This window comes from Netta rufina (assembly GCF_964035555.1).
Source record: "Netta rufina genome assembly, chromosome: 5".
Lineage (NCBI taxonomy): Eukaryota > Metazoa > Chordata > Aves > Anseriformes > Anatidae > Netta > Netta rufina.
Genome location: NC_140128.1, coordinates 61448015 through 61733767, shown reverse-complemented (window position 1 = coordinate 61733767; position 285753 = coordinate 61448015). Strand labels below are relative to the sequence as shown.

Here is a 285753-nt window from a genome sequence, read left to right as displayed (position 1 = left end):
AGAAACTATTAGATCATCTCGTGTGATTTCCTATGTATCACAGGTCATTAACTTTCCCAGGGTTACCCCTGTGCTGAACCCAATAATTTGTATTTGACCAGTGTCACCTGTGGCTGGCCGGCACGTACCTTTCACAAAGGCAGCAAAACACAGAGAACCTGTCAGTTCTTTAGCTCCTATCTTTGGGGTGTTTTAATGATTAAGTTCCTCTTTCATTAGAGAGTCTCATTTGCAGTTCAAACAACTCTGTATTTGGCTTCTAGCTAGCAAGTCTCATTATGTATTTCTTTCATAAATTAAAAATACCACCTCATGAAGTATTTCATACCTGTGAAAGCATTTCTTCTTTGAGACCTATCCACCTTCTTTTCACAAAATAATCTAATTGAAATTAGGAAGTCTTTCCCCAGTAAGGCATACATTAAGCAAGGACTGCAGAGCTACTGTCCCAGCAATGAAAGTGAAAAGGCTCCCAGAAACAAAATCTATCGAGCTCCACAATGGAGAAAGCTCACTAAGGTCACTTTAGATACCTGCATTGGTGATATCCACCTCTGAGCTTGTCAGGAAAACAAACGAAATAGGCAATTTAGGAAATAAATTATCTGAGCTGTTTCAAGCAATCATTATGGGAAGAAACTGATACGTCGTAATTCTCTTCACTTGTTATTTGTGACGCTAGATAAGCAGCTCAGGTGTGGACAACTCGCTGTTAACATCTGTATGTGGCCCTGCTGTACTAATATCCGAGTGAAAAAAAACATCCCTCCATGCAGAAGCTAATTCACATGAACCTGAAATTGAATAAACACAGCTTTTCTCTTTAAACTTTACACACAAAAGTAGGAAAACCCGAAGTACCTTCCTAAATACCGTGGCTCTATCCAAAATAACCCTCAAAACCTTATCATTGCCGAGGTTTGAAGCTTCCCTTTTCTTTCTGGAGCAAAGACGTTAGATGGAAAATCTGAAAATGAACGTTTCAGTTGAAGCAAAATTCAGACAAAAACTCTTGGCAAAGCTTTGGATGAAGATAAAGGACAAGGATAAGACAAGTTTGTCTTTGTGCAACGAGTCGCGGGACGATCAGCTGTCAAGGCCTACAACTCATTCAGTCCTTCTCACAGATGGTTTTACAATTAAGAAAAGCGACTTGAGTGTCAAGTGGGAAAAGGAGTACTCCCCCAAGATTCATCCATTAGCTCTGTCAGCAATACCCCAAGCCTCCACATCAGAGCAGGTTCCTTGACTGTTGACAAGACAATAAAGAATGACTATTTACCATATGGTAATTGTAGTTCAAGATGTGTTGTCCACATGGATTCTCCTTCTGCATCTCGTGTATCCATACAGAGTTGAGGTCTGTCGGATAGCAGTGACTACAGAAACATCTTTATGGCTGGATCCGAGTTCCTTGTCTCCTCAGATAACCTATCACAACCACAAAATACGTGCTGAATGCCCCGGGGCTGTGAAAAGGTCAAAGAGAAAAACCCATCCTAGAAGCCTAGGGAGATATCCTTACAAAGCACTCGAGGTACTTTCTGTAAAGTAAATGAATGAGATGATGAAAGAAAATACTTTGCCACCAACTCTGTAATGAGGTATTAGGGAGGAGTGTTGAAAAGACACGGGAAGTTGTTGAGATATTCAAAAGATATTCAAACCCCAAATGGGGAGGGTAAATCTTTTTTTGGGGGGAGGGGAGGGAGGGGTGCATGGTGGCGGTAGAAATAGCAGGAATAATAATTTAATAAAATAAAAAAACAAAACTCCAAGGGCATCTCCTCCAGATCTGTAAGTTATACAAGAACCTGCAGTTCGACTGTAGATGAACAAGTGCAGAGAGCTGTGAGAAGGCTCTGGGAGATTTTGTGTCTAGCACATTGCTAAGAGCAACAGTCACGCTACAAGTCAGCTTCTTCTTCTTCCAGCGATTATAAATCACAAACATATTCCTCTGCATGCTCCCATGTGTGACAATGGTTGTTAAACTTCCTTCTCAAGACGGCAGCAGCTTGGATGTTTTGATGATGATCTATGTGTGAATGCATTAACAGTGACAAATGATCAAAATTAGAATTTTCTTACAGAATTTTTCTCCTCAGATGGCCTAAGCCCTCCTGGTGAAACCAGCCATAAAGTTCTCTGTTTGTCTGGAAGCCTGATAGGTGGCATCCACTCTAGATACATGAGAAAGGCAAAATAAAGATTCTTAGTACGGAAAAAGGCTTCATCTCTTCTTATTCTCCAGTAAGCAACATGGGCAGGACCTAAATGGCATATTCCAGTTAATTAAAGTGATGCTGTCCCGTACACATCCAGCTTATGAAACTTGCTGATGTCCCTGGTACTCCAAAGTTCCAGCAAAAACAACTCAGACACTTATTACTTGAATATTTCAGGTGGAAAGTTAATAATTTGCTGGACAAGAATTGAGGATGATTCTTAATAAAATGTCTTCCTTGTAAAAAAAGCATATAGATCTGCTGCTACTGATTTTCTCTCCATCCTTACTTGTTATTGCTTAGAAGAAATTAGAAATTCCCTTCTCCAGGCCGAACCCCCCCAGCTCCCTCAGCCTGTCCCCACAGCAGAGGGGCTCCAGCCTCTGAGCATCCTCTCTATAAGGTCTGTGTAGTGTCAGAATTCAGCTCGGGTTTGGAAGGGAGCAATTCCTTTGCACTTCAGCAAGCCCTCTTTAAGCCTTTTATTGACCTTTTTACCAGAGGTGTGGAAGCACTGAGCATCCTCAAGGAGCTGCCAGCTGAAACTGTACTGAGTTCACCAAAGGCTCCTTACAGCCAGCAGGTATTGTCAACTGTTCTCAATCTGTCTCCTAGGAAAAGAAAGTGGATGACAGCAAGCCTGGATAGGAAATAATCTCCTTCATTTAGCTTCAGGGTCCACTGTTTTGGTCTTCCCAGGTAAGGAGGCACTTGTTTAAGGAGGCTATGTTATGCACTTCAAGAACAGGCTGACTTTGCCTAACGAAGTTGGCCACTTACTGGTTAAACTGGGAAGCAGAAACAGCGCAGGTGGGGATGGGAAGTCAGCTAGGTTATGCTGGTATCACATCTTCAGTGAGGAGAGCCATCATTAGGCGGATTATCGGGTTTTGCAGATGAGCAAACCAGTACAGTTCTGTCTACCAAAGTCTCTCCAAATCTTCTTAGCACGTCCTTGTGCATCAGGAAATTATTATTTCAGGAATATTCTCAGGGACAGTATTCTTTTGAACTTCTTTCCGGGGTTCTCCATAGGAAGAGCAAAGAGTAAATGCTGTTCTGAATTTAAGGTCCAGAGTTGAACTGCCTCCCCAGGACAGAGATTAGACCTTGCCCTACTAAATTAAAACACAGATGTGAGTGTGAATGTCAGGTGTCTGTGATGTTTGAAGCACACACAGCTGAGAACATGAGGATCATTACACTGGGCCGGAGCCTTTTCCTTCCATGATTTTCAAATCCCTGTCCTTTTCCAAGTAATGATGCTAAGGAGACACCCTGAAAGAGTAAGAACAGGGCAATTCACTTGCCTGAACACTCTTCGAGCTTACACCTCTGCTCAGCCCAGTGGATTTCATGGTTTCTTCTGTTTAGAAACACTTCACTATCTCCCCTGAAACCTATTTTTGCAGCCATCTACACATGCTCTGACGCAGCTCCAGAGATAAAAGCCCCATCTCTTGTGTCTGGTCTGAACAGACCCTCCTTAGCTGCACGAGCCCCCCATTGCCCTGTGGCTCTTTTACTGCCACACAAACAGCTGATCCCCATCAAAGTGCCCCACATCAGCCTTCTCAGCTTTGCTGCGTTAATGAGAACCAACACCACCCCCGACATTTATCAGCCCCGGCCTTCTCTGAAGCTTTGCTAGTTCTGTTTTGTTTCCAGATGAGGGACCAGAATTGAATACCACACTGAACGAGTAGGCAACAAGTGCATTTATATGGTGCTGTAAGGATCTTTTCATCTCCCTTCCCTTCCTAGTAATCCGTAACATACATTATTTATTTTTTTTGAGTGCTGTTGAGCATTGAACTGACATTTTTGCAGAAGAAGAAAACTAGTGATCGGTGCATCTTTCTCCTGAGCAGCAAGGCTCCTCACCTAAAGCTCCTGGGTTCGCATGGCAATCCTAGCACACCTTCCCCCAATTAAATCCTGCCTTACCACCAGATTCTCTCACTGCTCCTCCTCTCCTCCCCTGGCCCCTTTGGATGTGCAGAACGGCGCTGGCCCCAGCTCAGGACTCCTCTTATGAACTTTGCTGACCGCGAGAGCTGACCATTTATTTCCTCCCTCTGTATCCTGTTGTTTTCAGCTGGCTCTTTATCCATCCACCGAACTTCTCTGCTGTCCCATGGTCACTATGTTTCCATAAAAGCCCTTTGTGGGAAATTTGGAGTAGAGTCTTTTAGAAAACACAAATTACATCCATTGCATCAATGTTGTTCACTTTTTCACTGATTCTTCAATAAAACCTCCAAGATCTTTATAAGATGAGACTTCCCTTTGCAGGAGCCATGTTGACTCTTCCCAAGTAGGTCATTTTTATGCAGGTGTCCATTATTTTTTTTACTAATTTACCCATGGGAACATTTGCATTACAGTTCTGGAGTTCCCTTGCTGAAAGGCTGATGCTACATTTGGCCTCCCCTAGGTTGGAAAAGGCTGCTAAAGCTGGAAGGGACACGGCTCGCACAAGTGACCAAAGGAATAGTTGGTGCCTTGGCGTCGCAGCCCAGGTGGCCAGAGCTCAGCCACACTGCTCTGGTTTAGGCCCCAGAGATCTCAATTGTCAGGACTGCTGCTGCTGTCTGGGTTGTAACTGTGCTTACAAGCACTGCACAACATCCAGAACTGAAATCCCACTGCTCTACCCAGACACCGCCAGTTCACATCCCCAGATTTTTATATTTATGTAAAATCTGAGCCGTCGTGGATTTAGATTTCATAAAAGCAGACCATTAGGACTTTGTTCAAGACAATGTAAGTAAACCAAGAAAAAAAAAAAAAAAAAACAAGACAAAGACAGATCCCAGGGACAAGCAGTGTAGGGTCATCTACAGCATTTTGCTCTCCCCTCCTTCTGACTTCAGCTCCAACACCTCCATGTTCCTTCCACCTCTGCCAAATCCTTTCCAGCAACCCCAGCTCTCCGCCCTGCCCATCTTCCCCATTCCTCTGCCCCTTTCATCCACAAACCTGAAGCACCTCATTCATTGCTTCAGTTCTTTCCAAACTGTTCATGGCCTCAGGGCAGATACTCCTCTTATTGGGCCCTCTGCATTATAATGGCTGACTTAACTTTCCTTTAATTCATTATCTTTTATGTGCCTTAGCAATGAAAGGCTCTTACCACTATTTTACGCATGACACTCAGTTACAGAGAGGCAAAGTGACTTACTGAGGTTCACACAAAGTCTGTAACAGGGCAGAAAGCTGAACACACACCTCCCAAGTCCAAAGGAAACGCTCGTACCACGGGCCAGCCCTCTGCTCTCGGGTGGTGAGCCCCCTGTGGAAGTGGCAGTGGCACATTTCAGAGAGAAATTAATTATTCTAAATTCACATTCGTCACCTCTGCAGCACCTTGGTCCACATTTGGAGCTTTGTGCAGAGTGGTCATATCAAGGGCCCTTCAAGCACACACAAATATGTGATATGGTTTAGCGGAGGACTGTTAGTGTTAGGTCAGAGGTTGGACTCGATGATCTTGAGGTCTCTTCCAACCTAGAAATTCTGTGATTCTGTGAAAATAGCAAAAACGGAGAGGCTGCAGCACCATCCTGAGACGAGCCGTGTCGGTGCTCTGTAGCTCAGCTCAATGAAGGCATCCGAAGGAAATACTGGTGCCAGCAGAGCAGGGCAGAGATGTTAGACAAAATAACTCTCAGCAGCGGGTAGCCCAGCAGCTCTGGCAGCACCGGGCTGTTTGTGCTAACGATGACAGCTGCAGAGAAGTGGGCATGCTTTTCACTTCGTGTTTCCAATCCTAGCTGCCCTTTTCAGGAGCGCTGTGGAACTGGAACGGCCCGAGGCCTTCTCTTACCCCCCCTGAAAATGGGAAGGCAGCTGCTGCACTCCACTTCGTGTACCAGTGCCCTGTAAAAAGTAATGCTGTGCAGCTGGCCGTGACCAGGATGGCTTGCTCGAGCTAGAGTCAAGCTCTGGGGCTGGTGTGTTTGTCCCGAGCCCGTGCAATGGAAGGAAGATGGGTCTCAGCCTCAGGACTGCGCTCCTGCTCCCGGGTGCAATGCCCGGGGAGCACTTGTCATGCAAGCATTCCCAGACAGATCAAGGAACAGCGTCAGATTTTCTTAGATTACTCACATGAACCAAAGGAGCAGGATTTGGCCTGGATACAGGAATCAGTCAGTTACCCACCAGGACAATACAGTGAATAATTGAAGATGAAAGGCAGCTGTAAACAAGCAGCGGACCGGCACATTGCGCCGCTCAACAGCGCTGGGGCTGAGCAGCACACGGAAAAGGAAATTCCTATCCATACGAAATGGCAGGAGAAAGTTTGATAAACAGGACGTCATTATCAAATTATGAGTCAGAGACAGTGTCATCTGCCACGCAGATGAATGTTGTCACCGTAAAGGAGGCCATGCCAGGGACTGGCCCCTCTCGCCTGGAAAAAGAGATGGGGTTGAAAGCCAGGGAGGACGGGAAAGGGGAAAAGAGCTGTGGATAATCGGGTTTGGTGCTCCTGCTGGAGAGGACAGCAAGATAGCTGCTGCTGCTGCTGCTGCTGGTGGGAAAGGGCAGCAAAAAACACCCCACTGAAGCAGCAGTGGAACTGCCAGCTCTCCAGGGACAGTAGGTGTCTGCTGCTTGCCCTTACAGCCTGCCCAGCAGCAGAGAAACACCTCCTGGCATCCTGTGACGTGCTGGCCCATGGCACAAAGGGCCTGCTAAAACCCCCCAACCTGCCACGTGTGGATCTCTAAAGAGCTGCCAGGTCCTGCACAAGGGGACACACCGGCTGGCAGGTGTCAGCACCCTGCACTAGGAATAACAAGGCCAGCAGGGTGAGGCTGAGCTTTGGCTCAAATCCTTGGCTGTGGTCACTCCTGCAGCACCCCCAAGGAGCTGAGAGAATAAAGGTCGAGCCCTTCCCTGCTCACCGCTTGTTGCCTGAGGCTCTTCAGAGCCTTCTCCATCACCTGCCTTCCCTCTGCACCATCTCTCCTGTCCCCTCACCTCTGGGACAAGTGAGGAGCCCGAGGCTGACAGGCTGGGAACATTTCGCGTCCTGGTGCAGCTCCGCTGTGGCTGATCCAGCTGAGCACACGCTGCAGAGGCCATTCAGTCGCACCAGACTCCCCACGTTCTGTGTCTCCTCCTTTTTAAAACATTATCCTTCAGCTTCCAAGGACACACCAACAGCTTGTATTAACCCTTCAGATATTCACCTTTAAAAACACAATCCTTTTTTTTTTTTTTTTCTGGAGAAATTGCTTTCATGTTTATTCTAAAGGACAAAGCAGTTGTGGTTCTCGGCGTGGTTTTACAGTTTACGGTCCCACACATTTTGCAAACTGTAAAACACGGATGTTTCCCTAGTGGAAAAAACTTCACTGTAAAAAATTCATGGAGTTTCCTGTTTTCTCATGGAGCTTCACTATTTGTTCTTTAAAAAATTATCACCCCCGTGGAAGAATCTGGTAGAGCTTCATGGCAAAGAAGCCGCATTCCACAGATGTGCTAAGTGTCCCACTAAGTGCAGGCGAAAATGATAAGCTCTGTTACGAAAGCCGTAGAGTAATTCAGAAGGCCCCGTTGCTGTTTTCGTTTACTGTCTGTCCGTTTATATAAGAGGTTATTTTTCACTGCAGGTTGGCCGTTTCCAACCTTGCTACGTCGAGTTTTCCACTCAGCAGAACGGGGTGAACCCAGCACAGAGCATTACGGGGAGCCAACACCCAGACCCCACAGGGGAGCAGGGAAATCACCCCAAAGGTGGCTCCGTGCTGGAGTCCTAGCGTATGAAGGGTGCAGGACAGGGACTTCACAGAGCAGGGGACCAGGTCAGTCCCTGGGAAAGGAATCAGCAGGGTGCTGAGTGTACAGGGGGCATCTGACCCACAGCACGTGCTGCCCAGGGTCATGGTAACCGAGGGACAGGAGCATCTTCCCCTGCTCTCTCCCTTCCTCAAGGAATCTCCCCGTGTTTGTACACCTCCCTTGCACACCGCAGAAGTATCTCCACTCCTGGCAGCAGCAGGGTGGCTCTCAACAGCCACCCCTTAAGAGCGAGTTGTGCGTGAGGACTGCTGCCCAGAGGGATGGGAGCGGGCTGCCCGCGGGCTGCAGTGAGACCTGGCTGCCTCGCGGCCTCCTGGAAAGGCAGATCCAAGACTGCAGCCACGGCAGCAACACCTTCACGCTTGGATTCTGTGCTCAGTGGTTCTGTGCCCATTTTTTTCTAGCTGTTGGTAAATATTACTTGCTTATCACAAAGCTCGCACCTAACACTGGTTGCATAACGCTTATCACGTCACGCTGCTGGCAGTTTCAGTGCATCTCACAGGAGAAAGCCACCAGCTAGGAAAGAAATCTTTTCCAGAAATCCTTTGGGCTTGGAAGGATATCTACAAACGTCTACAAAACCTGGGGAAAGGGACGCTTTTGTCACAGAAAGAACAATTGCTTGGCCTGTCACCTCCGTCACCCCAGCTGAATTTATCCAACCAGAAAATCTGGTGCTGTTAATGGAGATCTTTCTTGTTCATTCCAAGGCTTTCAATCCAGAATCAGATATTCAAATCTACAAATAACATGAAGCTGCCTGCACCACCTCGAGGGACCCGTGAGTCACACTGGAAAATCTCCCTCAGCTACACAGGAGCCCTGGGAATTCAGGTGAGGAGAGGCAGAAGTTCAGAGACCTCCTACAGCGACACAGCCAGGAGACACAGGGCAAGCAAAGTGGCAATTCTTTTTTTTTTCTCCTCCCTCTCTTTTTTTAAATTTATTTTTGAAGAATCTTACAGTTCTCTGTGTTTCCATACTGGTTTAAAGACTAACCAGAGCTGGGGACAAGCTCTGCCATAGGCAGGCTGAGCAAGAGCGTGGTGTGAAAGCTGGTAAAGGATTTCTCCTTACCCAAGACCTCTACGAGGTTTGCTCCTTGTGCTGCAAAACACAGCTTCAGATCTCAGAACTCAACCCCAACACAGTTCCTGCTCGCCCTCTGTATTCCCCCCAGACTGTTTTTTTTTTTTTTCTTTTTTACTGAATGGCCATAAACTTCACCAACAGATTCCACCGGGGTTATGTTACACCACCACCCGACCCCAAATCAATTACAGTCCGAAGGGATAGAGTTGCAGAGAGTCTGCGAAGCCCAGTCCTGGCGTTTCCACCAGGGGCAGGGAAAGCACAGCGCTGAGAGCAGAGCCTGGGGATCCAGCTGAAAGAACAGAGTGGTTTCACAACGGGACTGGGAGGCAGGATGCCTAGGGTTGTGTGCCAGCTCTGCTGCTGCTGCCCGTGTGGGATCAATCCCTTTATTTCTGTCTCGGTATAGGGTTATTGGCACACCGCAGTCCCCATCCTCGGGGCCTCTCAGTGCTGATGCTCCAGGATAAAGATGCAGAATGCTTTCTGGGGGAATAAGGCACCGGGAGGGGCTGGGCTTCTGCTTCAGCACCCCTCCAGGTACTGCCACTGTCGTTCCAAGAAACACAAGCGTGCTGATGGGTGAGAACTACGGGAACACACCATGCTCGTCCCTGACAGCCATCATTAGGAGGAAAATCACAGCAACGTAAGGATGGAAGGGACTTAGTTCACCGAGGTCTGTTTGCTGCTGTTACAAGCAACCACGTCATATAATCCTCGCCATAAGTCGCACGCGTTTGTTCGGCAGGTGTACTTCACCCCGCTGAACTTGAGGTGTAACGAAAGGCAGCAAAGTAGCCAAACACAAGAGCAACACTTTCCCTGCAAGCCCTGACTGTGAAGATCACGGCCACAGAGATGAGAGATCAGGCAAGCCGGGGCTGTGTGGATCCCGTGAATGAAGCCCTCCACCACGGCGAGCCGTGCTCTGCACCAGCTGCGAGCAACCTGCGTCGCTGCTGCCTGAAACCTTTGGGGTCGCTCGTTTTCTGCCGATCTCAGCACAAAGAGGACCTTTTCTAATGAAGGAAGTTCAACCCCTTACCCTCTTCAGCTGCTTTAGTTTAAGTCTGAACTCAGAGAAGCCAGAAAAATCCGAGACTTGCAGCTAAAGATCCTCAGTTTGTCTCAGCCAAGTGAGAAAAGCAGCAACTACCAGGCAGTGCTGTAAGGGATGGTTGCAGGGCCTGGTAGAAGTGCTGCGTACCTGCATGTCCCGGTGGGGCACAGCCCAAAGTCTTGGCTCGGTTTTAAACCCAGCACAGCTTGGAAGGGTATTAAAGAAAGGCTGATGAAAGAAACAAGGGACTATTTCTGGAGAAACCAGTGGAAGATGCTGTTGCTAAGCACCTGTTAGATAAGTTAAATACAGAAACACGACACAGCATCCAAGAGCCTAAAGCCAAGTTTCTCTCTGGTACAGCTCTACTGAATCAATCAGATTGCACAAGGACTGAACGTGGTTCAAAACACCTCTGCCCAGCAGCCACTCAGGATCTGCCCTTCCCAGTTTTAGCACCGTTTCTCCCAAAGATTCGGGATGTGGAGCGGGGAGTTCACCACAAAGTCAGCCTTTGTAGATGTGAAGTTAAGGGGAGGGGAAGAGGGGGGGGCACTGTTCCTCTCTTGCCTAACCTGCCTTGAACTTGACTGCAGGAACTCGGGGAAGCAGCAGATGTGTTAGCGCCTCTCGGCGCATTCAGCCCGACATCGGCACGGAAAAAAAGAAAAAAACAAATCTTCACTCGCCAGCTTTTGATACGACCTGGACAACAAACGGCTTGGAAGAGTTCCTCTTTCCTCGGCGGCGCAAATCGTGGTAAAGCACCATCTTGATAGTTCCCAAAGAGATTCGTTTACAAAGATCAGGATAGGGGAGGCTTGTTCGGTCTCCCGAGATGTATCTCATCCTCTGACAATTCACTGAGACCTTTGCTGTATCTCGCTATATGTGTATAATTATCTGCTCGGATACCTGAGCTTCTATGCAACGGCCTTGCTCCAAGTAACCCAAACTATCCCCAAGGCATGGCACGCACAGAATGGCCAGGGCAGGGAGGGGAGGAGGGGCAGGGGACTTCCCTCGTTTGCCGCTGGAAATCGGCATTTTAGGGCCTTGTAGTCATTTCCTTGCTAGTGTGAGGAACCTTTTTGTACATTTATATAAAATAGGAGGCCAGGAGTGCACACCCCCATCTTACTTCCTAATATATTATGTCCTCCCCTGCCGAGTCCTGGGACTTAGTCTGGATTTGGTAACCGAAGTAATATAAATGTTAGCTAAGAAGTATTCCAGCAATATGGTTCCAATTTAAGCTCGTTTTGAAGTCGAAAGGACCAATATGTCTCGGCGATTCTTCACTGGACGCTTAGCTCTAATGCAATTTGGGCAGGAGCGCGCGCCGCTCTCCAGAAGCCCTCGTGCGACACTCCAGAGCTCGTGCCCCAGCAGGATGCGGAGCAGCCGCGAGCGCCGGGCCCTGGCTGGTGCCTCCTTCTCCTCTCCTACCTGGCGGGGCTTTGCTCAGCACCCGGCGCTGTGCTGGCCAGGCCTCGTAGGAAAATGCAGGAGCGCAGGGCCCCGTTTCCACTCTCCTTACCCTCTCTCATTGCGGAGGCGACGCGAGGCACCTCGGAAGGAAGCCATTCCCCGCAGGCTGTCTGCGCTTCGCGTCCACGCCGTGCTCCTCGCGGCGCTGCCTTCCCCTGTGTCCGCACGCTTTTCTCAAGGTTCGCCTGCCCCCTTTTTCCTCCCTCACACCCCTGCGGAGCCCCCTGGCTGAATCCAAGTAATGAGCTAACCCATGGAACTCATTGCCCTTTATCTTGCTGGGGAACGTGCACCTTTTGAACTGCCATCTGCAGATTGTGTTGATGCACTGACTTGTTAACTGTGCCATACTGTGAAGGAAATGGCATGATTTAGATCAAGTGCTCTGGACGGCTGTTCATAAGAAACACTTGAGCCAAGCTGTTACTGCTCAGGATGTGCCCTGGGGAGAGGGGTTTCGTTTCGGGTCATGCTCTTGCCTTGTATGAGGGCAGGCGCAAAGTACTGAAATCACAGTCCTTCCCTGAAGCTGAGGGGAGGGGGGAGGAGAAACATTATGAAACCATAGAAGCGAAGCTGCCAAATTAACTTCTCACCCTTTCAATCACACTCCAGAGGATAAAAGCCTAACATTTCTGCCTCAGAAACAGGCTCAGTTTACACCAAACAAGTTATTTCTCTAATTTATCAGCCTTGCCAGCTATCATTCTAATTATTGGAAACCTCAGACTTTTTATGAAGTCAGATGTACAGCATATTTGCATGGCTGTAACGTATCACTAGATAAATAGGTCTGGAGGAAAGAAAGGCTTTTTGAAAGGAATCTGCAGGTTTCTTTACACGGTTAGGGCCTTAAGGACACTATCACCAACAACAACAAAAAAAAAAGGGTTCTGGATTTAATTTGCTTTTTTTAAAAAAAAAAAATGCCACTTTCGACATAACACAACACAGCTAAAGTCAACAAGAGAGGAGGAGGCTGTGACGGAGAGCTCATCAAAAGCCTCCCATGGACTTTCCCTGGCTCCGGGTCAGGCCTTCATTCCTTCTCTTCCCTTGCATAGTAGCAAAGCCCAGGGACAGGCTGACACCCGGCAGCCAGGCCGGCCCGGAGGAGCAGCCCGAGAGCCATCGAGACAGAGAGCTCGCCCAGCCTTCCCCAACACAAACCCTGATTTGTCCATTATATGTAAATGGATGATTAGAGTCATTCTCTAAGACAAATTTACTTTTCTGCACACTCTAAATCTGTTTAGTCACTTTAAAGGTGTCAATTATTGGAGCATGCTAAGACTATGAATTTCTTAGTAATAGCTTTAATAACATTTTGAAATGAAAAGCAGATACCTTGAAGTTGGCTTACTTTGAAAAGACATATGAGTAGATCTGGTTTTAATTTATGTCCTATTCTACATCTGGAATCCCTTATAATTAAAACTAAAAGCTGGACTACTACTTCCACCTGTCAAATGATGAAAAGATGAATGCACTAATAGCTTACTAAATAGCCCAACATGATAGAGTTTACTCTCCCGTTCCATACAGTAAAAAAGGATTTTGGACAGGAGGCTAAAGGTCTTTGGTCATTACTAATAACACGCTTTCAGTATTAACCTACGTACCCCACTGCCACCACCATCAGTGCCTTTTAGCACCGAGATCTCGAAGCTGCACTTTGCATTTTCATTAGGTGTGTGTTTTCATCCCTGTGCTGCGGTGTTTCAGGCCTTCCCAGCCCGCAGGTTGTCTGCCCCGTAGATCCTCTCTTCTCTAACTATTTTCAACCACTCCACATTTTTCTTCCGCTCATTTTATTTTCTCATCTTAACTGCCTTAATCCATCGAGTTTTCCGTTTGTATTTCTGAAGCACTCTTCTCCCAGTGACAGCTTTGCCATTGATGTGGGCAGTCCAGGACATGAGACAACTCTGACCCTATTTTGCATCTTCTTGTGCCATTCCTTTATGATCCCACCCCTCCTGTTCCTGTAGATTCACCTGTCTCGTCTTATCACACTGCCTGACTCGGAGAATTTCAGTGCACACATTTGTAGAGAATCGAACAAAACTGGACCCTCAAAAGATGTGTAGGGCTTTGGGATATGGAAACAATATTAAAAAATGACACTTGTGGGATAAACATTTTAAAATTTTTCTCTTTCAGAAATACTGAGCACTTTTTCTCCTGTGTGTTTATACATCACTCATGCACAGCCAGATTAGGAACCTTTTACGGGAATCCAGGAGATTCCAGCTCTCCAGTGCAAGCCTACAGCCTCTTCTGGCCCTTCACGGCCATTCTCTCCAGCAAAATGTTGCCCATTTATCTTCAAAGCTGTTGCAAAAAAACCCCACACACAACAGAGGGGCGAACCCATTTGAAGTGCTACACATCAATTTTGAAAATAAATGAAAAGCAAAGGAGTTCATTTCGTAAGGAAATCTTTGGTTCCGTCCTCGCGCAGCCCTTGCAGTAGACAGCCAGTTGTGTGGGCAGTCTCCGAAGATTAATCGTCTCATCGCCTGCTCTCGTTTCCTCTGTCCACAGAAATATGAAAATATCCGATTTGGAAAACAGGACTGAGCTTGAAAAACAGTTTGGAATAGTCCGAACTGCGAAGGCTCTACTCTAGATGCAGCAGTCTTATTAACGCTGTTGCTGCTACGATTGCTATCCTAACAGCTCTTTCTAGTGAACAACCACAAAACGGTGATTCCTGCAGTTCTGGGTAGTGCTGCATGAGATATTTTCATATTGCTGTGTTTCCCCAAGGAAAAGGGGAGTCTTGTCTCCCTAGCGAGCTGCCCAGATGCCTCCTTGGCATATCGATGCCAGGAGCCGTGGATATTCAAGCAAAATATTGTAGCTCCGGCAGAGAGTTATGGCAAAATCCGTCCCAACTAGTACAAACGTGCAGCACTCGACTTCTTACGTCAAAGCAAAGAGTAATGTTTCAAGGGCCCAGCAAGTAGGAAATGATGCAGGTATTAAACATTATTACGAGAACAGAGACACATTAGTTACTGTTTATCCACCAGGACTGTGAATGGAGCTTTTTGTTGTGAAGGATTTTCCTGGGGAAAGTTAATACACTTTGTCCAGACCATGCGATGGTACAAATCAGTGTAGTTCCATCTAAATCAATGGATCAGTGTTGATTTACAGCAGCTGAGGATCAACCCCCTCTTTTGGGGTCTGCTGAGGATTGGATAACATATACTGCCTAGAAATACTGATGACAAATTTGAAACTGTGTAGGGATATGCTGAACCGAAAGCCTGATTCAAACCCAAACTGGCTACTCTCCTTTTAAATCACGGAGAGCTGCTGTCTTAAACGGTACTGTCAAACCAGCATTTTGAAACATGCATCAAAACTCGGCGGCTGCACCCTCTGCTCTGCGCCGCGCACGCTGCATTCCACACAAACTCAAACCCGCCCAGTGCCGATTCATAAATGATGTGTTGGTTTAATCTATTTTTCACAGGGGGTGTTTCAGAGGAGGAAAATTAGAAACAGGTAGAGGGGACTATTATTACTGTCTCATAGTGTGCTCTTGTACATGAGGATTGGATTAAGATAACATCTGGTCTATATTTCTTGAACTATTTCCCTTTTATCACAAGAAAATCGGCAACCCATCTCACAACTGCTCCTAATTTAGATCTAAATATCACTGATGAAACATTGTACAACATGCTGTTATCTATTAAAATGATTTCCCTGAAGGAACAGTGGATACTTTTATATTTTCCAGCCAAGCCAACCATATTCCCCCTTAGCACTAACTAGTTGCCTTATAATCAAACACTCCAATGGTAACTGCAAAATCCCTTTGGAAAAAAACAGCGAGTCCTCATCGAATATTCAGCTGGTGGAAACTCATGCCTGTCCACTGACTGAAGTGGAGCAATGTCCCTTTACACCACTTTCCTTAGGATAACAACTTTGATTCATAGACGGCCCAAACCTGCAAGGTGCTAAATATCTTCTGCACTGCCTGGTTTTAGGAGGAGCTGGGTGAAGCTAAATCCAGGCTCCAATACATAATTTAGCAAAAGATTTTAAGCATGTGCTGCAGGGTCTGACTTCTACAGACAGCGGAGGAACAATGAACAGTCCTGAGATTTTCTCTAGGAAGCAGAAAGGCAGAGCACAGTTCGCTGTCATCCCTCCCATTCGGTTCAAACAGAAAAATTGTCAGTGGAATGCAGTAATCTTTTTTTCAGCACTTTGCAGAGTTCAAGTCCCCAGAAAGCAGCCTATTGAGTTCAGCAAATAAAAACTTCTGTTTTCTTCACGAGTCTATAATTCATTTTCATGGACAGTAAATCAGAAAAGGGAGCAAAAAAAAGCATTTTACAATCTCAAACTATTTTGCATACCTTCACTGCACATCGGTTTTAGCCATTTCCATCGCATCCTTACCACTTAAAACGGGGGAATTAGATAAGCATACATTCCCTGTATTAACTGCTTTAATTTAAAAGTAATTTCCACCATCTGGAATGACTATTTACTGTTGTTTGGAGGAAAAAAAAAGGAGAATCTGAAACTGTAGAAAAGATCATCACAATTTCTTTCAAAGAATAACCAGTCTGAAGGAGGGAGAAGCATATAAGGAATGTAATTGATTGTCCACCAGTGAACTCGTGTGTTTTGGAGGGAATTCTGAGAATAAAAAGCCACCAGCAGTTATCACCGGTCAGACTGGAGCCATTCATTTTTCACCTGCTTGTGTTTGTTGTCTGGCAACCAGTCAAGGGTGCTATTAGCAGAATTAAGCTCCAGAAGAAAAGATTGCCCGGTAGGAGGTAAGATAAAGACTGGAAAGTGTGGCTCGTTATCAGTATCACAATAAGGACCAGGTCAGAAAGGATTCAGTGTGGGTTTCATTTCAAACAGGTAATCTCTGCTGAAATAATAGAGTAATTGTTGCTTTGAAACCTTTATGTGCTGCAGCACATTACAGCTCATTTGATACAGATTCTGGACTTAATGAAGAACTCCAACAAGCCTGAAACAGACACACAGAGAAAATAGGAAAGAAAAAAAACAGTGCAGCAGTGGAAAATGTCTTTATCCTGTAATTCCAGGTCAATATAGTGAAACATAAAATATTGTTCAGGGCAGTTTTATACCTTGATTTACGTCTCCCCTCCTTCTCAGGCTGCTCTCTATCTGTCTATAAAGTTTTGGTCTATAAACATGCAGTAACGTAATACAAAATATTGCAAGAGTAATAACATATGTAATTATAGTACCTCTCACAAATCCCGAACACCAGCAATGAATCAAAGATTTCCAGGGCAATTCCTTGAAATACAACTTTTACTAAGTTTTACTCAAAGGCTTGAAAAAAGTCGCTGGGACAAGCTGCAAGAGCAAGATGCGCGTTGCAGCTGACGTTGATGGACAGCATTTTACGTTTTTCTGGCAAACCGCCTAAATGTTTGCCTTGAAAAGTAATTGTTGAGTGGGCTTTTCCTTTTTTTCTTTAGAAAGATAATGCACCTTTCTCTCAGTCATCTCCTTTAGAAATGCACATTAACCACTTGGAGATTAATCTGCTGTTTGGGTTCATATTGTTTGCAGAGCTACCCAGCAGAAGAGTTGAACTTCTAAGTCTCAGAATCCAAAGGGTGAGCTGGTAAACACTGCCAAAGCAGAGAAAATAAGGGAAAGAATTCTCTCTTTTGTGGCCTCTTACCTTAGGGCAACCTTGGGTTTCCAAGCTTTGGAGGCATTTAAAGATAGCTTCACTTCGGTGTCGATATTGTCAGTCTTATACACAGCCCTTTTGAATCCGAGACACGAGGAGGGACACAAGGAAGCCTCGTGGAAACAGGTCAAGACTATAACATCTTCCACCGGAGCCCTTCTGAGTTCTGGATTTGGAGCAGAAAGCAGTACGTTATGCAGGGTTCTTACACGTGGAGATAGCTCCCTGGTCCTTCTGCAGCTACTGCAGGGCTTGTTACAGCCTTCAAACCTAGAGATGATGCATGCAGGCGAAGATCTCAGCCCAGCATCTCAGTGCAGAATCCACAAAATACTCTGTGGGTATAATGCCCACTGTTACGTGATGCATTTCTGAGTTTCTGTGGGTATACGCACACCCACTCCCTCCCTGGGCTCCTGCTAGCATTAATCATCATACTTTTTATACCTGGATTCAGATGTGAGATAATTTTCACTTTAGAGTCTTGAAGAGTTGGCCAAGGAGCTCTCAGCTTTTCAGTTTTTATTTAGGAAATCTCATAAAAACTGGGGGTTTGCAAAAAAAATAAATTATGGACCAGAATTTCTCTAAAAGAAGGGAATCATGAGTAAATCGAAAAGGGTCAACACAGCATCAACTCCAGGTAAGACTATTATAAAACTGTGATGAGATGAAATCAGTTCTAAAGCTAAAGGCTCACAAACCAGATAATATCAATCCTCTCGATGCAATGGAATACAAGTCTTAAATGCTTTAAATGTTTTCATGACCATAAATTTGTTTGGTAAAAAGCAGTGGAGCTGACAAAATAAATCAGGAAGATCTGCAGGGTACACTTCACAAAATGCCAATTTTAAACAGGTACTTTGCAAATACTGATTCAGAACCCAGTCTGTGGCTTGAATATGGCCAAGAAACCACTCCAGATGGGAAATCTAGTCCAAAGGGGCACAGGACGTTGTCTGGCAGCACCAAGAATTAGAGCACAGGGACATACCTCACTGTGGCCAGTGCCACTCAAGAATGTTATCAGAGTTCAGAAGAAGAGAGTATTGTTGCTGCTGAAGTTTGCAGATGGCACAAGCTGGGTGAAGCAATGAGTAACAGTGAAGCTGTTGATTCTTCAGGCTGAGCTGGACAAGAACTGGAACTGGACAAGTTCCACCTTAGGAGGTGGAACTCATTTGCCTCTTTATATATTTTGCAAAACAACCAGATGCGAGGGCAGACATGGTTTTTAGGATCACACCGTGCAGATCATAGCTTTTAGACCAGCTTTAGCATTTAGTCATACGCATTTTGCAATGGTGAGTGCTACAGGAAACACATGGAATGATTTGCTAGGGTCAATGCAGACACAATAGAAGTTGACAACAGTGATCGATGTGGAAAACACCGTCAGATTTGCCTCTCTATGCTTTTTACCTGTATTCTTTGTACCTTCTCTCAGCACCAAATTAGGGCTGTCAGAACTGTAAAGGCAAAGGACTCAGAACTCAGTTCTTCTATATTGCTCCCACTGCCAAATGCAATTTCAGCTATAGGGAAATTGGCCTATAGGGAAATTATTTTCTGGTCCTAGACAGCAAGAAAACAAGAATGATAGGCTAGCCTGGCATTAAGAGCTATCTGCTTCCTACATGGGACACATTAGTTATGATTTTGCCTCTTGAGCAAGGCCAGTCACTCCAATCACTCCAAACCTATCCCAGTGGAAACGTTCACACTGGCCTAATGCTGTCTGCACTGCCTACGGACAACACTAATTGTTTCTGCATTCAGGGAGGAGAAAGGTACCAAGCTTGAAGGAGACTCAGTGTCTTGGCCTTTTAAAGTTGATAGCTGAAACAGTGACTTGCTTGTGCCTTGTATTTTGCTAACCTCTCCCAATTATTCTTTTTGCTTCTGTGATGCCTCGGAGGCAGAGACATCACTGCACAGACCAAAGGAAGATGGAAAGCTCCCCGTTCGTAATAAAACTTAGACTTGGATTCTGAAACGAGCTCCACAGGAGCAGCCTCCAGGCTCTCATGACTCCGCTGAAGTCACCGGGGAGCACATGGGCTTGCCTACAGAAGGATCATGGCAGATTTGAGCATATGAGCTGAGGGGGCTGATCCTGCTAACACCTCATACCGGGCACAGAGCCAGGTGCACAGAGAGATTCAAACTAAATCCTAATTAAGTGTCTGAATTCCCGGTGAAATCCATGGGTAGTTCGATGCCTAAATATCAGTGGGGATATTGATCCAGCTGCTTATCACTGCGAGTAGTATCCCACTGATTTCCAGAGCAGATGATGGCATTTGCCATTTGATTCCAATTTATCTCTTCCTTTTTTCTTTCTGGAATGTGAGAGAAGTTGTGAGGATGACTGCACTGCCATTAGCTGTACATGTGCTAGCACTTTCTCAAAGGAAAGGGATGACATATCAATATGAACCTGAGCCCGGGCAACGCAGGAAGAAAATTAGCCTATCACTAGAAAACACAAGGCTTGAAATTTGTAGAGAATATATACTATAAAGCCCTGTAAGAGAGCTAGATCTTAAAGAAATTTATATGGTCTGAAACATAACAGCACTCCATGCTTCTTGCCACATTACCACCGAAATTAGCTGATAAAAATGTTTGGCGAATAAGCCAATATAAAAACATTCTGATTTCACACCAAAGGCATGCTCAGCTCCTAACAGGAACTAAGAATCCTGCACCTATTAGATCATATCTCTGCTACCCACTCAGGGTAAATGATTGATATAACAGACGTGTTGAATCAAGATGCTAGTTCATTCTTCTCTTTTTTTATGCAGGCACTTTCAGCCAACAGATTTTTTTCCCCCAGAATATCTGTGATTCCTTAGATTCTTTGAGGCTATTCCCTTAATAATTGGAGGAGCTGCCTGAGCAAAAAGCTGCAGCACAATGCCTGCTCTCTGCTGAGAGAGCTCTCCGGGTTGGAGGCACACGCACTCCGTCTATGCTGCTGCAATCAAACCAGCCCAGCTTGAGAAAGCATAAACACCGTGGTGGGCAGAAGAGCCAAAAGCAGGGGGACAGAAGGGAAAACGGTCAGGTCACAGTTATTTCTTTACCAGATTAGGGCCTGAACTAGGTCCCACTGAAATCAGGGACACACTTTCTATCAAGTTCAACAGAAGCAACCTTTGAGAGTGTGTTTTCTTGCCAACTGTCTGAGTTAATATGCATGGGCCCTACAGATTTCCACGGCAAAGAAAATATTCCTTCCCTGTCTCCCAACCTATATGGATCTTTGGCTCTTTAAAAAAGCAGCATCTTCAGGAGGTGGGAGCCCGCTTGTATTCCTCCTGTCCCCAGTCCCTCTTTGCATATTAGGACTCATTAGTGGGGATTTTCAGGTATTTCAGATGTGGGACACACCTTTAAAGAAAGCAGCAACTCTTCTCCACGGGTATTTACAGGAGCAGTCGCTCTTTCTTCTCATGTCTGGAGAGAAGTACAGGGAATCTGCAGACTAACAACTGGGCAGTTACCTGACTCTGCGCTGCAGCAGGTGCAAAGAGCTGCACCACCCAGACTTCTGCAAACCACGAGTAGATGCTCACAAGCCACAGGTTTTTAACTTTTGCTTAGAGCATCCCCTCTGTGCTGACATGCTGCCTCTGTCCCACGTGGGCCCAAACACGGGGAGGCACCTCCAAGCTCCTTGCACCTGAGCGTCCAAAAGCACAGGCATCAGCTGAGCGTGGGTAGGACACGAGTTGGAGCTGAGATACAGCTCAGAGCACACGAGTGGTTTGAGTTTCCTCAGGGCCCTTCGCTGCCTAGTGGGAGAGGCTTCTTTCAGCTCAATATTGCCAGTGCTGGTAGCACAGCTGCTGAATTGGTATTTTACACCAAGAAGCTTGTCAAAAGTCAGAGGTGAAATGTAACTCGCTATTTTATCAAATTACTAGGGGTACACCAAAATGGCCTTCAAAGATTTTCAAAATACAGTTTCTTGTTGTGTCCCTTTGCATCTCTGGGGGAGAAATGAGCTTTTATTGAATAGTAAGTGTAACTCAAATTAGACATTTGAGAGGAAAAAATTACCCACATCATTAGTATCAGGAAACGTGGCACATTAAGAATGCAGGAAGACATTTATTAACAGTGTAAAAGAGAGGGTTATTAGTCTGGATTATCCCAAGAGGTGTTTGTTTCTCACAAGACTCCAGCAAATTCTTTTCCTCTTTCAACTCCCAAATCAGCATACCTTTGGAAAACACCTACTTTTCCCCAATTACTTTCTCCTACCTCTAATATGTTTTTACCCTAAGACTGAGGAGCTTGCTCGTCCCCCAGAATAAAAGAACTCCTTGGGGATTTCTTCCGAATAAATCCCGTGTTTGTTAGGACTTAGCACGCATGGAAATGAATGAAATAAACAGAACAGCAAAAACAAAGGCAAGGCTGTTTTCTGCTGTATATGCGCTGTCTGCATATTCAGCATTCATAATCAATAACAGTTATTCTTGGCAGATTCCTGAAATCATTCCACATAGTGCCTTCCCACTGCACCTTCCTGCACTAGTGCTAAGCAAACGCCACTCACCTGCGTGTGTGTCTGTGCCTCGTGCTGGTTGTATGCGGATGGAGAGATGTGTGGATGGATAAACTGCGGGCAAAGCTGTGAGAATTCACTGTAGCTTTGGAAAGCTGGGTGTTAAAGACACAGTTTCTTATGTCAGAAAAATAATTTGGATCCACAGATCATTTTCTGTATACAGACTCATGTTCTAACTAAAAATACTTTGGTCCGAGGACGCTATTTGTTTTCTACCCCTCAGTGCAAGCAGCTTCGATCTACAGAATCTGGACAGAAATTATAACCAAACTATTCTGAGAAAACAAATCTTAAAAACAATATATGCAATACAGCTGTTTAGTAGCTCCCCGGGGCTTACTGGTGCTTACTGCCAGCTCTCCGCTCTTTTTGCTTTACACTGGGAGGGCCAATTTCTTTAGATTACCTTCTGGAGTATGTATGTCTCTCTCCCCTCCATGCTGTCACCCTAGAAGGCTCTAACAAGCCTCCCGCTGCCACATTCTTGTTCTCAGGAAGATCTGTTAACATTTTTGTCTCCTTTTGATCTCTGGACTCTTCTCCCGACACTTTTCACAGCCTCCTGAAAATGGGATTCTTGAAGTCAACGCTTTGCTTATTGTCTCCCTAATGTAAACTTCATTTTCTTTTTTCATCTGGGAAGCTATTTCCTTATTTGTTCTTTCCACACCTACTGGATTCAAGCTATCTGCGATTTAATAATCACTCTACCTGAAACCAGCGCTAGCACCTGTTTATTGCTCAGCAACTCATTTGCATATCAGCATTCGGGGATTTATAGCTGCAAGCTCCTTTCCCGTGTGCTGTTCAGTTCAACTACGTTGAGGTGCAACAGCTGACGGCGGGTTTTACACGTCAGGATGTGATAGTAGAGGAGACCTCTATAGAGTCCATGCCTTTGGACCTCGTTGCGGGATGGAAGCCGAAACAAACCAGCCAGAATAGTAAGAAAATACTTCTCAGCCTATTATATTCCCCCCAGCACCACCACCCCTCCAATTGGTTAAAATAGCCCAGTATTCGGTACCACAAAGGGCTGTAATTTGTATGGAATGCCAAGCACTTGGAAAGCACAAGGGGACACTGAGTGGGGAGGTCCCACCCCACAGACGCTCTGTCCCTTTCAAGCCATGGGAATCCAGGCTGCCTCCCTAGACACGAAATGCAGCCTTAAGAGATGAATGCTGATCCCAGCCCCAAGAATAAAAAAGATGTTTCCAAAATGGCACAGCTCTCCCTCAGCCCAGAATCTTTCTTTTAAGACAATGAAGCTTTTAATAGGTTGCCTACAAAGGAGGAACATGGAAGGTAAGTTTACTCTTCATCCACAAATGAGATCTGATTATTCAAGGCTCAGCTGTATGGGACAGAGAAAGTCTCAGCTCCACGGACATTAGGCCCCAGGGGGTGCCACTGCCACTTCCAACGCTACTTGGCATGGAAGGAAGACTAGAGAAATAAGAAGATACTGGAGGGTAAAAACAGGAACAGTCGACCTCTGGACACTCAGGCTTTGCCCTTCCCTGCAGGACAACTTCATGAAGGTTTGTTCAAAGTTTTCCTACGGTTTCCACTTGATTCACACTACTCTAACAGTTGAACTGGTTCTAAAACAAGCAAAATCAGTTTTATAAAAGGCAAAATTCTGGTTCGGAAGACAGGAAGACAGATGCTCTGCTTGTTTTCTGCTCTTCTGACTGGTGACAGTGGGCACACGGAGAACATGTCATGGTTCTGCATGGATTTTCTGTCTCGTGCTGGTGTTTTTTGTTTGTTTGTTTGTTTGTTTTCTTCGCTGAAACTCTCCTGCATGCTCACGGTTTCATATCAGTTGTTTCCCACACTCACACTATTTTCTTTCTATACTGGAGTGCACTGGAGTGCTAAGCCACATCACCCAAGCTACTGTTCCTCCTGTGGAGCCATGTCTTCAGATGAGTGGTTGGGTAGACAGCGGGTAATTTCCCACTTTAGCCTTATGAGTAATTGGGGGCTAATTGCCATAAGGACCACAAATCAGAAGCCTACAACAGCTTTAAGCAGTGACCAGGATTTAAAACCTGGATATAGATTCTACTTAGATGGCACAATACAGCAAAACTGTCTTTCTGCTTCCACCATTCACCATCCTTGCTGGACTACTAGAAAATCTACTGCTGAGGTATTTTTTCTTTGCATAAAGACTGAAGAAGGAAGAAGACTCCATCTCAAAGACTCAAAAATTAAACCATGATTAGAAAAGCAAAAATAGCAAAAGAATTAGCGACGTCTGCTACTACTCATTGTATCTCTCTTTCATAAGGAAAGAAAATGCTACAGGTACCAGAGACAGTGTGAAATCAATTAGTCACGTCACATTTGAGAAATTCCATCAGATCTCGTGAGCTGTGCAGGTCAGGCAGGATCAGGTCTCCCAGACTGCAGCAGGTGATGCTGCTGAGCTAGCAGCTGCATCCTGCTTTTTTTTTTAAGTCTCGAGAATAGATGACCCCAAACGGTATTAAGGGCAGCTGCTGACAGAGATGCTATCCAACACGAGATGTGTAAAATCCAGGTTCTTAACACTTTTGATCATTAAAATCAGAAGGTACTTCTGCAGGTGACAGGACACCAGTTGCAGTGTTTCAGATTCCAACTGCTGAGGTTGTGCTGTCCTGGGAGCAGGGAAGCAGCTGGGACACTCAGCTCTGGGAACCTCACCTCCAGTTGTTTTGTTTGAGGCTCATGGAAAAAGCCCCTACCAGAAGAACTCCGAGGAAGCTGCACGTTCTCAATTCTTCCATTTCCAAATCCACACCTAGGAATAACGTGAGGTGAGACACACAAGGTGTGGAGCACTGTGCTGCGATATTTGGCCTTTTGGGAAACAGGAGGTCAGACGACCTTCTGAGGCGAGCTCTGCTGGAAGGACAGGATCCTTCACATTACAATGTTGTCTGTGTGTTCCCTGGCTTTCCCCTGGTGCAATTCACTCACCCTGCAGGAAAATTTTTGTCCCACCTAACCAAAGAAAAAGAGTCATTTTCTCCCAGGTTGGTGAGTTGGTTTGGCTAAAATGCAGTCAGGCAAGCACGAGAGCTGCTGCAAGGAGGAAATGGATCACAGAACCACAGCATGGTTGAGGTTGGAAGGGACCTTTAGAGGTCACCTGGTCCAACCCCTCTGCTCAAGCAGGGACATCTCCAGACACCTACCCACAGAGTTGGGAAAAGGGAAAAGAAGAGGAGTGGGACTGCCCCTTTCAACTGAAGTGTGAGCTGTTGGACTAGTTCAGTCTTTTCATGTAAATTCCCTCTTGGTCCCTCTTCCCTCTAGACAGAGAAGGTGCCTCGAGGCATAGATGACCTGATCACCACCTAGAGGAACCTCTCTTCCTCAGAGGAGAGTGCAAACCTAGTACAGCAACCTTCCTGACTTAAGACTGTACTTAAATCTTTTGCCTAATGGGGGTAGAATTAAAGCATCTCCAGTCGGTGAGGTAAATATGGGCCGTGGTATCTGTGCTTTAATTCATTCTTGCCAAAAGGTCAGTTTAGATGGACCCAAAGGGAGGACTGCATTATACATCTCACTTGAAACAAAAATCTTCCTTTTCTCTTGAATACAAGCTTTTTGCTCTTCTGACTAGGCACACCTGTTTTATCTACTAACGCAAATCCTTGCAGCCACGTGTGCCCAGGGGAAAGGGGGAGTGTAATAAATAGCAGAAGCAAATAATTTACCCAGTAAAGAGCATTCCATGCTTTCTGTATGCAAATTCTGCATAAAAATTCTACATATATGGTGCAGAACTGCTCTGAACTCAACTCTAAAAATGTTCAATGCAAACACAGCTGTTATCAAGTGTTGTTCTTTCCAAAACTCCATTCAGTTTGATAGTTATCGCTATGCCAACTGCATTCCCAGTACAAATCTCTCTTTCCAAGACTTTAACAACTGCTTTACACATGAAAAGTTCACCCTGAAAGTTGGTGCTCTGGATCTCCACCCAGTTGTGTGCTTCTCCCTCCTAACGATAACAAGTCAGCCCAAATCAGCTCTAACAGATCCTGACCAACGCAGTTCGGCTAATTTAGGTTTTTTAGAACTACAAATATTTGTAATTTCAGGAGATATTTTATAACATCCCTGTTCAGCAGAATATTTTAGTGCCTTTGAGTACATACTCAAATCTCGCCAGTGTCAGAAGACATATGATATATGATGTTTAACCACAGTATCTGGTAAAATTTGCTAAAGTGTTTGGAACTGTAATAACACTTTATTCAAATACCAGTTTTTGAGGGCTAGGGTAGATCAGAGCAGTATTTTGGTTGACTGGTTGGGTTGTTGTTTATATTAGCTTTTAGGAAAATATTTTTTTTCATCCAGCTACAGAGGATTTTATTTTTTTTTTTAAGAATCAAAAGTCTTTTAAACTCATAATTCTACCAAACTAAAGAGGAAAGCACTTCACTTCTACTTCCTTCAGGGGGCTGATCACAGGATCTAGCTGTGCATTGTGTTCTTGAGAAAACATCTAAAATAACTCAGCAGCTGGCATTTTTAAATGTCACAGGGACAGTAAGGTCAGCTCCCCAGCTGAGGTCTATTTAACTCAAATCAGGACCTGAACTGTTGATCACAGAATACGGTTTAATATTATATGCATGTGTGTGATTCAGAAAATCTGAGCTGATTCATTTCAGTGAATGCCTACAAGGGAGATGGGAACTTACTGCTCCTTTGCGTCCTGCATTTCCTCCACCCTCATCGAATTGATTTCTGTGTAGGAAGCAGAGCTGGCAGCCTTGTCAGGGCTGCCGCTCCTCATCCCTTTCAGATGGGTGGACCTTTTAGGCTCATCCTTCCCAGCACACCAACCGCTGCAGAGCTAATGAGGTGGAGCAGGTCATCTGCACACAAAAAAAAAGAATGGGAACAAACCTCCTTCCACTCTGAAGCAAAGACAAGCATGTGCTGCAACCTGTAGTACTTAAATGTAGCGCATCTAATACCAAGCCTCAAGAGAAGGTAATTCAGAGTGCCCCAGAAATGATGATAGCTGTAAAGCCCAACCCTACAGCTGAATCTCCATTCTTAAGAGGGAAGGAAATTCTCCTCTGCACAGCTACAAACTGCTCGGGATGGCCTCTTACTGCAGCATGTTCCCTCTCCCTCATTAGCTCACCAAGCAGCAGCAGCAGAGGCAAGCTGGGGGTTACTGATGCATTGTAATTACCAACTGATAGTCTGTCACTGGGAAAAGCAGAAGAAAAATCTCTAATTAATGCAGGCCAATTACTTTAATGCTTCCTTTTGCTGAAGCACAAGGTGGAGCTATGGTAGGGAAGATCAATAAAAAGCCTGTTGGCTATTTCCATCTCTTACCACCGGTAGTAATTTAAACAGGTTTGATTTCATCTAGGTACAAATATAACTTTGAGAAGAGCAGAAAACAAAGACTTATGGGCCTGCCCACAAGCAACCCAGTTGTTAACCTCTGACTCTAAACAGTGATCACACAAATAATCACAACTAAGGAGTCCTGGTCTGACCTGGCAGCAGGCTGAGCTCCATGATACCACTGCCTTCAATATCAGAAATGGAGACTGCAAAGCACTCCCTCGGGGTCTTTGGGGGTTTTTGTGATCACTTCTGGGATTCTTGAGTGGTCAGCATCAGGTACAACTGTTGTAAGTTCTGACTTTGATTTCTGAAGCTTATTTGTAATGTTTCACATGGGCATTGTGCTGAGGGAATACAAGCTGTGAGAAGGAGCTGTCTGGCAGTGGAGTTTCTGAGAGTATTCCCAGAGCTGAGGTTGAGACTTTACTTTGTAGTGCGGTTTCCCATCAGCAGCACAGACAGAGAGTCATCAGCTATATGCCGCTACACTGGATATGCCAAATTTCAGTCCTTCCTTGAAAAGATAAAAATAATTGCCTTTATGAGGTAGAGCTAATAGTTCAGGTGGAGGAGAAAGTTTGCAGAGGAACTCCCTTCCTCATTAGGCAGGTCCAACTAACTCCACAGGGACTCTCACAGACTCTACCAGAAGAATCACATAAAGTCACAAAAATGACTGAAAATATGTCACAGCAAGGAGGAAACCTGAAATCTTTACCCTGGGTGTGTTTAATTATATCTGCTATTGCAGGCATATGGAGAGACTGCCTTGCAAGAAGAAGCTGGAGGAACAAATTGAGAATTAGCTCTGGCTCAAATCAGACAGCCTTCAGAGGTCAAAGACACAACCCTCGATTTACCCAAGTTGATAGACAGTCCTGCTCGAGAGCTCCGTGAAGGAATCTGATTGAGACAATCTGAAAAAAAAATAAAAGGAAGACAACAGAAAAGCTGGTAGTTTTCCAGGAATGAAAACAACATTGCTGAATGGACACGGAATGATTTCAAAGTTCAGGAGGGACTTCTTCAGTTACAGTCCACGTTGATACCCATGACATTATGCCAGGCACCATCCTGGAGCTCTTGACAGACTGCAGGAAAGGGTTTGTTAATGATCTTCTCAGAAAACCTTCCAGGCAAGAACTATAGCAAGTGAAAATTTAGCTAGTTAAGTAAGCAGTGAAGGAGGGGAGAGTCGGTTTTGCTGAGCAGTGAAACCACTGCAGGGAAGAGGGCTTTTAGGCTCACACAGAGGGTTAACAGCCGCTTGGAAGATAGGCTCAGTCTTTATACCAGCTATGTCATGGGAGGTTAAAAATGGGATAATCAGGATACAAATGCCTAAACGTGTATGTAATCTCTAATTGGTCAAGAGTTCAACCAGCAAATAGCACTGCAATTCAAGGCATTAGCTAGCCTGAGGATATCTCCCTACTCCTTTGCTGGAGGTTACCAAAGCACAGCTCAGTAAGAGATCAGCCATTTCCTAACGCAGAACCAGCAGTGCAGAGAGGCAATTTCAGGGCATGGTTAAATGGTACCTCTGAGCCAATCTAACAGCAAACTGGCAACAAAAAGGCTGGTTCACCCTCCTGCCTCTCCTCTCCTGTGCCATGTCTCATGCTCATCTACGTGCATGGTGAACTTGTGCAGGAAAAGGAAAGACTACAAAAAACATTCAGATACTGAAAAGGAAAGCTCATCATATGAGCCTTACGAAGTTCAGTCTATTGAGCTTGATGCATGGAGAAGAGACCTGGCAACCAGGAACTTCTTGACTAAACAACAGCAAAATCCTGTGGCTGGATGCAGTGGAGTGGAGCCAGATGAATTCAACTCTAGAATAAGAAGTAATTTCCTTCTAATAAGTGCTATTACATATTGGAACATCTTAGTAAAGTATGTGGCTGACTTTGTTCCCCTTAGCCTTTGAGCAAGACCAGATACACTCCTAACACAATGCTTTAATCTCACCTCCAGAAAACACCGGACAGCCTACGGGAACAGGAGGCTGGAAGGAGATGAGCAGTGGTCCCTTCTGCCCTGAGAGCCTGGGTACAGGTAGCAGGTACTTCTTTACAAAAATAAACAAAGACTCTCTTTAAAAGCCAGAGCGTAAAGTGATCTGATTGATGTGGTCTGATGCAACAGACTTAGCTTTATTGGCTAAACCAGCAAACTTCATCAGCTTCCCAGGAGTCCCATGAAACCATTCTAATGCTCGCCCTTTCAAGAGCATTGCTTAAAAAGAACTTCAGCATGAGCAACTGCTAAAAGGCAGATCAGGAGACCGGAGCTGTTAACCTTTGTGCACAGTAGTTAAAATACATGGTTTACAGATGTACATTCACATGCATGAAGCCAATATGAACCTGTTTGTAAAACCCTGCTGCTCCAAGGTAAAAGAATAATCCTTTGAGCAAATAAGCAGTACGTAACAGCTGCTCACAAGAAAAACTTGATTTTGCTACAGTGCCCAATAATTTATATAACTGATTTTCAACCTGCGGTCAATGGACAATTTTTAAGGAGTCAACAGCATAACAATAACAGCAACCTTTTTGTCACAGGCTTCAAATCACCACGCAAGAGGCTGCACCTCCTCTGGGCAACTTTTCAGAGTCTGTAAAAGTTGAGAAGTTTGGAAACCTCTAGGTTTGATTTTCAGAAGCCAACAACTGCCCTAATTTTTAAAAACATTCTTGTGATTTAAGAAAAAATAATATTAGGAGACAGATCAGCAGAAGTATTCCAAGTTTTCTGCAAACTATACTCCTCTAAAGAGCTTTATACTCAAAAAGTGAAAAATGAGAAACATCAGTTACTTTTATTGTCCCGGCTAATTGTCTTTGTTTGGTTTTCATTTTCTTTTCTTCCTTTGTTTTCTCCAACAATGGAATAAATCAGAAAAGCTATCGTATCGTATTTGATAAACAAAACCTTTAGGAAAGAAGGCACGTGACCCCAAAAAACACGGTGAAAGCTCCCTAACAACTGGCCCTTCCCAGGGCTGGGACATCTGCACTGTCAGCTATTCTCCAGACAGGCGAGTCTGAAGATTTCTACCCGCACAGCACACACCATGTGGGCTCCCAGCCTACAGTACAGCTCCTGAAAGTAGATTTTGATGGGTCAAAGCCATTTTATTGAATTAGCCCTTTATTGTTTACATTAAATCCAAGTGAGCTCACAAATACTGACTTATCCTTCTGAAAGGCTGGATTATACCGCGTGGCTCGGATGCAAAAAAAGCTTAGGGTTTTTATACTAATTACTTCCAGCATGAGGAGTGCATGGCCCAGAAGAGCATCAGCTTCAGAGACATTCTGCTGGGCATTTCAGCGCAGCAACGTTTGCTGTCTTTCCTTGCCCCAGGATGACTGCTGCTCCATGACATAAATTTGGAGGGGCACACTGTCATTAAACCCCATGTTGAGGATTGCTAAGCCTGGGGCAGAGGGTAGGAGCAGCCCTTTCCATGTGTTTCTGGTTGTTTCATCCACCCTCCCAAAGCCACTGTTACTGTGAAGCACGTTGTAGCATCATTTCCTACCCCGAATCACTCTTTCAGAAAGTAAGAGAAATGTATTTGCTACTTGTTACTAAGCGAGTTTTGGTTCATTTGCACTTAAGCAGCTCCGTAATCCATCGTGGGCAAAGTTTCCCAGCCTACAAAACCACAGGTACTTTCAGCAGCCTGAAAAATTAGAGGTGAATACAGATGTGAAGATATTGGAAACGTAATTTGCCAGGATCACTGTCATTGCTGGACATCACAAGCGCTACAGGAAGACAAGATGGACAGACAGACAACATGCACATGACTCCCATTATATGTTTGCTTCTCTAAACGAACCTTCATCTTTCTCATAATTAAACAGGCACCTGCTTGTGCAGAATGGACATTGAGTTTCTGGGCAGCTTTCATGGCCACCGATGGAATTCTTTCACAGGCACAAAAATCTGTCAGGGAGTTTAACGTTTTGTATGGGCAAAACAGATGTCCCAGAAACGCACGCAGCTTTCACTGAGTAACTTTGCACAAAGTGCCATCAGATCTTCTCACTACACAAATTACTACCTGGGGCCTGGGGTCTGTTGGTATTTGTTTGAGTGATGATACTCTGTGTAGCTTGTGAAACAGAACAAACAGAAGGCTTAAACGCAGCCTAAAGATTTGTGAGCTGCTGATCCTACAGAAAGGACACCTTTTATTGCTTTTACATCCAGCAGCGTGCAATACAACGTGGGTTTTATGTTTGTTGTTATATATTAAGCAAAACCTTTGCTCGAACTCTAAATTTCGGCGAGGAAATGTACAGATCTTAACGTGGGCACAAGCTGTGATGTGGAAGGTAAGGCTCACAAAAGGGGCTTGTTTTAAATCTCGCATTCAATAAACTGCTAGAAGAACAAAATGAAAACAAGCTATTGTGTTAATCTCCAGATTAGCCCTCATAGTCTGTCAATTTAATACTGATTAGTAAACAATGTCCATAATTAAGCTGTTGTTGGAGACACAAATGCCCCACGAGCCCGAACTAATGCGTAGTATTCAATCCTTTTACAAAGGATGGCAGATACAATTCCAGGAATGTTAATGCTGTCAAGTATCCATGATGCACATAACAAAAGAGAAGGCAGGGAGTTGAGGTAATTAAGCTCACACTGGCCCTTCTCTCCAACCCGTATTTGTTTATTGACTAAATGTTATTAGGTGTAGTAAATAAAATGCCACCGAGTCGTGGGAGCTGGGACCAAAAATGGCACGAAGTTTATGGGGCCGTCAAACCCTGGATTCCCCTGGCATCAAAGCGCACACATACCCTTTGCTAAGGCTAGTGACAATAATGTGCATGACAGGGGTCCATGGGGCCGTGGTCCCCTAATTGTTTAGGAGACCTTTTAGGCTGGTTGCAGACTGCATGTCTTGGTATTTGTGGAGCTAATTGCACTAAAATCCGCCAGCACAGTGCTTGCAGTGATGGGTTAACTCATTTATCCTCGGGATAATACTCAGCTCTTTGTCAGCCTGGTCTCCCGCATTCACTCCTAGACTCTCACCCCAGATGCAGAGGAGGAGGAAGCAGGCTTCCCACAGTGCTGTCGATGGAAATTCACTGACTGCACAGGTGCAAGAACATAAACATTTAAATATGAAACAATACCGCTTTTCTGAGGGTTTTCCTTCACTCGTAACCCTTTCTGCTTTTCTCATGGGGGCTGCAGAGCCAGGTCTGAAGTTTAGCCCCTCTCAAACTGCAACAGTTGAGAACGGCAGAGGGGCTTGGCCTGGGTTCCTCTTACCAGCTTATTTTTGCACCCTGAATCTCATGGATCTTCAGTTTTGAATCAGCGCTGTTCTGGTGCAGAAGAGCCCAGAGAGGTTAACGTTGTTCCCTGTGACATCCTTTTTTAAGCTCACCTAAGAAAAGATGGGGGTGGACATAATTATAAGCAATCTTCTACACTGCTCTCAATGGTTTTCAGATGGGGAGAGAAGTGGCAGTAGCCACAGTCCGAACAGTGACATTATGCAGAATATTTTTCCCTGATATGAACTCTGAGATTCACAAATTTGAGAATGAGAGAATTACATTTTGACATTTTTCCAGACTTCTTGATTTATGGCACTTTCTCAGACTTCTTGCCCCCGTATTAAACATACAAGCAACCACCCAAATGGTAACCACAGCAGTTCACAGGGGCAGAGCACTTCCTACCCAAGGATCTCAAAGGTCTTGGCCCACATTTGGTGGCATTGTGCAAGTTTCCAATAGGACGACATCTACTGATAGTCCCATTGCCGTTTGGACTTTATCACAAATTAAATTGTTTTGCCAAAGGTCTGAGAGAGTGTAAATTAGCGGTAGAACTCAGAAAAATCCTCTGAAGTATCTTCCCCACTCTCCTTCCCAGACTACCCATCCAAATGCCAAATGGCACTGACTGGCTTCCTATTTCACCATGTGGATTTGATTGAGGTGGGTCACAAGTTCTCAGAACCTTTGGCCAGGTGGGGACGTAGCTTCTTGAGAGCTACAGGAGCACAGCACCTCTGCCATTCCTCCCCATCGCATGACAAAATCCACTGCACACAGTGTGCAGCCCTGCCTCTTCCACAGCTACAGGCTTGCTAGAGACAGCAGAGAAAGGAGAGGGGAACAGATGGGAGTTGGAGCATGCAAGCAGAGGTTAGGGATAGCACTAGACCACAGCACACCAATTTCTTTTGGCTGAAAGTGCTATGGAATCACAGGCTCGGTGGAAAAGGCTCCTAGAAATAGCACAGACCGATCAGTACCCCCAGCCCTTGAACAGACTCCTGCCTGACATTGCTGGGACGCGGTGCTTTATCCCACGCATCAAACTCTCTTCCCACTACAAGGTATAAATTCTTTTCCATTTTTTTCCATTCTTTTCCATTTGACGCTGGAGAGTCACTGATTTGACACTGATTACAATTTGCAGAGGACTTGGGACATACTTGGATGAGAGATGCAACACAGGACATTTTAGAAAAGCATTACCTCTTCTCTCTGTAAGGATAATGAATAGACATAAAAATTGCTCTCTTTCTCCTACTGGCCACAGCCAAGAGCTACTGATTCACAAGGACAATAAGAATGTCATAATGCACTAAACCAGATGTGAAAAGCTGAAAATGGAGGTGGTGGTGGACAGCTGTGCTTAGCTCCTTAGAGTTGCCATTATCTCTTTCCTCAAGAACTGCAGAGGAAGAGTTTAAAACTTCTCTGCATCGAGACAGACCCTCTTGGTAAGAGATTTTTAAATTAAACAATTTAAAATTAACAATTTAAAAGTAATTTGTTAGCTAGAATATTCTCTAGACTAGCTATAAACTGTTTGAAAATCTGCTCTTTAACATTCACACAGAACAGAGAAGCTTTCATATGTCAAGTGCACTGCGAGGCAAAGCATTACCTGAAGCACCCTTCACTGATTCATACCACTGAGCTCCTCAAGTAGTCTCAGCACACGAATAAATTCTGCTAACAGCAGTTTATTCCTGTCTCTTCCAACACAGAGGCCTGAAGAGAGGCTCAGGCAGAAAGAAAATGTGCAAAGTTACCTACTCTATAAACATCCTCTGCTGGATCCAGCAAAACCCATGAAAGTGGGTCAGCCTTCAGCCCTGTCAGTCTCCCAAGCCAATTATTCATGGAAGCGCTGTATTGCACACAAAATTAGCGAAGATTTCTATTTATTCTATTCTATTTATATCATTTAAACTAACCCAGTTCCTTTTGCCTGAAACAGGACTCGCAAAGGCACCTTTGCTGGCACAAATGGAGTGGCTGTGGCAGGCAGCAGCTGGAGGAGGCAGGTGGGTGGTGCAGGATCTGTCTCCACCCAGGGGAAGGCAGCCTCTTGACCAGGGTGCAAACAAGTGTAGGGAAGCCAAGAACTGCAGCGTGATCCTGGACAAACTGCTTGGGCCCAGATCCTGCAGGAGACTATTTTTCACCTTGCCTTAAGTTATTGCTAGGATTTACGTACTTAGATAGTTTTAAGATTCCATCCAAATTTCTCTGTTCCAGTTCTTCACGTGAAAACTAAGACAGCGACCCCTCCTTGCTTCCCAGGAATGTTATGGGTATAAAATCAAGTCTCTGAGGTGCCGGGGTAAGTATCTACAGAAAGAACCACTTCATAAAGTGAACAGAGCTTCTATTAAAATGCCTTTTGGGAAAACAGGGAGTTTTGTCTGTCCCCTCCACAAACATCCCCCACTTGCCGATTTCAGCCATATGTGACTGGACTGAGAGGCTTTAAATCTTTTAAAAGCAGGTGCCTCTCCTCCATGGTAGGAGGGATGATTCAGCAGCACGAGGAAAAGCTCTGAGGAACACATGGTGTGACACGCTCAGCCCTCACCAGGCATCAGGAACCCACAGAGCAAAGAGCCTTTACCTCTGCCCCAACACATAAAAAGCTTCAGTCTGACTTTGCCATTTCATAAATAAATAATAAAAAAATCAGATGATGAGACTCATCAATATAGAGACTATGATTAATTGTTCTACTCTTCACTGAACTTATTAAAAAATCACTTTGCCTGGCGCTGACTTTTCTTTCGTGAACATTTGTACTTCATACAGGGTTACCAGCCTCCAAAGACAAGTCTCCCCTTTTTCTTGATCCATCAGTTAGCTCAGCAGTAACCATTAGGCTGAACTATTTGGTTTCTACAGTCTCACATTCACTGTGTGCTTGTCCCTAACTCCTTGCCTGGTACCTCCCGTACCTGAAATTCCTCGCTGGTCTCCCATCCCAGCTGACAGAGGTTCCTGTGCTGTGTCTGTAACCTGTGAAGTCTCCACAGCCCTTCCTGGTGGGCTGCAGAGATCATCTGGATACGCAGTGCTGCTGAGGCTTCCTTCTCCAGCTGCTAGACTGTTACTGAAAGATAATTAAAGTGCACTTGGCACTTTCTAGGATTGCTTCCTTTGATGAGTCCAGAACACAGGTGCTGCAGTTACTGCTCTGCTGCAAAATGAGGAGGAAATGGTTTCTGTGACTGTCCAGAGAGGATATGGTCACCGTGGCTATGAATGGAAGCGTTTTCACACACAGGCTTCCACAAACTAAAGCAGCATGATAGACATTGATTAGGATTAAGAACAAGCAGCTCCGCATTTATGCACACAAGAGCACAGAAACTGCCTGCTAAGGCAGAACTAAAATCTGTCTAGTTCGGCATTGTCCCTGGGAGAGGGAAAGTAACAGATACTGAAGGAGGATTATATGATGCAGGGCAAATACAGCACAGTTCTGATTGAGCTTCATCAGCTTCCTGCAATGAAAGGGACAAGGAGTTTCTGAGCCAGGGTTGCACCAAACAATCATGTGTGAAAGCCACCGAGTAACACTGTGGTTCTCTCTAATCTCTTCTTCAACTCCACTTTTATTTTTTGCCTTCTTACGCTGCTGGCAGGTTTGTTACAATCTGTTCCACTTCATAAAATATTCTGGACCAATTTACAATGATGTTATTTGTTCAAGTCAGTAAGAAAAAGGTAAATTGCCTTATTTCACATCAGCCAGTAGTTTCCATACTGCATGATATCTGCACACTGATTAGCTGCATTAAATCATTGGTTCTTACACAGATCAGCCAAACCCATTTGAATAATTCACTTCTCCCTTAGCAAATTAAGATCCAGCCTTACTCCATCTCCCATTCTATAAGCTTCCAAGAACTGGCTGTTGTTGCAGTTCACTGTCTGACCCCCGATAAATTTCAGTTTCCCGTTTCTCCTGCACTTGATAGGGAAAATTCCCAGTTTTCTCAGAAGTCTCCTAGATTGCCTCTTTGTCCTCCAACTCTGACTGCTTTTCGTTCCCCAAACACAGGTACATGGGGGATGCCCTGAAGCAGAAAGAAGGAAACACATTATCCATAACGTTAGCAAGTTTAGATAGAACTGAGAGACCGCATTTTTCTGTAAGCAAGGCCCCGGTCCAGTAAGAGGGACTTCAAGGGACTTCAGATTATCTCACAGGTGAAACGAGCTGAAGCTTTTGTGTCAGTTCTCATTTACCAGGCAACAACCATAACGCAACTTTCACACCCCGCAAGGATGGAGGTTACAGAGCAGGGGATTCACAGGGAACATCACCAAGCCCATCACCACTGCTGGCAGTTCCAACTATCAGGAGCTAAAAATGCCATGGAAATTCATACTGCTCCTGAAGGCATTCCCTAAGGCAGAAGGAAAGTAGGTTAGAATTTGCTGCAAGAATAGTGGGTATTAATCCATCAAGACAGGAAAAAAATGTGATATTGCAAAGGAAGATTATGAAATCAGATGCCATCTTGTGGCCAAAATCCATTAAATTTCTATGGTAGATACAATACAGTCCACAAACTATGCAGCAAATACAGAGACAAAAGAGAAGAAATTAAAGCTAAAAAGACTGGTAAGCTACTATGGAGACTTTTAATCTCCAAACCTGTAGGACTCTCTTTAGTGTGCTTCTGTCTGCAGGTGTACAGTCAACTCCTCTGCACTTCTGGCTGATAAAAGCCCATTAAAAGATAGCTGTAATTACTGAAATTGTCCCCCACATGTTGTCTGTATAAAAAATTGCTCTATGTGCTCTGCAAGCTTGCTCACATTCTGGCTGAACTGAGGCAGGAGGCAATGCAGGAAACCATAAACAACGTGACCACTGCATGCTGGCACCGGCTGGTACAATTAAGTGGCCGATGGCGGGGTCTTTCCCATAAGACAAACACTAATGAGGACATAATTGTTGACTCCAAGACCTAAATGCTTCTTTGTTTATAAACAGGAGAGGTAGGAAAAAGGCTGCACAGAGGAAATTAGGATACAGATGATCAGACACTGAAGGACGGTGAGGATAAACACGTAAAGAGACGACTTCAAACTATGTTCTGTATGTTACGGAGGGAACAGAAAACATTCTGCCAATCGTGGATGTGAAGCAGGAATTTCCTGAAGGTCCATCCCACTTGTGTTACACTGTCAGAGGCATGGAGTCAGTAGCACGGCCCACACCCTTCTCCTTCTATTGAGCAACCTTTTTCCAGATCCATCTTCCATCTTGCTTTTCCTCCCCTTTCCCAGCTGCCAACCTGCCCAAATCTCTGGATGAAGATCATTCACTCCCAGAGCAGCGAGACCTTTACAGTGTGTTATTTCATGCCTTACACAACAAGAAATGAGAGGTTTACATCATTGCCAGGGAACATCACAAAAATTTGATGCTAGCTCTTCCAAATCTTGCGAATGATCCCATATCTATTAATAGAGAAGCTACTTTTAGTCATTTAGATGATTTCAGATCATCTTCCGTGCCCCACACGGTTGGCTGTAACTAAATTACCTGTGTGGTCCGGGCAGCATATGAAGCCACCGCATGGCCAGATAAACCCTCTCGTGGCCCACGTTTTGGATGACTCTCATTCTTGTTTCACAGTTTCGCTAACCAGAAATCACGCAGCCGTCTCACTGCACTGTGGGAAGACCCTGATTCCTGACTGTGCTCATCACAAATGCAGAAATACATTTCTAATGTAAACGCAGGCACCTATGGACACTGAAAGCACCTCACAGGATCAGAGACATCTGCACAGCACTGGCAAATACACCACAGGACCTACAGGAGGTCCGTGCCTTTCTCCACATCACCAGCTGGAGACCAGGTGGGACTCCTTCCAACACCTACAGTGGTCCCACACACCTATGCTTAGGCAAATGAGCTGCTCCCACCCCACGAGAGCACACAGGTCTATCCTTCTGAACACAAAAAGAAGTGCATTTAAGCTGGTAACAGCAGCAGTGGCGAGTAAGGGGTTAACCAGCACCATTAGTACATCGAGGAAATTGCCCCAACAGAAGTATAACCCACATGGTGGAAGACAAGTGTTATTCACAAGTTATTAATAAGAGCCCCAAAAGAAGGCAGCGGTACACTGTTCTGTTAATCTCATAAGCCCAGATGTTCGTGAAATGAAAAACAGCCCGAGTACATGACCTTTCATACTGATGTAAAGGAATGTTTAAGATATGATGGGATGTTATATATCACAGGATGTTAAAAACATCATGGAAAAATTCAATATGGATAGCAAAAATTTAAAGAGTCAAATACTTATAAAAACATATATCTGATAAGATGCAAAAAAAAACCTATCAAATCAGATTATACTTTTCCACAAGCATAATTTTACACACTTTTATAGACACCAGTGCTTGTAAAGTGTCAAAGTGCAATAATGGCAGGAATTACTGCCTGTAGAATTGCTACAGTTTCTTGCACACTTTCTCCTAGCCCGCAAGAAAACATTTACTCTTGGGAAGATGTGCTTTATTCTGGCTCCTATGCACAATAAAACGTTATGCAGAAAGCACCCTGCAGGCAAGAAGTCTGCGGACTTTATTGCAACCTGCTCTTGGAGTCAATTCTCGAAGTAATTGATTAATTTGCAAGCAAATTAATTTGTGGAAATGAGACTCTGAAATAAAATTTTATTTGTCTGTCGGTCACCCCCTTCTCTTCTAGCACTGGTGAGTGAGCACAATCCGAGAACCAGAGGTATTGTTGGGAGCTGGGCAGGGAAAGTCTGTGTGCAGACAGCAAAGAATTCAGACATAATCTCTTGGTCTTCTCCCTTGTTTCTTTTCCTTTCAGATGCTTCAGCGTAAAACATGTGGTTTACACTCATCTTTGTGTAAACTTCTCTGGAGTGAGTTTCAGACAGAGGGCAGTCCCTCTGTAAACAAGATGGACAAAGCTGACACTCAGAATGTGTGGGAACATGTGTCTATTGTAGCTCTTCGTTACTCACACCACCTGCCTGGCGCGCATTCTGCAACCACACAGCGCTACGGGAAGCAATGGCAGACAGAAGAAGAAATTCCCCGAAATCCAAAAATTTGCCCCCCGCTCCCTGCATGCCCACCCTGGCTGACACTGAAACAATCTGGCCTAGATGAGGGGAGCGCGGGGCAAGTTTGGGAGGTCAGTTTACACACGGGTCAGCTTATACGTGAGTGTATACAGTATCGGGGTCTGTTTTCTATTTGCTTGTCAAATACCAACACCATAAAGAAAGGAATAGTACTAAATCCACCATTTTAACCTTACACATACCCACAATTACAGCTGAAATAACTCAGCAATTTTTGAGTTATACGAGTGCAAAGAAAGCATCTGTAACCAATCACCTATTTTTTGTTGGCTTTTTTTTTTTTTTGGCAATTCTATATCTTAAAAATTGTGAATGCAGTTCTAGCTTTGTTTTTTTTTTTTTTAAACACAACCTTGTTAAAAAAAAAATAAAAAATAAAACAACACATGTGCTCTCAGGCTGAAAACACACATGCCAAATTCAGCCTGGAGAGAATTTTTACGGCTGAGTTATAAAACCCTGAAAATGGGGATTTATAATGGAAATGCTGACAGACCATTAACTACAATAATAACATAAACGGAGCAATAGAATTTCCAAGTTATCTCCTTTTTGTTTGTGTCAGCATTCCTGCAAGCGAGAGGCTGCACAACGCACAGGCAGCGTTACCAGCACGTTGCTTTGGTCCTCTCCTACGGCGTTCGCACAACACAGCGAAGCAGCAAAGCATCGTGCACGTGCTGTCGTGTCTCTGGGTGCATCCCGTCCTTCAGTCAGCTCCAAGCATCCGATTTTGGGGTCTGTGCTTTGAGAGGAATCCTGCCACCAAGCTAAGCTAAGCAGCAGGACGCCCGTTCACCTGTTTTGCTCTGTGTCCTGCCAATGGGAGAGCAAGTCACTGTGTGCTGATGCCACGCCGCAATTTCCACTGCCCAGCATGAGCTTTGCTTCCAGCTTTCTGTGTGACTGCCCAAAAAAAAAGAGGGCGATGATAACCACTCGTGCTGGCTGGTGTGAAAAGGGGGCACATGAGGACCCCTAAACACTACGGCTACATGCTGTATGCCCTTCCTCTAAAAGCACAAACTGTGTCTTCTCTGGGAAGAGGAATATAATGAGAACACGTAAACTATCAGGCCGCTCGAGATAATTTGCTCCCTATTACAGCCAGGGACAAGTTGTTTAAAAATAAAATAAGCAATGGCCCACGCTACAGGATCTGTGTACTCTTACAAAAAAAATAGCTCTTAACGGTGAAGACGTGTTTAGCCCATTGCTAGCATGTTGCTTGTTTATTACGAAGCACGTACTCCTAATGGAAACACAACCTCAAATTCACTGGGAATGAAAGAGGATGACAAATCCCTGTACGTTTACAATTTTGGCAGATTTGGGGTTTTGAAAGGTACTCCATTTCACTGGACTTCTGACTCGTTCCCTGTCTCATTTGTCCTCTGCATCCTAAAACACCTGACATAACATAGCCAGTATCGTTATTCCCATTTTACAGACGGTTAAAGCAAGGCACAGCGGTGAAATAAATTCCTAAATATTAAATATCAGGTTGCTTCCAAAACCCAGGAAAAGGACCCAAGTTTTCTCCTCCTTATTTAAGTAACGTCTGCTGTACAACCACAGATTTCAACCTTTTTAAGGGTAAAAAGGCTAAATATGATGCATGGATTGACAGAATCCATCTGCTTCAGAGAAGCCCTGGTTCACTCCAACAGTGACTAGAAAGCTGCAAAATGACTACAATTATCTTTTCACAATAATCCTGTACAAAAACGGCAAGTTTCAACAGAAGAAGAAAGTAGCAAAGCAGTCCTTTTCTGCAAGCACCATCAGTGACTTCTGACAGCCCCTCCCTGCTCCCAGCCGCTCCTGACATTCAGCAGCTCCCGCGGAGGGGAACCGTTCTCTTCAAGCACATTATTCTCCTCGCTTATCTGCATCAAAAGAACGAGAGCTACTAGTGGCCAGAAATCATTCAAGCTGCTTCCCTAAGTACTTCTGCCACTATTGCTTCCTTTTGTCCAGCACACGTGTCTCAGCCTTGTCTATGCTAGAGATATTTGGCATGCTGATCAGCTTTTGTCCCCCTCGCATGCCTAACACGCTGCAGAAACGCTCCCAATGGTGCGCAGGCGCTCCCGCCACTGTTTGGATTAGAGGGCTCGTAGATGACACATAACTTTGTCTGTTGTTTACAGCCCAGGATGATACAACAGACATTCAGTTGTCCCAGTGTCTCGCCAAGATTAGCACGTGGAAGAGCAGGAGCCGGCTGAGGCAGCCTCAGCAGGACAGAGGTTAGGCTTGTGGGCAGAGGGAATTGCTCCGAGGAGCACTGCGGTTCCCTGCGAGCGAGGACACGTGCTCACAGATTATCGAGAGCCTTCCACGTTCTGGAAGCTTTGTTGACTCCTTGCTGATGCCACCCCTAAACCAAGGATTATTGCTCTGGAAATAGAGCTGCCAGGCTGCAGAACGTTTCCTGCTGTAGGCAAAGCTGCTGGAAGCATTTCCACCTTCCTGTCCAAACCCATCCTAAACCTCTCCATCCATTTGAATAATGCACAGTTCAACTCACCCAAAAAACAACAAAGGGATCCCTCCCTCCATTAACTTCTCTCCAACATCTACACAATCTAGGCAGGTTTATGCTTGGAAAGTGGAGAGAAAAAAGGTGTTGGGTTTTTTTTGTTCGTTTGTTTTGTTTTGTTTTCAGATAAGCACCAGAAGTGACATAATTAGTAATTAGTGGACAACCGAGTGTGGACCTGGCAAGCTGACTGCACTGGGGAATGGCAATAGGGTGGCTATTCCCTGAGGAAAGCTTACCACAGCAATCTCTGGCCTCACTGGCACAGCACAGAAAAGGTTGGCACCTTGGAGCTTAACAATACGGAGCTCCTCACGTTCCTGTTCTATACACTCATCATCAAAATCCAACAGCAAAAACTAGAGAAGCAGGAAATGCTGAATTAGGGTAACACTTCCCCCCACCAACCATCACACAGCCCTAATTCTGTCCCTGCAGCAGTGCCAACCACTGTAACTCAGACTGCTCAAGTCTGTTTGAACTCCTGAGCGGCCAGCTCCAAAGTGAGGAGTAAGTGCATGGCTCCGAGCCACGTTTGCAGTACCTCCCTGCCAATTTCTGGCTTGTACTTCATCCTCCCCAGATGCAGGTTCATGAGCCATGACAAAATTTGGGGGCAAAGAGGAACAGATGCACAGAATCATTTCTCCTGGTTTGAGGTTTCAGCAGGAATGCTTCAGACAGCTTTGGTCAGGGTTGAGGAGAACAGGCAGGCAGCGCTCGGCGGTGATGGGAGCTCAGCACCTGCCCTCACCCCGCTCTGCACTTAGCGGTTTCACTGTGTCATGTTGAGAAGAACAAACATTCGCTATGTGCAGGCCTGGCTTTTAAAGTTACAGAACTCTACGTGATTTATAAGGTGTGATTACAAAGCTGTTTGAATTTTAGAAAATTAGAGGGGCTAGATTTTTTTTTTATTTAGTGCTTAAATTGGTTTGGCTATTTGTTTCATTACGGGAGATCAAAAATAATCCCGGTACTCACAACGAGAAGCAAAGAGCGTTTGAATATGTTGGAATAACCTTAAAAGCAGGTGGCTACCTTATTAAGTGTTAAATATTCAGAGCTGAAATACGAGCCCGTTTCCATCTAGGGCGTGCAGTAAATGGCTTCCACATATGAATAGCAGCCCATTAGCACAATAAAAAAATAATTAGTTATCCAGTTGAAATTAGAACAAACGTACTAAATGCAAGAATTTCAAAGGGTCACTTTTATTTCATAAGCCATTGTGCCAGCTGCATAGCCACGGTTCCCCTCATCTAAACAAATAGTGCAAAATAGAAATAACTGCTCTGAATTGTTGTACCCACGGTATGGTATTTGTGGGAGGGGAGATGAGGGGGACAGAGAGGTTTGGATTCATCACGTACACAACAGAGTATCTCCAAATGCTCATTTCCTAACAAGTACAGGGATTGCATGGAGAGAAAAGCAGCCTTCCAGGATAAGGTACTTGCTTGAGTCTCCAAAAACCCTAACCTAGTTCAGTGAGGAGAACCGAGATTGCTCTCAACATCTCCATGGAATACTAACAGGTCTCACCCATGCATGCACAACCCCACTTGTTGAACTTCTGATGCTTTTGGAGTGAAACACTCACTGGCAGGTGGGCTCTAAAGGGCCAAGCGTCCAGGGTTAATAAACATGCAGTCTATCAGCTTGCCTGCATTTTAATAACCACAATAATTTCGTAGGTATTCAGCAAACCCCAAATAATTTTATTTATATAACAACCTGTGAGCAGTCAAATAGGGAATAGGGCGGTCTAACACTAGAGTTAAAGTCCATAAACTTTTAGCCATATATGCAAAACTAAAGTTGTAACGATAAAAGCCATTTAGTAGTCCCTACTCATCCATTTCAGCTGAAGGGAGCTGTTTCTGTCACATGTTCCTTTCCTCCTGAGAGTTATGTTTGGTATTTTACACTAACTTCTGGCACTGTTTTCCCCTTGTTAATTGGAAACCACAATCACTTGTGGTGCAGTGCTTTGCTCTGCTTTCTGTATTTCTGATTTGCACCCAACTGTCAAATCAAAACCACCTCTATCATTAGGGCCCGTAATGCCACTGAGATAGCCCAGCGAGTGTGCCAACAAGTGAAAGCAGTTAGATGATGACATACTTGTCCCAGCACTCCTCAAAGCTGACCTTCCAGCAAGTCCTGGCCTCCACACGTACCAAAAGGGTCCTCAATGGAAAGACAAAACCCAATTCTTTGACTTGTGTAAGAACAAGCCCAGTCAGGGCAACAGCATTATTATCCACTCACACCAAGACCCGATTCTGCAGCCAGATTCATCAGAAAGCATTCATTTTGTATTCTAAGGGGAAAAAAAATTACAAAAATACAAGTCTTCCATGAAAGAGGTCAACATTAGGTTTTGGGTTAATTAGGTACAACTCCCAGCCTTGCCACATAATATAAAATGCCCTGTGTGATATAAAACTTTGCTGACAAGATTGTAATCATGGACACTGTTAAAATCAACATTAGTTACAGTGACTGCAGGACTGTGGGATCCCATAAGCAAAACACTACATCTATATTGGTTATTCTCGTGCCTCAGCAATGAACCTCCAATTTTAAACCCCACCACCTCTCTACACTTGTAATAGTTACCACCACGGGAGGAAACTGGGTCATCAATACTCTGCCAAAAAATGTTTGCCTATTTAAACCATGCCTGTAAGTATCTCTTCCAAAGTTTCTGTGAACAAATCTAATTTTCATTCTGTGTACATGGTAAAAGTACAGTACATTCCAGCACTATCTCCCCCAGCAGTTAAATGCACAAAATCTCCTTTAATAGGACAGCTTCCTACATACCCTCGAGGAATCTGCACAGCTTTAGTTTCCAGATTTACCTTTTTTGTTTACCAGGAACCACACCCGGACAGTTACTCCAACAGCATGTAGGGACATCTAGTGACCAAAGAAGATACTGCACATAAATCACTGCATCTGCTTACTACACACCATTTTGTTAAAATCCAAGGAGCAAAGTACTTGAAAATTAAGAAAAACACTCTCCACACATATTTTTTTTTTCCTTGACATATTTTCTACCCATTAAAACAGCCAAGGCTATGCCCATTCAGCCACTGTCTTCACATGGCTTGGATCTCATTAGGGAAAATCAGGAGGCAAAATATTTTTAATTTTACTCTACAAAAAGATTTGATTTTCCTTGAAGTGCCTTCCACAAAGACGTGTCTTCTTTGCACTGAACAACCAGATTTCTGAGCTTATTTAGAGGACATTCAGAAGTTTGGTTTCATTACACACTTCTGCTTTCAAAAATGCAACATTCTACATCACTATCATCTTTCTTCTTCCTTCACCTCTATAAATACTCTCACGGATATGGCACTGCTAAGTAAACCCATATTTTTGACCTGCTGCATGTCTAACATTTCTTCTTTAATAACTCCATGAGCATGGCAGGCTCTTCCTATTAACTACATTACATCATCATTATCAAAGACTAAAGGAAATTAATTTTGTTTTCCAAAGCCTTGGCAATGAGTTGGTTCTTTACTTCATCAGACATCTGCTGTTTTTCTACGTATGTCATTTGTGAAGCAGAGTTTTCCTTATGACTTTATTCTCGTAACAGTTTATCATGCCACACTGTTTACCAGTGAAATAAAGCGGAGCGGGATTTCTCATTCGCCATGTAAAAGTGTAAAGCTAACTGAAAGCCAACGCTATCATCTCTGTTTCACTTTCAAACACTTTCCTGGTTTAAAATAAAGCTCACCAAAGACTGTCATGCAAAAAGAACCTCTCATGGTCTTTGCTTGAAATTTATTGCTGGTGCTGCGGTACTTTGTTTTAACAGATGGGACTTTATCAGCAAATTATGTGGGCAGGCCACCAACTTCCCTCAGGAATGGAGGAGTGCTAGTATTTACTTGGGCTCTTATCTATGTACTTAAAGCCATATTCTAACCACAAACTTCTAGTATCATTTATTGATATAAGACAAAACACAGAGAATCTTCTGTTCTGAAGCACACTGCATTCCTAACCTTTGTCTTCCTCATGCATGCCATAGGTTGCTGCTGTCAGATATTTCACACCAGCAAAACTTTTTCTCTTTTCCTTTTTAAGGTTGAACGCACTTTGCAATTTGTATTCATGTTTGCCATATAACTCCATTAATGCTGCGCAAAAGGGGACCATTTAGATCACTTTTCAAAATATTTATTTTGCTAAATAATTTGTTGTGGTTTTGCTTGGAGTTTTTCCCTACTTAACTACACTGTCACTTACCCCATAAATTGTATTCTAAAGAGGATTTTGCTCATGGCAAGTGCTTCTAAACTACAGCAACTGTTGCATCAGGAACTAGGAGGTTTGGTGGTGAACACAATAGGAATGGGGGCCAGTACACCCTGGGTTTTCCTTGCTGTTGTCCCGTTGAGCTATTGAAACAGCACAGAAGAGCTCAAAGGAAACATCTGAGCATCTGTGAAACATTTTTTTTCTTTCTTCTTCTGTCTTTTTTTTTTTTTTTTTTTTCCAGCAAAGCTCATGTATCACCTTCTCCTGCACAGAGGAGAACAGAGGGGTCTGCTGGTGGGGGAAGAGGCAGCTACAGCACTCTTATCTGTTCTGAGCAGACAGGAGATGGTGCAGATCCACCATGGCTTGGGGTTGCCCTAAACACAGCACCCAGCTGGCAGTCAGCAGGGTGGGATTACAAACCCAGTGCAATGCCACTCACCCTGCCACCAGCCTGGCTTGCACCTGTTCTGTGATGCAACCTAGAAAATAGAATATCCCAAGTTGTAAGGGAACCACAAGCATCATCGAGTCCAACCTCAGCGGTATGCTGTTAGCTCCTGCTGATGATCTCCATGAGAAACACGTGTGGGAGATAAAACTAAAATAATAATTTTAGGGGAAGAAAGAAGCAGCGATAAGCACAGAGTGCCACCACGAGCTGCCAGCTGCTGTGTCCTGTTACAGAACCTGGTATTTATTCTTACTCCTAATCAAGATCTATCTAGATCAGAATTTATTTTTGAAGTGCACCCTCAAACAAACATCTAGTGGAGGAATCTTGAAAATGTGCATCCTTTATCTTACAGGAGTCCATTCACACTGCGCTCGGAAAGAGATGGTATTCTGAAAAATATGACACACCTTATTTTAAGGTTTTCCTAATAAAATACTGTTCAACAACAGTTTGAAATAATGATACTAAATGATTTATTTCAAATAGGAATGAAAATTAATAGAAAAGCATGCAAAACTTGCAAAAATGTTTCCGTGGATTTTTATTTATTATTATTTTTTTTTTTTTTTTAAGTATTTCGCTTCAAAATATTGAAAGTATCATTAAAACTGAACTATGCTTTCCTATTGGATGTAGTTCTTTAATTTGTATGTGTCTGTTATAGAATCTATACCACAGAACTTGATCCTGTTGTGATTCCCACACAAGCAGCTCTTGTTTATTTAACATATTGTACTATATTCTATCTGCTTCTACATTTTATCTACTTCTTGCACTTCACTTTGCGTATTGTTTCAAAGATGCTTTTACAGACTTTTTTTAGGTTATAAAAATTATCCTTATGTGTTTATTAAAAAAAGCACTAAAATGAGTCTCAACATATATCGGAATGTTGGACTACGTTGGACTGCTGGAATTTCTTCATGAAGCCCAAATATTAAAGCAATGGATTTAAGAACCATCATTCAGCAAAATGAGGTTCTTTGTTAGACCTCCACTCACTCAGTGGGTATTGGATCAGATCTTGACGGCCATAGTCTGCTTCTTCTGCCCCCAAATTGATTAATTCCTATTCCATAGGGAATAAGCAAGAAAATGCATCAGAAACTGAACCTTAGAGAATAACTGAGTAACACATATCTGCAAAGCAACCTCAAGAAGATTTGGTGATGGTTCTAGCCCATTTATATCTGAATTTCTAGGACTCCAAAGTTTGCGGTAGAGATATAAACCAAGTTGGGGGTATGGATCACTGCAAGGATACGGAATTTTTGGTAAACAAGAGCTAATATCATTCTTAGAGAAAATAAATAATTGCCAGAATTGTAACTGGTATGAAACCAGTGAAGTAAAGGCAAATTCCAAGATATTTTAGCTGAATATTACATTCAAATTCTGACATATAAGGATAGGACCTCATGTGAAAAGTGGGCCTGGATTTAAATTTTAAACTTTTTGCCATTAAAGATCAGGGTACATTTAGGTCACAGCTCAGTGCAGGTTTAGATCTCTACGGAATATCAGGTTTTTAAAGATACTTTTCATTTTCAGATGTGACAGTTAAAAAATCCTGGGTACAATAAACCATTTGACTTGGGGGAAAAGAAGTTGAGCTATAAACTGAAACCAAAGTAGCTCAACTTGGGAGTGTCCCAGCTGCAGAAAACTCTTAATTTTAAAACACTTTGATTGATCCCCAATCTCTTCGAATTACACTGCAGTAAGGACTGTGCACCCTTCTGAAATCAGGCTATGCTTCAATTACTTCATCTGCGTATAAATTTCATTGTTATTTGAAACATATGCAAAACACAGATACCAGTATTCTCTACAATTGATTAAATATCTACCTCATTAAAGTACAAAATGTACGGGATAGGAGGCCCTACTGTGAGGGTTCACTTTGCATTAAGAATGCTAAACCTTGCCAGAGAAATACCATTCTGGAGCAATCCAGTTGAGCTGTACAACCTCTGTATTTTAGCAGCTGGACACTTAAACCACCAACACCCTTATTAAGGTTTTCAGCGAATTTCTGCTGACAGAGTAAAGACAAACTGAATTCTGCAAGCAAATTCCACTCACCTGATTCACTCAGCTAATCCAAATGAGCAAGGCAAGCAGAAACTGGCCTCAGGTAAAACCTTGCAGTGAAAAGCTTTGTCCTACAAGCCAATGTCTCTGAGAACCAAATGTGGATCAGAGTATTTCAGAACATTTTACAAAGTCAAAGTCAAAAGTGACTTTGGGAAACATGAAACCTGACAGGCTATTAGTCTGTTCTGGGGGACTATTACCTGCCAGACAATTATTTTCAACATTTAATTGTGAGGTTTGGAAAACCCTTGTGCAACTTCCCACAAGGATCCCCAGTCTGTTGGCCAACTGTTTCTTTGCACAGTGATCCTTCGAATGTGCACAGTACTACTGTGCTTGCTGCCCTTGATGCAACAGACCAGCAGCAGGCATTCACAGACAGGTGCAAAGTTTCACACTCTTGTTCTGAGATGCTATTGGAAAAAAAATAAAAACCAGAAATAGCTGATACAAACACAAAACAACTGTCCAGAAGGATGTAGGTACAGCTGGTGCCATCCTGGCAAGGAAGCAAGCTAAGCAAGTAGCCTTCAGACCTTGAGGTTGATTGGACCATTTTTTCCTGTCCTTCCTCTACAACCCACCAAGACCTGAGGTGCCTGAATAGCAGGAACAGCACTTCCCAGGGTCTTTCAGTTTTCCGTGCATGCACATGTATGCAAGAAAGTCTCCAGGCATCCCAGTTTATCCTTGGAAAAAACAAACCCATGGAGGTACAGCTAGATCAGTTTGAACAGCCTGTTCCTGGCATCCTTCTTTCTGGAGGAGAGAGGACTTGGGAGGATACAAACTGCAGGCGTGAACTGCTGCAGAGGTGGGAGCCTGCATTTGGCTGATACTTGTCACAGGAGCTCTCTTCTGGCACTATATACCCCATGGATGGCAAGTCCATGAACCCCACAAGAAAAACAGAGGGTCACAACCATGCAGCTTCCACCACCCAAACAATTTCTGAAGCCATCTGTCCACCCTCTACATGCTCCTAAGCTGCTGCCTGAAAAGGTGGAGCAGGTTGCAGGCTGTTTTTTCTTCCCCTAGGGAGCACTACGTGGCCTAGGGACCACAGGCTGAGCACCCTTGCAATTCAGGACCTCTCCAGCCGGGTATCTTTCAGCCCTATTTTGTCAGGATGCTGTGAGAAGCTGTACAGCTCCACGCTGCTGCTGCACAGAGCAGTGTCTAGAAGGTGTAAAGCAGCCTTTGGTTAAACAAGGAATTTGAATGCATACTTGGTCAACAGGATGAGTTACAGAATTGTATCAGGTTTAAATCAACCTCTTTTCAACAAAGCACTTAAGTATGTGATTACCTTTAAAGATGTATGCTCCTCATTAAGTTGCTGGGGTTAAGTATGCCCTTAATGACCCAAGAACGATAAGAATATGCTTAAGTATTTTACAGATGGCAAGTTTCTCTGAACCAGGGATCTCATTACCGTCCTCAGTGAGCTAACAAAGGGACTGGCCGCTTCTGCTGGGGGGGAAATTGGATTTGTTCTTTCATGATACGAGTATTAAATGCAAACACAGGCTCCAGAGCAAAGCCACTCCAATCCCCATGCACATCCTCGCTATGTTACTGCATTTCTTCATTCCTGAGCTCTGTGGGCACACCACTTCTGAGTGTGCAAGCGAGGTGAGTGCCTACCCACACGGCTGCAGGGGCAAAACACAAAACGTGCATCCTTGGAAGATCAGTTGTAAACTTGGCATGAGGTTTGTTTTCTGAAATGCTGCTGTGAACAATTTGTCAGTGATTCGAAGCCTGACAAACAAGCCCCTTTAGGCTCATTCGGAAAAAGATTAGGAATGCTTCACTGCAGCTCAGGATGAAATACAGGCTTCGAAGGCATCACTTTTACTTATGACATCCAAAAACTATGTTAAAATAACAGTAACAATGCAATGCCAAGAATTCAAAAGTTAGGAAATGCCAAAATTAAGGTTCCCTGTACAGACTTCCTTCAGCTTATTTCTGAGCACACTTCACGATGCAGGTTTTCATTACTTGATCATACACAATTTTTTCCCGCAGAACCATTGCCTCCATCACTGTGAGGTACGAAACAGCTTGAGGAATGAAGTAGGGTTGTCAAGGAGATAGCTGTCTGCAGAAACCCTCGCTCACACAAAAAACAAGCAATTATTCAACACTTCTTTCTATTCTTCCAGCCAAATTATAGCCCCGGGCTCTATCTTATACATGGCCTCTAGACCCTGCTTTTAGTACAGAATTATTCATTTCCTCATGGCCATCCCTGTGGCCCTACTGGCTTAAGTCTTTCACACAGGGTAAAAAGGTTGTCTTCACAGTAGATAAGCAAGAACAGAATTAGTAGCTTCCACTCAAATTTTCTATTTCCTGCTACTTCTACTTTCTGATTTTCCATTGAAATTCACATCAGGTACTTCTCCCCCCCCCTTTGATTTTTTGGTCATGCCTACATACTTCAGAGGGAGAGCTATCAGACAAGCAGAAAAGGAATTATGAGAAAAGTGAGTTTGTTTGTTCAGATGGGAACTTCAGAGAATTTAGCTGCCAAACTCTAACAAGCCTCTTCTAAACATCTGTGAACATCTGTGAATCTTCTGAGAGCCATACAACTCGGCCAGATTTGGATAAAAAATTTACAGGGATGCCAAGAGATCACAGATATCAGATGTTCTGATATCAGAATATCTTCCATTTCCAGGTCAGATTTCAAGTGTTTGTCCAAAGCATCATTTAAAAAATATTTTCAATTTGAGCAACAACAAAAATGTATCTTCCTGGAACCTCAGAAACAAGGGGGTTGGCTTGAGCCATTCCTAAAAAAGAGTGACAAGGATATAACCAAGTGGTAGCACAGTGTTACAACGTACAGCTCCAGGTAACACTGCAGATAGTGTTACTTACTTTGCATGTAATTAAGGAAATGGAACTGGCAAGTACAACGCTGACATCTTCCAGGTATTTTTAACAATACCAGAATCAGATGAAAACAATTGTTTGCCTACTGACGCAAAGTAACCATTAACAGAGATAAACGCTGTTACCACTAACACAAGGCACATACTGGAAGCTGTTCTGTTCCAAACTTCATAAAAGGCTGCTGAAAGGGGCGAGTTCACAGAGAGCCCACAGCAAGGCAGGTGCCGTGTCTGAGGGATGGGGTTCAACAGCAGAGAAGAGGCTGCTGCGATACCGGGCAGCAGGGGAATGGGTGCTTACTTCTGGGCGAGTCCCCTCCAGCACAGCAGCCAAGTCCTACAGCTGCTGGACCACACGGTGAGAAACCTTATCAGTTAGAAATGCTTTCTTTAAGCGATGTGATGGGGATGGACAAGCCCTTCTGTGTCTTGTAAACAATATCATTTTTTACATCTTTCAGTAAGAGTGAATGGAGTGCTGCTAATTAAAAAGTTTAGAAGTTGGAGCAGGTATCGGTGCGATGTGTACTGAAAGCATTCAGGTTCTTCTGCTGATATCAATCCAGATTCAAACCAATAAAGATTTAGGAGTCAGGTTTCTTGAACTTAAGGGTAAATAATATGGAAGTACATTAGACTTTGCAGTGACTCCAGAAGCTGAGACTTTAAGAGCCACATTAAATAATAAGTGCCTTGTGATAACAGTCTGTCCCCTCAACTTCTCTTGGAGAAAACTGAGATCAGTCACTGAGGGTTTTCACCTGCAGCCTTTTGCCTCTACAGAGCTTTTATTAAAAAATAAGAAAGACAACATAGTCTAATTGCAAGGTGGGAATTCTAAGGCTTGAGTTCTTTGTTTCCTTTCACATTTAATTGTTTAAGCCCACGCAATTTTCCTTTCCCATTTTAGCACCCTAAAATCAGTCAAAACCTTTCTGGAGATGAACTTGCATCTGACCATTTGGCAGGACCCATTACATGCAGGAAAAAGGGATTGGTTTAATGAAGGCTTGCAGCGCACATTTAATAAAAACTGGGCTCTGTTGTCTCAACCACCGCAGACTTAATCATTGTGAGGTTAAGTCCCTGATGGTGGCTAGCTGACCTAGAAAAGAGAAGGGACCGGCGGTGTAAAACGCTGCCACCCACAACGTGAGGGTGCTGCTCACAGCTTGGCGTGATCATTAACAGCAGGCACAGCCCATAGAGCAGGCAGGGCACTCAGTGCTCTCCTCTGGGCATCCTCCAGATCTAAAACTTCCACCAAGCACCAAGGAGATCTGACAAGCACTTCCTGGCAGCTGGGGTTGGATTCCATTTAGCTGGGAAGCTTCACAAAGGAAACTGCACGATAGTGCTTTTTCCTGACCTAGTCCAGCTATTTTCGAGTACCTCCTTCTTCAACCCCCACCCTGAATTTCTGGGTTGCAATAAAAATATAAAAGCCAAAAAGCACTTGAACATGCCAGGAAAGTATTAGAAGCTTATTAAATCTGCTGGCAAAATGGTCAGTGCTATTCCCCTTCCTGAAAATGTCAAGAAAAGGTAGTCATTTCTGACAAATTTCCAAAAAGAAAATAATGACTTGCAATCAATAACTGCCAAATAATATATAAAAAATACATTTTTAGTGTAAAATACACGTTTTGGGGAATTTAGTCAAAAATTTTTATGGAAGTAGAAATTTTCTACATACACAAAAAGTCGGCGTGTTTTCTAAAAAAGATTCAACAGCAAATTTATGACCAACTTTAACATAATGGTTATTCTTTAATGCAACCTTTTATTTTAACAGCCCAGTTTCCTCACTGTCCTTTTTTTCAGAGCCACAAAGAACAGCACCTTTGTGACTCCTTTCACAGCAATGCAGAGAGGGATCCTGGAGGGCAGCCAGTGGCAGGGTTGCAATAATTCCTTAAGGATTTGTGGCTTTATTAGGGGGATTTTTGTCCAGTGGACTCCAAAGGATATTCTTGAGTACAGCTTCTCCACCCAAGATGTGTGCCACATGAAGGATAGATGCATACAAAGGCAAACAGGAAAATTATTCTAGATGCAAAGGAAGATGAAGCAGATAAGGCAGTGATGTTAAGTATGCTTCCCATTAGCTTAACAGTGCTTTTAAAAAATAATATATTTACTTCTAATGCCTTTTAGAACTGAGCCTTTGTGGGGAGGACTGCAGATGAGAGACACACTGATAGTGAAGGCAGATGCTGCTAGCTAAACATAAATCATGAAGTATGACAAAGTTTTTTCTTTGAAATAACTCTGAAATCCGATAAACATGTTTTTAGTAAGCCCAAGTATAAGATTCCTCCCTTTCTTCCGCCTTCACTCCTTTAGCCAGCAGTGAAGTCCCGCACCCACGGCCACCCATGGGGCAGGGCTTTACATCACAAGGCCCCAACACTGAACTGTGGAAAATAGTCTTTCAGCAGCAGGAACAGCATCTGGCTTCTTGGCATGCTCCACACGCAGTTGTGCTGACAGATCTAGACTTGCCTTGCACAGTGTCATCCAGGCAGGCTGCTAATGTGATGTCCCTCCCCACTTGTCCTCCTCCATGTCATTTTTCTTCTTCGACTCGTATTTAGCTGTAATGAAGCCGCGTGCATTCATCCCTACAGATGTGCCAACCCCCTCGTTACGCTTTGCAGCCAGCTCAGCCAAACATCCACGCTGAGGCAGCCTTCTACACATCCCTGCATGAGATTTCCTTACGAGATTTCCTTCTGGTATGCATCCAAAACCCAGCCCAACAAAGCAATGGGCTTTCCCCCACACCTTCATATCAGAGGACCTTAATTCCAGCCCAGCATCACAACAGACCACAGAGGTGCCAAGAAAGCTGTGTGCCACCCCAGAACTCCAGTTAGTTACAACTTTGATGTGGGTCAACACCACTTCGTATCATTTTCATGGATCTCTAGTGTCTGAATCTGGGATACCGGCTGTAACCATAATTCACAAAGCAAGCTGAAGCTGCACTGATAAAGTATTTTTCTTATTTGTTTAAACATTCAACGTACCGAACACAGAAAACATCTTGTGTATGAACCTCTTCCTTTGTGGACAGAACCACTCTACAGAGTAAGGCCATTTTCTCATGTCACAACAATGAAAAACTGCACTGGACAACAATCTGCTGTGGATCCATTGACACTGGTTTACTGAAATATAGGACACTACTTTCTAAAATTATCTGATGTAACCCACCTGAGTCTGACCACCTGGTTGAATACAATTTTTCTAATAGACGTCATACATATTTCACCTGTATATGCTAGTGGTAAGCATCTCAAAAAGGAAAAAGAAGTCCAATTACAAAAAAAACTTAAAGACTTCCTGAACAAAACTCTTCAGCATATCCTCTAATGCTACAAATTTGGACGAAGCAACTTACATGAGGCAAGAATCTGGTAAGCCTTTTAGAACTGAATGACCATAATTCCACGGCACCTGAAATAATTTTTCTAAAAGAACTCGATACAAGCTCAACAGATTGAAATGAGTATCTCACAGACCTGATGTTGCATGATAAAAACTATACTGGCCATTTTCCAGCAAGGAACTTGAGCATGTGCTTATCTTTAAGCTTACGAGCAGTCCCATGCTTCATGCCTGAAATTAAACATTAGCTCAAGTATTTTGCTGGGTTAGGGCCAATGCAATTTTGAAAATGCCAACTCCAAAAGCAGGGATTGTTTTGGGAACAGTTATTCAGGTGCACCTAGTATGAGCTCAGCTGACAGTTGCAGGGAGGGATGAAAGCACCATTACCTTCCTGCTCTCCAGCAAACTCTGGGCTTGACAGTCGCTCATTTAACCCCTGGTATAAAACAGAACAAACTCAGGACTAGGTGAGTTTCTGCTGGATAAAATTCCAGCTGGTCTGCCACTTGCTATTAGGAGCAACTCTGGTATGGCAACTGATTAGCTCCATCCCACATGTCTGAATAGAATTGAATCTTCGGCTGCAGAGGTTTTTGCTGAGCAGGACAGAGTTCTTGATCTTTACTAGTGCACAGCAAAAACTGGCCACTCACTAGATATTCTGGATGTGTAGAAGAGCCTTAACCTTCACGATGCTACCTACCCATCAGAAAACAGTGATAGCCCCAGCTTCCTACAAAAAAGGGAAAAGGAGTTTAAACTATTATTATTTTCAGTTCTTTACTTCATGTGATAATAAAAGATCGTTTTCAAGTTATCAATCTTACTAGGAATTTAGTAAGTGAATGTAAAATGAACCTTACACAAACTGCCTTGCAAAATACACCACAGGTAGACTTTTATCTCAGGCACCCAAAGTTAAGACAGAGGAAATTCTAAAACTTGGGCTTTAAACTAATTGTTCTAGTCAATAACAGAGCATTCTGCAGCATTAAGCTGCAACTTCAGCTATTAAAGTAAATCAAAGAGAGAGAAGTAGAGATGGAAATCAGGAAGAAGAATTAAGCACTGCAAAGTTAAACCGTTCTCTTTCACATGTGAAATTCAGTATAAAATACTTCCCTATAAATAGTTGTCAATAAACACAACTGCTGCAAATGTATTTGGTAAATGTTGAGGTCAAAGGCCTCAACTGTTTATTGCCTTGTAAACTCAAAGGCAAGTAAATTTATTGCCTGAACGAGCTTCAGAGTATTGGCCATCATAAAAACTCTGCATCCAAGGTACAAAATAGCCCATCAGCTAGCACCACAGCCATTCCACACGTAACTCAGGGGCCACCGTGTGTACCATAACTCAAAGTATCAGAAAGTCTAGCGTTGCCATGCTGAATACACACCGCCACGGGTTAGCGCTGAACTGTCTGTCATTACTGCTAGAACTACCACTTGGTGAAATTATAAATTGTTGTGCTTTTAAAGGCAATTTGCCTCCTGCACTACTGCAGCAGAATAGAGCCGCGCATTTGCCTGGCATCCTTGTGCAGGATTGCATTTGTACAAGTCCCCAGCTGAAACTGGAGAAGCACCGTACTAAGTGCTGTGCTAACAGCAGTATGCAGCAGCTTTTGCCCCAAATGTTTGTAATCTACATGAAAGCTTACAGACAGATGATGAGAGAAAGGATGCATGTCTCTCTGGACTTTGCAGCTGGAAGAATGGGTTTCAGAGAGTTTATTTGATTTAGGTTTTGCAAATAGATGAGCATTACTTTAAACACGTACTCCTTTTGGCTAATTTTAAAAAGTTCTAATTGGTTTTACAGCGTTCCATAAAATAATTACAACCATGGTTAGTGCCAAATCCTACCCTCAAATCTACTATTCATGACCATACTTCCAAGATTAATATGTTGAGAATCTTATTCTCTTCCAGCTCCAAATCTTAAAAAGTCCAGTTCAGGAAACATCAAAGTGTATATATATACACACAGTAAGTGTATATAATATATATTTATACATACATATATATAAAAGAAACTTTATACTTCAGGCCTCCAGAGTTAGAGCCCAAGAACTACATGAGTTGTGTCCTTCCTCAAGTATTCCTTTCTCCAGTCAATTAACGTAAATTAGCAGAGAATAGGTACAAATCTATAAAAAATGGATCAAGAGAAAATTCAAAACTCAAGCTAATGCAGGATATACTATTAAATATTTCACAATCAGATTGTTTTTGTAATTGAGACTGTAAACTCCACAATACAAGAACTGATTTTTTCCGCTCTACCATGGAGCACGCAGCCAGTGACAGTAAGTTTGGGGATAACTCAATTTTTTGATTCTCTTCAGTTCTGTGGTCAAAAGGAGCTGTCCGGCTGCCCAAAGCTCTGCTTGGCAATTTAAACAGAACTGCAACCTGCCTTTGCTCTGTGTGTCCATTCTTAAGCAGCTGATAGTACCAGCAGATAACACTGTGCAGTGTTATTTGAGAATAAAACTGTTGTCAGAGAATGAAGCACCTGACTGCATCTGCCAGTCAGAAATCGAACTAGCTACACACTTCAGCTGAGAACATACACATGTGGATAGGCACGTATCAATACACGCACACGTATGAGTACCCCATATAGACAGGAAACCTAGCAATGAAACACAAAGACCAGCCACACCTAAAAAAAGAAATAAAATAAAAATCCACAGCTTAAATCAGAGATCTAAATACAAAAATATTCAGGAAGCTATATAGCTACCTCTAATTTCCCAGAAAACAGCGGCACCAGTGAAGCAAAGCATGCAGATATTTGTTTTCACTCTGGATGGACCTGTTTTCCAATATTGTTCCCATCACATAAAAGAAAACTGTCTCAACTTTCCTCCAGCCTCTGAAATGTTATACGACAGAAACTGCTGGTCCATCCAAGAAATCTACCCTAGTAAATTCCATTTGCTGCATGAACATCTTGTTAAATTCAACAAACTGAAATTTAAAATGAATGGCACTGCGTGAGGTGGTGTCATAGCGGCCCTCTATAACCCTTTTCTGTTTGTATTTGTAGGTTTTATAAATACATGATTAATCCAAAACAAATACAGCATACGACAAGGGTATTACTGAGATACAATTACAAATGAGTGGACAAATCAGGAAATTTAACAATTTTCTCCACCATCCCAGAATGGCTTTATCTCGTGCTGCTGACATACAGGTGGCCAAATCTCTGAAAACGCTGCACGCTGAGGACTGAAGCCTACCCCGGATATTTCCATCTACCAGAAATTCAGGGGGAACTCCGTGCCTACTTGCACTCTACTAGGAGGAAATGAAAATGGAAGAGACCTCAAAGAGTCAACCAGCAACACCTCTCTGCCTGTCACTAGGACGCACACAACTGACCCAAAGCTCACAGGTACAGCTGTGTCCTCCAGACTCAGCACAGGAAACCCAACTCAACTGAGAGAAAGGGAGAAATGTTTTTTCTACTCCTTGCAATTGGGCAGGTTGCTGCCCTTAATTCCAGCGCAGAGGCCCATCAGCTTATGTTTGCCTGACTGCATGCAACAGAAACACCAACCTTGGGTTAGAAAATCCATCTACAGGGTGTGACATGAGCAGTTCCATAGCTTTCTGTTCTTGCTTACATCACACGACTGCTCTCCACACCAGGACCACCTAACACCCTCACTGCTGACAAGGTTTCACTTACAGACATTGACTCCTTGGAGAAGAGGCTAAGAAAGCAGTACCTCCCTCCTCAGTATTACCTAGCAGGGTATTAGCTAACACAGAGCACATTCTTTGGGTTAGGTGGAAAGGTTTAGTGACCAGGCAGCATAGTGCCCTGGTTCACAGCTGGAGTCGGCCCCGATCTCTTTATTAGACCCCTCAGTCACAGGTGTATGACCCATCTTCGGCCTAAGCCTTCCCTCACGAAGAGTAATAATCCTGCACCCCCACAAAACCATGTTCTTGTAGCTTGTTATTAAAAGTTTGTGATTTTTTTTTTTTTTTTTGGCAAAACCACAACCATTTTTTATCCTCGATGAAATTCTCCATCAATTTGTGCTGTGTTGTCCAGCTAATCTAGAAAATAATTTATTCTCATGCCTGTGCAGGGCACATGATGCCACATGGAGAAGTAGGGCCTCAGCATCAAGGACTCCATTCCAAATCACGAGCTGAGAATAGCAGATGATGGGAAGAAAATCAGAATAAAGGTAATGGGTACAGCGGTTCCACTACGGTTGATGAAACTATTTGGTAGATTGGGTAGGGTGAAGGAGAAATACAGTCCAAATTACCCCAGGAGAAAAACAAACCAAACAATCATAGAATCAGAGAATGGCTTGTGTTGGAAGGGACCTTAAAGATCATCCAACTCCAACCCCCTGCCATAGGCAGGGATGCCAGATGCACAAATATTAAATAGGGAATACTTTCAGGTACTTCTATCCTTAAGTCTTTTGGGTAAAAGTTAAGGGAATAACAACTAAATTATATTGCATCTCCCACCCAGCACACTTTCACTCAAGAAACAGCACAGCCACGAACTTGTCTGTGCATAACATGGGATATGAATGGGGTACTGTTGCTTAATCATTCTCCTAAATGTTTATAGGATGGAAATAAGATCTTAATATAGCTGGAGGGGCCACAGGAGGGACACTTTAAAGGTTGCACTACCATGTGTGTCAATATCAAGAGCCCAGCAACATCTGGTTTAATTCATTTTTTGAACTGTTTACTAACTGGAGACTAGGTGTTATTTCCTCTTTGAGATGGGAAATGCCTTTAATTGATGCTGGTGCATCTCCCTGATGCCAAACGGGCACTCAGGAGACACTATGAAAACCAGTTGAGCACTGGTGGTGGAAACAGGGGCTGAGATTTTTCTCTAACATCCATTTAGACTGCAGGCCCTCAGGAAAAAAGCTCTCTCAACATGCATGGCAGTACAGCACTTGGTTCTACAGGGCCTCAGTTCGCACAAGGCTTCTAAATGTAACTGGAACACACACACAAGAAGATTGCTATTTCTTTGAAGGATGGTAGATATTTTAGAAAATGTATCACTTTAGCATCCTATTCTCCAAAATATCCTCCAGGACAATGTAGAGGCTCTAATGAAATGCACCCACCAGACGTGTTTAGAAAGGAAATATTTGAAAACAATCACCTGTTAGCTGTGTTATTTTCATGTGACCCTCTGATAAGTTAGAGTCAGTCTGTCTTTCAAAAATAAGCTAAACATTATTAAAGCCACTCATAAATAATTGTTCAGAAGAAACTTTTTTCACATCCAGGTTTGGTTTTGTAATCACAAAGGGAAAAGGCAGTAACAATTTGAGGCAGTTAGAGAGAAATCAAACTTTCCTCAGATTATCTGCACCAGCAAACAAGCTCAAAGTGCAGCTGCAGACAGGCTGGGTAGAGAGGCTCTTTGTGCATTCACACAAACATCAAACCACATTAATAGCCATAGGAACATGCCAGAAAAGGTCATTTGAAAATCATTATGTATTCATTGCTAAGGGTAACACCTTGAGGTCCCCACTGTGAACGTGGCTATACTGCAGCCATTTCCTTTCATGTCAGAAATATTTTGGGATGTTTGGCACAGAATCACACTAGTATTTTTGTCAAGAAAAAAAAAAAAAAAAAATCAGATTCCACAGCAGGTAAAAACACTGCAAACAGCAGTGTAATGTAAGCCTTTGGATTTTTATCATTTGCAATCCAATTTCAGCTTTGCCTTACGTCACAATAAAATTGCTTCAAAGCTTATTTCAGCCCGGTCCCAAGAGAGCATTTGTCCATATCATGAAAAACAGTATTTAATTTAACACGATTACATACACATGCTGGTGGGATGCCCGACTGGAATTGCAGAATTAAGACAGGTCAGGATGAAGGTGCACTGGTGGGGCTTGGCAGGGAACCTGCTTTTAGTGCTTTTGGCTCTAGCAGACAACATCAGTTTCTCATTGGTGAGTTCTGAAAACAAAGCTCCTTCCAAAGACAAAAAGAAGTGAAATAAAAGAAATCCCTTCACAAACTCTACTGTGGGCAATTGTGTATGAGTGTCATAACTTAAAATCAACAAGCCATACAAAGGAGGTGAATCACAGTTAAACACATATGTGGACATTACATTCTTTGATTCTGTTTCTTACACCTACTTTTGAAAACAGACTTCTGAGGCATTAGATTCAGCTGGCAGAGGCACTTCAGTCAGTTCTCCCAGCCAGTGCTCCTCCACAGGTATTAACTCCCCCTGGAGAATGCAGGCACAGAGGTAACAAACATATTCGTTTCATTACAACATCTTAAAAAATGTAAAAATTCTAAAAAACCAACTGTAAACTGACCTCCAGCCAAAGTACACATTAATTATACAGCTTAAGTCAGGCGGATGCTCAAGGAAAAGAGATATAATGTTACACCCAGCTGGATACTTTGTAGTTAGCACAAATGTAATATAAAGCGTACCAGAGTTTGTCAAGTGTCTGTCTGGATTTTCAGTTTTCATTAGTACTATAATTAAAACCACATTTTCAGCTATATTACCTATAACAAGAAAGGAATGAGAAATGAGGTTGTCAAGGTCAGTCTCTTTCTGCTCTTTATACTGAGTATCTGCAGGCCACAAGTTGTTGAATTTGGTGTAAACCAGAGTAATCGGATGGAATGTCACGTTACAACCAAACCTTTGTGGTTGAAAAGACAAACTTATGAGGTCACTTCCTTTTAATCACCAATGGAGCATATTTATCTACAGTAATATAAGTCAGGAAGACAGGCAGGCAGATGACAGACAGACTGACAGATATATGGAAATACAAGCACGCTAAACACGGCTACGACAGAACTGATGCACAGAAACATTCCTTTTTAGAAAGCTGCGCTTGATCTTAGGCTGTCATGGCCTTTCCCATTTCTAGCTGACACCACTGTAAATGCATTTTATGTGCTCTCTATTGCTTGTCACAGAAGACACAGCAAAGATGAAGAAAATATGAACAGTGCATAACTTGGACAGGAGCAAGCTAAAGAGCTTCAGACCCAGATTCACAATTCTAACACTTTCAGAGTTCACAGCTTTGCCTAAAACCTACACAGCAAGGCAAGCAGCTATCAGGCAGCAGGCTTCTTAGCAGGACATAAAGATCCCATCATCAGAGCGGGTGCCTTCGTCAGCTATCAGTGCTGAAAGGCACCAGAGCTTCACTGAAGTCGGAAGAGGTCAATATCTTACTACGGATTTGGCCCATAAATTTCAGTGCTAGAAGTACAACTTTGTAACATTCAGGTACAGTAAGAGCTTGAGGCAGGCAAGGCACCACTGAATGCAAATGGGGGCACAGATGAGCAAATGGTCTTGAAGGCACAGATGGGTTCAGCTTCCAGGAGAAAAAAATAAATAAAAGCAAGGCAGCTGATCATCATGCTAAATATAAGTGATACTAAAAAGGGATTTTAGTTGAATTTAACAAAAAAAAAAAAAAAAAAAAAGCTGCTGTGAAGGAGATGAGTGAACTATTACGAAACTGAAAGACTTAAAGACGATACCCCAGGAGATAACATTCTATGAATAAAGTGAAAGAGCTCATATAAAATACAAAAGGTGTGTTGTAAAGAAGGATCAGAAGGGCAGACTTTGAGCTTCATCTAGTCATAAATCAAAAGCTTGTTCCCCATCATTCTTGTCTATGAGGTCAGCTTTGATTCCCAAGCTACAATTCCCAAAGGATGGAGGCATTTCTTTCGGCAAGTACGTGTCTTTCTTCCCCCAGGCTGGCTCTGCCAGCCCTGCTGTCACCATGAGCTGTCATTATCTCAATCTCTTTACTGCCCAGGATTGTTCCATCCCGGAGCCATGGGGAAATGTCACAGGACTGTGAGAGGAAAACACAGGTGGAAGGCTGTGGGCATTCGCAGCAGGTTAATTCACAAAGTTTATCAAGACAGGCCATCTACACCAGTTCGGGCATTCTTAGTGGCCAAATGTTTTAGCACACTAGTCACCACGAGTCATGTCAGGAATATAAAATGTTAGGCAAAATTAAAGTAATGTTTTAAAAACCAAACACCACAATTAAAAAAAATAATCCCCGACTGAATAAATACTGAGAAGTACAACTATCTACCCAGTCACCTGCTTTGTATTATGTTTTGGGGGGGGTGTTCAGGTAATTTAAGCATTAATCTTTTAGATTTTACTTAAGCCGACTGCCCGTACCTCTAAGAGTAGTCTGTAAACAGCACTACCCATTTGAATACCACTTGCTGGCTTACAAGCGCACCTCAACTTGCAGTCAGCCAGATAAAAGCCCAACACTTTTCATAGAGCAACTTTCAGTGTGTCTCCCCGTTCTTCCTGTAACATACCAAATCAAATAATTATCAGTTTTATCTACATTTCATGAATCAGAATATTTTCATATTTTTCCTCCGAGCCTAAAACACGCCGATTTCAGCACAGTCCTTGGGCACTACTCAGTTACAGCAGGCTTTCACAGTGTCCTCGCACAGTGGGCTCCATTATTTGCTCTGTGAGTATTATAATGGTTTTACTTCAGTAATTCTCACTTAATCTAGAGAAATGTTGCTGTGTGGCATAAAACCTGATAGTTACTGCTATTATCTTTAACAAAGATAACATTTACAGAGAATAATACAGACATTTGATCCTATATGTTTCTACAGATAAAATCCTTCACTCTTTCTGCAACAATCTAAAAGCAGGGCATTGATGGGCACCATGTCTAAATTTTTAAGACAAGACTGCCCTCTACCGCTCAGAAGAGAGTAGAACTAGGGAGGATCATCCTTACCTACAGAAAGTCTTGCCATAACCAAAAAGACCTTCTCTAGCCCACAGATGCTTTAAAAACCTTTGTGGCATCACAATCTTGGAGCTGTTCCCTCCTTCACAAGCGAACTGCTGCGTGAACACCACGGGGCTCCACAGTGGCAGTGAGTGCACAGCAACAATTCCACAGCGAGATGCTGCCAAGTACAGGAAGATCATTTACACACCCCGTCCTCTGAAATTCATACAGAACTCCCTTGACTATGGGGCTGGTATTGGCCCACATGCTTGCCCTTTGCTACACACAGCCCTGTTTTTGCCCTTAGCTGGTGCTCGGTGCCTTCCAGAATCCCATGAAAAGATACTTATTGCTCAACTGTTTAACACTCTCAAATGTTCTGAAAATTGCTTACAAGTAATAAGCCTGTAAATCCAAAGCATATAATGGAATGGGAAGACACAATGCTAAGCCAGCAACAGGGTTGGGTCAAAATCACTCCTGTAATCAACAGAATTGCACTAGAAAAGCTGGACATACGTGAATTTGACCCCGTTCCCTGTAAATCAAGATTTCAATAATATCATAGAAACTAAGCAACACGACACACACTGAAAAATTATTTTGTTAGCTCTTTCATCAGAGCATATGAAGGGGGAACAATGGAAACGGACTATGATTATACCCTGGTCTTACTTTAAATCAATGCCCCCACACCAAGAACTACAAGGGCAGAATTTCAAAGGAAAGTTTGGGTAACAGAACTAAAAGTTTGTGTTTGGCTTTTGAAACTGACATTTGCAACCTTATTACAGAAAGCAGATTTATACAGAAGTGTGATTGTATACATATACATATTTGCTCTTCTCTTAAGAATTCCTACTGTTTGCCTTCTAACATCCACTGAGCTTAACTGACATTTTGAGAAACACTCCCATTGACTCTGAGATCTTCTTCTCGAATGCTAGTAACCAATAAACTGAGTGCTAGTAACCAATGACTATGTGCAAGCATGAGCTGTTTTCCTTGTATGTGTTCTTTTGTACTAACTAATCAATACTGACATTCTTCTGGCAATCCACAATGTTGTGTGGTCCACCTGTAATTCTCTGCAGCCAGTTTCATTCTGGCTGCCCTGACTGGTTATGCTCAGCACACCTTGTAACTTCAATATTCGTGCACTTTTCAAGAACACTAGGAGGATCCAAAATAAGACAGTTCTGAGACTCAACAGCAACCTGTCTCCATTCTGAAAACCGTTAACTCGTACTTTACGTGTCCTTACTTTGTGTGTCCTGCCCTGAATACAGTTACTGATACATGAGAGGATGTGCCCATGAATCAACCCCATGGCACTTCAGTACCGCAGCCCTAACTAAAGCTTTCAAGTACAGCTGCACTGGGGCAACTGAACGGGCATCATTCATGTTCCTTGATTCTTCCCAAGAACCAGAGCTTTGAGGCCTGATTTCCCTCTATAAAACCCAAGTTTACTCTTTGCCATCATATCTTGTTTTCCCAAATGCCTATTCTACATTTATTACAGCTTTGACCAACTTAATATGGCAGTTGGACCCAAATGAATCTCTTGGATCTTTGCTAGTAAGGCTGCTGCTAAAAACTGCCTTAGTGTTTGTCGCCTTCCATCCCACTGATCTCAATTCCATTTCAAGAAGGCAGCAGCAGCATACCTGAGCAGTTTGGTGAACTCATTACCAGATGCCATTCAAATTCTTGAATGAAGAGCTTCTACTTCTAATAATTTATTGCTCATTTCCATTGTGTTTTTTTAAACCTCTTCTACCGACACTATAATTTGAGGCAGTTCCTCTGAGACACTTTGAATAAAGAAAGACTCGAGTCTTGGAAGATCCCTAAGCTACTCAGCAAAGAACACTGAATCAAATAATTCATCTGGTCTTCAACTTTGACCTTATCTTCACTAAGAATTCCTTTTACACCACTGTCAATAGGCCATAAAAATTCCCTGGCAAGTTCTCCTGCTTCCAATGTGACTGGAAAAAGCATATTCATAGTTTTTGCATCTTCAGGGAGTTTGCTCCTCAAAATCATTTTAGCTGTCTTACTATCACCTTACATTTAACTTGGAGCTTTTATTTCCTTCATCTGACAGCATCTTTGATGGATGTCTGGTAACTTCCACCAGTATCTCTTCTGCATTCTACTGTTTAAGTTACCCAGCTTTTTTCTTTGGGTTATTTTGGTTCTTAAATATTTCCTGTGATACAACTGCAGATGCCATGAGACCTGCACCACAGCACCCGGAAGATGACACCTCCAGCTAAATTTTGCTGCATTTTCCTACAGTGTGCTCCACCCAGCTGCTGATCAAACCTACTTAAAAGCTTGAGTTGCACTGAAATCCAACCTCACACTGAGGGGATGTACTAAATACGTTCCAAGTGAATCATTAATTACTACGCGCAGGATTCAAGTTTTTAAAAATCTAAGTAGAGAATTGCAAAATCTAGCTCCCAAAATGTTTACTATTGAGCTAATATCAACGCTGTCATACACACAGCTGGAGATGGAACTTCAGACAGGCTGGACAAAGTGCTCAAGTGATGCATTTTGCTTAGGGATATTATGATTGCATTTGGAGCCGGGATGATTCTCTCTGAAGTGCAATGAGTAGACACCCAGCAAAATAAATGACATACCTGCTGGCAGCATGTAGGTGTAATTCATCCAGTCATTTTCCTTCCATTGCACAAACTTCTGGCATATATGGCACTTTGATCTCTCTGCCATCACCACCCAGCTTCGTTTCATGATCACTGCCATCCTTTTGTCTGTTCACAGCTTTTGACAACACTATGGAGATGGCTCAGTGAAATTTATTAGCGTGTGTTACACAGAAGATACGATAAGGCACTTTGATAGTCCTATTGCTCATAGATTCCCAGATACAAAAGTAAGATTTGGAAGCCATATGAGAATTCTCATGCATCTTACTGCAACAGCCACGCAGTCTAGGTCATTTCTGGTCAAACTCTGATTTTTTTATTAACTGAAGAAATTTCCTAAACCACATGGGGAACACTTCTGAGTATTTTTTTTCATCATTTAAGATGAGAATACTTATCATAATCATGCTTAAAAAAGCATTTCAAAGCCTCAAAACTAAAAAACCCATTCCAGTAACATCCTTAGGGCAAACCCTTCTTTGCAACATACAGTTTAAGGAAACAAAGTAAGATGAATGACTACAGAGCTAAGAAAGTAGAGAATCCTAGGCTCTAACTTCCCTCACCTACAGCCACTGTGCCTATCTGCAGACACAAACGGCAAGAGACAAGGTTATAGTTCAGCCACTGAGCATACAGTCGCCCAGCCATGGCACTGTCTTAAACCACATCTCCCCTTCATTCCTCCGCCCTCCCAGAAAGAGTCCCTTGAAATCAGATTTTACAGTTTGCAAGAGGTAACTTGTTACTACTGTAATTTTCCACTCTGAATTGCATTTGGTAGCTTAGAACCCTTACTGAGGCTGAAAATTCGGGTCTATGAATGTTTAAGCATCTCATAAATCACTCCACTCTCACAGACTGGAGTTAATTTTCACTACAGCTCCCTGAAAAACAACGACAATAAAAAAGTAAAACTGAGCGAAAGAAAGTAAACATGTACATTTACTCAGTGCTGTGCTGTGATAATATTTCCTACTAGCACGTTACAAAAATAAAAATAAAAAAGTTTCACTATGCCAAAACCTTCAAAAACTTTCCTGGACTATCCATGTTCAAACATAATTTAAGCATAAGCCCATTTATTAAATATTTGGGTTGGTTCCTTCATTACAGTTCATGAAATTATTTCACAGACACTTAGTCAAAACTTCACATCCTGCTGTTTTCACAATGAGTAAAGCAATAATTCAGCTGTCTGTTTGGGACTTCATATCTTCTCTACTGCAAAAACCTGTGCTGTCATAGCCCAAATATTTAATATCATTGAAAAGACAATGTCTGGAATAGCAAGCCAGAAACACACAAGAGCCCTAGCCTCAGGCTTGCCATTTCAGCTTTCTTATGAGCCATTTGGGAAATGCAGTCAAAAAGAACAAATTCATCCATATACAATATTTTCTGTTTCATCCTCATTACCATAAAGGAAATGTCAATTTTAAAAGTTCACATTTACATTACCTGAATCAGCTATAAAAAGGAGTGAATCATCTACAAACCAGATAAAAGAAGAAAGAAAGAAGAATTTCTAACGAGAATCTGAAGTTAAGTTTGTGTAAACCAGAAGTCACCAAATGTGACCTGAAATGTGATCTCAGCTAGAGACTTGGCCTTCATTCACACCTTTGTTCTTCACTACAGTCACTGCTGCGTCCTGTTTAGATCATTCTTTGGAAACTTCACATTCATCAAAACCACAAATGCAGAAAAAAAAGGATAAAAATTCAAATCATTGTACTTACAAACTGAGTCTCCACCCTCCAAAGGTTTTACAGTAATTGTTGTTAGATAAGAAGGGATTAGATTTGAACGGTAATAAAAAAAAAAACAAGTAGGCCCCATCATGAAAAGAACAAAATCTACATGGCCACATATAACTTGGAACAAAAAAATACTCCCATGTCAAACCAACGATAGATGCTCAGCAGGCAACACTGTATTTGTTGCAAATTTGACTTTATCCCTTGTAAAACCAGTAACTGCACATGCAAGCGTGCTGCAGCACACAGCGTGGTATAGGGATCCACGAGTGGCTTGCCTCGGAGCAGTAAGATAAAATCATTGCAGCCTCCTCTGCTGTATTGTTGCCCATAAATGCTGTTATTACTCAGCTTCTGGTAGGGCTCATATATTCAAACACTAATCAAACCACACTGTTATAATCTCAATTAAAATTATTTTTAGGTTTTGTGCAATTGAACAGGCAATTTCAATGTGAAACACAAAAGTGAATCATACAGTGGGGAAGATCTTGCTTTTAAATTTTCACTTCTATTACAATAAATTCTTCAGGGTTGTAAACAGACATTGCAGGAAGAAGTGATAGAAACTGAAATTCTTTTTTCCTTTTAATTATGGAAGCTTTCTTTACCACAGTTGGTACAATTTTTATGTATTTAACTGTAAAAAAAAAAAAAAAAAAAAAAAAGAGAGAACTGCAGTAAAAGAAGGGCAGAACCAAAATACACACCACTTCACGTCAACTGCGCAGGATGGACAATCCTCTACTCCAAACAACACTAGACCTTTTCTGGATCTCTAAAAGACTTCACATTTCATTCCAGAATAAACAGGGATTTCCCACAAAGACTGCAAGTAAAAATATCCTGATCCCAGTGACACTTATGTCATTAGTCTCAACAAAAGCAAGGGCTGCAGCCTGCCTAGAAAAGCAGAAGATAGCTCCACTCGCAGTGTGCAGTAACCATCAGACAGCTGTGGAGAACAGTATTTTATTTACCTGTGCCCTCAGCAGTTACCCTACGACACTGTTCTTTATCACCAGCTTCAGAGCCAAGTCTCAGCTCTGGTTTTAATTCAATAGGCAAGCAGGATTTATAGGGCTAGACAGAGCTTAACCCCCTCTGTCTTTCCTTCAGCTCCAAGCTCCATGGTACTACCCTGGCAAAATACCCTATAAATCCAGTTCTATGGCCACGGCAGCACACCACACCTTACTCACAAGAGAGGCACTTCCCAAGCCAGCAACTGCTCTCGGTCAGCAGGGCATCTTTGCGCAGAGCTCCAGGAGCAATCAGGGGGCTACAGCCTCACCGACAGACGAGGGCCAGTCCAGGAGCCCCGTGTTCCCTGCCAGCTGGCTGCCACGGAGCTATCTGGGTTGTGATGGAAAGCAGCGCGAAACCACATGCACATGCAGAAAAAAAAAAGTTCCCTCAAAAAATTGGGAGTAGGAGGGTAGTTGCTCAGTATTTTGAAATAACATATCTTGCAGAGTATCTGCCTCCAGCAAACACATTGGCTTGGAGCCAGTCACCACCGGACAATCACCATTCAGATGTATTTCTATCGGGAAGTGTTTTGTTGGCACAGTTTTAGAATAAAATCTGAACAAAACATAGTCAAGCATAGCTAGAGAACTAAGTGATGTGGAAAACATATAGAATCTCCCAAAATTGTGCTCACAATTCTAAATTTTCTCTTGTGTCTTAAGTTAGGACTGTTTCTCCAAACATTGCACAATTTTATCTCGTGTTATAAGAATTTTCCTTTTATTTCCTCATTGTGAGGTGCAATGCAAAACTTCCAATGTAGCAATGCTCAGCTTTCAGCAAACACAACACATAAAATCAAGGGAAAAAAAAAAAAAAAGATGCTTCAAAATGCTGAAATTGTTACACCTATTTTTTTTTTAAAACCTCCAAAACCAATACAAAAAATTGAAATGATGCCCCATGGGATCTTCTGGTGATATCACCAGTGGAATGCTCCCAAAGACATGACAGTGCATCTCTTGGAACACTGCCTGTATTACTTCTGCTAAATCACGACTTCCAGAAACACACATGAAACGAGAGGTGACTAACAAGTCTTTGGCACTGCATGGGGTTGCTTGGAATAATCAGTTTGCAAAGGCCTTACCGATGAAAATTATTTTGATGTTTTGGCCATTCCAGGCCTCATTTCAGCTCTTTGCAGAGAAAGAACACAACTTGTTTGTTAAAGGTTTGTCTTTGAATGTGATACGTGCTAAGACTGTATACACCAAGTTCCCTAACTCGTTTTTTTCCTGACTGTCCCCACAGTTCACACTAGCTCACTCCCAGGCTTTTACCTGCAGCACATCAATCATTTATTTTGTCTGGGAAACTTAAGTGCAGAAGAGCAGACAAGAGATAGTGCATTTATGAACCCCTCCAGTGTCCCCAGGGATACATGCTCATCCCCTGACCCAAGCACAACAAGGCCAGGTCAGGTTTAACCATGTTTCTCTGCCATTCTGAATGTTCACACTTCACCCATATGACAGGCTATAAATTCAGGTTACCGTCGCTTTGTCTTTGCTTTGCTGCACAGACTTGAAAGCCAGGTGTCTATTTAAACCAGAGTAATTTCTGAAAGCCAGCTGGCCCTCAGGAGCCTGTTTGCTGAGAAATGAGACATAAAACCGACCTGAAACCCAAACAGACCTGCAGAGAATTGCTTTCACAGCAGTTGCAATGGGGTCCATAAGAAAACTCCCAGCTAACCCACCAGACCTGCCTGGATTTTCATCCACCATTTTCTTACATTACAAATTTTGTATACACATTTTGCTGCCAGACCACAACCCCATCCTACATCCATGTATTTACAGCCTAGGACGTAGGGCTGCTTGGAAAAAATTCACTGACCGATCTACCCCACTGCACATCATTTTTAGTATCTCTGGGAAGGTACTTATTGCTGCATCAAAGGCACAAGTGTTGTGCCATGTAAAGTAAGCATTATTCTCACAATAATCAAGCAAGCAAACCCCTGAGCAGCCACAAACTTACCAGTCAGATTCTTATCGGTTCTTGTCAAGGTTTTTTCTTCTCAAAATTTAAAGAACATCAGGAACATATAATGCAATAATAATGAGACCCTGGGATAATGCAACTCGTGTAGACTACAAAAAAAGTTGATTTTTTTTTCAGAAACCATTGGTATGACTCTTACCTATAGAGACAACACATAGATACTGCAACACCTTACAGAAAAGACTAATAAATGAATGAGGGCAAACAGAACCACAAAAATATCAGCCTTTACCAACAACTGCCTTACCTTGGTATTTTCCATGCTTGCAAAGAAAAAATGAGTACTGTTACATGCCCATTGTACAACACAGGGAAGATAAAATCCCCACTTGAAAGTGAGCAAAGACTAAATCCTCCAAGCGCTGTATTTCAGCTTATGCCCATGACTATTTTTCTTCACTTTGCACAGACCTCCAGTCCTAGAAACTAGCAGAAATGTCCAGAAGGTAAAGCCTTGATGCTGATGAGTTCCTTTTCACATGCCAAAGGACACATTTTTTGCAGACCAACAGCTGTTAGTCATTCCTATAAAATAGTATCACAAAAGAAAATGATGATTTAGATGTTTTAGCACACTACAACTTGATGTTCTGGGAACAGTTTAATATAAAAACACACAAATAGCCTTAACAAGTAGTCGGCTAATAAACATAACAGTTATCATTTACTGCTGCAAAATGCCCAGGGTAATAAGGAATCTCAGGGGATCTCCTCAGGATTTGGTTATAATTTTTCCATCCCACATTTGCCCCAGGTTTCACACTTGGGTACTGTACCTGTTCAGTTCTGCCACAACAGACCCAAGCTCTGTCCCCACATCTTGCAGACTCATTGCCATTCCACCTGTTATTGCCATTTCAGGTTTCATGCAATGCTATGCTGATTTCTACCACGTAGAGGTACCCAAACCCCAAAGAATTCCTCTGATCTTCTCAAAGAACAACCAGGAGCATTAGCACTGTTGCAATTTTTTTGCATTTATCAGTCTCATGTTACTGCTTTCATATAATCCTCAGAATTAAAATCTACAATACTTTTCGTAGGAATAGGCAAAAGCAATGGAAAACACGTGGAGAATTTCACACATACCAAAACAGTACGAGTGCTACAAACGGTCTCTAATGGGAACAAAGATAAAAATATAGTGAATAGAAGCAAACAACATACCCATTCCCTCGCACAGTCGCCGAGAAGTTAGAATGATGTTTGCAGCTACAGTGGCTGGCTCTTCTCGTGTTGCCTCACTTCTTAGGCTGTATTTCTTCTCATTTATCATCTTAGTCAGCAACCTCCACAGCTGCATTGTTTTATTTCTCCATTACAGGCACTAATGCAATTTTTGTACATGTGCTATCAAATTCTCTGTTTCAATTAATGGGTCCTTTACTTGATCCTCTCATCATCCTTTCCTTCATTCCCTAAACCTCCCCCAAATCCTGCCATACCAAGCAAGTTGTTTCTGCCATCCCTCTCTGACAGGTTTCATTAACATCCCCAGGCTGTGGAACTAATGTTGCTAATGCAGGACTAAAATCTAACAACTCCACAGCTGGAGGGCTTGCTCTGGCCCTGTTGGGAATCTCACCAAACACAAGCCACTCGAGGAGCCTGGACACAGCCTTTCTTTTGGCTATAAACATCATCTTTGAAAAATTTCAAGACCAAAGAATCACTATTCACATCCGGCCCCTTCACAACACAACTCTGCACATATCTAAGCATAGACCGTAAATGGTTTCAACCCCATTGTCTAAAACAAAATTAATCAATACCAATTTATGCATTTACCTGCTAATGAACAGGCCTACATTCCTGACTCATTTTCTGAAACGCTGCAAAACCAGGACTGCCAAAACGCCTTAAGCGTGGGCAACAGCGAGCTCTTAAAATTATCATTTACACGTTAGAAAAGTGAAATGTGGCAAGGGCAGGATGTGGACATCGCAGCTGCTCCAAATCCGCGTTTTTTAGCAGCAGATCTCACAGGAGCACTGCAGTTTTCTTTCTTAACAACACACCAGTGAGGTCTGGCCATCCCAAGGCCCTACAGGTCAAACTGGCGCGAGGATATCTGATATCAGATCCTTAGTTTAAACGGGCAAATACTGCTTCCTTCTAGAAAGCTCTAGAAACCTCCAAGTGGGGATGGACAGAAGGGCCAAGACCCCTTTTCCCCCCTAAACGGCTTCCCGGGTGGCCAGGGCAGTAGCCACATGGAAGCAGAGCCCGTCCCAGCCCATTTTTCTGTCAGAAAACTGACACCAGACACGGCCACAGGGACGAAGACATCGCCCTCACCTCACCCTTCGTGCCCAAGGCTCCCTCTGCCTCACACCACGTCAGCCTCGAGCCCCCTCTTCCCGCCTCTCAGCCCCTAGCCAATCAGCTCAGCCCTCCAGCGCCGCCCGCCAATCAGCGCGCTGCTCCTGGCGAGAGAGGCGGAGCCCCGCTGGAAGAGGCGCGGGAAGAGAGAGCCAATGAGGTGCTCGGCGGGTGGGCGGGAAGAGCTTCACGAGGGCGCCGCCATTTTGTGGGCGGGCAGCGCCGCCATTTTGTGGGCGGTGAGGCAGGGGCGGGACGGAGGGGCCGTGCTGGGGGCGGGGAGCGGGACCGGTGCTGAGGGGCCGGATCTCGGTTGAGCTCCTCATTTATCCCCTACCGCAGACAGCCCAGCGCGATGTAGGCTGGGTTTTGGGACTCGTCGGATGATGAGGCTGCTGAAGTGATCAGCAGCGGCCCCGGGACAGGGCCGGCGGGGGCGTGAGGGGTCTGGTCAGCGCCAGGCGGCCCCTGAGGGTTCTGTTAGGGCAGAAGGGGCCGGGTTCCCTCGCTTGGTGTTGTACGAAGTTCCCGCTGAAAACTGTCCGTGAGGACTTGTAACTACTGTTTTCACCCTGTTTCGTTCTTATAGCGCTATCGAGCGTAACTTCTCGTGGTCCCACAGAAAACGAGTGTCTGGTGGTGAGTTACTTCCCTTCAAGTTACCAAAATGTTCTCTTCTGATTGCTTGTTTTGTTTCCTGACAGGTTGTCTTTGTCTCCCATCTACTCTTCTAAGCTCCTGGGAGTGTGTTCCCTTCCAGGTAAGGAGCATCCCCTGGATTTGCAGGTGTGTTTGAAGCTGAAGAGGTGTAATACTCTGTACCCCTAAATTCTGCTTTCAGTTTATTTGGCAGAGTGACTTATTTTATAATCGATGACTGGAATAAATGTTTTAAAATACTGAGGCCAATTTAGAGGATATCTTAATGCAGTATTCGCTAGCAGAGTGATAAGATGTCTGTTTTCCACTATCAGTATGGTTAAAAAGCCAAATATTTTCACTGGTTATAATGAGCAGCAACATAAGCGAAATAAGACTGCTCTAACAAATAATTCCTTTATATCTGCCTTAAATTACAATTACTTGCTGCGCTGACACTTCTGTACCACCTCCCTGAGTATCTGGGTTGCACTGTTGTTTGCTATGGCCACAATATAAAAATAAACGTATAAGCTTTCACTGTATTTTTGACTACCCAAACTGTTCCATAGTGAATCTGCTGTGCTCACAAAAGAGATGAGGACAGCTGCTGGTGACAGCGTGAGGTTTCCCCACTTCGTTTAAAGCAATTACCTAACAATCAAGAACCAAGCCCAAGAAATGCAAGCCTAGCACTGATTCCACACTAAAGATCTAGAAAAGAAATGCTGAATAATGTTGGGATGAATTAGGTGATGTCCAGTGCTGATGAGAATCCCTCTAACACTTGAACACTAAGCAAACTTTTATGCTGAAAGCAGCTGCATTGCCATGTTCAGCCACCTGAGCAGCCTCCAGTCATGGCCTTGCCCATAGAGCTCTTCTGCAGGACTCTGCTCTCCTGTTCTCAGAAGATGTTTCAAGAGATAAAACAATCTTTTGAGGAAAGGAGACGGATGAAGGACACAGTGCAGATACTTTGAGCAATTACCTCTCACTAACTAAATAGCTGTGAGTTTTGTAGGGTAGAGTTCTGTAGGGGTTGCAAAAAAGCCTTAGTAGCATGACTTGAGTTTAAAAAATTGAGGTTGTCATCTGTTGATTATTAAACTAGAAGGATTTTCAGTGTGATTCCCGATGTTACAGAATGGTTCAGAATTTATTTTCCCTAATAGACAACATAAAACTCTGCAGCAATCCCTATCTAGTCCTTTTATTTGTGGGTTGGGGGGTGTTTTCCTCATTTTTTTTTTTCACATGTAGCCTGATATTGATATCCCAAGCTTTTCATCTGGAGGATGCATAACAGTTTAAAACCTTGGGCAGATTTTAAAATCCGATTATATTGCAGCATTAAGCAGATGAAGGTGTTTAAAGTGTCTTCTTCACTAGTGATCCACTTGCAAAACTAAGGACTGTTGTTGGCGGTGTGGCTTTGGTGTTTTCTTTGGTGTCTATTTTCTGTTCTTCAGTTGTAGCAGCCATTTTGTAAATGTCATTTACCTGGGGTCATAATCATCACTCATAATGTCTTTTAGGTTGCAAGTTTAAGGATGTTAGAAGGAATCTTCAACAAGATATCAGTGAGTCTTCTGACCAGTGCGGAAGTGCCTCTCATTTCCATGGAAGGGGTAAGAACAACCAGCAGGTAACTGAAAGCACAAGTTCCTCCATACAGGCCAGAGGCTTGACTCAGCCTGGAGGTTGCTGGAGTTGCTGTTTATCTAACTTGGGCACAAGGATCCAGGCGCTGTGTGTTTGAAACACAGCTTGACTGAGAAGTGGGCAACGAAGCTGGTGAGGGGCCTGGAGAACAAGTCCTACGAGGAGCGGCTGCGGGAGCTGGGCTTGTTCAGCCTGGAGAAGAGGAGGCTCAGGGGTGACCTTATCACTCTTTTTAGGTACCTCAAGGGAGGCTGTAGCGAGGTGGGGGTTGGCCTGTTCTCCCACGTGCCTGGTGACAGGACGAGGGGGAATGGGCTTAAGTTGCGCCAGGGGAGTTCTAGGTTAGATGTTAGGAAGAACTTCTTCACTGAAAGGGTTGTGAGGCACTGGAACAGGCTGCCCAGGGAAGTGGTGGAGTCACCATCCCTGGAAGTCTTCAAAAGACGTTTAGATGTAGAGCTTAGGGATATGGTTTAGTGGGGACTGTTAGTGTTAGGTAGAGGTTGGACTCGATGATCTTGAGGTCTCTTCCAACCTAGAAATTCTGTGATTCATTTGTCCTCTTAAAGTGGATGTTACAGTGTCCCTGTACGTGTCCATGATGTTCTCTTCCCAGAGAAAAGTGAGATCGTGTAAAAATTTGTGTTAATATTCAGCTGTAAAGGCCAGTGGAGATCAATAGCAAGAAAATCCTGTTGGGACAATTGTAGCTGGAGATGGGATGGAATTGTGTTTAAGCTAGCAGTAGCTAACAGGGCTATTTATAGAGTGGTGATCTCCAGTGAGGCTTGTCTCAGGGCTGCCTCTGAGCTGTGGAAATTCCTCTCGTGGATGGGGTACCTGAAGGCAGACATAGGCAAGACTTGATGGAAGTAAACGCTGCTTAAAGCAGAAGTGGTAACTTCTGTTGTCTGGACTTCGAAGATTAAACAAGGGGATCAGTACCAAGAAGCTTATTTGTTCATCCCTAAGCTTGATAGGCTTTTGTTTGCAGGTGTCTGGATCTGTTGGCAGATGAACTAAACAACTATGGGACACGGGATAGATTCGTGCTTTGTACCAGAGGAGAACTCCTAAAATACCGAGTACCAAACCTTATAGATGCCTACCAGCAGCATGGGATCTGCGTGCACGGGGACACTCCTGACATTGCTGAGTGCTGCAGAATCCTGGAGGAGCTCAGGAGCTGGGTATCAGCTGTACGGTGAGAGCTGAGAACTGAAGCAGATGGCAGAGGATAATGTAGCCCCGGGCTGTTTACCAGAGGCTGGGTGGGTTCTAACAGTGCAAAATTCTCCTCTAAATTGCACAAAACTGGTTTAAAGCTGTATCCTTCAGCATCTGTAGCTGAGCTTGGGAGAGAGCTTTCCTGGATCCATGTTTCTTGAAAGATCCTGCTGCCAGCTCCCCAGGCAGACATCCACTGAGCGTCCTGGGCTTCCTGCTGGTGCGTAAGCCTGCTGCTATCATTAGCTCATGACAGTTTTTGAAGCCTTAATCTGGAGGAGGATTTAAAGCAAATTGAGATTTGTTCCTCTTGATGCCTTTTTCTGCTTTCCTGTGCCCCTGGGACTATTACCAAGAACGAAGGGGAACTTTTAAAATTGCATATTATCTTTTTTTTTAAAAAAAAAAAAAGAAAAAAAAGGGAAAAAAGACAGTAATAGAGGAAGGTCTGAGGAATAGATGGGAGTTAGCCTTGTAAATAGTAGCAATTCTGTCTTCCTTGTACCACTGATCCTCTTGATTATATTAAGGCAAGACCTGTACCTCACACAGCATGCTGACAGGCTCTGGGTGTCGCAGTGTACCACAGCCTGTTACAGCCTAAATCCTCTTCTCTTCCAGCTGTTACAGTGGCCTTGGATGCTCGTGTCTCAGTAAGTAGCTGCAGAAGTGGCTCACACCTGTGATGTCCTGGGGCTGCTCCGGTGTGGTTACCAAGTGGAAGGGAGGCAAAACACAGCAGTAACACAACTCAAACAAAAAAGTCAAAAAGTAAATATATAATCCTCTGTAGGCTAGAGCAAGGCTTCTAGAAACATGCCTGCAGCAGGGTACCTCAGTCATCTGTAACTAGATCCACTCCAAGACCAGAGAAGTTGAGTAGAGAGGAGAACATTTAACCGTGTCCTGCTGTGAGGGAGCGCTGATCATCTGCTGCAGTGCTCAGGTGCCCTCTGGCACTCTGTGAGGGAAGTGGTGGCTCTGGGAAGAAAACCTGCAGCACCCCCGCTGGGCCTTCTCTCTGAGAAGCAGCCTCCTGACCCTTCTGCACCCACCTCCTGTTTCCTTGTCAGGATTTCTGTGAGCCCTGCTAGGCCCTGCTTCCTTCCTTGTGACCCAGCGTTAGCACACCCCGTGGTGCTGCTGTCCCGCTCTGAGGGTCTCCTGTAGCCCCCAGCTGCAGCCCCCAGGGACACTGATGCTTGTGGTGCATTTTGACAAAGTTTCAGGAATTCTTAAAGTTACAAGTTATGTAATGTGCATTGTTCTTTCCCTCATACTGCCCCCCAATGATCAAACAAATCAGAAAAACAAATTATTTTTTAAGGTGACTCATCAGAAAAGTTGCTGATGGAGGAGAGATGTTACTTATTTTCTCCCTAATCTTTTGCCTTGTGGAACTCAAAAAAACAAATACCAGATCCACATTTTGATGGTGAAATACCGAGTACTTTGGGTAGTATGTGCTTTTCTGCATGCAGCAGTTCCTTTCACAAGAACCACTCGGGTAAAATCCAGATCTGTGGCTTGCATCCCTGGGTATAGAGAACTTTCACACAGACCAGAAGCCGGATTTCTGCCAGCACGCAGGGATCTTTTAAAAAATAAAAGTGCTAAAAACACTTTCTAAACAGCCTTCTCTGAAGGATGCTTTATTTGGCAGGGATCACAGCTCAGCTCTCTGTGCCATATTCTCATAACACTTTTGATTTCCAAACTTTAAAAGGCCTTTTAGTGAGATTATTGAAATTCTCCAGTTCCCACGTACTTACACACAGCACCAAGACAAAGTAAGCCTTTTGCTCCCGGAGTTAGCTGTAAGTTCAGGTTGTCCAGTGGATCTGCACTAGCAAGTTAACTCCTGTTTTCATATTTGGATTCTTATGTTCAGGATTATACTTACACATCTACTTCAAGAGTGTCTAAAGCCTTATGTTTTGTTTTTACTGGAGAAATTTTCTGTGAAAATCATTTTCTATGCAGCTGGCTGCACTGGGTTGTACTCTGGGACTCAACGCCAGGACAGTGCAAGTGTTTGCAGACATTTTGTTTAACGTCTATAAAGCTGTTCCACGGCTAGCTGTTTCTCAAGCTACCAGTTTGAACTCAGTAGATTCTGTATTGTTTATTCCAGCTGAACTCACCCAAGTACCAAGGGAGTCACGGTCCTTTTTAGAAGGCCACAGGGAGCTGGGGGCTATGAGGCAGCCACTAACTCAGCTCAATAACAAATAAACATACACAAGGAAGGGTTATTTAGCTTTGCTTATGCAGGCTTGAGTCATCTTTACAGCAGTTTCTGAAGGAGCGAAGCAGCAGGAAACAAAGATGATCCAACAGGAACAATATCAATGAATTTCCAAAAAGTCATTCAAAAGCTTCTTAGCTAACTGTTCAAAATTAGTGTTACATAAGGAAGACAATGAGGAAAACACAGGAATGAGATAAAACCTGCAACTGTTGCAAAAGTTCAGGGATGATAAAAAGAAAACCTTGCAGTGCTAAAGCATGGGAAATGAAGTTTCAATAAAGGCAAAGAAGAAATATAAGAAAAATGATCTATACACAGTAACAAGCTGTCAGGTATCTATTATCACGGGACAGAGACTTGGAAGGTCTCACAGCTGAGATCTAATCCCCCAGCAGTCCGTTACAAAAAGGAAACCAGAAGCAGAGAGCAGGAAACTGCTCCTCGAAATCCCCACGATACCCAAAGCTTGTGTGACGCCAACAGTTCTGGTCTCCTCCAGTTTGGAAATGGAAAAAAAGGACAGCTACAAAGCTGCAGAAGGCCCTCCAGCCAAGAGGTGAAGTTAAGGCTTCCCTGCTCTGAAAGGTGACACAACAAATGTCTACTTGATCACACCCAGCATAAGATATAAAAGGCAAAATTTTCATTATGTCTTAAAAACAAGAACTTGCAGGCATCAAATGAAATTAACATGACGTTTTTAGTATTTTTTTGTTTGTTTGTTTGTTTTAATTTGTTGTTTGGTGGTTTGGTTTCGTTTTTTAAACTTAAAGTCATTTCATTACAGAACTCTCTGAGTTTTGGGGCATCTTCATCCTGGGCTATAAAATTGCCCCTAAAGCAACTAAATTAGCAGAAAATAATTCAAGGGCTGTTTAAGATGCCAAACCTCCAGCTCAGGACATCTGTAACACGCAGGTTTCTGAGCACATTCTCCCACTACCCAGCACATCAGTATTGGACTATATAGATTTCTAAGCCATTCTTACAATTTTCTATTACATCTAACACCTGAGAGACAAAGGGAACAAGTAAACCATTTATACAAAAATGTTTTTTACTGTAACTGGGAAACTATTTCATTTTTCTCCCAAACAAATAAATGGAAAAGATTCCTAATTATAACTCCTAAATTAGTTCTTCACAATGACAATTTACAACATGGTACTACCAGTTTACCTGAAACATCTTCCCCACTGTTTATCTGCAGACCCACAAAAAAAAAAAAAAAGAAAACAGGAAATCAGAGCTTCCTTTTTCCAGACATAACTCGATTCTGTGTTCTATTTCTGAAAGGTAATGCAATTATTCATCATAAAACAGATGAATACACTGAGGATCTGTTCAATTTAAAAACAAAACAAGGCACCAGAACAAGTAAAAATAAGTATTTCTGAATTTGAGACTTTTTTTTTATTTATTGCACTAAGGAACAGCAGGGCAGTTTCACAATCTCACTTTCTCCTTTGAAAAGGACTGTAGTATCTCTTAAACCCAAGTGTATTTTCACCACTGAACATAATAAATGTAGGTTTGTCCGTTTGTTAATAAATTTGTTCTTAGTGTCTGTGCACAGACTTTAAGAAAAAAAAATCTAAATTCATTCCTTTGTGGACAATTCAACATTTCCTATCACGACGACAAACGCCTGTGATTAGAGCAAGGCTAGCGTTTGGTGAAAATACAGAAGTCTCTGAACCATGCATATACAGGGAAAGATTAACCAGATAGGGGAAAAAAAAAGAGAAAAGAAAGAAAAACAGAACTACCGTTTCTGCAATTGTGCCCAGGAATTCACCTCCTGAGACCGCCATCCCCTACAGGTAACATCGCGAGTCCACGAAGCCCAGCCCAAAGAACCCCGCGCACTACGGCTGCTCAGTGACAAACGCCCGCTCGAAGGCTGTTCCTTATGGAGTGCAAAGTCAGAACTTTTCAAAACCCAGTAATCTTTATACTAATGTACATGTAATTCTTTAATTTCAGTGTCCCAGTAAAATATAAGAAAACAGTCTTTCCACAAGTATAAAATGTGGAAATAGTTTAAAAATAGGGGAGCCATTGTTTTCTAATGCAAATGCAATCATCGGATTCCGTATTTAATCTTGGTGAGACGGCCTCATTGTAAATAATCCATGTTTCATGGCTTTTGCATGCACTTAAATGGAACAAAGCTTGCCGAATGTCTTCTTAAGAGCTCACCAGAACATAAATCATGCTGGAAAGAAAATAAGATAAAAACATTCAGATGCATGATTTTGAAAAAACATTTAATTACACAGTCTTAAGTATTCTCCCGAGGAACAAATCTGCGTGAGCTATGTGGGTAGTGACCGAACATTTTAATTTCACACAAAGTCACAACCACGTGAGGGGCATTGGAAAGGGAGACACAAACAGGGAACAGCCAGATGTGCCCGGACCAAGGGACACTGTAACGGGGAGTCCTGTAAAAACTCCGTTACTACAGGCTGTGCTAGAAGCTGGTTCTGGCTTTTGGCTTGAAAGAAGTGGGAGAAAGTACAAGGAGGTGGCACTAGCTTTTGTGGCTCCCACCCCTTTTTACTCTTGAAATGATTCTTCTACCTTTAACTTTGACAAATATCACAGTATTCTTCTATTTTTTTTTTTCAGGGAAGTTGTTATTAGATATATTCCCACGTACAAAATGTCTCTTGTGCACTCAGCCCAACCGAAAAACTACAGACTAACAATGAGATGGAGGATAGAGGAAAAAAACTTACCCATATAAGTAGTAAAAAAAAGATAGAAGGTAGAATGCTAATTTGCACCATCCCTCTTTCTGGCAATAGGCTAAGATGTCTGCATTCATGATGGTCGTAGGGTCGTACAGACCGGGGCCGCTCATCACCGGCCTGCTCATGTACCTGGAAGCGACACACAATCAGTTTGCTAATTAGTTTGCTCCCGGTGATGGGAAACGCGGGCTCCTGCCCCCCACTCACTGCCTGACCACAGAACTGGACCAGGAATCCCCCCCTCGCAGCCCAGCCAGCTCCATCAGCTCCACGCAGGAGGCTGCCAGCAGCAAGAGCAGCTTTGGGAGCCCCGAAACAAGCAGGGCCCTCAGAGAGCTTTTACAGATGGCGCTGCGAGAGCTCACCGCGGCCACAAACCCAGCTGAAGTCTGGTACACCGCAAGGAAATGGCACCGCTTCACAAATCTGGGATGGGATTCCTTCGCAAAGGGTTTAGAGGTGGAGAAGAGACTGCGGTGTAACCCTGTGCAGCCCACAGCCTCTACTCGTTATAAAAGGCATGCTGGGGCCACGCTGAGGGACTACTCGCACAGGTCAGTGTAAAATGACCCTGCAGATGTCACGAAAAGCAGGCTCCCTGCACAGCCAGCGCTCCGACCCCTCCAGCTCCTGGTGCCAGGACCAGCAGAGGGAAGCCAGGCAGGGAAAACTCTTCCACTGGGCTGTGTTTCGAGCGGATCCGCTCCCTCCGGCAGCTCCCTGCGCAGCTGCACAGCAGAGGGAAAGGCGGTGCTCGCGTCTCACTGGTAGGAAGAAGGCAGGGTTGCCACTCCTACTGCTCATCCACACCCTGACGTGTCGGCCACCATTACATTAATGTGCACGGCACAGCTCTTGCACAACACAAGAGAATAATAATAATTAAAAAAAAAAAGTGATAAAGCAAAGCGATGGTTCTTATGTTATAGCCACGACGTAAACTTTCTCGCTAGCGTATCAAAAAGCATCTTCATTTGGCAAAGACACAGAACACTCAACAGGAAGCACTGCGACAGGAGAATGGGATACAACTGCCATGAGGACAGATACCAGACTCATCAATATTACCTCCAAATATGATAAGCCAACAAAGGCATATTGAGACCCAGTGTGAGCCACTCTGCTGCACAGAGAAACATAACACAGAAGAATGCATGGATGAGGTACTCTGGAAGTACAAGCTGGAAAAGAAAAAGATGAGTTAGACATTTCGATTACTCAAAGCAAAACGTGTGCTGTTTAATCTATTTTGGAGGTAAGCTAGTGCTTAAAAATTATCACTTAAAACAAACGCTAACAAGCTCAAGACTGCAGACGGTGAAAAGAGCAACGAGCAGCATTGCCTTGCTGTTTTCACCTGGTAATCATAAACTGAGAAGGAAATTTTACAGAATGAAATGCTCAGATAAAGAAATCTTTATTGCTTCTGTTCACTTAAGGGCACTGTTCACAGATTCCTCGCTTTATAAGTGACCTTCATAACACGAGAGATCGTTGAGATATTTCTTCTCATGCAACAGAGAAATATCACCAGGAAACATGCTCCACACAACGGTTGATTGGCAAAAAGATCTTTTGGGCTTTCCTACTTTGCAGTTTTGATTTGATACTTGCACATAGGTGACTGTGCGGATCGGAACTACTGCCAAGACGTGGTGCCCTGGGCAGGGCCGCACCGCACCGGGCCGGCAGCACGGCTGCTGAGCACATCGGTGGGCACGGGCACGGGCACTGCACTGCCTGCAGCACGGGAGGAACAGCCCCAGCTAAAGGGCGCAGGAGCCAGCTTCGCTCTCCTCCACACGGACCTACTGTGCATGCTTGGTAGCATCATGCTGTCCAGCAGAAGGCCGCAGCGCTGGTTATCGATTCCTGGCAGGTCACAGAAAGCATGAAATGCCGGCTGGGATCAGTGTTATTAACAGGGCTCGCATGGAGAGAGCCGTAGATTAAATGCATGCAGAGAGCCAGCAAAACCTCACACCCACGACACGACTAAAACTTTCTAAAACAAGTCACCCCGAAGTGGTGTTATTTACTCTTTCGTTACACGATTCCGAAGGAAGCAGATGAAGCTTTTGACCTCTCACCTCAGGATTGCTACACCATCTCCTCGTGGAAAACTGCATTTCTACCTCAGAGCTTTAAACTCTGGGTAGTACGACTACTCCATAGGGTGGCTGCATCAGCGTATCCGTGTTTTGCATTTTTTTCATTCTCTCTAGCCAGACACTTCTTTTAAAGCCCCAAAATAGATTCCTAGAAACCTAAAACCCACCCCCAAACAGACATTCTCACCACCCACTCTGCTACTACATTCTGCTTCTGGAAGCAAGAAGTATCAAAGCAAACTTGCATCAACATCAACACAAATAAGCTGTCATAAAGGAAAGGTTTCAGGTAAATATTTTGTCCAAATCCTTCTTGGTATACTTACCATTCACAACTTGACAATTTTTTATAGCAGAATAAGAGCTCTACCCAAAACAACGCATTTGGCAGCCTGCTGGGACAGATTTACCAGGTCTCACACCTGCAGTTTATTTCACTACACATCTCAAAACATCTTTGTCTTTATCTTGTTTGTTGTAGCCGACTCCCACAGCAGAATTCCTGTCTTGCAAGCCTACCCCATTTCAGCCTCCCTGCCTGTCCTAAAGGAATGCTGACTGAATTGGACTGAATTGGTGATTTGTATCACCAGGTGAGGGAGGAGGGCTGAGAAGAGCCACTACTGTAGCAGGAGCAGGGAAGAGACAACATCGACAGCACACTAAGCAGCTGCTATTTCGGGCTAATCTTTCTCTGAGGTACCAATTCCTACCGGGATTTTTGATTCTTTTCCCAGAAAAGCACCTCGGTGTGTTCATCCAGCGACCCTTTACCAGGTGCCTGCAGGAGCCTGGATCTTAGCTCCACTTCCAGCAGCTGACCTACTGCCAGGGGAGCAGCCAGCACCATTTATCCATGGCTTTCAGCTCACCCAGCTGTCATATCAATGAACTCCGCATGCAGGTGGGTTAGCGGAAGGTTAATTTTTGCTGTAAGCATGCGCGTTAGAGTACTCGGAAGTCTGTGACAAGATCATGATGCATAAATGCCATGAGGATTTGCCTTCCCCCACGCCGTAGCAGAAATGACCGTAGAACAGACCAAGCAAGGGAAACTGTTAGATGCTCAGCTCGGCAGGCATCGGCCCTCTCTGCGATGCCATCGGCTGCCCATCGCCTCCTCACCCCCTCTCGCTGTTGATTTGTGCCTAACAAACCCCCCAGCTACTTTAAATTCATTTTCCATTTTCTAAAGCACGAGGAGGAAGTCCAGGCCGTGCTGCCCGGGCACACTGCTTCAGTCTGGGCACGCCAAGCCAAAACCAAAATCAGAAAAAATGGGAAAAAAAAATAAAAATCTATGTTATCAAACTGTGTGCTCTTTAACAAGCTCCCCTTTTATTATCAGCCTGGTACAGATGCAAGCAGATAGTTTGCCTCGGATGCTTTTCACAAACCAAGGAGCGTCAGAGTTGCATCCAAGAGAGGACACCGAGACATCCCCGAGGCTGCAACATGAAACAAAGACGTGAAGGCAAGGCCTGGCACCTTGTGCCGGCCGAAATCCTCGAGCAAGAGCAGAATTTATCCAGCCAGTTATTTTTAACTGGCTTTCTGTCTTCCCAGGCTTTAATAACTGGTGCTGGGGAAGCGCCCTTTGTCTCTGTCCGAAGCTGACCCGCAGGATGCGCGTACCGGGCATGTAACAGTTTTCCCCGCAAGCCAAATCGTTTTCGCACAAGGTATGGAGGGGAATTCATGGAGCTGCTGGAACCCGGCGGGCAAGTCAGAAGCGGATGGGCAGGCACGCCAAACCAGACGCCTGAGGGGTATCGACAACCACCCTAACAACATGGAAGCGGCCCCAAAAAACATCAACCCGAGCAGCGGTACACACCTTTAACGCAATTTTGACTCTTTTAATCTTTTTGACCTTTTCAACTGTCTTTTGTGCCGAAAAGGGTGGAAAGCAGATTGAAAGAGCGTTAGTAGGAGGGCGGGGGGGGGAGAGGGGGAAAAAAACCACCAGCAGGCAGAAAACTCGGTACGAGCCGAGGGGGCCGCGCGATCCCCGCGCTACTTACGGGGTTGAGCGTGTTGCACTGGTCGATGGGGTTCTTGTAGTCCGTCTTCAGCTCGTCAAACGCGATGATCTGCAGGGAGAGAAGGGGACACGGCGGTCAGCAGGGGGCCGGCGGGGCCGGCGGGGCCGGGTGCCGGGCCGCGGGGCGCACTCACGTGCCAGATGGCGAAGAAGATGAGGGCGGCGGTGAGCAGCAGCGCCAGCATGTAGCAGAACGCCGCGAACGTGAAGGCCATGGCGGGGCCGGGACGGGCCGCGCCGCGCCGCGACGCCACAGGGGCCGGGCGCCAGCGCTCGCCGCCGGGAGACGGCCCGCGGAGCGCGCAGCGACCCCTGCTGGGGGCCGCCGGCAGCGCCCAGGGGCGGGAGGGGAGGGAGGGGAGGGGACGGGAGGGGAAGGGAGGGGAGGGAGGGGAGGTGGGGCCGGGGGGTGGGGGTGGCGCCTCCCGGCCGCTCCGCACCCCCCGCGGGACGCCCGCGGCACGGGCGGGGCTGGGGCTGCTCGGGTCCGGTCCTGTCCCCTGCCTTTCTCCCTCTTTTTCTTCTTCTTTTTCTTTTTCTTCTTCTTTTTCTTCTTCTTTTCTTTCTTCTTATCTTCTTTCCTTTTTCGTTTTTTCTTTCTTTTATTTATTTCTTACTTTTCTATTTTCTTTCTTTTTTTTTTATTTTCTGCTTCTTTTTTTTCTTTCTTTCCTTTTTCTTCTTTTTATTTTTTACTTTTATTTTTTTTTTCATTTTCTTTTCCTTTACTTTTTTTTTTCTTCTTCTCTTTTTTCTTCTATTTTATTTTCTTCTCTTTTATTTTCTTTCCTTTTCTTTTTTCTCTTCTTTCCTCTTCTGTTTTTTCTTTTCTTCTCCTTTATTTTTTCTTTTCATTTTTTCTTTTTCATTTTTTCTTTTTTAACTTTTCTATTTTTCTTATTTTCCTTCATTTTATTTTCCTTTCTTTTTTCTTCTTTTTATCTATTTTTTTTCCTTTCCTTTTTTCCTTTATTTACCTTTCCTTTGCTTTTCATTTTCTATTTTCTTTCTTTTTTTGTTTCTTTTTTTTTCTTTTCTATTTTCTTTCTTTTTTGTTTTTATTTTCTTCTTTCTTTTCCTTCTTTTATTTTCTTTCTTTTTTCATTTATTTATTATTTTATTGTATTTATTTATTATTTATTATTTTATTGTATTTATTATTCATTTATTATTCATTTATTTACTATTTATATTTTATTCTTTTTCCTTTCCGATATCTACACCGAAACCAAAGAACAAGGCGACGGCAGTAACATCCAGTTTGAAAATGGAATTTGGCCCAAAGGTCGAGGCAAAGAGCCCTTCCTTTTCAGGTGGAAAGGGATGGGGCAGCACCAGGGGGCCAACTGACGCGGTGCCATCCCCACATCCCCAGTGGGACCCGGCAAGCAGAGGTACGGCTGCAGACAAGGGGGATGCCAGGCGTGCCGTAGGATGAAATGCTTGGGAACAGGCTCCAGTCATGCCCAGGAAAGGAGGAACGCCAGCTCTTGCTATCCAATCAATGCATTCTGAAAGGAAGCAGCAAGAAGCCAAGAAAACAAATAGTTTAAGGAGAAGCTCAACTAATTCTCTTCCACAGCTTCACATAAAAGTCCTTCCAGTTTTGAGCAGGAATACCTTGCAATAAAGCAAACCTGCAATCATTGCTTCCAGACACATTGTGCAAATAACGAATCCCATAAAATTAGCAGCAGCCAAATGGCAAATAATATTTCCTGGTGACATTTGCCAAAAAGCTTTACACACCATTAACTGAGTCTCACAACAAGCCATCAGCAGGAGCTTCGTTTCCTCCAGCACAGTAAGAGGGGACCCCGTAGCACCAGAGCTGCCCTCAGCTCAGCTGCTGCAGACGTGAGGCTGATCCCCACAAAGCCTCATCCTCGAGCCATTCCCACGCAGGGAGTAGTGCCGTTAGGACCCACAAAACTTTGATGTAACCCCTAGAAAACAGTTTTAAAAGTGAACCGCAGCAGATGCACAGGAAAGGGGAAGAACTGGGAGCACAGGGCACCCCGCAGCCCTCGAGCTGCCCGGTGACCACAGAAATCCATCCATTTACTTGAAAACATGCCTGGAGATCGTGGCCTTCACTGGTTCCTGTTTCAGGTGCCTGGAGCCCCCTGGCTAGGCCAGGTCCTGCAGAACCAGAGGTGTTTTGGCACCAGGTCTCTTCATACGGCCCATGAGGGAGATGTGGCTCACCACGAGTCCCGCTAGAAGCCAGCAGGCTCACCCATCACACAGGGCACACAACTAAGCAGAGGAACCCCTGCAGGATGCTGCCAAGCTGCTGCGTGTCAGGGAGCACCCAGGACCACCACCAGCGAGCTGCCAGCAGCCTCGGGCTGTTTGAACAGAGCTGCAGCAGAGAGGTTTCCTTCACGGCACTCCAGACACAGCAGATGCTCACGATTTGGGATATACGATCCAGGGTAGCTGAAGCACAAGGGCAGAAGAGGTAAACAAACTGCTCTGCACCTGAATAAGCAGCAGCGCTGCTGTGTTGCTGATGATGTTCTGGGTTCGTGCACAACAGAATGTTTTACCAGGGACGTGTAGTAGCAGAAATATCAGGGTGTGTCAGTCACGTATTTGTATTTGCAATTAACGCCGGTTCTGCCTCGAGGAATGCACCGTTTTGTTACCTCTAATACTTGCGTGCCATTCATCTGCAATTACCGTGTCAGGAAAAATGGAAGGCAGTAATTCTGTACCACAATGATTTTTGTTCATTGGAGGAGCTCTTGAATTAGAGAGTGTCCTTTTAGGGTAATAAAAAATGAAATGAAATGCAAATTCTGTAGAAAAATGACCTAATCACTTCTCATTTCATGCATTTATTTGGGATCTCAAATCACCCAACTATCTGCTCAGAATTCTCTCTGACTGAACTTTCTCGAGTCCTCCTCCTTGCACAAATCATAAAACAGCCAAAAAATCAATACAAGAAAGACAGTGGAGATCTGGAGGTGGCCTACAGCTTTTAATGCACTTTCCTCTTAGTCTGGACTCATCGAGTTTAATCCTGATTGGAATCCCAAGGGAAAATGTCAGTGTCTGTTCACTTCATCTTAAATCCCTCTAAAGCACTTGCTGCTGCCAGAAAACAGCCCCATAATCAGTCACAATTCCGTGCTACAGTCTGTTCGTAAGGAAGATTTAGCTGAAGAAAGAAGACTCTGGCAGGTCATGACTACAGAGAGCCGTGATGGAAAGTTACAGAGCAATTTCTCTGAATTATCACGGTAGTAATTCATGAGTTAGCCGTGTTCTTCAACACCACAAATAACATTTCTGGAAAAATAGTCACTTTGCAGTTACAGAAGAAGAATCTACCGCTATTGAACTCAGTAACAGAAATGGTGCTGGCTTCAATAGATTTAAACTTCACTTACCAGGTACGTAGGAGAGAAAAATATTTCTCTACAATTTAGAAGAGACTCTCCAAGTACCTCTAACACAGTCTGGCAGAGGTCATGTTTCTGCACACCTTTTATGTACACGTGAGAAGCAAAAGTACACAATCTCTGCTCTCACTTACCTCATTTATGTGCCATCAGACATCAGGATGTAGGATGCTGGTTCACTGCTCAGTCTCTGATCGGTAGGATGAAAAGGTCCCTGGACTTGTGAGTGCACCAACTTCCCTTCCTGGGCAAACTTCCTTTCCTGTTGTGATAACGAACTCCTTAGAATAGCTCATTAAACTCTACCATTATGTATGTGACGATATTAATTAATGTTATAAAATCCTTTGTATATGAAACTAAGTCTCAAGAGAAACAAGAATTACATTTAAAGCTCAATTTCAGCACAGAGATGCTGCCAGGCATCTCACCACCTCTCATTGTGGAACCCAGTCGTGGCCTCAATCCCTCCAACATTTACTGTCAGATGGCAACACTTTTCCTTTAAAAGGCCAAATACTAAATGTCCTTTCAACAAGGTGCTTTGTTTTTCTCTCACTTTAGAGAGCTCCTGCTAATGGCTATCTGTGCAACTCAGAGCCCATGGCATGATATCAGCGCATGGCTGGGCAAAGGGACCAATAATTGCTCTTTTATTTTTCCCAAGAACTGTTTCCTAACGTGTTTCGGGATTTGGCTGCTCGTTAACTAATTGAGAGGAAATTTCCAAACATTCTGCATTAGCCTGGCTCTAGCAGTGATGACTTTGAAAATCCCATCCTCAGTCCACAGCTTTAAATTCTGATCCAAATAAAATGCTGCTATTTCAGGCTGAGTAAGGAGAAGCTGAAACCATAGGCTTGGGATTTTAAGACGGCATCACACCTGGCACATAATGGGAACAAACAAAATCCCCCTTTGTAAATTGCTCCACTGCTAATTGCTTTAGTAGAGCACAGTCACTGCTGGTGGTAGGACTGCACCCAGGTATTGTCAGGCGGCTGCTCACTGGGGCAGTGAGGCATTCACTCCAACGTCACCACTGCCCCTGCCCAAAAGCAGGAAGATCCATGAAGCAGCCAGAAGATGCAGCCTGGTTATCAGAACCTCACAGTTCCCCCAGGAAACTCCTGCAGCCCCAGCAGACGTGCAGCAGGCTTGAAAATTTGGGAGGGAGAACAAAGAGTCAGCGTGGGACGCGGGAGACTTTGGTCTCTGTCCTCCCACAGGCATCCCACGTGGCCTTGGGTACAGCACCTTCAGGCCCAGGGTGTATTTACACACTTCAGTCACACTAAGGAGGATTTCCAAAAGCCTTCGTCTACATCTAAAGTCCTCTAAAAGTCTTGCTTTTGATCTCCCCAGCTGTATTGGTATTACCAAATCAGCTCGAGGCCCTACCAGCGCTAGAAACCCACCCCCTCTGCTCGTTCAGAAGCTTTCGGGCTGCCCTGTGCCGTTCTCCTGCTGAGGATCGGCAGCGCTGCTCCCATCAGCAGCCTCAGGCAGCAGCAGCAGGGAGGGGCGGCTGACTCACGCTCCACGTCTGCCTCTCCAGTCCACGTGGACAAGGTCACGGAGCCAGGAACTTCACGATCTTGTGACTGAACTGCAGCAAGGAGACCAACAGCGGCACCGGCACAGGAGCTCTGTAAAAGGACAATGCTCAGCTTCACCTCGCAGCCAGGAAAAGGAGGCTCGTGTCAGACTGTCCCTACAGCCCTTGGAAAGGGGACATCTAAGGAAAAAGGGCTGCTGAGCGAGCGCATCTATTTTATTTTCGTTCTTTCACTAACACAGCTGCACAATTTGTTTTGTACTTCCGAAGCAAGCAACTGCACTTTCACAGCTGGGGGCAGGGTATAAATATTGTCTCTAGCTGATCCCTTGATCCGGCCCTCCTGGCTGAATTAATCACATTCACAAATCAATCCGGGATTTGCTGCTGTCGGAGCAGATGGCCAGGCGGGCACGTTCTTCTTCCAATTATCCAGCAGCATTTTCCAGCGGCGGATATTTAAAATTAGACCTTTTTCTGAAGAAATGCTAAACCTGTTCCTTTTTCAGCTCAATGAGGGCACTGACCCCTAACTTTCTGCTCCAGTTCTGCCCTCCCAGGCTTTAATCCACGTACAGGATCGCTGGCGCCCCTTTCCCTTTCAACTGAATATTTTCTGCCCCATTTTCTTCCTGTTTTCTGTAGGAAAGAGGTGACAACAGCAGATGCTGTACGGCGTGGGGATCTCAAGGCTGCATTATGTTAATTGTAGAGCCGAGCACTACAGGAAAGGGAAAAGAAGCTGCATTCATGCTACCAGCAGCCTTCCATGGCATGGACCAGCAGGAACGGCGACCACGGCGCCTTTCAAAAAGCCCTGATGGGACTTCCCCACCGCAGCAGTAAATTTGCCATGAAAGACAGTCCCGCTGCTTTCCCAGCACTCACATCTGTTCTGCATTCAGTGTCTTTCTGGCTGATAATTGCTCTCCTCTCCTCTCTGTCTCCTGCTGAGGAGCTGCTAGAGCTGTCAGAGGCATTTGGGCTGAGCTCCATCACGTTCGGCACGAGATGCCTCACTTCCCACCAAAGGTGAAGGAGGTTAACTGAGAGGATGTTTGCTGTCCCCGAAAGAAAGAAACATTAGAAAATAACCCAGAGGAACAATCCCCCTGGGGTGTCACAAATCCAACCACGCCGATTTACTACATCTATGCAAATGTATTAAAATCATCCCCTTCACTTCATGGGTCCCGTAGAGAGACACAGAACCTGGTCAGACGGAGCCACGGCTGCAGAAGATGCTGCATATCCACACAGCCCTGTCCCCAGAGGATCACAGAGCCTCGGTATCACCAAAAGGAAGAGCTGATAGGGAAGGAAGCCTGAGGGGGGAGCGGTGGCCAAGTTTACACAGCTGTAAATACAGCTTCACATGCCAGCAGCGTGCTAACCATGAGCAGGGAACGTTTGCTGCTTTGTTTCGGTGTTTTCCTTCATTGTTTTCCACAAAATGAAAATGGAGCGTTAGGACAAAAATGGAGGTAGGTAACTGCTCGGCCTTATGGCCAGCATTTCAATGTCCTGGCATCCAACTGTGTATTCACTGGAGAAATCAGAAGCTAAGCCCAGGGTTCCATGTGCTTTGGAACTGATGTGTTCATTAAAACATAGCTGGAAATGAGGTTCCCAAAGCCTCACATGCAGCACAATTCAAGCTGTGTGTCTTACACAACGGCCTGGATAGAGGTTGCCAGTTCCCCAAGATAGACTATTTATTTTGAGAACCAGAACCCCTAATTTCATGCACACCCACATGCAGCATGGCAGGACCTTCATTTGTCAGGAGATGGCGATTTTTGGGAAGCCAGGTTGTACTGCAGCCCACAGGGAACGTGGAGCAGTAGGCACACACACACTCACAGGACCCTCTGACCCTTTTCAGTGCCAGGAGACTAACGTACACGAGCAGCAATTACCCCAGCTCCTCCAGAACCGACTGCATTTCTCTTCCTGCCTGCCTTACCCCCGAAGGCCACGCCAAGATCTCAGCAAGGACCCTAGGCCCGGGTCAGCCACCTATTCACACACCTGGAAGAGAAAGCACAAGCTGTGTATGACATTCAAGCTACACACACATTGCACATTTGTACCATTGCACAGGAATTTTCCATTTGTTCCCTATTCCCTTCTCTAGCTTTTACTTCAAGAAGCACCCAACTGACATTTTCATACAACTATCACGAGTCAATGACCTTCCCTGAACGAGAGCAGCTGCCCTCCAGCTCATATCCCAAGACCTTCCTGTAATTCATTGGAGTCAGCTTTTTTTTTCCCCAACTATTTTGATCATCTGGTCTCAGCAAGCCATCTCCTCATTTATTAGTTAACCATACTCGATGAACAGAGAACAGCACGGAACTGCCCAGGTGACCTCTCTCTACTGCGAGACCTTTTTATTCCCATCCTTTTTTCTTTCTTCCCTTTAATCAAGCATTATTCTTGAGAGCCATTCTTTTCCCCCAGCAGCTTAGCCACTTGCTTAGAACTTTTTGGCAACAGATTTTGCTGCGACACGCTCGGGTGACCAAGAAACCCTTCAAGAGGCAGATGCACTGCAGCAGGTGTGCATCCAACTTCACAGCTGCTAGATTCACACAGGGCTGCCCACACCCGAGGGAGAAGGGGGTTCCTTCTATCACATTTAACCTGTGGCCCATTAATTCTGTTCTTCAGCACTGGCAGGAACAATGCCAGCTATTGAGGCTGAATTCTTTGGATCATCTTTAGTAGTTTTTTCAACAAAGTAGGAAAAAATCTCCAAAAAAATCAAGAAGAAAAAAAAAACACATAACAGTAAGAACAAGGAAAGGGAATACTTTGATGAACTTAACCTAGTGGTCTCTCGGGCAGGAAAGAGATGAGCCAAGAAGTGAAAGAAGGAAGAAGTACAACTGAGTTCCTTTGTCTCCTTCAGGCCATGGGGTCTCCTTGACAAATCCTGTAGCTGCCTCGTCCTCCCCCCTCCTGCCACCCTTCATCACAGGTGGAAAGAGGAATCCTTACATGCAGAAGAGCCACAGAGGAAGCATATTTAAGACCAGAGACCATGCTACAAGTTCAAAGCAAACTCCAGGAAGCTGAGGAGAAACATCACGCCTAATAGCACTGACCCCTCCCCACACACGCCTGTGCTTGATGTGCTACTTTGCAATTAAAACAGTGAGACAGAACCTCTTAATTAAACATTTTATTGAAACCAATACAAGCACCATGCTTAGCAAAAAAAAAAAAAAAAAAAAAAAAAAAAAAGATTTGGTTTAAAGTAAACATGCAAGGTGAACTAGCAGAGACTAAACAGCATATGGAAGTTGTACTGGTTACTGATAGCTTCGTGGAATTGTCGAGTTCCCAAGACTGGCCACAAACCCACACCATTTCCCACCTGCAGCACTGGTGCCAACCCTGACACGTCACATCGAGTCTGGATCACGTAGCAAAAGCAAGAGTTTCACTTCTCGTGTCCCATTACACCTCCATTTCACAGCTACTAGATGGATGTATCAAGAAATGTTGCTTAAAATGTCTTTTGAGCACAACGAAGCTAGGGACAGTCAGCATCCCTTGCTTTTGCCCGTTTGACTCAGACCCCTGGTTTCAGTTTAACATTGTTTCTGGACCATTTTACAGTTAAAGGTACAAAAAAATGGAATCTTGGTACAAATGCTTAAGATGCTCCTTTGGAGAAGTGGAATGGTGTCAACACCCGCATTGCCTCTTCTAATAAATCGGAACAGCTTTCATGATTCTAGAAACACACTTAAACCGTCAAACATCAGCATTTAAACTTTGTTAAAAAATATTTGAACAGTACAAGTTCATTTTATTGGATTTCCATGCAAACTCATGCTTCAGTTCAGCTTACCATCAATTAACAGGATTGCAAGAGCTGTATCCCAGCCAGCTATTCGATATTTAACACAACACAAGTTTATTGTGGCAAGTCTCTCTTTGTGAAAGACCTTTACGTTTAACTCTGGGCCAAGGATTTTACGGCCAACTTACTAACTCCTGAAAAATAGGAGTTCACCATGGAAAATGCTGACTCTCAGACCTTTAGCTACAAAGGCTCCCATAAACGGCATCATGATTTGTTGCTTGAACCCTCTTTAGAGATCTGAAAATTCAAGACAAGCGTCTTCACAGACAGGCAACTCAATAGGAAAGCACAGTCAGAACGCACTGGCCTTCTGAACACGGACACATCTGCCTCCTGCTGCTCTTAGGTGGGCAGCAGTAAGGAAAACACAGTTCTACGGATAAGGTGGGGAAAATATGAAAACAAATATTTGTGCTGGACGGATTTGGATATAATTGATGTCTTTGTTTAACCAAGTATTAGCACTATCTATATCTCAAGGGCCTAGGACAGAAAGCGGCAGAGAGTTGTGCCAAAGCACTGCTTTAGAAACAAGGAAGCCACAAACAAGCCTAGAATAGCAAACATCCTCTGCACACTCATTCTTCAAGTACCTGCAGCTGCTTCCTCACTTCCCCAGCTCAGAGAAGGGAAGGAGGCACAGCTACCAAGCAAGGCTGTTCGACTAATACTGGTGGGCTGAGCAGCGTCAACATCGTCTCCCACACAAACGTGGGCTTTAGCACTCCCAACAGGATTTGGTGGGTTTCTACCAGACTCGAGGGGCAGCACCCAGGGCAGAAAGTCCTTAAGCGGAGGCACCAAGCACACACGAAGTGAATGGCAAAGAAGAACTCTGACTGAAGACTTCCAGCACGTGGACATCATCTTTAGTAGCAGAGTTTGCTTGGCAGAAGGGGGAGGGATCCAGAGATGCAGAGCCAGGCTCACCCATCTGACTGCAGCAGCTCCTTCCTCCTCCTCCAGGGAGAGGCCCCTTTACAGCCACTGTTGTTGAGACCTGTGCAAGCAGCAGTTGGATGCTGGCAGCCCCCCAGTGTACAAAGTACAATGGCAGAGATTATTAATCCAGTTTTCCCACTGAAAATCAAGCTGAACGTTACAAGTGGTAGCTTCCCCTCACCCAGCCTGTACTTTGACATGCCTTACCTTTAGCACAACGCTAAGGGAACGAGATTTTTGCTGTTTCAAGACTGAGACTCTGACTAACATCCCTTTTAAGCCAGTCTTATTTCTACAATGTTCATCAAAAAAGTAATTTTTTATTGATCTCTAGTACAGAAAGACCGAGCAACAGTTTCATAATCAACATTTTTTGTCCAGGGAAATGAAATGTTTTTTTCCAGTTCAATACGTTAAGAGAAATTTAATTTTAATTACAAGCATTTCCTTCCAGCACTGAAAGATCAATTTAATTGAATCATCCTAGCATGTATTTTGAAGAGCTCCTCTCAAGTCAGATTTGTATACAAATAAATGAGCAGTAACATCAAACTAAGAAGAGAGATACCAACACTGAGGACCCTTGCAAATAAATTCCTTGTGATCTTACAGGAATTAGTGTTAAAACCGCTAACACAACATATGTTTACAAACAAAAAATAGACCTCCTTTCAGCAAAGGTTTCACAGCATGAAATACTGGCCTCCAAATTTAACACTGCATTCCTTCTCACCAAAGAAATTTGTTAGGGCAGCTGTATTTTAAGGTGTGTTATCAACAGGAAGCTGCTCTTACGCAGATTCTAGTTCAGTAGCACAACAAACACTCATGAGCAAGATAGTGAGATACTGTCACGAGTACTCCTTTTGCCACTGCATTGGCTGAACGTGATGTCCCCTATCAGACAACTATTCTACTCATTATAAAACAGACCTGTAAAAAGACTCGTCATTTATAAAAGTTAAATACTATATTCACATTAGAATCTTTACTGTTTCAAAGAGATGAACCGTAAGTAAATGAAAATCAAATCACCACTTATGCAAAAGCTTCACTTGGAATGTACTTTTGACCAACAAGCAGTTAAGAAAGTTAGAGACTGTCATTAAAATACTCAAAAAGCTCTGTGTGGCCAACTTCTGTAACAAAAAGAGATATAAATCATTCAGTATCATGAAAAGCTTTAACCTCCCGGACTCCTACAAATGGAGCAGATGATTGGAATTTCAAGGAAAATGAGGTTAGCTTTTGTTTTACAGATGTCAACTGCAACACTAGGCACTAGGAAAAAATGTTACTTGGATTCTTTAACAAAGATTTTACCAAATTCGTAATAAGTGGCAGTGTAAAATTCTCAAGTCATTTTAAAGCTAACAAATTAAAGGCACACAGTATTAACAGGTGTTCGTATAAGAGGAAATGAGCAGAGGTAAACTTCTTAACAGTGTCATAAGTTATATGCACAAGACATCTGGTATGAAAGCAACCAGAGTTGTAATTCAGCCCTTAGTTATCTTCTAGTTCCTGCAAGACTGCATTAGCATGAGAACTGGACAAAGCTTTGCCCTGAAATTTAGTTAAGATTGACTCAGTCAGCTGAGGAATTACTGGAATGACAAAAATTAGTTCCGAGAACTTGAGAAATTTCATATGGACTCAATGAAGGGATAAATGGATGGGTTTGCTGTACAAGGGTTTTGTCTTTTTAATACTAACTGCTTCCAGGGAATAGTTTCCAAAATTGAGAAGACATTAGGTCAAAAATTCTGACGGTAAGTGACAGTACATGATTTTTGCATATAAATGGCTAGTATACCTCATTAGGATGCATCTGTAGCTCAGAAAAGTTAGCGTCAGCTTCCAAATTATGGTTGTATATAGCTATAAATCCCGAACTGAACGATTTTAGTTATAGAAATATTAGTCACAAGAGTGCAAAAGGATTCCCTGCAGAGAAGTATTCCCTTTTAACAGGTACACATAAGGAAACACCTGCAAAGATTTGTTACTTCAAGGAGACAGACCTGCTATTCTTTGCACAAACTTTGCACAAGAGATGTACTGCAGGAAACAGATGTAAATACAGTGCATTTTTAGATGTAAGTATTCATGTCTGGTTCCAGTATTATCAGGATGGTACATAAATACTTATTACAGAGGTTTTCTTAATGGAAGAAGCCAAGTTTCTCACGCAGCCATTCTTCAGTTAGGTCTTCTGTATTTCTTATTTCAAATACCTAAACAAAATTGTGTCACGTAAATATTTGACGTGCTGGTACTTCAAAAGATAAGCATACAAAGCAATCAAGAGCTTTCCACACAAGTTGTCTAAGCTGTAATAAACCAGTAACCAAGTTAAAGAGTTTCCACTTGCTTTCTTGCATGAATGGATTATTAGACTAACATAACATCAGTTGAAAATATACAAGACTAAGCAGCCAGGAATATTAGTAACTTGACAAGTTAAAAATTCTGCAGTTCCTGTTTCTAGACATCATTCTTGTTTAAAAATATATCTGAGAACAGCACATTCACTACATTTTAAAGTTGCTCTGAAATCGCACCACCTCATACATAGCCTTCCTTAAATAGCTAAGCAAGAGGATTGTCTATTTGAACAACAAAAATGAATTAACCTCCAGGCTGAATTAAGCCTAAAGTTTTGAAAGCATACTCAGTACAAGATAGTTACTTTTTCTATGAGTTACAGCAAATCCATAGCATCCAGCAACATGTTTGCAATATAAGAAGCAAGGCTGGGAAACCTCAGAATAGAAGACTCATAAACAGCACCAACCTAACGCTTTGTGCTTATCTTAAACTTTTAGCATGGCCTTGAAACAAAAAAAACAAGACCAAAGAAGCCAATAAATTCCTTATGCTCCATGTGGGCAAGTGACTTCAGTTCTGATTTTAATAGCCTTGATGAGAGGGTAGGTAAATTCTGTATTGCTAAAAGGAGCCTTGGAGATGCCCACAAGCAGGTAATCTTTTCAGAAGAGTCCAGCAAGTAAAATCCACAGGCCTTCAAGAATGTTCTCCTACACAATGAAAGCAGCAAAATACGTTCCTCTAGTCTACTGTTCCTGTTCTGACAACACTGAAAATAATCGATTTAGTGCTGAAAAAGGTTTATTTATCCTGGTAAGTTTATAGAGCACATAGCTGTAAAAAGCACGTTTAAGCCAGCTGACCAGATGGCTTTTTGCAGGACTCTCAAAACAAGCTTCTCAGGGAACCTGCTGTTTGGAACGAGCTCACAGTTAGTCCTGTCTACAGTCATTTTACCATTTTAATCCTCTTCACGAAAGAATTCAGGATTTGTATCATTTTCCAGCTCTGATGGACTGGGCTCTGGACACTGCTCCTTGTATTCAGGCAGTAATACTACCAGCTAATGCTGACTTTTTAAGTAAAAGATTTAGGGCAGGGCAGGGTGTGAGGGGAACAAAATTCCACGTTATAGACATGGAACAGCTTAATAGAAGCCAAGCTAATATGCAAGCCACAGAGGAAAATAACAGGCCTTAGCTCACACGCAGAAATAACACCAGGAAGAAGTCACGGCATTAGCTACAGTGAAGCAGGTCTCAGTGATGGAAGGAATAAAGCACGTTTAAAGAGCAAGTGAACAACCTGAACTGGAGACAGGCTAGGACCAGCTCCAGAAGGAAGATAATCATGGACTTCTATGCCCACTCCGAGGCTTTTATTCAAAAGGACTTCAGACCAAATCAATTTCTCCCACTTGACAAGCGGTAGCCACTCCAACTCAGCTAGTTCCCAGGCTTTTACCTTCCCACCAAGTCTTTCTCCTCACTCACCAAAACCAACTGCCTGTCTCCTCCCAAAATTCTTCTCCCTTTCTTTCAGATGTTGGAGTTCTCAGACCTTAAAAAGTTTTCCTTGGGGCTGTAGGTATGCTACTTCTGCCTCAGCTTCTGCTTCCCTCCCATTTACTCCTGTCAACTTAGTCTAACTTTAAAAAAAAGACGGCTTTCTTACGAGGTACAAGAGGTTCATGGTTCTGCTTTTGCCCTAATGCACACTTCTAATGGGATGTTGAAGTACTCAGTCAAGGAAGACTGAAAGGGAATGGTGCTGATGGGGAATTGTGAAGTCATTTCACACTATGAAAAGCCTGAAGCGACCATTTAATCTATTTAGTTTTATTGGTCAGAACTAAAATTTTGAGAAAAACAGGTGCCAATAGTGGAGGAGGCAAACACAGGAACATTTAGAATTGTTCAGCACTTGGCACTTGTTATATATTCTGATGGCTATGGTCTGTAAACATGCAAACCCATAGACCATGCAGCAAAACTAGTCCACAGAATTCTAAGGCTTCAGTGTATAATGCTCATTAACATACTGCTTCCCCACAGTGAAGATATCTCTTACTAAATGACATTTCAGTTACACAGCTACTTTTTGGAACATCGTTCTTCCTGTCCCCTAAAAATCCAGAAATCCCCAAATATGCTGCTATCTTCAGTCTTCCCAAAACTGACTTTATTCGCTGTAATTACAAGGTCTCATAACATCCTTGTTTTGACTTCAAGCAAAACACAAAACAGCTTCTGCAACATGCATGTAGAGGAGGGACAGTTACTTCAACTAGTCAAGCATACCTTAGTGAGTTCAGCTGTCTGTACAAGCTTATTCTTGCTCCCAGCATACATCATCTGCTGTTCAGGCTTACATCCTGTAGTTGTGTGGGGAGAAAAAAAAAAATTGTACTTGGTTATTTCAACTGTAACATCTCAAAAGATTTCAAAAAAATCCAAACTGAAAGCTGAATTAGGCCACTTTTTCATTCAGGAAAGTGACCTAATTCTTAATGTACAGTATCAGCCTTGCTCATACTTTCATATTTGGCACTTGAAAAGCATTTCCTGACAGCATAGTTACACAGGTTCAATTGGTGGTCTCAACACACATCTGTATTTCTGCTTAGAAACATCAAATATCGCAGCAAATAGAATCACAGTTCAGAACAAAACAGCCAGCAAAGCAGTAATTCCCACTGCTGCAGTAGCGTGCTGATTACATTACATCCAATTCTTTGCCATCCTGCTATTTCTGGAAGATTCCCAAGGCTCTGCTAGTTATACTCCTATGGATCTTTATAGCATATGCCTTTGAGCTAAAAATCACACTAAGAACAAACCCAGGCAGTTTGAACGTTGTCTTTTCCCCCCAAATTTCAGCCACAATTGAAGGTAACTGGCTGCTCACGAGTCCTAGCTAATGGTTCGTTGTTTCTGACTGCAGTTCTCCGTGCATCTGCAGCTGTGACAGTCCTTTACACCTCCACAGCACAGCACTGCTGAGTTGCTGCCCATCACGTACAGATCCTCTAAGAAACCCTCTTCACCTCTACCCTAACCCTTTTACATCATCCCAGTCCTCTCTCAGGTAGACACAGGCTCCCCCGAAGGAGAGGAATTGCCTCCCGCCTAGCTGCTGACATCCCAAGATGGACGGAGGTGTCCAAAAGCCTTCAGAAACAGGGGTGGCATCTTCTAGCTCTCTCCTCACTCACTTCCTGAGCTCAGTCTGGTCATATTTTGACACCTCCGCAAGATTTGAGGGGAAGCCAACAGGAAACACATGAGGCTACATCTACACGAACAGATGCAGAGCACTCCAGGCTCCTTTCACTTACAGGAAAACGCTGCTGAACACGCCACTGAGATCACAGCGGGCACATTTAGATGCACCGTTTGGAGAGCGAGGCAGGAAAGTAACATTTCTGCTCAGCCTTCAGAAACGGAAGAGAAAGGATCTCTTCTATCCTCTTTTCTAAGTCCCTTATGGCACCTTGATTCCAGCACTGGCATAAACTCAGACATCTGAAGCATTACTTGAGCATTAAGCACTTCGATCGCAAAGAACACCCCCAAATTGACAGCACGTATTAGATACCATTTGATATTCACTCACCAACTGGACTGGAGAAGATAAAGCACAGCGGGTAGGAAACTCTTCCATCTTCATGCTGATACTTGTAACTATACACAATAAATGTTTTTTCTGAGGTTAAAGAAACTAGGAAAACAATTATTTTGTTAGGATATAATCCTCAATGAGCAGAGCCTGAGGCAGGCACAACTAAGTCACGCGCTCCAGATGCCTCAATTTTGCTAATTAGTCTCAGTGTCTTTTATTTTCACTTCCATATTTGACTTCCAGAATTGGCCCCGCCTGTTTTTACCAACTTCTACTGCAGCTGGGGGGAAAAGGTCATCTTTGTACTACTGCTGCACATCAGAAAGCTAAAATCACCCCTCCATTGCAAGGTTTCCTCCCCTAGCTTTGTGAAAAGGCTTCCCACACCCACCACTAAGTTCCTGGATTTCTTTGCAGACTGAGCACTTCATCGTTTCAGGTGTTTTGGTGAATTTGACCTCAAGTTTTAGCTCGGATTCCTGCTTTACAGCCTCCTACTGCACCATAGTCATGAAAGGAAAGATTCAGAACAGCACCTGGCACATGGCCAGCCACCTTCTGAGGATACTGGACAGGGATATTTTCTTTGCTTGTAACTTAAAGACCCCTCTTACTTTACCTGGTTATAAAGAATAATTTACTTCTCCCCTTGCTCTTCTCCCTTCCTGCATCCCCCCCCCCCCGCCCACCTCTTTTAGTACATGCTCGTGATTTAGGGAAGAACCCCTACAGGACTCCCAAGCGCAGTAACCGCAGCAAAACAGCAAGGGGCACGTGCTGAGATTGTAGCAAAAGGGATCCTACACAGGCAGTTGTCTGTAAGTAGCAACATAGGAAACTGGCACAATTTACTCACTTCTTAACAGCAGCATGGCTTCACTTCCCCAAATGTTACAGAGCATGGTTTAAAAGGAAATAAAGTCTTGGGAAAGGCTTAACTGTATCGGTCATTGCTTGAGTAAGTCTTTATGTGGGACAACCAGCCAGTGCATCGTGAGAACTGATCCCTAGGATACCTCACAGATAAAATATTACTGAAGGCTCACTACAGGCAAGCATTGGCCTAAAAAGGTGAAGCCCAACTTTGAACGTCTTGAACAGCTTCCAGGAGTAAGCCAAACACCAGCAGCACAAGAAGGATATCGAGGTTGTCTCTCGGGCAGTTCATCCTTTAGCTCATCAGGAGAAATACCCTGGTAACGTTAAACAAAAGAAATATTTGAACAAATTAACTTGTACTTGAGGGTGTAACTGAAGGCTAAAGCAGAAGAGTGGGATAGCAAAAACACCTGTAAGTTAGATACACATCTATGGTTTAACTGATAACGATCTCTCGTACAAGTTACTAGAGCAGTTTAGGAAAGCTTCCCTGCTAAGAAATCCCTATGACTAAGCACAGAATTAATGTTAGCATGAATAATCATTCCTATTTTAGGCATAATGAGTTTAGAAAACATTTTGGCTCTGGCTGGATGCGCTGGCAGCTACTGTGGTTTTCTTACTCTAGCATTAAACAGAAGTAAGCAAGCACACCCAAAAAAGTACCCGTTAAAATCCGCTACATAAAAGGTGCTTTTGAAAAACTGCTCCTTGTGCAAGCAGAGAGTCCCCGTCCTGTTCAAACACTGCATTCACTTCTACATTGTAGGGAGTAAGAGCTGCGGTTAATGCTCAAATCCCTTGGAAGGATTTAATTTTGCCCTACGTACCATTAAGAAACACTACCCACTGTGCTGACCTTATTGTGCCACCTATCAAATTTAGGATCTGCAGAGGATTAGCAACCCTAGCCTCTAATTGATGGTAGACCAGTTTGGAGCCACATATGCAGATCCACGGAGAAATGCTGCAGAGCGCTCTTCCAAAAGCCAGCAGGTGCCAAAGGTGCCTTTTTCCTACAGAGTCGTACAAGAACAGCTCTAAAATAACTTATCTTCTGTGCCATTAATCAAATCCATTGTTTCTGTGCAGTCCCACTATTAATAGTGCTGTGCTTTACATGCAGAGTGACCGTGCATTTAAATAAGCTCATGACCCAAATTAGATTAAGAGTTTGATAACAATTTGAAACTAAGGCAGTACCTTAGAGACAACAATACATTGCAGGCTGAAGATACTCTTATTTACAATTCATTTAACAAACCTCATGCTCCTCATCCAGTACCACCAACTGCTTATCCTTGTCGATTTTCACTACAAATCAAAACAAAACACAGATCAACTTTCAACTGATTTACACAATGCATGCATAAAGCTTTTTAACGCACACACAAGCACGTTCCTCATCTGCTCTGTTTCTTCAGTTCCTAACCCAAGGCTTCACAACACCCCTGAAGGCAAAAGCAGTACGGTCTAAGGCTGTTCACAGCAATAAGCTTTTTTCAAATTACAAAAACAAGCATTAAACTCTCCTACTTAAAGACTACAAGATTTATGAACTGAAAATGACCATGCCCTGACATTTTTTTTGCTATCATTTTACAGCCAGACATGGACTCTGAGCCACAGCTAGCCACAAAAACTCTGCTAAGAGCAGACGAAGCCAAGCCTTCTCTCCTTAAAACTGTGTTTTTCTACTGTTAGAAACACAGGCAGAATGGAAGGTACTGAAATTCATAGCAGTAAGTCTCCTGGATCACGTTTACCTGTTACAGCAACAAAATTACACAGGAAGGAAGAGAAGATTTTCTGCAAAATCTTGCAGCTTTGGCCAGCTGTGTTTTAAACTTACTTATAATGGCAGCATTGTTGGTTTCTTTACGAAACCGGAATTTTCTCAGTTTCTCCACCAGGTCTTCAGCAACATCACAAACCACCAGAGATTCACTCTACAAAAGGGAAACGGCAGAGGAGAGCGACTGATAAGGGAAATCTTTCTAGTAACGCTGAAAAAAAAATCCCATGTCATGCACATCTGCCCACAGCTCTTACGAGGTGGAACTACAAGCACTTGTCTAAAGTTTCAGAACATATATTTAAACCAGAAAAACCATGCATGAAGGCAAGTTTTAAGAACAAAAAGCCGCTTATCTGTTCTTTTATCCGTCCTCAAAGCCACAAGGTTAGTTATAAAATTTTTAGCTACTCCTGAAGTGGGATGGTTTTGTTTTTAAATCAAGGATTCCCGTTTCTGCCACATAGCTCTTAGAAGCAAAATAAATGTTATTTCAGGACTTCACTTGGGAAATAAACCATAAGGAAGCCCTTCACAGTGCCAGTAAACTGGTTAAAGTAATGTAAGCATTTAAAGAAATAGGAAGTACTGCTGACATTTCAGAAGACAGATCGTTGTCAAGGGCCACTGCTTTTTTACCCAAAAAGCATTAACTGAACTTTTGAGATTTACACACACAACACATTTAAGACGCTTCTGCCAAAAAGCTGTGGGTTTTTTTTTCCTCGAGCCCAAGTTTTCAGCAGCAATGCCCAGAGAAGGCTCCAGCAGTCGCCCCGCTGGGGATGGGGAAGGAAGCGAGGGTTTCACAAGCAGGTTATCTCCCATTGCACACGCAATCTCCTCGCCTGCACCAAGCCAGCCCCTGCCATTTCCTGAGCAGCGTTTCACACACACACCATCACCACCTCAGCTGCGAGCTGGCCTGACGAGGTAAAAACGATTTCCCACCTCCAGCTTATTTCTATCGGTGTATTTGTAAATTTATTACGGTATTAAGACTTTTCCTGACAGAACAGCTGTACCCCGAGGCGTTTTTAGCGAAGGGACTTGCCGGGTTATCCACACAACCCCTCCTGAGGTGTTTAACCCCTATTTAACCCCTTCAGTTTTACCTCCTTTCAGCCGGCCGCCACGCTCCTTCCCTCCCATACCGGCTGGGAGGAGGTAGCTCTCCTTCCCCCCGCCCCCAAACCCCTCGCAGATATCCCACTTTTGGCGTTATTCCCCCCAAAACCTGCGCCCCCCCCCCCAGCCCAGCCCCGCCGCGCTGTCCCCTCACGGAGCGCCCCCTCCCCCCCTCAGGCGGCGCGCGCCCCCCTCACCATCTTGCGCGCGCGCCCAACCGCCGCCGCTCGCGCGCCGCCAACGGAAACCGCCGCCTCTTCCCCCCCCCCAATCTCGTGCTGCGCCTGCGCCGCCGAGGCCACGCCCCTCTTCTCTTAGCCCCGCCCTCCACCCCGCGGCCAATCAGCGCGAAGGCTCGCGGCCCGCGGGGGAGGGAGGGGCGCTCCGTTGTCATGGAGACCAAGCCCCGCCCCCCTCCTCGTTGTCATGGAGACGAGGCCCCGCCCACCCCCGCGGTATCCTAGCAACGGGGCGGGGCCGCGCGCAGCCGGCCCGGGGCTTCCCTCAGGATCGGGTCCCGTCGCTGCGGGACAAATTTTGGGGTGGGAAAAGGCTGAGAAACCCCAAACCTGCCGGGTCAGGCCAGCCCCGGGCAGGGCGTCCCCATAAAGGCCGCTGAGGCCCGTCAGGGAGCTCAAGGGAGCCCTTTGCCGAAATAAGGGGGAAAATCCATGGAGAAATGACTCAGCCGTGAAAAAACCGCCCTGGGGTGGGGTTTCCAGCTTAATAAGGCGCAGAAAATTCAAGCGTGAGGCTCAGTGCGGTCTGCTGCTCAGGAAACTTCTTGTTTGTACGAGTTGAGCGTGATCCTGGACGTGAACCAGGACTTGGAGCTGGCAGACTGCAAGCCCCAGCGCCTCTCTCCCGTAACAGGCATCTGGCCGGGAGCCGGCGGAGATATCTGCCTTTTGTCACCCTGCTGAGACGTTCAGCTGCCTTAACGCTGCCTCCTCAGACCTGCCGCAGCACCAGCAGTTAAAGTGGCCATCCTTTAACCCCGGGGAAGACACCACCTGCAAGTTATATCAATAAACGCCAGACCCGTGGGACAAAACTGCACATTTTCACGCGGAGTTTAGCGAACACCACAGAAGAGGAGAGCCGCCGAGCGGCTGTGCGCACACCCCTTTACATCTTTATTCTCTATTACGTGTTTTCATCTCCCTACGCCCTATATCACGCTCCCTAGGCGGCTGTTTCCTCACAGGGCACCGCGTAGGGGGATCACACTCCTTACAGCGTGCCAAGGGCGCTCTGCAGCCCCCAAAAAAACCCTCAGAAGAGCCAAGAAGCTCCATAGGGCGGCCTACGCAAACTGCGCAGCGCCACGCAAACCGCGCAGCGCCGCGCAACCTGCGCACCCTCCCGCAGGCCCCGCCCACGTGCGGGCAAACTGAGGGCAGCGGCCGCGGCGGCGGCTTCGGGCGGCGGCTTCCGCGCATGCGCCGTGCCACAGGGCCGGGCTGCCTGCCCGTGAGGGGGCCCCGATGGCCGCCGTGTTCCTGGTGACGCTGTACGAGTACTCGCCGCTCTTCTACATCGCCGTGGTGTTCGCCTGCTTCCTCGTCACCAGCGGGCTGGTGCTGGGCTGGTGAGCGCGCCGGGGAGGGCTCTGGGGGGTCACGGGGGGCGGGAGGGGGCTCCTCAGCGCCTCAGGCCCAGCCTGGGATGCCCCCGGCCCTGCCTGAGGCGCTGCGGGGATGGGGCAGGGCCTCGCTGTGGAGAAATTCTGCCTCGTTTTTAACTAAACCTGCCCGCTTTTGGCTTAAAGATATCGCTCTTTGTGGTATCACCGCCCCCCCTGACGCAGAACCCCCTTTAGGCCCCGTGAGGTCTCCCCAGAGCCTCCCCTTCTCCAGGCCGAACCCCCCCAGCTCCCTCAGCCTGTCCCCACAGCAGAGGGGCTGCAGCCTCTGAGAATCCTCGGGGCCTCCTCTGGACCCTCTCCGCCAGCCCCGTGTCCTCCTCGTGCCGGGGCTCAGAACTGAACACAGCACCTCAGGTGGAGCCTCACAAGAGCAGAGCACGGGGGGAGAACACCCTCCCCCCCGAAATTCCCCTCCTTAACCCTGCTGGCCACACTGCTTTTGATGCAGCCCGGCATACCATTGGCTTTCTGGGCTGGATGTTTTCCTGCTCAGCTGTAGGGAGCCTGCTTTTAGCAGCAGCGTTGGACTCAGTGATCTCCAAGGGTCCCTTCCAACCCCTACAGTTCAGTTTGTGATGAGTTTTTCATCAACCAGCATCCCCAGGTCCTTCTCTTGAGGGCTGCTCTCACTCCATTCCCTGCACAGCCTGTGTTTGTGCTTGGGATTGCCCTGACCCGGGTGCGGGACCTTGCCCTTGGCCAGGTGATGGGGTGGCACGGTGTGGAAGGGGAGTAATGGGAGCTGGTACGTTGTAGGGAATGTGTTCTGGAGGTGTGGGGTGGGTGCATGGGGCCTGGAAGTGGCCAGAGAAGTGGGGTTGTGATTAATGCAGGTGGTGAGGGAGGACAGCACTGAGCGTAGTGCTCAAATGCCAGCCCTCAACAAACAGGTTCTCAGATGTCCGTCCATGGCACTGCTGTGTTTGCTTTCCTGCTGGCTCAGAATTGCCTGAATGTAAACACAGACACATGCCAAGCAGGGGGCATTGATTAGCAATCAGAATAATTTATGCAGTAATTGGGGAGACGCCACACTCGTGCAGTTTCTGGAGAGAGTAAAATTGAGTTACTGCGCTTCCTATTGGCTTCACATCCATACCCGTGGTGCTGCTGAGCTTCAGTGTTCTCCTCCCTTTGTCTCTCTCCGAATTCCAGGTGCTGTAGCTGTTGCTATTTGCTCTTTTGGCAGCTTATAAACACTGCCTCTTTTTTCCTCTAGAGCGAAGTCTTGCCCTTGTTTACACCACTTCGTTAGCTGCCGCCTCAGACGTGTGCCATCTACTGCTCTCAGTGTGAATGAAATTATGTTTTGATCTTTCAGATGGGCTTTGTGGAGTTCTTGTTCTCGTTTTGCATTGCCTCCCCTAGCGTTGGACAGGTGGAAGGGAAGGTGAGGCTGGCTGTTGTCTGCTGGACCAAGCTCCACCTCGTTATTTACTTGTAGAAATCCTTTTCACAATCCTCTCTGTCCCGCTGCAATCTGACAGGATTATATTGCCATCCACTTTTCTTCACTTTAACCTTTCTCACTTCACCAGTTCTTAAAAATATGATCATTTAAACCACGGTACTAAATCAGGAATTTGTGTAAACATACCTGAAGTGTTCCCAGCCTACCCTGTTAGCTGACTAAGTGCAGCAGCGTGGAGCTTAGCACCAGCTCCGGAGAGATTTGCAGCCACCTTTGAGTTCTGCTGTACCCCAGCTGTAAGACCAAGAGCTCCCAGCGTGTCGGCTGTGCTGAGACCCCCTCGAACCTCCTAACATATGAAAAAAATGTGGTACACATCCCATCCTGCTACAAATGCACGTGGTGTCGTGTGAAGATGTGATCCTCAACTGCGCTGCTGTAACGACGTTTTGTTTCCCCATCATTTCCAGCACCAGTCACCAGCCTGTTTTATAAACGTGTACGTGATGGTGGCAGGCAGCCCGAAAACCACCAACTGCTTAGGAATGCTGGTGCTTTAATTAGCAAAACCAGGCACAGGCTCAAGGAGCGTCTTTTTATGGCCAGCCCTGGACACCTGGGGCTGTTCTTAGGGAACACGTGTGGGTTTCTGAGCAGGATGGTGCCCGGTGCCTTGGCTTTTCCTGGCAGGGGCTGCCGGGGTGGCTTCTGTGAGCAGAGCCCAGCAGCTGCCCCAAATCAGATCAGAAACAGCCCCAAAAGAGACCCCAGGTGGAGCAGGGGCAGGGAGTGACCACAGCTCCCCTGCACCGCCCAGGGGAAAGAGGTAAAAGAGGATGGGTGGGGGGAAGGTGATTTTAATTTTAGTTTCTCACCACTCTAGCTTCTTAGTAAGAGGCAATAAATTACATTAATCTCCCAACGCTGAGTCTGTTTAGCCTGTGACAATAATTGTTGAGCAATCTCCCTGTCTTTACCTCAGTCCTTGAGCCCTTTCCGTCGTATTTGCTCCCCTTTTCCAAGTCGGACTGCTCTTTGAAGAAATTAACTCGTGACCAAAGCTGGTGGAGCTGTGTGCTTTTTCTACACGAGCCTGGCTCTGAAGAAATTCTTTGTCCCCTCTACCAGCTAACGATCTAGGCTGGTAGAAAGTGAAATGGTAAAATAAAAACTTTATTCATCCTTCATGCACTGAGCACTGCCTGAAAACGTACAGAAGCACTGTACCTTATTGTTGAGCAGAAAGGGCTTTTTGCCTTCAGCTGCTGCTCAAACCGCCCTGGAGGCTTTTTTTTTCTGTGGCTGCTTTTCATGGCGATTATCCTGTCGCTTTCGACCAGCGAGGAAAGTTTCCAAAGAGCAGGGTTTGTACTTCAGAATGGGCCAGATGGTACAAAACAGGAGGCATCTTTATGTGTGGCTGGAGAGATTAGCTCCATTGAGCCTCAGACACTGAGCAAGCCCAGCAGCTGCTGCACCTGGTTTCTTTCTGGGTAAGATGTTAGACTGGAAGATGTTAAACTTCGTTACGGCCCCAGCGAAGTCAGCCTGGCTGTTTAATTGCATCAGGTGAGAGATTTGCCCCTCCACGTGCACAAACTGAGCACCCTGTGAGAGACCATCGCAGGCAGGAACACGTTGCCAGCAGTCTAACAAGCCAAAGGAATTTCTCAAAGATGCCACGATGAGAGCAAACTCTTTTCTATCACATTTCTTCTTCCCTTTTGGTGTATCTGTGGCACTCAGGCAAGACATCAAATGATGAAGGCAAATATTTGTCAGGCTGCCAGGAAAAGGTTGGTGCTGTTGGGGATGGCTTTGAGATATTTTTTTGTTTCCTCAACTTGAACGTCACCTTTGACTGATGTTTTGCTGTTAGCCTTACACAGGGCACCCTCCAACGTGAATTAAGAGGCAATTTTTCAGAGCTCAATGTCAGTAAAAGCTCAGCTTTCCCCCTTGGTATGACACACAGGAGTCCAAAATGATTTTACAACGAGGCTAAAAGTAGCAGTAAATCCAAAAAATCGTCTGTTTGGCTCAGAGCTGTGTCGTATGTGAAATTATCAATTTTCAAACAGATTTTACACTGGAGCAGGTAGTGCCCTTCTCAGCTGGGGTTGCTGATACGAGATCCATCTTATTGAACAGCTGCTGGTTCAGTCTGCGAAATGGGAATGGTTGGTGCAGGGCACAGCCAGCACGCTGCTGGCTGCACAAACCAAAATTCAGAGCTATTAAATCGGCCACCGCTCGAACAGCGCCGGTGATGGCAGCAGCAGCACAAATGCATGAAGTACAGCCTGAGCTAATTAATAACTGTTTGCTAAAATGCATTAACAAAGGGCCCCCACAGCTTCTCCCTGCTGCCTTGCTAATGAGACAGGGCCGGAGGGACGTGGTTACAAAAACCTCTCCATTCTGTGATTGCGTGTCTGCAGTCTTCTGATTGCGTATCTGGGCCAGTTTCTCTAATTATCCTTTGGTTACCGAGCGTTATTGCTGTCACCTTAAAATTGAATTATTTTTAGCCAAGTGAGAAGTATTCTGCAGAGCTCATTTTGTAGATCCTGATCTTCTGCAGCAGCTCCCTTAAAAGCCCTGGGCGGTATGAAAACCTTGATTCTTTTTTTTAATTGCTGTCAGAAATCATCCTGAATCAGTGAACGGCTTGGGTTGGAAGGGGCCTTAAAGATCATCAGAAGTATTCCCTCTTGGCTTCTTTGATTTTCATTTGATCCACAGAATGTTTAAGTAAATGAAGCAAAGCTTTAGAAGTTATCCTTTCAGAGGCACACCACCCTTTGGACGTTTCTAGCATGTTAGTTTCACCTTCAAAGGGGTCTTAAATTGCAGGTTTGATTCAGAGCCTGGACTATTTTGCATCTGGTTACTGGCTCAAAGCTGAGGCTGGGAGACCCCAGGTTTGATATCAGCATCTTGATTATAATCAAGGATAATGTGGAAAATTGGGTTCTTAATCTTCCTTCAAAGCATCTCGCTGGCTGTAGTTACAGCTGGGTGTACCTTGGGGCTGGATGATTTACTCTGAGGTCTTCCTACCGAGCACCCAGCCCGTGAAGTCTGTTCCATCTGTGTCAGCAGCGACTTCTTCTGTCCCAGGAGTGGCTGTGGAGATGTCAGCTGGGAGAAAACTTCGGTCAACCGTGTACCACTAGAGGGCATCGACCATCCTCACTGATTTCACACACTGCAAATGGTGCAGGAGTAAAGTATGTTGTTTGTATCCCACCACTGGAGAATATACCCTATCCAAAAATGTATTTATTATTTTTTAGCGCTGAGAAGACTCCTACCTTCTGCCACAAAAAGCTGGAGCTGCATTGGCAGGCTGGATTATGCATGCATCCTAACACATTCCTCAAAGCTAGGTCCATTTGTTGCACTGCTTGATTCAGACATGCCAACATTAATGCATAACCTGCTGCTTCTGTTTTTTTTTTTTTCTTTTTCATTCTTAGGTTTGGTTTGGGCGTTCCTGTTATTCTGAGAAACTCAGAAGAAACAGAATCCAGCACGAGAGTACTGAAAAAGCGGATGAGACAAGTGAAGAATCCTTTTGGGTTAGCAATCTCACATCCTGACACAGCTTCAGTAACAAGTCAGTAGGTTTCTGATGTGCTTAATTTTCATTAGTTTGTGTTCCCAAATATAGTACTATCCATGTTTCTTGCTCTCATCCTTTTCCTTTACCAGTAGATCTTTAGAAACATGCTTCCTCCCATCATTGCTATAGGAAAAAAATCAATTTTTAGCATTTCATGTGTGCTATTTTTAAAGAGAAATATTTGGATATTTAGCACAGTTTAATTCTTATTAATGAAGCGCTTCCTGCTATGACAGATTTTAAGTAATAAAAACATTTGCAGCTTGCCAGCTGCTGTGAGCAATTTTTGGTAAACTTTAGAGAATTGTAGAATTCTACAGAATTCATTATAGAATTTATCTCATTCCATCAAAAATTAAACTTCAGATCTCCAGTGGTGTTTGGAAGTGCACAACTTGAAAATATCTAAACACACACACACGTGTATATACACACCTGTGCTTCAGTGGAAACTGAAGTGAAATATCTTTGTGTATCGGAGTCAAGTGGTCCCTGACATCCTTGAAATCACCCATGCATGAAGCAAAATTCGTGCACTTCTGCCTTGTTGGGAGCAGTAAGCTAGGCTGGGCATTTTCCACTAACACAGATGTGAAGCCTTCCTGTGAATGAGAAAGGGACTGCAGCAGTTACTGAACATTCTTCATCTAACTCATCCCCCCAAACTAAAAACAAAAAAGAAGAAAAAGGAAGAAAAGAAAATAAAAGGAAAAATCCTCAACTTAATTTTCAAGTAACATGGATTTTTCAGGCTGTTTGAGCACTTGAATTTGGTGGAACTTTCCAAGAGTTGTGCAGGAAGCATTTAGAAGTTGGTGAGCTGGATAGTTGTTTTTTTAGAGAAGAAGTGCAGCACACAGATCCTCTTTTTCATCCTTCTGCTTGATCAATAGGGCCTTATTCTTTGTGACCACAGCAGGTGCTGTAGGCCAGTGATCCAATTAATGCCATTGGCTAAAGAGGGAATGGACTTTGGGCTAGAGGTTATGCTCTTGGGTCTGTCAGTTTGCATGTAAAATGTTACCAGAAGTTAAATTTTACTCTTCGTACAATGCACGTGCTGCTTTTGTTAGCTTAATCAACCGTTATATCTCCTCACGACCATTTCATCATCATCATTGGCTTCCATGAGCACCAAACCTAGATGAAGTTTTTAAAGAATAGGTTAAAATCTCAGACACTAAAGTTGTTTCATGCCTGTTGCCTTTTAAGAACCTGCCTTAGTACTTCCAGAGTTCCTGAACAAAGGTGAGCTAATGGAATTAATGAAATCCTTATCTTCTTTCTAAAAGAGGGTATAACACTGACACCTGACTGTCTGGAAGACTGTGTTCTTACCTGCTACTGGGGCTGCAATGTTCAAAAACTCCACGAAGCGTTGCAAAAACACGTCTACTGCTTCAGAATAAATACTCCTCAGGCGTTAGAGGATGCTCTATACAACGAATACCTCTATCGACAACAGTACTTGTATCCTTTTTTAAAGTTGTTTTGACAAAATATGCTGATTTACTGGCGCAGGGAGAGTTGAGGCTTGTGAACATTAGGCAGTTCTTAGCACGGTGTATTTGTGAACAAATATGATGAAAAATATTCTTTATGCAGATGTCACGTTTATCTACACTTGCTCTGACGCTGATTGTTTTCCTTGACCCAAATAAAGCATCAAGAAAAATGAGAAGGAAGAAAAATATTGTCAGTTACCAGAAGATGCCCAAGTTGTCGATTTTGGCCCAGTGCCTCGAGCTCGCTACCCATTGATTGCACTGTTGACGTTAGCTGATGAAGAAGACAGGGAAATATATGATATCGTAAGTAATTTAGGAATATATTGTAGGGTCGCTGTATTTAAGCACTGAATGGTTCAGGAGACAAATCTAGGCTTGAATAAAACAGTTTGTTTTCCCTCTCCCCTTGAATTTGGTCCCTAATTTGGTCACTGACTCCAGGGGAGCGAGGATAACTGCTGTATAAAAATGTATGTGTGCCATTCAAAAGCCGCTTGTGGTTTTCACACAGCCCTAGCTCTGTCTGCTAAAGGTCTCCTCTGCGGAGAGCCCTGTGGCCAGAGGAACTAGGGTTGGGGGAGGTTACTAAGATACTGCTCTGATTTTTCTGATTCCACAGACCTGTGGTGGAGCTCTTGTGCTGATAACAGCCTTTCAGGTTGCTGTTGGCAAAGTAGATTTTTTTTTTAATGTCTGACACAGATATTTGAGCTAATTGTTGACTGGAACGCTAAGAACGTGGATGTTACCTTTCTGCATCAGGCCTGCGTAATGCAGTACGTTAAGTCTCTCAGTAGCTTCCCCAGGTGGTTTGCAGCAAGGGGTGAAGGTCCTGCACTAAACTGACTTGAGAGATTCAGCTCCTCCTAATAGAGTTAAAACAACTTCAGCCTTGTCACATCTCTTCTAAACTCCTAACTCATACTTAAATTTTCTTTTTGGAACAATTTAGAACAACCTTTTATCCCCCGTCTTTTCCTTTCATTTGGTTGGTAATTTGATAGCTGTAATTGCTTGAGCAATAATACCAATAAACTCAGAAGTGAATTGCCTAAACCTGCAGAATCCTTTTCCCTGCATTCACTTGGAAATTATTTGAGATCCTACAAATACCTAAGAAAACTTGTATGTTCCCTTTCCAAGTGATGCCAGTCCCTGGCTTCTTGTCACCTGACAACTGGACTGCTCTCTTCCCTCCTGTCCTCCTTCAAAAGACTTCTTTCCCTCAGCTATTTCCCAGATGGGTACATGCATGCATGGTTAGAGCTCAGCTTAGTATTTAGTGTTTGAATGTGTTTGACGTTAGCATGGAAGTGAATTGGCAATGCTAGGCTTTTGTGTTCATTAATGTAGAAGAAAGGGATAGAAAGGAAATGAGGGGAGGTATTTTTAACCTGGTGTTGGAGAAGAGGATCACAACTGGAAATTGTTAATGTGGCCAAAGGAGTAAATCCACCTGAACTTGCATGACAAATGTCAAATTTGCATCTGATGCTGAAACAAACTTGTATAAGTGTACTGTGGAGACGGATTTTTGCCGTAGTGGCAAGAATGATAATAGCACATAGGATATGATTTCTCATACAGATGCATCAGGCTCCATTCTCCATCTTGTCTCTTCTTACTTTTTTTTGTCTCTCTCACTACGGACAGTGATCCAGAACCTCATTTCTCATCTCTGACTGGTCTAACTTTCATCCTGAATGTGTTTGTGGCCAGATCATACCCATGTGGTTTTGTGCTGGAATTTTCCTCTAGCTCCAGACAATTAGCGTGACAATAGAAAAGAGTTACAGAAGTGATTTGAAAAACAGCAGGGCTAAAGTGGAAGACTTAAGATCTTGGGCTGCATGTATAAAACAGATTGAAAAGTAACTTGGTTATGACATGCAACTATTTACAGAGAAAATGTTTGGTGCTCAAAGGAAAGGGAAGCTAGAATCAAACTCTTTACTGTGAGGGTGGCAGAGCACTGGGACAGGTTGCCCAGAGATGTTGTGGAGTCTCCTTCTCTGGGGATATTCAAAACCCACCTGGATGTCATCCTGCACAACATGCTCTAGGTGATCCTGCTGGGCAGGGGGGGTTGGACCAGATGATCTTCAGTGGTCCCTACAAACCTCATTCTGTGAACCAGCACTGGATTTGTGCTAGGTTGTAGTGTCCCAGTATTTATTTCTGTGCTGCGGGATGGGCTAACAGAGGAGACAACAGGTTGAAGGTTGAGGCACTTGTCTTGTGAACTAGTTCTAATCACTGTTCAGAAAGTTGCCTGGGTGTCTGAGCAAACAGCAAATTGAAGACATGCATCATCCTGGAAAAAGCACTTCTGGTGAGATGACATAATACAAATGCACCGAGAACAGTTAGCTTTTAAAATCTTATTATCAAAACACAAAATCCATCATTTGAATGGAGAATTGATGGCTTTCAGGTTCCAAAACTAAGCTAGTACTAAGCTGTACGATTTTTTTTGAGGCATTGTGATTTAGGAGGAAAAAAAAAAACGTATGCAAGAAGGACAGGAAACTCAGTATAAATGCATAGGTATGTATAGATTTAAACTCTGTATGTAATTAGCCATGTAGTAGCTTTTGAAGTGTGTCTGATTTGCATTTATTTATTTATTTAAACAAAGCAGAGCTCTCTGCTATAATTTCATTTCTCTTTTGACAGTTTCTGAGAACTGCAGTAATACTGAATCTCACTTATTTTTTTTCTTAAACTTCTTAGAGGCTATTACATAATTGGAGCAGGGCAAGGGTGTTAGACACAGCATGCAAGCGTATATAATGCTTTTGTTTTCAGCAAAGTGACTCTAAAGGCAGCCCACGGGGTCCTTTTGTAATCCTTGTCAGTGAAATTTGTCCTGTGCCTACTCAGTTTACAAGCCAATCAGTGATGCTTCTCAGAGTCTTAAAAACTATGGTCTGTGTGTTTGTGAGAGAAGCAACAGAAGGTGGAGAAGGCCGTTTCTGTGCTGCCCCGTGAGTCTGTGCTCTGCCTTCAGCTGATAGTGTTGTGTCTTGTGCTGAAGACAGCCTGGGATGCAGCAGGGTGTGTTGTATGGGACCGAAGTGCGTGCATTTATAAAATCATCAAGGTAAAGACCTCTAGGATCATCTGGTCCAAAGCATTTGCCTGCAGCTTGGTTGCTGTAGGAAACTCCCTGCAGTTCATCAGCTTCTCTCCCACCTTGGAGATGCTCACCACAAATTGGTCTGTGCTCTGAGGGGTGTAGGAGCTGCTGCTTCTGCTTGAAGTCATTTATGCAGGTAGCCTCTGAGGCTCATGCATGACTGTAAGCCCTGCCTCAGGCCTAATTCCATCAGGTGAGAGCAGTCAGTGAGTCTCCGCTGTAAACTGGCGATGGGAGGGCTCTGTGGAGGACCAGGGCAGAAAGCTGAGGCTCCACAAGGTGCTGCCATGTGCTGCTTTCTGTTCTTACCCTGTCCAGCATTTTGTTCTCCTCTGTGCTTGAAGTCAATGTTGGTGAAGTCCTGGATGTCCAAGCAGGTCAGAAGTTATAACAAAGCAGGTAATGTTTAAAGGAAAGGTGTTAAACACAGCTTTTTTTCTTTTTTTTTTTTTTTCTTGGTAGATTTCAATGGTGGCTGTAATTCATATTCCTGATGAGAGCTACAGACTTTCCTGCAGAATATTATATCAGTATCTACTTCTAGCTCAAGGTCAATACCATGATCTTAAGGTAAGCCACGTATACCAAGTCTTGTTTCATTTGGGTGACAGTGTTAAGTTTAGTTTGGGGGGGCTTTCAGGATTCTAAATTGTTGTTGGACTTGTATTGTTATTGCAAAGAAATGAGTAATAGTTGAAATTATTTTATCAGTTGAGTAGTTCCAGCCAAAGTTACTGTGTAGAATTCATGAAAATATTCAAGATTTCCTATAGAAATAACTCGTTTCTAGTCTAGGAGGCCTGGGTCCTGCCTGTTTGTTCAAGCAGTAGTAACAAATTAACTACATGTTGAATGCTGCTTCTCTACAAAGCATTTACTCCCTTGCTAATCTCTCAAAGAGCACTTTCTCCTATTTTGCTCTACAATTGGGAAAACCTCAGAATAACATCTACTAATTCCTTTTTACCACAATACCTGTACGAAGATAGTACAGACCACTGTCATATGAACCAATGTTCTCGTTACTCTTTTTCAGTTTCCTTTATCTGTGCGTGTTGTGGGACCATCTTTGTCCTGTGTCTGTGTCAGGCAGTTGATGATGTGATTCTCTGCCACTTTATTATGATGATAATAAAAATAATGTACAATATTGATTAGCTAGAAATTGTGCCAAGTCAATTCTATCGACTCAGCATTCATTCAGAATGGATTTTTCCCACTAAATGCTTGTCCTGGCCATGTTTTCTTTACCGATGTAGTTGATCTAGGTACACTTCCCTGTTGATCCCCTTTAAGCTTTATTTTCACGTTACCGTTGTAAAAAATACTGCTTAAACTGAAGAGAAACAACTGTGCAGCAGCACTTTGTAGTACAGTTGTGTAGTGTGCTCCCTGTGGGCATCTTTGTCTGCGTGGTAGTTCGCTGGCTTTATTAACAGATCATGCCCAGAAGAATTTGTGCTTCACATAAAATACGACAGAGAGGAATAGAGAATTTTAACGTGAGGAAGAGCAGAGTAGGTAGAGTGAAGTGGATTTGAAGGCTCGCTGGGATATATGTTTGGTAGGAGTGGGTAGAAGCATCCCTCAAGGCACAGAGAATGATGCACCAGAAACAGAAACCTGAGCTGTTGGAAACCTGTGCAGTTCTGTTGAAGTTCCTGCATACACACCTATTTGATTCAGCTAAGATTTGACATCTTCTCCTTGATATTTTGCCCGTGGTTTAGATATTTTTATGCTTCTGAAATACAAATCACCGAAGGCCAGGAAACTGTCTTCACTCACAGAAGGAGTGAGTTTGGTCCTGTTTGACCCAGCGGATCTGAGAATATTTGCTGCAGTGGAACTTGCATGGTGTGTGGGTGTGTTCAGGTAGCAGGAGAGAATTTGTTGGATTCTGCTAATTTTTTGTGTGTATGTGTATTTTAGCAGCTCTTCATGTCTGCAAATAGTACTGCACCGTCTTCGTGCGATACCTCCCCAGGTGAGAGAAGCATCGACAAAAGCTTGCTGGAAAAGGCTGGACTGGCTGAAGATGAGCCAGAATTGCACGAAGAAAACAGTAAAGACTGTGTTGTGTGCCAGAACGGCCCGGTGAACTGGGTGCTGCTACCCTGCAGACACACGTGCCTGTGCGATGGCTGCATTAGGTATTTTCAGCAGTGCCCGATGTGTAGGCAGTTTGTTCAAGAATCTTTTCCACTGTGCAGTAAAAAGGAGCAAGATGAAGATGAATCAACCCAGATCTTGGAAGATGTTCTTCCTGGGAGAGTCTTTTAACGGGGACAAAAATAGAAGAACTGGGTTGTGTGCACCAGGGTTAAACGCAGAGAACAGACTGTTTATGGGAGGATGTGTAGCATTAACTTGGAGGGTTTTGCTTTGCATTGCTAGGTAATTTTCAACTTCCTTACATGTCTTCGCTCCATATGCTCACAGGAACGCTACATTTATCCGTGCAATGTGGACAGAAGAAGTGCGTAGGAGATCTTTGAAGGATGTGATTATTTTTGTAACTTCTTACTAGTTTTTCATGGAGTGCTATTGCAGGCTATTTTGATTACTAAATTTAGTTTATCTACTGAAAAAAGAAAAAAACTTGCAAGTGAAGTTGAAGTGCACACGGCTCGGCTATATTTATTGTATTTAAAATATTAGAGCAACGTTTTAATTCACTATAATTTAGCAACCTAGCACTTTACAGATCGTAACTAATGAAGGAAAGGATATATTCTTCATTGTTAAACCCGTGTGTATTTATTTTGTAGCCGAAGGAGCTGGAAGCTGAAGTTGTTCAGGACACTGTTTATGTCAGTTTTGAAAGTGTGTGTGTGTGTGTGCATGCGTGAGGGACCTGAGCCAAAGCCTGTCTGAATGAGTGGAAAGGTTTTTGTTGATAATTGTTAGCTTGAACTGAACCTTGCTGACACTTCCAAGCCTGAGCCACTGCTGTGTCCTCTTGAGACAGACTGTCAGTCTTGCTGGCAGTGGCTGCAAGAACTTTTTCTCCGTGCAAATGTTAATTAATCTGTGGCGTTGTTACTTGGGCAGTTCTGCTGTGCTGTTCGTACCTGAGTAGCCTGCTTTGGGGAATTTCCAACTCTTTTCACTTGCACTGTCAGATGGGATGACAAGTTGAACATTTGTGTTTTCTTTTATCGGTAGTCCCAGGAAATGTGCGTACTCTAATAAAGAAAGAAACTGAAGAATTGCAGAATGTTTTCTTTTATTTCTCCCAGCGATATATTGTCAGAAGCAATAAAAATGGCCGTGAAGACCTCTAGAAAATGGGGAGTAGCAGCTCTCTTTCTTCCCTCTTGTTCCCTTGTGGTTTTGCCCCACGCCCAGCTTCAGGACAGCTACTCAGGGAGAAAAAGCCGTGCTCCAAGCTCTTCAGCTGCTCTTCCCTGCAGCTCCTTTATCAGTGCTGTGCTGGAGCTGGCTTCTGTGTGCCACACGCAAGGTGCTGCACGCCTCCAGGACAGGGAAGGAAGCTCCCCCTGCTCAAGGTATTCCTTTTCATCTGATGTTCTGTTTTCTCTTTGTTTTGCCATCGTCCTGCTTCCAAGTTCCTGGCAGTCACCTCTGAGAAAAAGATGTAGGTGATAATGAGAAGAGCAATGCTTAGTTGTAAAGATAGGGGCTGGGAATTGATGCATGTGGCCGCGGGTTTCCAGCCGGTGATCCGTGAGCTGTTTGCAGAGCTGTTTATCTGCTCTACCTGGAGTGACCTTCCCTGCCACAGACAACTCCGGAATAAACGGCTGGCCGAATCAGCCTGCAGTTTGCACTGTGAATCAAAAAGGAATCAAAAAGGAATCAAAAAGAAATCAAAAAGGAAGCTGGGGTCTTCACTGCTCAGTGTGAGCCACAAAGGCATGAGAAGGATGTGACAGACAGCGTTCCTTGCCTTCTGTTTCCCTGTAGGCAATCTTGACCAGACCATTTGGACACACGTCTTGGTGCTAGTGAGTATGCGAATGTGCAAGAACGAGTGGGTGAGGTAAGTCTGGAAAATAAAAATCACCTTCCCTGGCTGCCTGGTCCTGCATCGAGTCTTGCTCGCTACAAACCTGATGGGAGCAGTTGCTGAGTTTAACCTCCCCGGCTGTGTTGCTAACTGTTCTGCCGTGAAATCAGGGCGGCCAAGGTGGTGATGGTGGAAATAATTGCTCTTCAGCCTTCTCTTTGTGTGCGTGTGTCACCTGCGGAAGGGAGAGCTGGGACAAGTCGTGCTGTGATTGTGGGCTCTCAGAAAAATTAATAAAGACCTCTACAGCTGCACCGAAGAGCTGGAGCAATGACAATAGCTGTTCCATACGGACAGTTTACCTGTATTTGGGATGGAGAACGCACAGGTTATTATTCAGAGGAGCGGTTTAGTGCTGCACTAGCTCCAATCCGGAGTTGGGCACTTTCATTGTCAGCAGGGACTTGGTTTTTGTCCACGTAGATGATCAAATAAATGTTTTTTTTTTCTTTTTCTCTTTTACTGATTGAGCGCAGTAGTCAGCAGCCCCACTACATTAACGTTTCCCAACAAGACGGTGTGATCTGGGCTTTTTTTAATCTCAGAGTGAAATGGTATTCAAGTCAACTCCACGGAGAATTGCCTGCTCTGTCTTATCTGTCAGCCAATCGATGCCAGTATTAAATAATAATGGCAAACAGGATGTAGCTGTGCTGAACTTCCAGGCCGTGTATTTACCATTAAGTCTCCCAGCTTTTCATTTGTTTCATGTTCTATTTTTAATAGCATTTTCCAGAGATGCTTAGTTGCTTTATCAGATCTAACAAGCTTCCTTGCTGGCCCAAATCAAAGACCTGGCTGAGAGTTATAAAAAGGACAGAAGCTGCCTTGCTACGTTTGCCCTTCTTCTAAGAAGCCATTTCAAAAAAAAAATGGATCAGGTGAGAAGTAAAAGGAGCAGCCCTAAAGCTGCCTTGTGTGTCCCTGGGTTGCCTTAAACAGGGACTCAAGACTGTAACAGCGAAATAAAACCTTCCTGTGAGCCACAAAAATGGGGAATACTGACAGAGGCTGTTCTCCTCTGCCATCCTGCTGGAATAAATGTACCAAAAAATCATTTCCCACTCGTCGTAGATTACGTTTATGGATTTGGCGACATCAAGGAACGCACGCAGACTTCAGGCAACAAGACCTGCTTCTTTCAGCACTGCTGGGTTGCTACAAATTCGTGATGATTTCTACTGCAGGGCGTAGGTGGGAGTTAATCCTCACCGCTTGGTTTGGGTCATGGGCTGTAATCAGAGCTGAGGCTTTGAAAGGAGTTACCCAAGCTAAGGGATGGTACCTGGGGCTGTCCCGAGGTGCCAGCGGGCTGTGAGGCAGATATCTCCCTTCTACAAAGGAAGGTGCTCGGCTAGGATCCTCCTTCCTCCTCCCCTGCCTCCTTCAAGCAGGGGACTAACGGTGGGAGGAAGACAATTTGGGTTGATTCATCTTAAAATGATGAATTACAGCAAGGTATTTTGAAAAGTGGTGAATTCCTTGGGAGTCCAACTCTGTTTTGGTGGGTCTGAGCAGATCACAACCCACATACGTGGTTTTGTCCAGCTTTAATAAGAGCTGCTGAGCGTATCCCTTATTGCTGACACCAAACTGAAAACCTTGGGTAGGGTAAAAGGAGGCAGGAATGAGCTAAGGAGGGTTTGGGGGTGTCTTGCAGGGCCTCTGCCCAGCTGCTGAGCGCAGTGGGAATCCTGAAAGTTTCTGCTGAAGAGCGTGGTGCTCACAAACACTTGTGAATGGGACGCTGGGGCTGGGTCATGTTTGTGTTGCTGCTGCTCTGTCTTGTCTCTGATCGACGGGGGTAAAGGGGTGAGAGCTTGTAGTGCAGGGACGGTCACACCTGTAAAAGGGGCTTCTGCTGGGTTGGCTCCGTAAACGTGTAGGAACAGGCAACACCTCCGTAAAGGCACCTCTGTCTGGATGCAGCTGCATCTAAAGTAAGATCCTGCTTTAATTGTGCTATCTCGTAACAGGAAGGGTTTAAAACAGTAAAAAATATTGTGTCAGTGTATTCCTAAGACTCGATGAAGTCCTTAGTGGAGGTTGATGCCCAAAGCGAGCAGTCTGTTTCTCTGACAATCACTTTTCAAAAAAATTTTGGAATTTTGTTTCAGAAACCCCAAAACTTCCCCTCTTCCTCCCTACACAGGTACCCCTCAGCCACGGAAGGAGCAACGGCTTTGCCATACTGATTACCACGGTCGTTGCATTTCCATTTTTCAGAAAGCCCCCGTACTGCCTGCGTGGGGTCTGGATGCTCTTAGGGTCAGGTGAACCCCAAATTTTCTCCGTGGGACCAGCAGGAAGTTACCTGGACAATTAATGCTCCCCGTGTTTTGTATCTTCAGCCTGCAGTGCCCTTGTATCAGCAGCAGGTTTGTGCCAAGAAGGTCCCTGGAGGTTTTAGCTGCCTCCTCCAGGTTTTTGCCTACTTGCAGTGAGGGTTTGGGGCAGTTCCTAGCTTTCTGTGCTCTCCCGTCGCAGCCACTTGACATCTAATATTTCTTGGCAGAGTTTTCAAGAGCAGCCGGAGTCAGGGGACTGGTGGGAAATCTAATGCATCACTTCTCTCTCCTAGTGCTATTTATTTAGTGTCTATCAGCTCCTTGTGCGCAGCAATATGCGAACAAACAGGCTAGAGGGAGGGCTGCTAACTTGTGAATTATCTTGATAGTTGTTCCCCTTCGCTTTTTCTTCTCCCTCTGCAGGTGTTATTGAGTTCGGAGGCAGCGAGACCTCTGAGATTTCGGGGGTCGCTGTGCATCCACCTCCTGCCACCAGAACTGGCTGGGAGATGCAGATGCTCTGCTGCTGCTGAGCTGGGCACGCAGGGATTTTGGAGGCAGCGAGGCCGAGGATGCCCACGGTAAGCGGGGAGCCAGGCACTGCGTCTTCTCACGGGCTGCTCTCTACGGTTTCATCCATCAAAGTAGGAGCAGGATGGCGATTTATGGCCTACAGCAGCTCAAAAAGCAACGCTTTTCACCAGGTGTTGCCATACACGGAGGCAAAATGGACAAGCCAGCTGCTGCTGGGCCTTTGAAAGCCAAATTCTTCCTCGGTGGCCAGCACCAGACCCTGGCTGCAGCGCCATCCAAACCCCCCTCCGCTGGGACGACTCGCTCCAAGGCAGCTTGGATCCCACGAGGAGTTACCCTTGCTATAGGACCAAAGAAAGATCAGTTGCCAACGTGTCTTTCTTTGATGGATTCGTGTTTAGGTGAACGTGAACAGCTAAAGCGATAGCTTTTCCAGCCTCTCAATCTTTAAGCATCTTCCCAGGATGTGAAAGCCTGTAAATAAATCTGCCAGCCACACTTTTCCCTCTCAGCCCCAACTTCTTAACAAATCCTGAAAAGTCTCCGTCAAGTCCATCAGGATTCGGTGCTCCATCACTAACAAACCGTTTGCTTTTCTCCTGTCCTGAGAAAAGGTTTGTGATGATTTAAGGGCCTCTCGACGCGCCGACGTGTTTTTATGGGGTCGTTTATCCCCTTCCTTTCAGCAACCCGTACCTCGCTGCTCCCAAGGCACAGCTGATGCATCCAACTCGCTGCAGCACATCAGATGCTCATTCCACAGCACCTCTTGGGCACAGGAACATGCAGGTTAAATAATACCTTTTTGCAGAGCTGCACCCTTGGCACTACTTTGCCACTCCATTTGCTGGGTTTCCTACAAGGGTTGGCCGGGCAGGTTGGCAGATTTCTTTGCCACTCATCCTGCTCCTGCTCCACCCAGCATTTCTCTTGCCCCACATGGTCTGAAGGCTACCGAAGGAGGCAGGGAGGTGGCTGAATGCTCCCGAAGCTGGGGACAACCCCAAAAAAAAACAGGAGCTTGTAAGGTTTGCCCTGGAGGCAGCACCAGGGGCTGCAGCCACCTGCGCTGGGGCACAGTGCACGATCCCCGATCCCGTGGTTTATCCATGTGGATAAACAGAGCAGGGCAAAAACACAGGGGCAATGCAGTCCCAAGGGCATACCCACCGATTTTGGGGTTTTGGAGACTTTTTTCTCCAAATGAACTCCTTAAAGTACAAGGGTAGGAATGATTTGTGGTCTTTTTGTGTCTCTTACCAGGAGCACCGTAACCCTTTGTAGCGGGATGCAGAGCTGGACCTTGGCCAGGCAGTGACCCCCCGGCACAAATCTGATCCAGTAAGCTGTCCTCATCCCTTGTACATCTCATTTCCAAGAGCTTTCCTCCTTTTCTACCTCCTGCTATCTTGTTGATCCCCTTGGAGCCACGGCTGGGAGTTTGGGAGCATCGGGGCAGTCGCACGGGGCTGGGCATTGCTGCCAGCATCCCTCCAGCCCCACCACCAGGCTCCTCCAAGCAGCAGCGACCTCCACCTCGCTCTGCTGGGAGGGGATGAGCTGAGTTTGGTTCTTTACACTTGGCCATTTGTATTTTTTCCATTTTTTTTTTCTTTAAGTGAAGACATCAGCACACCGGAGCGGCAATTTAAGCGGGTGGCGGGGCGTTGCACGACACCCCCAGTTCCCACGCCTTGTTCCTCAGTTTGCAGCTCCTCCGGGGGACTGGGGCAAAATGCAAAACGCCCCTTTTTGAATGCAAAACATCCCTTTTTGGCCTTGGTGGGTTATCTGCATTTACACCTCCTCTAGCTGCACGCACACGGGTGTGATTTCCCTGCAGCCCGAGGTGTTCCCTCCGCAGGTGGTGCCGAAAGCCGCGTGCTGGAGGCAGCTCCATCACAAGACACGTCTTCAGCTGGAACCAGGCTTCCAAAGAAAGAGAATTGCTTGAAAGGTGCAGCTGGGGAGGAGATTTCCCCGGTGCCGTGTCCCGATGCACATCTCCAAGCCTGCCTGGGAGCTGCTGGGAGGGAGCAGCGCCTCGTTTCATCAGGACCATCTGCTCACGGCATCCTCAGCCTGCCCCGAATCCTCCACCAAGCTGCTTTCCTTGCCGGCTGGAAATGGGGTGAAAAATCCCAGCGCTGTAGGTAAGCACAGAAATGTAGACCCATGTTGGTTTGGGGTCACTTTTTGGTTTTACTCTTTTTTTTTACCATCCCTGGAGGTCTTTAAAAGACGTTTAGATGTAGAGCTTAGGGATATGGTTTAGTGGAGGACTTGTTAGCGTTAGGTCAGAGGTTGGACTCGATGACCTTGAGGTCTCTTCCAACCTAGAAATTCTGTGATTCTGTGATCCTTCTCCAGACAAACTTGCCATCAGGCAGCTTCCACAAACTGCTTCCCAGGAACTCGTCAGCAGTCAGCATCCGCTAATTTCCTTCCACCACCTCCTGGGCTGATATTACCACTGGACACACAACCAGGACAGCAGGCACGTTGCCATCTGGAGCCACCCCAACCGAAACCCTACAGCCCTGCTGTGTCCCTTCCACGGCACACGCTGCGACACCAGCGAGGAGATTTGCTTCTCGGGGCAGCTTGGGCATCGTTCCCCTTGCACCGAGCCCGCACCCTTCCTCTCACCCCACAGCAGGGTGTTTTTTCCACAACTCGTGGTTAGGGTTTGTAATTACCATAGAAACCTCCAAACATCGCAGCGAGGGGGAACGGCGCCGTGCTCCTGCAGCAGCTGCTTCCTGGGGATGCTTTGGGGTTTTGGCGGTGTTTTCAGCCCCACAGAGGACCACATTGGATGTCTCAGCCCCAAATATTCTTCTCATCACTGCTGTTACTGCAATTAGCAACGTGCCGGTGTTCACCAGCTCCCAGGGCACGGGGATCCCGGTGCTGTTGAAACTCTGGGGTTTTGGGGAGCCTCACGCCTTGTCCCCGTGCAGGACGCATGCCCCGACCCCACAGACAGCTCAGCCTCGTGGCTCCGCGCCTCCTGCCTGCACGCCGGGGCCGCAGGAGGGGAAAGGGCCCCGCGATGGCCCGTTTATTAGGATGGAGCTGTAGGATGAGACAGATGGCTGCGGTCTGTTGGCAGGGAACCCCGCTCGTGTTTGTTTAATTAGTCACGAGCCAGACTGAGCAGGCAAACCCGCCAGACCCTTTGTGCCTGACGTCCAGGGGATCCCCCCCGGCTGCCCTTCCTGCAGCACCCACCAGTTTTGGGGAGCGGATTTGGGGTGAGGGGGCTTGCCAAGGCTTTCCCTCGATCCTTTTGCCTCTCACTCCCCCTGCAACTCCTGATACTGGAGGGCTGTGCCCCTAAAGCAACAGGGATGTGGGATGGTGGCCAGGTACCCGTGTCCCTTGTCCCCAAGCTGGGCACGGATCAAGGCTCTGACCTCCTTTCCCCGTGCCCCCAAAGACCCCCACCCTGCACCTTGACTTTGCGGGGCGTTATCCAAACCCTGCCCCGCATCTGCCAGCTCCCTGCGGGTGCTTGTTTCCCCTTTTTCCTCCTTCCTAGGCGTACCCGTACCACTCACCCCATGCACACCAAAGAGAAGGAAGCCGCAGGGCGAACCCACGGCCCCAAACCCACCCCCTGCCCCTACAAGCCCCCCATCCACCCCCATCGGCTGCACCCCGGGCTTACAAAAAATACAAAAAAATAAATATATGGGAAAAAAAAAAAAAAAAAACAACACCTTCCTTGCGACACGAAGCAGGGCTGCTCTCCTCCACCCCAAAAACCCCAAAAAAGACCAAAAAAAAACCAAAAATCCGCCGCCGTTCCCCCGCTCTCCGCTAGATGGAGGCTTCCTCCAGGCTCCTGGACGCGTGGAGGCTGGGAGGAGAGGGGGGGGGGGCCACAATCCAGTTGGGGGGGGTGGGGGCGACTTTGGGTTCGTTTCTCATTTTTTTAGCATTTTTTAATTTTTTGGGGGGGGACGGGGACGGGGACTCCCCCGGGGAGGAGGGGAGGGGAGGGGAGGGGGGGGGGGAAATTGCGCGCGGAATGGGGGGGGGGGGCAGAGAAAAGGCGCGCCCCCCGCCGAGGCCACGCCCCCCTCGCTCTATGACGTCACCGGTATGCAAATGAGCGGCATGTGGGGAGCGGGGGCCCGGCGCGCCGCCGGCCTCAGTCTCGCGCCGCGGAGACGCCGCCGCTCGCGCCCCGCGCCCCCCTCCCCCCCCCCGGCCTTCCTCCTCCTCCTCCTCCTCCTCCTCCTCCTCCTCCTCCTCCTCCTCCTCCTCCTCCTCCTCCTCCCCCCCCCCCAACCCCCCCCCCCCAACCATGGCTCGGCCCCCCCCGCGCCGCCCCCCTCCCCCCCCCGGCCCCGGCCCCGCGTTGAGTGAGGTGAGTGTTTGTTTTTTGTTTTTTTTTGGGGGGGGCAACTTTTTTTTCGAAAAAAAACCCACGATTTTGGTTAATTTGGGGGGTTTTAGGGAGGTGACGTGCTTTGGGGTGATCGCCCTCCCCGCTAAAAGGAAAGGGGGGGGGGGTTTTAGGCACCCACCCCCCCCCCCCCCAGCAGTGGGGAGTGTGGGGAGGGGGTGCCCTGGGGGGGTGGGGGCGCAAAATGGGGGTGGGGGTGCAAATTTTGGAGGGTCCTGGGGTGGGAAATAGGATGAGGGGGTCCTGGGGGGGGGGCACTAAATGGGGTTGTCCTGCTGGGGGGGCACAAAGCAGGGCTGGAGGAGCAGGAGGCTGCGGTGCCTGGGCTGCTGCGGGCCTTCCTCCTCCTCCTCCTCCTCTTCTTCCTCCTCCTCTTCTTCCTCCCCCCCCTGCTGACCCCCCCCCTTTTTCTGTTCCAGGTTTGAAGCCCCCCGCCGCAGCTCCAGCCCCGCTCCGTGCCTTGCCCACCCTCGCCGCCCAGCCGAGGGGCACCTCCGCTCACGCAGCCTCCGCCGGCCTCCTCCTTTTTTATTTTTTTTATTATTTTTTCCACCCCCCCCCCCCCCCCACACACACACTTTTTGACCATTTCCACACCCCCCCCCAACCCCTCAGCCACCTCGGGGGCACCCCACCGCCTCTCCCCAGCCAGAAGAAGGTGGAAAAAAAAACCCCACGCCAAACCCCAACCCCCCCCCCCCCCCCTGCCACCGGCCCACCCTCGCTCCGCCGCCGCGATTTTTCCACCTCCGAGCCCCGACGAAGCTCTGGGGGGCCGGGGGCTCCCCCCTTTATTCCTCCTCTCCCCCCTGCCCCTCTCACCATGATGTTTCGCGACCAGGTCGGCGTGCTGGCCGGCTGGTTCAAGGGCTGGAACGAGTGCGAGCAGACTGTTGCGCTGCTCTCCCTGCTCAAGCGCGTGAGCCGGACCCAAGCCCGCTTCCTGCAGCTCTGCCTCGAGCACTCCCTGGCAGACTGCACCGAGCTGCACATCCTCGAAGGGGAGGCCAACAACCCCGGTGAGTCCTCGCTCCGAAAAATAAATCCCCTTTTTATGCCTTTTCTTATTTTTTTTTTCCCCCCTTTTCCGACGCTGCCTCGGTCTCCGCTCGGTGTTGTAACGCTCCCTTAAAAAAAAAAAATTAAAAAAGAGGTTTTGGAGGCAGGGCTCCCCACCATGACTGCACCCAGGGCTTTTTCCTCGTGCGTTTTAATATTCAAACCCACCACGGCTCCCTTCGGCTGGGCTCCGCGCTGCCAACTACTCCAGGCTATTGCGTGGTGGAACTACGGTAGCATGAATGATTGGTGCCTTTGCTTTTTTTTTTTTTTTTTTTCTCCGTTTTCTGTGTTTTTCTTTTTTTTTTTCCAACCCCCCTTCCTCCTTCCATGCAGTTTCCTGTGCAATAACCGAGTCAGGTCACGTAGAGTCTGGATTTTCTCGGCTTCTTTTGGCCAACGTGGCTCGCTCGGCTCCCTGCACCACGGAGCAGCGGCCCCGGCGCCACCTCAGCCCAAGTGGTATTTTCGCAAGCCCCGGGTTCTCCTCAATTTTACTTATTTATTTTTATTATTTTTTTAATTTTTTTTTTTTTTTTTTTTTTTTGGGAAATGCGGCGATTTCGATTTCATCACTCAGATCCTGTTTGGACGCATTTTATTTATTTTATTTTTTTATTTTTTTTTCCTGCGGCTCTCAATACCCCCCTTGTGTTGGAGAAAATCCGAGGCGACTGCTGGCTGCTGCACAGCGATCTGCGTGCTTGCAGCAGCGCCTTCGGCGCGCGGAAAGGGGGGCTGCAGAGGGGTGAAAATAACCCCCAAATCCTGCGGGTTGCTCTTGCGTTTTGGGGTGTGGGATATCCCGGGCCAGCCGTGCTCCTTGGCGGTGTCTGCGCCGAGATGAGAGTTGCTTTAAACGCGACTTTCTGAAACGTGGAGGAGGAGGAGGGGAGGGTGAAACCTGCCTGGGTGTTGCGTGGCTGTTCCCCAACACCTAAAAAAAATAAAGGAAAAAGGAAAAAAAAGAGCCTTGCTGCAAAGCATCCCCGCTGGTCAAAACCCCTCGTGGGGCCGGCAGCCCCCGTGCTGCTGCGTGCGTGGAGGAGCGTGAGCAGCCAGCGAGGCGTTTGGGGGCTTTTTTAGGGCTTTTTTTGGGGTGGTTGGCGCTGGCCCCGTTGTGTTTGATGACGAGGTCCCCGGAGGGGAGCAGGGAGCAGGAAACCACCCCGGGGCGAGGAGGGAGAGGAGCTGGAATTGGCCGTGTTGCCTTATATAGCTCTGGGGAATGAGGCAGGAATGCCGCGGGGCGCGTTTCGGGCACTGCTGCTGCTCACAAACAGCCCAAGGGCCGGAGCTCGGCTGCTGGGCTGGGGATGGAGAGCCCTGCCGGCCCTCGAGCCCTCCCTGTGCCTTCCTCCTTCATCTGCACCGTGGTTTTTTTCGTTCTGGTTTTGTTTTGGATGGAGCCACGTCCCCGAGGTTCCCCGGGGATGGGTTGCGGAGATCCCAAATCTTGCTGTTGGTCTTCTTGTCGGGGCTGTGGTGGCTCCCACCGAGTTGTCCTGGGCGTTGGGGACGCGGTGATGTGCGATGGGATGGGGACATGTGTGATGGGATGGGTGCAGGAGCTCAGCACCCATGGGTGCCTTTGTAAGCAGCATCACCCTGGGCCAAGCGGTGCTGCTCAGAGCGCACCGTGCGGATCTGATGGAGTGGACCAAGCATCCAAATTGGCTTCAAAAGCGGGTTTGGTGCGGAAAGGGGGTTGGTTTGTACCACTGGGGAGGTGCTACTGCGTGTCTGCCTCCGAGGAGAGGTGTCTTGCAGGATCCCTGAGTGTCCCTGAGATGTGGCAGCACGGTGCACGGCCACCTGAAACCCCGGCGCGTTAAAATTCGGGGCTGTGAAGGTAAAAGGGGAGTAAGGAGCGGATGCAGGAGGGGAAATGTGCAGCTCGTGGCCAGGAGGAGCCTCGCCGAGGTTTTATGGTTCACCTGGTGCACGCTGCGGGTTGCTGTTGATTCGGTTTGAGTGTGAATGCTCTGCAGGGGTATGGAAACCGTGGCACCGATGCGCAGAAATAGGAGCCGCAGGTGTTGTGTAGCACAGGGGCTGCTCCTGCCCCAAAAAAACACCTGTGGGGTCTGGGCATCGTGCAGCCAGCCCCACCGGAGGCAGCGCTGGAGCTGCTGTGGCCTCTCAGCTCCTGCAATTCCTGCGGGAGGTGCCCCAAAGCTCCCCAAAGCACCCAAACACCCGTCTGCATCCCCTGCAGCGGGGCGACAGCCTCAAACCCATGGTCAGAAGGGCGCTGAGCTTTCTTTCCCCCAGATTCCAGCTCCCCCGCACGTTAAGGCCACAATCTTGATTTCCTTTCAGCAGGCTGTCAAGCACCAAAACGACCCAGATTCCTCGTCCCGGGCGAGGGCCGGCCAGAGGAAGAGGCAGGGGCAATGCCTTTAATTAGACCAAGTGATGCAGCTGGAAAAAATGGCCAAGCGGGAAGGTGCAGAAGCTCAAAGGAGGGCTTGTGTGGTTTATTTTTTTTCCAGCTGCTCTAATAAAAGGCATTACATGTTCCTGCAGACCTCGGGTACCTTTAGGTGGCTGCGGCTCCAGCCCTGCGGCCGCTGCTGCTCCCCTGGCTGCGGGCTCCCATCGGAGGCAAACACCGTGGTGTCCCCACAGCGGCCCCCACCCGTGGAAAACCACCCCAGGGCCCAGCTTTGGGGTTTTTTCTTGGCTTTGCTGTGATGCTGGGCTCCGGTTTGAGTGTTCTTGGGATAGCCTGGGTGGAAGCACTGCACTGGATGGGGTGGGAGGTGGCATCTCCTGCGCCCCCCGCACCCTTGTGTCTGTGTGGGGATGATGTCCTTACAGATCGTGACCTGCACTTGCAGTATTCTTTGCAATTATTTGGGGTTTTGATTCTTTAAAGGCGCTTTTCCAAGCGCCAGAGGAGCTGTGGGAAGCACTTGGCTGGTGGTGGGTGGGCAGCACGCTGTGAGCTGGAGCCCTCTTTGCTCTTCCCTCCTGCTTTTCTGCTCTCGAGTTGATGGGACCTAGAGGAGGCACTCCTGGACTCGTGCTTAACCCTTCTGCGTTTTAATCTCTTGGCTTTTAATCTCCTGGGCTGCTTGGCGAAGTGTTTTGGGCATCGTTGCGGAGCAGAGTCAGAGAATCCTGTCTGATCTCTGCCCAAAAGCAGCCTCCTGTGTGCGTACCTTGTGCTCGTGCTTGGATGGAGAAGGGCTGTACCCCGAGAGGTGGGCACAGGAGGGCGAGCAGAAGCTGTGCGAGGCATCACCTGAGGTTTTCTGGGCATCTTCTGAGGCTTTCTGGCGGGTGGATGGGAGATGGCTTTACATGGGGAGCTGAATAAGGACAAACTGTGCAGCCATAAGTCCAAATAATCGAATTGGCAAATGCATTTATCCTCAAATGGGATTACGTGGGGGAGCGGGGAAGCCTCTCAGCCGGTGCTGGTTTTCATGGTCTTTGCCGTGTGATGCTGTGTGCTGCTCTGGTCGCTCATTTTGTCCATCTTTGTGCTCGGGCCACTTGTTTTTAAGACGTTTGGTGCCCCAGTCAGCCACCTAAGACCCTTCGGGACCAAACCACTGTCACGATGCACCCGTTTGGTGGAGGGCTCTGCTTCGAGACCCCAATCTGGGGGTGGAAAGCGAAGGTGCTGAGCTAGCAGGCGGTGACAGGACCACTGGCCTTATTCTTTCCAGGCTGCAACTGACCTGTAGCTGCTGCAGGAGGAGGAATTGGCTTTCCACCACCTAGGTTATTCCTCTTTTTTTTTTTCCTCACAAAGTTTTGCACACCCTGACGCAGTTGGTGATGGTTTCTGGGGACCAAACTGATCATGGCATGAGTCCCCAGCTTCCTGCGGTTCCTCAGGCCCTGCTCTTCCTTCTTGTAATCTCCCATCGAAAAAAAAAGTAACAAAACAAAACAAAACAAAACAAAAACCAACCACCATTATTAATTTAATTTGTAGCCCATGGACGCAATTTTTTCCAGGCTGGGAGTTATGTTTGCAATCAGTGTGACTCACTGAAATAGTAATTAGCGTGAACACTTGCTTTATTTTAAGATACATTCGTCAGTGCCTCAGCTCTCGGGCTTCGTGCTCGGGTCTAATGTTACGGCAGATAACCGTGAGGGAAAGGGCACCCCTCGCGCCGCCGGCGCCCCGAGTTGCAGGGCTCGGAGCCGGGAGCTTTGTGGGGCTCTGCTCCACCAGGGTGCAAACACTGTGGGATTGCAGCAGCCACTGGGCAATATTTTGGGGTCCTCACCCGGCCACCCCACTTCTTGCATGAGTTCAGGAGGCCGGGGCTGAGCACGGCAGTGTGTGAAACCCTCGGTGCATGGGAGCAGGGCTCGGCACCGCGGGCTGCAGCTGGGACGAAGCCGTGCATGAATCATGTGTGCATGCGTGTGCCGCTGAGTGTGCATCGCCCCTCGCGTTTTCTCCTTCTATTTTCAGTGGATAAACAAGAGCTTTGCTTTGCCGTTAACTCTCGCTTTCCCGAGAGCTGCCCAAGGGCCCTGAGAGGTGCTGGAAGAGGGATACGGGGTCTTGCCCCCCGAGCAGGGGGTTTGGGGTGGTGCTGCTCAGTGGGAGATGGCCCTGTGGTCCTGCCTGCTCCGTTTTGGGGTGATAAACGGGAAAAGAGCCGTTTCTGGAGGCAGAAAGCTGGTTGTCACAGAAGCACAGGATTGGAGGGGTCGGAAGGGACCTTGAGAGACCATCGGGTCCAACCCCCTGCCAAAGCAGGTTCCCTACAGCAGGCTGCCCGGGTGGGCGTCCAGATGGGCCTTGAATATCCCCAGAGAAGGAGACCCCACAGCCTCCCTGGGCAGCCTGGCCCAGTGCTCCGTCACCCTCACCGTGAAGAAATTCTTCCTCATTTGGGTGCAGAACTTGTGTGCGCCATTTTGTGGCCATTGCCCCTTGTCCTGTCCCCACAAACCATCCAAAAAGAGGTTGGCCAGACCCCTCTGCATCCCACACCTCAGGTATTTATGAGATTTATGTTCACATTAATGAGATTTCCTCTCAGTCTTCTCTTCTCCAGGCCGAACAGCCCCAGGCCTCTCAGCCTCTCCTCACAGGGGAGAAGCTCCAGGCCCCGTACCATCTTTGTGGCCCTCCGCTGGACTCTTTTTGGGAGATCCCTGTCCTTTTTGTGTCCCTGTAGCTGGCAGGGTAGCTGTTGGCCACAGGTGTGTGGGCATTTCTTACCCTTCCCATGCAGGAGGCGAATGAGCAGCTGTAAATGAAGGGTTTATCAGCACAGGCTCCCATCAGCTGCCTGCCTCCCAGCCCTGCCTGCGTGTGGCGACCCCATTGCACGCTAGGGCTGTATTGAAGATTTTGGCAAAGGTGCCCCACTTGTAGCATTTTTTTTTTATTTATTTTCTGATCCAGCTTGCAGCACAGCACCTCGCCTGGGTCTTCCCAGGCTCGTGGCTCCTGTCTGGGGCTATCAAAGGCTCCTCTCACCTGCAGGCCCTCGCCAGCAGAGCCCTGGGCGACAGCCACGGCTCTGCTATTATTAATTCCTCTGCCCTTTGCGGCCCTTTCTGGGCATACCCATTGCTGGGGCACGGCGCAGCTTGTGTTACACACGACTAAAAACCCACAGGGCAGGAAAAAAAACCTCCTGCTGGGCGCGTTACCGTGCTCGGACGAACTCACGGACATTTTACGTGTGAGCTATTGCCGGGATGGTTGGGGTGTGCGGCACCCGGGGCCGAGCCAGCCCCTGCCGCCGTCCCTGCGAGCCTCTCCTGACATTTGCAGGAGCTGGACGGGGCCCAGCGCCTCGAGCTGGCACGCCTGGAGATGTTACTGTGCGTAGAGCAGCGTTCATACTGCAAGCGGTGTCTGCAGGGCTCGGCAGCTCCTCTCTGTGCTCTGGAGCGAGAGGCAGCCCTGGGGGGGAAGCACAGGGCGCTGCAAAGCTCCTCTGTGCCTGATCCCCACCAGTAATTGCTTCCAGATTGCTTTTGCTTTCCTTTTTTTTTTTTTTTTTTTCTCCTTTTTGGATGAAACTTCGTTCAGACAAACCACAAACCTGCCTGGCTTTTAACCTGTTAGTTCTCCTGCTCCTCGCATCGCTGCCGGATGGGCCGGAGGGGCCAGAGTTACCTATGGTGGCTTTCTTGTAAGAAGTAATTGACCGGGTTTAGCACAGTGAAACACCCTAAAATTCCCTTTCCCTACTGCATTTTCCTTTTTTATTCCTCTCTTTGCCAAGAGCAAACCCCAACCATCATGGATCAGTTGTCCTCACCCTGGTTTTCGCCGTCCCTGCTCTTTTGTCCCCCTTTCCCAGAGCTAACTGGGGTGGGGGCGATGTGGAAGAAGAAAAACCACGACCTCGGTTGGTGTGGGGAAACTTGGCTAGTCACGCTCGTGCAAGCAGAACATAGTGTTTCTGCAGCAGCTGGACTCTACATTCATGCATTTCCCCGGGTTTTGTAGGTTTTTTTTTCTGTTGGGATATTCCTTTTGCTTCTCTCGCAGCCAGCGTGTTTTCTTTTTTCTCCCTCTTTTTGTCTGTTCCCCTGTGAGCTCCGATCCCCCGTGGGGTCAGCTCGTTTTTTTTTTTTTTTTTTTAAAGAAATCTTGCAGTTCAAAAGAGATGGGTTATTTTTAAAAGGAAAAAAAAAAAAAAGAAAAAAGTCCCCAGGCTGTTTCCCTCCAGATAGTGTGAGCGTGGATGCAGTGCTGGGTTATAACCACCTGAGTGACCTTTTAAGATAAGAATTGTTATTGAGCACCGGTATTATGTTAAACTGATAAGAATTCTCTTTAAAAGAAGGGGAAAAAAAAAAAAAAAAGGAAAGAAAACACCCTTCAGTAACCATAACAACGGACTCAGAGACAGAGGCGGGCGCTGGCGTCTCGAGGGTGTCTCCGTCAGGATCCCAGGGAGCTGCAAAACCTCCCCGGAGCTCGGGGTCGGTGGTGCCAGCAACACCCCCAGCTCGTGGGGCTGTTTCCATCGGTGCCAGCCCCTAAATTTTTCCCCTTCTACAGCAAATTGGGGTTGGAGTGGTGCCGGGCTCGGCCCTGTGCTGGTGAGTGTGGTGGGTGCGAGGGGAGGATGCTGGGGGGTGCTTTGGGGGATGCTGTTTGGGGTCCTCCCTGTGGGTACGAGGATGGAGCCCCCATGCTCGGGGCTGCTCCAAGGGTGCTGGGAGCCTGGTGGGAGCGTGCACGGACCTGAAGCCTTCCTTTGAGCCCTGCTTTGTGTGTGTGCATGTGCCCATCCTGGGGGTGCTGGCAATTTCAAGCAGGATTCACACGTTTGCCAGCAAAGGCGGTCACGTTCTGTTGTCGCCGGTGGCTGCTGTGGTGGATGGAGCAGCAGAAAACCATCTGGGAGCCATTGTTTTTTCCTGCCACCTGCTTTCTGCCTTCCCCCATCCCCTTGCTTTTGCATTGCCCATGTGTAGGTGGTGTCTGTGTGTCTCGAAGGTGTCTGTTCGTCCTTGTGGTGCCCACACGAGGCTGAGCCAGCAGGTGACCAGGCAACCAGCAGCAAAGGGCAGAGACCCCGGAGATCTGGAAGGAGAAGTCATAGGCCTGATATGGCACAAAATACCCAAAATATTTTAGAACGAGGTCTTAAAATATATATATATAAACCCGCTTTGAATACCTATCAGCCAAAGAGGCAAAGGCGTGCGGCTCAGCGTGCTCGGGAAATCAATTACTGAAGCCCGGCTGGTTAAAAGAGTCGTCAGAGCAGCACGGCTTCGTTTCACGATAGCTCGTAGCGTGGCGTAAAGGTGTCTTCTTGGGCTGCACTCGCCAACCTTTCATCGCATTATCCCGAAGCAGCCGGTTGGAGGCTGAACGCTCTTTGTAGCCGATGTCAAATCTCGGTCAGCCGGAGAGCCTTTATAAATAAAGGTGTCTGCTGCATTCAGGCGTACGTGGATAAGAGCTGCTGTAATTCAGCTGTCCGCCTCAGCTAGCCGGCTTTTAGAAATGACTGAGCAGAGATTCCACCGAGAAGGGGTATTTCAAGAGGTGGAGCTGCTAAAAGTGGTCTCTGCGCTAAGGAGCGAGCCTCCCCGGCCGGGACAGGTGGCCGGCACTGCCACCCTGCCACTGCACCCAGGGTTTGTGGTTCAGGCACAGCAAATGTTGCATTAATAAAACTTCTGTGCTGCAGTGCAAGAGGCCGCGTTGATATTTTTGCAAGCTGCGCTTGAATCTTTATTTTATTCCCTTTTTTTTTTTATTATTATTTTTTTTTAAACGGGAGCGGGTGGACGCTCGGAGATCTCTCTGGACGAGCCGCAGCAGCTGGAGGATACTGGTTTCTCTATGGAGCGGAGGAATTTCATCAGAGCAGCTATTGTTCGGCTGTGTTCTCAGCGTTTTGGCAACTGTTCTTTAGATTAACCCTACAGAAAGGCGAGGGTGCTCTTTGCCGGGTCTGAAATAATTGCAAAAATGTGGGCAGATGCTTCTGCATTGTTAGAAGTCGATCCTGGCGGCTAGCGGGGAAGCATCGTGTGGGATTAGAGAGCCAAGGAGCCGAGTTCTTTAAATCCCTCCTAAAGCCCGACTGGGTGTTTGCACCGATGCTCAGTTGTTTTCTGGGGTGTTAAAATAGAAACAGCCCCTTTCTGCCCCCCAACCCCAAGCAGTCGGGGCTCTCCGTGCGGATGCCAGTGGTGCTGCTGGGGCCTCGGTGCCTCCCGATGTCCGAGGATCTGGGTGATCCGGCTCCTTCCTGATGTCACGCTGTCATTTTGGTGGGTTTGGTCCCACCATTTATAGGATCAGACCATGTTCTTCTGCGAGGACGTGGTCTGGTGGCCGAGCATGGCCCTGCTGGAGTCGGTGATGCTCTCGCTGGGTGCAGTCCTGGTGGGGTCTGGCTCACCCCAGATAAAAAGATCAAGGTGACTTCTTGGCGTGTTGTGCAGTTTATTCGGGATGTGTCCTGCTGGGTTTGCCTCCCTGGCACTGCTGGGAAAACGGGAACAACCTCCTGGATTGTTAGGAGCACTGAATTTGTCACTGCTCGACTGGGCCGGGACTAAACGCTTGGTGATGCTGAGTCTCCTTTTCCACCAAGGCAAAGCACAGAATACCCCGAGTGGGAAGGGACCCACGAGGAGCATCGAGTCCGATTCCTGGCTCCGCACAGGACCACCCAAAAACCAAACCCTATGTCTGAGAGCGGTGTCCAAACACTTTTCAGTCTCCAGGACAGGCTCGGTGCCGTGCCCACTGCCCTGGGAGCCTGTCCCGGTGCCTGGCCACCCTCTGGGCGAAAACCTTTCCCTAAATCCTTGTGCTCGAGTTAATTAGTAACTCTGCTGGCAAAAGGCTCCGGGCTCCTCGCCCCAGGCCTGTGCAGCGTGGCAAGTGCTCCTTCCTGGCCTGGGCACGCTGCTCGTGGGCTGTTTGTGCTCGGTGCACGCGAGGAGGACGTGCAGAAGCTTGGCCCCAGCTGGATCTGTGCTGCCACCCACACCGACTCCCTAAAAACCCGCGGTTTGCCTCGCAAAAAGTGGTTTACACAGGCACCGTTACTCCGATTGGCTTTATTACACCCTACAAGATTACAAACGTGGCTGGCAGAGAGGATTACAAAGCGGTGATCGGGCTGCTGGGAGCAGGCAGCGTTTTAGGATTTCCTTTCTAGGTGTGCGGAGCCCTGTAATGTAAGCAGCGCTCATCCTTTGTTGCTGCCGGGTTCGCAGGGAGGGCTCGTTAAAGCCAGCCCGATTGTTCAAGCAAATGAGAAATGAATGAATTTAAAAGATGACTAAATGCTGCCACATTAAAGCAGTAGTCGTGATTTGCTAAGAGCCTAATTTTTTTATTTATTTATTTTTTTTGGCGTGTGAACCTGGAGTAACAGGGCTGCTTTACCTTTTAAAGGATTTAACAAGCCGCTCTAATTTTCTTTTAATGTTGCTGTGCCTCAAAATAATGCAGGGTCAGACCGAGCGTAACTAATTCCAGCTTGAAAGCGGAGGGCAGCCTGCTTCTCTACAGGCTTACAATTAGGGAAACGATCCTGCCTCCGAGAAGGCCCTTGCAGGAGACGGATCTCTGGGATCTCTGTAAATAAAAACACACGCCTGGGGATTTTTTCTTTCCTTTTTTGGGGGAGAGCAAAAGGAGGAACCCTGCAGAAGCACGGGTTATGCTTCGTTTTGCTCGCTTTCTTGTGTTTTTCACCCAGGAGGGATGGGAGCAGGGTCCCGAGAGCTTCTCGCAGTGGCGGGGCTTTTGGGGCGTGCCGGCTGGGAGCGTCCCCTTGGGGTGGAAATCCCAGCCTGAGCTCGGTGCCTGCGCGCTTTGCTTGGCAGCAAGGCCGTGTGCTGCTGCTCCCGGGGGACACGAAGGCAGCCCCAGCTTTTGCTTGCTCTTGGCACTAATTTGGGCAGCGAGAAAGTGCCTTGGGGTTTTGCTTTTAGGAATCGAGCGCGTCCTTACCGACGGCACCGGCTTTAGTCCCCAATAACTCAATAAGCTGAAGAATGCGGCAATCTCTGGAATTAAATCTGTTCTTAATTGCTGGTTTATAAATGGCAGCGTTTCTCCAAATGGAATTAATTTATTACTTTTAAATTACCGAAACAAGGCTCGGCAGCACAACCTCGACAGTTAGCATCAGCGCGGTAATAAGACGCTTCCAAAAGGTGCGCTTGGCATTTGGAGCACATAGCGCGAGCTAACAACCCATAAACTGTGTCAAAATACTGCTAAGGTGGTAATTAATACTTTAAAAATGCAGAAGAGATGCCTACCCTCCAAATTGTGACTTTTCAATGAAGCTCTTTCATAAAAAACATTGTTTCTTGCCAAAACAAATTCAAAGGCATTTTTGTAATTTCTTCTGGGGAAAGGAGGAGTGTTTACCCAGCCTTTCATGTTGGCTGGGCTTTTTGACTTGTATTTAAAAAAAAAAAAAAAAAAAAGAAGCAGCCAGTGCAAAAAGAGGCATTTTTCTGGATATGCCTTAAAAAGCTGCGCTGGCAGCTGCTAGGGCTGAGTTTGGGGTTCAGGCGGGGGCTCTGCAGCGCCCCGGGACCTGTTGGGGGCAGGAATCCCCCTGTGGGTTTGGGGACGGGCTGGGGACGGGATCCCCCGCTCGCCCTGCAGAGCATCTTCAGCAGTGACAGGCACCCAGCCAGCGCACAAAGCAGAGCTGCTTGCGGTATTTATAGTTTTCCCTTCTGATTCTTATCCTTCCAATTTTGGACACGTTTTTGACAGCTTTTACCTGCTGAGTCACCATTCAGCCCCTTGCACGGGAGCAGCTCCTGACATACCAGCTCCCCGAGCAGGCTCAGGCAACCGGCATTTAAAAATAAATCCTGCAAAGGAAATGTTTTTAGTTTTTTTTTTTCCTCTTTTTTAAATTTTTCAACTGCTTTTCCTGCTGTGGGCTTGCTTTCTTGTCCAAGATGGCTATTTCGTAGAAGCGATGCCTGGGAGGATGCCCTCACGATTTATTGCCGCGGCGCGGAGGAACTGGATGGTGAAACCAGATAACGGCACGGCTTGGTGATAAGTGCATCCGACCCTGCAACAAACCCTCTGGTTTTGCCAAAGATGGATTTTTTTTCGGTGATAAACCACGACCCGAGCACAAAATGTTCGATTCCCAGCACTCTGCTTAATAAAAACTCCTGGTGCTGGAAGCAGCCGTGGGAGAGGACCGGGTTCTCCGAGGGGAGCCTGGGTGCAGGGGTCGCAGCCTTCCTCCTGATGCTGGGGTTGAGGTGGCACGAGTGTTTGTAGCTGGTTTTGCAGCGTTGCTTGGTGCTTAATCTGTGACACTTGCTCGCAGGGTGCCTGTCGGCGACCAGAAACTACGTGGAAATAGTTTAGGTGCGTGTGGTGGCGTTCAGCTCGGGTACCCAAATACCCCCCTTCGTTTTGCTTTGAGTGCTTTCTGCCCTGAAAAAGCATCTTGGATTTTTTTTTGGGGGTGAGCTGGGGTTTTGTGTGTGGCGTGGTGACCGTCGGGGTTGGTGTCAGCCCCTTGCAAATTTGTGCACGCGTTGATCCTGTGGATAGGAGGGGAAGGCGTTAGGGTGTGCACAGCTGTCGTGTTCCTTACTCTGCCTGCTCACACAAATTCCCCTGTTGCCTTTCTCTGAGGAATACCCCAGAAATCGATCATTCTGGTCTTATTTTACGTGAATCCCCCAGGTGGCTGCGTTTCACTGGCACACAACCACTAGAGGAACGTTGTCTCTTGGGGAGATGTGCTCGAGCTTCGTCCCTTATGTTGTCCCACGTGGCCCCAACTTTGGGTTTTGCAGGGAGGAAATACGGGGTGTGCTTAACGAGAGGCCTCTGGGGAACAACCTCTGCCTGACAGCGAAGCTTTGGGAAAGAAACTTTGGGAAGAGGAGGCTGGGGATGAAGGGCAGCCGGGTCGAGCGGGGCTCCCGGCTGCAGTTGCTGGGAGATGATCGGGGGAGATTTATGCGCGAGGAAGCATTGGTGGGATTCCTCGGCCCGACTTCCTTCACTGAGGGGCTCGGTGGCAGACGGGAGCTTCCTGCCTCCGCAGCAAAATGTAATTTCGGCGTGGATATATTTAGGGTGCTGCGAGGCGCCACAAATAGCCCTGGGGCACTGGGGTCAGCTCCGAGGCAAAGAACCAGCGGCTCATGCCCGGCGTTGGTTTATCGATATCCGAGTCTCATCCTGCATGTTGTCTTTCCTTTTTTTCTGGGTTCTTCTAACGAGTGGCTGATCTTTTCCATATCTCATCGTTAAATGCCTTGGGGATATGCTGCCTCAGTCCACCAGTAAATCCACAACCCAAAATTCACCGGCCCAGCAGGAGCAGGCTTCAGGTGGGAAACCCCTGGGGTATATTTGCAGTCCTGGGGGCGATGTTTGGTCCTTTTCCCCACAATCCCCTCTTGTCATTCCCAAAAACAACAAGATTTGCTCTTTTTTTAAATCTGAATGAATAATTAAATAGCTGTTCACTGCCTTCACGTGAAGGAGGAACCCTGTCCTTTTAAACCCTTTCTATTAGAGATGGACAGCGATCTCATTTCTAATCGTGCACGACTCCCCATGAGGCTTCCCTTTCCCACTGCACGTCTCTGTGGTGATAGCATCCTCCAGCATATGGTTTTCTGAGAATTTCACATGTAGCTCAGCCACGTGGTGACACCCTCTCCATCTTCTGGGCGCGTGCTAGTCTAAAAATGGTCTTTTTTTAGTTTCCAGGATGCTTGTGAAGACTCAGTGCTAGGAAGGAAAACAAAAGGCCCACCAACACCAACAGTTCCTGCAAAAGAAGGTTTCTAAAAATGCATCTCCTCCTAGCGAGGAGAACACATGTGCCAGGGTTACAGCACAAAAATTGTTGACGTGTTTGGCTAAATTTTGCTCAGGGATTTTCGGCGCTGAGGATTTCTGTGTTTTAACAGTTAGAAAAAGCTCCCGGAGCTGGGGGCCACGTGCAGTGCTTTTCCCTCCTGCCTTCCCCCCGGTGCCGCCCGGCTCTCTGGCACTGTCCCCAAGTATAAAGGAAACATCTCGTTGCTTTTGGGATGCCCCTTTGGCTGCAGGTATGCGGCAGAGAGGAGAAAAAAGAAGGGAAAGTCTTACTCTATCTCACACTGCTGGAGCAAGGAGAGGGCTGCAGAGATGTCGAGCTAGACGAAGGGGAGCACGGGGATGGATTCCCTCCCACCTTTCACACAGCTCTGGGTTTGGCTCTTGTTTCAAAGCTCCTCTCTCTGTTTTAAATTTAGGAGCTGGAGCATGCGGGCGGCTGGGGCCAGTGGCTGTGCCGTGGAGCAGGAGCAGGCATCTGCAACAGCAGGTGCTGCTGAGCCCGCTGCCCTCCGCCACCCAAATCTATCACACCGGGGAAGAGAAGCAGTGCTGAGAGCTGCTCTTGCAGGATTTTGAGATTCATGCTCCAGCATCCCCGTGTCCCATGGTGCAGATGTCCCCGGGTTGTGCTCAGCCTATAAATCATGCTCAGGGACCCGCTGGCAGCTCTCTGCCACCTCATGGGGCATCCATGTGGGAGCCCGGGCATGGACCACGGCTCCTTGCTCTGATACACCATCAGATCCCCTCCTGCCCTCGTGTGGGACTGCTGAGACCACTGTAGGATGGGGCACTCAGTGGTTTCGTCTCCCCTGGGTGGTTTTGTCCTGATGAGGAATAAAATCAGGCCTGCAGTTTGTGGACTTGGGTTGTGGCTGGTTTCGTCTTTGTTTCCTGGTCCTCCCCTCCTTATCTGTTCGTAAGAGGCAGATAATCTACCTGGCAAGGGTGCTGGGAAGCTAAATGAATTCACGCTGAGGTCTTTAGATAGAAAGCGCTGCAGTAAGCACAAAGTGGGGGTGTAGGCACGGTGCTGTACGGGGCTCGTATGCAGCGTGCTAATGTACGTGCACAAATGTGCTGAGACCTTTCAGTAGGGCCTTAAAAATCGCCTGTGCCGTCGCAAGGGTAAATAGAGGAAGAATAATGAGCCCAGCGCTGCTCTTTTTGACCTCCACTTCCGAAGCAGGGCTGGCTTTTTCCTTTCGTTTTGTGCTTATGTCCCTGCCGGGCGCTGCAGCCCTGTTGGGGACGGGCGCCTGGAGCACTGCTTACCAGCCTGTGTGGGCAGGGGGAAAAAAATAAGGTGCCCACCTGAATTTCCTTTTATTTTTTTTTTTTTTTTGTAAGAATAGCTTAGAAGAAATGGTCCAAAAAATAAGGACTGAGGTGTCTGAGCAGCATAGAGGAACTTACTTCAATCACCACGTGGAAGCAGGAGGCTGCAGCAACTTTGCTGGGCCATGGCACTTCGTGCATTTCTTCTGCAGGTCGGTCACAGACTCACAGGCTGGTTTGGGCTGGCAGGGACCTCACAGCCCATCTAATCCCAGCCCCTTCCATGGGCATGACCCCTGCCCCAGCCCAGGCTGCCCCCAGCCCCATCCAGCCTGGCCTTGGGCACTGCCAGGGATGGGGCAGCCACAGCTCCTCGGGGCAGCCTGCGCTAGGGCCTCACCACCCTCACTGTGAAGAATTTCTTCCTCATATCTAATGTAATACTGCCTTTTTTAGTGTAAAACAATCCCCATTTGTGCTGTCAGTATGCTCCCTGACAGCGTCCCTCCTCAGCTTTCCATAGGCCCCCTAGGTGAAGGGTGTAAGAAATGGGGACGGGTGGTTCTGCCTGGTGCTGGTCATACACATCTTGGCCAAAAATCTCACAGGACCCTCGGTTTCTCTAGCTTGCAAGAAGCATTGCTTCTTGTCATGGTTCCTCATCAACACGTAGCTGCTGAGTGCAGGGGAAGGGGCTCCGCAGCCCCTCCGTGCCCCTCAGCAGGGCTTTCCTCCATTTACTCCTCACGATTTTACCCTAAATGCAGCCAAACTCCCACGTTTTGTGGGAGCTGTGCTTTATTTCAGCATTTCCCATCAGCTTTATAAACAGGAATCAGCTCTCTGTGGTGGGCACCGCTCTCCTCTGGCCGGGACCTCATCCTCGCCTCGCTGATGGTGCCCCCTCAGCAGCACGCGAGGCTTTTAGCAACTCCATGCCTCAGGGCATGGCAGCTCCTGCTCCAGGAACACCACACCGGGGCTCATCCCACCCCATCCCATCCCAGAAGGGGACAGGGACGGATCACAGCACCAGTTCTCCCCGTCCCTTGGGTGTCCCCATCCGGAGCAGACTCATGGCAGGCCCGCCTGCTTCGGCCGGGCCCGGCGGCTTTTCTCTCGCCAGGTCGAACGATAAAGGCCCCCTTGTTAAGGCGGGTTTTGCCTCGAGCTATGTTTCCACAGCTTTCAGTCTGTTTACAGAGTATTCAGACATGTAATTCCACCGGATCTGGCTGCTTACGGAGAAGGCTGGATTATTTGTGTTTCATAAATAAGGCCAGAAAATGCAAGGCCCGGAGCCCTGAAAATCAGCTCCGCCTCACTCCTAATGGGGGCTTCTTTTTTGGTACCACTCTCCTGCCTTTTGCTCTTATTTATTTATTTTCATCAAGTATACCCCCTCCTTCCCTCTGTCCATGCCCACCCTGTTATCCACCCTCTCCCAAAACTCAGCTAAATCCTGTGAGCCAACAATATTGCTGTTAGCAAAGGCAAATCTGCATCCCTGGGGAGCAGCACCCTGGTGGCCCCCTGCTCCCAGCATGGCTGGATCAGCCTTGGCTGGATCCTGCTGGTGTTCTTTCATACATCCAAGTGTATTTTGCTAGGAGCTGAGTTTGTGTGCAGTTAAACCTGGGCCTGAAGGAGGATGCATCCGTGGACTGTCGCGTGTGCCATTTGGTGGAGCTCATTGGGGCTCGGCCAGCTTTCGCGCTCGCATCGCTTGTCACCTCTCCCATTTGTCCCCCTGACTGTCCCCAAACCAGCACAGGGCTCAGGCTGCTTTAAAGCAGCACCTCCATGAGCTCTGGAGCCCGCTGAAAGAGCGGCTCTGTACATATAAGCGAGTGGTTTGGTTAATTAGAGCTCCCTGGCCCTCTTCCAGCTGGACATGGGCACCGTGGCCCTGGAAGCACGGTGTGGCATATCCTCGGGACAGGCACCTGGGCCAGGGCTCACACCCAGACCCTGCTGTGATGCTGAGAAATCGGCTGACCTAACACCTTTTTTTTTCTTTTTTTTCTCCTCATGAAAGGGTCTCTAATGGTAGTTTAGTGGTTTAAAGCACCTTGTAGGACTATTAATGTGAAAGCAGCGCTGGTACAAAAGCTATATGTGTAACTGAGCGTGGAGGTGTCAATTCAATTAGCGAAGTGCTTGGAGGGACATCTGTGAGCAGGCGGAGAGGCTTCCTTCCCTCCCTCCTGTGCCAGTTCCACCAGCACCGCGAGTCCTGCCCCTGCCTGACCCCGGCCAGGCTCGGTGTTGCCGTCTGTGAAAGGGGAGACGGTGTCACCAGCCTTCCGGGGGGGGGAAATTTCTTCATCTTGGAAAGAATTGCATTGTCCTGGGGTCTGGATTTGCATCCTGCTGGAGCTGGTGATGTGCAGGGTGAGCAGCAAACGACGGGTTATTAACCCTAAGGCCCGATGGGTGCTCCTGGCACCCTTGGGATGGAAATCCAGGAGGATAATGGGAGCTGCACCTATGTAGGAGCATCCTGCAGCCTGCTTGGTGCTGTGTCACCCAGCCCTGATGCCACATCTGGGCTGGGGTCGTCCCCGCAGGACAGGGCATGTGGCCAGCCCCACTGATAACAGCAGTGTCGTGCCCTCAGCAGCCGCTAGTGGACACGTGGGAAATAGTAGTAGTAGCACGGCCTGTAAAGTGATGTCTTTCTGGTTTAAACCCTCGTTTTCCAAAAATCAGCATTTCTGGGGGAATTCTTATGAACTCTTCTAATGGAAAACAGACCGAAGGACTTCGCTCTCTCGTTCTGGGGGAAGTCAACAAGTCCTTGGAGCTTGGCGTGCTGTCTCTGACTTTTCAGCCCAGCTTAAGAGATGCCCCATTTTGGAGGTATTGGCAGTGAGGAGCACCTGTGGTGTCGGGCTTGATGCCTTGCAGCAGTTGGGGTGATGCTGGCAGCACTCAGCACCTTCTGCTAACAGGGGCTGCGGTGGGCAGGGGAAGGGGACGGTCGGATGGAGCACCCACAAAGCATCCCATGGCTGTGAGCTGGTTATTACCAGGTGTACAGACCAAATTGTGAATTGTAGGGGAGCAATGCAGACCCTAGGGCTTGCTCACCCTCTGCCTTGATGCGCTGCTCCATCACAGTGCAGAGGCGAGGAAACATTTGGCTCCGTGACACCTTTGATGCCAGAGGCTTGCTTTGAAGCCGTGACCCTCCCGGAGCAGCTTTGGTGCTGCTCAGCTCCCAGGTTTCCTGTCTCAATTCATCAAGAGCGACCCACGAGCTGCACAAGCGGTGCAATCTTCAAGTGGGCGACGTCCGAGAGGCTGCGGATGCTGACAATAAATCCGATTAGACTTTCATGCTGTTGTTTTAAATGCTCCGTGTGATGCTTCCGACGGCATTCTGACTTCCTTGGTAGGACAGCGGTAGGATCTAGAAATATCCGAGGCGTTAACTGTGTCTGCCTGTCTCTGCCTTCCCGTCCAAAGATAACAAGAGCTGCAGGCGAGCCCTTCCCCCAGAGCCGCCGGGCTCGCGGTGCTTCTCAGTGCATGTTTTGGCAGCGAGAAAATAGCCTCGAAGTACGGCAAGAGACAGAAATACGCCACAGCATCAGGAATCAAACAGTCTCTGTGAGGACAGAGCAAGAGAACATAAAGATTTTTTTCTTCCTTTCTAAAGGCGTTGGGAGCAAAAAGCCTTTTTTTTTTTAGGGGTGGAGGATGGCAAAGCCCTCGCCCGGACCGGAGAAGTGATTCAGGCTGGCAGATTTCAAAATGAAAACACCACTGGGGAAAAGCTGACTTTTTAAGAACGACTGGTTTAAGAAGAAAAATCACCTTCTCTTTGCACTTTTGCTGACGTTATTCCTCAGGCTGTGTTAAGGACCTGAAGGCAGCGCCAACTTCTTGGCTGTGCCACGGGTTTTCGAGCCTGTTTGGGGCTGTGCTCTCCCTCGCCTGGTTCCCCAAAACCCAAAGACCTGCTCCTGTGCTCCTGGAAGATTTGTGTTCCCTTCTGTGCCCACCTCTATCAGAGCAGGCTCAACCAAAGCGTGAGAGATGATGTTAATCAGGCTGGGTCGCTCTGTGATGAGCACAGGGAAGATTAAAAAATTTCTCTCCCTTAAAAAATAAAAACCAAACAGCCCTACATCCTGCATCCTGTGAGCTCGGCTCACCTTTTCCAGCCCCCAAGCATCCCTCCAGGCTGCTTACAGGGCTGCTGTCTCCAGAACAAGCTGCCAGGCACAAACGGGGCATCGAGGGCTTCCAAGCTCCCTGCAAAGCTGGCCGGGCTCCACCAGGTACCAGCAACGCTTCCCTGGGGGCAAACCCAAGCACAGGCAATGAATAATAAAAGATGCATCAGCACGCAAGAGTCGTTGTGCTCCATTTTTTAGTAGATATTCAGTTTTTGCTACAACTGTACCTGCTATGACCCTGGAGCGGTGACAGTAAGGTGCCAAGGGAGGAGGAGAGATTCCAAATGTGGCTAAGAAATGCCTGCTTGCAGTAGTAGTATTAATAACAATAATAAAGGTCAGATTTAAACCAGACCTCTGTAGTTTGGAGGAGAAAAAGCCAAGAGGCAGAGAAGAACTGCATGATGTGTCAGGGATGCCTTCAGCAAAAAATAAAATTTTAAAGGGAGCTGCTGCCCTTCCGCTGCCACGTCCCTGTGTCCCCAGGCAGTGTCTGGGCCCAACTGCATCCATCTGTGATTTGGCCTTATGCAGAGTGATGTTTTTACCAATTTTTGAACCAAATCTTCGGTCTTTCGGAGGTGTGGTGGCTCGAGATGCCCGCTGGTTTGGTCGGATTCTCGGCATAGCGCTGGAGAGCGCAGGCAAAAGGCGGGATGGAAATACACAGCGGGGCAGGTGAAAATTAAGAAGAGGTGAGATCTGTTCCTCCTGAAACCTCCAGACTCCAGCCAGGAAGATCACCTGTTAAAAAATAATAAAAAAAAAATAAGAAAAAAATAACAAAAGCAGGTAGTGAGCTTCACTCCCCTTACTTTTCCCACACGTGTTTCACGGTGCTGAAGTCACCTTGTCGCTCAGCGCTGTGGTTTCCACTTGAGTGAGGTGTAACACATCCCTGAGTGATCCTGTAGTAAATACGGTGATTCATCCTTCCTGCCGGAGTGAAAAGGGGAGGTGGGGATGCCTGTCAAGCGCTGCACGTCCTGGAATTAAACGTGGAGGGATTCTGAATAACCTCCGAGTTCGCAAAGAGAAGCGCTGATTGTAGTGTCGAGGTAATATTTAATGGGAGAGCAACCAAAGGGACAGGCTCGTTTTTAGGCACCCAACAAAAAAAAAAGAAAAGAACTATATAAAAAATAAGTTTAAAATAAAGTAATTGGAAATTAATTGAAATTGAATTTTAATTAGGTGCCTGAAATTGGATCGTCTGGGTCCCTGGGGGTCCTACCGCTGTCTCTTCCCTTTTTTTTTACCTTCTGTAAAGAAAATGCCAATTAATTTTGTAGAAGTGCTTTAAATAACTTCACGTCTGCCACCTGTTGCACGTCAGCGGGACTCAGACGTTCAGGCGTTTGGGATCCCACGTGCAGTCGTAGCTACAGAATAGCTGCAAAGGAGGAGAAGCAGTTGGGTCTTCGCATGTCTGAGATGCCAAGTTTTACGTAAAAGCAAGAAAAATGGATCTTGTTCTGCGCTGGAATATCTCCCACCTGGGTTTCCCTTTCCTGGCTGGAGCCAGGGGTCGGAGCCTGGTGAAATCTCGGTTGCAGGACCCACGTTGCTCGTGGGGATTTGTGCACATCACATTTGTTTTTTAGGGTTGGGGACAGTGTTTTGTGGAGCCAACCCCTGCTTCCCTCCTGCTGGGCATGTTTCAGACTTCAGCTTCTCCTGGTGAGCTCCTGAAGCCGTCACCGTTTCCTCCCACCTCTCCGAGCTCCCCAAAAGATGCGTTTTGCTCAAGAAACCCGAGCGGTGGTGTTATGTATAGAAAAATTATTTGCAGCCAATGCTCAGCATCCCAGTGCCTTCACCTGCCTCCAGCCCACCTGGAATCCCCCTTGAATTTCTGCTCAGCCCTGCACCAGTGCTGTGGGATCAGGGTTTTGGGGGGTCCTGGAGCACCCCTACCCCTTCAGGACACCGACATGGGGTGCGATCCCCACCAGGGATCCCCCCAGCAGTGGAGCATTTGCTCAGAAACCCACCTCGGAGGCAGCTCCCTGTGCATATAGGGTGAGGAGCCCACCCCAAAAAGCTGCTGGAGCCCCGTGCCTGGGTGCTGCCGGCTTAAGGGAAGGCACAAGTGGCTGTTTAGCTGCATCTTACTCATTTTGCTGGTTTCCACATCTCGGCCGGCCCTGAAGTGAAATCATCCCTCAGCATTTAACTAATGGAAACTTGTTTTAGGTGCCAAGATAGGTCCTGCTGCCTCTGAAACTGTTTTTCCAAAAGCGCTGGAAACATCGTGCGGCCGCAGCTACCAGACGTGAGGCGGGGTGGAAACGTTCGAACCGAGCTGGGTTGCCTCTGATCCCGATTTTCCAGAGATAAGGTTTGAGCCCCCCCGCGTCGTATGGCAGCAGAGTGGGGCTTGTTTGTCCCTTCGGTCACAAGGATTTGTGTTTCAAGCCAAATCATTTCATTTTGGCTGAGCGGAGGACCTCAGAAGATGAATGGATTTCTTCTGCCTGCTTTCCTATGCTCGCTCTCATTGTCAGAGCAACGTAAAAGCTCCTTGGAGTAATTAGGAATCTAGCCCTTCATTTTTCTTGTCTCTTTCCTTCCTTAAATCAGGGGGGAGTGCTCGTTCCTCCTGTCCAGCTCAGGCTGCACGCGAAATAAAATCCTCCTCGGTGCAGCTCAGGGCTGGGTAACGCAGTGCTTAACGCTGGCTTGAGCATCTGCCTTCCCAAACGTGAGAGTCGAGAAGAAAACTGATTTCTCTTTGCTTAAAACGAGGTGTGTGGCTGCTCGGGTAGGGCTGGGGAACCCTCCGGGGCTCCTGGGTGCTGCGTGTACACGGAGCTGTCACGCACACTTGGCTGTTTGTCCTCGCTGCTAATTTAAAGGTCAAAGCCTTGGAGGTTTCCCAGTGTGCATCGTGTGCCGTGATTAGTTTTTCCATGCAAAAAAAAAAAAAAAAAGTTAAATTTGCCAGTAACGTTTAATTATTTTCCAATTAATTTAAGCTCTGCTGGAGGAGTTTGCGCCGGGCGGCCGCGGGGCATCCCCGGAGCGAGAGCCGCGCATCCCCTGGAGCTGCCTTGGGCATAGGGGCAGGACGTTTTCTTCTTCCTTTTGTTGTTTTTTTCTTAAAAAACAATTCAAATTTCAAGTATGAAAGTCTGACGAGGGGAAATAATGCACCGGGACATTTGCTTGTGGTTTTTTTCTCCCTCCCTTTCCCTGTGCGTGCCTGTAGGGGAGAGAAAGTAGCACCGGTGGGATGGGGGCAGGCAGCGATGCGCCGGCTGCTTTTTGGGGCACCCAGGGGGTGGTGGGGTGGCTCAGAGGTGGGTCTGGGGGCTTTAACCTGCCATTGTAGGGATAGAAGATCCTAAAAATGATCAGAGTCTCATCGGCTGGTCCCCAGCAGCTTGGTGTTTGTGCCGGGTGATGGGGAGGCTGGAGGGTGGCAGCAGCTCCGGCGGGATGGTGCCGCGTGCGAGTTCGCCGTGGCGAGACGAGGGGCAGGGCTGCTTATCTAATGACCCCCGCAGGCTAATTATAGCAAGGAGCAGGAGTCGAAGGAATGAACTTTCTGGGCCTGACTCATCCCCTTTGCTCCTCTCTGGCAGCGCTGAGAGCGCAGTGGGTGGGAATGTCCCCAGAGATGCTTCCCACGTCTGACGGTGTCCTTGGACGCGGGGCGACGGCTTCGCCCGAGCCATCTGCCCGGCATCCCTGGGGCTGCCTGAGGATGCTCTCGCCTTTGCTCGGCACAGGATTGCCCCGTGCTCGCTGCAGCCCCGGGAGAAGCGAGGAAAAAGCCCGTCGTCCTCTTCCCACCCCCCGCAGTTTTGGTATTTTCACTCCGAAGGGAGCCGGAGGGTTTGTCTGGTGTGACCTCTTGCATAACGCGGGGCTGGAGCCTTCCACTCGGTAATTCCTGAGTCATGTCCCGGGCGTGTTTGAATTGGGCCATGTGCACCTAATTAGGGCAGAGCCTCGTTCCAAGGGGGCTCCTTTTCAATGAACACTGCTGAAAGGTGAGCTCCTGCCCCGAGGCAGCGCCGTGACCGACCCCAAACCATCACCGGAGAGCCCCGAGCGAGAGATTCCCCGTCGCCCATCCGATTTATCCCCAACTCCCGTTTTCTTCACTTTCACCTGCGCCTTTCCGACCTCTCCCCCTCCTCATTAACCACCGGAGGAATTAAAGCATCGGCTCGCCCCCTCCGGAGCCGATTTCCGCCGCCGTGCTGCACAAATGGCTAGCAGTGATGTACCAGTGAAAGAATGCAGCTAACCGCTGTCGGCCGGGATCTTCTCGCGTCCTACGGAAACTCCACATTCTTCGGCCAGCTTGCGGCATGCCAGCACATTCCTGCTCCATGAGGTGGAAGCAATCCTGGTAGTGTGAGCTGTGATTTCTGTGACTGGGGTGGGGAAGCGCCGCTTTAAAAATACTCTTAATTATATTCCTTCTCGGCAACGCATCAGCGCCGTTTTTAGCCCATTACGAACGCTGCGATTTTTCTCTTAAATCACGCCTATTATCTGATTGACCTAGTTCTTATTGGATTTTTTATTATTATTTTTTTTTTGCCATCGCGAAATGTTCTATTTTCAGGCACTTACAGCCCTTAAAGAAGAAGGAGAAGGAGGAGGGGGGAGAAAAAACAGAGCCTAGCCCTGTGCCTTGCCCATCCCATCGGCACCTGGGGGCACGGATGGAGCACCCGTCCCTGTTGTGGCCGCAGCTCTGTGCTTCTCCTTCATCCCTGCCTTCATCTCCTTCATCTTCTCTCTCCACGTGCCGCCACCGCGTCCATCCCTGCCAGCACCCATCTCCCAGAGGGGAACCAGGGCAGGGAGCAGGTCTGAGGTGCTGGTGGAGGTGGTGAGGGGTGGGTGTGAGAGCCTCAGCCCAAGAAGAGCTCTTCAGTGGGGCGAGCCGTGTCGCAGCAAGCCTTCCAGCTCTCATTTTCATGCAGAAAGAGCCAAAATGAGCCCAGGTAGCAGTGCCATCACTCACCCCATGCCCCAGATGCTGGATGCTGCAAGCAGCCAAGCAAAAAAATTAAGAAGCCCAGCGGTATCAGGCTCACTGCCCCAGCTGTTCTGACTCTGCCACGATACCAGGAGCACATTTTTAGGTTGTGTTTGCCATGGATCCGGTGGCCAGCCCTAGGGGTCTTTTCCCTGGAAGCCACAGCTAAAAAAAAGCCCTGCGGGGCTCCAAGCAGCCTGCTGGGTTTTTCATTGACCTGCGAAGACAAAAAATCCCATTTCTGGCGACGCAGCCCGTACTGATGTATTGTGAAATACACTGCAGCACAAACGTGCTCTGGTTTTTGATGTTTAGCATCATCTTTTCTTAGGAAACTTGTGTAACTGTCCAAACACACGTATACACACATACATGTACGTATAGTCAGTGCTGCACCGAGCTTTTTCGTCTGACCTCTTCTAGTCGTGGGGATCTTGCCTGCTTACTTCTGCTTCTTGCAGATTCCTTCCCCAAAACCCTGTTTATCAGATAATAATAATCAGGTGCTGGGTATCCCTTTCGTGCCTGTGCCCTGGAAGCAGGGGTTTTTGGAAAGATGCTGATGGCAGGAGCTCAGATTTCTTTCCCATTCAACACGTGGAGGCTGGCAGGACGGACGCCCTTTCCTCTCCCCTGCTGCCTCACCTCTGCAGGCACGAAGATCTTCAAAAAAAGGACAGTGTGGTACAAAGCATGTCGGTGGGATAGCTACGAACCCGAACATACCCACTCCACGAGATGGAAAATCATTCACAAGTCCCCAGAGCACGGCACATGCTCCCGAGGAGCTGCTCTAGACAGGCTTTGTGCAGGGCAGACAGAGAGATGGGAGCACACCGTTTGCTCGGGAGTCAGAAATGGAAAAACCTCGCCCCAACCTTTTAATAGCGACTCCTCTGGATTACATTTTTATTGACTTGTTTAAAATACGACGCAGGCAAAATCTGTTTCTCAAGAGTGACTTATGCTGGAGTTAAAAAACAGAAAGCAAATCTTGTCTGCCAGCCAAGCAAAACTTGGATTGGCTATTAAAACCCGGGTTTTGTTGGCTAGCATCGGATCTGATTACATGGAAGTGTGGGAGCTAATGCTTTCTAAAGCTATTTTTCCAGCCTTTCAGATGTTCAGTCCTATCACCTACTGTATTTGATCAGCGAGACTTCCCTCCCCACCAGCCCTCTGCCTTCTAATCAAACCCGCGTGTCTCGGCGAAGCGGAGGAAAAAGCGCTTTTTGTTCTAAATATTTATCTTGAAGTAAACGTAGCCCTCGCTGCAGACAAAGGATCTGCAGAACGATTCTGCTGAAGTGCAAAGGAGATGGAGAAACTTGTTGATGGCGAGCATCTGACCGGCTGTACAGTTTTTGCTGTGAGGAACGGCGGTGAGGAACTGTCTCGGCAGGTGGAAATCACCCCGCTCCTGTTGAAGGGGCTGGAGCTGATGGTCGGGCTCAGCCAAGAGGATCTGTGCATCTCTGAGTGGAGCAGGCTTTAATTTTGACCCTGCAGAAGATGCGGGTGAAAGCGTGCAGCCCTGCCCTGCTCTGCGGGGGGAAATGGGGTGATGTGTGCGGGGTCCTCAGGCAGAGCAGCTGCCCCGTCCACCCCTTAACGTGGGGTTTTCTGATCGAGTATTTCTCTGTCCTGGAGGTAACTCCTGTGTGGATTACTGGAAGGAGCCTGGAGATGTCCGTCTGTCTTTCTGGCAGTGTTGGAGTGCCCTGGACACACGGGTCTGCTCTTAAAGTCTTCCCATAAAGAAGATTGTCCAAGCTCCTTGTCCCAGCGCTTTGATGTCCTTACTGCAAATAAATTTTCCCAAAATAAACTAAAACTCCTTCCAGCGCATTGCCCTGAGTCCTCTCTGTGCCACCAGCCAACCTTTTGTTCCAACATGACAGCAGATCTTCGGGACCTCGTTTCTGGGGCTTCAGATGGGAGGGTGAATTTACAGCATCTCAGCTGGAAATAGCTCTGTGGGAGCTCCCTGGGAGCATTTTTGGTGCTCTAGGTGGTGGTCAACAGAGGTGATGTCTCCCACTGCTGCTCCTCAGCGTCGTGAGGAGCTCTGCTGAGACGTGTTCGCCTTGGGACCGGCGTTATCTTTGCATCCCTTGTGATAACACACACAGCACGGGGAGCTCCTGGCCAGGGCAAAGGTGTTGGCTTGCTCCAGCAATGCAGGGTCTCAAGCTGCTGCTGAAGGCCTCGTTGCGCTCTGTAGCGTGTATTTTTGTGATAGGAATTCAGGAAATGTTGGGTTTAGTCCCCTTTTTGTGAGCAAACGCCTTCAGCTGGATGACACCAGCATTCAGCTGGTGGTAGCCGGGGAGGAGGAGTAGGGGTTGGGGCTGACACAGTGAACGTGCTGCTTCTGAGAAATCCAGTACCAGGTCGAGCTGTTTAATTACCCGCTTTGTCCCCCGGGCTAGAGTTTGTTTATGAAAGATGTTTTTTGTCCAAGAGCCGCACCAGGCTTTGTGTGTTTTCACACAGAGTGTGTGCCTTGTTCCCTTATTCCCACCCCACTGACCGCTTGTGGGGCTGGCGTGGACGTTCCTGAAGTAATGATCTGTCCTGTCCTGTCTCCCCACGTTAATTTGTTGGGTCCAGCACTAGAAAACCAACATTTCCCAGTGTTTTGCAGCGTTGGGGCTCTCTACACCAAGCCCACAGCAAGGCTGGCGTTTGTGGTGTTGGCTCTAAGGTGAGGCCTTCTTGCCTCTTGGCGTTGAAGTGTGGAGGAAATTGGTGCCAACAGCTCTGATCTGGCTGCAATCACATTCCCAAAGAACCTTTATTTTACCTTTAAGGCCTCTCCCTGTGTGTCGTGAAGGTGCCAGGGTTATAACAGTGGCTACGAAGCCTGCACAAAGGCCAGGAAGAAATGACAGACATCCTCCTTCAGGGTCACGCACTGGCTGATCAGATGGGACTCCTTATCAGCATGGTTTTCCCTCAGAAATCCTTCAGGAGGAGGTTGAAGATACCCCCAAAGTCAAAGGCTAGGAGACTTCTCCAAAAAAATGGCACAGAGAAGCCCCAGCCCCGCTCACCTGGAGAATCCCAGAGGACTTCTGCTGCCCCATAGATGAGGAGGGTTTGGGCCCAGCTCTCCTGTCCCCATCCTGCAGCGTCCCCGCTGCTTGTGGAGGGTGCTGCTGATGGCGAGCCATTACGAGGACTTTAAGGATGAATAATGTACAAAGTCTGAATAAGCAATATTGCTAGAGGAAGCATCTGGGGAGCTGGTTCATCTTCAGCAGCAAGGATGCTTCATTAATCTCAGTGAGTAACGCCAGGCCGTGAATTATTTTCATAATAGACGTGTTTGCATAATGAAAAGTAACTTTGCTTTGTCTTACACGGCCAAAAATAAGAACAAAAAAGGCATTTTGAGGCAGCCCATCCCATCCTTAGGAGCAGAGGACAGCAGAAGGAGCCAGCCGTGCCCCGCAGCCCCTGTGTGCCTCCGCTGTACCCTTCACACCGTGCCTTGTGCCCGTCCTGCCACATGGAAAATCTGCAGGAGAAGAGTTACAGAGAACTTCTGGGGTTTGCAGGCATCAGAAAATATGACGAGCAGCCCGTGCAGCGCAGACCACAACAGAATTCAGGGGCTGTGGCGCGAGTCTGCAGGAAGCTGGGCTGTGTGGCGAGGCCACGTCGCTGTAACCCGGTAATCCCTCGAGCTCGGGGGGCTGGAAGCGGGTTGCATTTCAGAGCGGGGAAGCTGCTTGGCCAGGCTGGGGAAACCGGCGTTTCCTTGCAAAAGCAGGGGCAGAGGGAGCTCCTCCGAAGGCGAGCGTTGCACAAGACGCTGCTGGGGTTATGGGGTGCCTCCGATTTCCATGGGTTTGCCCAGAAAACACCCCAAACAAAAGCAAGTGGCAGAAGTGCTGTCAGCCTCCCAGTTCTTTTTTTTATTTTTTTTTTTCCATTTTTTAGCATTCACACGTTATCTTCTTTCTCTCTGCTCACGTCCTGCGCTCTGCTTGCAGAGACGGCATCAGGGCTTTGGGCATCTCAGGCGCAGCTTCCAGTCACCCGTGGGAGATGCACGGCTGGATTTACCCATTGCAAAACCCCACTTCGCAGCTCTCCTGATCTACCAGGTTGCTCTGTGCTCATCACCGTGTTGCCCTGGGGCTGTGGTCGTCACTTGTGCACAGCAGCGTGGGCTGGTTTCTTTCCATGCGGGTTTTTGCAACGCCTTGCTGCTGCCCAGGGGAGAGCAACAGGATGCCCGGGAGGTGATTTTCCTCTGCAGGAAGGTTTGTGCCTCCCTCTCCCTCCTCAAAAACACCTGGCTCCCGTTTTGTTGGAATTTTCTTCCCAAATACGACGTAATTCTTTCGAGAAAATGAAAACTGAAATCCTTCTTCTTGCGGTTTCTTGGTAGCTGAAAAAAACAAACCTATGGCAGGGGAGGAGGAGGAAGGATTTCATTAACTGCAAGGAGCTTGGCAGGTTTCAGGCACTGAGGAGTGTTGAAATCTCCATTGGTAAGAGCGAACAGAGCAGGTGCTTTTCTGTGTTTAGTCTTTGGGCTCAAAAAGTTCTTTTAAATGGAGATTTTACCACCCTACAGAAAATCTTGCCCCGCTGGAGCCTCGTTGCAGCGGGTGTTGAAGGACGGTCTTGGCTTTGGCTCCCAAAAGGTGTAATTAATTTACAAGGGCATCGCCGTGCTGCTGTTCGTTAAGCTCAATGTCCGTGCTGACCCCTGTGTGTCGTGGTGTGGTCCTGGGGTGAAGAGCACCAGGAAACCTCCCCTGTGCCAGCGGCGCTGCCGGATCCTTGCACCCCCCATCCCTAAACCAAGCCGTGCAGCTCCAGGGATGCTTTCATGAAACAGAAATGGAAACCTGGCGAGCAGCAGTTTTACTCCAGAGGAACAATATTGCTCTTTGTTTTGAGGTCCTGCAGCGTTTCGTGGGTCTGCAAGGAGCAGAATGTGAAAGTGCTGGGCAGGAAGGGCAAGCCGGCTGCTCCAGCGTGCCAGCCGCCAGCGGTGAGGGGCGCCTTTTCGGCCGTGTCTCCACCTTGGGAGCGAAAGAAATCTGGGAAAGGTGCAAGCTGCAAACTGGTTGTGCTCAGCTTTCCCTGCACACTTCAGTTTTTTGGCTTTCAGAGCCGTTAGCGAGGGTTGTCCGAAAAAAGAGGAGCCCCATCCCGCTCCGTTAATTCCTCCTCTGCAGCAGACGCACAGATTTCTCCCCGTGTCCCCTCTGACTCAGCCCCATCTCTCCCTTCCCTCCTCTTCCACGCTGTCACTTCAGGGCACGATGGAGGGGGTGGCAGGAGGGCTGCCCCCACTGCCTGTGCCGTGACTCAGCACCAGGAGGGAAGGATGCCCGTGGGAGGGAGGGAGGGATGCCCGCGTTGCCCAACTCCTTCTCCTCCGTCTCTCGGCTGGCCTTGGCCAGCATCATTTTCCCTTCACCACCCGTGCAGAGCCCAAGCCGAACACGCAGCTCGTTACCCAGGCAGGAAATGTTGTCGGATCTCGGATCCGATCGGATCGATGCACGGGCAGCTCAGCCCTAATTGCTTTTTTTTTTCCCCGCGCAGCGTGAAGCAATGAGCAGTCGAGCCGTTTCCCCACACCTCCCGCAGGGCGGTGAAATCTACACCTCGAGCGCTGCACAGAAATGTTTCTTTTCTTTTTTTTTTTTTTAAATCCCAGGTCTGTTTTCCCCGGGGAATGCCTTCATCCAGCAGAGCAGGCTCCGGCAGGGTCCCGAGGGCAGTAAGGCAGCATCAGGGTGCACGCAGCACGAGGCGCTCCCAGCACACCTGCGCCTCATACCGCTGCTTTCCAGCACTATAAGGCAATTCAGAACTGATATTCTAGCCAAACCTCAGGCTGAATCGCAACCTTTCTCATCTTTTTAAATGGAAAAAAAAAGAAAAAGTCCCGGGGGAGCTGCGCAATCTTTGCGCAAGCGGGTTTTGCGCAAGGAGTTTGTCGTAGAAGGGTCACCTGGCGGGCAGGGACGCTTCCCCACCCGGTCCAGAAGCTTGCGAAAATGCTAACGAAGAAGGGAAAATCGTTATTTTAGTCTGGCCTGTGCCATGTACGGTCCCCCTGGGTGGTCCCAGACGCTGGGATGGGGATGGGGACCTGGTGTCTGTCCTGAACCCTGGCACAGCAGGGACCCCGGGTTGGTTAGGGGTGCAAGAAGCAGAGTGCCAGCAGGCGTGGGCACGGCGTGGCACAAACCTTCTCCAGCTCCAGGTCTCCTCTTTCCACAGGGGAGCCCCCAGGGCTGAGGGCAGCTCAGTCCCAAGAACGTTGTGCAGGCAAGGAAAACTTGCCTTAAAACTCCTCTCCTTTTTTTCCTCCAGGCGTTGCGTTTCCTCTTAATACGTGGAAATTACATTATGGGCCAGCGTGGTTCCAGCACTCCTTTTATTTTTAACGTTTCCATGTCTGCTGTGTGACAGGAAGCAACAGTGGCGGCCCGTAGCATCCCCAGATAGGAGCTGGGTTGTTTTATCTTTCCTCTTGGCCACGCTGAATTCTGCTGAGCGCGTCTTGGCCACGCTCCAGGACGCCGGACCGAGCCCACCGTAGTCAGAGGGAATTGAATAATCGCCGCTTTGCGGTAATCGTAATGTGGGGAGGCACCCAAAAAAAAATTAAAAAAAAAAGTGTTTGCAAAACGCTTTGAGGATAATGACAGCCTGGCTTTATTTTAGGAGTGCCGGCGTTGGGGTGCGCGCTGCGGATAGCTCGTTAACACGTGGTGATTAGGGGACGGAACGAGAGAAATTCGGATTTCCCTTAAGAAGGGAGCAGAGAGGGGAGGGCTCCACCGAAAATAACCGAGCATCTCCCCGGCAGATGGGCCTATTCACGGGCCTAAAACGACTCGGGACGGGGATGAAAGGAATCAGCATCTGGTGGCGAGGGTCGGGCAGCGTCCCGTGGCGTGGGGGTGACCAGCTGGCCCCGGCTCGGCCGCCCGTGCGGCCCCGTGCAGGGTGTTTTCAACCTTTCCCCGCTCGCAGACCTGCGGGTATTTATATTTTTTCTTCCTCCAGGGGAGGTGCGGATTCCTGCGGAGCAAATGCAGGCTGGCTGGCAGGAGGCTGGCTTCTCCCGGTTCCCTTTTATGGCCCTTCATCACCCCGCTGCGGGCTGGGACCTGCCGGCAGCGCCGGGTGCTCTGCTCCGGGGAAAACCCTACAGAGGCTCACACCTGGCTGCCCGGTGCACGAGCTGGGGTGCCAAATGGATATCCCAGCCAAAACGAAGCACGGGGAGCCACGGTTTTTTGGCCACGCTGGATGCTCGGGCTCTGTCCTCCTGCGTCCCACATGGATGCGCGCTGGCCATTCCCCGGAACAGAGCTTTGGGGTGCGGAGGAGCTTGTTTAAAGAGCTGCTGCCCCTTCTCAGCTGGAGCAGCAAAAGCCTTGAGCATCAGCAGCCCGACCTAGGCTAAAATGACCTTTTGGGGTTTATTGCCCGCTGTTCCCACTGTTATTTTTAGCTGGTTCGTGGCGCAGCCCCGCAGAGGGCTCGGGGTGCACAGCCCCATGCACCCCACTCCCGGAGCACCCCGTGGCAGGAGGCGTGCAAAAAGCAAAATTCATTTCAAAGCTCCGCTGCAGTGCAAGAAAACACCCGAAAGCTAAAATTTACATCCCTCTCGCCCTCCTCGTGCATGGGATGATGTTGGCAGGGCCTGGGTAACGATCCCATTAATTCCACGGGATCGCCGCGCTGCGCAACAAGGAGAGGGGCAGGAACCTCGGGCAGAAGCCGCTGCCGAGCGGGGGGTTGCCTTCCTACGTAGCCACATTTCTCTGGCTTTTCCTTCGGAGCCAGTGTTCCAGGAAAGCCCATTAAAAGCTGGCAGCCGAGCGCCGGCGTTGCGATGCGGACGGCTGGGGATGACGGACGGCGCGAGGTGCCGGTGGGAAGGAGGGGGAAACGGGGATGTTCCCACTCCGCTGAGCTTCCTTCCTTTGTGTTTCCTATTAAGCCCGGGGAGCCGCGCTGATGCGGCTGCTTTTGCAGCCTTCCAAGCTGGGATTTAATTGCGGATGATTTCATCCCGGCCTTTTTTTTTTCTTTTTTTTTTTTTAATGTCGAAGCCAGCGGCCTGCGTCATGCAGCAGTGAATCTCGGCAGGTTTTATTTGCATGTGAGTCACCGAGCTTTTCCAGCTGAATGTCACCAACTTGGAATTTTTCGGCTGATTTTTTGGTTTTTGTCTCTTGGTGTTTTTCCACCGGGCCCTGCCGCTGCCCCTCGCTCCCTTCGCCCCCGCACAAAAAAAAAAAAGAGAAAAAAAAAGGAGGAAAAGGCTAAAAGTGACTCGAGCCGGGCTTCGAGCTGGCAGTGCGAAAGGCCGGGATTATGAATGCTCGAGGTGGGGGGAGGCAGAAAAAGGATGCTTTATGTTGCTCCCAGGGAAGGACCGAAGCCAAGTCAAATTGAGGGCTCTAATTTGGGAGTGGTGTTATTACAGGTCAGAGGGAGTCAGTTGCTGGCTAAATCGGGAGAGCTGTCACATGCAGGAGCTGCAAATGCTGCTGGTCACACGGCCGCAGCACGCAGTCGCTTGTACAACTCGCTTCGCTTCTGTTGACAATGCTGAAAGAAAAAAAAAAAAAAAAGAAAAAAAAAAAAGAAGAATCTGTTTATTTTCCCTCAAAATATAGGCTCGGTAGCAGCGGCCCTCTGCCTTCCCTGCCTGCTCGCCCCGGCCCTCGCCTGCCCTTTGCACAGGGAAGTTTATAAATAGAGCAACTCCTCCATTATGTGCAGCTTCAGTCTCTTTATTTTTATACTGGAATCTGTTCAATGATTAACAGTTTCAACCATGTGCTGTATATCAATACCTTGCATACCCTTCATAACTTATTTTTAGTATTATTTTTTTCCCCCTCCTAAATCCTTTATCCATGTTAGGCAACACAGTTATGACAATCAGATGATTTTTTTTTTTTTTTTTTTAGCCTTTTGAAGAAACCTCTCTGCATTTCAATCGAGCTTTGGCTAAAAGGATTTTTCCCGATTGAGATTCAGGAGTCAGAGGAGTATTTCCTCAGCGCGTGTGCTCGTGCCTGTAATCAGCAGCGAAAGCAGGGAGGAGCTGGGCTTTTTGACGGATGAGGCTGGCAGGAGAGCTGCAGAAATCACACGTTTTGGTGCTGTTCGGTGCCTTCCTGCGCCCTGGGGAATTCCCCTCAAAATGTGGATCGGAGGGCGTGCGGCGCCACACGAGCGATGCCACCCCAAGGCATGGGGGAGCAGGCACCGAGCACACCTCCCACCCCTACCCCAGCTCCCCAAAAGCCCCAAAAACGGTGTCATTTTGCTGCTGCTGAGCTCCCGGGTCCCAGAGGAGATGGGGACCGCCGCGGGCCAGGCTGCCTCTACCTGTGAAACTTTGCCCAGCAGCCAGCAAAAGGCATCTGGGCCGAGCCCTCGCAGGGATATCTTTGTCCTGAGGGAGGGACGGCCGGCTCGGTATTTCTGTCTCCGTGCCGCATGCGCAGGATGCGATGGGTTCCCTTCCTCTCCTCCTCCTCCGACCCACGAGCAGCAGCCAGCCCCGAGGCAGTTGTGGTGTGGTTTCTGCCCCCGTAGCTCTTGTCCCTCTGCTGGCTCCGGGCTCCCGTTTCTGACGCTGATCCCTTTTCCCACGTTTTTCTGCCCAAACTCGGGCAGAACCTGTGGGATTTCCACCCGGCGGCCCTGTTGCACACCCGTTGGCACCGCTTCCCTCCGTGGAGTCATCGCTCGACGAGGCCGTGCTGCTGAATTTGGGGACACGAAGTCGTCCTCCCCAGGTGTCCTCCGTGCATGAACCTCACCTCGATGCCATCGTGCACCGGCGTTGTGCAGGTCCCCGTGGCACCCGTGGGGCTTTTGCTGAGGTTCCCCAGCACGTCAGCTTTGCTGTGACTCCGTGAGATGCTCTCAGCCTCGCATAGCTCTGCACCGAATTAAAAGGCAGGTTGCTAGGGAGTGTTATGGTAATGCTCGGTACTCTGCTCCCCGGCAAAAGCGTGCAGCGGATAGGGGCGAGAAAACAAACCCATAAAACTTCCCACCCGATGCATGGTATGAAAACAGAGCGTGCTTCTGCTCGCTGTTAAATATGTCATGGAAAAAGACTCCCGCTCCTGAATTTCCTGGAAATCTGCTTTGGGCTGCAAGCTGTAGTGGCTGCAGCGGGTTTAGAAAAGGAAAAATCCCCGCTCTCGTTGCCGTCTGCAGAAGCACACTTAATGATTGTGCCATGCGATTCTCCAGCGCTAAAAATACATTGCCTCTGGGTGCGTACGAACGGCCTCACAATAACTGGAGCTCTGGCAAGCTCGCCGGGTGTAGGGGGAAAATAGTGTGAAAAAAAAAAAGTGATTTTTTTCCCCCTTTTACTCGTTCTGCAGCACAATAGAGCCAGGCTCTTCTGTCCTTGCAGCTCCGCACGAATTAAAGGATGTTTTTGTGCAGGGACCTCCCAGTTCATTCTGCTTCTGAGGAAAATAATCGGCGTTTTGCTCCCTTCTGAGCTTACAACTTGCACGGGGAGCGCTGAGCTCCCTGCCCTGCTCTGTGCCCGCTGGTGTGGTTGGGGCTTTATTGGGCTGCCGGGGGTGGCAGGACGAGGAGATCTAACGGGGTTGGGGAGTTTTGGAGGTCACCGCGGTGCCTCGGTGTCACCTTTTGGTGACGTTGTCCCTAAGCTGCTGTGAGATCAAGGAGTGCCACCAGAGCTTGAGACACTGGAGCATCCTTTGCACCGATCTCTTTACCCCAACGAGGGGACCATACGTGACAAAATGGACCCTGACGGGGCTGTGGAGAAGTTTTGGAGAGCCCTCTGGAGCTGCCAGTGCTGCACAGCTGAAGGTGGTGCCCGGGGCGAGCTGCCTTCAAAAGGGCAAAGAGCCGAGCAGGGCTCGTGTCTCGTCCTCTTGCTCTTTGTTTTGCTGCCGTTGCTGCTGTTGTGTTGTGTTTTTTTTTGTCACAAGCTGCGTGTCATATGGTCACCAGCGCCGTAGCCTGGCTTCCAAAGGAGAATTGCGAGAACTTGGCTCTTTTTCAAAAGCCAAGTGCTCTGGAGAAGCAGCAGCCAGCTCCGCGATGCTTCTCCCCGTCCACCTCACCCCTGTGGCCGGCTCCCTCTGTGTCAGACCCTGCCCTGGGGTGACGTGGGACCCCTGGGTCTGTAGGTGATGGGGTGGGTTCTCCAGGAGGGGATCTCCAGATGGCTGTGGAGAGCAGAGCACAAACCCTCCTGGTGTCCCATCCTCATTTTAAGACCTCCTGCCTTTCCCCAGCTCCTACCCACCACTTGTTAGGGGAAAAGATCACGACCGCTGCTTCCCAAATGTCTCCCCACGACCTTCATGGGAAGGAGAGGGAGCAGAAAGCAAGCTGGGAGGTTTCCTTGGCTTTTTTTCCCTGTCAAGTTCCCCATCACCCCCTGGGATGAGCAGTCCCCGGGGTGCAGAGCTGGCTCCAGCAGGCTCGAGCGCTGCCTGGCACCTCTCCCACGTGCTTCAGGCGTACAGGATGAGGTCCTGCTGCTGAGCCCGCATAAATTCAACCCCTTGGAACCCAGCAGGGGGAACCGGTGTCGTCTCACCTGTCCTAGCCACGGTTTTGCATCAGTTTTGGTGAGAAAAGGAGCAGGATTGGGCTCCCCCAGCGCTCCCGCAATAGCCACGCTCACAGCTTGCATCTGTCTGCTGCCATTGGCAAGGCTGCAAAAATCTTTGTCGTCGAGATAGGTTTTTTTTTTTAATTAGCGTCGGTTGCCATAAAGAAAAGGCACATGCTGAAATGCTTATTATTGGCCTCTCGTGGAGGGGAAGGCTGCCAGTTTTCGGCGGCGGGGGTATTGATGTGTTCTGGATGGGGTACAGAGAAGGTTTCCAGCAGGGTTCTCGCTCTGTTTGCCTGAATGTTGCTCTTTTGCTTGGGAGTGATTTAGGGAGAGAGTGATGTAAATTCACCCAAACAAAGTGCTGCGAGCGGTTCTGCGTGCAGGTGCTAATTACCGCAAACAGTAATTGAAATCCCTGCCTCTGGAAGCACGCTGCACCCTCAGGTCAGAGTGCGGGCACCGCGTCCCCAGCGGGAGGAGGAGACCCGTGGGGTGGATGGCGTGGGCTCAGACCACCTTGCGGACCCATAAGTCCTGCCAAGTCCTTGATCGGACAGAATTCGGTCTGAAATGTGGTAATTTGTTGCTCTTTTGGTGTAACTTTGCCCCGAAATGTGCTGCGTGGGGCTGGGTACAGTCACCCCGCACCACTCGGATTTCCACCCAGCTGAGTAATATCTGACTGGAGATGACAGGAGGCAGCAAAAGTGTTGTAAGGGGCTTGGGATTAACAAACACAGAGCCACAACCTTCCAGGGACACAACATTTAGCTTCTAGTGACGTTATCAGAAACAGGAGTGGAAGGAGACCAGAAGAGGGCAGATTCCGGAGTGCCACCACTGGAGAAGATGCAGGACATCAGAGCTCTCCTTAAATCAGCCTGCAATTTATCCAGAAGCTAAAACCAGATAAATTCAAGCTTAAATCACCTAAATCCCAGTGGAAATCAAGGCAGACTGAAGTGGTTGGGAACAAAAGGCCAGTAAGCGTAGGGATGGGGATTGTCTCTCGGTTGGTGGCACATCCCTGGGGGATGACTTTTTGGCCAAGCAGAGGTTGTAGGGCTGCGGCAATAGACAGGGTGAGGTTTCTTGATCCCTTTTGCCCTGAGCTTCGTGAAGCAGGAGTCCAAGTGCTAATTTGTACGCAGAGAAGAGCGGGTAGGGTGCCTCAGCTGAGCTCTGCCCCGCACCGGTGCCGGTGCCGCATCGGCAATTCAGGAAGCCACAAACAATGGGCAGCTCTTCTGGGAGCGCCGCCGAGGAAGGGCTCCCCTTCACGGGCATTTTTACCCTTCCTGCACATCCCGAAATAACCATCGCCTGCACCAGGGTGGCCGACTTCGGGCTCGTGTGAGGTTGTTGCAGTGGCATAAACACAGAGGGAATTTCTTCTTAGGGTTCACCACTTGGTGTAGTCCATCCCTTGCAAGATCAGGGATCCCAGCCTCAATTTTTGGTACAAACTCTGTTTTTTTTTGTTCTCCTTGGGCACATCGGGGAGCGCCGTTGTGCAGAGGTATCTGCTTAGTCAGTGCCCTTCAGGTACACGCAGCTACCTCTTAGTCATTTCTTGCTTGAACAAATTATCTGAATGCGCTTTTGAGAACTTTTTATGGAAAATGTTGTTAAACTGAAAACAAGGATATCATAAAACAGTAATTTAAGAGCAGTTTGCTGACAACTAGAGCCCTTGAATGCACTGACTTACCATTGTGGAGCGATGATACCGAGCCTGCTATTTAAACATACTCTTTGTCACTCTGAAAATCCTTGGGCAGTTTTTAAAACACTTCCAGTCTTTAATTGTCGTCCTTGTTACTCATTATGGGCTGTTGTCTGGCTGATAAATCACACATCACTCATATCACCCGCCTTGTCAAAGCCCCAGCTGACTTTTTTGTCTGCTTCCCTTGTGAAACGTGCTACCTCCGATATGACAATGGGGTAACCCAGTTTCTGCCGCAGCGCTCTCTGCTCTGCTTTCAGAATGAAAGGGTTTGTCTTGGTGAGGGTGGTGGTGTTTTGCTTTTAATTTTAAGCACTTGAGAGATACCGTGCCTCTCCTTTGTTCCTTGGAGACACCTCGCCTAATGAGACAAATGCGTCCCCGTGCGTGCGCTGGCAGCTCCGCTCGCCCGTCCCTCTGTGCAGGTGTCTCTGTTTTCGAAGCAGGAGCCAGAGAGATCTGTGTGCAAAAATCAAAACCAGAGAAAAAAAAATAAAAAATAGGTGTTTACACACCTCGAGGTTTCCAAATGCAGGCCCCTGCACCGTGCGTGTCCGTGTGTCTGTCCACCCAGACTGGCTTTACCCTCTTCAGACTGCTCCTGTGTCTTCCCTGCACGTCTTTGATGGCTCCGGGAGCTCCCCGGGCCTCCTTGAGGCTGAAATAACTGAGTCATCCAGCAGGAGACAGGTTCAGAGTAAAGGAAAGCCTGGAATCCCCCGCCACGGGATGCTGAGGGCATTAGCAGCTTGCGTGCATCCAGAAGTGATGATAAGCGGGGTTGTGAAAGGGGAATCGGATGAATGCTTAATAGGTGGACAAACGTCACCTCTTGCTCAAGCCAGAAGTCACTTTTCTCAGGGACAGCGTGGCAGGAAACATCACAGCACCCGTGTCCTGCTGTCACTGTAGGGCAGCACAAGCTTCAGCCAGGGGAGGAGGTCGCAGCGCCGTCGGGTGCTGTGGTTATTCGCCGGCACCCTCCTCGTGCACGGGCTGTGCTGTATGGCAAAGATATCACGTTGGCTAAGTAATGATAAATTAGAGGGCGGTTTCACAAACCACCTGGTGTGGTTTCACATACCGCCATATGTGGTTCGCGTTTTTTAACTTTGGGGTTTCCCCTATGCTCAGATTCATCGGGCTGCTGCAAATAGTCACAGCCCTGCCATCCCTTAGTGCAGCAAAAGGTGTTTTTTTTTTGGGTTGGTTTGTGGTGTTTTGTTTTTTTTTTTTGTGACAGCATCAGGCATCCTTGAAGCAGCAACCAGAGGAACTAATGAGGCTCTTACCTCATTAGTGTCCACACCTGCGACCCCGTGAACACCGCAGGTAGTGTGCAGGGACCGTGGGAGCCAGAGGCTGGGATGCGTCTTAGCCCCATCCGACCGTGGGGGGCTGATTTTAGCAGTGAAGGGAGAGGCATTACAGGGTCTGGGCATGTGTGACAACAGGCAGGGAGCTGCAGCAGGCAACGCTGTGTTAGGGGGGGAGGTTTTGGGGGTCGCCAGCCCCTCTGCCCCCCGCAGAGGCAGCCCCAGCTGCCCACCCGGCGCTGCCCTCTCCGGATCCCCTGATTTCTGGCAGATAGGATTACGCCTGACCTTCTGCCCTGTCTCGGAGAGAGCCAAACCTCTTTCGGATCTAATTATTTTTCATTTTTGTTTAATTGTGCACATCCTGCTGCTGGCTGAAAAGGAGCACGGCTCCTGCCGGGGCCGGGAAAGACGCCCGCCCCTCGTCCACAGCGGGCTTTTGGATAAGCTCTCCATCTTTTGGGGGTTGTTATTAAACCCCCTGTATCTCTCGGAGGTCCAAAGCAAGTTTCCCAGGCAGTGGTTCTGGCACTGTCTGGGGTCTCTCCAGTGGTGTCTTCAGACTCAGCCCCTGTGCAGGGAAGAGGAGCCCGATCAGGGCCACCTTCATCCCCCCCATCCTCCTCCTCCTCTTCAAGGAGTTGCACCAGGCTCTGCTTTTCCTGCAGGTTTTGCTACATCCATAGTTCCTATGCACTGACTTCCCTTAGCAGTGCGTTGCATGCCTTTTTTTAGTGATTTTTGTATTTCTCAGCTAATCCATGCTGCTGCAGAATCCTGCGGGCTGTGCCATGCCAGGGGCCAGCAGTGCCTGCCTAAAAGGGCTGCCAAGTTGACCTGACAGCAGTGAGAAATGTGGGGATGGTAGGAGAGACCTGAAATCCTTCTGCAGGAGGATGGGAGAAAACAAGCTGGGTTTCTTGCACCAGAGACTCATCCTGCCACAGGTCTGAAAAGCACATAGCATGGGCAGAAGGTGTTGTGCACAACCAGTTGCTCTTAAAAATGGAGCAACCTGGCCAAGCAATTGCCTTCGTCCACAGGAGGTGATAAAAGGCATCGTGTCATGCCCGTGTTTGGTTTCCTGGTGCTAGCAGTGGGGGATCGGAGGTGGTCACAGGAGGGCTGGTGGGAAGGGGCTCGTGTTGAGCTGCAGCCACTGCTGTTTGCAGTCATCCTGTCGTCCTTGCAGCACAAATCTGCCTTCGTCAGCTTTGTAAAATAATGCTTCAGACTCGTGTGGACTTATGCACACTCTGGAACCGATGGGAAAAATAGCTAGAGCAACGAGTAATAGTAACGAGACTGGTCTGCGGCCAAGACCGAGTGCTTCAGGCGGAGAAAAGCTGCACAGGCTGCTCTCGCAGAGGAAGTTATCCCAAATTCCCACCAGCAAGAGCGGAGGGGAAAGCAGGGATGGGACCCTCCCCACTGCAAAGATGCCTGAAGGCGTTGGGTGATGCTTCTCTGCCTGCAGCCTTGTCCCTCTGTGGGACCCCCATCAGTGGGTGCATGGTGGCAGGCAGGGGTGGCAGGGAGGTGACAGCGAGTCCTGTGGAAGGCCTGAGATGCTGCATCCCACACAGGCATTTCCGAAAACAAAGGGTGTTCAGCACTAAGGCTGCTTTCCTGGCCTTTATGTGTGTTTAGTTACTGTGTGAAACAGCGGAGCTGCACCAAGGTGTTTTGAGGGCAATCCTGTCAAAATACCCCACACTCGGTGGCCAGCTCAGGGCAGGGGGGTTGTGTGTGGGTCCCCCAGTGGGTGGCAAGCAGGCTGAGCTCAGGATGGTGAGTTAAGACCCAAGATACAATTCTCTTTGTATTGCCTCATAAACTGTGTGTGTGGCGTGCCCGTAGCAGAGAGGAGCTGGAGTCCTACTACACCTCTGTGTTCTTCACAAACTCGCTTAGTTCAAGCTCATTTTTCCAAATCCAATTACGAGACACTAAAACAACAGCAAACAGGGTGTGAATTCACAGCATCTCCTCAGGCACAAAGCTCTGATGTTTCTGTCCTGCCACAAACGCCATGGTCCCTTCCCTACCGGCCTGGCGAGAGGCCGGGAGGAGGCCGGGGCTGTGGAGAAATACACGGCGACCGCCACAGAAAGTTCCAGCGGGAGCCACCGGCGTTTCCAGCAAGCCATCTAGTGGCTTGCTATTAAAACAGTTGCACGCCTCAAAACGGGAACGTGAAGTGGAGAGAGTGCCATTGCAGGGCCGGCCTGCAGGGTTTGGCCCCGGCTGTGGTGGCCAAATGCGAAGTGGCGGCCCTTTTTAGGGTCGTGGTGTGAACGGGTGTTGGGAGTGTAGGGTTAGCTGCTGCTGCTGCGCTTGGGATTTCCCAGGAGAGAACCTACAGGTGAACATCCAGAGCTTCATTTCATGGGAGGGGGTTCGGTTACCTCAGAAATCCATAGTCAAAGATTTAGGGCAGCTTCCTCTACAGTACGGTTAGGAGATGTCTGGCAGAGACAGGGAACGCGCAGAGGAAAGTCTGCGTTTCTGTGGTGTTTTTGTTTTTTTAGCATGAACTCAGCATTTCACTTGGTAAAATTTGGGGTCAGGGCGTTTAAAGGAAACAGAAGGAAATAATTTTTCAGAGGCACCCTCAGGCGTGACCTGCTACAGGGACAGAAAAGGGCTCCGCAGAGGGCTTTGGTGGACTGCATGAGATGGGCTGACCGGTGGCTGGCAAGCATTGGCAGGGCCTTCGAGGGAGATCCTGAGCTGTCCCGGGCTGTTATTTTATGAACTGTCCAGAAAGACCTCAGGGTGGAGATTTTACAACATCCTTAGGCGATCTCTCCCTGGGTGTCCCCATCCCCATAGGAAGTATTTTCTTGTCTGACCGCATTCTCCCGTGCTGCAATTCAAACCTATAGCTGGCATCCTCAGGAGACACGGAGAGCAGCTTGTCTGCATCCATCTCCCACACCTTCGTCAAATGACAGCCTGCCTGTTGCATTTTTTGTGCACAACGTGGCATTTTGACTGATGTTCACTCTGTGACACTTCCCAACCCCGGGCTCTTCCCCGTGGGCCTGTTCTCCGGCTGCTGCAGCGCAGCGGTTCCTTCCCACCTGCACGCACAAGTGTGCACCCTACGTAGTGCTGCTCTTTTTTTCTTCATTGCCTCTGGGTCTCAAGATTATTTGACTTCTAATCTAGTTTACTGGAGTGTTTTCGTTTCTCCCAGTGCGATACCCGCGCCGCTGCATGCATTTATCACATCACCCATATCACCAACGAAACGCCGGGTAGTGTCGCACCCGGGACAGGACTCCTTGCTCAGCGCATCCTCCCCGTCTGACGATGAATCACCAGTAACGACTCTTCCCATATGGTTTTCTGATGAGTTGTGTGCCCACATTACAGTAGTTTCGTCTGAGCGTGTTTCTCTGGTTTGCTGGCGAGGAAGCCATGTGCAGCAGTGTCTAATGAATATCAAGATATATGATGCTTACTGCTCCTCCAGCTATTCACAGGCCAGTTACTCTGTCGCAGAGGGAAATTAAATTGTTCTTGACAAATCTGTGTCAGCAGTCACTTATCATCTTGTTATCTTCTGAGTACTTACAAATAGCTTGTTTCATTATTTGTTCCATCAGTTTTCCACGAGTTCGAGTTAAGTGACCAGTTTGTAATTCCCTGGCTTCCCCCTTTGCATATTTTTAAAGCTAGATCCTGCATTTGTTTCTGCTTGTCTTCTAAAGCCTCTCCTCTCTGCCGTGAGCTCACAGACCAGCAACAGCTCTGCGGTTGCTACAACTGAGCCCTTCCCTGAATTCCTCGGGGGCAGGTCATCACGCCGGGCCGGTGAGCGGACCAGCGCCTTGCCTCGGCTGCTGTCCCTCTCCCGATGCCCCTGCGGGACGCCTGCTTTCTGTTAGGGCTCTTGCCCGTGCCAGCTCCTTTTCTATTTCCTAACCAGTGCTTTTAAAAGGTGAAGCTTACCAATGAAAGGGTTTGGCATAATATTTTGCATAGTCTGCAGTGATGCTGGAATCGAGATGAATTATAACTTGGATTAACAATAAGACGACTTCACTGAGCAGCAGCAGAGCTGCGTGGCCACGGAGGCAGGTATGGCCAGGGAATTTCAGAAGTGCCCGGTAGCTCTCAGGGCTGAATTTGGCACACCTCGCCTTGAGCTTGGTTGTCGGAGAGCGGTGACCTCCTACCTGGGAGAGGCATGTTTGGTGGAGCCTGGGAGACATTCGTGCAGTGGCATCAAGCGTGCAGGGATCCCTTTGTTGTGTATTTACCCCGCTTGAGTCTATTTATTTATTTATAGGCTCTGTTTGCCGATTTCTCAATTCTCTCTCTCTCTTTTTTTTTTTTTATTAATTCCTTCAACAGGAATCATTAACCAATGGCAACAGGAATCCAAGGATAAAGTGATTTCCCTATTGTTAACCCACCTGCCTTTACTGAAGCCCGGAAACATCGAAGCAAAAGTCGAATACATGAAACTCTTGCCTAAAATCCTGGCCCACTCGATCGAACACAACCAACACATCGAGGAGAGCCGGCAGCTGCTGTCCTACGCCTTGATACACCCCGCCACCTCGCTGGAGGACAGGAGCGCCCTCGCCATGTGGCTCAACCACCTGGAGGACCGCACGTCGGGGAGCTTCGGCGGCCAGAGCCGGGGCCGGTCGGACTCGGTGGACTACGGGCAGACGCACTACTATCACCAAAGACAGAACTCCGACGATAAACTCAACGGATGGCAAAACTCTCGAGACTCGGGCATAAGCGTCAGCGCTTCCAGCTGGCAGGACAAAAACCTGGCGTGCGAGAACGGCCATCTGCCCCTCTACTCCTCCTCCTCCGTCCCCACCACCATCAACACCATCGGCACTAGCACAAGCACGAGTAAGTACCGACGGCAGCACTGCTGGGGAGCTGGTCCCCCCCATCCCGCTAGAAAACATTTCTTTGCCATGTTTAGCAAAGGGGCTAGTTTCATCCGGGCCATAGAAAACTCCCCTTTATTTTTTTTTTTCCCTACCTGCTTTTTTTTTTTAACTTTTATTTCCTGCCTGCCTTTTTTTTTTTTTTTTCTCTAATCCTGTGGGATTTTCAAAGAATTGGCAGCCGGAGAGGAGGGAAAAACAGCCAAGAAGCTGTAAGAGCAAAAAACGCGCGTTATGGAAGGCGGCCCCTTTTGTTTCATGCAGCTCCAGCTAGGTTTGCAGCTCACTTTCCAAAAGTTCCCAAAGCGAGCGGGGAGCTAATGCTTCGCTTCCAGAAGTGATCTGGGGACATGAGAGCCTCCCTGGAGGGAACGGGACTGGGGCCCCAAAGCACAGGCATCGTTCTGGGAAGAGGGGCTGGGATCTGGGGTCTTCAGGGTGTATCTGAAAACATCTTCCCTTATCTGCAGTGCGTAGAGGTGCAAAGCTGATGGCGATCGGGGGGTGTAAACGCACATTCCTCCACGTTTTCCAGGAGGTGGAGAGTTGGGAAGCTCTTCCCCTTCCTCTGGCCCTGTCAGGCTTTGAGGAGTGCCAACTTTGGATGGTGCCGAGCCCAGCCCAGGGCTTGGACACTCGGCGATGCTGCGGGGTGCTGCTGTTGGAGCTTTACTGGTTATTGTGCATGGAGATGTGGTGCAGCCAGGACTTTTTAAAGCAGCTGTTGGTGCCTGCAAGTTGTCCTGGGGAGAGGAGGAGCAGCGTGGCCTCCTAATGAGGCTCAGGAGCTCCTCTGCCCACCCGTGCTCTCTGTGGAGGACTTGAGTGGAGGCTGTTGTGTACTGAGGAGATATGGCCAATGCCCGAAGACCTCCCTCAGCTCTCATAACACATCTCTGGGTCACTCCTGATGGGCTGTGCTGGGCCTTGGGAAGCTTCATTCCTCCAAAACGTGCTTTTTACCCCCATTTTAGTGCAGCCTTCTCAACCCACCCTTTCCACCTGTCCTTGGGACAACATTATCCCTGGCGATGCCATAAGGGATGCGGAGAGCGCTTCGGGGAGGAGAGGCTCCTTGTGGCGAGGGCGCTGGCTTTTCTATCAGCATGTGGAAAGCCACAATTGAATAGCTGGAAGCTTTAAAACGCTCACTTAAGACTTCTGGTTGTTTTTTTTTTCCTTTCCTGTAATAAGTGCTTTTTTTAGGTGGCGTTTCAAATCGACGATGATACGAGATGCGGCTCTGGGTTTATGGCCGTAGCGGCCCCATCCCCGCCTCTCTGATCTCATCCTTGTCACCCAGGGATTTAGCAGAGATGTCTCAGCTTCTCCACAGGCTCTGAACAATATTCCTGTGCACCTCTCCTGGCCCTGCGTAGGTCAGGATGTCTCAAGCAGCACGGGTGGCTTTGGAGCAAAGTAAGACAGCATGTGGCTGGCAGGTGCGAGGTTTGGTTTGAAAAATGACCTCCTGGTGGCTTTTCTGGGGGGTCCCACCTCACAGTTTTTGCATGCCTGGTGGTTCAGAGGCTTCTCCACCCCAGGAAAGGATTAGAACAGGTGGATTCAGAAGGGATTTGGGTCCTCACGTCGTGAGCAAAAAGCAGGGAGGACCGAGCGTAATCCACGGAGGAGGATGATGATGGGTGAAGGTGACTTCCCAGCCCTGCTGAGGAGCTGGGATTGAGCTGTGCTGACACCAGCTCCGCAACAGGACGAGAGCCGAGATGTCAGTGAGGTTTGGGGTGTTTACCTAAGAGGAGAAAGGCCCGAATGACGCCAAACGGGGCCTGCGGGAAAAGGGCCTGCGACTAAACGGGCCTCGCACCAGGTGCAGCAGGTTAATCATTGATGGTGGCTGAAGCTCTGCAAGAAGCACCGGGTCTTAAAGGACACCTCTCAAAAATCTCTCAGCCCTACTATTATCCCAGTCCTTTTTTGGATGGCCGTGGCCCTTTGCCCCAGTGGCACCAACCATGAGTCCCTGGCACAGCATCTCCTGCGTGGTCCTGGTCCCACAGCAGCCACTTCCCATGGCACCAGCACATCCCTCTTGATGCAGCTGGGGGATTTATACAGCCCACGCTCAGGGAACCTTCTCTAAACACCAATTTCTAAGGCCGAGCAGTTTTGTGCACTCATCCTCAGCCCCATCCAGACGTTCAGCTGTAGCTTGCACAAACCGCCCCGTGGTTCCCCAGAACCCCAATAATGCGTCAGGTTGGCTTCAGCTCGGATTTTTATTCCAGTGCACAGACAAAAATAGACAAAAACACACATCTGATGGGCGAAACAGGCTGCATTTTGCACAGAGGGTTAGCAGCAGCAGCCTCCTCCAGGTAGTGTTCCCCAACCAAGTGTTTTGTACCAGAGGCTGAGCCTCACAGCACCCAAAATTGCCGACGCCAACATCTTCCATGGCTTGCAGCTCCTGCTGATGTACTTGGTGGCAGCGTGCTCAGACAACAGCCAGAGACCACGCTCCATGTGCTAGCTTGGGAGCTTCCCTAACACAATATTTGCTTGGACGTGAGCGCAGTAAGTCCACAAATAGATGCCAAAAAACAAACACGGCTGGGCAGCCTTTGTCCCAGCCCCTTGAGTCGCTCAACGTGTCCACAAATCCTTTATTCCAGAGCAAAGCCCTCAAGCCCTCGCTGTTTGTTTAGGTTTCCTTGCTGTTATTTTTGAGCTCTCCTCTCACCTGGAGGTGTTGATCTGGGCAGGGGCTTCACCCAGCAGCAGGTTCCAGGGGCAAAGCCCTTCCCAGGGGAGCCGCGTGCTGATCTTGGCCGAGGTACTTGTGCCTGGCGTGGTGGCACAATCACATGGAAGAATATTATGGTGAAGGGCTTAAATTTGGGTTTCAACGTGGGTCGCTGACGTTCACATGAGAATTCGCCCTGCGCTGTCCTTGTCTGCGTCTCTTTGGCTCAACGTAGACCCCGGTTGGCGTGGTGCAAGCAGCTCCGGCTTTCTCTGCTGGCTGCTCAGGCTTGCAGTTCGTTTCTAGCTTTCTCTGCTGGCATCTGATGTCTGCCAAGGTGTGAGCAGGCAGAAAGCGGGCAGAAAGGCAAAACTGCCCCGGGTGCAATGGGATGGGTGAAGCAGAGAGCCCTGATGCCGTGTCCAGCGCAGGCAGCAGCTACCAAACGCCCGGCTTGCAGAACGTCTTCACTTGCAGCATTTTCTTAAAAACGTGGTTTAATAAGAGCAGTTGGAGCCTTTGGCTCTTTGCTCAAAGATCTGTGATGAAGGGGCTGCGGTGGAGGCTGCAGCCTGGCGGCTCGGACCCCTTCTCTCTCCCCGTGTAATTGGTTCCACCTGGGGGTGATCTGGCTGCACGCCTGGTCTCCTTCGTGGAGGGGAAGCTTAACCCCCTGCTTTCCTCTCCTCTGCTCCCAGGATACGAGCTGGGATAACGGCGTTGCTTCTTCTGGTGATTTAAGGTGGGTTTTTGCTGGGTTCTCACCCGTGGTGTAGGGCCAGGGCACTTCAAGGCCCCGTGGAGATCCCACACACAGATCCCACAGCGGCATGTTGCTGTTCCTCAGAGGAAGGTCAATCCCAGCTGCTGCTGGACAGGTGGGTCTGCAGCTGCTGAGCTGTGTGCTGGCGTGCCTGTGCGTGGTGGTGCTTGCTGGATTTTGCCTCTATTTGCCCCAATTCTGGACTCTGTAGCGAGAGAGCAGATGAACCTGATGGTGGGGCCCAACGCCGAGCCAGCACCTTTCTGACATTAATAGGGTGGTGCCCTAAGCACACCGTCATCTTCATCCCTTACCCCAGCAGCATCAGGGTGTCCCAGCACGTGTGGAGGCTGTAAAACCTTTTCCTGGCTCTGGTGGTGGTTTTTTTCCTCTCTTTTAGTGATGGGCTGAGTAAAGCTCCTTGGCCTTTGTTGCACTCGAGCCTTTGAGCTGTGGTCTCGCTGGTGCTCATGCCCTCCAGTGTTGCACAAACTCGCTTTGCCGAGGTCCCTTGGCTTCGATATCCCACTAATTCTGTAGATCAAGAGTGATGGAGCTCTGGAGAGCAAGAGCCGTGGCCTTTTGGGGTGGCAGCAAGGCCGGGAAGGATCTGCTGCTGCTCTTTTATGGTGTCCAAGCGGGGCCACCCAGCCCTGGCACCGCCGCAGCCCCAGGGGTGGGCTCTGGGGGGGCTGGGTGGGATCCAGCAGTGCTTTCGTGCGTTATCCTGCGGTCCCGTCGCCAGTGAATCACGCTTCTGACCCCGGAGCAGCACAGAAAATGCCAGCAGGGCTGATTGATGCTCGCTGAGTGAAGTCAGACGTCCCCGGTAATTCTTGCAGCCCCCTTGGCTGTTCCTCGTGGCGTTCAACCCAGAGGTTTTCATGACGGATGGACCCTCGCAGACCTGGGTGTATTTTACCAGCCGCTCTGGTGCCTGCTGGACGCTGGGACAGGCGGCAGTAAGCTGTGGTTACTCCCTGCACTGAGCTTGTCTCTCCCCCGAGGGAGGATTTGCTTTTCCTGGTGCCCCACAGTACCCTTGGTCCCAATCTGCAGTCGGCGACACCACCAGGAGCCACGGCCGCCGGCCCCATACCCAGGGATGCTCCCCAGCACCTCAGCTACTGCCTTGGGCCCTTAAAGCATCTGAGGAATAATCCCTCCAGCTGCCCACAGGTAGGCTTGGCTCTTCCCACCCCTGCTTTCCAGCCCCTGTAGCCAGCTGGGATTGTTGGACCCATGCAGGAAGGGGCCGTGCTGGCCAAGGCATGCACATTCCCCCAAAAAAACCCTTTTTTGCCCCTCCACGACAGCCTGCAGACACCCCGTTTCCCCAGCCTCCCCTCACGAGATCACAGCGATCAGTTTTGTGACGCTTTCCTGAGCATCCCCGTGGGGCAGGGAGCCCTGGAGAGCATCACCCCCCCATCACTCACCGCTTGAAACCCCAAAACTCTCCGATCCCATAAATAAAAAGAGAAGGATCAGCCCTCCTCCCCCCTGCCAGCAAAGAGCAGCTACAGAGGACTGCAGGAGAGCAGCGGTGCGTGCACACGCGTGCTGGAAGTGGGGAGGGGGAGGCTCTGGTTTGTGTTAATCCGGAGTGAATCCAGTTCCTCCCGACGGCAGCGCTGCGGCTGGGACTCGCCGCGTGATCCCGACTCAGTAACACGCTGCTATTTAATTAACTTCTGACTTCTGGCTTGAAGGAGCGGCGTGCAAAATAGTTATTTACTTCATTTGGAAATTCTTTTAATCGTTGCCATAATTACAGCTTCCTGCTCCTTTTTTTGGGTGTTTTTCGTAGCGGGGGGAAGGGAGGGAAGGAGGGGGAATATTTGCCGTTCTCCTTGTGGTTATCACATCCTTCAAATTACTAAAAGAGGCTGGGATAATAGGTCTAGTGATTATATATAGGCACCATCTGCTCTGTGGCTGCTTCCTATCAAAGTGCAGTTAGGAGAGTGCAAGGAGGATATTTTCTCTCCAGCTATATTAAGACTCTGTTTCCATCTCGGCTCCAAAGCAAAGCTCTCTGAATGCAAATGGCTCAAATGCGCTGTAATCAATGGCTCATTTTTGGCAGCCTCGAAGCTCTGAGCCTTTTTTTTTTTTTTTTCTCCCCTCAAATTTGCTGTTGCCATTCGTTACGCAATCCTCCCGGAGGCTGGGTGCTCGCTGTTTGCTTGTAGCTGCAGCCTGCCCTGGCTGCTGAGGAAATGCCTGAGGATTTGGGAATGTTTCGGTGCCTGAGGAGCTGGGAATATTTCCCTGCCTGAGGAATTGGGGATGTTTCGGTGCCTGAGGAATTGGGGATGTTTCGGAGGATATTCGCAGGGCAGATCTGCGGCACACACCAGCTCTCCGTTTGCAGGGGGGGGTAGAAAGCTGAGTTGGGTCATTTTGGGGCAATAATGGGGAAAAGTTGGGGAAAATTAGGGAAGAAGTGCTTGGTGATGACTGCCCTGTTGCTGCTGGGGCTGGCTGGAGAGCACGGCAAAGCTTGGGACAGCGAAGCCACCAGTCCTGTCCTTTTCAGATGAAAAAAGTCTGTTTCAGGTGTGATATAAATCACATAAAGCACACATTGTCCTGTGTTTTTAATGACTCTTTTAGGCTTGTTGGATTCTTTGCAGGGTGGATCCTTTAGGGCACAGGTCCTGGGGCATTTCTAGAGGGCGATTCCTCCACCCCTTCCACTCCGCTGCTTCGGGGTCCCTCTTTTCGTACCCTACAGGTTGCATATGGCTACACAGAGGCACGTTGCTGACTTATCTCTTCCAGCTTGGTCTCCAGAAGTGATTTAGTGGAAGGAAGGCGTTCTCCATCTGCAGGGTGATGTGCAGAGCAGCTCCTGCTCTTGATGATTCTCAGCCTGGGGACCCTACAGCACCCAGCACAGGGCAGCAGCACCCCCGCGACCTCCTCGGTGCCTCCAAGGGGTGACAGAAGCAGACTGCAGAGCAGATTTGGGATCTCTTGGAGTTTGGGGACAGCAGAAAGGAGAACTTCGGTGTCACACCACGCGTTATCCAGCTTGAGGAGCGAGCAGGGGAGGGATTTCCCCCGGGAGCCCCTAGCAGAAATCAGTGAGTTGTGGGCTAACGAGCGAGGCTTGGATCAGCACAGCAGCTTCGTTATTAACAGGCCGGGATTCCCCAGGGGCGAACGCTGTTTTTCTGTGGTTTGCCTGTAAATGTAGAAGAGAAACCACGTTTCTTGGCCTGGAGATCGGGGGCGTTTCATTCACCCTGGCTCCGGGCAGAGCCCGCTGCAGCGTTCCTCCACCCCAGCGCCGCTTCCCCGCTCCGGCCTCGTGCCGCACATCCAAGCCCGGACGGATGGGCTGGGGAAAACCCCGCGCAAAAACCTCAACAGCAGCTCCGGGCTGCTGCTCCTCGACGGGATGTAGCCGGGCTCTCCTCCAGAAATGAGAGACACGGGCTGGGGGAGCAGCAGCGAGCTGCATTTCCAGCCGGCAGCTGGGGCTGCGTGCACGCCCAGCCCGCGGCACGCAGGGGCGGGTCGCGCCGAGCATCCCGGGGCCCAGCTCCTGCTGCGAGGCGAAGGAGTGAATAATGCTCAGCCCAATTCCTGCACGCAGAGCAGAGCAGAGCAGAGCAGAGCCCTCTCTGGAGCCATCAGACTTGTCCCCTTCCCCGGCCGAGCCTGGCTGGATGGGGCCCCGCACGCACCGCTCGAAAAGAGCGGCGGCGGCACGAACAAACGGGGTATTGTTGCGCTGTCCAGTCCTCTTCTTGAGCAGGAAACGGCGCTTTAAAAAGTCTTTTTTGTTTGCTTTTTAAAGTTTGCATGACGTGGTGTTCGGCAGTCCGGGCTTCTTCCTCTTTTCTCTGCTCCAGGCAGCGCTGTGCTTATATTTTGGTTTGTCTCCTAACGCACAGAGCTTGCGCTTAGCACCGCTTCTCCCCCCGTGGCTTATATCAGCCCGTGGCTCAGAGGCAAGGAAAGGCTTACCCGGCACTGCACGAAGCTAAATTCACAGCCACAAAAGCTGAAAGGGAAAAAAACACACAAAGGAAAGAGTCCGAGGGTCATCGTGTTGAAAAATGCTCCCTTCAATTCTGCTTGAGGCGCACGGGAGGGGTTTTTGGCTGCTTTTTGGGGGATGCTTCCCGACCCGGGTGGCAGCAGGCAGGAGGAGAGCACCCACCCGAAGCTGTCGGCTGCTTCGTGAGGGTTGCAGGAGCACAGCAGCCCCTGCCCAGCCTCGGTGGATTAAGGACATCCACGTTCATACAGCAAATCGGTCAGGGTCGAGCTGCTGCTTCAGATACCTGCAGAGCAGCAAGCGAGTTGTACACGACCAGGCGCTGTCTGGGGATGCACCGTGACAAGCTTTGCAGTCCTTCCTAGACTAAAACCAGAAACTCATCTCCAAAGGAGCTGGATGTGCACCCCGCAGCACTATTTTCTTTCAGCGGTGACAGAGGGACAATATTCTGCTTTGCCAGCCTCTGTTTGGGCTGTGCACTGGTAAAATGCACGGGGATGCGAGGCTGTTTTAAAGGTCCTCTGGGCATCAGGAACCCTCTGGGGACAGCGAAAGGTATTGCTGGGTAGGTGTGAGGCTGCTCTCGGAGGAAACACTCCCACCAGCAGCTTGGTGTATTGCCCCAAAGGCATTTTTGCAGCATTTTTATTTTTTTAAAGCCAGATTTTGCGGCATTTTCACCCAGATTTTGCACCGGGTACACCAGGCAGAGGGAAAGCAAGTGTCTTCCAGCTGTCGCACGCTGCTTGGAGGAAGGTCTGAGTGCAGAGCCCAATTCCTCTGCTCTAATTACAGGAATTGGGTGGCTTTTTCCTTCTGAGGCACCGGCTGAGAAATTGGCCCGAAACCCTGAGAAACCACAACACAAATGTCTGACGCTGTTCCATGCGGTCTTTGGTGAACAAAAACACTCTTGAAATTAGCCCTTGTGTACCAAAATAGGCAACACCACTTCAAAAAGGAAGAGAGAAAAAATAAACCCCGGGCTCGGCTGCCCGAGAGCCGGAGCTGCCCGGGGCCGAACGGAGCCTGGTTTGTAGGGGAAACAATCCCACACCCTGCAGCCCCTGAGTTTCTCTAAATCCCTCGTGGTGGCTTCTACCTGGCCAGTGTTTGGGCTGAAATAAAGGTGGTTTTACCTGGGGAGGCACGGGGATAGAGCAAAATCTCTCCTGCATCCGCAGCATCCTTGACATCCCTCCTCCGGCCGCGCTCGGGAGCGCTCGCTCGTAACCCTGGCTCCATCCCTACCCCTTTATTTTTGTCCCCTGGAAATTTGAAGCTTGGCTCGCTTGGAAACCTAAGAGCGCCTCGGCAGCACCTCGCATTTGTCCGTGCTGGCTCCGGGCTATTTATTACGTTTTTTCCCCAGGGTGCCACACGTCTCAGGCTGATCTCAGAGGACATCTATTTAGCAGCGACTGCCAGGTTGTGGCCGGCCGCAGTTCGGGTGCGTTTGGGTGGGCCAGGGGGGCTTTCTTTGCAGGGAAACACGGCCTGGCGTGGCCTGAGCACCCGTGGACATTCAGAACTGGGGTCGAGGTGCAAGCAGGTGGTGCCAATCTGCACAAAAATGGGCTGCCACGTGGAGCAGGGGCTGTTAGGAGTGGGTGGAAGGAGCCAGGCTGGGCAGCGCAGCGATCCCCAGGTGGAGCTGCTTCTCGTGGGACATTCACTCTGTGCAGTGGTGATGTAGAAGAGGAGGTAGGACTCGTTGTGCCCTGCTTCGGATTTATTTATCAGCTCTCTGTTGGGTCAACGAAGGCAGAAGGAAACAAATGTGAGTGGCACGGGGCTCCAACCAAACACGCCGGCGGGTGAGAAGCGGCAGAAAATCGCGGAAGCGCTCCGGTGAGCTGGGTTTTCCACTCTGCACAGATCTGCTCTGCACAGATCTGCTCGCACATCCTTCGAATTTTCCAGTGCGGATGCAAGCAGGCAGGAAAAACCCTCGCAGCCCTCCAGCGGGATGCACTCGAGGGCTGCAGCACTCGCGTGTGCCGGCTCAGCCCCACGGCCGCCCCTCGGCGCGTTTCCTCTCTTTGTTTGCAGCTCGAGTTCCTCTGGCTGCACCGTGGAAACTGGTCATGCCCTGGAAGAACACATCAGCTTGATATTTAAATTAGAGCTTCGTATTTTGACAGAGCAGGAGAAAATGAAGCAGGCACTCTTGTCTCTGCTGCTGCTGAAGCGTGCATGGGGCATTTGTTCGGGTGAGAGGCCGAAGGAGCAAATTGTCCCTGCTCAGCTCTTGGCTTCACCCCGGACCATCCAAAAAGTGCTCCAAAAGCTGGGAAGGAACTGCCCTGAGCTGACACTTTCAAGATCATTAGCTGCATCTGCTATTTAAAGGAATTGAGTGCGAGCAGCAGGATTGGTAAAGGTGCCAATAAAGGGGCAGGGACACCGTGCTCTGCAGCGGTCCAGAGCAGCAAGCATGTGTCACGCTCCTGGCTTGTTTAGGAAGTGACTGCCTTAAAGCATCGCCTGCAGGCTCCAGGCTCTCTTACCACAACTGAAAAGTCAGATTCTAAAATGTACATCACAGGTGCTGATGGCAACGAGAGCAGCCGGGGAGCTTTCAAAGCGCTGGTGACTTTCCGTGCCCGTAGCATCCTCGTCAGAGGAATTGCCCCTGCCTCATCGCTGGGAAGCTGTGTGAATTGAGTGGGGGTTAGAAAACCTGCTCATGGCTTCGTGAAATACAGCCTGCCGGACTCTGGCTTCACGTTATCTCAGAAAAAAAAGAAGTGGAACTAATTCTTACCGGTTGCACCGGGTGATTTCTAATTGTTCCTGACCATCCTGCGGCGTTCATTATTTCTCCACCAGCCGACAACGGCTTCTAATTAGGGGAAGGAAAATGAAGATGGACGAGCAGCGGTTTGCAAGGGTATTGCTGCTCAGGAAGGAATCCGGGCTGGACTGAAGCCAAAAACATCCTCTTGTTTGGAAGGTTTTGTTGGGGCGAGGACAGCGCAGGCGCAGCAGGGTGAGAGCTGTCAGGCAGGGCCGATGGAGCAGCCCTACACGTCCTGAGGGCGATCCCATAGCCACCCCACACACAGCTCCTGTCCTGCGAGCCTGTAGGCAGTGGTGCCCAGATGCCCGTGCCCGTTTCCTGCACCTCTCCTTCACCCAAAGGGCACGGATATTTCCTCATCCAGAATTTCTCCCGCAAGAATTTGGGGTGGCTTCAGCCCCCTGGGCGCTGCAGGGCGGTGTGGCTGGGTGACCCTGGGCACAGCAGGGACGATGCAGCTCCAGTGCCCAGCACCAGTAATGCTTTCCAGCTCATTTACCATTTTCATGCCATATTTCCCCCCTATTTTTTATCATTTTTTTAATGCTAGTTTTTTTTTCCCCTGGGAGGGCGACGTGACATCTCCAGGGCCCTGTGCCAGTGCTACTTTTGGAGTGCCACCACAAAGCCAGGAGCTGCGGTGTTTGCCCTCCCAGCTGAGCTGTCAGTGCTGAAATATCTCGTCCAAGAAAACCTTAAATATATCTCTTTTCCCGGCAGGAAACGCCGCAACTTTAGGAAACTTAACGCTGCTCTGAAAACAATTCTAGGTCCTCACTGACATCCTTTTCTCCCAGGAGGCTTCAGCAGGACATTTCTGTCGTTGTTGAATGGAAAGGGAACAATTTCTTTAGCATCAGCCCTTCCTGCTGCGCAACATTCGTGGTACGTGCCTGGAGGGGAGAGAAGCAGGAGCGATGGAGACGTTGCAGAAATCTGCAGGGTTTCAGCCTCATCCATCAGCTGCGTGCGGCACCGGCTGCTTTTTACAGGTGCCTAATAAAAGCAAACGAGCTCTGGGTTTTTTTTTTTTCTCTCCCCTCCTTTCGTAAACGAGCTACCTGCTCGTTTTCATTACGCTTTTGGGCAGCGGGGATGGCTTTGATGGTGTTTTCCCCTCCCCCCGGGCATTAGCTGGGAATTGAAACCTGGCTTCAGTTCTGCGGCACGTTACACCTGGCTGCCAGTTTTCCACCAAGACTCATTTGTGTTAGGAAATAACGCGCCGAGCCCGCGGAGAGGTTTTGCTGCGCTCCTGGCAGCGGAACGAGGTGGTTAGGGAGGCGCTTCGCGTCAGCGCTTTTGGGGGAAAAACAACAAGAATGATGCGTTTCCCCGAGGTTTTGTACAGGTGTAAGGAAATCGGTTTTGAAGGAAGAATTGCACAGTTTTCGCTGCAGTCCCATATGGGCTGAAAGGTCGTTTTAATGCCCTGTGCCCTCGGATTTCCCTGGGCCAAAAATTCTCCTTTTTCATTTCTACCGTGTGGTGAAGCTTGTGGCTGCTAATTTTGAGACATCGGTGTCGTTCTGCAGATCTGCTCGAATCTCTAGACGTGAATCTCTTGTAACGGAGCAGCACAAGATGTTTTTTGGTAGCCGTCCTGATGCAAACTGCACATCTACACCCAGGCACACTGCACCTCAGAGCAGCAGCACCTCGCCTTGGTGATGGAGCAGCAGCACCTCGGCTCCATGCGAAGCGGCATGGGTTGCAGGACCTGTCCCTGCTGTCCCAGCAGGCAGCAAGCCCTGGCTCTTGCCCCAAAGTGATCATTTGGCAGACTTTCAGCAGATTTTCTCACTAAATGTGCAGTTGGGTGACGTTTCCCGATGCTCCTTCATTCAGAAAGCTGATCCTTCATTCGGGTGCTCGTGCCATCCCAGCAGCACAGCGAAGCAGTGACCAAATCCAGGGATTTTTTGGTCTCGGTTGTCTGGGAACAGCTCCCAGGAAGTCTGATTTCATTGAGTGCAACTGCAGTAAAGCATTAAATAAGCGTTTCCTATCCTAAATCTGTACATCGAAAGGCATTAACTGCACTTAATGACTTTGTGAACGATGGGATCTGAATTTTGCTATGCCAACAGACCGAACTTTTCCTGTATTTTTCATTCACAGGAAATAACTAATTCATCCATAGCCATCTTTTTCTCTAAATAGCTTGCATTACTCCTGTTGAGGACCAGAGCAAAGAAAAGGCTGTCCAAATCTTTGTGGAGATAACTGGAAATGAATGATGCAGTACGTAAAGGGAGCAGTGAAAAATGGAGGAGTGCGAGGCACAGACCATTCAGCAAAGATTGTATTTAAAAATATACTCAAATGGGAACGTTTCTACCAAGGAACGGCAGAAAATCTAAGATTTTGTTTTGATGGTAGTTTAAAATGCCTTAAGACATACTCGTCTACTTGACTGAGAGGCAAGTAAATACCTACCTGTTGTAAATCCTTCCTCAAGAAATAGCTTGAAGTGGCAGGAGTGCGTGCATTGCTCTTTTCCTAGCCTTGTCAAAATTATTTGTTAGAAACAAGTCGAACTTGGTGGTATTAAAAGCTCGGCCGGGAAACGCGCGCGTGCATGAAAAATGGGAGGAAAAAGAAATACAAAGCCTTCCAAAGAGGCTTCTGGAGGGACTCAGACGCCCCTCTTTGCCGTGTTTGTACCGTGGCTTTGCAGTTTGCTTCTCCGGGAGGGTTGAAAGGCAGCGTGCAGATGAAAGCACGCCTGCTGGGCTGAGGAGCGGGGATGCTCTCATTACCGACGCTAGCTCGAGTGCGTGCAGGAGCTCGACAGGACTCAAAAGAGGCTGAGGCAGTTATTTGGATAATAAGTACCTCCACGGTTACCTTAGGAGGATGAGGAAATGCTCGTGCTTCAGGGCATAAGCCGAGTCCTAACTCGGAGAGAAAGGCTTCCCCCGTGCCTCTTTGTGGTGGCTTCCCCGTTCCGGGAATTTCTGTGCCTTTCCCAGCAGGGTTTGGTTCTGGGGCAGGATACGTGTCCAGATGATTTTATCCTTAACGAGCTCGGTGTAGCTGCTTGAAAATTCCCATTCCCCCCGAAATCACATCTGCAGCTTCCCTGCAAGACAGATGTCAGCCCATCAGCCCCTATATTTTTTTTGCTAGGGAGAAATCCACACAGTGCCTTTCCTTAAGCAACCCCAGCAAGCTCGGGTAACCCCATCCTGTCGCAGATCCCCCCGTCCCCTTTCCATCCCAGGAGGCCAAGAGAGAGCTCAGGATAGGATCCGAGTAGCCCTGGGCACCGTGAAACCCTCAGCACCGTGCCGAGCCACCACGCATTTTGATTTTTTTTTTTAATTATTATTATTATTATTATTATCATTATTTTTTCAGGGGACTCTGCTGCATCCCGAGGGCCGCGAGGGGGGAATAACCTGTTTGATTTTATTTTTTTTCAGTTCTCTCAGGCCAGACACACCACAGCCCTTTGAAACGCTCTGTGTCCCTTACCCCACCCATGAATGTGCCAAACCAGCCTCTAGGACATGGATGGATGTCTCATGAGGACTTACGAGCTAGAGGACCCCAGTGCATCCCTTCCGATCATGCCCCCCTGTCTCCACAAAGCAGTGTAGCCTCTTCGGGAAGTGGTGGGAGTGAACATTTAGAAGATCAGCCTTCCGCTCGTAACACATTCCAGGAGGAAGGGAGTGGTATGAAAGGTGAGTGACAAATGAGATGCCTCCCCCCCCCTCCTTGCCCCCGCCTGGCCCCAGGACCGAGGCTTGGACGTTTTGGGCCCTTTGGGGCCGTTTTGGGGAACGCGGGCTTTGGTCGTGGTTGGAGCCTCAGGGACAGGGTTGGTCTCGCCACCGTCCTGTAGGGTGATGAGTTAGGTTTTCTTCTCGAGGTGCGTGTTCCCTCCCCAAAAAGCTGATTTTTCTCTGTAGCCTGTGGATCGTAGCTGTGAGCGGTGCTCTCTTCCTCTTTTTTTTTTCTTTAATTACAGTGAAAAACGGTTAAGTTTAGCAAAGGCACGGGCGATTTATCATTGCGGTGTTTGGTGTTACTAGGAACCCACCAAGTATTTGGGGAAGCTTTGGCTTGGGACGCTTGTTTGGACTGAATTTACCCTGCATCTTTCAGTTGTTTTCCCCCCTCATGCTTGCTTTTCAGCGCGACTTTTAGCAATAAAGCTTTGTCATCCCGGTAGCAAATAAGGCAGAAACGAAACCCCCAGCGCTGCAGTCCTGGAGGGAGAGCAAACTTGAGACCAGAGACACGTTTAAACCACTGCTGTCAGGTGTGTGGCACAGCACTGCGCCAGCAGAGGCGGTTGCTTTTTATTAATGCCAAGCAACTCCATCACGTGAAGCCCGGTGATAAGGAAATGTTTTTTTTTTAATAGCCACGAGGGCTGATTTTATTCAAAATCAGACAAATCCGGGTATGTGCGGGTCTCCCTGACGTGGAGCTGTGTTCGAGCTGGCCCTGGCTGTCTCTGTGTGATTTGCATGGAAGAAATGCATGAAAACCACCTCGGTTTGCCCTGCGAGGCAGATGCTTGGCGCTGAGCCCTCTGCCTGCTTGGGCTTTGCACCAGGACGTAGCCTTGGGGCAGCGGCCGCGGGCTGTGGGTGTGAGGGGAGAGTTTTCTAACGGGCTCTGCTCGCTAACGAGCTTGTCATCAGGGGAGAGCATCGTCAGGAGAGCACGGCACAGAGGGGTCTGCTTCACGTGGCTTTCCTCCAGGTTTCTGCTGGGGGAGCTGGGGAAGAGACCGCGTGCGCCGCGCTTGGCTCCGGGTGACGCAAAACCTCAGTGTGGGGACCAGGGTGGGCAGAAATTTCCCAAAAAAACGTAACAAACCCCCACATCCTAACCTATTCGGGGCCAAATCCGCCCCATTTCCTTGGGAGAACCAAATGGGACACCCAAAGGCTCCGTTGCCCAGGGAGCCCTCCTGCCCCAGCCTGGTCTCCTGTCCCCTCCTCGCCACTGCTTGCCACTGCTCGATTCCCCCCGTGCTGAGCCAGCCGCTCTGCTTTTGTCCTGCTCCCTGGGGACATGCGAAACAGATGTCTCCAGCCTCTGCTTTCGTGCCTGAAGACTGTCGTGTCGTCTCCCCTCGGCTGCTTTTCCTTCAAACCAAACCAATCCAGTTCGTCCCCAGATGGTTATTTTCTAAACTCGGGGTCGTTCTCGCTTCTCTCCTTTTTCCCCTCCACCAAGCCTGTATCTTTTTGAAGGCGTTGCTGCCCAAAACTGGACCCGGGGATCAGGGCTGAGCAGGGAAGAGCGGGTTGCCATACAGACCGGGCTCCCGTTGCTGTGCAGCTTCATCGTTCTCAAATAACACAACACCGCTGGCCGCGGCTGACCCCCCGTATCCCCAGATCTTCCCCAGCACAAAGTACTGCCCGTTCCCTGCCCTCAGCTTGTGCCGGTTATTGTTCCTGCATCAATGCACAGCTCCGTGCATTTTTATTGGATTGCGTCTTATTTCATCCAGACCGCTTTCCGGGTGTGCCAAGTTCCTTCTGAATTGCAGCCACGTCTCCCCAAGCCGCCTGCAGGCTCTCGCCGCGTGGTTTCATCTCGGCTGCACCTTCCCCGAGCTTGGGCTTTTTCCACGTGGTTTCTCCACTTGCTGCAGCGAGGCAAGACCACGGGACCTCCGGGTCCCCCTCGGTGCCTGGTGACCCTCTGGGATGACCATTTGGGATGGGGACCTGTGGTGTCTGTCCATCCATCCAGCCGTTCCTTCTCAGGCACATCTAGGGGCACAGCAGGGGGGAGAGTTTGGGTAGAGCTGGGGGGTTGTACCATACATATCAGGCTCGAAATGGGCTGGGCTGTGGGATGCTGCAAGGGCACTTCGGAAGGCACCCGTGTATGTGTTGGCTGCAGGATGAATCCTTTGAAATTTCTTCCAGATTTCCATGCCAGCACCCAGATATGTGTGTGCTGGTCAAGCTCGCCTCAGGCCTGGAGTTTCTGGCACTTGTGCCATGCCTGAGCAATTAGGTCCTGGTAATTGGTGATTACAGAGGAGCTCCGTGCGTGGATGGCTGGCTCAGTGCTCCATGGGGATCGTTGGGAAGGTGGACATCCCAAGGGCCATGAAATCACCTTGAACAGCCTCCTGGTTGTCTCTTCTCTGTAAAAGGGGAATTTTCTGCTGGGTTTATGTGTGTGAGAGGTTGCTTCTCTCTCCTGACAGTGTCCAGTTGGGCTTCCCATTGACACAAACGTGTGCCAAATGTCCCCAGGGGACAGAGGAACGGGCAGGCTTTTAATGTCATCACTGTAACAGCACGTTTTCCATAAAATGAAGTTGAGATTCAGTCCCTGCTCTCCCCACCTGCACTGGGAAGGGGGCTTTCTCTTTATACTTTTAATGCAGGAATTGGTTTGAAGCCTTTGGTGGTTGGTTTGGGGCTGGTTACACGTTGGGACTTTTGGGAAGTGGCATTCTTGAGCTTGTCTGTGCTCGGCAACTGCTACGCCTCGTGTTTGGTGTGGGGCTGGTCTCCTTCAAACACAGTGTTTGAGGAATTTCATTGAAACACGAATACCGACCTGTGTCAGGGGACAGAGCAGGAGCAAAAGGCAGGGGACAAGGACTAACAGAGAAGGTGATTGCCGGGGATGCCAGCAGAGTGCTTGGGCTAGGCTATGACGGGGCTGTTGTCAGGTTCTGGTGCTAAACGAAGCGGGTCCCAATTTACCAGAGCATTTGAAGCCTTTAGGCTGCAGAACAAAAGCATCACCAGGCGTTGGGTGCATCCCTTGGGGGTGTTCACGGGTCCCCCAGGCCTGCGAGACCCAGCGTCGCTGCCGGCTGGCTGGAGCTCCCGAAGCGAGTTGCGCCGCCTTTTGACAACCCATCCATTTCTCCACGCCCAAAAGTAGAATGAAACCCTCTTTATTTCTCTTTAAGCGGCTGTTTAAATTTTCAGCACATAGCAGCTTCCCTCACGCCATAAATCAATGCCCGCCGTCGGCAGCGCAGCCGTTTGCTCATCCCAGGCTCAGCCCCGCCGGTCGCTCCTGCGGCTCCCGTGTTCCTGACACGAGCTCGCGCCGTCTGCAGCAGGGTGGTGGTGGCTTCAAGGTGGCCAAGCCAGCTTTTGGACAGGTTTTGAAGTCGTTTCAAGACACCCCTGGTGATAAAGGGGGCTCGGTGTATAGCGGTAGGTCCACCAAGCTCGGCGGGATGCTTGGCTGCAGCAGATTTCGGTGGTTTTATCGTGGTTTAAGCAATAGCGCTTGGATCGGAGAGGTTTCAAGAGCCAGGGGGCTAAAACCCAACCTCTGAGGACGTCTCCTCATCCAGTTGGTGGTCCTCTCAGCCAGCAGTATCCACAGCAGTTCATCTCTGAAGGGTCCCGCGAGGTTCAGTAAAGGTGCCTGAAGGTTGGATGCGGCACTTGGGGTGCTACAAGGTCTAGTGGGTGACACTGGTGATGGGGAATGGTTGTTCCAGGTGCTCTTGGAGGTCTTTTCCAACCGTAACGACTCTAGGATAGCAGAGGGCACGGGGAACCCAGCCCCTGATAGACTCCTCCTGTCATTACCGTGCGTCACCGAGCGTGAACTAAAAGGGAGCTCTCCTCTTGTCGTTGTGCTGCAGATGTTCCAGCCTGGCTGAAGAGTCTCCGGCTGCACAAGTACGCGGCGCTCTTCTCGCAGATGACGTACGAGGAGATGATGGCCCTCACCGAATGCCAGCTGGAGGCACAGGTACGTCTGCTGTCGGTCCTAAAGCCATCAGGGGCCCTTCTGTCACTCCCGGGACCACGACAATCACCTTGGGCACCTCTTGTGGCTTTGCCTGGAAGGTGTTTAGCCCGCTAATGGCTGGGGAGCAACCAGAAAAAGGAAAATTGAGGATTGGGAGGGTGAAAAAAGGGCGTTGTACCTGGAAAAGGCCATGTCCAGGACTTCTGACTGCAGTCTGAGGGTGAAATTACCATCCTCCTCCAAGCTGCTGGAGCTGCACTTGGGGCTTCATCTGGTTGGGATTAACCAAGTCTGATTTGGATAAACCAAGTCTGAGCATTTCTAGGGTCTTCAGTACCTAGATCCCCTTGAAGTCAGCGGGACTTTGATGGCTGGTTTCCTTGTTAACCTTTGAAAACGTCCCCTTCCTCACATTTACCCCTGTGCTATCCTTGGGATAAAGAGATCTGCTCAAGGCCTTTGCTCTCACTGTTTGAGATGTACCAGGGAAGGGGCTAGCTGGAAATCTCCATCTCTAGCAAATTTCTAAGTGATTTTCCATGCCCCCTGCAAATCAGGGATTGGATTAATTTGTAGCAGCCCCTTCCACTGCGGGGAGAAGGGCTTTGGGTTGATGCAGCTGTCCCGTGGAGGTGTTAATGCCAGGCTCTCTGCTGCTTTTGCAGAACGTTACCAAAGGCGCAAGACACAAAATAGTCATCAGTATCCAAAAGCTAAAAGAAAGACAAAACCTGCTCAAGTCTTTAGAAAGGGTAAGTAATCACAGCAACTTTTATATTTCCAATTTTCTGATTGCAACGATAGCCACGGATTAGCTGGGGTGCAGCACTCCCTGCTCACACTCGTTGCTGGGACCTTTGTGCAGAAACCTGTGGCTGCCTTGCCCATATCTGAGCGCTGTCTCCCATCAATTCCGTACCAGATGCAGGTTTTTCTGGGGGCTGCGTTTTGTAGAGTGGGCTCTAATCTGTCTCCTGCACTCACGGAGCTGTGATGGATGTTCTCTGCAGCTCTGCCACAAGCCCAGCTACCGCCTTACCAGCTGCGACCGCCAGCCTGCCTTGCCTTTTCCTCTGTATTTTGGGAGGAAAGGAGCAGTCGTGCCCCCAGCTGCTCAAAAACACCCGAACCCCAGGTGACAGAGGGCACCATCCAACATGCGTCACGGTGCCTGGACAGCACGTTGAATTTCCAAGGAGAACAAAGAGAAATTTCTGTGTCCGCTCAGCTTTTGTCAAGCAGAGGAGCGCCAGCACAGCAGACCTGCTGGGAGCAGCTCGCTTGGCCTCTCGCTATTTATTATTGCGATATTATATTATATTTAATTGCACCATCCTCAAACAGCAACTCGCACAGCCCCCCACTAGGGGCTTTTAAATACTTCTGTGGTGTGTTGCTATTTATTGGTGTTTTCGTTAGCTCACTGCTTCACTATTTATTTATAACATGGGACTGTGCTCGGTATCGCAGGAGCTGGTAAAGCCGTATTTACCCCCGTATATTAATAATAACTATCAAATCCGAGAGAGAGAGACAGCCCACTGGATTGAGCTCGCCTCGGTGATGTGTTTTCCAGGCAGTTGCACAGCCTCTTCTCCTAATTCTCCGCCTCGGTTTTGAAATATGGTATTGATTGCCCGTCGTGCTGCGGGAGCACCAGCCCCATCCAGCTGGCCCAGCCAGCCACACACACGGCAGGACAAGGGAGAGAAGTGCCAGGGGCTGCTTTTGGGGTGCTCACAGGGGGAATTTGGGGCTGGGGGTTTTCCCCGTACCACGCTGGGCTGGGGTTCAGCACCGCCAGTGAGCTCCCGCTGTATTTGGGAGGATACGTCTCTGTTTTTCCAGGCTTCCTATCCAATTTTTTTTTCTTCTTTTTTTTTTTTTTGAGGCTAAACAAGAGCATGTGTGTGACTTGATTTTTTTTTTGGGCAGTGTCTTGCTGCTAAAGATCGCTGCTTTCTTGGAAAGAGCCGCCCCACCCCTCCCCGCTGGTTAGCATAGCAGGAATTTTCCCCAGAAAGCAGTGCCCAACAGATTGACTCCAGGTCTTTGGGAGAAGGGGATCCCAGTATCTCCAAGCTGAACGCTTTTCCTACGGGGACTTCAGCTCACCTGCAGCGTTTTGGTCTCCGTTTCTGTCTCCGACCACATCCCACCCAGCTCCCCTTGACCTTCTCCCACCTCTGCACCCGTGCTCCCAGTTTGGCCCAGTGTATACGGGGACATCCACCATACCAGCTGCCTTCACAGGAGGTTTTCCTGGGATGAATGGTGCCGGTCTGGTTCTCAACCAATGCCCCGTTGCCACTGCAAATCCTTTTCTCCTCTCTTGAATCCTCAGGACATCCTGGAAGGCGGCAACCTGCGTGTCCCGCTGCAGGAACTACACCAAATGATCCTCACCCCCATCAAAGCCTACTGTTCCCAAACCTCGAGCCCGGAGGAGCACGGCCGGGACGCGGACTCGCATCACCCCCCGTCCCTGCTGGGCTCCGACAGCCAAGGCTCCGACTGCAAGGACTCTGCCACGGGGGGCATGCAGCAGCACCACTTGCCGGGCTGCGAGGGCGAGTCGGGGGGGGCCCCATTGCCCGAAGGCGACCTGCCCGGCCAGTTCACCAGAGTGATGGGGAAAGGTGAGTGGGTGCGGGTTTTTTTGGGCGTCCTGAGTGCAGAAAAGCTGGGTCCGAGATCCTTTTTAAGCCCCGGTTTGGATGCAGGACACCAAAATGCACAGGTGCTGTTCCACGCCGGGTGTAGGGTGCAGGGCATCATGTTGGGCTTAACACATGTGAGGTGGGGAGCAGCATCGTGTGCCATACACAGGGCTGTTGTAGCAGGTTTGTGCAGTCTCAGACGTGTCCTACCTCCCCTCGGTGCCATCTGAGGTGTCGGTGCTGGTTGCACAGAGCTGAGGGGGACGGGGAGCATCCACAGGCTCACACGGGAGACCGGGAACAGAAAGAAATTGTAGGGATTCAAAGGAAACCCCAGCCCTGTCCCTGCTTCAGGCCCTTTCTGCAAAAAAAACACGTTTTCTATCTAGGAACTTGGTGTAAAATTTCCCAGGGGATTCCTCTGCGCTTGCTTTTACAGCATGCACTCAGAAAGAGGTTGAAATCCTGCTGTCACCCCTGGGAGCCCGTTCGCAGCGGGGGCAGCTTTTGGGAGCAGGAGATCTTCTTGCTGACGCTGCCTTTCGCATGTCGTCATGGGGAGAGGGGAAGGCAGGCAGGGCCTGTGCTACTGGCTTGCCCGGGTCTAATTTTGGGGACTTAGAAGGTGCCCGTCTGGACGCTCACCAGCGTAACTGAGAACAAAATCTGGCCCTAAAGATAGGACGGCATGGCAGGAATTGGGGACGGGCATTTTTTTTCTCATTGATGAAGAGAAATGGAGCATCTGAAGCTCTGCTCCCAGCTCAGTAGCCCCGTTACCATTTCTCTCCTCTTTTTTTGCAGTATGCACACAGCTTTTAGTTTCCCGACCCGATGAAGAGAACATAAGCTCCTATTTACAGCTCATAGACAAGTGTCTAATTCACGAGGTGAGTGGCAGCACATCCTACCAAACTCTTCTCACCGCTCCGAAACCGTTCCCAAAGTCCCTGTTGATGGAAACGCTCTGGTTTCTAACACATAATACAGAGTGGAAGAGCAGGGGACACCCCCACGGGGATGGTTTTCCTGCTGCTTTGCACAGACACAGGAAGGGGCAAGGAGCTGGAGGGGCGAGCGCGTCGTGCTGCAGCTTATTTGCTTTTTGGAGAGCATCAGGGCCTGGAAACGGTGCCGAGACTTTTTAGACAGCCGTGTGGGGCTGTGGAAGGGGACAGCTCGGGCACAGCCACCCCGTGGGCTCGGAGCAATCAAGCCAGGTGCTAATTAGCCTGCAGGCTGTCCTCCGGAGACCTCTGCTCCCCTGCGCTGGCGGCGCGGAGGTGTCTAAAGTTAGCGGCGGCGGGCACGTGGGTGCCCCCGTAACCCACACCACCAGCCTGCAGCAGCGGCCGTTTTGGGACGGATCCGTCCCGTCCCCTGCCTGGGTGACCTTTTACTGGGAGCCCCGAGGGTTTGGGGCTCGCCCTAGGTGACCCCCCCGGGGGTGTTGGGGTCAGGAGCAGAGCCTGGCCCCAAGAAAGAGATGGGAAAAGGGTCCAATGCGGGGGTAGTGTTGGAAGGGGACACAGTGGGGGTTTTGGGGACGCCCTGCTCTGCCCAGGGGGGTGGCAGCTTTGTCCTGAGATGGGTAAATCCCCGAGGGAGGCCAGGGTTTGCTTCTGGACCCGCTGGTGGGGCTCGGATCACACCGCTGCCTGCTTCTTTCCACGCACGTACACAGACATCCCTCCCCGTTCCGCTCAGGAAAACATTCACGTGTTTCCCCGTTTTCTCTCTTTTTGGGCAGGCGTTTACAGAGATCCAGAAGAAACGGCTGTTGTCATGGAAACAGCAGGTGCAAAAACTCTTTAGGTCTTTCCCTCGGAAATCCCTCCTGGAGCTGTCGGGCTATCGGCAGCAGCGGAGGTACGCGGGCGCTGGGGGCGGCTGCGGGGTTGGGGACGGAGCCTGGCCCCGTGCCCGGCTTCAAATCTCCCATTTGGGGCCGGGATGCTCCAAGGGCAGCTGCTGCTTCGTGCTACCCCTGCACCGAGCATCAGCCTTGCCCCTTCCCCAGACACTGGAGGCATTAAACCTGGCAAAAAAAGCAGGAGGGAAGCACTGCACCCATTTCACAGATTGCAGCTCAGCTGGCGAGGGGCTGAGCAAGAGGAGAGCATCCTCCAGTGCTTGCCCTGTCCTTCCCTCCCTGTCCTTCCACCCCTTTACTCTTTATACCAGTGCTGGAGTTTCACCAAAAAGCCCTGAAATGGCAAAAAGATTGGGAGCCCACACGAGGCGTGGGGGCCGCGGTCAGGGGGCGCGGTACTACGAGCACCCCTGCACTCACATCCGCGCCGAGTTTCGGGGGATCCTAGAAAGCGGCCGGGTTATTTCAAGAAAGGATATTTTTAGCCCGGTTTTAACAATAACGTCAGCCTTTTGTTTCGTTCTGCTGAGCGTATTTAATTGTAAGCTTGTGCAAGTTCTCCCTTCTCGAAAAAAAAAAATAATAATAATTCTGGGGAGAACCGACTGTGTTGGGACATCCAGGGACGCCACAACAACGAAAGCAGAACTGGAGTTTTCCCCAGCAGAATGAAATGAAGCGTTTTGGAATGGGAAATCCTAAAAATTTCAGTGTTCACAGGAGGCACAGGAGCAGAATAGACAAGAACAGAGGTTTTCACAGACCCATTTGGTCCGGCCCCTGGCACAAGGTGGAGGTGCCAGCCCCAAATGCTCACAGTCCCTTTGGCAGAGCCGCCGGGGGGATGCTCTTGAGCTGCTCTTGGGTTCCCTCGCTGCCTCCGGGTGCTGGTGGGTTGCACTTTGAGTTTCTTCTGAGCCTCCTGCTCCTGGGACGCCTCGAGACCACGCGGCCGATTCTGCCTTTCTCACGGCGCTCGTGGACTGAATGGCAAGAGCGTTTTTTTGGCCGAGGTTTAAAGAAACTCAGCCGTGCTTCCGCCCAGCAGCTTGATCCAGTTTTGGGATCCCAGCCCGCCCGTGGCTTCTGAGCACGGTCGGAAACCCGCTGCGTGGCTTCCCGAGGCTTATCCGGTTGTTTTTGTCTCGTTCCTCTCCTTGCTTTTAAATGCACAAAACCACCCCGGGGAGGGATGCTGGCACAGCCGACCCCGTGGGGGCTCAGGCAGTTTCGTGTCCCGAGCTCGGGGTCTGCCCAAATGATGTCTGAGCTCAGCTCCAGGTCGTTTTGCTCTTCGCACCAGCAAAATAACCCTAAAAAAAAATGAATGTTAACCTGGGAGGTGCGGGAGGGGGGCTCCCACAGGAGGAAGGATGCTGCGGGACCGCTCTGCGGGCTGGGGTCCTCAGCGGGACCTCCTGACAACCCCCCACCACCTCACCCCTCTTTTTTTTCTCTCCGCAGCCGAGGCTTTGGCCAGTCCAACTCCTTGCCGACCGCCGGATCCGCCGGGGCAGGGCTGGGCAGGCGAAACCCCCGCCAGTTCCAGATCCCCTCCCGCAACCTCCCCACCGCCCGCCTGGGGCTGCTGGGGCCCAGCGGGCTGCTGGGCACCCCCCAGCGCAGCCCCGCCGCCAGCCCCGCCATCCTCAAGCAAGGCAGGCAGGTTGGTCACAGCTCGATACGGTTTCTTGGCTTTTCCTCCTCAAATTTGCCCGGATTCCCCGTTTTTAAGCCCAAGGCGCGTGTGCAGGGTGCGGGGTTACCTGCGGGTGCTCCCCTCCCTGCAGAGGGGCAGGGAAAAGGGATAGGGATGGAGGGGGGCACACGGCCACTTGGAGGGGGAAAATGAGCCCACAGGGATGCTGTTTTTGTGTAGGGGTGCGTGAAACTCGTTAATAAACTCAATTAATAAACACAGGGCTGCAGGGCGAAGGGGTCAGACCCATGGGGATGGTGGAGCCGATGTCCCTATGGACACTGTCGAACATCTCACGCCTTTTACATCTCACGGACATCACCGTACACCTCGTGCTGTTTCACAGCTCACGCCGTCCCGTTGTTTTTCCCCCGCAGAACCTCTGGTTTGCCAACCCCGGGGGCAGCAACAGCATGCCCAGCCGCAGCCACAGCTCGGTGCAGAGGACGCGCTCGCTGCCGGTGCACACCTCCCCGCAGACCATGCTGATGTTCCAGCAGCCAGGTAGGAAGCAAACTTTTGCCTTTTTGTTATCCACACCTCGAAAGGAACGAGTGTCCGTGGCGTGGAAGCAGCCACCGGGGTGCCCTTGGGCAGAGCACGGGGCGGAACGAAGCGGGGACAGAGCCTGACCCTATAAAGAGACCGTCCTTCCCATGGGGATGCGCGTCCCCTTTTTACTTCATCATCCTCTGAGCGTGGTTTTTCTTACCGATGCTCTTCCCGTAGCAGCTCATTGTGAGGGACAGGGCAGTGTGGTGTTTGAACCACCTGATTTTGGCAGTAGAAATCCTGTATGGCCAAAGCAGTGCCTGTTCTCGCCTGTAGGTCAAACCCCAAGACAAGGGCACGCTTCTGCGGGCACCGGGGGCAGATCAATGGGCTCTGGGCACCGCTGCGGATCCTTGCTGGGGTCCTGCAAGCCCCCGGGGCTGGCTGGGGTTGGGGACCGAGTGCGGCCTCACACGTGTGTGCTATTTAAAGCCTGCACCGGGGCGAGTTTGACCCTGAAATACTGCCTGGGATGGGGCCGCGGATCGGTTACAGCGGGGTATTTAGGGAAGGGAAGGAGCGGCGCCTTTTGGCCAGCGATGGGAAAGCCAAGGGGCTCGGCAGCAGCCCCCCACCCCTCGTGTCCATTCATCTGCTGTTGCAATCCCAAATTGCACCTCCTTGCTAGCAAATACGGGGCGAAAATGACGATTTTGGCAAACTTCCCTTGCCTGAGGTTATTGCATCAGAAAGTGAAGTGCCAAATCCAATAACAACGGCCTTGGGGTGCGGGTGGGTCTTGCCTGGAGTTGGAGAAACCCACCCAAAAGGGCATTTCCCACCCCGTAAGTGCTCTCTGGGGCACGGGGCAGGGTCCCCAGCGCATCCCCTGACCCGGATCTCCTGTCCCTGTCTCCTGCAGAGTTCCAGGTGCCGGTGACTGAACCTGACATCAACAACAGGCTGGAGTCCCTGTGCCTGAGCATGACGGAGCACGCGCTCAGCGGTGAGCACTCCCTCCTCCTCGGGCTCTTCCAGCACGTCCAAGCGGCCTCGACCGAGCCCCCCGGGAGCTGCCCCGCGCCCCCCAAGGGCTGGGACAGGCTGTGGCTCTGAGGGACGGGCCGGGACGGACGCTGCTCCCGCGTCGGGGCAGAGGGGTAAAACCGAAGGCAGGGCTCACGGCCAGCACTAGCACAGCCCGTGCTTCGTAGCCACTAATTAGCTTGCTAACCGTAATTAGTGGTAGCTCACTAGTCTGCTGGTAGTTAGCAGCAACGCCACCCGGTTCACAGGCTTTGGAGCATTTTACCCCTCTGCCAGCCCCGGCCCCGCTTTGTTGGGGGATGTGGGAACCCCGAGGCACCCCGGGGCTGGAGCTGTCCCGCTGTGGGCACAGCGCCAGCGATGCTGGCAGCCCGGGATGTCCGTGGGGACGAGGTGTGGGGAGGGAGGAGGGGGCCAGGCTGCAGCAGGGACAGGGAAGGTGGGCGAGGAGACCCCCGGGGAGGCACCGCACGCGCCCCCGACCGATGCAGCGGACCTGCCAGCGCGGATAGCACGGGAGCCCCCAGCCCAGCCTGCAAAAATGGGACGAGCTCAGCAGCCCGCGGCGCCCAGACCCTCCCGAATTCCCAGCTCGTGCCCTGAAAGTCGCGGACGGACGGACTTTGGAGGACGGGAGCCCGCGGGGAGGACGGGTGCCCCCGGCGCGGCTCCCTGCAGCGATGGCACGGCCCGTCCCGGGGAGAGAGACAGAGAGAGAGAGACGTGGGAGCGAGGACTGTACGATGCAGCAGGGTGCTGGCAGCACCCCTGGCCGTGAAAACAAGGACACTGCTGTCACCCGAAGCGTTCCTCCGGCGTGTGCCCAGGCGAGGCTTAACTGTGTTGTTCCTCCGCAGGGTACTGCTCCTCCGAGTTATTTTTTTTCCCCAGATCGCATACCCCAAGCCTCTCCGAAGCGGTCGTGCTATAAATAGCTCTGCAAAATAATAATAATAATAATAATAATATTAATAATAAACCTTTGGGGAAAAAAAAAAAAAAAAGAGTAACAAACCTGTTTGTTTTCAAGTCTGAAATTCCGCCCGGCCGAGCTGAAGGAGAGGCGGCGGCGGTGCTCGGGGCGGTGTGACAAAACCCGCTGTGTCCTGTCCCCGTGTGCCCCCCCCGAGCATATCCCAGCCCCTTCTGCACTGTGCAGGGTGGCGGAGGAGAGGGCAGCACCGCTGTGCGTCCCGGGGGTTTGGGATGGGGTCTTTGGGGGGTGCCGAGGAGCTCTTGGGCTCTGCCCCGGCTCCTGCAGGGGAGCATCTGGTGCTGTGGGAGCCGGCCCAGAGGGCTGGGAATGGGGTCAGGGTGTGCTTTGTGCCCCAGTAAAAGCTCCCGGTGTGCCGGGGAGGAGGGGAGGGAGGTGCTCGCAGCAGGGTCGTTTGTGCAGTTTTGGGGTGGGTCGCGCACCCCTCACTGCTGGGCTCTGGGCTGCGGCTGGAGGCGGCCCTGCTGGGACGGGGATTGGGGGCTGGGGGCAGCCAGAAGTGACCTGTGGGGTTTTGGTGTGTCCATCCCTGCAGCACAGGCGTTGCCGGGCTGGATTAGCTGGGATGGGGACAAGGCAGCACCCTGGGGCCAACTCCAGCCCTGTCCCCATGCAGTTGGGACAGTTTGGGGGTCCCAAACTCGCACCCACATCACCGCAAGCCCAAGCTGCCCAAACCCCCTCTGCTCCTGAACAAAATGACCTGGGGACAGGGCAGGAACAACCAGGGGTGGGACAGGGACCGGGGAGGGCAGCACCAGCACCCCAAAACCCTCCCACACCCCACTGCGAGGATGGAAGGAGGGGAATAACCCCGCTACCATCTCACTGCAGGGCATCTTTGGGGGGGGGAGCGGAGCGGTGTGAGCCCCCAGGACCCTTCTAATTTTCCCTTCCTGCTTGCAGATGGTGTCGACCGGACCTCCACGATCTAGAGGACGGCGCGGCGGCGGCGCTGGCCAGGAGAACAACTGCTGCGGGTCCAGCGGCGAGGTCCGGGCGCGCGCGGGAGCCTCAGCGACAGCTTGCATCCTTTTCTCTCTTTCTCTCCTCTCTCTCTTTCTCTTTCTCTCTCTCCTGTTTTAATTTTGTGAATGTGTAGATTGTCCTTGTGAACATATCACTAGACTTGGAATTTGTGTTGTCATTTATTACATCCATGCTAGGGAGGGGGGAAACGGCAAAAAAAAAAATAAATGGCGATGATGGAGAAAAAAACAAAAAAAAGCATGGGGAGGGTGGGGGGACGCGGCAGGAAGGTGCTGACAGTGAGGTTTCACCAGCGCACCGTGGGCAGACCCTGTTTCTGAACCAGGCAACGAATCCGTAGCACCTGCGGGTGCCCAAAGCCCTTTGGGGAGGATTTGCAAGGGCTGGGGTTGGTGGGGACCTCGCGGGTGCTGCCACCTGCCCGGTCCCTGGCCTTGTCCCACCGGTGCCGTTTGCAAAAACGCCCCATGGCATCGCCGGCTCGCGTTTTGCTGAGTTCTCAGGGGCTGGACCAGCAGCCGAAAAAAAAAGGGCGAGCAAATTCAAAAATAAAACAACAAAAAAAAATAATAATTAAAACAAACAAACAAACAAACAAAAACACAATCCAACAAACCTTCCTTTCAGTTTTGCAAAAGAGCACCCGAAATGGCGACCTGCCTGTTGCTTACGCCGCGGCGGTGTCGAAGGAAGGGCGCGTGCTCCCCTCCCGCTGCTGCTGGGGGGGGGGGGGGGGGTCGTGTCCGTCTGCCCGTCTGCCCGTCTGTCCGTCTGTCCGGCCGCCCTCGTGGTGGCCGGCGAGGCCAAGGGCCCGGGGATGTAGGCGAGGGGGCGATGCTGTGTGCGGTGAGTGTCCGTTTCTCTGTCTTGTGGGTAGCGGGAAGGTGCTGCATCCTGGCTTTACACATCTGCCCAGCCTGCCCGAATCGCCCCTAAATCCCATCAAAACCCCGTTAAAAAGGGGCTTTTCCAGCCCTGGGATGGCCGGGGGGGTCCTGGCCGCCAGGTAGAGGGGAGGTTTGGGAGCGAGCACACGTTTATCGTGCACAAATAACCGAGTGAGAGCGCAGCGAGCACCAAAAGGCCGCCCCGGTTTGGGGCACGAAACGCACCAGGGAGGGGATGTGGGTCACGGTGGCTCGTGCCCACCTCCTCTAAGAGCCTTGGCGGAGGAAATTAATAACAATTAAAGAAATCTCGACTGCTCAAGGCAGGAGGGTGGTCTCCTGCGGGTTGGTTTTGCTGTAAGCCCGGGCTGAGCTAAGTGGAGGCTGCGAGCGGGGTCACGGCGGCGCTGCCAGAAGGGGCTCGGCCAAAAACCTCTGCTGGGAGCGGGGTTTCGGGGCCAAGCCCTAGGCAGGGGCATTGCCAAAGCGGGCTGAGGGCTGAGCAGGGCTGCTGGCAGATCTGGAAACCCATTTTTGATGCAGCATTTTGAAGTAGATTTATATATATATGAGAAAAAAAAAAAAAGTGCCAAATGTTTTATGTTTGCTATTTCTTGGTTTCCTGTTTACCGGAAGGCTTGAGGTGATGTTTACCGGGGGGAGGAGAGTGGAGGAGGAAAACCAGAGCCCAGGAGGGGCTGGGAAGTGTTGTGAGGAGCCTGAAAAATGAGCGGGGCAGGGGAGGGGGCGCGGCGAGGCTGGGGGGCACCCAGCACCCGCGGCCAGCGCGAGCACCGCGGCGCCAGGCTTTGGAAAGGAAGACCCGAAGCTGAGATTCTATTTATTCCTTTGCTGAATATAGAAACAGAGGTTATCTGATTGTTAGAGAGATTATTTTGGATATATTACTTGTGAACTTGCTATGGCTGGTAACCATGATAATGTCTGTTATTAACAACCACCAAATAATTCGTTGTTTTTTTTCTTTTTTGTTGTTTTTTCTTTTTTTTGTTGTTTTTTCTTTTTTTTTTTTTTTAAGCTTATTTTCCATTGACGGTGTATAGGTTAATAACTACTTAGTTGCGTTTGCTGTTCCTTGTTTTTAAGTAAAAAAAAAAAGAAAAAACAAAAAAAAAAAGTGGCTTCAGTTACATTTTGGAAGTCCTTCCTGGCTCTGTGGGAGGCCTGTGCTGAGTGCAGGTAACAGAGCTCTGTTTAAAAAAAAAAAAAAAAGAAACACGCAAATAAAATCCTAAGATTAAAAAAAAATAATAATAAAATTATTTATAAAAAAATAAAACTGAAAAAAAAAAAAAAACAGTTGCATGAATGAGGCTGTGAAGTCAAATATTTAGTAATAAAGCGGCAGTGCCTTTCTTTTTTGTATTCACCCGTTCACCCCACGTGCAACTGTTCCCTGCGGCTCCCGGCCCGCCGGCGCTCACCAAATTTTTGGTCTCGCCCCACGTCGGGCGCGCGGCCCCGGCGGCTCCCACCGGCTCCTGGTGCTGATGCCCGCGGCCCCAAACCCGGCACCCCAATCCGGGATGGCCCCGCGGGGCCGCGACGCTGAGGAAAAGCCCTTTTCTTTTGAGGTGTCGCCGTCCTTCCCCGAAAGGACGAGGCCTTCGCCGAGCCAGGAGCGCGGGCGCTTGATGCGAGCCGGCACCTTTGGGTGCTTGGCTCGTGACACAAATCGCTGGGGGGGGTTCGCCACGGGCCAGGGTTGGGTCAGCACGTAGCGCGAGGATTTCTGTTGTCACCTTTCTCCATGTCGGGGCGCGGGGATGCGCCCCTCCCGGGTTGGCTTTCTGGATGTGCCTGATGGAAAGTAGGTCCTGCAGACGTATAATTTGCACACAGCTCCGATAGAACACTAAAGTTGATTTTATACAAGTCATCAGAGTTTGCAAAGTGAGTTTTATTTTTTGTATTCCTTTATCTTTACTTAAAGGTGAATGTGTATTCCTCTGGGAGGAATAGGAAGAAAAAAAAAAAAAAAAAAAAAAAACACAAAAAACAGGAATGTTAATAATGTTAAACAGAAAACTTCCTCCCTTATTAATATATAACCCTTATGTATTTATGCATATTGTAAGCTTACTTTAAAGAGCTTTGAACTCTCTTCTGTTGCATGCCGTTTCCGGGCAGACTTTTATTGTACATGCATGCATTTAGTCCTGTTTTTTCTGTACAAAGTTAGTGCACAAAGAAATATTTTTGCCTAGTTAATGTTGCCAAGCAATGCATATTTTTTAAATTTTGTCATATATGGAAATAGCATGTTTGTTACATGTAAAAGCTTCCTGATATAAAGAAATACTAATGTTTGGAGATGCTGGTCTTTGCAAGTGTACAGTTTTCAAATGTTGTTACCAGTGAAACACCCTTGTGATTTAAACTTGCTCCAATGTATTTATTACTCATTTCCTCCCATGTAACTAGGAATCATGGCTATATTTCATATCAACGTTATATTGAAAGTGAAGGGAGATGATTAATACAAGGTTTTGTAACACTGGGGTGTGTCGCCTCTTTATTTACTCTCTTTTTGGCAGGTTGGCAGATGGTCGCTTAAAAAAAAATAATAATAAAAAACACAAAATAAATGGCCAGCCTGGTGGGGTAAAGGATGGGAGGAAAGGAGTAGCTCAGCTCTGCGGGGCGGTTGTTTTAGCTTTATATAAATCCCATGGTAGGAGTTTGCTGCTTACAAATCCCCGGCATTCCCCACGCAGCCTCTTATCTGTCCCCTTGGGCTGCCCACGCGCTGGCAGCTGTGCTGATACCAGATTTCTTTGGAAATCGGCAGGAATTGGGGCTCCAGGAATCGGGGCATCAGCAGAATTTCCCCTTGCACGTGGGGGAAGCGGTTTGTCAGTGAGCCCCAGCATTTGGGTCATGCCATAAGGCTGGGCTGAATCGCTGTGAGGACCACGACTTCAGGTTTTCCCATATTTTCTCAGCTTTTGTGGGGTCTTTAAGGGCTGGCATGTTCCCAACAGCTCCTCTCTGGGCAGAACCAACTTTTGTTTTAGCACTAAACCTATTGCTGGGCCCTGAGAGGCAGAGCTCAGCATGTGGTATGAGCACATCATCGTCCCACCCAGCCACAGCTGATGCTTGGGACCTCAGCTGATGGGGTTTGGGACATCTCCAGGGGTGGCACTCTCACAACCTTGCTGTGCAGCTTGTTCTGGGCTTAGACCACCCTTACTGTAAAAAAAGAAGCATTTTTTGGCACGTAAATGGAATTTCCTGGACTTCAGCTTGTGCCCATTTCCTCCTGTGTCTCTGAGAAGAGCCTGGCTCTGCCTTTTTTACCCCCATCAGGTGCTTACAGACATCAGTAGGAACCTCCTGAGCCTCCACTTCTCCAGGCTCTCAGCCCCAGCTCCTCCACCTCTTCCCATAAGGACAACCGCCCTGAGCCCTAAATCAGCCTCATGGCCCATCAGTGCTCCTGTCTCTCCTGCACTGGGGAGCCTAGGACAACAGCTGAGTTGTTCACTAAAGCCAAAAGCTCACTAAAGCCACAATAAAACACCCGCCCTTGCCCCTCGACCACTGGGCCCGTTGCCTCGTCATTAAAGGCCGGCCAGGCCCGACGTCCCTCTGTGAGCCCCCGCTGACTGCTCCCATCACCTCCGTGTCCTTCAGGTGTCGAAATTGTGCCCAGGATTAGCTCCTCCAGCACCTTCAAGCTCCCCAGTGCCCCTTCCATAAAGGAAGGAGTAACATTTGCTCTGTTCCAGGCCTCAGAAACCTCTCTGATCACTGTGACCTTCCCGAGATTACCAAGAGTGGCCTCCCTGTGGCTCCTGTAGCACCCATGGGTGCCTCCCCTCAGGTCCCAGGGACTCGTACATACCCACATCCCTCCCCAGACCCAAATCCACGTGAATTTTGGCTACCCAAGCCTCATCCCTGGATGTTTATACACTGTCCCTGTCCCCTGCAAGCAGGAGGTGCAGCGCAGCATCTCCCCTCAGCTCCTCGACCGCCTGCGGCAGGAGGACGCTGTAGGTGCTCTCCAGAGACCTCCAGGATGGCTGGCGCCCTGTCACAGCGTCCCTTCAAGGGCCTAACGTCCTTCATGAGGAAAAGACCTGCAAATATGGGCTTATTCAGGTTGTGTGAGCGCCTCATCTGCTTCTCCCTGGAAGAAACTCCCAGCAAAACCCTGCTGAGCCCAACCAGGAGGCCGAGCCCCCAGCAGCATCTCCTCAGGCTCCTTCCATTTAAAGATGCTCCTGGGCAGTGCCTCACAGAGGTGTTGGATCCCACCCGAATTACCCTGTCTGGGAGAGCAGCACACAGGGATCGGCACCCTCCGACCACACAGCGCCTCGCCCTCGCCGGGCGGCTAAGAAAAGCCTCACCTAAAACCCAGCGAAATGCTCTTTCCTTCCACAAACAGTTTGACTTTCCACGTACGTGCGTCTGCAGTCTGGGTTTCAAAGCACGTGTTTGTTGCGCTAATATTGAATGAAAAGGGAAAGGAAAAAAAAATAATAAAAAAAAAAAAGGGTGGAAAATTGGAGCTAGACGGGCTGAAAGGGCTCCAAGGGAAGTCTGCAGCAGCCGTGCGGTTAGGGAAAGTCGCAGGGCCCGCTGACGGGCTAACTGGAAACAGGCTTAAAAAAGGAAAGGCTGGGGAAGAAACGTTTCCATGCTGTCAGGAGATGTTGATGCGGAGCCATCCCAGCTTTACCAGCCTGGGCTCGGCGATTACGACACGTTTGAGCCCCTTCCAGCCAGCGAGCCGGGGCAGTAGGGCTCACGCAGGCTGTGGTTTTGCAGCTTTCTCCCATCCCAGCCCCTCGGAGCTGGTGGGGCAGCCCCAGGCTGTGCGGTGTCCCCGGCACGTCTCACAGCAGTGTGCTGTCACCTGTGTGGGACACACACCCCCCCTTGTTCTTATAACAGGGGCTTTTCTGAGCCTGCCTGAGAGGCTGGAGGAGATGCAGCCTGCTCCCGGCGTGTCCTGACCTCAGGCTCCCCGTGCAGGTGCAAAGTGCTCCCATTTACCACCCAGGGGAACAATCACTGGTGGTGGGCAGGGATTTCCCATTATAGAAAAGTTTAATCTGTGTGGAGAAGAAATAATTAATTCCCCAAGGTGTCTGGCTGGGGGATAACGAGGGGCTGCCTTCAAGCGAGGAGCCCGCTCCCCAAACCCACCAGATCCCCGCCCTCTCTGGCAGCACGGGGCTCGCAGCCAGGGACGTGAGGGTTTTGCAAGCTCATCGTGGCCTCTGTCACCCCCTCGTGATGGGACAGCGATGCCAAACCTCACTGGGGACGGAGTACCCGAACTGGGAGCTGCGGGGGGCCGGTTGCAGCTTTGTGCAGCCCAGCCCCATCCAGCTGTGGTGGCGGAGACGTTTGGCAGTGCCTTCACTGCCGGGCTCAGCAGTGTCCCCGAGCTATTTTTATTTGCCTGCCTGCCAGCCGAGGGCTCTGCAAATAGCTCTGTAACGTAAGGCTGGCACCGGCACCCTCAGGTGCTGGATCTGCCCTTGGATCCCCGCGCACACCCTGCGTTTTGGGGTCCTGGCATGGGCTGGAGCCCCAGCGCAGCCTCCCGGCAGCTGCAGGACCCCGGAACCCCACAGCACATGGCTTGCGGAACTGCCAGGGGAAGGTTTGTTTAGGGCTTGATGCTAAAAACCAGTGCCTGACACAAACAGGGCTCTGCCATGCGTTACTTCAGGTGTGTCGAGGTGCTCGGCCCCCTCCCTGACTCCCCACTTTCTCTTTGAAGCCCCTATAGTCCCCCATTCCCCCCCCCAGCTTTCAGCCAAAACCAAAATCTCCGGCTGTAAGGACCATAGTGAAAGCCCACCACGTGCACACGGATGCCATAAATCCATACAGGTTCTATCTCTGTAGCTATAGATCCCCCCATTGGCAGTGTCTGCAGCCTTACAAAGGCCACCCCTCTGCGCATCCCAGCAAGGCAGCTGGTGGTGAGGGCTCACACAGGTATATCCTGGACCCACGCTGTCTAATTTGGGGGTGAGCAGCCCTCTCCCTGCAGCAAGCAGTGGGAGATGCCCCCGGCTCTGCCCCTGCTTAGGGAGGAGCCAAAAGCCAGGCGCAGGCAGAGCAGGGCCTGATGCTGCACCCGTGGGCAGCGCTTACAGGGTGGGTGCCTGCAGGAGCAAAGCAGCATTTCCCTTCTTTCCTCTAAAAAAACCTCCTGCTGCTCTATCCCGTTTGGAGGACAACTTGTCCAGCTCAGACAGGTGTCCCACTTTTGTACAGAGAACAGATTTTTGACTAGGTTTAATGAGATAAAAGACCATCCTGGCAACTTAACCCCTGCTTTTTTTGAAGCCGCTGCCTCTTCCAGCCCTGCGCAGGGGCTCCCGATGCAGCATCACCCCGCGGTGGGGTGGGTGCCCCCATCCCTGTCCCCCCTGCTTGGCTTCAGGCAAGCTCGAGGCCTCGCAGCCATCCCAAAAAGTGCTTCCAGCCCCGTGCAAGCTCTCCCTCCTCTCCTGCGAGAGCTCCAGGCCAGGCTCAGCAGAGGGAGCCACAGACTGTGCGTGCCCGGCTGCGGCCGGGGTGCTGCCACCCAGCCAGGTCCTCCTGCCCTGTTGCTCCTCGGGGTGTAAATGAGCATGGCAGGAGCATCGCCGAGCCGAAGAACAGGATCTTTACAACCAGCTATTGCTCCCACTGTTGCTGCTTTCCTACAAAACCCTTTCCTGTCTGAGTTTCTTTTTTCCTCCATCCTCATTTTTCTCATATGGTAGCAGTCGCTGCGCCCCCAGTTCACCCCCCCAGTGACAAGCACTGGGGACAATGGGAGCAGGAGGGTCCCGGCCAGGTGTGCAGGGACCTCAGGTGTGCACAGCCCCAGGCTGACACCCCCACAGAGCTCGGATTCAGGTCCCCGTGTGAAGGGTTGACGCAGGGCTAAGGCTGTGACCCTGCACAACCTGGAAAATAGAGATGCTGCAGGCCCTAAATTCATCCCACGGGTAAATCACAACAGTGACACCAACAGGGCAGGTGTTTGAGGGATTTTTTTTTTTTATCTCCTGGTAATTAGCATACCCACAGACCCCAAAACTGGTGATTTTTATGGCTAGAGCAGGAGGAGCGTGCTATAGCTGAGCTCTGCCTCCCGCAGCAGGTAAAAGCCACAGGCCCTTTGTACCACTGGTTTTAATGTAAAGATAAGACCCCAGGACCTTAGTCCCTGGCTGAAAGGGTTTTGGACGTGCGTGGGTGATGAGGAGGAGGGTGGGAAGAGCCTCTGGGCAACCTCAGGTGCCTCCCTGGTGCAGAGGGGACAAAGCCAGACAGCCCTGCTGCTCCTCTACTCATGAAGCACCACAGGAATTGCTGCCTCGCTGGCATTAGGACACCCCAGGGAAAAGAAGCAAGACTCTAATTTGTCTTAGCACTTTTAAAATAATTTAATAAATCGGCCCGTGGAGCTGGAGGACCCTTAGAGCAGGGTTTTAACTTTTGCTTTCCTGTTGCAACTGGAGCAGGGGTGCAGAGAGGTGAGGCAGTGGGTACGCTCTGCCTCCCCTGCAACAATTCCACCACACCAAGCACACAGCAAAAGCTGTTAGAAAAAAATAATCCTTGCTATGCTATCCTTTGGGTTATTTCAGCCAAATTTGGTTTGAATACCACGCACAATGATTTATTTGATGTCCCTCTTCCCAGCCCAGACCCAGGCTTATTAAAAAGGGCTTTAATCTTTTATACCCTCTTGATTACCAAACCATGACTGCAACTTTAAATACAACTGGAAGGCAAGCTTCTCATAAAGGTTATTTCTGAGGGTTCAGCAGAAGGGCTTAGCTAAAGCTCAAAGGGCAGAGCTGACTGCGGAGTCTTTCCCAACACCAATAACTCGATAGAGACAGCGGGGGCAGAAACCAGAGGCCAGGTAATGAGCAATTTGAGCTCATTAAGCAACCACGGGGCTGCTGGAAGGTTGCGATGGCTACATCAAGCCTCGAGGATTATCAGGGCCCTCAACTGCAGCCACTCAATCACTAGGAAGAGAAATTTTTGGCTAGGAAGAGCATCTTCTGGCTTCACATCTCCCATCCACAGGCGGCAGCAAGCTTGGTCACCAGCAGCTGCTGGTTGCACACAAGAGGATGCTTTGAGGAAGAAATATTTGGACTTGTAGATTTTCTACTTTCTCTTACAAAGCACAGTTGGCTTGAGAGCATGAAGGCAGCACAAGGCCCGGCCCCATAAAGTGCTGGGCACGAGCTGCACTGGAGCCCAGAGGATGCATTTGGACAGGAGGCAGGGATATGTAAGGACACCCTGACATGACAAGGAGCTCTTAGCTCTTTGCTGGAGGGACTGATTGCCTCCTGGAGGAGAAAAGTGACCTGAACCACAGCAAAAACCTGCACCTGAAAGCAAAAGACAAAGTGAGAGGACCCAGGAGCCGTGCCCAGGAGCCAGGACAGTGAATCCCTGAGAAGTCACAGCTGTGTCACGTGCCAAAGAGATGAATGAAGACACTGGAAAGAAAATCAAGGTGAAAGAGCAAGCACGAAGGAGCTGCTTGTATGGGTGGCGATCAAAAAGTACCTGAGAAGCAACCATTTCCTGAAGGTTAGCACTAAAGGTTATCAGGAAATAAATGCAGCCTGTGCGAAAAGAGATGGGATCTCCTGGGGTGGGGTGGTTTAGGGACAGGAGTTTGTCATTCTCCTAACAGAGCTTGGGTCTTTTACAGTTTTGGGTCTTAGCCGTCTCATCCACTCTCACCAGGTTTTTTGAGCTGTAAACACTTCCAAGCTGAGCATTTTTTCATCTCAAACAGATTTTTTCACATGATTACAAAAACAGCGAGGTTCCTTTTGAATCCCACACCTAAAAAAAAAAAAAAAAAAAAAAAAAGGAGGAGGCAGGGAATAGAAGACTTCTTGCAGAAGCGTCTGTTTTGGCAGAAAGGCCGTTTCCCACCATATTTCCCATCTTAATCACCAGCTTTAACATACAGCCGTGAGAAAAGCAGAAGCAGCTCAGCTTTACAACAAAGACAATTCAGAAAAGTGCTCCGAGGCTTCCCAGGAGAGCCATGTCCAAACAGAACAGCCCATTTAGAAAACACACACGAGACCGGAGGGGGCTTCCATTCATTATTCCTCGTCCGTTTGTGACTGCCACGAAGCTCACCCACACAGCGTGCTGCGCCCAGCACATTCCCCATCCCTGCCTGCAGCCCCAAAACTTCTCTGGCTGCCTTTTCCCCAGCCTGGCTGGTTTCATCTTGTCCCTTGACACAGATCCCTAGGTAAGAGATGAGCAAAGTGACTGCTAACTCTTACGCAGCCATTTCATTTCTTCTGCCTCTCGTTTTCTCATCCAGGCTGCAGACGAGCCCAAGAAGTGTTCCCCTCTGGAGGCAGCCAGCTTTTAGGACACGTTCACATGTCGGTGCAGCCACAGCTCCAACTGCAGCAGACAGCATCTCACCCCTTGAAACTGCCTGGCAATGTAAAAGAGCAGGAGTTAAGCGTGAAGAGACCTCAGAAGGACACTTGGGAGCAACCCCTACTTCCCCCCTTCTTTGCTCCAAGATATTTGCTGCTTCCTATGACACTGAAGATGAGAACAAGAAAAGTTGCACCAATCTTGATGGAGATTTTTTTTTGTGCCCTGCCAGCAAGCAGGGACAAGTGCTGCTTCAGAAGAGCAAACCGAGCATCTCATCACAGGGCTGGAGCACGTGCAAGCCCAAAAATCTCCCCCACCCACTTCCTCACACGATGCCATCACCTTTCAGAGCCACCAAGGACGCTACCACTCCAAAGGATAATACTGTGCTTTAATGTTTTAGAGACAACAAACGTGATACAGGAGTAGGCTGTACGTACTATACATATATACACACTAGTTGTAGTTAAAGCTCATGTGTTTGACCAATATTAACGTTCCCAAAAAAATGCACCAAGTCTTACAACAAATATGTGAACAAAATCCAAGGCCACGAGTAGAGAGGTATGTTTTAAGGACTACAGGTCACGTGGAAATAAAAAACAGCGGTGGTGCAATATGAACTTTATCCTGAATAGAGATAAGTGGTTAAAACACAAACTTTTCACTACCTCAGGAGTAAGAACGTGGTTTACAGAGACTCAGTTTTCAAGCAACTAAAGCGAGCAGAGGGAAACAGATGTGTGCACCTCTTTGGTCCTCAAATTCACCTCCCAAATGTTGAGCTAAAAAGGAGTTTTACTCTGAACTTCAGGCAAGAAGGACTTAAGGCTTTTCAGCTGAATATTTGAAACCAAGACTGAAAAGTGGCAATAACGGCTCTCAATCATTTAAGGAGAACTAAAGCTGTAGAGTTAGTGTATCTTATAAGTGTGCAACACTTGTTCATGCTAGCAGACAAGCTTCTGTAGCGCCTAACCCAACAGAATCCAAGATAGAGAATATTATAAAACATTTTTTCCAATAACCCTGTGAAGATGGCCAAGGTAAAGCTACTATATTAAACACAGGAGGTTATTGGCAAGAAGAGAGGGTAGTTCCAGTAATAAACTGGTGTGTTTGTGTTGTTCTTTTAAGCCTGTCTTATTCCTGCTCTTTAAAGTTCTTTAGGCTCAATGGAAATTCGACCTGGCTTGATTTTCATTGTTTCCCCAGAAGGGTTGTGTGACAGGCAGGAATGCACACAAGTTGGTAAGACACAGCTTGCCAGACAAGGAGCTGCCTTTTAGGTTTAGCACAGAGAACATCTTGGATTGATATTCAGCATAGCTAGTGTGACTATGGGAACCTGCGCTGTGGGCATCTGACACCCTGGCTGACATTTCCTTTGTTAAATTTTGCCTCCTGTGCTTGGTTTGAGAAGGGTGGTTTCCATTTGCGCATCATCTTTTCCCAATTAAGAGTTACAAAACTCCCATTAAAATTGTAACAAAGTAGAAGAAGTTCAGCCAAGTCCAGCTGACCGAAACTTTTTGTACCAATACTGCCACATACAGAGGTTGCCACATAGACAGAAAACTGTGGTTTAATTCATTTTGATGGCCATGGAAATGCTTTTCTCAATTGCTCTTATGAAATACGTTGTCATTTCAGTTTACCTTGCCCTGGAATGACCTGCCAACAGGCAGAAGTACAACATGCTGCGTCCAGGATTTCAGTGCCCACCTTTGGTCCAACGTAGAAGAGATGCAAGTCTTGAAATGCTTGAAAAAAAATCTTCATTTTCAGATCAGACTAGATCTAGTTTCTTAGTCTAGCTCATGGAAATCCGAGAAGGAAAACTCAAGACAAATATTAAAAAACTCTTTGGATATCTTAGCTCTTTGCAGACAGACTCTGGGTTCCCCACCCACCCACCCCATTAAAATTTGCTTAAAAATAGTAAGAAACTGACAGTTCAAGTGGTGAGACCTTCTGAGGCACAGAGAAAAAGGTGCATAAATATAGAGAGATAAAACGCTGTTCCAAATCACTTAGGAAGTAATTCCCTGCATGTTAAGAGGGTAGGAAAAGTGTGTTTTAAATTCTCAAACAAATTCAACAACAAAAAAAAGAGGGTTAATACTAGCGAGAATATAAAACACCACCAGAGGTAACATCTCAAAGAGGTAAAACACATATCCAGATACTGAAACAGCCACTGCAGGACTTGTAATAAAGTATAGCCAGAGACAATTCAGGACCATCCTCTTCAGCAGAGATAAAAGTATCTGCAGCATGTAAGTGGTCCTACAAGGATCCACAGCTTTCCAATTGTTTCCTGTGCTGCACCGTGTTTATTCTACTAACAGAACGATTTCATAAATATCCATATTTCACTCCCAAACCATGCTTTTCTCCTAACAGCAGTATATTCTGCTCTGTAGATGGAGAAAAAGCATTTTCAAAACCCTATTTGTAGCCTGTAATTCTGTGATATCAGCATCATCGGAAATCCAGGAGGAGCCTACCTCATCATTACACTTCTCATTTGCCATCAGAAGTCTTTTACTGAACAAAGACTATGACAACAATTCACAACAATTTAGTTTAAGAGTGTGACGTAGGAACAAGTAAGAACAGACAGTGACACTGGACAGAACAATCTCCAGAGTGCATTTAGAGAAAAACAGTTTCAGCTCCTGATGAGTGTCAAGAATTCTTCACGGGTCTTTGGATCTTCCCGGAATACCCCCAACATTGTGCTGGTTACTGTTTTACTGTTCATTTTCTGTACCCCACGCATTACCATACACATGTGCCTAGAAGAAACGAGAGGAAGGTCAATAAATCAGACATACTCTGCAGAAGCCATGCCATGAAGACAACAGATGATTCTTACAGGGTCAAATTAAATATGGTGGAAGTAAAAACCTCCATATCCAGCATGGTGATTTGTCAGAATCAATGAATCTCAGTTGTTCTCTAGAGAAAATCAAGTTCTCAGCTCCTGAGCGTTGTCTTCTCTCCTTAGGCCCTTACAAAATCCCAGTTTTTCCAGCGTGATCACAAGGACGTGCCTGTTGCTAGACTCAAGCTCTGCTGTAGGGGGTGCATTGTAGGCAGGACATGGATCCAGTGCAACTGTGGTCAGCTGTCCCATTCCTAGTTGTCACATCTCCACAATGCTTAAGACAAGCCCCCACTTTAACCAGCTCCAACCCACCAGGCCATTTCACCGAGCAGGCTGAGATCCCTCCTGCCTACCTGCACTCTGAGAAGCACGGCACACAGCTGCAGCAGCTGGAGAGCCAAAAGGCAGCACAGCTGGAATCTCCCCCAGCCCAGAAGAGCTCAGAGCAACTTACGTAGCTTCGATAACCACTCCGACTCCAGCGGGCTGTAAGGCTTCTGTGATGGCTATTGCGATTTGTTTGGTAAGGCGCTCCTGGACTGAAAGGAGAGCAGGGAGGTCAGAACCACTGTTAAATCTGACTAGCTTGAATACATCATCATCATCATCATCTACACATCACAGAAAGGATGGCATCAAAATACTGCATCCTCATTTCCAAGTGTGCCTGTCCCCTCCGCTTCCTGCCCAAGATCTGGTCTTCCTAAATTAGTTTTGTTAGCAACAAACCCTAGCTTATATTTTGTATCCTGAAACAGACCTTTGATTTGCTTGTTTATACTGGGGGTTTTCCATTACACATGTTTGCAGGAATTTGCATTACCGTGACTTGTTATAATAGGTCTTGCATTTCTCATTATGTGGTTAGAGTTTCTTGCTTTCCTCTATTCTTTCATTTTTTACATATTTATTCACTAGCTTTACTGCTGCATTATCCACTCCCTACACACCAAATTTATTTTTGAGGGAAGGTAATTGAGATAAAAAAAAGAGCAAATTAAGGGAATCTATTGTCCTCCAGAGCTTTACTTCCTGCAGCTATTTCCCAGTCTCACACCTAATGGTCACTGGGACTTCCGTTGCCATGAGCAGACCAAATTTAACTGCAGGACAACGAGAGCAGGCTGAGCCTGACCCAAGGCATGGAGCAACTCCTGCAGCTTCCTCTGCGTCTCAGGGGACAGCTGCCATATTATGGGCTGCCTGCTATCGGCTCATCTCCTCAGAGCAGGAAGGCATCTCAAATTATCTGTGGAGGAGTTCATATCCAGCAGCAGCCAGCTAGTTCAGTTATCCCTGGCAGCTCTATCTTACGGCACATTTATCCTCTGAACCAGTTACTGCCTCCATCCATTTTCATAGGCACGTTTTACCCCTCAAGGGAAATGCAGAGGCAAAATAAGTTGACAGATGAGAAACACCTTTTCAAGAACAGTTTTTCTTCACACACTTAAGAATTGATACAGCTGTAGTCCACCTATAATTATGGTACCTTAAGCTAGCTAGCAAAGGACTGTACAAGCAACAAAAAAAAAATCCAGATTCATCTGTTTACCTTGTAATCTTCTACTGTATATTTCCACAATCCTAGAATAGAAAGGAAAAAGACAATTTGTTTTAGTTATTCCTATATGACCATGGCCTGACCTTCACAATTACTTTGCACTACCAAACAAGACCATTGTATTGATCCACATCCTTCCTGGAAGTCCAGGTGATGGTTGGCATGGCTCCAGGGCTTCCCTTACCACATCACTGTTTTTAGTGACAGGTGCCCCGTATCTGCCACATCACAAGCTATTTTAGGGGCAACCCTGTCACTTCTCGGAGCATCTGCTGCTTGGCTGTTACTTTTGGAGTATTTGTACCATGACCTACCTGGACCACACACTTCCAAGGGAATCCATCCCCACTGACTCCCTGAAAGCTAATCCTTGAGCTGAGGTCAGATTACCTTCTTTTGCTTCAGTTTAAACCAAATTCTGCTTTAAGGACAGTCCAGATACTCAGATTCCCAGAAGGCTACTAAAGCAAGAAACGTTCTAAATTCTTGCATTTAACCACAGATTTAACAATGAGAAATGACTGTTTTTATGCAAAAGATACTCTCCACCCACATATCTAACAAACCTTCACATTTCAGTGCAAAGGATCACCATAGTGCTCTTCTATAAGGTGACCTCAAATTCAAGCCATTTGTGGAGCAATTCAAGTGATGGTTTTGATCATCTGTCACCACAGTACTGAAATTCACACATTTAAGAAAATTTCCTATAGCTGTAACTCAGTGGGTTATTCGTGCAGACCTAAAATGCTTAATTACACATCAAGTGGCCATGTTAAGAAGTTGCTATAGAAAGCTTCAATACCCATCTGGTCAGACTAGACAAAAAACAGATGCTGGCTGGCAGCCTGAGGCATTAGTTACAAGAAACATTTCTGACAATGAGACTTGCCTGCTGTTTTGGAGAGAGAATTATATGCAGAAACTCCTCTCCAGAAATCAAATGGTTGTGTTATAGCTATTTTAAACAAAGCAATCCAATATTTAGATTAAATATATGGATAGGAAAAAGTTGATGCTGAGGTTTTTTTTTTTTAAATTGTTATTATATATTACAAGTCCCATAAGCGTGCTTGTGTAAAAACAGCATTAATATTTTCAAGCCTGAGCTTAAAATCCAAGGAAAAAATGTTTGTTTACCGAATACAGGTCATGACAACTCCAGAAACACACCACATTAGACTAATCCTATTACGAAAGATTAGGCGCACAGTACCAACAGCCTCACAAATCTTTGTTCAAACACTAGTTGCATTATATAGGGCAAGAAAGAGAAGCACTATTTGGCCCACCAATCTCTTCATGGTAAGCACTCAAAAGCAAGCACGGACTGAGAACATTTTGTTATACAAGAATCTAATCTTTTCATTATTGTAGCGTATGGGAGTTTTACTCTAGCCTGAAAGGAGAGCCGAGATTTAACCTTTAAAGCACAACGCAGGAAGCCTTGCACATATCCAAGCATACTCCTATACTGAGAATAAAGAGAGGGAAAATTGTACGCTTTTAGCACCACGTTGCCAGCTGCATTAAGCAGCATTCAAGACAGTTTTGAGCTCCTTTCTAAACCAGCAATTGAGAGGTAATTGCAGACCAGAGCAAGCACAAATCAACTGATGTGTGTTTCAACTGTGATCCTAAAGCCCTTCAGAAACGAAGGCATAATCCCTTCAGGAACGATGGCCACCTTCAGAACCCCAGCTTCAAAAAAATCCTTAAAAAAAAAAATCCTCACCACTTATAGAGTTGCAGCCACACAAGTACCAGCCAACACACGACACGAGCCCTGAACTGCCACACATCAGGGTGTTCCTAGCCATAAGCAGCTACAAAAGGCAATCTTCCACCCAGCAGCTGCAGTGCTGACAGTTCGAATCTCATCCTACAATATCAGGAGACAGTTGACTGCAGTCACAGTAGACGTTTGCAAAAAAAATTAAGTGTTTAATGGCTTCAGACTTTTAATCAGAGCAAATTTCACTCTTGCAAGCACTGCTAGAAGATGGTCTCCCTGCAACATGAGGTTACATTAACCAAGATGCGACCTGGGCCCTTCTGCTTCCAAACCAAATTCATTGTTGTGCAAACAGAGCACAGAACAGAGCTGACTGATTTCAAAGCACGCTACTGTCATATCCTGCACATTTCTTAACCACTAAGAAAACCCAGCAGGCGTGCAGATTTACAAGGCTAATTCTCATTAGCATTATTGGAACTACAGAAAGATTAACAGACGTGTCAGGGAAAGTGTAAGTCCTATGTGGTCTTTCTGAACTACAGACAGCTTTTTTTCCAAGATTTAAGGTTGTTGAAAGACACCCTTCCACTCTGCTGCCCAATCGTCCATCTATTTAAGGGATCTGCCATCCCCTTCCTCACCAGAGCTAGGGATTATCACTTTATAACACGATTCAGTGCAACAACTGATCCAAGGGCTCAGGAAAAAGCTATTTTACATAACAAATGGATTTTTCAAGTGTATCCTAATTACTTTGTTTGTGAGGCTGAGCCTTATCTATAGAATCTGCCCCACGGCTTTCTCAGCAGGCCTGGAGTGAAAGAAAGAAATGTCAAATTTATCAGAAGTCAGCTAACAGATTTAGATTCAATTTTTATCCAGACAACGTGTTCATTTACAGTTTGGGATTTTTGTTCTTATCAGTAAATTTACAAAGAAGTAGCAGCTAGAGGTCCCTGCTGGTTTTGGTGGCCTGCCTTAAAACATGACTAAGATTCTCCACTTGTTCTTCCTTCTGTAGTCCCTTGAGACACCAGAGCTTTGGATGAATGCACAGAAGTTTATGGCTCTCTCCTACAGTAACTGTAACGTGAATTAACAGAGCTCTAATACTTGTCTGTCCTCTCCACACAAAAAACATAATGCTGAGGATTGGTCTAAATCCAAATCCAGGACACAAAGTGTGTTGAGCTTTACAGGGGGACCAGATTAGAAAGATTAACACAGTTAGCACAGCTTGGAATCCTTTTTACAAATTAGCATCACTTTCATTACATTAACACTTACCTAGCAAGCTTGCTGAGGCCAAGTACTTGTTTGTTAGGAAGATAGCCAATATGCACCTAGACAGAGGAGAACAAGCCATTAGCAGAACCAAAAGCAGACTTTAAAATGCACATGAAACTCATGCACAGAGAATGAGATGCACACCTGCCCCAGAACTAACGCTGGAACAGTCCAGGAGTCTTAGCATGTGGGAGGAACATGCCACCATGCAAGCCTGAAAAACTGTGGAGCTAACCAAGACTGTGAATGCCTGGTGAGGTCAGTGTCCGTATGCAGAAGAGGTTAAGGGGAGAGAAAAATCACAACTCCTCATGAGTCAAGGCTTATGTTCCAAGTCTCAGGAATGCCCCAGAACACTATTACATTTGGGTACAAAAAGAAGGCTTTATTACTCAGCACAGCACTGTTTCTCTAGAATACACACTTTTCTTTCAAGACCTAAAGCAGATTCAGGAAAAGGGAGGGAGAGGGACTGTACTTCAGGTAAAAGTTCTGATGGCAAGTTCTTTGCCACCAAAATCAGGCTGCACGTACTGAATTTATTTATTTATTTTTATTATTTTTAATGCCATCTCATGTGCTATTGGTAATACCATAGATCACTGTATGAATAAATTGACTTCTACTCTGCTTGAATATGGATTTGCTGAACATTCATAAAAATGGGTAACCATACTAGTTTGAAATAAGTTACAGATCAGAAAAGCGCTCAGATCTGACAGGCAAGGCAAAGGCATTTAGCTTCCTATTATTTAAAAAGCAACATGGGCTACTGAAATCAAGTGGGTTTACAATTTAACAGATTATAAACCAGCATTTTATGTCACTGTACCAGAGACTTGAAAAATTAGCCAAGATACAGCACGGGAGTATCAGTATAGGATTGTGTCTCAGTGCTTTGCCTAGAGGCCCCATCTCAGAATCCTGTATTGCTGTACCTGCAGTTAAAGGTACCACAGTGCACCTAATTACCTGGCTAACTTGCTCATTCCTATCACTTCTGTTGGGTAATCAACCCACTGACACCTGAAAAGACACGAAACATTTTAGGTAAATTAAGAGACATAACTAAAAATAAGTATTGAATCTTGCTCCCCGTACTTTCTTTGTGAAAAATCTTGATTTTATTCGAGATAGAACTGCAAACACAAGACCTACTGCTCAGTATTTGCAGCCTGTTTGAGGTACCCAACAGGGGAATGGTTAGTCTGAGAATATGTAGAGGCATACCAAGTCATTTAGCAGACCATTATACGAAGCAGGACCAATTCGGTGTTTGCAGATTTCTCCAAACCACACAGGCTAAACAGCTGGACGTAAGAAGAATGCTTACATTGCCACAGAAGTCATGAAGAGAACAGACACAGCATGTGTAATAGAAACAGAAAGCTTCCACAGTAAAAGAAGTTACCTCGTTCTCTGGTATAAAACCAACACTGAGAGAAGAAAGCAGATGAGTTGACTCCACTGAAGCAGCAGCTGGTTTCTGTTCGGGTATTTTATTTCTTGGGAGACAGTTTACTTGGAACATATGTGGTACTGATAAGATTTTATAGAAAACAAAAGCACCTGCTACTCTGCCCTGTGAGTACTTAATAGTAGAACATATGGATTAGACTAAGCTCCACCCTCCTCTGCTGATATGAGAATGAAGAGGCTAAGGCTTGCAGAAACAGCTACCAATTTTGAACTCTTTGAGTTTACTGGAGCTTTGGTGCTTTTTTGTTGTGTTTTTCATTGTTGGGGATGGCAGGGGAAGAATTAAGCTATTGGCACCACGATTTCAACAGCACCTGAAACACCAGCCCCTTTCACAGGAGTCCCAGCCTATGCAGTCTCCTGCTAGCCAAATTAAAACAGGGCTGCTAAACAGAATTTCGCTCTGTTCACGGGGGCTCCCGAGATGAATGTACACCAGATAGCTCTGAGCCAGCAGCTAAATCCGTGACAGAGACAGCGTGCAGGGTGAGCTGGTTTAATATCAAGATGTCTGCCCCCAAGGCTTGCTGCTGCTTCATGAAGAAGAGCTTTGATATGAAATGTCAGAAACCATTAGATTACTTAGACCAGGAAAGGTTGAGCATTATATTTTAGGAGCTTTAAATCCAAATAAAACTCACATTAAGGAGGTCTTACTTATTTGTATTCTCTGGAGATTAACTTCTAGAATCATAGCCGTAAGCAGTAAATACTTACAGCTTTAAAAGCTTTGTAGTTCTAGCTACAAAGTCTTTTACGTGTACTTCAGGTCTTTTATCATGTATTCCCCATGTTTGCTTTGTAAGGAAGAGTTACCTTTCCAACAAATGGAACGAGGTGATGCTCACACAATGAGAACATGTCTATGTCCTTCACAATTACCATCTCATCGTGGTCTTCGTCAAAGATGGCGTCATTCAGAACATCTGAAATTAAACATTTGCATTAAGAAGTTACACGCACAAGCACAGAAGTCTCCTCCAGACAGTTCTGATAAAGCTCGTGGCAAGTGCACAGCTCTCCCAGAGCTATGGATTTCAGGGTTACGACGAGGGAAGTAAGGAGTAACACCACAAGCACCCTTTGGTGTGTGTACAACCACAATTGCCACGGTGCTATATCAGACTACCCATGTGTTATGCCAGAACTCAGCCTATAATATTTTATTTAACTTATAATTTGTAATAGCTAGCCATCGCAGTGGTTTCTTCAAACACTTCAACATCAGCACCACTCTCTTCCAGGAAGCTCTGTGCCCTGGAAGCGTTTCACCCTGAGGCACACCAACCAGCAGCTGTTGAGGCTGTTCAGTACAGAGATCTGCAGCCACAGATCAGAGAGACATTTGCTGTCTCACACTGAAACAGGCACGCAGAAGTACATCCCATCTGAATCCCACGTCTCAGACTTAACAGAATTAATGTGGAAAAACCCATAAAGATAAGAGGAAGAGACAGCTCAGAAAGAAAAGGACTATATAGCATGGGGCTCTGCTAGTCCCAGAGCTCAGCAAAACAGCCCCTTGGTTGATTTTCCGTATTTAGCAGTCCCCTGACAAGTCCCGAGGCACTCCTGATGCAGGATAGAGCAGATTACTGCGGTCTCCACAAAAAACTAGAGCAAGCTGGACCACGTTTGGAGAACTTAAAAGCAGAACAAGGTAAGAGAGGGAGCCTTTTGAAGGACGAGAGGGAACAGCTGTAAAGAAGAGATGATACGGAGAGAAGAAGAACAGCAAGAGAGAACTAGCTGGGCAGGAGGGCTGACAGCAGCACGTGAAACTCTGCGAGGAAGTTCGCTTGAAGCCACACAGACTGCTTGGAGGTACTTCCAGGAACCACAGCAGGGTACACCACGGCCCGATGGGGTGCTCAGGGACTGCCCGGCTCCACGCACCGTGCAGCCCAGCACCTGCAGTGATGATTACACAAATCTAATAGTTGTGTCTGCTCTCCGTGCCTCGATGCCTCCCCCTGACATGTACGCACACCTAATGGCCACCATCTGCTGCCGATAACGTCTCATCATCGCGGAGCATTTTAATTTCCTGCTTGCTATCAGCACTACACAGGTAACCCTGGAAACTGTGCGCAAGATGTTCTGCCTGCAACGCACGTCCTTTCCCGAGAAGGGCTGGCAACCTGCAAAACAACGAGGCTGAACCCCAGAAGGTTTTCGATCAGGTCAGAGAACAGGGACGGAGGGCACGAAAGGGGCCAGGAAACAAGGCTGTGAAGGCACACGATTTTGTCCTTTAAATTTTAGGGTCCAGCTTGCACCGGACACCGCTGGAGAGATTTTTGATTACGTGGGAAGCACCGTGCAAGTTGTATTACTATGAATTCAGCCAGAAAGAGCCAGAATTTGGAACAGAGCAGGACACGGGGGAGACAGAGCAGCAGTCGAGGTTCTTGGCTCCTCCACGCAGCACTCCGCAGGTGTGCCATTTCCAGAGCTGAAAGGCAAACAGTGGTTTCACAAAGCCTGCTACTACGCCCCGCATTATTAAAACAAAATCCAAACAGACCCAAGAAGAGTCTCTAGAGCGACTGCTGCTGTTATTAGACCACCAGCAGCACATCAGAGCCCGATGCTAGATACAGAATTACATCAGCACACTGGTGGAGAATCAGAAGTAGCCACATTCTTGTTGCAAGCCACAGGAACATGTGGCAGCAGAAGGTCAAAACCTCAGCAGAAGGAATTTCAACGTGGAAGAGCCTCATATATATACACATGCATTTATACATGTGCATATACACACATCTATAAAATATATGAATGGATCCTTACAGACTATCTGAGGAACCACAATCTACTGTGCTGAAGAGCCATGTTTTATTATGGAGACAGCTGGTAGCCCTATTATAGGGCTGGGGAGAAGAAGGTTGAGATGGGAAAAGAAGGTTGAGACCTGCAAAGTATCCCACAAACAACTTCAGGAACAAAATGCATCCCTCCCATGGCTAAAGCAACTAACCAGGAACACAAAGGCCACCCATCCTGTTGCATATCTTCTCTGTAGCTGCTCTGAGCCATAGCAGTTTGGGTAATGCCTCCTCTCAAAGGAAGTTTTAGAAGCATGGAGGCAATTCGATCTTTGTCAAGAAGAGGAGCACAGAGCTGTGGGGTATTTCACACTTATTTATGCACATCTTAACAATTTTACACCCCAGATTTTTGGAACTTTAGTAGCAAGTAGCAGCTAGGTGGAGGATACCTGCTCAGCTGCGAGATGTCTGCAGCTGTACTGATTTTAACAGTCAGCAGCAGTTATTAACAGCTTGGGAAGGTGGGAACCCATCAAGGAAGAAAGGAGCTTAGTGCTGGCTCTCCACTACCTCTTCACAGCTGCCAGGCCATACAGGGAGGCAAGGGCAAAACAAGGGCTGGGACAGAAGGCTGGTACCTGACTACTTGCTATGGTGTTAGGACACAGCTCCAGTCACCCTACCCTGCTCGAGTCCCTCCTGCTCACACTTTGCAAGCTTCTCCTCCTGAAAAATAAGCAGAGCACAAAGCCGGTGTCTGTATCTTCTCCCATCCCCAACCCCAACATGAAACCCTTTCAAATCCAAGCCTTAAATCACCAACAAGCGAGGCAGGAGTAGCTGTGACAAGACACCACGCTAGGTCCTGCTGCAGCACTTGCCTGCAGTAATTACCCGGGAGAGACTTGCTTGGCAAAGACTCAAACGCTTTGCAGAGAGGCAATGCCATTTTGTCTAACTTTGCCTTTTATTTTCTCTAGTCATTCAATTTGCAGTAGCATCAAACAAGGCCTCAACGAGCTTAGCCCGGAGCCTGCAGCGCATGTTCCAGAGAGTGTACCAGAGCTCACAGGGCAGAAGGGGAAACAGGGCCTCGGATTAACCAGTCCAGAAGCAAAGCTGGGAACAATTTTGTACCTCTTTGCCTCTTCTTTCATTCTACCTAGGCCACAGCACCTCCTTCAGCAGCTGGATTTCAGCTTCCTCTTGGCTTCCTCGTTTGGAGCCCCCAGAAACTTTTACTCCAGCCCCAGACTTTTCCTGGCCACTGAGGCCAGGACCTACATGTTCTGCAGTAAGAGGACAGGACTCGCATCCCCTCTGCTTGCAGCATTGGCCTGTTCAGAGCCTCTCAACCTCTGAGCAAGGGGAGGCACAAAGCAACCTCCCTGTAAGCTAAAGGAGCCTGCAGATAACACTGCTTGTGCTCCCTGCCACCCCAGGAAAGCTGAGGGAGCTTGCTGCCTAAGCCTAGACACACCACGTTAAGGAAATGCTAAGATCTGGATAAAAACACATGGCTGGGAGGAAGAGAACACGAACAAACATGAAATGTTTAGCTGGTGATGATCTCTAGATTGTTCCAGCTGAGGTTTCTTTCAGCCCAGAGTTCAAGTCCTGTTGCAGAAACTTCAGCAGGCTGTTAAGAACTAAACAGTCGCTTTTGCTGCAAGTTAACTCCTGAAACAAAACTGAATTAGTTTTCCCCCTTTATCTTCAAAAAGAGTTGATAAAAGCAGAAATCGGAATTGGATGAAGGCAGAACGAGAAAGACCTTTCGGGATTTTGCGTCAGAGCTAAGCAAAAAAGACCTGTTGCTATAGAAACTATTTGCATGGCTTTAATGTGACACAGGAAAGCAGAAGCACCTCTGGCAACCAGAGAGAGCCCACCCCGCAGCTGGCTCGGGAGGTGAAGGGAATGAGGGATGACAGCGCTCCGCAGAGCAGCGCTGCTTCGGCTTCACGGCACCTGGTGTCTGCTTCTGGCTCTGAGACAAAAAGACTGAGATGCTCGCAGGTTGTTCTCATGATGAGCTGCTTCTCTCTAGAAAAGAGGCAGATCGAGGGTTGTTTGCTGTCAAGAGGATGGAGTCACTCTCACATGCACTGATATTGTCCCATGGGCTCACCCATCCTGATGGGGACATGAGAAAACCAAACCACAGGCAGAGCTCAGGCTCCTTTTGCTCTGCCAGGAGCAAAAAACAGCCTGCACAACACCTGGTGTGACCTAGGAACAGGCAGGGAGCAGGAGGGTGCTCCAAAACTGCAGTGTGATGAGCCAGAGACCAGAGCAACTGCTTGCTGAGGTGGAAAACTGGATACCTTCAGCTGACTTGCCTGGGAAGAAGTTCCTCTTCATCCAAGGAGAGATGTAACAGAGCAGGAAGCCTGAGCTAACAGCCAAATGTGTGGCAGGAAAGCCAGGAGGCTACAGGGTCTGAACCAAATCTGGAAGAAAACTGCTAGAAAAGCTCTCAGTTGTTGCCAAATATTAAGACAGAATCAAAACTGAAGCTTTGCATTTATTTGTGTGTTGATACTACGGAACTATAGTTGGAAAAAATATTGCAGACAAGCAACAAGAGAATTACTGCACTAGAAAGGTACTGGAATTTATTACACATACAGGGAGGAGACTCAGGCTACAAATATTCATACAGAGTCTGTAGTCCTGCAGGAAGTTAACGGCTTCAGGATGGTCTGGGAGTGCCAATTCACAACAGAATTAGCACTTGCTTCAGGAAGCCTTGAAGCAGCCTGGAAGGAGACACAGCCTAAGCCGCAGCATGACCCTGAACAGGCAGGAGAGTTCAAAAGCTGCAGAGAAAAATTAAGGAGGCATTAGCACCACGTGGCTTCCTCACCATCGTGTACCTTCCTACCAGGAAAGAAGGGACACCAGACAGAAGAAGTTACAAGTTGATGACTAATAGTTCAGATTTCATCACTGCCACACCCGAGGGCTGGAAATAGACAACCCACTCCAGAAAGGAGCATTTTCTGCAGCAAAACTTAATTCTTCAGCCACCAGAAATTATGCATCTGGTCCAGCTCTTTTACAGCTCATTTTGTAGAGGCAAATAGAGGAAATGCAGCATTGATATTCAACTAATTTTGGCCATCTTCTTTACCGATTCATTTACTTTAAGACACTTTCCACATTGCAGCGAGATTTAAGTCCATTCCTAAGAGATCGGTTATTGCAGACTCTCAGATGAAACTCAGATTAGGCTCTAATCTGTTTCCTTTACCAACAGATTTATTAATACGAGGGAAAGCAGGGTTATGGAGATGCTCATTAAAATGCATCAGGATTTCAATAACTACTTCACTATCTCATGTCACAGAAGGTGCTGGAAGTGCCCCATCCACACTCCTTTCTGTAATCAAAACAAATGAAAAATCAGAAGACAAAACAACGCTTTGAAAAAGCAACATGAAAAGATCAGACCTCTTCGATAGCGTACGATCCAAGAGGTTAAGATATTTAATAAACTCTTGACAAAACCCAAACAAGCTTATCCAGTTTGGTGTTGCTTGAATATTAATGGTCAGGGAGACCATCCTGGTAAGTTCACAGTAAGCTTCACCCACACAAGGGGTCAGGGTAGAAGAAAGAAACCCCCAAGAACCTTACCGTGAACAATCCTGTCTCTCCCACCCTCCAGTTTGGAAGAAACAAGCCATGGCCATGCTACCAATAAGGCAGATATTTAAGTTTATGTTAGACTGTCACACCTATATGAAGGAAGAGAAGAGCAGCATCTTGCTTCCACTAACAGAAACGAAAGAAACAACTCACCAGCTCTCGGCAAAGGGCAGTGCTGCTGATCAAACAGCCTTGTTTGTTTAAGGAGCTGCCTGTCTATTCCTACGTAGGGATGCTTAGCACCTCTCACCCACAGCAAACTGAGTAGGCTTGGAAAACTTGTAAGCGTATTCTGTTGTTGCATCTATGAAAATAAAACCACAGAGGGAAGAAGGTGAAGTATTAGGGTTGCATTTATTCACCCTCCACCATAAGAGGGCACAAAGTAACGAGAGGCAGTGACATACACATTGCAGCAGGTGTTAAGCTACTGGTTTTGGACTTCAGGTGTTGTTTGCTTTAAAACAAAGCTGCATAGTAGCATCAGTTAGCTTTAAGGCAAATAAAACACACATGCAGCCTTTCAAACCACACAGGTTCAGAAAGCAAAGTTATCCTCTAGTGTTTCTAATTGTCATTTCCCTATTATGTTGAAAGGACAGTTGAACCTCCCAGCTTGCTTGGAAACCAGCACAGTGACCAGTGAGGTCTTTCAGCTTTTATTCATGTAACAACCAACATTTAATGCTTGTGCCATTCTGCTTGAAGGACTTGGGTGCGATGAGAACAAGTCGGCTTCCTTCTGCAGGCACAGGAAGCTTGCTCAGCTTGGTGCCTGATGTCTCCTACAGGACTGCACAATCAGAACTCCTTTAGAGTTTACTTTTTGAAGCCAGCATCCTCAACTTTCAGTGCTTCTGGAACTCACCACTTAGCAAGATCGAGTCTGAAGTCCTCAGCTTCAGCTACAAGCTGGCGCAGTCCTCAGCCTTTTTATTCCACAAATTCACTCACTGCATTTGCACACACTTGTGTAGCATTTATAGTCCCACAGACTGCACCTCCAAGTGTGACACGAGGACTTCACTGAAGGACAGACAGATCTCCCAATGTTTCATTTTTACGTGTCAGGCAATTGCCTGAAAGCTGTAAGTGTCCAAGGCAGCCTGCTAATAACAGCAGACTACCTTTGTTACCCAAGAGAACAGGTTACTATTTTATTATAATTTATTCCCAGAGTTAAGAAGTCAATAAATCTGACCCCGGCTCAGGAAAAAAAGATGGTCTTGAATGCTGATGCAGAAGCACTGCATGGAATTGAAGAGTAAAACTTCTGGCATCCTGTAGTGGCTACTAATCTACACATGTCCCGGTGTGAACTGCCAGCATTTTTAGGTCAGCTCTCCAGGAGGGATTTTACTTTAAATCCCTAGAGGCATTCTCACACCTCCAAAGAAAGTTTGATGATCAGCAGTACAGAATGAGAACCAGAGTTTGATTATTAGGACTATAGAATGAGAATCACAGTAGGGCTGGGGTTGGAAGGGACCTTGGAGACCACCCAGCTCCAGCCCCCTGCCATGGGCAGGGACACCACCCACTAAATCAGGTTGCCCAGGGCCTCATCTAACCTGGTCTTGAACACCTCCAGGGATGGGGCATCCACAGCTTCCCTGGGCAATGAGATCAATACACACGAATACATTTTGTCAAGGAAAGAGCTAAGGGCAGAGGCCTTTTGTAAAGCCAGGATTAATAGGAGAACGCATCCAGAAAGAACAGTAAGAGTGATTTAGATATTTAGCAAGTAAACTCTACGAATGGCTCTGAAACAACACCGGCCAGCTGCAGAACACCGATAGCAAAGATGAATGAAGGTAAAGCAGGAACACTTACTCTGTGCTGTCAAAAACAAGGTAGGAAGTAACACAGAGTCTGGTTCTCTGCTGCTCACAGAAATCCCAGGGGAGACGGGGACAGAACTCAGATGCCATCTTCCCTACAGCACTACTTTAAGTTAGGGGAGTATAGAAATACAAATGTGAGCAGCTGGCACTGAAGCAAAGTGACAAGACCCAGGAAGGGAGACCAGACACCCAGCATATTTATGCATACCCCAAAAGTATTGATGTTCTCAGACACCCTAACAAAAAAAAGTAGGAGTTTTGTTCTTAAGAGTAAATTAATGCTCAGAAGGAAAAGCAATACCTGTGTGGCTTGCACAGAAGTCAGCAAACATCAGCTCAGCAGCTTCCCAAAGCACTCGGGGTTCCTCATATCAATTCTCCACACGTACCATCAGTTCTCCACCTCCAAGGCCACCACAGGACAGACTGCTGCAGGGCAGGTGAGGCCATCATCCCTCACCGTACCTAAAGCTTCAGGCATCCTGACTGCACTCAGAAACATTCAGTGACAAGCGAGAGCACGACACCACTCATCACAAACCCCTAAGAGCAGCAGGCAGCACTCGAGGCAGTCAGGCAGCTTAGTTTTGGGACCAACCCCATCAGCTCTACGTTCTCACCTCCACGTTCTCACCTCCCACAAGCAAAGCTTGTGGCCAAGCTCACCAAACACCGCAGAGCTCCTCTGGCATGCTTTCAGCTTCACACCGTCCAGCCTTCAAGAGATTTCGTAAAGTGGGAATACATTTCCCACACAGGAACACAGAAGTGATGCAATAAGTTAAAATGCCATCGGAAGTGAGTTGCTTTTTCCCCTGCCCAGGGTTTTTCTACCCAGGGTAGACACCCAAGCAGACAGGACGCTGATTGTAAAGCCTGTAGCTGTACCAGCCTTGCTCCCTTCCCCAATTTGTTGTTGCCACCCTCCTGGCTGCAGAGCCAGGCCCCATTCACACAGGCTGGGAGCTCAGCTGGGGCCACGTACCTGTTGCAGCACACCTTGCTTCTAGCCCCCTGTTTGTATAATCACCACCACAGAGCTTTTATTTCAGAAACTTTGTATTTATTTCAGGGATTTTGTAACAGTAAGTCTTTTTCACCTCTTGTCTTCTCCCTGCTGGGGAATAGACTTGAACCCACACCTCAATATCCCACACACCACTGTTTTAACATATGCATAGCCAGGTAGTTCCATGTGAGGGAACAAAATAAGCTGCAAAATAAAGCAGAGAAAGGACATTTTTCCCCTTCTTTCCTCTTTTTACAATCCAGTTCCTGGTCCATTTCACAGCCTGGGCAGGCAGCCAGCTGTATGAGTACAACCAAGTGACAGCACAACCAGATGCTGCAGCAGAGACAAGCAACAGGAGCTACAGCCCCACAACTGCCACCATCCCCAAAGATTTCCTAGTTTGTCTTTCAACTACAGCTCGTTTCCCCTCCCCATTACACTAATAAGAGCAGGAGGACTGGAAGCTGAGCATTGTGTAAGGAGATGAGTAGCTGACAAGTAAAAGGATCTGACACAGGAAAGGATGCTAGCATCACAGCTTCCTTTGGATTGCTAGGAAAGGAACAAAAAAGCAGTTCAGGAGCACAGCACCTAGCAGTGGCACTAACACTTTTTATTCTCCAGTATAACACAGCTCCCCCACGATGAGCATTCAGGGCAGGGGACTGTCCAGAACTACTCTGCTCAATGAAATGCACGAGACTGGGACAGATTAATCAGAGTCCCAAAGTATCCACTGGAGCAAAAGGAAGAAGCTACTGGAAAATTAAGGAATCAGTTTAGTTTAACTTTCCCTGTACAGGAGACCCATGGCAAGGTTAAGAGAGGACTTTAGGTAGGCAGCAAACTCTCAGCACAGAAATTCACAGAGATTATCACCAAAAAGCCTCCTGACTATGACACATCCTGTGTTTCACAGCAATAAAGCAACAAGATAAAGCAACAAGTGCAGTCCTCAAGTGCAGAAACTTTTTCCCAGCAGACAGAGGATCAACCTGTGAGACCCCAACAAAGCTTCATCCCAAACACCCTGTGCAGCAAGGCTAAACAGGAGGGGGATGACAGCCAGCACAGCCCTGAGCTGATCTCCAGATACAAGCCTGAAAACCAGGTTTGGCTGTAAAAGAGAAACAAAGGTCAAGGCAGAAGTGCTGCTCCTGGGGGGAGCCAGGGCATGATGTTGGCACAAATACCGCCAGCCGTGAGTAAGTTAACGCTGGAAGCTGTATGCAATGGGATTTCAGAGAAGGCAGCAATTTTGAGAAGTGAAAGAGAAAGTAGACGAGGAAGCCAGCCTCTGAGGGGAAGCAGAGCACACACAGAGGGATGGGTTGGCAGCTCAGCCTTTTCATTCAGGGACACAGTGCGGTTTTTGGGGCAGGCTCACACAGGAGCAGCGCTCTCAGGATGCTCAGCACCCTCCTGACCCGCACCCAGCCCTGTGTCAGCACCAGGAACCTGCCTCTCACCAAAAGAGGAAGCAGAAGGGGGAATTCCCTGGTGTCCCAAAGCTTTTATTAGTTTGGGCTGGGTGCTGTCCTTACAGGAAAGGGCAGGAGGAGCACAAACCTGAGCGCCCACTGAACCCTATCTCCTCACACCTCACCCCAAAAACCACCTGAAGGTACCAAAAGAGATGCTACCATCCCACAGCCGACCCTGTAAGAGCACAAATCCCCCAAAAAACCACCTTCTCTCCCTTTCCACCCCCCCGGGGCTCCTACCGGAGATGGTCTCCTGGTAGCCCTTGGTGAAGAACTGCATGGCGGTGGCCGCCCTCCAGGGCGTCTTCAGCAGCCCCTGGCGCTGCGGGTCCTCGCCCAGGGAGCGCAGGATGGAGGTGTAGGCAGCCGCCAGGCCGGGCAGGCTCAGCTCGTTGTCCTCCTCGCTGCGGGGCCGCTCTCCCCTCCAGCCCTCACCGCCGCCACCGCCGGGCAAGGAGGGGACGCGAGGCTTGGGGTCCGAGCCCAGAGGCGGGGAGGGCGACCCGTCCCGCCGCGGGTACCCGTTGTAGCTCCGTGCCGCCGCCATCAGGGGACGGATCGGGCCCCGAGCGGTGCGGGCAGGGCGCTGCGGTGGGGCTCGGCACCCCGCTGAGGGCTCAGGACCCTCCCCAAATCTCGGGGCTCGGCACCGTGCCGACCCTGACGCGGCGCCCGCCCCTCACGCGCGCGTTCCCGCCCGCCCGGAGCTGCCTCAGGACTCGGGAGCCGCCGCCTCGGCCGCCCGCTTTATACCGCCCGCGCCGCTGCCATTGGCTGGAGCCGCCGCGACGTCATCAGAGGGCCCTGCGATGAGCCGGACGGACTCCGAGCGCCGCGCCCCGAGGGGTTGGGGTTGGGGTTGGGGTTGGGGTTGGGATTTGGGATTGATATTGGGATTGGGATTGGGATTGGCATAAAAGACCGGGACTGGGATTAGAATCAGGATTGGGATTGGGACTGGGGATTGGGGATTGGGATTGGGATAGGGACAGGGATCAAGATCGGGATTGGCATAAGGGACCGGGACTGGGATCAGGATTGGGATTGGGATCAGGACTGGGATCAGGATTGGGATTGGGATCAAGGTTGGGGATCAAGGATTGGGATTGGGGATCAGGATTGGGATTGGGATCAGGATTGGGGTTGGCATAAGGGACCGGGACTAGGATTGGAATCCGGATTGGGATCAGGACTGGGATCAGGATTGGGACTGGGATCAGGGTTGGGGATCAAGGATTGGGATTGGAGAATGGGATTGGGATTGGGATTGATAGTGACAGGGATCAGGATCGGGATTGGCATAAGGGACCGGGACCAGGATTGGAATCCGGATTGGGATCAGGACTGGGATCAGGATTGGGACTGGGATTGGGGTTGGGGATCAAGGATTGGGATTGGGGATCGGGATTGGGGATCGGGATTGGGATCAGGATTGGGATTGGCATAAGGGACCGAGACTGGGATTAGAATCAGGATTGGGATTGGGACTGGAATCAGTATTGGGACAGGGATCAGGACTGGGTTTGGGACTGGGATTGGGATGGGGATCGAGACTGGGATAGCAATCGCAACTGGAATTAGGTTTGGGATAAGGATTGGGACCAGGACTGGGATCCGGATATGGATCAGGACAGGAATCGGGATGAGGACAGGGACTGAGGTCAGGACCAGGATCAGGACAAGGATCAGGACAGGGATAGGGATTGGGATCAGGATTGGGACAGGGATTGGGACCGTGATTGGGACCAGGCGGCAAGGCTGCCCTGGCAGGTGCTGGTGGGGTAAAGTTGGGTAAAAAGGGGGGAAAAACACCAAGAAATGGGGAAAGTTATGTGGGTCTGAGGGTTGGCAAAGACCTACATGGCTGGGTAGTGGGAAGCCAGGTTCCCCCACTGAGACTCTTCTGGGGTTTTATATAGGGTGGAAAGGGAAGCTCACAGTTCAGGGGTAAGCGCTACTTTCCTCATCATTTTCAAAATAAACGCTTGAGATCCTCAGCAACGCATCACCCGGGCAGAAAGCCCTATTCCCACGTGCAGGTCCATCCGGAAGGCAGCGGGGAAAAATCCTCCCTGTCGTGCATAGGGAAAAAAAAAAAAACACAACCCCAGCGGCAATAAGGCACTCCACGCTTATCTTTTGGCTTCCGACCACAGGTTTTACCAGAAGAAAGAATGACTCAGGTGAAATCACTGGGAAGGTGCTGGCCTGCGGGAGCAGCGGGCAGTGGGGCTGGAAGCCCCCATCCCCATCCCTTTTCCTCCCCAAACAACCCCGGGGCTGCAGCTGGGCACCTCTGACCGCCCCGCACCCCTTCGTTGGTATCCGAATTCTCCACGTGAGCTGTGTTGGCTCCCCTGCCAGAAGCAGTCAGCAAATTCAGCAGGGTGACCAATGCTCCTGGCTGGAGCCAGACCTGCACGGTGCAAAGGGTGGATTTCTTAGGAACTACGAGCTGCCGAGACGTAATGGGACGTATGGAAAAGGGGTTAGCAAAGGGTATCGAGGGAGTGGCACTCCCTGGGCTGTGCTTCGCTGATTCACTTAGAAAAACCGGCAGATAAGGTATCTACAGTCGGCCGAACTTTATAATGGTCTAAATTTAGCAAGTCGGCAGTAATTTTTCCCCTGCGTGCAGGAAGAGAGGGGCAGTTACTCCTTTATTGCTGGCGTGAGCACCCTGTGGACCTGCAGACAACCAGTTTTTGGGTTGGGTGCGAGCAGAGGTCACACACACAGGAGCCGAGGGCAGCAGGTTTGCTAACAGCATTTGCAAGCACCGAGTTTTCTGTTCTAGGTCATTTAGATACGGGTCGGGATGTGTTACAGCTCCATTTCCAGCCGGCCACGTCCTCCACCTCTGAAGCACACCTACATCAGCTGGGTGAGCAGCAGCACCAATGCTTGTTATTTTTAAGTATCTTGTGCTAAGTTTTTTTTTTTTTTTTAACCTATAAATTACACCCCATGCTTTCACGCAGCCTTCCCAAATAAATTTTTCTTTGCTGTATCTGAATACATCCAGAATGAGCAAAGCACAGGCTGAGGTAAATCACACACCAAAGACGCCTACTTTTCCTCCATAAAGTGGGAGTGTTTGGGACCAGGCTCAGAGATTAAGAACTGACAAATTCCACCCTCTCAAACCATCCGCAGTGGTTTGTGTTGACCCAGTGTATCATTAGCAGCTCAGGCAGGAGAAGAGCGATGCAAATCGATACTGCTAATAACAGCAAGCCCGAGCGTGATCCTCAAACAACGGGGACGCATCTACACGCATCCACACAGTGCCGCGGCCTGCTGACATCCGTCCTGGGCCCTGTAAGCACAGGTTTATCGGCTGCTGGAATCACAAGTGCGTCAGTTTAAGCAGTGAATCACAAGCAATTTAATTCGGTTTACCCGGAATAACAAGCAAAATTGATTACAGGCTCCTAAAATCCTAACCTCTCTCCCAGAGGGACTGGTTCCTCTGTGGGGACAGCAGATCCCTGAGGTCTGAGAGGATTTCCACAGAGGGACTTTCTCTGTTTTAACTGATCTGGTCAGGTCTCAAGTTTTACAGCTGAAAATGGAGCAAAAAAGCAGTTTTGCCCCATTCCAGCTTTTCTTGAACACTTCTAGGCACAGAGCATCCCGCACCCAGAGGCTCCTCCATCCCTAGCTCCCCAAAACCCACAGAGGAGATGGGCTGCGGCCACAGAAGGCAGGTTCGAGTCAAAACATAATTAACCTGTAATTAACAGCTCCAGAATGTGCCCCATTTCTTGCTCCAACAACCCGGTCAGGAGCTGAGCAACACCCTGAGGATCTCTGGGTCCCTCCAGCCCACTTCTGACCCGAGGATGGGTTTCGATTCCTGAGCAAAGTGGGACAGCAGCCGTGGCCCCGCACCTCCCCGCTCAATTGCTTCTCGGCATTATATCCCCGAGATCAATAACACGATTTGCAGCCCGGGCTGTTCCCTGGCAACACACGGCTTGAAACTATTCACCCAAATTTCCTGGCCATTCACATCCCGTCGAGTCCAGCATCAAGGGGCTCTTTTGGGCAGATATTAGCGTCTGGCCTGCCTGTAAATAAATAAATTAGCGTGGTATTTCTACGGCAGCGCTCAGGGAGGGCCCCGGCCTTTCTCTAGGCCTCTCTCTGAGCTGCTCCACCACAGGCACTGTAACACCCACCAGAGAGAAGCTGAGGTGAATTTCGAAGATAGAAAGTGCCTAAGAGGGAAAGCTCCTCCAAGCATAGTCTGTCTTGTGCCCAGCTCCACCCAGGCACCCATGATAGTTGAGTTTTCTTGGCTTTCCCATCCAAAACCAGGGCCGGAGCACTACGTCCATGAAGTGACTTAGGTCAGGTTTGTGAAAGAAATTGTACGAGTCTGAGTGCATTGCTCACTGCTGCCACAGCAAAGGGGGAAGAAGTTGTAGTCAACAGGTACTGGGTTTCTAATGAGGGATCTACTAATGGTTTCTACTGGTTTCTAATGGGTTTCTGAGCCAGTGACAGACGAGCCAGGTTTGCTGTTGGTGGGTGAAATTCTTGGTGAGGGATGAAGCAGGAGCCCTAGGGGGGTTCTGGCTCCCAACACCGTCAGGACAAACCCGAGGACACATCAGGTCACCAGCAGGGACTGAGGACATGGGAGCTCCACACATCTCAGGGAGCAAAGAGGAGATGTTTTTTGTTCCTGTTGGAGATGAGTACCTCAGGTAGAATCGCACTGCCCCAAAACATTTGCAAGCACACTCCAGCATCAAGTGCTAGAGAGAAACTTGTCCTAAACTGCACTGCAAGTGGGCCTTGTAATCCAAACCACCACATAAAACAGAAAAAAACACAGGAAAACAAAAAGGTAAAACTCTTCGTACAAAAGCCAGCGATGAGTTTTAGAGCACTGACTTGAAATCAGCTGCTGCTTTGTGCCTTGTCCCATGTGCAGTCAGCACCCTCGGCAGTGGCTGCAATTTAAACAAAGTAAAAGGAAGTATACTTAAGAGATACATTTGCTGAAAACTCTCCAAATCCGAAACAACACAAAATTGTGATTTAGCAGAGATGAGAAGAGCAGGGATGATCTTTATTTTTATCTTTTTGGTCAGGATTTTGACATTACATGCCATGAAAAAAAATAAAATAAATAAAAAGTAGAGGACACACACCTCTATTTCTGCGCCTTGCTGGAGCCCAGCTGCAGCAGTGAAGTGAGTGGCTCTGTAAGGCCATCCTCCTCCAGGCTGAGCTCCTGCTGGCACACAGGGGCCGATTTTGTCGGGTTTTTATCGTGCAGCAGTCAAGGCAGCATGGCTGGGTGGTGGTGTGCAGTTGTTTTCCTTTGTAGCAGAATTATATTACGGAGCAAGTGCTTGCAAAGCCAAAGAAAATATTCTCTAGGAGGTGAGCACACATTTTATTTATGTCTAGTACAAATGTTCCTTCTCTGAATAAATGTCTAGCTTCCTGTGAGTCCGGCACTCCCTCTGAAGTCAAACAGGATCGCAGTACTCCAGCACGCCAAGTAGTCCATTTACAGATCTTTTTCTCAGATAAAGGGCTTGACATGCTCTCTCAGCTACAGAACAAGGGAGGTGGACACTTGCTGCTTTGAATTATATCCCCCAAAAAGGCTAACAGACTCAATGTGTTGTTTTGGGTCTTTCTTGCTGGTTTTTAGTAGTCACATCTTTCCAGCCAGCAGCAGCCCTGGGTTTTACACAGAGCATGGGCAGCTTGTTGCAGGAATTGGCTCTGCTGAAACACAACTGTGACCCTACAAGGCCCCAAACACAGGATGTGATATCAGGTTTTGGTGTGGGATGAGCAGAGAGGTAGCCGGGCAATATTCACCAATGTTCTCTTCCGCAGCCTCCATCACCTGCTATCCACTTTCATCTGCTATTTTTGGATGATTTTGTTTTCCTCCAGAAAAAGTGCATGGGAAAAGGATTTCATTTAAGGTCACATTATGTAGTGAAACGGAAGAATGCAGCAGACGCAGAAGCAGGGAGCGAGGAAGAGAAAATGTTTTGTGCTCCTGGGGTTTGGAAAGGAGCTGCAGTGGCTGGGCAGGGGAGCAGGGCTGAGATGCAGCAGCGCTTCCCATCACACCACGGCCTCAGAGGGATCAGCAGATGGGGACCCACTGGGAAAGGACCCGCAGCAAAGGTTGGGTGTTTCTGTGGTCCAACCCTGCCTCAGGGCCAGGCGCACAAATGTCTGGCTTTCTGAGCAAAAGGAGGAAGAAACAGCAGCAGGCAGGTGCCTTGCCATAATTCCCAGGCTGTTTTTTTTTTTCTAAATAACCTCCTTTTTAATTGGAAAGAACAAATTCAGGACCAACGGGCATTTCTGAAGATTCCAGCGCAATTTCATTAAACATCTCTGGGGAGCATCTTTACAGAAAAGCGGCTAGTTGAGATTTAACAGCTTTCACTAAAATTCATTCCACGTTTTCTTTGGGGTTCAGGCTCCTGCTCAGGTGGAAGCAGAAGGATGATGAAGCCTGATGAAGTCCTAGTGCCTCGGTGCTGTGAGGATGAGCGTGCCCTGCTCCATTTGGCACGGTGCAGCCACGTGGAAGTCTCCAGGTGGTGGGGGTCTATCTATTTGCAGCCCTGCCCGCAGCTGGGTAATGGAGCAGACCGCATCTGCGAGGGAAGAGAGGCAACAGCAGCCGCGCTGGGGCATGGAGACAGATGGGGGCTGCTGTTGGCTGTTAATTTTATTGCTGTGGACAGCAGCAACTGCTTAGTAATTAAACGTCACTGCTACAAAGGCTGCTCAACTTGGCGTCTCTCCACCATTTTGCTGTTTTGCAGGGTGGAAAAGGGATGGTAAGAAGGGCAGCTGTCTTCATCCCAAAGAAAAAAAAAATCTTTTTTTTTTTTAATTCTCTCAAGCAAGTGCCAATAGCCCCCGGCTATCTTTCATAGCATCAGAAATCCAGCAGAGAAAGGACAGGGCTCCCAAGCCCTGTTCTCCGACAGAGCTCAGACCTGCAGCAGTGCGGGGCTGCACGGGGCTGCTCTGAGCAGAGAACAGCTCTAAGGGATGAGGACAGGGGTCCCTTTTTCCCTGCTACACTGAGCCACCACCTCCAGGCACCCAGCTCCGAGTGGGGCAGGCAGCCCCCAGAGGGAAGATTCCAGCTCAGATGTGGGAAGTTTTGCTGACTCTAAGCAGATGTATGGACAGCAGCGAGACCCAGACTATGACCCCCAGGCCTTGGACATTAGGTCTGATGAAACCCACAAACATTATACAGCAAAAACTCAGCCAGGAGAAAAGCAAACAGGAGCTGGGGGCTTGCAACTGGAGCCTGACGTCCTCTCAGTTATTTCCATGAATTTATCCACTAAATCCAGGAGTCTCCCTGAAAAGAGAACTTTGGTGTGTTTGTTCAGAAGAGAGACATGATTGCAAACACCCAGCTCTCTGAAATCAGCCCGAAAACTCTCGTGGGAGTTTGGATGCTTCCTCTCACTTAAAGCAGTCTAAAAGGACTTGTGATGCTTTGTGGGTCCAGTTGTGCCTACCTGCTCCTGCTGTAGAGCGGGAGCTGTACGGGATTTGTGTATGTAGCTTGAATGGGGGGAGTGGTGGATAGACACAGTCCCAATATCTGGATCTACAGAATGGCTTTGCTCCGTCTCACTGGCAGCATCAGCACCTCCCTTCCTTCCCCAAAACGATGCTGCTGCATCAGAAGCCAGTCAGCACCCTGCTTCAGGGTAAGTGAGGTCAAAATATTTCACTTTCAGGATGCATGCCCAGAAAAGCCCAAAGTTATCAGTCTAAATATTCTGCTTTCCAAAAAGGGACATTAAGAAATTATTATTTTTTTTCCATCCTAATTTGGCACAACTCAGAGTATATTTATTAGCCAGTTCCATCTCTTTTCTTACCTGCCTGATTTTTTCAGTTTACCTCCTGATCCTGCAGTACAACTGACTTCAGTGTCCTGAGGGCAAGGTATAAACACCTTGCTCAGCTACTTTATGTAGCCTTTTTATGGGAGGCGAGGAGTTACTCAGCTTATTCACTCCAGAAGGGGACTTAATTTCTTCTTGTATTTCAGGCTGTTTAAAAGGACACCTGGCAGGTAGCTTGGCTCGAACGCTAAGAGAAGAATCCATTCACACCCACCCCATCTCCCAGGACCATAACGATGATGCCTGAAGTCGTCATCACACTGACCTAGCCTAGCAGAAAGAAAATATTACACAGCTCACCAAGCCCACGGTGATTTTCTATCAGGATGTTTTCCTTACCAATGCAATCCAATAAAATTTCTTCAATAAAACCAAATGCAGAAATACGCTTTGCTGCCTAAAAACTTAGTTCAAGACAGTCACTGATACTATCATTTCTTCCCAGCGATGGTAGACAATTTATAATGTGCTACAACTCTCCTGAATTTTCTGTAGCATCAGTACAGTTCCCTTCTGTACACTTAACTATTAACAATTAATTAACCATTACTTGCAGTCTACTCTCAGCAATTATAAGAACAGTGGATGAAAAATAAATTAACAGTCTTTAGATTTTTTCTCTGTATGTATTTATCACCCTGGTTGACATCATGACCCCTATTTTCTACATACAGTGAAAAGAGGAGCTTTTTTTTTTTTTCCAAAATGTCATATAACAATTGCTAAAAGAGTATAGCAGAACACCCCTGATGTTTACCAAAATCTCACCAGATCTTCAATCTATAGATTTCCATGTTAAAAATGTGTTCTAAATGGATAGTTATGTCCCTTTTCAGTAATAAAATGAGAAATGAAGAATGAAAAAAGGATGAAAGGGCGTACAAAACCAGAAAAAAATGGAGCTCTTCAGTCTAAGTTGTTGTGCTGAGGAGTTATTTTACCTTATCACAAAAAAAAGAAAAAGTTTTGAAATTTGAATTTGATTCAAATATATTTATTAGACATTCTGTCTCCTCTTCAGAGAAGGGTAAATATGACTGCCTAATGATTTGTGAGAAGTCTGTTTACTTTAGTTACAAAAGTTGCAAAGGAAAGAAACATTCACATTTTATTTTAAAAACAAACGTTACATAAAATAATGCATACATTTTCAAGTTCTGAGACCTTCCTGGGCTGTCCTGAAGCTCAGATTGGGAAAGCACGCTTGCACAGTCTGGAATGGTTTGTTTTTGCACACCTGACACTCCTAATTGAGCTTCGTTCCTATCTGTCCTGGTTTTCTGTCCCAGCCCCTGTCAGGCTGCTCAACGACAGTGCCACAGATGTTGAAGCTGCAGCTGACCAGCAGAAAGATGTTAAGCTGTCATCTCACCCTCACTGTCATTTCTCTGAGTGTCTTTCTCTTACAGGAGTTTGCAGCAGACAGGTACAGAAGCCACCACTCTGCTTCTCCATAACCAAAGGACAGCTTTTGTACATGGCACATGACCCCAAAAACGACTAATCTGGATTTAGCATCAAATATTATGAGCGTCAAGACATGTGGCTACACAAAACTGCAGAACTGTGCTTCAAGGTAACAAGCCCACTAGGATTAGTTCCGCTGTCCATCTTTACACTTGCAAAAAGACCTAGAGAGTAGATCCAACGTTTCCCTAAATAATTGATAATAAAATACTTTGTAAAAACATGTGGAGCAAGGCACTCTCTTTTTGCTAGTGCTCTTTGAGCACAATGGCAAATTTCTGAAAACAGTAGATGGCTCTGCATTGAGCATGCAGATGCTGAGCAGGCACCACATTATTTAGCTTTGCTTGAATGCAAAAGCTGATAATCTGGCATTTGTAGATTGACCTGAAGTTTTTGTTTTTTTTGATAAATTTGAGTCCTCTGCTTTTTGCTCCTGGTTCTTTTTCTCCTCATCTTCAGTAGCCGTGGGACGCTTTCGTTTTTTGTCTTCTGTTAAATCATTAGCTGCTCTTCCTTTTGCTTTCTCAGTCCACGCCTTTGAAGAAAGTACATCATTAAATAGAAAACTACATAGCAAGCCACACAATTCACTGATTTGTTTAACATATTTTCTTTCTTTGATTATAAGGAAGTGCTGGAATAATTCTTGTTAATAACAAATAGAGATTGCCAATCAAGTTGAGAACAATTTCCTCACTTTACTTTTTCTGCAACAGCATTTCTCTTAAAAACTGTAATTTCTTTTAACCTGTATGTAAAATTGAAGATCTTAAACATCTTTCTGGACAAATAAGAAAGCCAAAAGGCTTTAGAACCAAGCCCCAACTTTGTTATTTTTTCCATTGATTACATTTCTCACATGCTCCACTTTGGAAAAGCAGCTTTCTGCTTTTACTTATTATTCAGATGTCAATATGCTTTATATTTTCACACATACACGTTTTAGATCATGGTCCAATTCAAAGTCCCTGAAGATGAAGAACAGTGGAATTTAAAGAAAAAAAGCACTACTTGGAAATAACCAAGGAATTTGGTGGTGGTGGTGAAATAAAAATAAATAAATTAAAAAGAAAAAACAATTAGAGAATGCTTTCTTACCATTCTTTCTTCTGATGACAGAACTCTAAATCGACTCATGCCTTCTTTTATAACTTCTGCTTCATTCAGGCCAGGATTATCTGTTAAAATGCTTGCTCTGTTCTCTTCTAGCCACATCTGGAATCCTGTCTTTGGTCTGAAGCAAGCACAGAAAAAAAATGTCAGTTTATGAAGTTTAGAGGAAAACCATATTCCCCAAAATCACATTTCTAAACAACACCTGAGTGGTTTTTTTTTTCTTGAAAGAAAAGTCACATACAGTCAGCAGTTTGCTTTCCCCTACTGCAGTATTCTTGCAGAATAGACTGACAAGGCAAGACTAAGTCAAGCACTTTTATTAAATCCATGATATATATGGAGATTAACATTTCAGTTTTGGAATGACAAAGCATAATGATTCTCTTCCTTCCTGACAAGGTCTCATCAACCTAAAAATAGAGCACACATTAGCACGTTTCAGCTAATCCTTTTCACAATTCTCCTTACCACTTGTTTTAGAAACTTATCTGTTAAGGTTAATGAAAAGAATACTAGCCCAAATGAATAATAATTCCCTTCATCTTCCTCAGTTAAATTAAGTCTAAATGGGAAGTCATTATAATAATGCAAGTTTCATGAGGACTGGGATCATGGAAAATGTCTGCTTCAGAGGAATAAGATATATTACAGTCTTAGCAAGGAAAATATATACTGCTTAAGTGCTACAAGTCTTCTGCTTTTTTTCCTTTAGAAGTAAGTAAATAAATAAATAAAAAAGAAACAAAAAACACAGCCAAACCCATAGCACCCACACCAAAATTAAGCTTTAATACTTTCCCATAAAACACTTAGCTTTTAGACCTCCTCAGAGATTTGCTAGACACGTTTAAGGATTTCCTAGACTTGGAACTGGTACAGCAGCATGGTTTCATTTATCATTCAAAGGTCATTATCAGCTATGTAAGTATTACCAAGGCAAAAATCGTTGCTTATAGCCCCAAAATTAAATTATGCATTGCTTGTTTATTATTCACCAACACGTTCTATGCATTTGTCTCAGGCTGACACAAAACTTCCACCTTGAATACCACTGCCATGCATACCTGGAAAGATTTAATAAACAGGGAGTTCCACCCATGCTTCTTCACTGTGGTTGTAATACGATTAGTATCAAATTGCCACAACACAAATATCAGTTTGCTAAAACTCCTGAGGTAAATTCACAAATGTGACAACTTGTGAGCTTACACTTTAATCTTGATCTTAAGCTACTTCGGCCATTCAAAAAATAGTTTTTGGACTTGCTATTCTATCAAAATTGGAACATGGCATTGAGTGGCAAGCGTTCACTTGCCTTTTGTTTTCAGTGTTGTCCTGTGCAGTGACTTTGACTTCAGGGGACTCTCTTCCTGCTTTTTCTTGTCTTTCTTCCACTGCTTTTTCTTGTCTTTCTTCCACCGTTTTTTCTTGTCTTTCTTCCACCGTTTTTTCACTAGAGTTCGGTGTACGAGTCTGGAAGAAGGATGCTGCTGAAGCCTACAGAAATTGAGTTTAAAAAAAAAAAAAAAAAAAAAGTTAAGTCTAATTCAGCCGAATATATGTTTAGTTATTCCTATTTAAAATAAAATACAAAACAAACAATCAAACAAACAGCACAGAATGCAATTTCTACAAGTGAAGCAATTTTTTTTCTTGCTGTTTTGTGTAAGTTTCTGCAGTATGCTTAAAAGAATCCTGCCATCTAAGACGCTTTACTCAATCAGCAGGGTTTCATACTTGATAAAAGCTGGTAAAATTCAATTTACTGTTCTGAAACAACATGAAAAGACTAGAAACATTACCTGCTTGGATTTTGGTTTGGGAATCAGAGGCTTTATAACTGGAGGGCTCTGCTTGTTTACAGCTCGACTGCTAGATAAAGTTTTCTTTGAGTATTTGCTCATATTGTCTAGAACACTCGCTGATGGGACCAGTGGGTCCTTTTTGTTAGATGACACCTAGCAAAACAGATAAACAAACATTTTACTTATTTTCTGGCATAGTGCGCTCCTATGTCCCTCCAAGATTTCTCTTGTAGTCGCATTGTAACTTTACGTATAAAAATCTGCTGGGATTTTCAGAGCACCGCAGTCAAACCAGCTTCAAAATTTTTACCTTAAAGGGATTCACTCGTCCTTGGCTGCTTGATGCAATTACAGCTGTTGAATAGAAAAAAAAAAAAAGAATGTAAAACGTGTGTGTAGACAACCCCCCCATGTCGCAATACACACATTTTAGATGAGTAGATGAAACAACCTTAGCCTCATTTCCAAAGAAAAAGGCTAATACTCATTTTTCATATTTCAGCCTCTGTTAGTTGAAAAATTGAAGAGGATGACTAGGTCAGAGGCATCAAATATTCCACACCAAAGAAGAGAAGTTCTTGAACCACTTCAAAGTGGTTGGACAAAGAGAAAGTCACTTTGTTAACCCCAGCAGGGTTATACTACGCATCCTCAGCTATTGTTAATCATCATAAAAACCACGCAGGACCAACAACTACAAATCCACAGGAACACCAATTACTTCCTCCATTCCCAAATCCATTTCCATTCCTATTGTTTTTGCTGGAGGGATGGCAGGAGGGAATAAGCAAAAGAGAACAAGAGATTGTATTTTGCCTTGCCTGCTAAAGCAGACCCCCAGTTCTGGTTTTTTACACTGCCTTGTAAGTGCAGCTAATGAACGCATCTGTGATTAGTAAAACAAACTGATTGATCACTGCTCTGTTTTTCCCCTCTCCCACAGAATGCCAGGCAGATAACTGATTCAGCACTTGACACAAGCAAGGTAATCAGCAGGTAATGATGTTAAAGAACATCATTATGTAAAGATGACATCAACGGGAATAAGGAACCTCTTAAAAACACAAAAACAATAGTCCTTACAAGTTACTGCTCGGCAGCATTGTTACACGCTGAATTTTAGTAGCAATGGGAGAACAGAAGATAAAAATGGGGCAGATGTTGTGAAGTATTACAAAGTTCTGATCCTAGAATAAATGGAGATTTACTCACCAGGCTTTGAAATAGTCCCCTCGGCTGAAGTGACTCCTTTGGAGAAAGGATTTGGCCCTTTGGAACAAAGAAAAAGATACATATTTAAGTGCAATAAAAAGTAATAGCATAACTTGTTAAAAAACAAAACCCTAAACACACAAGCAAGTCATAGTAAACCAATTCATATCTTACAGCATGACTTTTCATTTTCAAAATGTACACACAATTTTACAAAAACATCCGTCTTTTTTACCTGGATCTAACTTAGAGTTGTATACTTGTTCCTTATACCTAATATTTAAATAAATAAAAAAATAAAATAAAAAAAAAAACAACATTTTTTTCCTGAAAGAGAGAAGCATGTTTTTTAAATAAATGTCTAACAATAAGAAATATCAAATTATAAAATGTGTAAGTGCTGTACAATATAAATGTAGCACTACAGAAAGCAATAGTTCTGTTTTATAGGTAAAGCTATCTTTCCAGCTTTCTTCTTCTCCCCCACCCCACTTTTCTATGGAGGGAAGAAGATAACATAACTTACAAACCAAGTAAGATGAGAATAATCACTAAACTCGTTTTGCTTTTCTCCTCCAGACCACCACTTAAAAGCTCAAACACGAAATTGTTCAGTATACAGAAACATACAAAAGGATGGGAAGGATGAAGAGGTGAAGGGAGACAAAGCAAAGGGAAAAAAAAAAACAACAACCTGCCTATGGTAATGACAGGAACATCAAAACAGTGCAGACTGCTTGACAACTCTCCTGCAAGAGGTAAAAGCCTAGCTGCTGAAGAGGGGAGTGCTCAGTGAACAACTTGTCTGTCAATTCATCTCCTGCAAGATTTGAACTGAAACCAAATAACAGCTTCGCAACATGACCCAGTCCATTAGATGTGTTATCAGGCAACAAAAAACCTCCCCAAGGATCCCTCTAAACAGTTAAGTACAATGCACAAGCAAGCTGTGACAAAGCAGAAGACACACACTACATTTTTGTTATTCTGCAGTGACGACAGGTACGTGCTGGGCTATGGATCAGGTAGACACCACTATGCATCTCCCACAGGGAGTGCAGGGAACTGGAAGCTTGCAGGCAGGAGTTTCTGTGCCACCCTGCTGCATGTTTTTTCATCCATCAAAATCAAGACAGCTCAGAAAATACCAGACCTGTTTTAGTAAGGTAGCAGAAAACCTCGTCCCTGCTACACTTGGAGATTTTCAAAACTCAGTGAAAGAAACTGTATTATTTTCTACTCAAGTAAAGGGCTCCCCAGTCAAATCTCCTGTGCCTCCTCTGGAGGGCCCTTTGCCATGTGGTGTGTCTGTCTGTCTTAAATTTTATGTCAAAAAATCAAAAACATACAGAAAACTCCACTGCTTGCTTCATGCTCTATCCTGCTGAGTTACCCAAACTTAAGACTATCAGGGAATTTGCAGAATTCCTTATCAGAAGTCTGTGAAAGACCCATCTAGATAACTTCCAGCCTATTCAAACAACGTATTTTTCTTACTCTGTTTATGCACTTCTGGCGTTTCTTCTGCTTCCTCATATTCATCAGTTTCCTCAGCATCTTCCATTTCTTCGTCCTGCTGAACATTCCTGACTGGCAGACGACTCCGCTCTGCGGCCGAGTTGCTGTAACTAAAGGGATGGAATTCATCAGAAAGGAAGTGGTGCTTTGAACTTCACCACGTTCAGACAGAAAACTGGAACAAAAGAAGGCTAACTTTCTAAATTAAGAAAAAAGAACAATAATGTTTGGCATTCACTTACATTGTACCACTGATTACACTGTGCTGATTACTAAAAATAAAATAAAGTTTCATGAATCACTTCAGTTCACCCAGAAATACAACACACAGCCACTTAAAACAGTACTCGTGGAGTTTTAAGATAGACCACACGTGACTGCAGAACTACCTGAAACTCCCACCCAGCTAGAAGTGCAAGGACCATCCTTCAAACAGCTCTGTGCACAAGAGCAAACTCCAAGGGAAGCAGCAAGCTTTTGCCACCTTGTTCAGAGTGCACAACAATGATGTTAAGAACGCTTTGCCACAAATGTAAATGCAAACAGCAGGCACCTTCCAGCTCCATTGAAATCTGCATACCTCTGCTATCATGAGCAATACCAGGTTACTTTTCTGCATAAACAAATATGCAGGTGATAACACGGATACACATTTCCAGTCTGAAGTTTAAGCAGCAAGCTCCAATGCTTAATCTCATTATTCTCTAAATTCCCCAGTTATAGCACGTGTTTCTCTTGCATTTTCCACCTAATCTTTGCTGGTTACTAAAATGTGTGCACCTGAAAATAAAAGGTTCATTTCTCTCGACTAGAGTGTCAGTACTAGATTCATTTGGCACTAAGAAACATAGTGCCTGCAGTGTATTGCAGCCCTCAGAGTGGCAGAAGCTGTACACACGGGACTGCAACTTCCATTCGTGATCCAGAAGAACAGGGTATACCATTTAAAAAGTTTTTTTTTTCTTTGTGAAATAGCACATTTAAAACCAAGGGAAAGGCTACAGATAAGTCCCTCAACTTATCACTTCCTCTTGCTTTAAAAAAGTTACAAACTTCATACATAAAATTGCTACGGGAGGACGCTGCTTCTGATAAAACAGGGCATTTTTTCAGCGTTATCAGACTGGTGGTTAGCTATTAGTTTCCTTACAGCTGTTCCATCCAGATGCTGAGCAAGAACACACAACTCTTCTGTACGATCTGTATTTAAAACAAAAATAAACAGAAAGAAGAAAGCACACATCTTCTGCCTCTTCTTGCTTTACAGACAGCACATACAAAGCAGGTACAGGTAGGAGAGGAAAGGTAAAGAGCACAGATACAGAGAAAAGAATGACAGCAAACCTGTAATAGTTCAACAGTTTGGAAGAGCTGGGATTAGAGACATGGGAATAAGATCAACTGGGATAAACTGAGATGGGATGCTGAAACAGGGGAGGGTTGGAGAAAGGTAAGAGGGTTTTAAGAAGGGTGTAGAAATGGGGTAAAGAGACAGAGGCAAAGGGAAAAAAATAGGTTGGAGACAAAAAAAACAGTACAACAAAATCAGAGCAATTTGGTATCAAGTCCACTTTGCCTCTGAAGCCACTGTACACAGGCACACAGCAAGTAAGCAGTGGAGACACTTTGTGTCAGTACCCTGCTGCTAATTTCTAATTAGTCCTCAAAAGATGTCACCAAGAGCTTACCATTTTATACACACAATTTATGAGTAGAGCAGTACGAACCAGTACGTCATAACAAACACGTTACAAATTACCGTCCAGAAGAGCGAAGTGTATCAATTGGAATAAAACGTTAATAAATCAGTAAAAACATTCCCAGGTTTTTAATCTCAGAAATGTGTGTTACCCGGCATTCCGATGATTTCGGAAATCCTCTTCCTCCTCTTCTTCTTCCAGTGCTGTTGCCAATTCACTTGCTTTCTCCACAGCCATTTCACTAAGCCGCTGAGCTAAATTTAGTCTTCGAGAGCGAGAAGCATACTTGATCGCTAAATTCACAACGTTTTGTGTCATGAGGTCAGCAAGTTCCACACAACGAAATTCACGCTCCAGTTTACAGGAAAGCTGAAAGGAGAAAAGCCTTGAGAGTTACACACTTCAGTTACACAGCTCTCTGAAGACTCTAGGACCAGAATATTATTTTTTTGTTTTGTTTTGTTTTTTATGTATTGAACAAATAAAGACAAATCACCAACAATTATGAACTGCAGAGCAAAGAAACACCTTTTTTTTTTTTGTAATAACTCTCCGTATTGATAAATAATAACATTAACTTCTATCCACCTCTTATTGTAGCTGGTGAGGTACCTGATAACCAGCCACATTTCTACGAAGAGCAATCACATCTAAATTTGCATCAAATCCTATCCACTCAAAATGAAGTCTTTGGGATTCTATTTTTCAAGGTATTTGTACTTACGGCAAACAATTTCATTAGAAGTTCTTGCTGTTCTTTCACTGACTGACTTGTAGCATTTTCATCAACTTCATAGCCAATTTTTGACAAGTAATCCACATGGTTGTGAAAAATAACGGAACGCCAGTATTGTTCCTGAAAATGGGAGAAAGATGCATGCTGGAGGTCAAAGGGAGGGTGAAAAAATGAAAAGCTCTCAGCTCTATACCTAATAAATTACAAAGCATTTTATCAACTCATTCTTAAACGTTCCTTTCATTTTATAATGACGGGTGAGTGGCAGACAATTCTCTTTAAACACCAATGCCTAGTGAAGAAAAATAGACCACACCAACATACAAACCCATCTGAATAGTCATCCTCTCTTTAAATTCCATTTCTATTACAGGCTTTCAGCAGGACCTACATGTTCACCAGATTGCTACCAGTATAAGCAGTTCTAGAACAAATTGAATACTTTATCTTGTATTTTCTGCCCCAGAGTGAAATGGAAACATTCCACAATAACTCTGTAACTGCAGGAGTAACGTTTGCGAGACAGGTTGTTCAGGGAAATACTAGCAAAGCTAGTGGACCAGACTAGCTCTGTGGCAAAATACCTAACTCAAAACCAATGTCTTCTCATCAGATCTATTAGGAATCACCTGTTTTTTACAAGACCAATCTATAAAGAAGTACATATTCCCTCTGGGTAAATTAACAGTTCCTGATTTGGAAAGAACAGAGGAAAAAAGAAAAGGCTACAACAAACAAACCAAAAACTATAGTCCTTCAAGTAAACAAAAAGAAAAACTTTGAAAAGAATGAGCACGAATTCATAAAAAAAAGGATAAAGTTTTTATTATTGAAACTTTTTCCTCCATGCTTTCATCAAGGCAAATAAATTTCAAATAGCATTAAACAGACTTTGAGACTGAGGTTAGAATTTTATGTCCATTTCTATTTTGTACACTACAGCTGAATCCCACATTAAAAAAAAAGACTAATAAAAAATTCAAAAATTGGTAACAGTTTTCTGGGTATTCTTCACACATACATCTTCAACCAAACTCTGCCTTAAGAAAATAAATCAAGCTTCAAGGCCTATGTTTTCAGAATGATTATAGGGAATACTTAGCACGTCTTTCAAAAAAGATCTTCCAGAAATAGAAACATGCCTAAAAAAAAAATTGGAAACAGGCATCTTCAAGGGGATCTCAAGTTGAATCCCCAAATCTGGCACTTTCTCAAGCATTAGGCCACTGATAATTGTTTTAAACAAACAAACAAACCAGAGAGAGATAGAAACTTCATTGCTCTGAAAGAGATTGTGTGTAAATACTAACACTGTGTCAACTCTAACAACTTAATTTAGTGTTCTTCTAGAACCAGTTGTGAAGCAAACCCAACTGAAAGGGCTATACCCAAATAACCCCTGAACCCAAATAACCTCCTTAGCCAGGTGCCTTACTCAGAGTTTGCACAACCCTCTTCGTAGTAGAGATGATTAATAGGAATCTTATATAATCCCTACTATGGGGATGTCTAAGTCTATCAGCTGTGGACTCAACATCATTCCATACCTCCATCTGTCCCTTTTCTGTTGTAACTTGACAATAAGGAAGCGTAAAAGGTAAAATTGCTACAGCAGGACGTGGGAGTGTAGGAGGGAATCGGGCTCCTTTGCAGGGAATACACCTGTGCACAGGAAACAAAAAACACAGAGTCCTCATCAGCTACAGAGTCACCAGTTGTTCTACATCTAAATCATGTCTCCTAAGAAGCAAGATACTTTAAGAGGATTTGTTCTTTAAAAAGTAGTAATGAAATTACTGACTTAAGTATAGCAATATATTAGATTGTATTATAAAGGGTTATTTTTACATCGCAACCAATAAAAGATTTTAAAACCAGCAGGCACATGCTGCTCTTGTTCACACCAGAAACTCCAAACATGGCACGTAACAGACACAGATCTCTATCTCACACAACACACTGTTTAGCAGCAATTACAAAATGGAAATGCAGTTTATTAAATTCAGAAACTACTGAACAACGGAGGGCCACTGGAGAAACAGCAGGCACATCTACTATTTATTATGATAGGGATTTTGGACTTCATGAGAACAGTGCTGTGACAGAGGGGGGGAAAAAAAAAGGGGAAAGCTGCACATCTACAGACTAAAAACACAGTCTGCTTCATTAAACTAATACTCTGGTTACAATCACTTAAGCAAAACATTGGGGAAGAGCTGTATCTCCAGCAGCACCAATGAGCACTGACAAAAATGTTTCTTTTTATAGCTTTAAGCTAGTGTTTCAAACACTAGGAAAAAAAAAAAAACAAAACAGGAAGCATTAGTGTTCTGTGTTGATTACGGCATATGGTGTTTCTACAATAACCCTCCCCCTTCTTATCTTCAATATGCTACTGGCTTTGAATAAAAATGCTCTCTGCAATTCCAAGAGCAGTGTTTTCTTTCTTGGAGTAGAACGAGAAAAAAAAAAATCAAGATGACTGACTCACAGTTGATTATCACATCAATGTGACGTGTCCTGCACAGTTTTGGTGAATTTTTGAAAGGCCAACACTACTTAATATTTTAGAGGGATAAACAGACAGCTAATTGATATTTACTTGTGATATCAAAGTATTTTCTTTACTGCATAAAACAGAGGATTTAAAAAAGCATCGTATGAATTTAAATAAAATGCAGTCTCCCACCAACACCCAAAATTGTGCATGTTTAGCAAAGTACGAGAGCCCAAATGTCAATAAAATGTAAGCTGACAGCTTCTGAGCTGCTAGGAAAAGGACATGTATCACTGAATAAAGAAGACTACAAACAAAGCTTAGCAACTACACTTCTGTGATGCTTGTTAAGAGGAATAAAGTTGTTTAGACACCATCACTGTCACATTTTGAAGTAATGGCTCACTCTTAGCTAAATATTTATTTGAATACATCAGCACTTTTACAAAATTGTTCTTCATGGCCACAGCACAGAATCCTAACAGCAACTGTATGTTTTTAGTAGCATTCTCTAGCAAAGTGCAGTCCTATGAATCTCCCTGCATCAGAGATGTGTGATTTCATAAAAGTGCTCGTGTCTGTTAGACAAGGCAAGAAGCCAGCATTAGTCTGTTACACATTATAAAACCAATGAGTTTATTCAGAACAAATTTACTGATGAAACATCCATGCAGAATTGCATTCATGAACTAGATCAATGCACGTTTACTAGCCACCTGCTTTAGTAATAGTTGTTTCCAGTTTCTCTTACTACGAGGTGTTCTATAAATTAGAAGTAAGACAAGAAAGCACTTCTTTTGTGGAATAGCTGACCTGAGCTGCTGGGGGTTTTCATGGATGCCCACAACCCAATAATGATCAGATTTTCCTTTACAATGCTCTCTTGTGTTACACACTGGAATCCAAGTATCCCCGAGTCTTCGGTTCAACATCCGCACAATTCCCTCAGAATCCACGTAACAGGGGGTACCTGTTGGGTACAAAATGTAGACAGCTGTTCTCACAGGCAACTAATTATGACGTGAGTAAGTTTGAACTGCTGGATACTGCTGGGAAATGACGTTTTGCATAACTCAAAGACAATAAGCCAAACAGTACAACCTAACTGGGAAAAACTAGTTTCCTTAGAAAGATGCGCCACCTTCTGACAGCCAATACCACTGCTACTGACTCATGTTCAAATTCAAGACTTGAAAACATTTTACGAACTCAAAATCTGTTACTTGGATAGATCCCAAAAAAAGTTAGCTATCTGACAATTGCTTTTTTCTAGTTATCATACAAACTCCTCCCAAGCTACCAGCTTTTCTGTGGGGACATCTGCTGAGATAGTTATGTTGAACATGCCAATTATGATGCACTTATGCAGTTTATTTCTTTTTGCTGAGCAGGGCAACTGATTGGGAAATTAAATTCTGGTAATACTCAAGTGTATTCTACTCAGAGTGGAAACATATTAAAGATTTCTTATAAATATTTATAAAGAACAGAAAAACAGTTTTGTTTAGCATAGAGGAGACTCGGGATGGGGAGGGGAAATCTAGGTCCCAGGACCACGTTTTCTACTAACTAACGCCCAAGTGGGCATTAGTTAGCCAACCCCTGCTCCAAAAATCACCTAACATCAAGATTTCTCAATGTTATTCATACCTTCTGCTGAGAATCCAACCCATGTCAGATAGGACTTCTTTGTAAGAGAAAGAGGGTCTCCGTGCAAAACTTGCTTTTTCTTTTTTCCTAGCTCTATCAGCTGTACTCCAAGGCATTGGTCCCCATCAAATCCAGTACCTAGGATGAAGTTGTTCAATGACTATATCAAAAAGCAAAGAATTGTCTTGTCTCTTGGCTAAAATTTAAATAAGTTTTGAATCAAAAACTAATTCTAAGGCAGCATTATCCATGAATACAATTATCAGACAAGCAACTATTTGTCATTTTTGACGTACAAAGCATGCATAACAAAATAGTCCCTTATTTTCCTCCAGTAATTCATCTTGGCCTATCTGAAACCTAAATTTAATCTATTTATGCTACAGTTACAAAATTCTCCCACTCCCCACAAGTTAAGCTAGGCATCCCAATATGAAACATAGGCTGTGCTGTCAGATTCCAAAGAATTATAGGTTGTAACAGTACGGTGTCATCAAGCAGACAAGAAGAAGGAAAAGTAAAACAATTCTGGTGATTATACACAAATTAACCAGTATTTGAAGCCAGTAACAGACAAGGATTGAAACAAAGCATAGTTCAAAAAAGATAGAAGGGAGAAAATACCTCTGTGATAAATAACCATCAACTGCTCTCCATGTCCTGCCATGGCCACCACAGGACCTGGGAGACTGAAGATCTCTTTCTGAACTCCTCCAACTGTGAACAGACGAACCAGCAAGGCGCTGGTGGCACAAGCAGCCCAGCCCTGACCTAGACAGATAGCCTCAATATCTTCGTCCTTTGGCATATCTACTGTCCACTCCTTGTTTGTGTCCCATGAGCTAAAATGAATGCAGTGGAGCTTGCTAAAATAGAGACAAAGAACAGCAGTGAAGCATCACAAGAAGAAAAACACAATATCTGAAAATACATCAGGCGTTTCATCTACAGCAATATATTATGTTTTTATCAGAGACCTAGAATATGTGACTGTCATTAGGAACTGCGTCATCCGACAGATTACAAGTGGTCATTTGCAAAGCTGTTTTTGTTTTTATTCAAGAACTGAAGAGCCTGCTCAGTCTCCAGCCCTGCAGATTTACAGCCCCTAAAGCATGAAGCAGAGACACTTCAGAGGTCTGAGTAGAGATTTTTATATGGAAAGAGATAAGCATCTTGCTTAATTAACATTGCAAGAACTGAAGGTGTTCAGTAGCCCTGACAATCAGGCCTGTCACATTGTGATATCCTTCAGGAGCAAAAGATTAGGAACTTGGATTCTGCAATCTTAATGACTGAAAATGGTCTGCAACCCACTTACAGACACCACAGCTTTTAATAAATAACTCAGATGTTTACCTCATTTAGGAAAAAAAATAATCAGAGTCAGACAACCAATACATAGAAATAACACTCCTATAGATAAAGTTTGCTTTTCAAGTTATCACAGTGTTGTATGTTCCCCAGAAAAGGCAGAAAGTTCTTCCTTCAACATATTTCCACAAAAACAAACAAACAAAAAACCCACACAATGTCATTCTTAAATACAAGAGCAGAGTAGTCCAGCTGCTTGAAGTTTTCTACTATGGTTTCCTGAACTTGTGTTCTTCACATGGTAATTCTTCAGGTAGCTCCAAACATCTTTCCATAGCAACAGCATGAAAAGAAATAGCAGAGCCCTTATGATTTATCATTGATCTGAGCTGACTGAAAGACTATTGTGCATGTTTACAATTTCCTTTGAGCTAGCCATGCATGAACTTTCTAGTATATACACTTGAAAAACAGGATTTAGAGAAAAACCTCAGGAAACAAAATACATCCTTCAATACCTTGAAGTCTACAAGTGGGTGGGTGTGAAAAAATCCTCCTCAAAAGCGGTCCCATAAATAAAAAAGCAAGATCAAAAGCCAAAAATTTCAAAAAAAAAAAAAAGTGATAAAAGCTGAAATATATGAAACATGCTAAATGTAATTCCATACTATGGCTTTGACAGAGCAAAGCCGTGACTTACCTTGCAAGTTCCTCTGTGCTTTCACAGGCTAGCAAAATAGCTTCAGTGGAGAGGTCAGCCATGGTGTGATTCAGAGAGTTGGGCAGGTGTGTTGCATGGTGTACAGAGGTATCATGAAATTCGATATCTATAGCATTGTCCTGCTCATCATTGTAGCAGCGAATGATGCCAACAGAATTCCAAACCTATTAAAAATAAATAAATATCACAATAATAATAATCAAGCATGTTGACTGCCCTAGAACAGCCTCCTACACCTCCTCGATCTGCAACAGCAATAGGTGACAGATTGAAGACTTGAAGAGTCAGGGCTGGTAGTTTCTAAAACAGCTTCATTAGGCCAAAATGATTTTATTCTCATTGCTTAACCAAATTTCTCCTTGCAAAATTAATCATTAACAACTCGCAGTTATAAAGAAATAATGGGTGATGGACGGAAAAGTCCTAAAAGGACAAAAGTATCCACAAGTTCCAATCTAAAAAGGAATTTCAAAACAGATTTGTTCAACTTCAGTAACACAAGCACAAGCTGTATTGCTTCCTTTAGTCTTGAACCAAATATTTACTTCTACATCAAAAGCAACCTAAATGTATGGCATAAAGTTATGCACTCTGCATTAGCACAAAGCTACTTTTCACCATTTAGTTTACACTGTGAAGTATTAAAAAAGCACCAGACACATGCAGCTGGAAATGATTAGATTAAGACCCAGCAAAACCAGGACAATGCTAACAAAGCAACTACATCTATGTAGCAGCACAGCCATGAGATTTACCATGAAACGATGCATGAGATGTGCAGGAGTGGAGCCAGACTGGAAAGGCTTTTGCCTGGGGGTTGGCAATGGCCCATCATAGAAATGCTGTTGTGTAGACGATGCTGGCAAAGCTGGAAAGCCACCAGTCTGATCATCATCATCCTCCTCCTTATTAAGAAGATTGGAATTAGCTTTTATCATCCCAATATCTAAAAATTTAAAACACAAAAATACATGTATGTATTACTTCTTCCCAGTATTATGGCAGAAAATAGGCAAAAAACACAGAACTAAAACAGTGAAGACTTGACCAGAAAAATACAACAGAATACATTTGATAAGGGGATGCCAAGAGAGGATGCTTAAGAGTTTGTCCCAATAACAACACTCCAGAGCTCTGGAAAATTAGTTCATGCTGTACCTACCTAATGAGTTATCATCGTCATCAAGTATTGCCCGTCTCTGATGGCTTGCAGTTGGCATAAGGTCATCATCATCACCGTGATCCTCATTAGCTCCCGGGGTTGGGGAAGAGGGTGGTTCGATCGCATCTCCATTTAAATAGTCGTCATCGTCTCCATCAAAGAGATCATTGTAGTCTTTTGCCGCTGTACTGGCAACCTAGAACCATGTTAGCAATTATCATTATTTTTTCATTTAGCAGCTATTAATTATTGTTATTAATTATAATTGTTATTTAATAATGGTAATTCCTTCCAGTACCTAAAGAGGACCTACAGGAATGCTGAAGAGGAACTCTTTGTCAGGGAGTGTAGTGATGGGACAAGGGGTAATGGCTTTTCAACTAAAAAAAGGTAAGTTTAGGTTAGATAAGAGGAAGAAATTCTTCACTATGAGGGTGATGAGGCCCTGGCACAGGCTGCCCCAAGGAGCTATGGCTGCTCCATCCCCAGCAGTGCCCAAGGCCAGGCTGGATGGGGCTGGGGGCAGCCTGGGCTGGTGGCAGGGGCTAGGATTAGATGGGCTGTGAGGTCCCTGCCAACCCAAACCAGCCTGTGAGTCTGTGATTAAATCTTCCTTTGGACATGAAACTCAAGGAATGAATTAACAAACAAGAAGGAAATTTCAACACCCAATACAGAATGTTCAATATAATTTGATGGCTTAAATATTCAAGTTAATAATTGGCACTAATTACCTTGTCATTTGTTTTCTTTCCATCACCGATATCCTCCAACAACCCCAGATTTCCTTCAGTATCTGTATAAGCGATTTGCCTGTACTTGGGGTGCCATGCCAGTCCACAAATTGAGTAATTTTTCTCATGTTTTGTCCTGAAAAGAGTATGAAAATACTGGAATGTATTAAGCTTCTCAGGGCAGAAGCATTATTGTAAGCAGTGGTAATACTTACTGGTATTAGAAAACAATATAATAAAATACATACACATGGTAAAATAATTCATAAGTTAAACTTCAGCACAAATAACTACAATAAAAAACACAGCAGGCCTTACTTCTCTGTGGAGGAAATTATTTAAGCTTTAGAATCAATCAGAATCATTTTCATAAAACAGCTCCTGATAGATGTAGAAAAGACAAAGTAATTCCCCAGCAGCCACACATTCCAAACCATCCAGCTATAAAAACGAACACTCAGCTGCTTCTCTTGTACCAAACGGATGAGTTAGTCCTCCATCTTCTCCCTGCTTTATTCTCACAAAACAACCCTGCCATGAATCATTTACACAGTCTGTCTAATTCCTAACATATGCATTAGAGTAAAAATCATGTTTCTTACTCAAGATAATCAGTCACTGAAAGCCTCCCTTCTGTTCCTCCCTTTAGTTAACAGAGATGAAATGCCTTTTGGCTCTTTTTGTTGCCCAAAGGTGAGGACGGCTGACTCACTGTGTCAGTATTCCCCACACCCTTTAGAAGATGCCTCTTACTGCCAACAATCCTGGCGTTTGTAACCTGAGGAAGATTTATTTCCATTAAAACTATCCTTTAATCAATCAGAAGTAAAACATTCCCATTGCACACAGAACTAGACCACGGAATTTGAACACAAGCCCATATTCATGTCCGTCCCCCATTCTATTTCTAGGAACCTAACGTTTCCAGATTCTTTCAGCTGGGCAGAAAGAAAGCAGCACGTCGTATGAATCAGAACATATTTCTGTGCGTACCAGATATGGCAGGGCTATGCCACGTTTCTACCTGACAGTCATACTCTCCTGGCAGCTGCTTCGTGGTAGAGCGCAGGAATGATGTGGCAGCCCTCAAATTCCTGTCTGCACGTGAACTGAGCCATTACTGCACCTCACCCGGGTTGCACAAGGTGATCTCCTCCTGCTCCCTTGCTCAAGTCTAGACTGAACAGTGGCCCTGTGTTGCAGCATCACCCCGATCCCACAAATCCTGGCTTGCATCCCCTGTCCCAACACACTCACAGTGACCACCTCTGGGGCCAGCAGAGTGGGATTGCTCAGCCTGAGCTCTTAAGCGCTGTCTCCTGCAGCCCTGCCAGCTGGCGTTGGTGGTATAGTGGTGAGCATAGCTGCCTTCCAAGCAGTTGACCCGGGTTCGATTCCCGGCCAACGCAGTTACATTTTGGGGCCCTGGGACCCCCAGGGCCCTGAGCGTAGCCTCCCGGCCAGCTCCGGACTTGTAGGGGGGTTGTGGCTCCAGCTGGAGGCACCCAACTTTATGGGGTCCGATGGGATTCATCCCGGGGAGCTCAGCTGGCTGAGGTCATCTCGAGATCCCTCTCGATTATTTTTCAGTGGTCTTGGGAATCTGGAGGGATCCTTGTCCACTGGAAGATGGCAAATGTTGCCCCAGTTTTCAAGAAAGGAAAGAAAGGAGACCCTGGTAATTACAGGCCTGTCAGTCTCATGTCAGTGCCTGGTAAAATCATGGAGGTTATTCTGGGATTTACTGAAAGGCACATGAAAGACAACCCGGTCATTGGTCATCCCCAACACAGGTCGACAAGAAGAAAATCCTACTTAATGAACTTAATTTCACCTAGCTGACCAAGAGAAGCCAATAGATGTCATCTTTTCAGATTTTAGCAAAGCTTTCAATACCATCTCTCACGGTACATTCCGGCCAAAATGTCCAGCATACAGTTAAACAAAAACGTAATGTGATGGGTGAACAACTGGCTGATGGGTCAGGCTCAAAGGGTCAGAGCAAAAAGAGCTCCACCAGGCTGGTGGCCAGTCACTAGTGGGGTAAATTAAGAGGAGCTGTTGACTCCCTTGATAGTAGAGAGGCTTTGCCAAGAGATCTTGATGAATTAGAAGACTGGGCAATCACCAGCCACGTGAAGTTTAACAAGAGCAAGTGCCGGATTCTGCACAGAGATTTAACAAAATTCTATTTCAAGAAGCAGCATATGTTTAGGGAATTATGGAACAGCACTACATACCTCTCTATGCACTCCTGGGTTTCCACCTTCCACACCACAATACTCCCATCCACACTTCCAGCTACCAGGTACTGCCCACAGGGAGACCAGGCCACGACATTCAAGGGCTAGGGAAAAAGAAAATTTAGATAAAAAGAAATATTACCAATCCATACAAAGCACTCATATCCTGAAGTATAAAGCAGACATTCTGGAAGGAAAAAATCTTAATCTTTAGCAAACCACATCCAGCCTCCCATACTAGAGCTGGCTGCAGGTAGCTCCCAGCAAAACCATTCCTTAAAGATAGCACACTTATTTTTCTCCTATAATATTTATCTTCTGTCACTAAAAGCTGCCATGAGGTCAAACAAAACCTGATTCTAGACATGTACACAGAAAGAAGTATCTCTTGCCTTGTAGAGCTTAGAGATATGGTTTAGTGGGGACTGTTAGTGTCAGGTCAGAGGTTGGACTCGATGATCTTGAGGTCTCTTCCAACCTAGAAATTCTGTGATTGATTTCCAACATAAAGTAACAGGATCAGAAATGAAAGTGTAACCAATCATTACCAAGAGGACAGGGAATAGAACCGTACTGTCCAGAAGATAACTTCAGGCAGAGTAACACTTAAACTTTGAAAGATTTAGTAAGCAGATTGTTTATGTACTTACCTGTGTGATGGAAGTATCTGACAGATCAAATTTATTATCCCAGGTTTCTCTTCTGTATAGCTTAACAACTTTGTCTACAGGAATTGCCAGCAACTGTTCCAAGGAAACAAGATTTAGGCAATTTAGAACAAATTATCTTCCAAGCAAAACATTCAAAGAACTAGCAACGCTCCTTCATTCCAAAGTATCACACTTGTGGCTGTCTAAGTATTTAACAGTTCTCTTAGCATCCTAGCAGTGCCAACTGAGAAAGAAAAGAACGCTACAGAAGTAATCTTGAATTACAAAGTTCTCCAATGCTTTCCATATGCAACACAGCAAATAATGGCTGTTTTCATTTCAATCTTCACTTCTTGCTGGCAGAAAACAGATAATAATGACAGCTGCAACTTAAGGTTAGAAGTTCTTATTCGTGAAACAGCTAACAAACACGCATAAATAGTTTTCAGTGTTCTGAGAACAAGGCTTATGTTCTTCTATTTCCTCCCTCCCTGAACTTCTTTTGATCAGGTTACAATTTCTCTGTAAATCTTACCTGAATAGCTGATTCTTGAAATAGCTCATATGGTATTTCACAAACCTACATAACATTACTGCTCGTTTACTTCTTGGGATATGGGTGTGTTTGTTTGTTTTGTTTTGTTTTGGTTTGGTTTGGTTTTCTGTTTTTATGATTTCTAATAATCTGCTTTATAATAGATGCAAGGCAACTTCCTACACTTCATGTGTGCACGAGCATACAAAGAAATAGAGATTATTCAAGTCAAAACTGTGAGAAAACACTGGAAAATACTCTTTTGACCCTGCACATACTAGAATGTCAATAGTTTGGCAGAGCCTATTCATCCTTTATTATTCCAGCCAACAGGCCAGTACAGAAGCCACAAAGCAATTTTTCCCCAAATGGCCAACTCTTGCTCAATTCCCTGCCCTTTATTTCAAGTATGGTGCAGCATGCCTTGTTTCATGTGGGTTTGAATTTATCTGCTCCTTTCTCCCCTCCCCTTTGCACTTTAGATGCTGCAGGGGTATTCTAGGTTACCTGATACAAAGACATCCACACAGCGATGCAAACTTCTGTCCCCAACCTATTTTGGTAAGTGATCTGCACATGGCACTCTTGGAATGGTTTGGGTTGGAAGGAACTTTAAAGGTCCCAACCTCTCTGCCATGGGCAGGGACACCTCCCACTAGATCAGGAACAACTTACTACATAGGATACATTTGCAGAGCAAGACTACTGACGCAACAAAATTTAAGCACAGCAAGTCAGAACTCTTTTGATGCTCTGTTGTGAACAGTTAGATTATTTACCTCATGTACAATCTTCTTTCCTACGCAGCACAACATGACTCTTTAACATAGTTTTGGGCTGACAGCTGGACTGCTGGCAAACACAGCCTGGTACTTAAACAAGTAACCATTTCCAGGTTTGTTTTTCCTAAAAGTGAACTTCATCCCAAACATTTTCCTTAGTCCCTGGAGCTGGAATTTGCACTTGCCTGGATTGAATTCTACTGTACTCCCAAAGAGAAATAAAGGATTAAGATGTGGCTGAAACAATCTGTCACTTACCTTCCCACTGCCAGGTTGCCAGCCAAGCCTGCATATCGATTTAGCATTTATCACATCATTACATTTCTGCAGCAGTAGCCAATTTGTCACGCATGTCTGAAAACAGAATATTCAAAAATGAGTTCTCTAGTTCTGTGAAAACCTACTGTATTTTAAAAATCCCTGAAGAAGTGTGGAAAAAGCTAAAAGGAAACAAGATACACCATTTCTGGAACCAAAATAATTTCCTTCATCTGAATACAATGGTGCCTACCCTCTTAAAAAAGAAAAGAAAAAAAAAATGCTGCAAAATACTCTGCCAGTGTAGACCTGAACATATTTTTAACTACAATGCAACAACTTGTCAGAGAAATGAGACCAGAGAACAAGTGTTTTTAATGAAGTACAGAACATGAGCTCACATATATTTAGGTTATAAAGAGAGATATCTAGCCAAAAGGCATTTGTCAAATCCAGATTGACTGTAGGAAGGTGACACGCATCAGCCTGAATGTCACCAGAACAACACAAACATGAATGAATTGCCACGTTCTCATATTACAGCACAGATGATATACATCACTGCCACGGTCCCAGGACACAGCCTAATTGCCCCAAAAGGCACCCACTGTCAGACTAGAACACCAGATTTCATATTAGTAATATGGTTTTGTTTTAAGAAGTAGCAATTACAAGTGCGAAGTACATACCAAAGTGTATTTATAGGAGTAATTCCACATGGATTCTTCTTCCAATCAATAATGGCATTTACCAAAAATAATCCCACATACATGCAGAACTGCTTTATTAACAGCATTCACCTGGAACCCTCTTCTCAAGTTCCTTAGAGTGCAAGGCCAGCAGAGAGAATTATTTGCACAAATATTGCCAAGCTGAGCCCAATGATTGTATTTCTAATAAATGATGGTCTTTAAACTGTGATTTACATCCCCCTCGTGAGTAATTGTTGTGAAGTGGGTTTTTGTTGTTGTTCGGTTGTGTGTTTTTTTTTAAACAGAGAAGAATAGCAAGCCCCTTATCCTTTAATAAGCCTTTTACTCATTATAACATAGTCCTATTTCTACAAATAAAAAAGGTTGGTATGCACTAAGTCGAACTTTGAGTCATTGGAAAACCAAGCATGTGTGCCACAGAGAGCAAGAGAGATGAAAGCAATGTTGTGCACAAAAATCCCTATCAAAGGAAAATGGGCATCGCTTCACCAATCTTGGCATGTGAAAACCAAACCTCCTCCTAATATCAAATCGAAGTAACCACGTTCATATTCTCAAGACTAACTACCCAGAAGGTTTATAGAAGAAGATGCTGCGTAGCATCTCGGAACATTATTTCACCCTCACTGGTCAGTCTCCAATCCTGAAAATTATTCGGTATTTCATAGGGAGCACAGGAAAAATAAATAAAAACAAAAGTATGTCTAGACAAGTGCTTATTAGCATAAAAATTTCTTCCTTAACCCTGAAAGCAAGTAGCTGAAATTCTGAAACCATGGTAGCCCACCCTGTGGCAGGGGGTTGGAACTGGATGATCTTTAAGGTCCCTTCCAACCCAAACCATTCTACGATTCTATGAACCAAGAAATGTGATGGTTAATTGCTACTTTCACCTGAAGGGTTATTTTCAAATACAATGAGGACGAAATTCACAATTTTGACCAATGAAGAAACATCAACAAAAGAAATTAGGGATATCACAGGCAGAAATAACAGCCCACAGCTACCCAGGCAGTATTTCACACTCAGGCTTGGAATTTCTCCCAGAAGTAGGTAGAAGTACTCTAAAAGTACTGTCAAACTTCTTCCTAAGAAAAATGAATTCTCCATTCACCATCTCTTCTTTCAGGAGTTCCAATGCATAGCTCCCCTTTTATTTGCAAATTAATTTTACATATAAACTTTTTTTTTCTTTTGCAAATACTCTCAGCAGTTACTGATGACGTATCAAAGATTTATTCCAGCAGGATGATTTTAGTCTAGTTCTTTTTGTTGTCTGTGAAGTCCCTGCTTTCTTATAAAACAACTTGAAAGGTAGGCCTCTTACCTGATCTTCAATTTTCCATACTCTGACAGTGCCATCGCAGCTTGCTGATGCCTGTGAAAGAGAAATTAAATAAATTAATTAAATAATAATAATAATAAAACAAACATTAAAGACATTGAGAAATTAATGCCACAATATATATTAAAAAAACTACAACCAATGCTACAGACATATAATACATAAGTAGTTTTAAAAAGTCTCCCAGTTTAAACCATTTTAAGACTTAAAGCTTTCTAATGGAAATATAAATCATCTTGATAATACCACTCAACTCCAAGATACTGGAATTACAAAAAAGGCTCAAAACTAATCTTAAATTACTTTAGTGAAATACCTTTCCACCTCTAAAATCAGATTGGCAATAGATTCCAGAAGAACATAGATAGTAATTGAGTGGGAAAGCAAGGACCGAGCTCCCCTGGGAGGCAACAAATTCTCACACATTCCATCAGCAGTAGTCAGCTGAAATTAAGTAGTCTTATGTCCCTGCTCACTGTTGTTTTACTCCAAAAATAACTCCCCCCTCCCATGGAGAAGGAAATTCAAAGAAGAAAGTAAACAAGTTGTTTTTGTTTTTACCAGATAAACATCCCTGGGGTCAAAAGACAGGCTTAGAACAGGAGCGTCGTGTCCTCGGAACGTTTTCTGCTTGCTGCTGTCAGTCACCTCCACAATTTTGACCATAAAGTCACTGTAAATCACAACGGCACAGTTGTAAGATTATTAACGTTGGTATCAACAGTGACAGAGTATTTGTTTACAGCTATAAAAATTAAATTGGACACTAACTATCTTTTGGGGAAGTTGTAACTCTTGACACTATGATCTAAGGGAAAATGAGAATCTCGAGGCTTACTACAAGAGGAACAAGGTTACATCACCAGATCATTTTTGTTTAAATCAAAGTTCATAAAATACGGTTGCTCTCTGAAGAGGATATTACATATACACAGACCACAGATCTGTTAAATATAATATTCAATGAGACTAAGTAAAAACCTGTGCTTAGTACTTGTTAAGTCAGTTTTCTGGTATCTATCTGTTAAATGGGACCTATCTTCATTATCATCATTCTCTTGGCCAAAAAAGATAGCACAAAATATTTTATTTTTTAAAGTTTTTAACAGGATTATTAAGACCATTTATTGTATCAGATATCATAATTGACTTTTTTTTCTTTTTCAAATTTACTCCCCTTTCCAAAATTACAGACATTACTGCAGTTTAATTCAAAAAATCAATGCCAATAACTTCTAAGCCAAAGAGCTGCCATGACAATCTTTTGGTACTACTCCCTGTCATACTTCACTGCAACATTTTCAAAGAGGAATTTGGGGCTCTGTAGGGTTAGTCATTACCTTAACTACACACAGAATTGCAACCTCTGTTTTGTCAAATACCTAAATGCTAGCCAAACAGTCATAAAAAGAAGTCTATAAACTCCATTTTGAGACAACTGAAGTAATGTCAGCTCTCTTAAATAAAGCAAAGCAATCTGAAAGAAAATGCAGGCAGTAAGATAGCTTTTGCTTATTTAAGAAGCCACAGAACTATTTTTCAAACAGTTTAAGTGAATTTTGGCAGCCACCTCGACGTTAAACTTATACAAATCTAAGTTTACAGACTTCATGTAATAATGGAGCAATCTGTGACAAGTAAAGGCTGCATTCCCTCATATCACAGATGTCACCTCCTTCAATGCCTAACAGAAGACCTCATCAAGGGGTGACCTCAGTTTCACAAGTTCTCTTCCCTAACGTGAGGACCCTGGTCAGGCTGCAGAAGGACTGGCTTTTTGTAAAAGTTTCTAGAAACAGAAAAAGGGTGTTGTCTGCTTAATCTCTCTAATCAAACTCAGATCCTGGGGCAGAGCTGTTCCCTCAGAAACGAGCACTGGCAAAGAGCCCAAATTCATGATCTCTGTCGGATTTAGAGATTAGAACAGTTACTGTCCCCAGCTGTCCAGTCGCCCAGTTTTGGTGGAGCTCCCATGTCTGCTCTGCAGCTGCCAGAATTTACAGTCCAGCATAATGATCCAAATTGCTTTCTAGTTCAATTCATGCTTAGAGGAGGCAGGCTGCAGATGTAATGTTCTGCCATCTCTGCTGTAGGAATGCAGGATAAATTCCAGCAGAGAAGCAAGCAGGCAGCCTGGGTTAGCTAGAGTACCTAAAGAGCTCACCAAATCCAATTAAGAACCACCTGAGCCGTAAATAAATGAACAAGAATGTTGCCTGCTTGCTATTTTGCCATCTCTGTCAAAGGACTGGCATATATTACATAATTTCTTAGGGCAGCATGTTTGCTTTTAACTAAACTATGCATTTAATCCCCCTCAGGGGAGTCTTGCAACTGTCATTTGTTATCATTTGGCAGAAGGGTGATGATACTGATGCCAGAGAATGACTCAAAGCTCTCGTGCAAATCAGAACCCAGCTAACTTTTGCATGTGCATATACATTTGCAGCACCATGATCCCAAAGAGTCAAGACATTATCCTTAGCACACACTAACAAAATCCTCGATGCTGCAATGAGATCCATATGGGTGAACACTTACAATTATGCATTTATAAGACTGAAAACTGAAAACACTTAAGGCTCCTGAAGAGAAAATGATTTCACAACACCACATTTCTACTTGAAACTATTCAGTGGATCAAATATCTCCCAGAGAATTTTTTCCTAACAGTCCTTTTCATTCCTTCCCCCGCCACCACCGTTCCTGGAAGGCATTTTGCATTACTTTAAAACCCTCAGCGGTATGTGGATTAAAAATCTCATTGGCAAAATCACCATGTGAGGAAGTTGCTGGACCTTCAATGATAGCAATGTTCTTCCTTATCAAGCACAGATTACCTAGATCCAGCAGCAATTTTGGTACCGTCACTGTTAAAGACGACATGGTTTGCGTTCATGGTGAAACGAGTGAGGATGCCATCAGGAGCTCCTTCAGGAAACGTATGTATCTGAACAGTGTTGTTTGATGCTGCTGTGATCAGTTTTCCATTCTTAAAAACAAACAAACAAAAAAACATTTGTTAGTGAAACCATATTCATGTCCAAGGAGCCAAAAATGCCCTGATGTTCCCAATGGTTGGGCAGATTAACTTTAGTAGCTCCAAAAGACATCAAGAGTAGCAGAGAAATAATCTAACTTGTATTTCTTCCACCCAAAAATAAAGAGAAACACAGTAACTTATTAAGATACTTTATCACTTAAACCAAACTATTACAAGATAATAAAATTATTCTTTGTTTCTATATACTAGAAACTGCTAGATTTAATACCAAGTTGTTGTGCTAGGCTAAAAATCCATGATGTTAATTATATGGCATCAAGACATTCCCCACCTGTATATTTACTAAAATAATGAATTCTCAGAAAAGTCACAAATGAATTTCAAAGAACTGTCTGACCTTCTTCGGGTAGATAGAAAAAATAAATCTTTTTATATAGGCGAGAGTGCCTCTTAGAACAGGAGGAATCTTGCATCCTGTTTAGATTAATATGCTACATCATCAGGAGAGGGCATCCTTGGACCGATCTTGCCAGAAATGCCACTAGGGAAAGACGAGAAATTTATGAACCACAGCTTCGTCCTTTGCAGAAACAGAAGGCAGATGTCATCAAAAAATGACTCCAAATTAAAGTGATTCCAAAACAAAAGAAATTATCCTATGCTTAGAACAGCAGTATATCTTCTTAAAGTGACAATACTATTCCTCACTTGGACGCAGCAATAGATTTTTGAAATACATAGAGAAATGCTGCATTTCCTTTTTTTAAAAAAAAAAAGAAAGAAAAAAAAAAAGAAAAGCAGCCTAAATTTATAGTAAAAATCACAAAGAAAAAGAAAGCAACAGCCAGTAGTAAATAACTTGAGAAAGAGATCAGATTTATTACTTATTACAAACCAGTGCCCCATAAAAGTGTCTTTAATGAAGCATATTTTTTGAAATAAAACCTCCTGAAGTTCTAGAAAGGATTCATGATCTCATTGTTTAAAAATAAATCCCTCAAAGCTATAATTCTTTTCCAATAAGCTAAGAGCACAGGACTGTTCCAACTGCTGTCCAAAAATTAAAAACAAGAGGGCACTTCTTAACTGTGAGGGTGACAGAGCACTGGGACAGGTTGCCCAGAGAGGTTGTGGGGTCTCCTTCTCTGGAGATATTCAAAACCTGTCTGGATGCTATCCTGTGCAAGGTGATCCTGCTGGGCAGGGAGTTGGACCAGATGATCTTCAGATGACCTTCCAACCTTAGCCTTTCTGTGATTTCTCCCTCCTGTATTAATTAATAAGTTTTACAGTTTCTGGCACTGATTTGCTAAGCGAACCCATTCAAATCACCTCACTTGGTGTGTGAAAAGATAAGCAGCATGATAAAGATCAACAGCAAAACACTACAAATCAAAACAGATGTTACAGGTATTGAGCAAGATACATAAGTTATATCAAAAGGCATATAAGAAACTGAAGAAAGATTATTGTTCTGAATATAGTTTCAAATTAATATATCTGTATGAATTCTCATCTATTTCACCTTTTATATTCCCCTCCAAATATCACATATAGTTGAAAAACAATTTTAAAAATATCCTCTATGACTGCAAAGTTAACTCGACAATATCTGAAGAAGAGATGTAAACTTCTGGAATTCCTCTCTTCTTCCACAATTGCCATGAAGACAACATTTTGGACCTTCTGTTATTAATGTAATATAAGAATAATTGCACACAAGAGAATAGCTGTGAGAATTCTCAAGCTAAATAAATAAAATAGAAAAAAAAGATTTGTTTTCTATTATACAAATCGATATAGATGGATTATTTGCCTTCTTACTTACAAATAATCCCTGTTTCAAGATATACCACAAGGAGCTGCCTTAACATTAAAATAAACAGAGCAGGTTGTACTACAAATGCCAGAACAAGTCAGTCAGGTGTCAGAAATACCTCTAATCAGCATTCTCAGAAATTATTACTAATTAGTGTTAAACAGGAATCTTGTTCTCCTCTGACTTGGGGTGGAGAACAAGGGAGAAACGAAATGTCAGAAGCACATTTTGCCCTACAAGCAATTTTGAGAACTAAATATCAACTAACTATTAAAATCAAACAAATAAAAAGTATTACCAAAGCATTAGCAGGCACTGACTCCATGAAGTAATTCTTGATTAATATAGATTATAACTCCTTGGGTATTAAAATAGGTCCACACAAAACTACTTCCTGGCTTACCTACTTTCACATAACCTTCCTCCCCCTGTTAGCACCATTTCAGAGCCTCTGAGATTGGAAGGGCAAGAGTAGGAATCGGCTGCAGTTACAGGCTGTTGGTAAAATGTTCATTCCCTCATCACTGAAGAACTGAGTTGTCACTGAAAAACACTTTTCCTAACCCTTGATGATTACATATTATGCTGGGAAACTTTTTGCAACTAACATTGTGCAAAACCACTGAAACAGTCTACAAAGTTCACTGCATAATTAGTTTAATCTGCTGGGTTTGTTTTTCAAAAAGGAGATCAAAGTCAGAAATAAGTATAACTGACTGTAAAGCGAGAGGAGTAAGAAAAACTAGTATTATGGAATTTCAGTATAAGGAATAATTCCTCTTCAAGCCTGTATGGGATAAAGTGAGTTGTCAAGAGTATTCGTTTACATAAAACACTTAGTTAAAATATTTTGTAGACACATTCAGTGAAGTTTTCTGTTTGAGAAGTATTTTTTTCAACACTGCTTTAACATTTTCACTTAGACACAAAGGTAGAATGTGGACATAGGCTCAAATTTAAAGAAAATCTGATTAAACACTATTCAACGTTGTTTTCCATATATTGGCACAAAGGCAAAGATCTACGTGTTTAACCTCCATCAGACTGAAATATGCTATGCACAATATTATTCCTGCCTTTTTCTGTGTATTATCTCAATATATGCATAATGTTACATATGTGAGCACTATCTTAACAGCCTCAGCAGTCATGTTATATACCAACATCAGCATGACAGAACTTAACTCGAGTTCTGTTAACTACGATACCTTCAGAGCACACGAATAGGCCTTCTCTCCAACATTAATGGACTTCGGATCATCATCATCCAGGTTCTCCCAAATCCTAACATCTCCATCACTGCCACAAGTTACAATGCAGCTGTTCAAAGACAAGGGTTGTTAACATTCAGGTACAGAAAGGACAGCCACTCTGACTTTCAATCCCAGAATGAAAATGTTTCTGAAGTGTTTGTTTTTTAACTGAAACACAATACATATTACTTTATTCACTGAATGCCATGTTTAATAAACATAGAAAAAAAATGCACGACCATAACAGAGTACCTGAGTCTGGTTAGGCCTAGCCCCCATTGAACTCACCCTTACATATTTTAAGTCAATCTAGATGATTTTTTTTCAAAGGACTTAATTAGTACTGATTTCACTTTGGGCTGGGCATTTAATTTTTTCTTCAGCCTTGAAAATTTACCTTACAGCTAATTACAAAGCTGAGGCCAAAGCAAGGGCGCTAACACACACCCTTGACTGAAGTTAACCAAGCTGAACATGTTCCAGGCCTACAGAGTTCTTAAAAATAGTTGACATATGATTCAATTGTCAAGGCTACGAGAATTAGCTTTCACAATTTTAAAGCAATAAACAATAACCTTAAGTACAAAGCAAAGACGTAAACGTTTGCATAGGATTTTTAATTACTTTCTGAATCTATAATCAAGCTTTGTATTCTTTTTTTTTTTCCCAGATGCAGTCCCCCAAAAAATCTAATTAAACAGTAAAGTATTACAAAGTCAGTAGAGAAACTGCGATGTTACTCTCCTGGCGCTGTTCTATAAGGTTTGCAAGCAACACTGCATTGATATTGAAAATATTGACATCGGAGGGTCCAGCAGTACTGGACCAGTGGTCTTCAGCAGAGATGTCTGGTTTTTTGTTGTTGTGGTGGTGCCTTTTTTTTTTTTTAATATATCTGCATTTTGATGGAAGATACTTAAATATTAATTCTATGCAAAGAAGACTTTTTGTGGTTGGAGGGGAGGGTTGTTATCAGACTACCCTACAGTCCTCTTTGTAGCAAGCCTAATGACCTAAAGAAAGAGATAAGATAATTTGCATTTAAGCCATAATCAATATGTATGATTTAGAGTGTAAATTCATTTGAAATGGCTTGTATTCTAGCTTACCTTTATTTTTAATCAAAAACCAGGTAACAACAAACATTCAGTTTTTATTTATGCACGCAAGGACTAGTGTAAGTAGAACAAGAAGGAATAGCAAGCCTGTACTGGATTTCTTCTGCTATAGTTTTAGTTTCTTATTGGATGTATAAACATATTTTCTCCAACATACACATGTGTGTATATATAAAATGTAAAATATATATATATATATACATACATATAAAGTCTTATATAAAAGTAATGTCTATTGCTTCAAAATTCAGGGCATCAAAAGATGCATCTTATAGTCAGTTCTCAACAAAGGCAAATAAAGGGTTTGCCAGACCATGCCAGGCCATAAATCCATCTGTCCAGCACCATAACCACCAGCAGCTGGTACAGATACTCTTGAGGAAGCAGCAGACAGAAAATATAATCCCCCGGATTAGATTTTATCCCCCTCTCCAGGAGTTAGGTTAAATTACCTCCCAGTGTCATCGAAGCAAACATCCGTGTGGCCCTCCGTGTGGCCATAGCGCATGGGTTTTTGGGCAGAAGGCATCTTTGCTGTCACCTGTGGATAAAAAGGAGAGAAATACAATAATTAAAATTTAAAATAGAGAAGATGAAAGATGCCTCCGGATGGCAGGGCAAGGTTAGAGGTGATGGCAACCCCCCCACACACGGGGGCTGGAACCACGCAGAGCCCGGCCACACGGCCCAAGCAGCTCAGCCCCCACTGCTCCTAAACACCCCCAAATCCGAAGAGTTTTGGCCAAAAACGAGCCAGGGAAGAAAAAAGGGGGGAAAATTAAACGAGGGGGACCTCAGGAGACGGGTGCGCGGTGCCTGAACTCGGAAATCTCAACGAGAAGGGGCCGCGGGGAGCCCCATGGGGGCGAGGGGAAGGGGAGGGGAAGGCTGGGGACCGCGTTCCCCCCTCATCCCCCATCGCCTCCCCGCTCACCACAGCGGGCCCCGGCCGCCCTGTTGGAGCCTTCCCGCGCTGGGCTCTCGGTGCCCGCCCCAGGGGCCGGCCCGGAGCCCGTCAGGCCCGGGGCGGAGCTGGGTTTAACGGGGGCCGGCCCGGCCCGGCCGCCACACGCAGGATGGCGGCGGCGGTGGGAGAGGCTGGGGCCGCTCGGAGGAGGAGGAGGAGGCGGCTGAGGGGCTCCGGCGGGTGAAGGAGCCGGGACGGAGCCGGGTGAGGGGCGAGAAGCGGGCAGGGTGGGCGCAGGGGAGAGCCGTGAGGGGCGGGCAGGGCCCGGCTGCTGCCTGAGGGGACGCGGCGAGGTCGGGCGTGAGGGAACCGGCACCAGCGGCCTTCATCCTCCTCCTCTTCCTCATCTCCTCCTCCTCATCCACCTCCTCCTCCTTCCTCTCCTTCTCCTCAGACCCCCCAGGCCTCTGCCTGAACAGCCCCGGTAGTCTCGTCCTACCCGGTTGCCTCCCTCCCCTTAAAAAAAAAAAAGGGCATTTTGGCCCCAAAACGCAGCCCGGCTGGCTGAGGGGGGGGGGCAGTTAGACGCGGGGTGCTGGAAGCGTGACCCTCCCGCTACCAAAAACTGGCTTTATCCTTCTCGATGCGCCGATAATTCAGTTTTTCTGAGGGAAATCGGTGTGCCAGGTACCCGGCTCTTCAACATCCAAATCCTGCGTGTCCATCACAAGCCCTTCAGGAGCTGCAGGAACCCTCCGTCGAGACAAAATCCTACAAAAACAAAATATCATCGGCTGCTCCCTGTGGGGAACACACCCCACAAAAGCTGTAGGACCGAACCCGCCTGGAGATCCTGGAATTAGGGGATTATTCCCTACGGACAGCTGCCGTGACGCTGGTGCCAAATGCAGTTGTGGTGAAGTAGGTAGCGAGGCACGGCATGAAGCTTTTCCAGGCTGGAAAGCAGAAGCCAGGCATTTTTTATTTTTATTATTATTTCTTAAAGGACAAAACGTTACAGCTCTGCATGCCCGAAGTAAGAAGAAAAAAAAAAAAAAAAGGGCTCTCTATTTTTCCTTAATGCAACTTTAATGTTCTGGCCCAATTTATTCCAGCTTCTAAGAAAATTTGCTCCCAGGCAAAAACCTTTTATCTTCAGTTTTAGTCTGGAGCGGATCTATCAGTGGTCGGGGTGAGCAGCTTGATTTATTTATGCTGGAAATGTGCTCGGGCTCTTTATGCCACTCACATTGTTGGTGCTTTCATGAATGAGTAAGACAGTAGGCAGGCTCTTATATATATATTTTTTTTTATCAATATGCCCAGATTTCATTATTATTAAGCCTTGTGGAAGCTGTGTGGAGACATGTTTTCCATGGGTGTATCCTGACATATTTCAGTAAATCGTGATTTCTGGTGAGGATAATGTGTTCTAGCACAGTGATTCGAGCTGAACCGCTTATCAGATGAGTGGGAAGAGCGAGCTATTCTTACAGCAGCCTCCCTGCAAGCTTCTGGGGCTGAGACGAATGCACGCCAACTGTGTTATTATGTTTTTTAATTATTTATTTCGCTTGGCAGAAAGTCTCATGCGAGCTGCACCTGGAATATTTTACAATGCAAAAGCTGTTACAAGTCCAAGCGTAGCGTAATCCTCCGGAGGTGCTACCAAGGGGAGCGCAGGCACCGGCGCTGGGTCCTGTTGGAAGTGGCAAGGCGTCAAGTGCGAGGTTATTCTTTAAATCCGGGTCGGAAACCAAAGCTTCAGCTTTCTGAGGAGGTGTAGCCGCTTGAGAGGGCAGCGGCAGGGCGGGAGCTGCTGGGCTCACCTCCTGGGTTTCTGGGTGGAGCGCGACGTGTCGGTCACGGGCCATAAAGCTGTTACTGATTTAGTGCTGGAGAGGCGGCTGCGCTCGGCGAGCAGCTCCTGCCGCCTGCAAGCAGGGCGCTGCTACAGCGGGAGGTATGAGAGGTCCTCAGCACCTGCCTCCAAAACCTCTTCCACATCCCAGGAGGGAATAAGAGAGCTTAATTTTGGGTTAAACTGGGCATCGCTGCCTGCCCTTCTCCTCCTGGAGCTCTGGGGTTATGCAGACCCTGTAAGAATCAAGTGCGTTTCCAGGTAAGAAGTACTGCAGACTGTTTTTATCTTTTCAGATTATCATTTTTAAGCCAGGAGAATTGAGCCTCGATGTTATCCTTAACAGGTCGGGCTTTTTTTTCCAAAATAAGTCAGTAACAGCCCGGCTTCAGTGGAAGGTCAGGTTTTAAAATGGGATCTCGTAGCCAAAATCTAATTGGGCGAAAGTAATGAAAACAGCATGTGACTGGTGAGAATTTTTTTTTAATGACTTCTACGTAAGCTGAAAGGAAAAGGGACGGGTGCTCCAATTTATTACAACTTAATTCCTCCCTCTTGGGGTTTTATCAGGGCTAGAAGAGTATCAACTGCTGTAACAATACCAAAATTGATTTAATTTTCTGTGTGTGAATCTCCTTTTGTTAAACGAGAGGCTTGCTACAGTGACGCTTTGGCTTTTGTGTGCTTGAACAGAAAACCTCAGGAGTGCTTTCTTGTTAGGAGGGCCGTTCAGGAGGTTGTCCCCAGAGCTGGTGGGACCTCCATCCTTGGAGGCTTGCAGGACGTGGAAGGCTTCCAGCAAGAGGTTGGGCTGGCGGCCCTGGGCGTCCATTTCACCCAGTGCCTGGGGGCATCGTGCTGTTCTGTTTCTTCTTTACACAGAAACCAAAGCAGCTTGACAGAAAGGACCTGGGGGCTCTGCGCTAGAGGCTGAGGACAAAAATATCTGGTTAAAGCAATTCAGTATTTATTGGGGGGGTGAAGTCTGTCAACACTCGTGGTTCTGATTCTGCTCTCGGAGTTCCTGGGTGTTTTGCAGCTGATTTAAACAGACATCTGGCGAGTCTTATCGCAGTTGTCCGTGGCATTTTACCTCTGGCTAGGAGGTGATATTTGTATTGCCTCAGAATAGCTGCTAGGTACTACCTGTAGTTCAGGCTTGAAGTTTGAGTGTCCGGGCATGGGTGCTGGAAGGAAAAAGCGTTGGGAGCGGACGGCTGCCCCATCCCCCTCCGAAGCTCGCTGCGGACGGAGCAAAGAGGCATTTCGTGCTCAGGAGCTGTGCCCGTGGTGAAAACAACAACAGAAACCACCCCGCTCCCTGCCTGTCCTCGGGGACTGTGAGCCGTGGCAGTGCTGGATAACCTTGAACTGCAAGCCGGATCCTGTGGCCTGATGTGAACTCTGTTTATCCCCGCACGCTGCTTTCCCGCTGCCGTTTGTTTAGAGTTTCAATGTGAGGTTTTTGTCAAATCCTTCTGCTTCTGAGATGCCTGAGGTGTCCCTGCTTAGAAGAAAGCTTCTGTAGGCAGAGAGCTGCTCATGTCTGTGTCGTTACCTACCAGCGCCTGTCTCTTCGCTTTGTTGCAGCAGGGAAGATCTCAGACCTGACATCCGTAAGCTGTGCGCTGCACGACTTCTCCATTTAGTGCTGCCTGCAGGGAAAAGCCCGCTCTGTGTTCCCTGGGTTTTATTCTCCCTTTTTTTATTCTCCTGCTCTTTGAGTTGTGTGCAGCCATTAATGGATGTAGGGGACGTCGTATTTTCCTCGCGGGTCTGCAGCACAAGGGAAGATTGGTTTAGGTGCATAGCATGCAGTGTGGATACAGCCCCAGATGCCTCGCTGTCCTTTGTGTCTTTCTACCCACATTATTTTTGGTCCCCATGCTACAGGCAGGGCTCTGAATCACAGACTGGGGAAAGCCTGAAGGATGACCCCTCGCTGGAGCACAGGACACCAGGATTTGGGCACCCACCGTCCTTTTTGGTAGGGGATGCTTCAGGATGCGGCTTGCAGCAGAGCTGGGAACAGCAGCTTTGCCTCCTGCGTTACACATTGAGCACTTTACTCTTCCCTCACAATTTCAGCTTCGAACCTGCCTTTTGTAGGACAACATCCCCTTTTTTTTTTCACGTGCTCCACGCTCTTCCCATGGGCGTAGCAATTACTCCCGTGACATGGCAGGGTTGGCGCCTCACTCCCAGCAGCCTCCAAACCCTCAGGAACAGCTTTGTGTGCTGCTGGCTAATGGGGCATGTCTTAAAACATCATGTGCTGCCGCCTCGCTTGGAGTTTCAGGGTTCAGATACCGCTAATGGTACGCGACAGGAGAAAGGCAGGGAGGGGAACGCGGCTTTACAGCCAAACACGACGACAACCCAGATAGAAATGACACCAAGCACTGAAGTTCTCGCAGTTGCAAGGCCGTGCTGTCACGTTGGGGGATATCAGGCCCTCTCAGCACTTTGGGGGTTTGCACGTTTTGCAGTTTTTAATTAAAAGCCTGTATTCTGCCTATTCCTACCCCTTATAAGGGCTGGATGTGCAGAATGAGATAATTGAAGGTTTCAGAAGCAATTACAAACTGTCATACCCTAATTTTTAAGTACTTGACTTTGCACCCTAAATGCTATCTCTCCTTCCAATTAAAAATCCCTTATACATAGCTAAGGAAATTTACCACAGGCTGAATTTTGTTTTTCAGCAGTTATTTCAGATTATCACCAGGGCGAATGAGATGGGGGGGATGTTGTTGGTGGTTTTTGGTTTTTTTTTTTAATCATTGTGGAGAAAATTCACTGCTCCAGAAGCAATTTTAAGCTTCTGGATGACCAAATGTAAACGTTTCAAAAGCAGTCACTGAACCCTGGTCTAAATAAAGGAGGTTTGGGTCTCAAATACTGCCTTTCTCCTCTCAGTATTGCATCTGCAATGTTTTCACCAAAAAGTTGTGTGCAAAATCTTGGGAGAAGAAAGCAATCTTTAATATTTGATGGTTTGTAATTGCTGAAGACATGGACCCCGTTCCCTGACTCCCCTTGCTTGCAGTGAGGTATTGCTCATCTCCATGGCTCTAATGCTAGATTTTTCCACACATTTGCAGTGTTTTTACTTTTCTTCCCCTCCTTCCACATTTTTTTCATCTCTTTTCTTTTCCCCACCTTTCCCTCCCTTTCCCTTCCCCCCCTCAGGTTTGTGGCTTGTGAATAATGAACGCAATGTCAAAAATTCCTTGGTGAAAGTTACATCTGGGATGCATTTGGTCCACATCTTGCATGTAAGCCCTTGGCACGGCAGCCTTAGTCTTTTACTGAAAGCAGAGGCGAGACCTCAGCCTGCTCGGCCCCTCGGGGACTGCAGGGAGATTGTGTCATGCTGCCTAATCCTAATGATGAGAATGGATTGAATGGAGAGAGGAAGTGGATGCCCTTCGCTTTTCCTGCTTAGTATTTACCATGTCAATTAGTTCATTTAAAAAAAAAAAACAAAACCACCACCACAAAACAGTGGAAGGCAGGAGCTGGATCTACTTTTGGTGCAAAAAGAGTGATGGTACGTGATGGAGAGCCTTTCTGCCATGCCCTGGGAGAGCGTAGCACGCAGAGCATATTGCTCTCTGTGTACCTTGAAAAAAAAATCCCTGCTCTACTTTCAACCGAGTAATCAAAAGAGGAATTTTTGATTTTTTTTTCTCAAAGTGCAGCATTCAGAAGGAAATCTCTTATCTGTGTGAGAATTCAATGCGCTTTTGGAAACAAAAGAGAATTAAATCAGCAACCGTGGGTCTCAGAGCAGCGCTGATTTTAATAATGTAAACTTTCTTCTCTAATGAGTAATAAGCAGTTCCATCTTTCATGGCCTTTTAAAATTGCTTTTAGTAAGGGACTGGATTTGTTTTAATCCTTTTCAGTATGTAAAGCCCCAGATATTTCAATCCCTTAGGGGCTCAGTATTTTCCAGCTCCGTTTTAAAAGGCAGAGGGAAAACAGCTTTCAGAAATTGACAGAATCTGTGACTGATATAGTTTATTTTTTTTTTTTTTTTACCCAGAAAGTGACCCAGAAGTGTCAGTTAAGAATAAGATCTCTGGCATCCCACCCCGTGGATTAGCAGCAAACAGGCGTATCATCTAGGTACAGTAGCTCTTTGTACTCTGACCTACTTGTTTCTGCTCTGGCTTGTTCCTTCTTGAAAGGTTATTTGGAAGAGATGCAGAACTTGCTCAATAAACAGCCGAAGCAGTGCCACCTGCCACGTGAAAGGCTTCATTTTGAAACGGACCCTGGTGAAGGAGGAGTGCCAACGCCCAAAACTTTCTGCTCTGCTTCGTAGTCAGAACGGGTGCTCTAAAAACTCACTGGATGGTTTGCTCTGGAGGAAACTTCTGAGAAGAAAGGGTTAAGAGAGCCCTGTCTGGGATCAGGGCGGTGTTTGTGGAGTGCTCTCAAGAATTCAGCTTGATCTTTATTATACGTGGCTAGCGATTAATGGTTTCTGTTGTCATGTGTACACGGGCATCGGTCTTGTGTCGTGTGCGTGCGAAGCCGTTAACCTCTCTGCCTTCTCTTTTTCCTCAGGTACTCTCAGAAGGTGCCTCAACGAAGCTTCCTCGCGTGGAGAACCCTACGAGGAAAACAGCGCGTTTTCTGGAAACTCGTGGAGCAAAGCTCTCAAAATGGCAGACAATAAGGACAGTAACGTTAAAAACGCAGATGTCAGACCCAAAAGCAGCCGGAGCAGAAGCGCGGACAGAAAGGATGGTTACGTGTGGAGCGGGAAGAAGCTCTCCTGGTCAAAAAAGAGCGAGCACTGTTCTGATGCTGAAACTGCAAGCGCTGTGGGAAGATCAGGGTCTAATTTAAAGAGCCAGGAGAGGAAATACAGCTGCTCCTCTATCGAGCTGGATCTAGATCGCTCCTGTGGTCACAGGTTTTTGGGCCGCTCTCTCAAACAGAAATTGCAGGATGCTGTGGGTCAGTGCTTTCCCATAAAGAACTGCAGCAGTCGGCATGCCTCAGGGCTCCAGTCGAAAAGGAAAATTCATATCAGTGAACTCATGCTAGATAAGTGTCCTTTTCCTCCGCGCTCAGAGCTCGCTTTTCGGTGGCACTTGATTAAAAGGCATACAGCCCCCATCAGCCAAAAGGCAGATGACTGGATAATCGCTGATTTATCCCAAAACGAGGAGAAGGAGGATCACCTGCGAGACGACGAGGTAGCCAACGGGGGAACGGAGTCTCCCTCCCAGTCCTGTGAGTTTCCCGATGGCATTTCCTCCAGGGGGGACTCGAGGTCGGAGCTGGTGCTGGGTAAGGTGGTGCGGAGCAGTAAAGAGGAGAGCGACATGGACTCCGACGACGAAGTTATTACGCTGTGCACGAGCTCTAGGAAAAGAAACAAGCCCAAATGGGAAACCGACGACGAGCTGCTGCGGATGGAAACGCCCCCAAAATACCACACGCAGATCGATTATGTCCACTGCCTGGTCCCAGACCTCCTTCAGATCAACAACAACCCCTGCTACTGGGGAGTCATGGATAAATACGCCGCCGAAGCACTGCTGGAAGGCAAGCCGGAGGGAACGTTTCTGTTACGAGATTCTGCCCAAGAAGACTACTTGTTTTCGGTGAGCTTCAGGCGCTACAGCCGCTCCCTCCACGCGCGGATAGAGCAGTGGAATCACAACTTCAGCTTCGATGCCCACGATCCGTGCGTCTTCCACTCCCCGGACATCACGGGACTCCTAGAGCACTACAAAGATCCGAGCTCCTGTATGTTCTTTGAACCTCTTCTGTCCACTCCATTAAACAGGACCTTTCCTTTTTCTCTCCAACATATATGTAGAACAGTTATTTGCAACTGTACCACTTACGACGGCATCGATGCACTTCCTATTCCTCCGTCAGTGAAGCTGTATTTGAAGGAATATCACTACAAATCGAAAGTTAGAGTACTCAGGATTGATGTGCCAGAGCAGCAAAGCTAGAAAATATTTTTATGAAAGAATGAAATTGTCTCTCAACAGATCAATTTGTGTTCAGTCTTTCCTCCTTTTAAGTTCCTTAATGTCATTTTGACTTTTTTTCCCCTTCTTCTGCAGATTATTTACAACCCCAACTAGCCTCTGACTAAGGCTTTTTTATCCAGACGTACTTTGAGTCTTCCCGAGTCTCTTTTTAGAAATGGTATTCCTTGTGGGCTTTCAGTACTGTTCCCCAACTAGAGTTTTATGGAATTTCAGGTAGGCTTTCTGGTATTTCTATAGGTGGATAGTCTTTAGATCTAAAAACCTTAAAAAAATCAGTTTTGAACTTGATCTGTCTTTTATATTGTAATTTACATATGTTGCTGAGATGTTTGAAATAATGCACATTAACTAAAGATTGACTCATCTCTATTTTCTGCATTTCTTTTAAAACGAGTGCTCTAGTCTCTGTGTGTGTGTGTGTGTGTGTGTGCGCCCATATTTAATGTAGGAAATTCATCGGTCTATTTCTAACATGACTATTCCTAGCAAAATGAAGTTTGAAAGAGGATACGATCTTGCTATAAATACATCAGGGGGCTAAACGCCAGGGAGAAAACAATTCAAGCTAAGGACAACGCTCAGTACAGGAACAAACATGCACAAACTGGTCGGGAAAGGATTTGGGCTGGAAAGGAGGAAGGCTCACTCATCAGCAGTGGGGTTCTGGAGTAGAATTTCATTTCTATAACAGCAGGAAAAAGCAAACTGCTCAGAAACTGGGGTTTGCTTGGTGTCTGGAAGGGGCAATGATGCAGCCACTTGTGATAGATGGGGCTTGGACTTGGCAACTGTTTCTCTGTTCCTGTTTCGTTATGGGCAATAGCCAGTTTTCACTCTAGGGGCTGCTGGTCTGAGTTGATAAAGCATGGGGTGGGAAGGCAGATATTTCCTTAATCTTGGACGATTTATGCATATTAAACTATCTGATCCTATTTGTTTGATCCTGAGGTGGTGAATAGCTTTCTCACGTTGTTAGTGGGAGGGTTTTTTAGTTGTTAAGTATAGCTGGAAAAAAAAGTGTGTGCATTTTTCTTGCAACGTGTACGGGGAAAACCATGATAATGCCCCTAAAAGCATTACTTACGGTGTGTGGATGGTCAGATCTGCTGCTGAATTATTGGTGAGATCCCAAGGAGACTCAGGCTCTAGGTCCAGGCACAAAACTAGAGCATTTTCCAGGCTGGCCTTGGGTAAGGGCTCCACGAGGAGCAACCTGTGGTTCTGGTGGCTTCGCCCGCACGTGCTCGCAGATCACCTAACTGCAGTGACAACAGCCGTACTGTTTTCTTCCCCTTTGATCCCAGGGAGTGTTTGTATCCTCCTGAAACGCCTTTGAAAGTGAGACCCAAAGCAGGCGGAATTACAGATGTCTAATTTTCCGCGTGCGTGCCGGAGATCTTATCAAAAATTGGCAATGACCCGGGTGCGTGAGGCTACATACGTGTGCAGGCTCAGAGGGGGAGCGTGCCGTGCGGTCTCCCTCCCGGATTGCAGACTAAATGCTACAGCAGCACAAGCAGCATTTCGCTTTGAATACCTCAATTTCACCTTGTCCAGCACCCTGGGAATTTGTGAGTCGAGGAGGTTTGCCAGGCAACTCCAGCAGAGTCCTGCTTGCCCCTGAGCGAGCGTAGCCTTTCCCCTGATCTGCTGTCGCTGTGATGTAAGCAGATTTCCAGGGACATCTGCTTAGAGACCAGCCAGTTTGTTTTCACTGTGTTTTAAATAGGTTTCAAACCAAAGTCTCCAGGGAGAAAACGCAAACACATCAATCTATCGCATCGCACACGGGTGAATACGCTGCAGGACAGACTCTCAGCTGCTATAAATCAGCGTGGCTTTATTGATGCACTTACAACAGTTGATACCAGCTGAGATTCTTCCTCCTCCGTATGCAAATGATGGTTGTATGACTGATGTCCAAAAAATTACCCTTTTCTTTTGGTAATATTTCCCTCGTGCTGCTTCCATTCAACTGGTATTACTTTTTGCATAAGCTGGGTTCTGTCGAGAACAGCTTTGGATTAGTAAATCTGTTTCTTCTTTATCTACCACTGCTATTTTCTACATACAAAGTGAATGAATAGCAGGGATCATCTTTGTTCTGCTTTTTTTTATTACGCTGTGCATGTTAGACCAAAATGCTGCTGTGATACAAAACAATTGGTTTGAAATCTAACTTCACAGATGCAGGCTGCTTAATTAAAACTTCCAGAAACTCTTAGGGCAAAAAGCTCAATTTTAGTTGGAAATTGCCATTATTATATTTATCGCAAGCCCACAACATCTAGATTTCCACCAAAAGCCTTACCTGTTTTGAAACTTGGCGAAGGCCACCGTCTCCTTCAAAGCCAGCAGGGATTTTGTCCCCTCAAAATGAAAGAACCTTTTTGGGTTAGAGGTCTACAACTTGCTGTGATTTTGGTGTCGTTCCATGCACAGCCTACATGGCTTCAGCAGTCAAGTGCTGCTGATGCATCGCTTACACCAAAACTGTCTTGAGCACTCCAGTTTTAGGAGACCTATATAATATAGCAGTTGGGGAATGGAGGTGCTGCATGTAAAAATAGTGCCTGTTGACCACAGGCCAATGAGTTGCATCTATTTAGAGAAATCATATGTAGAAAATAACCCCTGAATGGGCCCTGGTGGAAATTCACCCTACGTTTCTCCTGTTTGTTTGTCCAAGCCATGCCTGTGTGACCTCAGTATCTTCTGACAGCCTGAACTGTGTAGATTTGTGCAGCCTGTGAGGGAGACATTTCCCAAAGTACACAGGTTTTTATGAAACATGAAAACTCAAAATCTGTTTTGCTTAAATCCATGTAATTTATTTTATTTATTTTTTTTTTTTTTGAGTAAGCCTTGTAGAAAATAACTGGCTTCATGACACGCAAAGATTTGTCATCCAAAGGTTCTCTTCCTGCTCTCACCACTAACAGTCTTACCGGTGCTGATTACTCAAAGAATAGTTTATAATTCCTGGCATTAGCTCTCTGAAGTATGTTCCAGGAACAACCAAGTCTTGAAGTTCAGTATTGAAGCCCTTTAGACTTTTCTCAGAGAGCCCCAGGAACAGGGTAAGAACTGCCATCTCCTCATCCCAGGTTCCTGTGGGATAAAGTTGGCAGGTTCTTGGGGATAAAGATTAAACGTGGAACAAAGAAAGGAATGGGGATGTGGGGAAAAACAAGAGCTTGAGGCGGATGAGGACGTACTCCTAAATTGGCCCTGGCCACAGCCCCTGTGTTTTGAGGCTCCCAGCCAGCTTTACATCAGGGATCATGGCCCTGAAGTGGTTTCTGTTGTTGTGAGGGCTCGACTACATTGGCCTGTGGTTCTGCAGAAACACAGCGTTGCATCGGCGTGAGCTGGTAAGAAACAGGGTCTGATTTTGATACATGATTTTGATAAGGGGGAGGGAAGCCAGGCTCTTGAGGCACGCTGGGCCAAGGACACACACGAGCTCTTTTTACAGGACGGTTTAAAAGACAAACGCTCGCTCCGTTAATTATGTTCTCTGGCATTTGCTTTTGCCTGAAGTGACTTTGTGCAGCTGTGTAGGCGCAGCGCCATCAACGCTGAGCGACCTCGCTCCGCCAGACTCAGTGATGGATTTGGGTGGTTTGTCTGTCCAGCCACCGGGAGCATTCAGTCCTCCTTCATCCCCTGTTCTCAGCAGCCGTCACGATGAAATCTGGGGCGCATTCGGAACAGGATGCTTATTTCTTCAGTAGCATATTGAGCTAAAAAAAAAAAAATAAAAAAAATAGTGATCTTAATTTAAACGCTTTTCTTTCAAAGATGCGGGTGTGTTCCCAATCTGGAAAAGAAATCCTTGCGTGATGCAGTCATACATGGCCTTACTGTAAAATTGACGTGCTCTTAAATAATTAAAAAGGGGGATGCTTTAATTTTGAAAAAGGATGCTGTAGGAAGGAGGTTAAAGGAAGCTTTTAGTCAGCTCTAAGGTTAGATTTATTGATCTAGTGATCAATCCCTTTCTCTTTCCTGAATTTAAAGCTAATGGGAGACTGTGGTCAGAGATGAGTGGCTTTTAGTTAAGGTTTTTGACTCTTATAAATAATACAACAAATGTCCTAGTAAGTAATAAGAAATAAGATACTTGCTCATTCTTTTTAAATAGAACAAATGTGGCAAACAAGACTCAGCTGTAATTTTTGAAGTCATTTATTAGACAAATTGCTCTTCTCTACTTCTTTTACAAGAGAGACATAAACCATTATATTATTTATTCATGAATCATAGCCATTAAGATGATAAATCAAATTATCAGCTTCCTGTCTCTCTTCAGTTTTAATCATTTTTTATAGTTCATGTAATATAAAGACAGCTTCCTTCCTATGAAACAAGAGACCTTCAGAGACCTTTTTATTGTAAACGTACATTTCCTTCCCATTTTTAAGTATATCCTAGTGATTTTCGCTGTCAATTTTACCTGTAATAAAAATCCAATAAGGAACTTGTACATTGCTTCCATATAGCAAAGTTAGCTATGAAGTAAGTGATTTTGGTTAACCTCTGAAATAACGTAGCACTGAATAATGCAGTTAAGGGTTGTTTTTTTTTCTGCCACCCCTGAATGTGCATGGAAATATCATACATTTGGTGGAGAAATCAGTGGAGGAATCCCAGTACAAGCTCCTGCAGTGATCGTAGGGGCTTTCTCAGGTGGTTTGCTTGAGCTCTGCAGTGTGATCATGGTTTTATGCGCCAAAGATTGCTCTTTGTGCTAGATTCACACAGCCACTGCTGCTGCCTCTTCCCCGATGGAGGGAGAGCCGCTGTTACCTGACAAGCTGAGCTCATTTCATGCATCCTTTCCTTTCTCTCCGCCGGCATCTGCCTGCTTCCGCATCTGAAACGTGGATGTGCCGTGGTGGGACGAGCCGCGCGTGACGTGGTGGGGGAGGAGAAGCTGCCCATTCAGAAAGCAAAGCCCATTGATTTCCTTTCGGCGCGGTGACAGCAAGCTGATTTTGTAAACTTGATGGTCCACGTTAAATCCTGCTGGCAGGAAGCACGGATGAGGTCAGGGTTACCAAGAAGGCGAGAGCAGCCCCCGCGCCCTTAGAAATACTCGTCTGTGCTGCAGTGTAAAAATCAATACTTGTTTACTCAACTCAATGAATAATAGAGTTTTGAATGTAAATATATAATTTATGCAGACAAAATCTATAGCATGGGGCTGAGGCGAGTCGCAGTAATTTCCCTGCTCCCTGCATCCATTTCAATAACCCCCTGGGTAGCTCTGCTGCATTATCTGGCCAAAACGTGGCCTCCCCGCGGCGAGCACCTTCCTGCAGGGCTCCCTGCAGGTCTAGGGAGGGTGAACAAGTGCCCCAAGGATTCCCTGGCGTGGATGCTTGAGGGGTTTTACTGCTTGAGCAGTGTGTGTGGGACCAGTCATGGGGATGTTCGGGTTGGAGACACAGCTCCTGCGGTTGCTGCGACATATGAGTGTAATTAAAAACCGTAGCAGGCTCATTAGCCCATTAGGGAAGTCTGGCCACTGTAGAGGGCCAAAAGCAGGCCGACCAGCGTGCGGCATCTCTGCCTTTACAAGAAGCAGAACCAAGCATTTCAAATGTAATTCCTTGCCTTTGCCTCTCTCCTGCTCCCCCAGCACAGGCTGATCAGAGCAAGTGGCTGAAACAAGAGCACCACGAATCGCCCCGTGGAGTGAGGATTTCTCTCCCTTCCTGCAAAGAGCATGCCCTGCAGAACCCAAACCCGTTTGTCTCCCTGCCTTCCTGTTGCCCATCTATCAAAATGATGCAGCAGAAAAAAAAAAAAACAGGCTCATTACGTGCTGCCACGCACCGGCATGAAGCCATCGCTGGGAAGGAGCAGCTTCAGCAGGGTCTGAATCCAGCGCAGGGCAGGAGCTGTTCCAGCTCATTTTCCTTTCTCTCTTTTTAATTCTTTGAGAAAAAAAAATAATAATAATATTAATAATCACAACCTCATTTTCACCCACTAGCTAAGGGTACACCTGAGTTTGTTGCAGATGAGCAGGTTCATTGCCAAATCTTTTTCTCTAAGCATGTCAATTGGAATAGACTACAACCCATCGCTTGTGTGAAAGTGTATTATTTTGGGTTTGTTCTGGTTTGTTTTTAAAGAAAAGGCTGGGTTTTGTCCTTTGGAGCAGTTACAGGATGGTATTTCTAGGTCAGGTCTTTATGTGGAGTCGCGTGAAGTTTCACTTTGGACAAAACACCCAGTAAGGGTCCTGCTGTTTGGTGCTGTTATGGTTAGAAAGTTGTCTTATCAAATTTTATTTCCAATTAAACAAACAAACAAAAAAAATTGGATGAGTTCTCAGGCTGAGGCCTTGGG

The 285753-nt window shown here is 46.9% G+C and overlaps 7 protein-coding genes across 9 annotated transcripts; 3 read left to right on the top strand and 4 right to left on the bottom strand.

Annotated features, from left to right (window-relative positions):
* Positions 1 to 81241: 81241 nt before the first annotated feature.
* CNIH1 (cornichon family member 1) lies at positions 81242 to 87214 on the bottom strand. The gene is made up of 5 exons (XM_084286988.1): positions 87021 to 87214; positions 86867 to 86935; positions 83800 to 83912; positions 82717 to 82860; positions 81242 to 82190 (listed from the first exon to the last, which is right to left on the bottom strand). Exons 1-5 carry the CDS (start codon positions 87099 to 87101, stop codon positions 82163 to 82165), a joined length of 435 nt encoding a protein of 144 aa, XP_084143114.1. The 5' UTR covers positions 87102 to 87214; the 3' UTR covers positions 81242 to 82162.
* Positions 87215 to 95121: 7907 nt separating this feature from the next.
* On the bottom strand, positions 95122 to 106692 carry GMFB (glia maturation factor beta). The gene is made up of 7 exons (XM_084287410.1): positions 106631 to 106692; positions 105363 to 105459; positions 104775 to 104824; positions 103775 to 103824; positions 102626 to 102708; positions 101311 to 101384; positions 95122 to 98916 (listed from the first exon to the last, which is right to left on the bottom strand). The coding sequence occupies exons 1-7, from the start codon at positions 106631 to 106633 to the stop codon at positions 98845 to 98847; spliced, it is 429 nt and encodes a 142-aa protein (XP_084143536.1). The 5' UTR covers positions 106634 to 106692; the 3' UTR covers positions 95122 to 98844.
* Positions 106693 to 107894: 1202 nt separating this feature from the next.
* On the top strand, positions 107895 to 121001 carry CGRRF1 (cell growth regulator with ring finger domain 1). Its single transcript, XM_084287631.1, has 6 exons — positions 107895 to 108024; positions 112975 to 113114; positions 114413 to 114590; positions 114784 to 114931; positions 118230 to 118337; positions 119700 to 121001. The coding sequence occupies exons 1-6, from the start codon at positions 107921 to 107923 to the stop codon at positions 120048 to 120050; spliced, it is 1029 nt and encodes a 342-aa protein (XP_084143757.1). The 5' UTR covers positions 107895 to 107920; the 3' UTR covers positions 120051 to 121001.
* Positions 121002 to 128872: 7871 nt separating this feature from the next.
* SAMD4A (sterile alpha motif domain containing 4A) lies at positions 128873 to 203440 on the top strand. Of its 2 annotated transcripts, XM_084288131.1 has the most exons (13): positions 128873 to 129000; positions 129459 to 130058; positions 172932 to 173450; positions 187211 to 187474; positions 191389 to 191498; positions 192164 to 192250; positions 193843 to 194137; positions 194963 to 195048; positions 195909 to 196027; positions 197496 to 197697; positions 198108 to 198234; positions 199145 to 199228; positions 201170 to 203440. In XM_084288131.1, exons 2-13 carry the CDS (start codon positions 129863 to 129865, stop codon positions 201196 to 201198), a joined length of 2118 nt encoding a protein of 705 aa, XP_084144257.1. In that variant the 5' UTR covers positions 128873 to 129000; positions 129459 to 129862; the 3' UTR covers positions 201199 to 203440. The 2 variants fall into 2 exon arrangements, with proteins under 2 accessions (XP_084144257.1, XP_084144256.1); XM_084288130.1 differs by lacking the exon at positions 201170 to 203440 and having other exon boundaries at positions 199145 to 200538.
* A 10367-nt stretch (positions 203441 to 213807) lies between these two features.
* On the bottom strand, positions 213808 to 231851 carry GCH1 (GTP cyclohydrolase 1; the record flags this gene model as incomplete). The annotated part of the gene is made up of 6 exons (XM_084287628.1): positions 213808 to 214376; positions 214923 to 215007; positions 216024 to 216055; positions 219058 to 219113; positions 221353 to 221462; positions 231545 to 231851. The coding sequence occupies 6 exons, from the start codon at positions 231849 to 231851 to the stop codon at positions 214250 to 214252; spliced, it is 717 nt and encodes a 238-aa protein (XP_084143754.1). The 3' UTR covers positions 213808 to 214249.
* A 9030-nt stretch (positions 231852 to 240881) lies between these two features.
* On the bottom strand, positions 240882 to 271122 carry WDHD1 (WD repeat and HMG-box DNA binding protein 1; the record flags this gene model as incomplete). The annotated part of the gene is made up of 25 exons (XM_084288435.1): positions 240882 to 241243; positions 241807 to 241942; positions 243140 to 243321; positions 243627 to 243782; positions 243940 to 243983; positions 244842 to 244898; positions 246339 to 246469; positions 248211 to 248428; positions 248784 to 248915; positions 250343 to 250457; positions 252106 to 252262; positions 252943 to 253080; positions 253567 to 253808; positions 254957 to 255141; positions 255733 to 255923; positions 256140 to 256335; positions 256874 to 257009; positions 259114 to 259220; positions 259767 to 259859; positions 261342 to 261437; positions 263382 to 263432; positions 263961 to 264072; positions 266240 to 266391; positions 269431 to 269542; positions 271046 to 271122. The coding sequence occupies 25 exons, from the start codon at positions 271120 to 271122 to the stop codon at positions 241043 to 241045; spliced, it is 3417 nt and encodes a 1138-aa protein (XP_084144561.1). The 3' UTR covers positions 240882 to 241042.
* Positions 271123 to 271642: 520 nt separating this feature from the next.
* Positions 271643 to 279726, top strand: SOCS4 (suppressor of cytokine signaling 4). 2 transcript variants are annotated; one of them, XM_084286878.1, is made up of 3 exons: positions 271646 to 271764; positions 277413 to 277495; positions 277940 to 279726. In XM_084286878.1, the coding sequence occupies exon 3, from the start codon at positions 278038 to 278040 to the stop codon at positions 279346 to 279348; it is 1311 nt and encodes a 436-aa protein (XP_084143004.1). In that variant the 5' UTR covers positions 271646 to 271764; positions 277413 to 277495; positions 277940 to 278037; the 3' UTR covers positions 279349 to 279726. The 2 variants fall into 2 exon arrangements, with proteins under 2 accessions (XP_084143003.1, XP_084143004.1); XM_084286877.1 differs by lacking the exon at positions 277413 to 277495 and having other exon boundaries at positions 271643 to 271764.
* Positions 279727 to 285753: the final 6027 nt, after the last annotated feature.

Coding starts and splice junctions, on each gene's coding strand:
- CNIH1 (XM_084286988.1), bottom strand. CDS start 87,101: ATGGCCTTCACGTTCGCGGCGTTCTGCTACATGCTGGCGCTGCTGCTC. Junction 82,861..83,799: donor TTGGCTTATCATATTTGGAG/GTAATATTGATG, acceptor TGTCGCTTCCAG/GTACATGAGCAGGCCGGTGA. Junction 82,191..82,716: donor TTTTTTTACTACTTATATGG/GTAAGTTTTTTT, acceptor TTTTCTTTCCAG/CATGATTTATGTTCTGGTGA.
- GMFB (XM_084287410.1), bottom strand. Junction 102,709..103,774: donor CTGCCCGAGAGACAACCTCG/ATATCCTTCTTG, acceptor CTCAGAAAAAAC/ATTTATTGTGTATAGTTACA. Junction 98,917..101,310: donor AGACAGCTGAACTCACTAAG/GTATGCTTGACT, acceptor AATTTTGTTTAG/GTATTTGAAATAAGAAATAC.
- CGRRF1 (XM_084287631.1), top strand. CDS start 107,921: ATGGCCGCCGTGTTCCTGGTGACGCTGTACGAGTACTCGCCGCTCTTC. Junction 108,025..112,974: donor AGCGGGCTGGTGCTGGGCTG/GTGAGCGCGCCG, acceptor TTTCATTCTTAG/GTTTGGTTTGGGCGTTCCTG. Junction 113,115..114,412: donor TGACACAGCTTCAGTAACAA/GTCAGTAGGTTT, acceptor TCTTTCTAAAAG/AGGGTATAACACTGACACCT.
- SAMD4A (XM_084288130.1), top strand. CDS start 129,863: ATGATGTTTCGCGACCAGGTCGGCGTGCTGGCCGGCTGGTTCAAGGGC. Junction 192,251..193,842: donor TGCTCAAGTCTTTAGAAAGG/GTAAGTAATCAC, acceptor TTGAATCCTCAG/GACATCCTGGAAGGCGGCAA. Junction 197,698..198,107: donor TCCTCAAGCAAGGCAGGCAG/GTTGGTCACAGC, acceptor TTTCCCCCGCAG/AACCTCTGGTTTGCCAACCC.
- SOCS4 (XM_084286877.1), top strand. CDS start 278,038: ATGGCAGACAATAAGGACAGTAACGTTAAAAACGCAGATGTCAGACCC.